The 279,131-nt window shown below is 37.9% G+C and overlaps 2 protein-coding genes and 1 long non-coding RNA gene across 15 annotated transcripts in view; 2 read left to right on the top strand and 1 right to left on the bottom strand.

Moving 5' to 3' along the window:
• SACS (sacsin molecular chaperone) overlaps positions 1 to 34,325 on the top strand; it is a 57,896-nt gene extending 23,571 nt beyond the window's left edge. For 2 of the 4 annotated variants that reach the window (XM_080376356.1, XM_080376357.1), the window contains exons 3-10: positions 1,087 to 1,237; positions 4,138 to 4,225; positions 7,291 to 7,376; positions 11,072 to 11,183; positions 12,521 to 12,667; positions 13,967 to 15,449; positions 17,082 to 17,173; positions 21,131 to 34,325. In XM_080376356.1, the coding sequence (XP_080232482.1) occupies positions 1,087 to 1,237; positions 4,138 to 4,225; positions 7,291 to 7,376; positions 11,072 to 11,183; positions 12,521 to 12,667; positions 13,967 to 15,449; positions 17,082 to 17,173; positions 21,131 to 32,691 (13,720 nt within the window). In that variant the 3' untranslated portion in view covers positions 32,692 to 34,325. The other 2 variants (XM_080376355.1, XM_080376358.1) reach the window with 2 other exon arrangements.
• Positions 34,326 to 37,830: 3,505 nt separating this feature from the next.
• SGCG (sarcoglycan gamma) lies at positions 37,831 to 193,107 on the bottom strand. 10 transcript variants are annotated; one of them, XM_080376375.1, is made up of 10 exons: positions 174,988 to 193,096; positions 137,698 to 137,785; positions 135,832 to 135,960; positions 105,443 to 105,640; positions 88,460 to 88,561; positions 84,797 to 84,884; positions 71,302 to 71,421; positions 62,764 to 62,836; positions 41,868 to 41,991; positions 37,831 to 40,298 (listed from the first exon to the last, which is right to left on the bottom strand). In XM_080376375.1, exons 4-10 carry the CDS (start codon positions 105,635 to 105,637, stop codon positions 40,125 to 40,127), a joined length of 876 nt encoding a protein of 291 aa, XP_080232501.1. In that variant the 5' UTR covers positions 105,638 to 105,640; positions 135,832 to 135,960; positions 137,698 to 137,785; positions 174,988 to 193,096; the 3' UTR covers positions 37,831 to 40,124. The 10 variants fall into 10 exon arrangements, 8 of the variants coding, with proteins under 8 accessions (XP_080232501.1, XP_080232502.1, XP_080232498.1 ...); XM_080376376.1 differs by having other exon boundaries at positions 105,443 to 105,637; XM_080376372.1 differs by lacking the exon at positions 135,832 to 135,960 and adding an exon at positions 106,052 to 106,178.
• Positions 62,846 to 221,867, top strand: LOC308059287. The gene is made up of 2 exons (XR_013926193.1): positions 62,846 to 64,676; positions 208,964 to 221,867. It is a non-coding gene; the product is annotated as an uncharacterized lncRNA (long non-coding RNA).
• The last annotated feature ends 57,264 nt before the right edge of the window (positions 221,868 to 279,131 follow it).

Raw genomic sequence — 279,131 nt, 5'->3', positions numbered from 1 at the left:
GAGAGGACGCTGTTGCCTCATACCCAGCCTGGTAGCCACCAGCCGCTTTGAGGCAGGGCTGCGGTTGGGCCCGTCACTGATGCACAGCCCATGGCGCAGAGCTCTGCAGGCGACAAACTTGGGGGGTTTCTGCTGGCCCCCTCAGCTCACGGGGGTCGCAGGGAGGCTAAAGCTCCATGCTCAGGAGAGAGAGCACCTTCCGGGAGTCTGGAATGGCTCAGAGGCTTACCGCGCACCCTGGAAGGTAAAGCAGAAGATCGATACCAATAAATATTGACGACCAATGAAGCGACTGGCCGAGGAGCGGAAGGATTACGTTTCCTTCAGTGCACGGCGCCCCTGAGAAACACGGGGTTTACCAGCGGTAACCGTGTGTAACCGTGTGTGCCGCATGTGGCGGCGCCCGAGCTGCCCGCCGGCCTGCCCCGCCGCACGGGGGCGCTCGTCTGCGGCCCCGGCTGCGGGCGCCAGCCTCGGTCACGGCGCCGGCGGCCTCATGCCGCGCAGGCCCGGGCGGCTGCACCCACCGCCTCGCCCCAGGGCCCCGGCAGGCGGCGGCGGCGACGAGCCCCGCGAAGCGGGCACAGGGCGGCGGGCAGCCTGCCCCAGCCCCAGCCGCGGGGCCGCGCAGGCAGGGCCGGGGGCGGCGGGCGGGCGCCTCTCACCCCCGCGGCAGCCGGGGCGGCCTCTCCGCCGGGCCGCTGCCCCTGCCCTCCCGCTGCGGGCCGGCCCCTCCCTGCCGCTCCGTGCGCAGCGCCGTCCTTCCCCGCGCGGGGAGCGGCACGGCGCGGCAGCAGCTAACGGGCCTTTGTGCGCCGCGGCGGGCATGTGAGTGGCGGCGGGGCGGGACGGGGGGGAGGCCGCGGCCGTGCGGCGCTGCGGGAGCGGCTCCGCTGGCAGGCCCGGCGGCTCCTTCCCCCGCCGGAGCGGGGCTGGGGGGGCAGGCGCCCGCCCGCCCATCCCTGTCGCCGTGCGGGCTGCGGCGCCCGTCTCGGGCCTCCGGGGTGCCCGAGGGCGAGGGCTGGTGGGCGGCGGGGCAGGGTGCTGCCTGCCTCTTCTCGTCCGGTGACCGTCGTGTCGTTGCAGGCTGGCCCGGGTGACCGTCCTTCATGACTGCTTGGGCTGCAGGACCTTCGAGCTGCCGCCTTCCGCGGCCGTGGGGGACGTGAAGGCGCGGATCGACGCGGAAGCCGGCTTCCCCCGCGCCGAGCAGCGGCTGTGGCAGGGCGGCAGAGAGGTGAGGGGCGGTGGGCGCCGGCGGGGCGGGCAGCCCGCACCCAGCTCCCTGCTGGCCTCGCCGGGTCCCCTGGTGCCTGGGCAGCACGGCGGGTGCGGGGCCCTCCTGGGGGGCCGGGAGGTCTTGTGGGCAGGCAGCCAACCCTCGATGTGTCAGCTTTTGTCGTTCCAGCTTTCTCGAATCTCTACTTGTATTTCTTGGCGGGGGGGGGGGGGGGGGGGGGGGGGGGGGAAGCAGAATATTCGCCAGAGAATGCTGATGTGCTTTTTCTGGCTTCCGTTCAATCCTGAATTGATTTCCTACCTGCTGGCCAGCTTCAGCAGCGGGGCTGACATCGCTATGGCAGGAAGCTTTGGCAGGTTAAAAATTGAGGCCTGGGTACGGAAGGGAGAGTCAGATGAATGAGTGACCTTGCTCTGTTGACCTCAGCCTGGGGTCCCTGCTCCAGTACTGCTTGGCGTGCTCCCAGCCAGGCTTCTGGGAAGCAGGAACCTGGAGGTACTGGTGGGATGAGATGAGTAGAGGCGAGAAGGGGAGTGGGAGGAGGCTGGAAATTGGGGTTTAATAGGGCAAGGAGACTTGCAAATACATAGGCAAGAGAAGTCTCCAGGGGCACCTTTTTGTGGCCTTTCAACGTACAAAGAGGGCTTATAAGAAAGGAGAAAGCCTTTACAGCAAGGCCTGTAGTGACAGGACAAGGGACAATAGTTTTAAACAGAGAGGGTGGATTTAGATTGGACATAAGGGGTACATATTTTAGGATGAGGGTGGTGAGGCACTGGAACAGGTTGCCCGAGGAAGTTGTGGATGCCCCGTCATCGGAAATGTTCAGCCCCATCACTGGAAATGTTCAAAGTCAGGTTGTATGGAGCTTTGAGTGACCTCAGTTAATGAAAGATGTCCCTGCCCATGGCAGGAGGGTCGGACTAGGTGATCTTTAAAGGTCCCTTCCAATCCAAACCATTTCATGATGCTAGGAAAGAACTAGATGTTAGTAGTTATATTGCTCAAGAAGCTTTTAAGAACCTAAATGGGGAAAAGAAGTAGTCTTTGAGGGCCCAGGTTTGAAACAAACTACGCATGTAGTTTATCTTTTATTTTCTTGCCTGGTTTTATGGGTATTTGATTTTTGTTCTCTCCAGGCCTTCCTGATTTGGGAAGCAGAATGTCTGTATATCACTTTCTAAAATTTGTCTGGAAGTGAATATCTGAGCAGCACTCTGTCTGGCACAGAAAGCTATCTTTTGGCAGGGAATAGTCAGTGAGATGACTGTAATAGCTATTTGGATATTTATTTATTTTTTAATATTAAACTAGAATACATATGAGGATATTTATTCTGTACTGTAGCAATTTTGAAAATTCTTTATAAACTTTTGAACTCCTGTTTATTGGGATAAAATTATTTTTTAAATTACATAGGTAGTAGAATATTCATCAGTCAATTTTTTTTCCACTGTAAGCTGCTACGTGCCATTTACAGTTGTTAAATAAAATCCAGTATCTCTTTTTCTCATAGTTTGTTACTGTGTTAAACTCTTAATGTGAATCTATTCAACCTCCTTGTTTCTGCTGGTGTTTTGGTACAAAAGTCATCCCTGAGAAAATTAGGTTAGTCTATCCCTTTAATTCTTCATGATGGATTACAGCATTCTGTGGATTCCTTTTGGTTTTGTGAGTCCTGAGTAGTTGGTATACTCAGTGTAAGCTATTTTACATCTTGAGACAAGATTACCTGAAGTATAATATTTCTGTAGGAACTCAGAATGAACACACTGTTTTTGTAAGTACTAATTAAAACTGTTGTTAAGTAAAAAGGAATACAATTTTTTTCTTATTAATGTTTTCAAATTATGACTACACGCTATGGATTAGGACTGTTTTTTGCTTATTAAATAGATTGTAAGAATCTACGTCTGTGTAAGCATCAGCTTTCTAGTAATTTATTTTTACCCGTCAAAGTGGGGAAGTAGTCCTGAACTTGCTATAAACGGAGATGAACATAATAATATAATTTCACATATTAAAATTTTAGTATCGTTTACTATAAATGGAAACTAATGTGAATTGGTTAAGTTTCTAATTAGCACAGTACAACTTCTAATTCTACATTTGTTACCATGGTATACAGGATAACATTTATATGACTATTTTAGCCTATATGACTGGGACACACATATAATGTGAAACTAGAATTGCAACAAAGCTGTTATGTGCTGTCATTACTGAACAGTTTTCCCAATGGCTGTTAAGGAATTTGTTGCTTAGTTTGCCCCAGTTTCTCTGATGTTCCAGAGAGTCCATAGGTCTGCATGTAGAGGTAATGTGGAGGTGAGGCTGTCAAATTCTTCATAGGTGTTTCTGTCACGTACTTTTGTCTCTGCTGCTTTGAGCTGATACTGCTTAGTTTAAAACTCCTATGAAATTGCATATCCGTATGTACTTTTTGGAGTACATAGACCTGTACTTCCTGGATATGTTTATTTTCTTTACGGGCATGTACATTAGAACAGTAAGTGCTTTAGTTGTACACTTCCAGAAGTTCCCAGAACCTGCAACTTTTCAACCCCCAAAATGGCAGGCCATGGCCTGCTGTTAGACAATTGTCTCTGTAGACATTTTTTCCATTTGTTTTCAGCCATTTTTTTGTCCCATTACTAACAAAGTGATACTTCACCTGAGGAGTATCATTAGGCAAAGGAGGCCATCCTAGACACTGGATACTGAAAATGCTGCTCAAACTGAATACTTGATGTTTCAGAGGATTTGTGTACTTTTAGATAAAACCAGATTTCATGGAATAAATATGTAGGAAATTAAGTTTGTTTTTGTTTTTTTTTTTTTTTTTTTTTAATGCTGCATAATGTTCTGATCAAGATCTGTCTTATTTTTTATTTCAGTTATCTGATAGTATCAAGATTGTGGATCTTCAGAAGTCTCAAAATCAAGTTTTTCTAAAGCTTCAGTCAAAAGGGTTGAAAGGAGGAGGTATGAAAAATACTTGTCTCTGTTTATGAACTGGAGGGTCAAAGCATTTTTGAATGGCATGTGGAGTTAGCTGAAATTACTCTCTTATTAAAATGAGAAGTAATTATTTTTTGTCTTAAGTCCTGGGTATCCCTTCACTTGTTCTTTTCATTATGCTCCAGGAAAATTAAACTTCTCTTTTTAGGTGCCTTGGTGTTTAATTTTTTCTTTGTAATTTCATATGTAGAATAGAGTATTGCTGTCCTTTGGAATCAGTAAAACTTGCCTGGCAACAGCATTAATAGTTGCCTTTTTTCATATAAAATAAGCTGAATACTTGTAAGCAATTCAGATAATGGAAGGATATCTTTTCTGTAACTACTGTGAAAAAAACTGGAACACTGTAAAAAGCTTTTGATTTCCTCTGATTTTTGTTTGTTTGGTTTTGTTTTGATTCTCTATGTTTAGTTACAGTTTTGTTACAAAAGTTTCATATCTGTTGGTATGGTATCTTGATTTAGCTTATGATACCTGAATGTCTTCAGAAATGCTCTAATTAAAATCTTTAATGATTATGTTACTTGGTTGCCAGTATTAATATTCTTTTAAACAATAACTTCATTATAAGGGAATGAAGTAAATGCTAATGGGATGAGAAGGAAACCTTTCTTTTCATGCAGATATTTTATTTGGAGTCACAAAATGTTTTATTTCTTAGCCTATGTAAGCTATGAGTGTACTGGATTCAGCTTTTCTAGTGACAGAAGAAAGTTAAATCTTTGTATGTTAGCCAGAAGTTCATATTCACATCCTCTAGAACCCGTAATGGTTAGAAAATACTTATGAAAATGAACCTTATAGTTCTGTGGCATCAAATGAGTGTCTTTCTCTTCTTCTTGATTTTTTGCTCTGATAATTTTTTGCTGTGTGTAGGCTGTGATAGACTACATAAAAAGCTTTTTATTTTTTTCTTCTCTGAGCTGTTTTGTTTGGGGTTTTTTTGCCATGCAAGTATGTGGAGAAGACAGTGAAGTAGCCCTAAGGAAATCTTTCATGGGAAGGAGAAACTATTGCTGGTTTTGGTGCCTAGGAACGGAATATTTTTTTTTGAGATTTTCTTAGAGGTACCACTCTAAGCAGTCCGTGTCTAGATGAAGCGCTTGCATTTTTCTGGCCCACAACTCTCATGTAAGTCAATCTAAGAGATCTGAAGGCTTTAGTATCAGCCTTTTGTGTTCATTCTGGAGTCCTTCAGTTCTGAGATTTTTTTCCTTATAGCAAATGAATCAAGGAAAGCCCTGAATTTCTAACCTCAGGAAGTGCATGGTCAGTAGTGCCAAGCACATTGGTTGCTGAAGTACTCTGAACATCACCCATGTCACCTTTGTGTTCGCTCAACGCTGGTGTCTATCAAATAATGTACAATCTTTTCATATGATCACAGAATAATTTGTGTTGGAAGGGACACCGGGAGGTCTCTCCTCCAACTTTCTGTTCAAAGCAGGGTCAGCTCTGAGGTCAGATCAGGTTGCTCAAGGGTTGATCTTGTCAAGTTTGGAAACCCTTCAAAGATGGAGACTGCACAGGCTCTGGGCTCCTGTTCCAATGCTTGACTGCCCTTATGGTGGAAAAAGTTTCTCCTTCAGATTTGTGGAACCAGTTTTGTGTTAAATATGACCAGTGCTAATACTCAAGAAATATCAGTTCAGCCTTTGATAGGATGCAGTAAGTCATGATCTCTAGACAGGGTAGTTTTTGTGACATACGTGGAGCAGCTCTGCTCTTGGATGTAAAGAGTTAGGACTGAAGATACACATTATTCTATCACTTTGAAGTGACTTGTCTTGTTTTTGTGGTTCCCATAGTGAAATGGGTAGTTTAAACACTTCCGCCTGCCTGCCCAACTTAGACTTGGAGAAGATTGGTTTCTTGGTTTTAGAGAACTTAAGAAACACCCAGGCTTTCCTACTGTTAATCAGTTCACCTTATTTTAGAAGTTTGCATATTGCATGTTGACTTCCATATACTTCTATATACTGTAAAAATAATAACAGAAGTTAGAAAACACTTTCCACTCTTTCAGCTGTAAGTTGCAATTTCTTGGGTTTTTTTTCATTGATGCTATTAAGTTACCTTAAATAAGTGATACAGAAATTTTGTAAAGACAAGACGTTTGATGTTGTGACAATGTTCTCCCGGCAAATAGATCTATCTATCCCTTTTTTCCACATTGCTGAGGTTTACATTGGTTTCTTTATCATATAATTGTTTATTCTATAATAAATATAATGTGTGTATTTGAATCTGTGTGCTTGATAAACATATCTATGCAGAAGAGGGGGGAGAGAGAGATTATTTACTTTATTAACTTTAAAAGGAAGTGACAGATGGGGCATCAGTTGAGGACTGCATCACTAACATTTGTTTGGAGCACATGTTTTAGAGGGTTTGATTTAGTGAGCTGCTCTTTAGCCTCAGACTGGAGTTTGAATTGAAGCGTATTGAGTCTTTCATTCTTTTAGAGAAGAAATTCATGATGCTTGGTAGTACCTTTCTGAGACTCTTTTCCCTCCTGTGCCAAGAAGCCCAGGTACCACCAAAGCTAGCGCAAGGCCTAGCACCATGGTATGCCAGCACAGGAGATGGACACTAGATCCAAAGTGTACTGCGCTTGTGCGTAGCTTTCAGTAGGATCACCACTGGCTATAAAAAAGTTAGAGACACTCTTGCCCTAGAATACTGTCCTGCTACTTAAAAAGCCTTAGTCCTTTAGAAGTTGCTGCATTTGAACATCCAGTAGTTGGCAGTATAACTGGTGCCAAGACTTAGCTCCCAAATTTTTTCCCATCTAGATATGAAACAAGATATGTCTTCTATTTTAATAAAAATATTTATAATGTATTATTACAGTTGATTTTGGAAATACAAGATTGTACAGTATCAGGCCTTGAGTTAATTTTAAAAAAAATTTAAATCTCCCATAATTGTATAATGACGTTGTGTGTGTGTGTTTGTTTGTTTGTTTTTAAATCTGAAATTAAGTGCATTGCAGCATAATACACAGATTCTTGTTTGTTTGTTATTAGGTCGTTTTGGACAAACAACTCCACCACTTGTTGATTTTCTTAAGGATATTTTAAGAAGATACCCAGAAGGAGGACAGATTCTTAAGGTATACAACAAATGGTATTTTTAGCAGTCATTTAATGTGCATGACATAATACCATTAGTTTAACACTTTCCAGTAAATCTTGCAGTTGTATCTCATTAGTTATTCATTGTAATAGAGGAGATACATGTTGCCATTTCTGTGGACAAGGCAAAGTGAGTTGTGGAATTGTGTTTTGGTTTGGTTTTTTATTCCTTGTGTTTAATGTTTCTGAGTTTGCTTGTCACAGATACCATTATAATTTATAAAGTATAGATACATAAAAGATAAATAGATAAAAATAAACACAGAAGTAATAATTAAATCAGAGACTTCATGATGTACTTTATTTGAGTGAGCTATCAAAAATACTTATTTTGCCTATTACTTTATGGTTCATGTCTGCTATAAACTATGGTCAAACCACATAGTAGTATATAAAATTTTGGGAAGGTGTTATCTTAGTATAAGATTAGGAGAAGCTAGGGATCTTAATACAAGATTTTGCTGTGGAGTTTCTTGGTAGCTAAATACATTTTCCTTGGTGAACTATGACAGTATCACGAAGTTTCATTATTAGATTAAGAACACTTTCAAGATGGCTTTTGAGTGGCTTTTGGGAGACTTGCTCTAGAGTGATAAGCATAATGAACCCATCAGTTTTGTATGGGCTGAAAAATATTTTTAGTCTAGACATTGGTTCTCATAGTGAAAGAATGTCACAGGACTTTCTGAACTGAGGTTAGTGTTCTTTGCGGTGTTTATTCATTGGTCCAGGAGACTGCGAAGTTTGCAACATCAGGGCATGTTACGCTGTCGTGCTCTGCATTTGAATGTTGAACGTTACATGTACAAGCCTAACAATGAAAATGACAACATTGATTTAAGCACTAAAGATTTTTTTCAGTAAATAGGATGGTGAACTGGTAGAATGGAGTTCACCTCACCTTACTTTAGATATGGCTGGAGCACCTCCCCTGTGAAGAAAAGCTGAGAAAGTTGGGGTTGTTTGGCCTGGGGAGGAGAAGGGTGTGGTGAGACATTATTGTGGCCTTCCAACATACAAAGAGGGCTTATGAGAAAGATGGAGAGACACTTTATGCCAAGGCCTGTAGTGGTGACAGGATAAGGGGCAATGGTGTTAAGCTGAAAGAGGGTAGGTTTAGACTGGACATAGGGAAGAAATATTTTAGGATGAGGATGGTGAGACACTGGAACATATTGCCCGAGGAAGTTGTGGATGCCTCATCATTGGGAATATTCAAAGTCAGGTTGAATAGAGCTTTGAGTGATCTGATCTAATGAAGGATGTCCCTGTCCATGGCAGGGGTGTTGGACTAGGTGATCTTTAAAGGTCCCTTCCAACCCAAACAGTTCTATGATCTCAAGAAATACAAATAATTCCAAATTTGTTAAATCCCACAAGGGGAAAGACAGGTGCCTATAGGAGATGATTTGTCTGATTTAGCATAGCTTCCTATGCTAATGTTTGAAAGTGTCATTTTGAATTTATTTTTTTTTTAAGAGTGTCTGGGGTGTTTAGTTCATGGTTGGATGTTAAACTTCTCAGCCAGGATGCTTCATCACATGGCTGTTAGGAGATTAATTTCCTTAGTATATGGGAGTACTAGGTTCTAACTAATTTCATTTGGTACAGATATATGTGTATATCTATCTGTATACATAAAACACACAAATACAGATGGTGTCAGGTGATGACAGTTCCTGCTGTCTCTTGGAAGGTTTTCTTTGCAACTGTGGAACTAGAAGTTGATTAATTTAGTGTGAACGCTTAAGATAAGCGTATCTTCAATTGTTTTGGCAAACTGCATCCTGGATACGTTCTGAGCAGTGTCTATGCATAGGATGGGTGCTTACATTTTTACTGTTTCCTAGTACTAGTTGAATCTGTAAGATGCATTTGAATCATGAAAGGTTCAGACCTTCTTAACAATTTAGACCCAAATTTTCATTCCAACATGAAGAAATAAGGTAATTATTCCTTAATGTCCTTAGAAATCAGATAGGTATATCTAAAAGTAGAAATGTTTCTCTTTTCAACAGTTTACAAGTTAGAGTTAACAGGCTGTTATGGAGGGATTACTACCAGGAATTCTGCTGATCTGATTGATTTCACTGTTCGGATTCTTCAAATACAATGCTATTACCGCTGAATGTAGCAGATGCTCCGTGTCCCACAGCGTGAATGCAAGTCTCTGACTACATTGTGGTTTCCATACTTAGTATTTAGTATTTCTAGAGGCTTTGGCTATCTTTCTGCATCTTCTTAGATGATTGCTGTGGTCAGAATTGCGTGGGTTTTTTTAATTAAATACTTGTGGAGATTCTTTAAAAATTTATTACTTACGCTGAACTGTGGGTATATTTCTTGCTATCTCATTGTGCTTCAAAATTATGTAAAGTGGCAATATAAACAGTATGTTTTGGTTACTTGTGTGGTATGCCTTATAGGCTGAACGTATTGTCACAAAGTGAAAAGTCTAGTGGATTACGGTTTTGAAACCAGATATTGAATAGCAAGTAGCTTATTTTACTGTCAAGAGTGTGTTAGAATGCAACCTAATCTGAAATATCTGCTGCTAGGTGATGTGTTTTCCTTAAGTAAAGATTCATCTTGCTAACAAGTCTTTTATTTTTATGCATAATTTAATGGAGTTTAGTTGTATGAGTACACTGCATGTGATGTGATGTACTTACATAGCTTTTCAATTCAGCTGAGATACTTCCTTATGCCAAACTTAGATACACCCACACAAACATACACACATGTGTGTACGTGTGTTTATATATATGTACATGTGAGTGTGTATCTTTGGAGCCCTGATACGTTCTTTGATTCAGTGTAAATAGAACATTGTGTGAAGTTCAAATTCTGTAGGGATGTATAGTCAGTCGTGCTTATGTGTCTGCAGCGTATGCTGTTGATGTAAATGTGACTGGCTAGGCATACTTTATTAATGGTAGTGTTTACAGAACTAGCTTATTGACATTTTAGTTATTGGACTTTTCCATAGCTCTCACCACTACTAATACTATTTAACAAATACTCAGTCTTAATGTAAGCCTCTTTCTATTGTATGGGCTTCATTCAACAGGTGAGATCTGTTGGCTCATGATTTACAGAGTTACTGGTCAGAACCCTTTGGCAGCCCTTTGCTGAAAGGGTGTGAGAAGTGAGCACCATGGCTTTTGAATGGTTAGTTCATACTGTGAAATGTGAACTTAAATGGAATTCAGCTGATGTAAAGAAGAGTGCTGTATATTGCCCTTTTATGACTTGATGCTTCACTGTTGTCTTACAGCTGTTGTGTGGGCTTAGCAGTGAACATTGATATTTTTGTTGTTATTTTTTTGTGCTGTCTTGCATTGTTTTTAGGCTTGAGCAACTCTAATTTGGAATAATATAGTAGTAACAGTTTAGTAGCTTATTTCTCAACTTTGTAACTGTTAGTGTGTGGAATTTGAGCTCCAGATTCAAATAATGTTTATAGTATTTGTCTGAATACTCCTTTTATAATGATGTCTATTTTCTTTCAGGTAAACTGGATAAAATAATTTTGGTTGAAAAGTATGAAAACAATTACACTTGAGACAATTGCTTATTGTTTTCTACAGCTTAAATTGGAAAGCCATGGCTAGAACATGTACAACATTACTACATTATACTTTGTTTTTGTTTGGTTTTTTTGCTGCCTCAGGAACTGATACAGAATGCAGAAGATGCTGGTGCCACAGAAGTTAGGTTTTTATATGATGAAACTCAGTATGGAACAGAAACTCTGTGGTCGAAGGACATGGCGCAGTATCAAGGCAAACATATTTTTTATTAATTTTGGCCGTTATTCTTCAATATGCATGTGGTTCTGTGTGTGTGTGTGGGTTGTTGGGTTTTTTTCCCCCTCTCTCTTTTTTTTTTTTTTTTTCTCCTTGCTGTATGGAAGTGATCACCTTATTAGGTGCATATTTTGTCTATGTCCCAATATTGTTCTTTTCCAAAGCCAGTGTGGCAGTTGAAGGCCTTAAACTGTTTTCTTGTAGATTGTCAGTAGCAGCTTTCCCACTGCTTCCAGTTAATGCTGTTTGAGAAAGCCTTCATGTTCTGCTTTATTCTAAGTCCCCTCTCCCAGGGTGACTGTGTATCCTGTGGCTTATTACCCTGGGGTCACTCAATATTCCAAAATACAGGAAGAGATTTTTAGTAGAACAAATAAAGAAGGTTTAATAGGTAAGACCTAGGAAAAAAGAATTCTTGGGGTATTAGACAGTAATTTTTAGATTTTCTGTGTATTAACCTCTACATTTTGAGAGCTATCTCCAGTTCTTAATGTAAAGATGACCCTGATCCCTTACATTTCAGCGTTCTCCAGGCAGTTCTGTTTTCTTCCCTATCTTTTTCTCTCTCATACCAAACTTTGCACCATGCTGCCTGTATATTGCAAATGGAGTTTCTTGTAACTTTCAGGTTTTTATATCTTCTAATACAGCTTTGTGTGATAGAGGTCATTTATGTATTTATCAAACAAATTAGTTTGCATAATCATCCTAAAAGGCATTCAGCATGATTTGAAGATTACAGTGATGGATGATCCACTGCATCCTGTTTCTAGCTTTTTTCAGTTGTTAATTAGCCCCGTTATGTCTTCTAATTTGAATTTGTCTCACCTTCTAGACATGGGTTATTGTTATATCTTGCCATGTATTCCCTTCCAGTGGAGGTTTTATTAGACCATGTTAGTACATCTTTCAAACATCCTTTTGATAGACTGAACAGATTGAGTTTAAGCCTTGTGCCACAGGACACTTCTTTCAGAGGTTTTGTTGTTTTCTGCATTCTGTTCAGTTTTTCAGAATCATTCTTTTAAAATGTGGACACCAGAACTAGATACCACATCAGAGTATAAATCTCTTAAGTAGCATATACGGAGGTAAATCCATCTCCTTGCCTTTAGCTTTTGCTGCTACTCTATATCTCCCGTTCATCACCAAGCGTAATTTGATGTCAGCTTGAATCATAGCTTCCCCATTAAATTTCCACATGCATAATTTAAAGAAATACTTTCTTAGTTCTGTAAGTTAATTTCCTAGAAATTTTAAACAATAAAATGTTTCCTTCTGCCATCTTTTTAACACTTGCCTATTTATTATAGGGCCAGCGTTTTATGCATACAATGATGCAATTTTTACCCCTGAGGACTGGCATGGTATACAGGAAATAGCAAGAAGCAGGAAGAAAGATGATCCCCTGAAAGTTGGAAGATTTGGAATTGGCTTTAATTCAGTTTATCATATAACAGGTACTCTCAGTAGATATTTTAAAATGAAAATGTTGACATTTTAAATTGTTTAATTATTTTAGATATTCATCAAACATTTATTATTTTCTCTATAGTGCATTTTAAAATTGGATTGCTGGCTAAGTTTCCTTAAGAAGCATTCATATTTCCTAAAACTCTAGAAGGTATTATTTGGATTTTGAAGGTTTTTGGAGGAGATTTGTTTCTTCTAGTAACATCAGTACTTAGTCCCTTATACTGAAATGAACATTCATTTACAATGTCATTTCAGTTATGCACTGCTTTTTATATTATAGAGGCCTATAATATAGGGTAGATATCTAAGTAGAAAATAAGTGCAAGTTTAGACTAGACTGAAACTTTTATGCAGGTTCCTTGCATACTAAGCAGTGATTTTATTTCATGGTAGAAAGGATATTCTGTAGCAGAAGTATTTACATTTACATTTGAGAGAGGTAGTGCATACTCTTTTACAAGCTGGTAGTATTCAGTCTTGAAACCTATTATTCTGGCAAAATGTTTTACCGCTGTACAGAAGAAGCATATAGCGTAAATAGTGCTTACAGTCTATAGTTATAGTTTACAGTTATAATAGTACAGAATAAGAAGCAAATTTTTGCTGAAATAAGATCTTTAGCTTGTGAAGTTAGCTTGTAAGACAGGATGTTTTTTCACAATATTTTATCTAGTAGAGCATGAATAAAAGCTTAGTATGTTCCGTAGTTTGATAATTCTGGGAATTTATGTTTTTAAGTGTGCAAGATTACTGTTTGCAAGTCAAGATCTGCAAGTATGAATGTAATAGAATACATCTTTAGTAATTTTTTTTCTTCCTGAAAATATTGGAAAGATAGAATTACAGAGTTGAAAAAAATTATACTTTCTGTTGCTGATTAATCTGTTTGTTAGATTTCAAATAGTTGAATGACTATTTATATGTTTAATTGCAGAATAGGGGTGTGCTTGTTTCTTCCCTGTTTATAAGCACTGAATTATAAGTTATCAGTCATAGAATCATATCATGTATGTTGGAAAAGACCTTTAAGATCATTGAGTCCAACCATAATCGTAGCATTTCCAAGTCCACTATTAAACCATGTCCCTAAGTGTCACATCTACACGTCTTTTAAATACTGTGGAGATGGTGACTCAGCCACTTCCCTGGGTATTATACTCATTCATTACTGTTTTATAACATTTGGGGTATTTTTCCCCCTTTTCAAAGTTGTTCCTTAAGCCTGTATTTGAAAAATGTGTTGCTTTAGGATTATTAATAGTTGTTGTTTTTTATGTATACAGATGTCCCTAGTATTTTCAGTGGTGACCAGATTGGAATGCTTGATCCCCATCAAACCCTTTTTGGATCTCACGAATCAGGCCAGTGTTGGAATCTAAAAGAAGATAGCAAGGAAATCAATGAACTTACAGACCAGTTTGCACCCTTCATTGGTGTATTTGGCAGCACTAAGGAAACATTTAAGAATGGAAACTTTCCTGGTACCTTTTTTCGTTTCCCACTTCGTCTGCAGCCTTCCCAACTGAGCAGCAATGTTTATGACAAACAGAAGGTTTTAGAGCTGTTTGAATCTTTCAGAGCAGATGCGGACACTGTGTTGCTCTTCTTGAAGAGTGTTCAGGATGTATCATTGCATGTTAGGGAAGCTGATGGAACTGAGAGGCTGATTTTTAGAGTAACTGCTAGTGAGAACAAGGCCTTGAAACATGAAAGACCCAATTCTATCAAAATCTTAGGAACTGCAATAAATCAGTATTGTAAGGGAGTTCCAAGCAATAGCATAACATGTGTGACATACCATGTAAATATAGTTGTAGAAGATGAGAGTGTTAAGGACTCACAGAAGACTTCTTGGTTAGTATGTAATTGTGTAGGTGGTCGAGGAATGTGTACTGAATTGGACTGTTTAGCTGATGACTTGAAATTTGTTCCTGCTATTGGAATAGCTATGTCTTTATCAACTAATGGGGAAGAAAAAGCGGCTGTAGCAGACTTTTCAGGAAGAGCATTTTGTTTTCTTCCTTTGCCTCCAGGTGAAGAAAGCAAAACTGGACTCCCAGTTCATGTTAGTGGTTTCTTTGGTCTCACAGACAATAGGAGGAGCATCAAATGGCGAGAGTTGGATCAATGGAGAGATCCAGCAGCTTTGTGGAATGATCTTCTTGTGATAAATATAGTGCCAAAGGCATATACCACCCTTATTTTGGAAGCTATCAAGCGAATGGAGACTGAGAAGAATTCAGATTTTCCATTGTCAGCTGAAAGAATTTATAGGTTATGGCCAGATGAGAATAAAATCAGGGTACCGTGGAAACCGATTGTAGTACCTCTCTTTAAAGAGCTGCTCCAGCATACAGTTATTTACTCAGTGAGTAATCAGTGGATAAAGGTAGAACAGGTGCACTTTTCTGAAATGGATGAGAGTTTGGAGTACACACAGTCTGTTCTCAACTACCTCCAGAATTCAGGGAAGCAGATTGCCAAGGTACCAGCAAATATTGCTAGTGCAGTGCATCTTACTATTTCTACTGCTAAAGCTGTGAAAAAAGTGACTCCTGCTGTAGTACGGCAAGTACTAAGGAAGTGTGGGCACAGTGGACCTGCTGATGAAAAGCTTCATCTTTTAGAATTTGTGCTTTCTGATGGAGTCTACAGTGAACTGATTGGATTGGAGCTTTTGCCATTACAGAATGGAAATTTTATTTCTTTTTCCTCATCTGTGTCAGAACAGGATGTAGTTTACATAACCTCAGAAGAATATCCCAGGTATACTTAATATTTTAAATATTGTTTGTTTGGTTTTGGTGGGTTTTTTTTTAGTTTAAATGTTAAAACAGAGCTTCAGACTGTTACTTGCTTATAAGCAAACAGGATGATAAGCAGCAGCCTGTACAGTAATGAAATAATGATTAGATAGAATTCATTTTTCTGTATATATGTACATGTTTGTGTGCAGATGTCTCCTTTGGAAAGTTTTACAACTGCTGGCCATTATAATTTTCTAAAGAATTGTGTGATCTAGGCTTTAAGGGAACAGCTCAGGGTACGTTTCAAATCACCATTTTTCTGACAATTATAAATAGGAGGAGGTTAGAAATGTGCATACTAGGAAGTACATTAAATTAGGTAATGATAAGAGTGTTTATTAAACTTAAAGTTTGAGATTGCTTCAAGCTGGTTTGTTTTTTTTTTTTTGTGTGTGTGTTTTGTTTTTTTTTTACACAACATGCTTACTTTCAGTGAAGGGCTTAGTACTAATAACATACTGTTTTCAGAAATCAAGCAGATACTACCATGGTAAGGAGTGGGCTTGTCTTTTACATCTGCTCTCCCTATGTTCTTTCCAGTCCCTCTCCAATTAATTTTTTTTTCTTTGCTTATTTCCCAGCTGCATCATGTTCCAATTTGGTTCACATTTTATCAGCCAAAAAAGCTTGCACTGACACTGTACAGGAGGGGATAGCAAAGAGCAGGCTAGCTGGAGTAAGTGACCTTCAGGTCACTGGGGAGAAAGCATGGCTGTTGGTAATGGACTCAGTTTGGTTAGCATTATAAAACCGGTAAAAAACCATGTTATACCAGGCATAAATCTACTTGTTAGCTATGATAATACAGAAACTTGAAATAGTAATGCTTTATTTGCTTCTATTGTTGCTTGCAGTAATTATTTTTAATTCGAATGTCATAAATATGATAACTGACTTACGTTAGGTGTTTTAAAACCACTTTCAATTTAAGAGTTTGGCTTTTTGCACATTCAAATTTGGAACCTGCTGAAAAGGTAAAATAAGCTCTTAAAAATTTCTGTTAACACCTGTGGAAGAACAGGATTTTGTGTTGGTTTATGTATAATTAACATACCTGCTGTCAGAATTAAACTGGATAGTTATTTTTTATTTTAGGAAGACCAAAGCCCTGAAAAACTATTTAAGTGCTAATATAAAGGAAGGGAAGGGCAGGATGAGATGACTTTTGGTGACAGTAAGATGTGAAGTCCTAGAATTACATGTATTTTTGTATGCCTTCAAAAAGAATCTTTTAAGAGAGAATAGTAGGTGCAGTTTTACTTTTGTTTTTAAGAATGTAAATAGATGAAAATTATTTTCTATTCCCAGTTTTAATATAAAAAAACCCAAACAACTTGCTTAGACCTGCTTTGAAAAGAACTGTAGTTGGAAAATTAGTTTCTTACTACTCTGTGCTTCTAGATGTATGATTTATTTCATTTATAAAGAAACACCCACTGAAAGCCCTATTCTGCATATGTAAGTGATTGCTTTGCATGCAACTGTTTTGCCATGATGATTACCCTGCTGGTAATGGCTGTGCAGCAGCATAAATGATGCTTTGCTAAAGTGTGTTTTGTTTTGTTTTGGGTTTTTTTTGATGGTGTGATAGATCACTCTTTCCTGGCCTGGAAGGAAGGTTACTTTCTGATGACTTGAAGCCTGAGGTTCTAGCTGCTTTAAAAGAAGCTGCCAAAAGCCGAGGTAATATGTCTCGTATTCTCCATATAGTGAAACAAATTTCTAATGGTTGAACACACTAGTTGTCAACTCAGGTTTAAAGTAATGTCTCTTTTGAAATTGAGTTCACATAAACAAGTTGGTTATCAAGGTATGGTAGCCCACATTGTTTGAAGTGGGCATGACACAAATGAGAATTAAATAGACAAAAAGGCAAGGGAAGAAGGATGAAAATTTACAATAAAAGAATAGATACTTGCTTAGTAAGGCATGTATTCAAGGTTCAGTAATTTTGTTCAAATAGTATTCCACCACTCCAGATGGTCTGAATTGTATTTTGCATATGCAATAGCTATGTCATGATTTTGGCTTTGTAGATCATCTCTTACCTCACAATTGCAATGATCACATCAGTGTATTTTTTTAAACCAGGTGAAACCAGCTTAAGCATCTAGCCTCAAGCATACTGTAGATCACATAATTTCATCAAGTCTTACCTCAGTCTTAATTCATAGCTTGTAGTTGTGTCCATGTGGACCTACTGAAATACTTCCTTCCAATCTTGGTCAAAAAACTTTGTGAAGAAGTTTGCTGCATCTGTAGATAAGATGCTTCTATGTTTAATTGCCTTCACAATTTATTTTGCTTCTTTTGTTTGGAATTTTTCTATATTTACCTTTCCACCCTTGTGTTTCATTTCAAATTTACCAATCAAATGCATAGTTTTGAGTCTCAGAAGTCTTTCCATGTAAACACAATTTGCAAACAAGTCACTCGTCAGCTTATTTTTAAACAGTGCAAGAATATGGTAAGCTATTCTTCAATGTCTAGAAAATGTGCTTTAAGAAAAAGATTCTTATCTCTGGGTTTTTTTTTTTAATTTGCTCATTTAATCAGAATTCTTTTTTAGACTGAAGATATTAGAACCAGACATAGAATACTATAAATCATTGTCTTGATTTGCTTTTCTGAATACCCTTTATCATGGTCTTCAGTCATTCAGTCACAGTGTATTTCTTCAGTCTGTGTTCTGACCTTTCCCCTTCAATCCTTTATATGTTCTCTGTTTATTGTTCTGCTTGTTCAGTTGGAAGCCTCCTTTCTCCATGGCTTGATCATTGCTTATTATAAAAAATAATAAGAAAAAAGAAAGATAATTCTGAGGCAAGATGATAAATTTTCGAAGTATGGCAAAGCGCCCATGAAAACATTGAAAGAATTGGGAGTGACTTATTGCATAGTGTAAATATTTAAAATAATATAAATTGTATAGAAGATGTGAAATCAGTGCTGAGACTGTCAATAAATATGAAGAACAGCAAGTCTGAAACTGCTATAGAGAAAACCTTTGTTCTAAAAAGCAGAATTGTCAAAGCCTTTGGGTATATTATATGATGTGTGTCACGTATATTGTTGCAGTAGAATATGATTGTTTTAGTATTTTTTTTCTGTTACTTTTTCCAGTACTGTTTGTAATTTGTTTTAATGCAGACTATAAATTGTTGAAAGTAGTGATTGCTTTTAATTGTGCATCTAAACAGTGAATATTCTTAATCTGGGATAGAACCATAAAGAAATGCTGTTTATTGTAGTAGTAATTTCTGGGACTTTAAAAGAACAGAAATATATAGGGATCAAGACAGTCACAGTGAGATTAGATGGATAAAGGATTGTATGGAAGACAAAATATTAGGTTTAAAAAATGCCAGTTTCTTGTGATGATACCTTAAATTGACTTTTGAGATGTCCTACACAATAAAATAAAAAATGGACCAAAGCAACGAAAACAAAATACAGGTTTGACAGACTATATGCCATAATACATCTTATAAACAGAAAAAGCAGAGGTGACTAAAATTGAAAAAACCCTATGTATTCATAAAGCAATCCCTTGCTAAGTTCCTTTTGGACATTCCTTCACTTCCAGGCTTGGTCTCTGAGTTGCAGCCAAGGCTATCTACTCTTTTTAGTTCCTGGGAAGTCTTTTGGTTGCATTTGAGGTCTTGCTTCTGTCTCTCTTCTTCCTCTGGCAGTTTCTTTGAATGATATTTTTCTAGGGACTTGTTCTTGGTTGGTAGTATTCCTCTTATTGATCAGAAGAACATATTTTTGTAAATTAATATGACAAGGTTAATTCTTCTAAATATTCTAGAAACGCTTAAGGACTTGAAGATTATCCTTTACAAGATTTTAGAGTCCTACTTTTCATTCTACCTCCTCCTAAGTTATTCTTCATTCTATTTTGCATAATTGCGAAGTACAACTGCAGTGCCATAGAAGTTGTGCGTTATTATAAAAAGTATTAGAGGGGCTTTTGGTAGGTTTTGAAACCTTACCTGTTGCAAGTTTTATTTACATAGCTGTAGAAATTACATCAGAGAGATTCCTGATACAGTTGCAGAAATAGAAACTTCCTTGTATTATTTGAGAAGATGGGATGCAATTTTTAGAATTGTTGTACAAAGACAACCAGATCTTGCTATCTGATTTTTTTCTCTCCTAAAATGTGTACTGTATTTTTCTAATTAATAACTGTTTCTGTATTTAGTGTGTTAATGTGTAACTCACAGGATGTTTTCTAAAAATGGATTTGATTATATTCTAGCCCAACAGCTTCTCTGGGGATTTTCAGGTATGATTATTAACGGAAGATGTACTGGTTTGGATTGAAGCTTGATATTTGTGTGAATTTGGTGATGAGCTATTCTCATTACCCCAGCTTTCTTGTAAAGAGAACTTGCCAAATAGAGCTGCTAAAATATAGCTACCAAAGATTAAATAATTGAGAACCTTGTAGGTACATGGACATTATCGTTATTTTAATTTGTTTATTTATATATATTTAAATTCCTATGCAGGAAGATTTCCAGTATTTTAAGATCACATGTATAGGTTTTAAAACAGGATTTCAAAAATTCTGTGCTCAAATAATGGGATTTAAGCTTAGCTTTTAAGTAGATTCTTAGCTTGCTGATCCACTGCTGCAAGTATTTCTCACTTTCACAAGGCTGCAGTGTTTACCTGTGTTTTCTGTTTAGTAGAAATAACAGAATGCATAGCTCTGTAGGCATGAACTGAAAGAAAAAAAATCTTTTCTGAAGGATATCTGACTACTGACTTCCAACAGAGCAGGGACAGTAGATAATATCTTTAATTAGACTGTTGATTTTAAGGAAATGGCAGTGCTATCTAGAGGGAAGAATGATCTGAAATTCAAATAGATTTCTTGCTTCCATTTCTGTCATTGTTTTTTATGTCATTGAGAGGTAGTGGTATTTTTATATTCTGTAGTATTTTCTTACCCCTAGACATTATGTAGTTTTTAAATATAAGCTGTCTTAATGATAATTAAGAAATAAGTGTTAAGAGGGCTTTGATAATAACAATAAAAGCACATACATATAAACTTAATTTCAGCATTCCTTGCACAACTGAGTTTTGTTGCTTGCCAGTTTTAGTGTAAGATCCTCTGCATCTGAACTGCTTTTTGCTATATCTAATAAATAATCCTTCAGATCTATTTGAATTTTTGCAGCTATAGACAAGCAAATACCTTAGGCTCTTATTTACCACTAGGCAAATAAGTGATGTAAAGAATCAACCAAAAAAACTCCCCAGAAGTTTGAAGCTTCTACTTTGATTGTAAATTTGTAGTTGCTATGTATGCCTGAGTTATCTTAGTGTCAAACTAACAAATGCAATAACATATTTATTGTTTCCAATTTGTGTTTATTTTTATACTAATATGGAATGTATTTGCTTTTAATTAACTTCTAAAAGCAAGGGGGGCTGGTATCTGCAGTTCTATTTAACAAACCATTTTTTTTCCACAGGAAGAATAGACAGGACACATGTTAGACTTTTTTTTTCCTTTCTCTTTTCTTTCTTATTTTTTTTTCCCTTCCCTAACAACCAAAAGCACCTTGTTATGTAGTACTGCTCTGTGATTTTCATATCTTTGTCCTTTTGTGGTAATTTCAGGAAGGCCATGCACTCAGCTGCAGCTTCTGAACCCAGAAAGATTCGCCCGGCTCATTAAAGAAGTTATGAATAGTGTGTGGCCTGGCAGAGACATGGTGGTACAATGGTATCCAGGTTTGGAAGACAAAAGTCACCCATCAGTTTCCTGGCTTAAGATGGTCTGGAAGAACCTGTATATACATTTTTCTGATGACTTGAGTGTGTTTGATGACATGCCGCTTATTCCCAAGACACCGCTGGAGGAAAACCAAATGTCTGTGGAACTGGTTAGATTTAGGAATCCATCACCTATCATTCTGGAAGATGAATCTGAGACTCAGCTCCCGGAATATTTAGCTGATATTATTCAGAAAGTTGGTGGAGTTGTACTTAAGAAGCTGGATATTTCTATCCAACATCCACTTATAAAAAAATACGTGCATCCACCATTACCAAGTGCTGTTTTACAAATAATGGAAAAAATGTCCTTACAGAAACTATGCAATCAGGTTGCATCATTCCCATCAACGCATAAAGATGCTCTTAGGGCATTCTTAGCGAGTTTAACTGATGCAAGTGAAAAAGAGAGAAGAATTATTCAGGAATTGCTAATATTTAAAAAAATTGAAAAATCATCTGATGAAAGTGTCCCTGTTTTTACTGGGCTAAAAGGTAGTAAGGTATTACACCACACTGCCAAAATACCTCCTGGTCTAAGATTTTCTATTCCAGTAATTGACAGCAGTGATGAAGCTACTATTCGTTTAGCTAACCTGCTGAAAATAGAACAGCTAAAGAGCACAGATTGCTTGAAATTTGTTATACAAGACATAAGAAGTGATTTTTATTCATATAGTGAAACAACACAGATAATGCAATGGGTTCTTGAAAATCTGACTTTTCTGAAAAATGAGAATACAGATGTGATAGATTGGCTGACATCACTAAAGTTTATTAAGGTTTCACAGGAAGGGGTAATGTCAGCAAATGAACTCTTTGATCCTGAGGTAGAACTTCTGCAAAATTTGTTTTATTCTGAGGAGGAAATTTGCTTCCCTCCTGCTATCTTTATGTCTTCAGATATACTTCATTCTTTGAGGCAAATAGGCTTAAAAAATGAAGCCAATCTTGAGGAAAGTGATATTCTGAGAGTGGCAAATAAAATTGAAAGTTTGCATGCGAACTCTAACACCAATCATGATTTACTGTTAAGAAAAGCTAGAACTCTTTTGATGATTTTGAACAAAAACCATACACTGCTTCACTCATCTGAAACAAAAGCTGCACTGAAAAAAATAAAATGGATTCCTGCATCTAAGGAAAGACCTCCAAATTACCCAGGATCCTTAGTTTGGAAAGGAGATCATTGTAGCCTGTGTTCGCCACCAGAAATGTGTGATATATCTCATGCAATTTTAGTTGGTTCCTCAGTTCCTCTGGTGGAAAATGTGCTGCTGGATATACAAAAAGCACTTGGCATCCCCACTAAGCCCAGCATAAAAGCAGTCTTAAAACATTTCAAGGTGGTGGTTGATTGGCACGGTTCTAAGACCTTCAGTGATGAGGACTATTATCAGTTTCAGCATATCTTGCTTGAGATTTATGGATTTATGCATGATCATCTAGAAGAAGGCAAAGAAGCTTTTAAAGCCCTGAAATTTCCCTGGGTTTGGACAGGTAAAACATTTTGTTCTCTCACACAAGCAGTGATAAAGTCAGTACCTGATCTTGATCTCCAGCCTTACCTACATTATGTGCCAAAAACTATGGCAAAATTTCACCAGTTATTTAAATACTGTGGTTCAATTGAGCAGTTAACGCCAGACCATGTTTCTATGGTAATTCAGAAAATATATCTAAAAAGTGAGCAGTGTCTCTCGGAACAAGAGAGCAAACAAAATCTTCACATTATGTTGAGCATCATAAGGTGGCTGTACAGCAATCAGATTCCTGCAAGTCTGCATACACCTATGCCACTGTACAGTGGCAAACTTCCTTACAAACTTGCAATGAGGCCAATTCATGAGTGCTGTTACTGTGATATCAAAGTTGATGACTTAAATGATTTGCTTGAAGATTCTGTTGAGCCAATAATTTTGGTGCATGAAGACATACCAATGAAAACTGCTGAGTGGTTAAATGTCCCATGCCTTAGCACAAGATTGATTAATCCAGAAAATATGGGATTTGAGCAATCTGGGCAAAGAGAGCCTCTGACTGTAAGAATTAAGAACATTTTGGAAGAATACCCTTCAATTTCAGATATCTTTAAAGAACTTCTTCAAAATGCTGATGATGCCAATGCAACGGAATGTAATTTCCTGATTGACATGAGAAGAAATATGGATATAAGGGAGAATCTTCTGGATCCAGGAATGGCAGCGTGTCATGGTCCAGCTTTGTGGTCGTTCAATAATTCTGAGTTTTCAGATTCTGATTTTCTAAATATAACTCGATTAGGAGAGTCTTTAAAAAGGAGTGAAGTTGACAAAGTAGGAAAATTTGGACTGGGATTCAATTCTGTTTATCATATCACTGATGTTCCTATTATTTTGAGCCGGGAGTTCATGATTATGTTTGATCCAAATGTTAACCATATCAGTAAGCATATTAGAGATAAATCTAACCCTGGGATCAAAATCAACTGGAGTAAACAACAGAAGAGGCTGAGAAAATTTCCCAATCAGTTTAAGCCATTTATAGGAGTTTTTGGTTGCCAGTTACCACTGTCTGTAGAATCTCCTTACAGCTACAAAGGAACACTTTTCAGGCTGTCCTTTAGAACTCAGCAGGAAGCTAAAGTGAGCGAAGTCAGTAGTGCATCTTACAATACAGCAGACATTTATTCTCTTGTGGACGAATTTAGCATTTGCGGTCATAGACTGATAATATTTGCTCAGAGTGTAAATTCAATGGTTTTGAAATACTTGAAAATTGAGGCAGATGATCCTGGGGTGGCACAAGATGTTGTCACTATAAAAAAAAATCTGTGTTCTTCCAAAGCCTTGACTGCACCAAATATAAGTGTTTTAAAGGAAGCAGCTAAACTCATGAAGGTCTGCAGCAGCAGTAATAAAAAGCTTCCCACTGAAACACCAAAGTCCTCGTGTATCTTACAGATCGTAGTAGAAGAATTTCACCATGTATTCAGGCGGATTGCTGATTTACAGTCTCCACTCTTCAGAGGTACAGAAGATGACCCAGCTTCTTTCTTTGAAATGGCTAAATCGGGACAGATAAAAAGATCAGCTGATGAATTGCCACAGAAAACAGTAGATTCAACAACATGGCTTATATGTTCTTGTATGGACGTTGCAGATGCTTTAAAATTTTCATTACATGAAAGTGGACGAAGATTAGGTCTTGTTCCCTGTGGTGGAGTAGGAGTGTTGCTGTCTGAAACCCAGGATCAAAAGTGGCTTGTGAAACCTAATTGCAACACCATAGGTGAAGTATTCTGCTATTTACCTCTACGAATAAAAACAGGCTTACCTCTTCATATAAATGGCTGCTTTGCAGTTACTTCAAATCGGAAAGAAATTTGGAAAACGGACACGAAAGGAAGGTGGAATACAGTATTCATGAGGCATGTTATTGTAAAAGCCTACATAGAAGCACTTTGTGTTCTACGTGACATGGCAATCAATGGCGAGCTAGTTGACTACAGTTACTGTGCAGTGTGGCCAGATCCTGATTCAGTTCATGATGATTTTTCTGTAATTTGTCAAGGGTTTTATGAAGACATAGCTCATATGAAAAGCAAAGAAGGAATCAAAGTATTTTCTGATGGTTTCTCTTGGGTTTCCATGAAGAACGTAAGGTTTTTAGATGACTCAATACTGAAACGACCAGATGTTGGACCATCAGCCTTTAAGATCTTTCTGAAGTACCTTAAGAGAACTGGTTCCAAAAATCTGTGTGCTGTAGATCTCCCATCTTGGGTAAAGACAGGATTTGAAGAAGCAGGATGCAAATACATATTATTGGAGAACACTTTCTCTGAGAAACAGTTCTTTTCTGAGGTATTTTTCCCTAATGTTCAGGAGATTGATGCAGAGCTGCGTGATCCTTTGATGCGTTATGTTCTCAATGAAAAAGTTGAGGAGTTCTCAGGAATTCTTCGTGTTACTCCCTGTATTCCCTGTTCGTTGGATGGACATCCATTAGTGACACCATCAAGACTGATCCATCCTGAAGGAAGAGTTGCAAAGTTATATGATGCCGAAGATGGAAGATTTCCTTATGGCACCACTCAGGATTATCTTAACCCAGTTATTTTGGTTAAACTTGTTCAGTTGGGAATGGCTAAAGATGATATTTTATGGGAAGATCTGATAGAACGTGCAGAGTCAGTAGCTGAAGTCAACAAGATTGATCATGCTGCAGCTTGTCTCAGAAGCAGTGTTATATTGAGTCTCATTGATGAAAAACTAAAATCTAGGGACACCAGAGCTAAGGAGTTTGCTGCAAAATGTCAAAGCATCCCTTTCCTTCCTTTCCTTAGCAAGCCAGCAGGCTTCTCACTGCACTGGAAAGGCAGCGATTTTCAGTCTGAAGCGATGTTTTCAGCCACTGATCTTTTCACTGCTGATCATCAAGATGTAGTTTGCTTAATACAACCAATTCTTAATGAAAATTCCCACTCCTTCAAAGGCTGTGGTGCTTTGTCATTAGCTGTCAAAGAATTTTTGGGTTTACTGAAGAAACCAGCTGTTGATTTGGTCATAAATCAGTTAGAAGAAGTTGCAAAGTCATTTGATGGTATCACATTATATCAAGAAAACATCACTAATGCTTGTTACAAATATCTACATGAAGCAATGTTACAGAATGAGTCAGCAAAAGCTATGATAATTGAACAACTGACAAACTGTAGTTTTATTCTGGTTGAGAATGTGTATGTTGACCCAACAAAAGTCTCTTTTCATTTGAATTTTGAAGCAGCGCCCTATCTCTATCAGTTGCCTAATAAATATAAAAATAGTTTCCGTGAGCTATTTGAAAGTGTGGGTGTAAGACAGGCTTTTACAGTTGAAGATTTTGCTGTAGTTCTGGAATTAATAAACCAAGAAAGAGGGACCAAACAACTAACAGAAGACAACTTTCAGCTTTGCAGGAGAATAATTAGTGAAGGAATATGGGGCCTCATTAGAGAGAAGAAGCAGGAATTTTGTGAGAAGAAGTACGGTGAGATTTTGTTACCTGATACTCGTCTAGCACTTCTGCCTGCAAAATCTTTGTGTTACAATGACTGTCCGTGGATTAAAGTTAAAGACACAACTGTTAAATATTGTCATGGTGATATTCCAAGAGAAGTTGCAGTAAAGCTTGGAGCAATACCAAAACGCCATAAAGCTTTAGAAAGATATGCATCCAATATCTGTTTTACTACCCTTGGAACAGAATTTGGCCAGAAAGAAAAATTGACAAGTAGAATTAAAAGCATTCTTAATGCCTACCCTTCAGAAAAAGAAATGCTGAAAGAACTCCTTCAGAACGCAGATGATGCAAAAGCTACAGAGATCTGTTTTGTGTTTGATCCTAGACAGCATCCAGCGGATAGAATATTTGATGAGAAATGGGCACCACTTCAAGGACCAGCACTGTGTGTTTACAACAATCAGCCTTTTACAGAAGATGATATTCGAGGGATTCAGAACCTTGGAAAAGGTACAAAAGTAGGAAATCCCTGTAAAACTGGACAATATGGTATAGGTTTCAATTCTGTTTATCATATTACTGATTGCCCTTCTTTCATATCTGGCAATGATATACTTTGTATTTTTGATCCTCATGCTAGATATGCACCAGGTTCAACATCAACAAGTCCTGGCCGCATGTTTAGAGATTTAGATGCAGATTTCAGAACGCAGTTCTCAGATGTACTGGACCTCTACTTAGGAGATCACTTTAAACTGGATAATTGCACAATGTTTAGGTTTCCTCTTCGAAATGGAGACATGGCGAAAGTATCAGAGATTTCCTCAGTCCCGTGCTCAGATAGAATGGTCCAAAATCTTTTAGATAAGCTGCGTACAGATGGAGCAGAACTCTTAATGTTTTTGAACCATATGGAAAAAATTTCTATTTGTGAGATAGAAAAAACAACAGGAGCACTGAATGTGCTCTATTCTGTACAAGGCAAAATCACTGATGGAGACAGACTGAAACGAAAGCAATTCCATGCATCTGTAATTGACAGCGTAACTAAAAAAAAGCAGCTAAGTGAAATACCTGTGCAACAGATTACTTACACAATGGATACGGAAGACTCTGAAGGAAATCTTACAACTTGGTTAATTTGTAACAGGTCAGGCTTTTCTGCCATGGAAAAAGTATCCAAAAGTGTGGTTTCAGCCCACAAGAATGAGGACATTACTCTTTTTCCACGTGGTGGGGTAGCAGCTTGCATTACTCATAATTACAAAAAACCCCATAGAGCGTTCTGTTTCTTACCGTTATCATTAGAAACTGGATTACCTTTTCATGTGAATGGACACTTTGCTCTGGATTCTGCAAGAAGAAATCTGTGGCGTGATGACAATGGTGTTGGAGTAAGAAGTGACTGGAATAGTAGCTTAATGACAGCACTGATAGCACCGGCCTATGTTGAACTGTTGATTCAGCTGAAGAAACGGTATTTTCCAGGCACTGATCCTACAGTATCAGTGCTGCAAAACACACCTGTTCATGTTGTGAAAGACACTTTAAAAAAATTTTTATCCTTCTTTCCGGTTAATAGACTTGATATTCAGCCGGATTGGTATTGTTTGGTGAAAGCAGTTTACAGTTGCATATATGAAGATTTGAAGCGTCTTTTACCTGTTATGCGAGCTCCAAATATCGATGGTTCTGATTTGCATTCTGCTGTTATCATCACATGGGTTAACATGTCTACTGTGAACAAAGGCAGGCCGTTCTTTGACAATTTACTACAAGATGAATTGCAGCATCTCAAAAATACAGAATACAACATCACAACACGGAAGACAGTGGCTGAAAATGTTTACAGACTCAAGCATTTACTCTTAGAAATTGGATTTAATTTGGTATATAACTGTGATGAAACTGCAAATCTTTACCACTGTTTGGTAGATGCAGATATTCCTGTCACCTATGTGACACCTGCTGACGTCCGACTATTTCTGATGACATTTTCTTTTCCAGACTCTAATTGCCACATTGGAAAGTTACCCTGTCGTCTTCAGCAGACAAATCTGAAACTCTTCCATAGTCTCAAACTTCTGGTTGACTACTGTTTTAAAGATGCAGAAGAAAACGAAATTGTAATTGAGGGCTTGCCACTCCTTATTACTCTTGACAATGTTTTGCAAGTTTTTGATTCAAAGCGACCGAAGTTCCTAACGACATACCATGAACTGATTCCATCTCGCAAGGATCTCTTTATGAACACATTGTATTTGAGATACAACAGTATTTTACTTAGCAGTGGGGTAGCGAAAGTCTTTGATATCAAAAGTTTTGCTGAATTGTTATCATCTGTGTTACCTAGGGAGTATAAAACTAGAAATTGTATGAAATGGAAGGAGAACTTTGCAAGTGAATCTTGGCTTAAAAATGCCTGGCATTTTATTAGTGAGTCTATAAATATTAAGGAAGAGCAAGAAGATATGCAAGCAAAATTTGATGATGTTGTTGAAACCTTGAAGGACTGGACTTTGCTCCCAGGTGTAAGGTTTACTGTCTCAGCTAATCATCTTGTTGTGCCAGAGTGTGATGTTCTGCTGCCCCTCAGCATTATGCATACAGCTGTTTTTCCAAATGCTCAGAGCGATAAAGTCTTTCATGCTTTAATGAAAACAGGCTGTATTCAGCTGGCATTGAACAAAATTTGTTCCAAAGACAGTGCTTTAGTGCCTCTGTTGTCAGGATGTACAGCAAATATAGATAATCCTTCAAGCATTCTGAAAGCCATACAACATATGATACAGACATCAACTTTTAGGACTGACAAGTTAGCAGAAAGTGACTTTGAGGCTCTCTTAATGTACTTCAATTGCAATTTATGTCACTTGACATCTCAGGATGACATTAAAATTTTAAAGTCTCTTCCATGTTATAAATCGATCAGTGGCCGATACATCAGTATTTCAAAATATGGGATGTGTTATGTTCTCACGAAAAGCATTCCATCAGTAGAAGTAGACAGATGGACACAGTCTACTTCATCAGCTTTTCTTGAAGAGAAGGTTCATTTGAAAGATTTATATACTGTGCTTGGCTGTGTCTCTGTGGATGATCTTGAAGTGTACTTGAAACATCTTTTGCCAAAAATTGAAAGCCTGTCTTATGATGCAAAATTAGAACACTTGATCTACTTAAAGAATAGGCTAACTAGCATTGAAGAAGCTTCAGAAATGAAAGAACAGCTGTTTGAAAAGCTTGAAGGCATTTTGATCATTCATGATGTAAGCAGTAGATTAAAACCTGCAAAATATTTTTATGACAGGACTGTGAAAGTCTTTGAAGTTATGCTTCCTGAAAAATTCTTCATACCTCAAGATTTTTTTAAGAAACTAGAGCAACTTACAAAACCGAAAAATCAAGCTGCATTCCTTCCATCATGGGTAACTTTTCTACGACATATCGGATTGAAATTCATAATTTCACAGCAACAGTTATTACAGTTTGCTAAGGAGATCAGCATGCGAGCGAATACAGAAAACTGGTCTAAAGAAACACTACAGAATACTGTCGATGTCCTCCTTCATCACATATTTCAAGAAAGAACTGACCTTTTGTCAGGGAATTTTCTGAAAGAATTGTCATTAATTCCTTTTCTGTGCCCTGAACGAGCTCCAGCAGAATTTGTTAGATTTCATCCTCAGTATCAAGAAGTCAACGGGACACTTCCTCTTATACGATTCAATGGGGCACAGGTGAATCCTAAATTCAAACAGACTGATGTGTTGCAGTTGCTGTGGACTTCGTGTCCCATTCTTCCTGAGAAAGCAACACCTTTAAGCATCAAAGAGCAAGAGGGAAGTAGTCTTGGTGCGCAAGAACAACTTGAGCAAGTTTTAACTATGCTGAATGTTAATTTGGACCCTCCCCTGGACAAAGTTATCAATAACTGCAGGAACATATGCAATATAACAACTTTGGATGAGGACATGGTGAAAACTAGGGCTAAGGTCCTGAGAAGCATTTATGAATTTCTTAGTACAGAGAAAAGGGAATTCCGCTTTCAGCTTCGAGGTGTTTCTTTTGTAATGGTGGAAGAAGGCTGGAAGCTCCTTAAGCCTGAAGAGGTGGTAATAAACCTTGAGTATGAATCTGATTTTAAACCTTATCTTTACAAACTTCCTTTAGAACTTGGTACTTTCCATCAATTATTTAAGCATTTGGGTACTGAAGATATTATTTCAACAAAGCAATATGTTGAAGTTTTAGGTCGCATATTCAAGAGCTCTGAAGGAAAGCAATTGGATCCTAATGAAATGCGCACAGTTAAGAGAGTAGTTTCTGGCCTCTTCAAAAGTCTTCAGAATGATTCTGTCAAGGTTAGGAATGACCTTGAGAATATGAGGGATTTTGCCCTTTACCTTCCCAGTCAAGATGGTAGGTTGGTAAAGTCTAGTATCTTAGTTTTTGATGATGCACCCCACTACAAAAGCAGAATCCAAGGTAACATTGGTGTGCAAATGCTTGTTGACCTTAGCCAGTGTTACTTGGGCAAAGACCATGGTTTTCACACTAAATTGATAATGTTATTCCCTCAGAAACTGAGGCCTCGCTTACTTAGCAGTATTCTTGAAGAACAATTGGATGAAGAGTCTCCTAAAATTTGTCAGTTTGGAGCATTATGTTCTTTGCAGGGAAGGTTACAGTTACTGTTGTCTTCGGAACAGTTCATCACAGGGCTCATTAGGATTATGAAACATGAAAATGATAATGCTTTTTTAGCTAATGAAGAGAAAGCAATAAGGCTTTGCAAAGCTTTGCGAGAAGGTTTGAAAGTTTCCTGTTTTGAGAAGCTGCAAACAACATTAAGAGTTAAAGGTTTTGCTCCTATTCCCCACAGCAAAAGTGAAACATTTGCTTTCCTGAAGAGGTATGGAAATGCAGTAATACTGCTTTACATACAGCATTCTGACAGCAAAGACATAAATTTCCTGTTAGCATTAGCAATGACCTTAAAATCTGCAACCGACAACCTGATTTCTGATACCTCGTATTTAATTGCCATGCTGGGTTGTAATGATATTTACCGGATTGGTGAGAAGCTTGACAGTTTAGGAGTGAAGTATGACTCTTCTGAGCCATCAAAACTTGAACTACCAACACCTGGCACTCCTATACCAGCTGAAATTCACTATACGCTTCTTATGGATCCAATGAATGTCTTTTATCCTGGTGAATATGTTGGTTACCTTGTTGATGCAGAAGGTGGTGATATATATGGATCATATCAACCAACTTACACCTATGCAATCATTGTTCAAGAGGTAGAAAGAGAAGATGATGAAAGTCCCAGTTTTCTAGGGAAGATTTACCAGATTGATATTGGATACAGTGAATATAAAATAGTGAGCTCTCTTGACTTGTACAAATTTTCAAGACCGGAGGAAAGTTCTCAAAGCAGGGATAGCGCACCTTCTACCCCAACCAGTCCTACAGAATTTCCAGCACATGGGCCAAGGACAATTCCGCCTCTCTTCACTGGTAGAGAGAGCCACAAAACAATGTCCTCAAAACATCACTCTCCAAAAAAGATAAAGTCAAACTCATTGCCAGAAATATTAAGGGAAGTGACATCTGTGATTGAACAGGCTTGGAAGCTTCCAGAATCCGAAAGAAAAAAGATTATTAGGAGGCTCTACCTTAAATGGCATCCAGATAAAAATGCAGAGAATCTGGATATAGCTAATGAAGTTTTCAAACATTTACAGAATGAGATTAACAGGCTGGAAAAGCAGGCCTTTATGGATCAAAATATGGACAGAGCCTCGAGAAGACCATTTTCATCCTCTGCTTCTCGATTTCAGTCAGACAAATTTTCCTTTCAGAGGTTTTATACTTCATGGAATCAAGAAGCAACAAGCCACAAATCTGAAAGGCAACAGTATAAAGAAAAGTGTCCATCTTCCACGGGGCCATCTTCCTCGCAACGTTTTTTTGTCCCACCTACATTCAGGTCTGTTGGCAATCCTGTAGAGGCACGTCGATGGCTCAGGCAGGCCCGAGCTAACTTTTCAGCTGCAAGAAATGACCTTCATAAAAATGCCAACGAATGGGTATGCTTTAAGTGCTACCTTTCTACTAAACTAGCCTTGATTGCAGCTGACTACGCTGTGAAGGGCAAATCTGACAAAGACGTAAAACCAGCAGCCCTGGCACAAAAAATAGAGGAATATAGTCAGCAACTTGAAGGGCTTACAAATGATGTTCAGACATTGGAAGCTTATGGAGTAGATAGCTTAAAAACTAGGTATCCTGACTTACTTCCTTTCCCACAGATTCCCAATGACAGGTTTACTTCAGAAGTTGCTATGAGAGTGATGGAATGTACTGCTTGTATCATCATAAAACTTGAAAACTTTATACAACAAAAAGTATAAGGGATATGAAGAGGTTAGGGAACTGTTTTGTCAAGAGCTTAGGTGTTTTGTGTGATGAGATACAAATGCAACTGTGCAGATTACTGATCATCCAAGAGGTTACACATTGCCTAGCAGTTTAAAAGTGTAGTGCACAAAGGCGGACGGTACTGAAGTACTTAGAATTGAAATGTATTTAAATGTGTTTTTTGTTTTTTTGTTTTTGTTTTTTTTTTTTTTTAAACTGAGCCTGCTGTATAAGCAAACTGTAAAACATGAATATTTTTTAAAATTTGCAAGGAAACTGAGCTGCAAAAATTAGCTGTATGTACAATATTGTGATTAATTGGCATATTATTGAACTGCACTTTATATAACCAAAGCTTAGCTTTCTGTTAGAAGAAGCCTGTAATTATAACTCCTTATTAGATTTTTATTTCATTTAATATAATGTTTCCAAAATGGTAATGTCAGTTTTCAGTGTACTAATCTTAAGACTGGACATACAATGAAATAGGAGATGGGATGGAAATTAAAATAATTTTGGAGGTATTGCTCCAAAGCATTTCTGTAATCTTTTGTGTTCTATGGTTATCAGCTGGATCTGATTATCGATTTGCTGCACCATCACGTTGTGAACATTTAAAGGATAGTTCAGTACCTGTGAACTGGTACAGTTATTTTAATGCTGAATAATGATACTTGATTTAACATGCAACTTCATGTTATGCATTGATTGAATTTACTTTTATTATAAAATAATTAAGTATTTAATTTACATTTTTTTTTTCTAGAGCCTGTCATCTTTTGTTTAATGAAAAATGCATGCGGATGATATAAAACTGATGAACATTATTATATGGTGTTTTATGATTTTTTTTTGAACACCAAAACTGTTTTCAGACATCTAAATGCTTGAGTTTCTTTTCTTCCCCGCCCTGCCCCTGGTGTGTGTGTGTCTTTGTGTGTGTACATAAATATATATATATTTTTCCACAAACATTGATAATAGTACAATTCAGTAACCCATTTTTGGTGTACACTGAGCACTGTTTTTTGTTACATGTTTAAGGGTGCTGCAAGGTAATGCTCTTTTTATTTTGCTGTTCACTATAGCCCTAAAGAAGTCTGATTTTTAGTTCACAGTCTTTGTTTTATTGTTTGTAATACTTTTGGTAATGTCATGCAATATGTTCAACATTAGCTGTTTGTAAAAAAAACTTTAAAAAAATAAAAAAAATATGGAAGGATAATGCTAAATGGAGGGATTACTCTTTGCTGGATCAGTCACATTTGACATAAATGTTAAATGCTTTCCAGTGACAGGCTATTACAATTGTTCACTTGACAGCACAGTGAAACCATAATTTTAACTTACAGAATACAAAGGAAAATAAACCACAGTGAGCTTGCAGGGCTGACAGAGCTGTGATAGTGTTGTAATCAAAAAACAAAACAAAACCCATGATGAAGGCTTCTTCAGTTTTGTGCAAATTATAAATGGCTTGTTCTCTTCTGAAAAACCTCACAAATTGTAGTGGGAGAAAATGTGATGTTTGGAAAACAATACTGCTTCTGATTGTGAAGCCCTATTATTATTTCTGCTATTAGATAATAAGTGCCATAATTTTAATAAAGAAAAATGCAAACATGTATTTCAGTCTGATGTGTTTTGGTTTTATTAAGTAGACTAAATTTACCTATTATTTCAAGCTTTCTTTTATACAGGTAAATACACAATCTTTTTTTCCAATTAATTCTGAAAAAATATACAAATATTATTAAAAAGCAAAAAGCTATTTTCTTGCAATGACAAATGTTTGCAGTTTTCTCAAAGAAATTGTAAGTTTTGATGATTTTTCTTTTCAATAAATAGCATTTAAGTAAAACACAAATCATGGTGTGCCATGAAATAAATCAGTTTAGTTGATTCCCTACGTTTTTTAAATAGATTCCTTTGTGGCTCTTACTTTGTGCATTGTCAGGCTGTATTCAGGGTAAGCAAAACACTAACAAAAAGAAACAGTTCCTGTGCTTTTCAGTTTAAATGGAGCTAAAACATAAGGTAGCATGCAAACAAGAGAGGAGCAACATGAACTCTCAGTTTTAGGTGAGATCTTGAGGAAGGAAATCTTTTAAGCACATAACTGAGTTTTGTAAGTGACTTACGTTGCCTTACCAATATTGTTATGAACGACTAAACTGTCTGTGCAGAACTATTTTTAAAAAAAGTATTTTATTTTGTATATATTGTTGAGTGATGACACCGTGAAGAAGAAAATGGTCCCAGTTCTTAGGGTCTGGAGCAATTTTAAATATTGAACCAAAGTAAGCAAGGAAACCTGAATGACACAGAAAAATTAATTTATTGTACTATTTCTGGGTTGATAGCATCAATCAGTTGCAAAAAAATTTACGTATGGATGCAGAGAGACAGGCAAGAGTGTCTCAATTGCAAGTCTCTTTTCTTTTTTTAGTTGCTTAACTCACTCTAACAGCTAGCCTAAAGAGTCCTCACGAGACCAGGAAATCCTATTATGATAGAAACTGATTTCATAAGTGCCATTTAATCCCTGCATAAAAATTAAGAAATAAATAGATGAAATAATTGATGCTTCCTTTTGGCTCAGCTGGGAGCCTCGGGAAATGCAGAACGTTATTTGTTTCTAAGCTGGGCATGGAAGCTCAGAACAGGTAGTATGTAATGATTCTTTAGTAGGGGTGTGTAGAAGTAACTGTTAGCATGTAGGTTCCACAGAAATACGTTTTACAAGTAACTCTGCACATTACACAAGTTCACAAGGGAGAGAATGTCTTTTCAGCCAGGTATATGTCCTAGTTTATCTTCCACAAGTACCAGTAATGTGTCTAGGAAAAGCAGCTTCAGTAGTCATGTCTCCCAGGATTGTAGTTGTGAGGTTTAGCAAAGATCCTGTAGTGGTTCAGGAAACCGGTTTAACTGTACTTCCATAGCTTAAATCTAAGGAACTGCAGTTGTAATAAGCCTTGGAGGTTTGTTACTCATCTTGTGGAAGCTTTAAAAGTTTTCCTCTCAAACAATGGCATTAGCACCAATTCTAAAAAGCACTTGCCTCAGCGATTGGTGACAAGATAAAGACCTTTTATCAACAAAATAGATTTTTGCATAGGCAACTACCAAAAGAAAACCAAATGGGTTTGTGGTATAAAGAGATGAAGCTTTGCAATATTTGTACTCAAATAATCATCAAAATCAAGTTACTATGGTGATTTGAAAATCTGGATTTAAGAGCTATTAGGATAAGGATTACATTCACTTGGTACTTGGGTTGCTTTTAATGAGGCTTTAATAAAATCTACTGTAATTGCTCCAATTAAAGGAAGGTAGTATCAACTTTGAGCTTTCCAATTGCTGGATCTGAACACGTTGAGGATGGCTGGATTGGCATTGTGGAACACAGGCAGAAGTAGTAGTTCAAAAATAGTTAAATGACAGCCACAGTAGATGTTTTCATTTGAAGACTCACATTTTTGTCACATGGAAGTGTCTGTCAATGAGTTTTTCATCAAAACTGCTTATCTTTTTTTTGGTTTGCTTTCTGGGTAATTAATTCAGTAACACTGACACAATTTTTTGCTTATTTTCACCTACTACAGATGAAAACAAAGGAATTACAGATGTCCAGTGAAATCTAATTGTAAAGCATTTTCTAAATTCTGGAAAGTGGTTTTGTAGTTGGGACCAAGATTTTTGTTCATATTTTTAAATAATGTTAATTTCACATTCTTACTCTTGGGAAGATAATTGTGTTTTAAAAATGAAAACATTAATTTAAGCTGTGTTTCATTTGAACACAAAAGAAGCAGCAGACTTTTCAAAATGTATAAAGTTTATTTAAGAACTCAGTTTTCAGTTAATTTTTGCAATTCCTTTTGCATAAATCTATATGAAGATAGGCAAATGTCAATACTAAAGAACTGTGAAATAGAAACAAAGACGTTTTTGTTTGGGCAATCACCACTAAAGATTTACTACCATTTTAATATTTTTACTTTTCCACTGTGTAACAATCCCAACCAGTTACAAGACTGCTGTAAATAATTCTTTTTGAGGGAAAAAAAATATGCAAACAGTACAATTCATTATGCTGGGTAGTGGGTTTTTTCTTCTCCATTTGGATAATGCTTTTGAAAATAAACTACAAGTGCGTGCTCTCAATTTCCTGTGCCATAATTTTCTGTTAATCTGTAACTATTTACTGAAGTTTGATTCAAGCAGAAGCAATAATTTTGAAATATTAAGGAGAGATGGAATGACACCCACATGGAGAAACCAGAAATTATAATTCAGTGATGTATCAACTATATTGAGATTAACAACAATTCAGATCATCGCGTCAGCTGATTACACTGTGGTAACTTTGGCATAAACTTTGTTTCTCCACTAACTGCACGTAAAAGAAAAAATTCCCAAAGATATTCTTCAGTCACAAGAAGTTGCCATCCATGCTTTAAAAAACATGCACAACTGACATAATGCAACTCCACATTTTCAGTGTCAATTTTGTAGCGTAATGGAAAGAGGAATGAAATTTAAACAACGAAGAGGGGCAAGCTGGTAATTTGGATGATGGCAGAACTGAGGACACAGCAGACCTCTTCAGTTTTTCTGTACTACTCAGAATCCACCTGTGAACTGAAGCAAGTCCAAAGGGTTTATCTCCACAAGAAAGGCAGCAGTTACTGCCGTGTCTAACTGAGAGGCCATAACGCATAGTAGTGTTGCTAGCCAGGGAACTGCACCCTGATTTTGCTAGCTGTATGCCACGGCTTTGTAAAAATGTTATCTAAACCAGAGCAACTTCAATGTAAGAAGCGGCAACAGAAGTGGCTTACAAATACCCAGTAGTTCAGGGATTAGGTTACTGTTGTGATACATGGAAAGCCTGGATTCAATCCCTTGCTTTGTATTAACTGGCAAATCACATTTGAAAAATGTGCTTCCAAAACAGAAGCTTGAAATGCACAACTGAAAATGTTGTGTTTCCATTGCCAGCAGAATAGGCAGATTGTAACTAACATACTTACTTACAGCATCTGGCTAATATTTAGGAATTAGATTAGGTGAATGAGTAGTTTGGTATGACATGGAAGTGGGCGTGTGTTCCTTGATGTCAGAAACACAGATATGATGACAATTCAAATGCCTAAGCAGTGGCTGGATCCTCTAAGGGCTGAAGTCCCAGTTTTGCTGTTACACTACATCTGGAAAAGACAGTAGGTAGCCCTCCATGTGACTTGTAGCAGCAGTTTTTAGGTAGCTGGCACATCCAATGGAATTTGCTGTCCTTTATTTTAAGACTCATACTTTTTATCCAATGAATAACATAACTCTGCTCATAATATGGTTTGCAAAAGCTTGCACATGAAGCTGGAACCACCTAAAATGACTTTAAAGGAATGCTGAAGAGACACGTTTCTGTTGCACTCTGTCTCAGCTGAGGGTTTAGTTGAGAGAGAGATGTAGTTGAGAGACAGTTGAGAGATATAGCTGTAGAGGCGAATATTCCTCTCTGTAGGGCCAACAGCCCTGGGCGCACACCTGGATATATATGTCTAAGCCCAGGAAAAGGGGATTTCAGAAATGGAAGATGTGTGACTTCCTACTTCTCCCTTAGGGACTATGTTAGCCATCAGAGCACTCTCCAAATAGCATGGGTGACCCTGATCCACTTGCCTCCTTTGCCTGAAGGGACCCAAAAGCTAATTTTATGCACGTCTCCTACTTTTCCTATTGAAGTTCTTCTGGTTTGCATTAATTGCTGAGGGCTCCACCCTGCTAATGAAGGACAATTTCAGTATTGCACATTAGACTCATTGGATAAATTACCAAGGCTGCCCTTGGGGCAGGAATTACCCAGGGCTTTACCACAGTAACAGTGGATACTGTTAACTGGGGGCTCTTTCTCAGCTCAGTCTTTTCTGGGTACCTGGGATCATAACTGAGCTCTGCGTTTCTTTGCTTGTCCACCAGAGCTGAAGTAGCAAGTTTAAACACCAGCACAGTCTTAGCAGTTCTTTTGTTCTGATTCTCCTGCTCGAAGGATGATGATTCTTTCCTGTAATGGATGGACATTCTGTGTTTAAATAACAACTATGGGTTAAAATCTTTCTGCAAATAGACACCAAGGCACTATGTGATAGCAACTCCTACCTGGGTAATAATATTATTAAGTGTATACAAAATAGCATCAAAGGAGTTAAAACCCCATAAGGTTTAAACAAGAGACTATTAAATCAAATCCTGCTACCCAGAGGTGTGCAAACAATTTATTTGTGTTCAGTGCAACACTGTACAGGGGAAAAGGTCTGCAGTGGTGTTTCTCTACAACATCAATAAATAGTTTGGCAACTCTGGTGAGCATCTATTTTGTATCCAAAGTCCTGATGTAAAAAATAATAAAGAGTACTTTTACTCTCTCCATTTGTGATAGTCTCTCACTCTGACAGGATCAGAAATATCAGTCAACAGCTACAGATGGGAATGAAACAGTCCTCTTAATTGAATCCTGTGGGCTGCAAAAAAGGATTTTTTTTCCCACCGCCCAAACAGTTCCTTGTGTCAGACAATCTGGAGCCACATATTATTTCTCTTTTTACTCGTCCAGCTGGCAAATTGCCTTGTTGAATTAGCATGTCCTAAAATATAAAAGGGTTTCAATGAGTATGCTGGTACAGGCAGAACAACAAACTATTGCTATTATAAAATATACTAACATATTTCTCTGCTGTACAGTGAACAGATTTGAGACACAGGGGGGAGGTATAAATGACTCCTGGAGCTTTTTGTATTAGTTATTTTTATATGAATCTCAGTAATAAGCAAATCAGCATATACGTTGCCAAATTAAAATAGAAAGCTATTAGCAAATTAACACCTTTTACATAGAACTTGTACAAATACCACATTTTTCGTATCTTGTGTTATTGCAAGAACAAAATTGCATAGACCATTTGCTGGCACTTTCTGAATTCCCGAAATAATGCGTTGTCTTAGCAAATAGTTCAAGTAGTTCCCTCAATTTAATTTCACCCACTAATGCAGTAAGTGTTTACATGTAGTGAGAGAAAAAAACCATGTAGCTCAAAAATATTAACAATGACATAATAATCTGACTGAATAATAGTTCAGCAAGGAAACATATTCCTTTTATTTTTTTAATGCTCTCTGTAAGGCTGTTTTCCAAGTGTTACTGACAGAACATATAATTTGATTCAGATCATTGTTCTGAAGTTGAAATGTTATTTGTGCTCTTCTCCTTTCACCCTGTAGTCCAGAACTGTAGATAGAGATTTGTTTCCTAAACTGAAGTACTTTGTTTTTAAAATTCTGAAAATTCTGCTTTCAGTAATGCTCTTCAGCAATAATATAAAACTGAGACTAGCAAGGGGATTGTGCAGCCTCTTCTGGTGTCTCACTGGCAGACACGACTGTATTCTTGGCAAGTGGAGCCCACGCCAGCCACCGACAAGTAGAGTTTTCCGTCCGGACACACGCAGATTTCGTAGAGCCCCTGAGAAATACCAGATCCACCCCTTGTACCCTCAGGCAATTTGGGCAGTCGCACAGTTTCAGCATCGAGCAAAAGCTGCATGGGAGAAAGCATGACAAATGGGCTTGTTAGAGATAATAATGCAATAGCGTGTCACAAAATGACTTTGTCTAGGCAGTGGTTTAAGAATAGCCTCCTACTGCCTGTAGAGTAGTTATACACAAAGCTGCTCTGAGACTGAGGCTCTGGCCAGCACCAGAACATGGGAGGGATAATCTGGTGTCCATCCTCTTCCTTAGCAGAGACCTCTTGAAGTTCGAAAAGGACAAGTGCAAGGTCCTACATCTGGGTCAGGCAAATCCCAAGCATAGTTACAGGCCAGATGATGAGTGGATTGAAAGCAGACCTGCAGAGGACTTTGGAGTATTGGTGGATGAAAGAACAGTATGACTGGGCAATGTGCACTAGTAGCCCAGAAAGGCAATCACACCCTGGGCTGCACCAAAAGCAGTGTGACCAGCAGGTCGAGGGAGGCGATTCTCCCCCTCTACTCCGCTCTCATGAGACCCAGCTGGAGCGCTGTGTTCAGCTCTGGGGCCCCCAACAGAAGACAGACATGGACCTGTTGGAGTGGCTCCAGAGCAGGGCCATGAAGATGCTCAGAGGGCTGGAGCACCTCTCCTGTGAAGACAGGCTGAGAGAGTTGGGGTGGTTCAGCTGGGAGGAGAGAAGGCTCCAGGGACACCTTAGAGCAGCCTTCCAGCATCTAAAAGAGCCTACAGGAAAGCTGGAGCAGGACTTTCTACAAGGGCATGTAGTGACAGGACAAGGGGGAATGGCTTTAAACTGAAAGAGGGGAGATTTAGGTTAGACATTAGGAAGAAATTCTTTCCCGTGAGGGTGGTGAGGCACTGGAAGAGGTTGCCCAGAGAAGTTGTGGATGCCCCATCCAGGCTAGTTCAATGCCAGGCTGGATGGGGCTTTTGAGGAAACTGGTCCAGTGGAAGGCGTCCCTGCCCATGGCAGGGGGGTTGGAACTAGGTGGTCTTTAAGGTCTCTTCCAATCCAGACCATGCTATGATTCTATGACAAGAGTCAGAGCCCCTGCCTGCACACTGAATAGTGGGACATAGATTCTGCTGCTGCTGCTGGACCCAGGTCTGTCCTCTGTCCTGTCCCAAGTGCTGGAACATCACAGCTGTGCCACCTAGTTAAGGATGGACATACAGGCTGGTCTGGAGTTCCTCTGTGGCATTGTACAGCTTCACAGAGGGGATAAACAGGCTGTTGTGTGTTGCGTGCTGCTGCTGCTGGGGCAGCTCTTAATGATGTCTGCAGATACCTCCCTAGTTTAACAACTCTGGGACCAAGTGTCTACCTCTGGGCTGAGGACCATGCTGGGATGCCTGGGGATCACTGTGTTAGGGGGAGCTGAGCGCTCTCAAAGTTTTATTAGAAAACATTTCTCTAAACTAATACAACATTATGTCATTTGGTAGCAGTATTTAATATGACCCCTATGTAGAAGTCTTATTATTGGCACCATTAATTTTAATATCCTAAAATCTGAGGAATTAAGAGAACTTGAAAGAAAGACTTGAAGTCATTAGCTATATTCTGACAGCAAGATCAACCAATTATGGAAACAGAAGAGCTTGAACTCACCACACCATCACTGCTGTGTAGTTTGATATCCATCTGGGAAAGAGCTTCAATATTCCCAGCTTGTGCTTTGATATTAATTCCTCGTGGTGCATCCATGCTCAAAGATCGAGTTGGTGATTCCAGCCTGAAAACAGGAGCAGGAAATCTGAGTAGCACATTCCCATATGTTCCTTTATTTTTGAAAAATAAGTAAATTTTGAACAAGCACTCGAAGGATCTCGCCTGAAGTCGTACAAAAGAAGCAGCTTCTTTTTTCTTCAGGCAGACTTGAAAAAGGAGGTAGCTATTTAAAAACACCAAAGTATTCAAAATGAAAAATACAGATGAATTCATAATACAAACACAAGGTATTATTTCAGAGACAACTTTATGTTATTTCAGTATAAAAGTAATGTATTCTTTAAAACTCAAACCCATTTTTTGATTCTATAGTTTGAATTTATATTCATTTTGACATAATAAGATATTGAAATTAATAAAAATAGTGCAGTCTGGAAGTCTTTTAATCAACAACAGTTTTGACACTGCTATCAGTCAAGATAGCAGAACCAAGATTTCACTCTGTGTGTGTGTGTTGTTTAACTAGATGGCATCTGGAAGTTAAAACCCAGTAACTTTATCTGAAATAGAAATTATGCAATAAACCAGAAAGTTGCAAACCCTACGGTGCCACAAGATGGCAGACAGGTACTGTATTAGCTGAGTAATCACCTCGCTGGGTCAGCTGTGCAGCACTAAGGATTTTTATTTTCCAAAGAGATAAGGCTTAGTTTCATCAGAACATTGGTATCATTTCCACAGTAAGCAGCAGGGATAGAAGTATTAATAAAAAAACATGAGAAGGAAAGAAAAAGCCTAAGCTCAGCAACAAGGTAGTGATTATATTGCTTCTTTTGACCGTCACCTAGAACCGCTTTGCCTGGAGGCACTGGGAACACTGCAGGATCAGGGTTGATACCCACTGGGTTTTGCTCCTGAATATTGGCTCACCCTCCCCAATGACACCAGCCTGAATTTTACATGATCAGCCAACATTAGCCAGATGAATATTAAGGCTAGAGAAAATGAATCAACTGGTGTCCCAGTTCACATCCATGTTACCTCTTCTATTCTGCATGTTTTCTAGAAACGTACAAAACAGTGTGGGTTCCATCCATCGTGCAGAACTCAGACATGTGCCTGGATTCACAGGTCTGCATGTGCTCACCCACTGTGTCTTCTGGAAATGTGGAGTGGGGGGGTCTGCGCATGCACGCACTTGCACACGCACTCCCAGCAGATGCTGTGATGGCTCCGTGCATGCTCAACAGCTGCCAGTCTGGACGAGTGGACTGTGTCCCAGCAGCTCCTTTGCCAGGTATGCACCAGGTCACGAGCCCTGACGCTGCCTGCCAATCACACGTTATAGGAATGAAATGATTTTGCACACAATCCTGATGTAGCTGTCTGTTGGGTTTCATTTACTCAGACTGCTTCAGTTCTTATTTCTTTTTGCAGTTAGCTCATTAAAACTAGAATTTAAAGAAGTCAGTTTGTGCTTGTGAGAAATTTCAGTTATATCTTAGAATACTGAAGCAGCTAAATCCAGCTAGTATCTTAAAACCTAAACCCATGATATCTGAGCACAGTCAAGCACAGCCACTGAAACTTCATTTTTTTATCCCCAAATCTGAAAATAACTCTGGCAATACTGGCCTATCACTGCTGGCCAGAGGTAGCAGACGATTCTATCTTCTTTGATCTTCAAAGGTCCCTTCCAATCCAAACCCTGTGACTCTGTGTTTCTACGATCTGCCTCTCCCCGCCATCTCCTGGGTTAGTCACCTTCAATTAGTTTAAACGTCAGATTGATAATTTAAATTCCTAATGATGGATAACTGCATCATAACTCCATATTGGACATAACCCATGACTCTGAGATGGCATGAACTTCTGCCATGATTATGCTGAGTACAAGGGCACAAGTATGAGTCTGTTCTGTATCAGACATCTAATACAGCATTAGCAATCTTCATTAACTAGTGTTGGTGATTTAAGAACGTTTCTATGACTTATGGGAAATCAGTTTTTCTCTGAGTGATTTACATGGGAGGTCTGTTTCATGGGAGTATTTTTCAGTGCACATTTGTATGCATTATAAAATGGAGAATTAATGAAAGTTTGTATTTTCTATATTTAAAAGTTAATATATTTTCATAAGTTAGTGTCAAGGTAGTTGAATATAACTGTTGCCATAGTTTTAGCAAAAAGCTGTAAATCTTGAAATAGCTCTTTTTTTGTAAAGCATTTCACCTATGTAAGTAATCTATATGTAGGCATAAATTTTTATTTCTAAGCTCCACTGAACATTACAAGAAGACAGACTGGGAAAGATTTTTGAAGAGCATATCAGACCTGGATTTTGAAAAGCAATCAAACACTGGAGAAATATTTCTTACTTTATACCAAAATTAATGCTGGCAAGAAGCCTACAGACTTCGGAAGCATTTACAGATTTATGATATCACTTACATATAACTTAAATTACATGGCAGAATTACATTTGCTATATTAATCACAATCCTAAATTTCTGCTGTTTATATAAAAAAAAAGCAGTAAAAGTAAAATCACTGTAAAGCAGGGACTTTAAAGCCTTCTGGAACTATTGTGTGAGAGAGATTTTAGCAAAGGCCACATTCAGTAATACTAACGACGTGTATCTTCATACAGCATTCAAAGGTTCAGCGACTCAGGTCTAGATGCACTAAAAGGGGAATGGGTACTTGGTGTAGAAATGATGTGAGAGTTGAACCTTGACTTTGAATGTCCCTTCTCAGCCCCCATTTGTTCCTGAAGATGCATGACTTCCTCAGTCCTTTAGACACTGACCATAAAGTTACCTAAAATTCTTCAGTGGTCCTGGCCCTGAGGCACTCCCAGTTTGTCACTGGTGGGCAGGTTTGGACTTCTCCTGTATGCTTAAAGGTCTGGGGACCACAGAACTGCCCTAGCAGAAGAGCTGAGTGATGGAGATACTTGTATGAACTCACAGCCTCTCGGGAAGATACGAATAGAGCACTGCAATTATCAACACTGGTGGTGTTTTAAATACATATTTATAAAGCAAAATGGGCTTCTTTTTTATCAGTATCAGTGGATCTACTTGAAACAGATGATGGGAGGAAGTTGCTCTGCACTGCAAACACTTTGTGTCAGTCAGTCAGGAGATACACGACTATGTGCAGATAATGGCTGATAAGAAAGCTTCGGGATCTATTCCCTAGGCAATAAAAGGAGGAAGAGAGCAGGCTGGACTGAGCAAAACGTTGATGTGCGTCCCTTAAAAGTCTTGGCAAAACAATAATATTGTTTGCTTGCAAATGCTGGAGGATGCTTGGAGACTGAGGAGACAGAAACTAATTGTCTTAAGAGTTTTATAGTGTTTGTTTGAATTTGGGCAGTAGAATGATGAAGGATTATATTGTTATCAGTCACTTTATCTTTTAAAATTACAGGCACATAAATTACATCTAACAGAATGGAGTGATGGTCTTTATCATCTAGAGGAATTAATCTATGTAATGTCCTGTCCTAAATGAGACATCTGTCACAGCCTGGATCTCATTTGGGAAGATGGATTCTGTACTTAGGAGTAGCCTCTAGGTACTGGGGTAGCTGCCAGGGGTCTATTAGCAAGTGGTGTGGTGCAGAAGGAATTGATTTGGACAGCACAACATTTGATGCCAAGGACCTGACACGCCCATTATGTGTGTCCTGAGGAGTATCTGGACTTGCTGTTATCTGACCCTGAAGACTGGATGCCCAGAAAGGCTGGAGCGCATTAGGCATTCTCCAGGACAGCACAACCTCTGGATTAATTTGATCCAAATGTCATCCTGTTCACGTACCCCAAGCAGTTTCACAATGAGAACCGAGATGTCAGGAGCTCAGGCAGTTGGGAGATTTCCCTCAAAAGCACATTTCTAATTTGAATTAAGACACTCATGTAGGCGTATCCCCGGAATGTGAAGCAACGGAAACCATATCTAGGCCCACTTGCAGTGTAGGTAGCTTGCCTTGCTCTCCTTCACCCCAACCCCCGCAGACATGGGTGGGGGACTAGGTGGTCCCTGCTAATATTTCACAGCTCTGTCATCTGCTGGATGTCAGTCCAACAGTAGTCCACTGCAACTAAAGCAACCGATTACAAGGAAGGTAATATTTTTATCACTGTCTTCCTCCTTGCTGGTAAGATTGTTCCAGAAGCTGACTATACTGTCCTGGCTGGCTGCCATGGAAATTTGGTGCTGAGATGTGCAGAATAATTCATGAAGGACTGTGTGAAAGTCTTCTCAGGGAACCTGGACAGCATCCAGGCTCTGGATCTGAAACCATCCCAACAGCCTAAAGGCTTGGAGATTCCCACCTTTCCCTATAAGCATATTGCTAACTCGTGGAGATACCAGATCACCAGAAATTGCTCAGATGGCTGTTTAGGGAGGACACGAGGGGAGTGACAGCCTGCTGCAGTCATGGCAAAGAAGCAGCTGATACTGCCTGTGCATGCTGCAGGAATATTGATCTCTTCTTTCATCCTGTTCTGGCAGGAGGTGGAGGGATTCCTGGTTATTCTTGTACCACAGTGCATTAGAAGGCTGGTTTCAGTACTGCAGGAGGAGTACCAGAGTCTGCTGGAGACCAAGTGCGCTACCACAGTGTGCGGTTGCTTGACTCTGAGAGGACAGAGGAATCAGTGAATTTGGGGAATAGTTTGTTCCTTCCTTCTGGCCACTTTCTGTCCTTTCCATCTGATGAGTCAGCATGTCTCCTGAATTCAATGGGGACAGAATTACTCGGTATGACTTTAGATAAAAGTTCCCTACGTGTATGCATTTCTGCCAGCACCTACTTGAGGAAGAACAGGGTTACTGTAAGTGGACTGGACAGGTAGATGGACACTGCCTCTACAACTGTGGTGCACCCAACAACTGGTGTGCCCATAAATCCACACAGCTAACTCTTCCCCCCCTTCCCCCTTGATTTTTGGTTAAAACAGGCTGATCAATTTTACCATCCAGAGAAGACTTTATGAAATGTAAGCCTGGCACTTCAGTGTTAAAGGAATGGTAAAGAATTTAGCATTGTATAGTGTATTAAGTATTTGAGTTAAATATGTTCTTGCATCAGTAAAAGAGAAACACCTATGTATTTTGGCCCCAACTCAGCTTTAAGTAAAAAAGAAAAGGGCCCTTGCACACAGGAGAAAATGTCAAATACAGTGGATTCGATTTATTTTACTTTAGATCATATTATTTCACAGCATTACGTTTGTTTAGATCATTAACCAGCTATTGGTCTGGTGTTCACCTGTAGGGTGGGTTCTTTTTTGTGAAGCCCTTTTAAACACTGGAAGAACACAAGGTGGGGTTCAGGCAGATCCTCAGTGCTGCCTAGTTCGTAATGTCTTTTCATTACAAGTTTTTCACAAAGCTTTCTGGTATTGATTTTTATGAAAGTTCATAAAATATAGTAATCTATCACTTCCACTTCTCTAATATGCTCAGTCTTTCTCCCATAGTGGTTTAGTACAATCAAAGTAAAAGGATCCACACAAAAAAATACTCTCTCTCTCTCTCTATATATATATATAAAGGTTTGATTTGAAAAGAAAGTCGTATGAGGGAGCAGAAGACAATGAAAGATCCCATGCCCCTTGCTGCTTTGTAGGACTGAAGATGCAGCTTCACTCTTGTTTCTAGGCATCGATAGGGGAGCATGCATGGGAAATACAGTATCAGAGAAAAGATTGAAGACTATGAAGAAAAAAGAGGAGATATAGAAAATGAAACTCAGAAGAGCTGAAGCTGGAATAATGGTACTTGCTCAACGGGTGTGTATTTCAATATTGTTCTCGTTTCCCTTGAACTTCCATGAAGATGCTACAGTAAAACATGATGACCACATAAGGATGTCTCCTACTTTTCTGAGTAAACAACTGTTTGACGCGCCTCTCAATAAATGATCTCCATGACTTCTCAGAGTTAGAAAACATTTGAAAAAAATTCAGTGCTTTGACTATACTGTTCCAAGGCCAAATAAAGCCAGTACAGTGAGTCCAATAAGGTTGGCAGTTATGGCACAGAAGATCTGATCCTGCAAGCCTGCATTCCTGTGAAAGTAAGCACTGTGTGACTCCACTTGTACATGTGTACTTGTAAGACTGGGTTAATCTTTTCCTGAGATTATGAATATATGTAACTTTTCATTCCTACTTTATTTTCCTAGAATTGTAGAATAGTTTGGGTTGGAAGTGACCTTTAAAGGTCATCTAGTCCACTGCCCCTGTCATGAACAGGATCATCTTTTATCCCTCCTGACAGGAGCAGCTGAGGGAACTGGGGTTGTTTAGTCTGGAGAAAATGAGGCTCAGGGGGGACCTTATTGCTCTCTACAACTACCTGAAAGGAGGTTGTAGGCAGATGGGGGTCGGTCTCTTTTTCCCAGGTAAGAAGTGACAGGAAACAGCCTCAAGTTGACCAGGGCAGGTTTAGATTGGGTATTCCTTCATGGAAAGGGTAGTGAAGCATTGGAACAGGCTGCCCAGGGAGATGGTGGAATCGCTATCCCTGGAAGCGTTCAAAAAATGTGTAGTTGCTTAGAGGCATGGTTTAGTGGTGGACTTGACAGTCCTGGATTAACAGCTGGAATTGATGATCTCAAAGGTCTTTTCCAGCCTAAATGGTTGTATAGTTCTATGTTCTTCAACTAGACCAGGCTACTCAAAGCCCATCCAACCTGGCCTTGAATGTTTTCAGGGATGGGGCATCTACCACCTGTTCAAGTATTTTACCACACTCATCGTAAAAAAATTTCTTCCTTATGTCTAGTCCAAATCTTTTAGTTTAAAACCATTACCCCTTGTCCTATTGCAACAGGTCCTGCTAAAATGTTTGTCCCCATCTTTTTACCAGCTCCTTTTAGGTGCTGAAGGGCCACAAGCAGGTCTCCTCAGAGCCTTCTCTTCTCCAGGCTGAACGACTCACAACTGTCTCGGCCTGTCTTCACAGGAGAAGTGCTCCATCCTTCTGATAATTTTTGGGGCCCTCCTCTGGACCTGCTCCTACAGGTCCATGTCTTTCATGTGCTGAGCACTCCAGAGCTGAACACAGCTCTCCTGGTAAGGTCTTAGGAGACCAGAGAGTAGAGGGGGAGAGTCACCTCCCTTGACCTGCTGGCCACACTTCTTTTGATGGCATCCAGGATATGGTTGGCCTTCTGTGCTGTGACCACATGCCAGCTTTTCAACTAGCAGTATCCCCAGGCCCTTCTGCACTGGGCTGCTCTCAATCCCTTCATTCCCCAGCCTGCTCTGACCCAGGTACAGGACCTTGCACTTGTCCTTGTTGAACCTCATGAAATTCACTTGGGCTCACTTCTTGAACTTCTCCAGGTCCCTCTGGATGGCATCCCATCCCTCAGTCATGTCAACTGCACCACTCAGCTTGGTATCATCTGCAAACTTGTTGAGGGTGCACTTAGCCCACTACGTCATTGATGAAGATATTAAAGAGAACTGGTCCCCGTACGGGTCCCTGAGAGACACCACTTGTCACCGATCTCCATCTGGACATTGAGCTGTTGACCATTACCCTCTGGATGTGACCCAACCAATTCCTCATCCACTGAACAGTCCACCCATCAAATCTGCTCCAATCTAGAGCAAAGGATGTTGTGGGGAAACCACGTCCAAAGCCTCGCAGAAGCCCAGACAGATGACAGCCATAGCTCCTCCCTTGTCCACTGATGTAGCCACTCCATCATAGAAGGCCACTAGCTTGGTCAGGCAGGACTTGCCCTTGGTGAAGTCATGTTGGCTGTCTTCAGTCAGGTTCCTGTCCTCTATGTGCCTCAGCATAGCTTCTAGAAGGATCTCATCCATGATCTTCCTAGCCACAGAGGTGAGGCTGACAGGTCAGTAGTTCCCATGGTCCTCCTTTCTACCATTTTTCCAGTCACAAGGGACATCATCTGACTGCTATGACTTTGCAAATATCATGGAGAATGGCTTGGCAGCTACAACAGCCAGCTCCCTCAGGACTCCGGGACACAACTCATCATGTCTCTTAAACCTACAGATGTTCAGGTTTCTTTTCTTGAGGGAAACAAGAGTTAGGGGAGCAATGGCTACAGGTCTTATTACAGTCTATAAAGACACAGAAGCATTGAGGTTGCATAGGGGACAGCCTGTGAAAATGGCGCATAGAGCACAGATGCTGCTGGCACGTAACCAAAACAGCTTTTTCACATTAAGGAAGAAACCTTCTGATGCCTCTGGTGTACAGAAAAGGAGTCTTGCCGTGAATGCCTGCCCTCGAGTTCAAGTCTGACTTTGGAAAGGTGAAAGGGGAACTGAAATTAAATTAGGAAGTGATTGGAGGTTGTGGAGCAGAGGAAGAATAGGAAAGGTAAGAAATGAAGGAAAAAAGGCCCCAACCCACAAGCATAAAAGCAGGAAAAGGCAAATCTTTAACCTGTCAAGGAATTAATGTCGTGAAAGTCAAAAAAGCAACCTAGAGGACTCTGTGGGCTTAATTGGCCTTGGTTCTCCGGAGGTGTCTGCTTTCAGCCCTGCTTTTGGAATGCATGTTAACCTTTAAAAGGCAATAGGAGTATATTGGCTTTTCGTTTAGTCTGAAAGCAGTCTAATTCACCAGCAACATCGCTAGACCTTGTAAGAGAGTAAGCAATAGGCAGAGCATGCACTAGTTACACAGGAAAAAGAGATTGTTGTGAAACCCGGAATTTCAAACCATGTTCTCTCTTTATGAGGAAGCTGGATTCCCGTTGACACAAGCTGAGCAAAACTAAGCTGGAATTGTAGAGGCGGATAGTGAGCAGCAGGCACACACCATTGCTGGCCAATTCCCACTCATATTCACTTATTTCCCAGCAGCTTGCTGTTTTGAGGTCAGGCAAGTGGGGAGCGCGATCAGGATGTAGCAAGAAGAATATGATTACCTAAAGCTACGGATCTTGGTCTTCTGCCTTCTGACTTTTGGTTGTTTGCCAGCAAGTCCAAAGGAAAAGAAGGACAAAACAACAGGGCCGAGACCTCAGTCTTGGTATATGCCTAATTTCTGTTTTGTTTTGTAAAATTATTTTCTTTGGAATGGCTCCTAAAATTAGATCTTCTTGCAAACAGGAAAGATGAGTTTCACAGCATGTTCCAACAACCCTGTATATCTTAAGGACATGGAAGTATTAGTATTCAACAGTAAACTCTTGAAAGCTCTTATTGAATGTCAAAAAATACAAAACAGTAATGACTCATTAAATCTTCTTCCCTGATCAGTTTCTGCACAGTAATGGAAACACAGCAGTTGCTTAGTCAAGCCTTGGCACAAAATTCTGGTTTGACATACCTACTGTAAATCTTTCAAAAGCTGACTGATTTTTCTTTCTAAAGTATCCCATGTTGCATCACAAGTACTGAAATTCCTCATTTAAAGGTGGAATAATTGCTTCCTACCTGGATGACGCTGTCTTCCATATTTCTTCCGTGCACTTGGATGCTCTGAGTTTCACCAAGTTAAACTAAATGAACTATAATGAAAAAAATTGAAAAACAGCATCTATTTTCCCCTGTCAAGTCCATTACTTGGTCAATGGTTATATTACATCATCCCAATTTTTGTAGCTTAGTTCAAGGACCCCATTTTCAAAGGGTTATTGCTCCTGGGAGTTGCCTGCATTAGGACACATACTCCATTTCAGTAAGGCTAATGTCAATACCTACATCTCCCTTAACTGAATCTCAAGTTAGTCTATTATTTATGTGACTATAAAATATAATACGCAAACCAGTATGGTTTTAATGAATCAAAATTAATTAAAAAATATTTAGAATGAAAAAATAACTTTTATGCACTTTCTTCCAAGTGCATCTGGCTATTTCTTTGTAGACAAATTTAGAGGAAAACTTATAGCAGCACAAGATACAGCTTAATATTAGAACTGTACTTTCAACTTAAGCATGCCAAGGCTAATACCTCTCAAAAATGAAGTTTCTCTGCCAGTAATAAAAAACATCACCATCATCTTGCGAAAATAAAGAAAAGTTGTCTGATAATATCATAAGAAAACAGTGCACAAATTAATCCAGAGACACATACTATGAGGGTGACTGTTTAAGATGCAAGTATACATACATAGGAACTGCATTAAAGAAAAATTAATTGGATGGAATGAAGCAGTTGTACATAAAGCACCCCATTTATCTAGTAATTATGAAGCTTTTCTAAAAACATCTTCAGTGGCACCATGTTGCAATTTGGAGACTGTAAAATAATGGAGTAATTAGTTGTAATTTGATTTTAAAATTAACTTTTTTTCTTGACTCTCTTCTGCTTATTGCTTAAATGCATTAATGAAAATGTCACTTTGGAAGGTCTATCATTTTGTCTCAAACCACTTGGGAATGTCTCAAAATGGGCTGGGCTTCGCTGGCAGTTTGTAACATCTCTAACCTCTAAAAAATAAGTCGCAAATGCACATTGTAACGCATGGAAACATCCTGAACACTTCAACAACAGCAGAGCTACTCTGAAATAATTACTCAAGGATGTGGTAGGGTCTGCTTTTGCTGGCAACATACTTTCTTGGGACAATAATGTTCTTGACATTTACATACATACATATACTGACAGTCCTAATGTGTGAAGCACTAGCAGTTGTTACAAGAGGGCTACTAACAGAAGTATGGGACTTTTGTATGGCATGTGTAAAACTGCTGCAGGATTTTTTCTTTTTAAAAATAATTCCTTTTGGAAAAATAAAAATATGATTAAGTATTTTTTTCTGATATCAATAAGGTGTGAAGTGTTAATAAGGTATAGTTAGTTAGCTTAAAAATTAAACTCTCAAATCTATAACACATTCTGTATGATCAAGGAAATATCTTTTTAAAAGCTGCTTACATTTATAGCTAAATTTTCTGGAGGGCACAAAGTTTATTGGATTCCCCTCCCAGATGTCTGCACTGGTAAGGGATAGGAGCACTTCATTACCTGACCACTTCATGGTTGAGTTCTCAGTTGTGGAGGTGAAAAAAAGCCCACTGAACCACTTTCCTATTTCCCTTTCTGTCAGCTCTCAGGAAGGAGCTGTCATCATAAGTGACACAGCTGGTCTTACTGTGCTTGGCTGGAATGAACAGGAGTCACAGTGAAAGGATAAAATCCCATTGATGCCAATGGAGTCAATATTTCATGAAGAGCCACTTGGTGGTGGAATGGAGAAACCAAGAAGTCAGATCATAAATACTCACTAGCCTCAACTAAGCATAGCTCACCTACAGGGAATGAATTTTCTAAAGATAAAACAGTCTTAAAATGACCTTAAAGAATCCTGAGCCGCTGCAGTAATGGGTTCTTAGACTTTTTGTGTGTTTTACATTAGATGATCACTGGATAGAAAAAAAAATAATCATAATTAGATTCTGTGGATATATTTATTTGTCCATAGATAAAGGTATCAATTTATCCATGTATAATCCTGTATTTAAATTATTTTATCCACAAACTTACTACAGTCTTGTAACTCAGCTTGGATAGTGAGTTGGGTTTCTTACTTGTTCCACTGCTGAATCTGAGTGCCTAAATTTCAAGTATTACAACTTCAGAACCGAAGAATCCAAGAAACCAACCAGGACTGTGTTCCTTTAATGACTTCTTTGTTAAGAACTCCATGAAAGAAAAGCACAAACAATATAAGGTTTTTATCCTCTCTTATGCCTTAGGCTGTGGGCAATCTGATGATCCAAGATTAGAAGAAAAGAGAGATTGTGCTGTTTTCCTGATACAAATGTGCCGGTTTTTAAGCTTTAAGAAAGAAGTTAAATTACAAAATTTAATGGAATGGTGCAGAGCAGTACAGAAAAATCAGAAAAACCCTCAGAACAAGAATTGCTGGAGTCAATGGTACAACTGTAAAGGATAGTATACATGTGAATACAAGGATGGAAGGCTGACGCACAATTATTAGAACTAGTACAAAAAAGTCTGAATTTGATGCAGAAACTATGCAGAAGGTTTTGAAGAAAGAAGAGAGTCAGAAAATTGATAGCAATGAAAACATCAAGACTGTACTTTGAAATTCTCAAAGTCTTTAGTGAGTATAAGACAGCTATGGATTTTTACCAACTTATAAGGAAAAAAACACTTCTTTTAGGTAAATATGATGGCGTCATGACTTTCCTGAAAGGATAAAGTTCTAGCATGGCCAGGGCCTCCAAGCTAATTACTAGCCTGGAAGCACTCATTACCTTGTGCGTGATATCAAACAAGAGCCAGTAATTGGCAGCATTTGCTAATCCTAGTTACAAGGTTATATAAACTATGATTAACAATTTAGATGAATTTATGGAATATAGGGTTACAAGTGAAAAGCTTTACTCTGGGATTTGATCATCTCCCAGCACACTGCGTGGCCTTGTTTCTTATGATGAATTTTCATTCCTTCAGAGCTTAACCAAACATGGCATAGTCGATAAGTGCACGGTTCCTCTACAAAAAAAAAAAAAAAAATAGTTGCCTATACTAAGGAGTACAGGTGATCCCCCGTGCACTCTTCAAAATGAACAGAGAGAAACAGGCAGTGCTACGACATAATTACTCTGATCAGTTTTAGAGGTCTTATGGCTTAGGGGTGATCTCTGTGCACAAGCACAATTACAAAGCCTGATCTGAATAACAGATGTTTTCAGTTCCCAAGGTTTTGTTAACAGAACTTGTTTTATGTAAGCGATATAAAAGGAATGTTCAAAGTTCTAAGACAAACACACTTACATGTTCTCTTAAAAAGAGAATTAAACAGTAGCCAGTTTTATTGGTACTCTGAAAAGACTATGAGATTTAAAACATTTATAACCTACTCAGAAACACAGCAGATATGATTATTACAGTGTAGTTACCTGTTTACTAGTTCTCCATCCATCTTAAATATTAAGGTGTTTTTGCCTGTTTGTCCACTGTCACTCAATACAGTTGTTGAAGGAATGAAAACTAAAGATCGGAACTGAGATATGATTAAAATAGAAGCTTCTCTCAAGACTGACAGTTGTGATAAAGATGGTAAGCAGAGCTAATTCAAAAGAGGTCTCTGTGATGACCTCAATTTTATGATGTGCTGACTCTCCAGGTAATTAAAAACGGCCAAAGCTCCTCTGAATCTGATTGAATCTGGCACATCACAGATGTTTCCAGCACGGCCATCTTTTTCAAACGACTTTAATGATATTACAAAATAACTTACTGTATTATAAAATTTTACTGTCATATAATAACAGTATTTGCATCACTGTTGTAAAAAATCTGGTTAGTATTTTCATAAAATTACCCTCCAGGTTAAAATTTGCCATGCCTTTCTTTCATATATATCTCAGGCTAATTTTTCTTTAATATGCAGAGGCACAGAAAGATTTCAAGCTAACTGGAATTCTTCGGTACATGCTGTTCATAGTGTCCACTTGTCCTGCATGAAAAGAAACACTCAAGTTAAGAGGGCTTTGCTGACAAGCAGGTCATACCCCTCCCCTCTGGTGATTCATTAGTACAGTGGCTGAACGCGCCAGATTCCTCACAACTGAAGTATCACAACTGCACACACAGGCTGAGGGACAGGAAAAGAAGTGTGAGTAGTGACAGTGCACATGTACAATATATCTTGGAAGAATTACTGTTGTTAGGAAATCCCTTTTTTCTTCCAGTGTTTGCCACATGCATGTCCTTATGGTGGGTGACTCCTGTTTCATGCCTCCCCCGCCAGCTCCGTTGATATACGTGCAGACAGGCGAAAGATAATGTAAGGGATGCTCTACCCAGCTCAGCATTACATCTTAGACCAGTGACAGCACAATCATAGACGTACAAATAGAGCTCCAGGTGGTCATCTGCAAGGTGTCTGTAACTGTGACAATCATTAAAGAAGTTTTCACGGCAGCTTGCGCTCTGGTAGAGTATGCTGTAATCACTGATGACAAGTTCACTTTAGCAATCTCACTGAGCAGTCTGACACTGGCAGGTACTCAGTTCAACAGCGTAGGTGTAGAAATCATTGCGAGTTTGCTCTTTGCACTTCTGACATAAGCAGCCACAGAAAATACATAAATGACTGCCCCATACAGGCAGCAGAAGTAACTCCTATTGATTTTAATGTGTTCAGTGACATCTCTGAAAAACTGAGGCTTTAGGAAGAGTATCAGCCACCTGACTGGCTTAAGTCACTTATGACAGTGGGCAGAAACCTGGCCAGTGTTCAGGGAGACCTTACCCGGCAAAAAGGACACTGACATCAGTGCATGGATCTCCCCTCCTCCTGTTATGGAGGTATCTCTCTGTTGCTCACCAGTTTCAGAGGCCAGCAGTCCTCTGCAACAGGACACATGCTGTAGGTGCTCAGGAGAGCAGCTCTGACTGCCAATACATCCATGTGCAAACAGGCTCACTAGGAGACCCGAGTCTCTGTTCCACTGGACACCAAGTGTCCCTCCTACCTCAGGAGCGAAACCCCTTCCGTGAGAGCAGTACAGAGTCCCTCTGAAGACTCAGAATGAGAGAAGGCAGGATGACCTCATCTGCAGAGGTAAGTCTATCTCCTGTGGTCATATGGTCCATAGGTAAGACGATATCTATGCCCTGCAGGTTTGTAACTAAATTGCAATGAACAAGATTTTGCAAGAAAATAGGTCCACACAAATAGCTCATAGCGTAAGACAGGGAAAAGAGACTGTGCTTGGAAAATTCTTTTTGCTTTAGGATTAATATTCTCAAGTAAAATCACTGCTCAAAAGACCAGATGTGAAGCAGTACCCAAACCTTTGCTAATAAGGTATTTTTAAATACCTGAGTGAGAAATGCTTCTGAAAAGGTGATAAACATGATGCCCTGTATCATCTGATCCTTCTAAACTATGCCTTTTCACAGATTTGAAAAGATTTGAGTCCATCAGATGAATGGAAAGAAATTTGTTAAGCTTCTAAAAAAAAGTATTTGATGATGTTCTTAGTTAACCTGAATACAGTAAGGTACATGAGTGCAAATTTATATCTAGCAAATTAATGCCAGGGCTCATAGAACTGCATTGAAGTAGAAATATCTCACTAGTCAGGGAGCAGAGATGCTTTACAAACACTGAATCATAACTGCAGACTTACTTTTCCATTACATAATTCATTCTCTTCTGACTGGGCTTTTGATTTGCATAATGAATGCAAATAAAAATCACTGTACTTCAGCTAGACGGTATTTTCAGGCAATTAGCATGTAAGCATTAGTATTACTAGTATGATTAAGCAATGATCTAGCAATTATTTTTATCCTGGTTGCCTTTTATACATCTATTTCTAGATTTCCTTCATAATTCTTATGCATAGGGCCATAAAACCCCACAACTTCAGTTTCCAGCCCTTCTGTCTTATTACAGTTTAACCCTACCAAACACTTCAAAAGAAAATCATATTTTCAATGGAGAATGGAAAGGATGAAAGTAAGCCTTCATAAAGAATCAGAGAGAAGTAGAAGCCATAAGAAAAGTTGAGTTATTGCATGCTACAGAAGAGAAGTGAAAAATAAAGACGATATACTTATTCTGAATACATAGATAGGGAGGTCTACCAGCAACCCATCAGTACAGTAACCTACCTCAACCAAATACCTAGCAGGCAATAATCTGAGGGCACAATTATACAATATTCTATAACATTAAGTCAAAAGCTAGAAAATACATTCTGGTATGTTTTTAAGTGCCGGGCATAGGTATTTTATTAAAATGTGAAGCAATGCTTCTGAAATTATATATTTAAGGTTTTTGTGAATGCCAATATCATGCATTTGTTTAAAATACATGTTTCCCTGGGAAATACTGAAAGCTTTTCAGAATATACCCATAAGCTGTTAAATACACCCATATACACACACACACACACATCTAAAATCATACCCTGACAAAGCTGACTCTCTGAAACAGTGACATCATTCCTGCTATAGTGCTTTTCAGATACAAGGAGGGTGGAATGATGTGGGCCACTTTGGAACACGGATGTAAACTCTCAGTTGAAGTACTGACAAAATACCACAAACGGTACTAAAAGTGATTTCCCACAGGATCTGTGCTCAGAAGGCACAGTGCTGGCTGTCAGACATCCATATACAGCAAATATGAGAACGAAGCCAGTACTCATTCATGAGCGTTATATTCATTATGCAGGGTATACAGTTAGTTAATAAATGGAAAGATGACGCATCTGTAAGCACATTTCTCTAAATCTGGGAAAGGCGAATGCTCAGTTCAGAAACATTCTTCTGAGACTGAAGAGGTTTGCTCATCCGTTGTTTTCCCTTAGAAAACTGCAAGCCATGTGGATCACAGAAGTGAACAGTATCGAAATGACAAAACCATGTATGAATTGTGTGTTTTTCAGGGATATAAAATACAGGAGGAATAGAATAATATGCTAAATAATATTCTAAAGTGCTATAAATTATCAGAAAACCATGTTGCCATCAGACTGGAAATAGGTCTAAACTGAAAACCAGTGTCTCTTATAGAGACTGTTACTTGGTAACTGGGGATATAAAAGGGTACGTGTGCTATCATGAAACTCCAGATAATATCAGAAGAGGTTACTTCCAGTACCTAATATGGAACCTGGGGAGAAGCTGGCTTTTACGGAATTGGTATGAGTATCTCTGTCTACAGCAGCCAGTTCCATTAGTTGCCGTTACAGATTTCCCACCTACATTTAGAGTCACAAGAGACACCTGAAAACAAGCTTCTATAATTCAGTTTGAATTCCTTCTTTTAGAAAGCAAGGTACCTGTTTTCATTAAAACTTTGCCATGATCCAGTCAGAGGTGGCAGCTAAACTTTACAAAATCCCCAGAAGATCTGACCAAGGCAAGTTCCCATCATGCCAAATGCACATCCAAGTACAATAGCTGTGGCCACTTTCATGAAGAACCGTGGAAAAGGTAATGCTTTCTAACTTTTTATAATATTCTAAATAATATATATATAACATATTCTAATAGATGCTTTAATATGTATAATGCTATGTTACATACAATACAATCCTATTGATTCTGCTATTCAGCAAGGAGTTTTGAAGCATCCATCCCCTCCTCATCTTGAGGGGAATGAAAAGTGTATCCGTTATCTCTATTTACCAGACTACAAAATAGTTCAGCAGGAGTAAAAAGCTGTACTGGGGCAAAGTCTTTGCACAACCGAGTAATCTGGCAAGAAACAGAGCAAACAGAGAGCAGATAACCTAGTGGTCAGGACATTCATCTGGCTCTTCCTCCAGGATTACTTTTTAAATCCTAACTGGACCCCCCTGGTCTCCTCCTACTCTTGGCTGAATGCCCTAAGCACAGGAATAACTTGTGCTTCCTCTTGCTTGCTCTCCTGAGGTCCTGTGACGACACCGATGAACAGGTTCAGCCAAAGGAGAGGGAATGTGACCCAGTAGGTCGGCACTTGCTGTCACAAAGGCACTCCTGCACCTAGCAGCTGCGTAGGCACCTGACTGTATCAGGCAACTGAACTGCACAGAGAAGTAGGAGTCCAGACATACTTCTGTTCTAACTAATTAGAACTTGCTAATTTTAACCAGGTACCCCCTCAGTAGTGTTTGTGTGCGGAGGATATTTCCTGGATATATCCAAATTTTCCCATTGACGGTAAACATGTCATTGAGATGTTTGTCAGACACTGTTTTTAGGTCTCCACTAAGTCCTAAGTTTTAACAAATTTTGTAAATGGAAACCAGGTATCTTACTTAGATATAAGAACTCCAGGGAAGAAATTAAAAAGCAAGCAATGTTATTTTAAACCCAGAAAAGCTTCAATTTTGAAATGTAAATTTTTTTTTTGTTATAACTCTTTCTACCAGCTGGAAGTAGGTGCAAGACATCTCCTTTTCTTTACGGGTGAGTCATGAATTCAATCTATTAGACTGAAAAGGACTCTATATGCTTCCTTCAAATTACGGAATGAAAAGACCGTTACTGACCACAGTATAATTGCATTGCTCTGTCTCCATTACTTAGCTATAAAAAGATACGTTCTAACACACTTATCTGTTTCCAGAAAAGCAGTCTATCTTGAAATTCAGCATTTGGACAGGAAAGCCAGCAGAATGTGTAATTCAGAAGGCCATTTGTGTCAGCTTTGTTTGCAATCCTGCCCTAAATCTGAATGTCAGAGAATGAATGTGGCCTCTGTTCGTATGACACAAGCTGAAAAGTTATGAGCATTAACAGCTTTCCAGTCAGCTCCTTGAAACACGCAACTACATTTGAAGCGGATGGGTTTTCTTGAAGCAGTTTTCCCTATATTTAATGCTGCACACCATAATGCTTTATATCACATTCACCCAGCATATCACATTCCTATGGCACAGCACAACCACTGAAGGAAAAATAGAGGAAAAATAGCAGAAGATTAATAGATGGTGAAAGTGTGGAGATAAGGCTTGAGGTGAGCAAATAGGTTATATTACCTGTAACTGGGTACTTGCTACCTTAATCTGGAAATGAAGCATATTGAACTTCAAAATAAAAGAAATACTTAAAATTGCATTTTAAATTTTCATATTGAATTGCTTTTCAGTTGGTAGATTCCTGTATTTAACAGTATGAAATGAAACAGAATATTTATAAAGCATTACAAAATAGCTATTCATTGGTAAACTTGTCTGAGCTCCTTCATAACGGAATATGCATTAATTTTGTTTACCTTGACATTTAAGATTACCCTTGGAAGTAACCTTTTTCCAGCACGAACTTTGTAAATTGGTCTTTTCTGCCTACATCTTAACTTTGCATCTGCACTGCAGACAAAAGCATTTACTTCCCGATCCTCCCCAGAAGCCCTCCATGAAATCACTGCCATCTCTGCTTTCAGACTTGACACTGATTATGGGTAGTAAAGACAGAAAAAACCCATATTAAAAACATTAAAGGAATGAGGCATTTTGAACTACTCTAGGTAAGAGCCTGCTAGGGCATGAGCGAGTGGCGCACACATCGCACAGCTTCATGCCCTGATATTCAGCATTTTTCTTTGGGTTAAGCTAACCCCATTTCTAGTGCAGGTGTTTAGCAGCTCTGGGTTTTTTTGAAATACTAATGTCAGTTGCAATTGTCAGTGTTGATGTGGCCACACACACACTTCCTTGACATCGTAATAATTATTAGCCAACTTCTGTAAACTCTGGAAGAATCTGTACTCCCCACTGTTTTAAGTTAACTAAAGACAGAATTGAATGGGATTTTAGTAGTTACACCTGAGCTCTGCTAACACATAGCAACATTCTAGATCAAAATATGTGTTCATAGTTGACATGGTAAAAATCACTAAAGAGATAAGCCACAGGGTAAACTCATCCATGCAGGAGAGCTTTATGAATGCTGTGAATTAGTCTTAGTGTTTTCCTTCAAATGATACCCTATTTCAAAAACAGGTGAAAAATTTATAATAACGATAGATGTATGTAGTCTGAAAAACTGTAATTGTTTTTAAACAAGTGCAGGTAAGAACCTGACATACAACATAGCATGACAGATGTAGAACAAAACTTAAGTTTTAAGCCTATTAAAATGTTCTTAATTGATGATACATTTGAAGCAAAGTAACCACCACTGAAAATAATTAATATGTATCCAATTAAAATTTGCAGAGACTGCCTTGACTTTGTAATTACAGAATTCAAAGTCTACTTTATCAAAATTGAGATAATCACAGGAAATGACAAATTTCGAACATAATGAATCCAATCTCTACAAAACCAGACAATCTGTTCAGTACAATGCAGAATCCTTACATATTGGTCAAAGTCTGTCACATCCAAATTCTATCACAGTAGAAGGAACACTTTTTTGAAAGTGGACATCAACATGTAAAACCCAAGCTCATTCTGTCTTCAAATGCAAGCACAAGGTATCTTGCTGTAAGTAAATCTTGAATATCAAGGAGAAAATTAAAAGAAGCGTCTTAATAGTCTCCCTCTCAATTGAATTTTCAAATCGAGAATGGCAGTCACCAGGATACAGTGTTCTTGATAGCTTTAATCATCGTCCACTACTCTCTAATAGTTATCCCTACTGGAGAAGAAACACTAAGAAGAGAAGTTATGACAGAAAATAGCAAACTGCCAAAGTATGAAAGGACAGAAGTATAATTGTTAAAAAGATCCTGTTTCATTTCAAATTTTCCTTTGAACTGGCTTACAAAATGAAATATAACATGTTCATTAACAGAATGTAATTTGAGTTTATTACCTCATCATCACCGACATATAAACTGATTTGGAATACTCAAAATGGCATAGAATAATGCACAAAGAAATGGTATCCCAGAATTAAGGCTCTCCGAAACATACAAAGTAGTTTATAATGATTTTCTCAACTCAAACTGCTCTGTAGTCATACAGAGATTTGCACATTTCCAAATTTTTCTTATTAATCTGCTTCCTCAGATTGCAACTAGTTTCTAAAAATCTTAACTAATTATAGGCTGATGAGCCGCTGCAAACAAGGAACTACTATTGTAACACAGTAGAAAGTGTCATACTTAAGTTTTCAAAACTGAAAAATAGAAGTTTACAGAAAAACATGCCACAGTCTATTATGTGGCTTTAAATATTCACCATCAGCAATATATCATTCATAAGATTCAAAAATGCAGAGCAATGTATAATTTTTCCTGCAAAACAATAACTTGTCATGTAAAACTGAAAAAAAAAGTCATTAGTAGTTCTGTAAATGCTGTTGAAAATCCTGTGTTCAGAAAAATGTGAATATTTATTGCAAATAATGTTTACTTATTAGATTTATGTTTTTATGTATAAATTCTTACCTAAGCTGTTTAAAAGCTTCTGCTTTCACAAGCGGTGTTTCTACAGAGTGCTCAAAAAGTGCTCCTTCAGGGCCTGAAAAAAAAAAAGAAAAATGCTATATTGTAAAAACTCAAATGTAAAAAAATTGCAACAGTGATTCATATGGCCACTTTGATACCAAAAATTGAAATAAGAAAACATACTAACAATAAGACAATTAAAATACAGCTACCATCCTACCACAATATTGACAGGTAATGTAGAAGTTCATGTATAAATTCTTAAAGTGAAATCTAAAAAGCCTGAAGACAAAGAAATTTTAAAATACATGGGACAACAAAATAAGTAAATAAGATTTTTACTATGTAACTTCCATTAGAGTTAATAGAGATAATTAAAATCCCACAAAACCTTTGCAAATATTACAGACCTAAATAATCATGTTTATTTTAGACTATTTTATACATAGCACAAATTCTGGCGTGTCACTTCATTAAAGATGCCCCCCTATTTTTAGGCAGACTTGCTGAATACAAAATGGTATTTATGCACATAAACCGGTAATGACTAAGGGATCAGATAGTTTATCTCTTGAAATAAAGGTAGTTTCATCCCAACAAGGAAGAAATAGTGGGCACCCAATTTCACCAGAAGCCTCCCTGTTGAACCTGAAAGCTCTCCAGGTACCTCCATTTCTGCTCTCCTGAGGACCGCAGTCATCACAGTGTCACCAGCTCAGTGGCCATCTCCCACCCAGGCTTCACTAGGATCAGGCAACTAGCTGCATTAGTACAAAAGCCCATCAGCAACAGAGATGGCTCAAAAAAGCAGCTAAACACCAGCTGCAGCAAGGGTGGAGTCTCTCACCTTCTGCTCATTGGCTTTGTGAAGGCACTCATCTACAGCTGGAGAGGCCTGAGGCTGAGTGGCTGCCTTAGAGGATTCACATATCTAAGCACTTTCCAGGTGGATATGTAGCAAGGCACTGTGTTTTAATTGTTAGGCTATTACTCAATGTGGCTATTCTGGCTGCTCTTTGAATTAAAAGAGAATGCAGTAACCCTCTGGAAAGAATTCAGGGCTGGAGAAAGCCTTAACTCAGGGCTTTGGACTCCATCTAAAGAAACAAACTCTTAAGACACCTCTTGAGTGGCAGGCTGGTGAATCTGCATGCATGCATGTGCATTCTTATTTAAATATTAATATTATCATAGGTAACATATTAAGTGCAAATATACATGTAAACAAAAGAAAACTGGGGGTTTTTTATGTTGTCTGGAAGACCTGATGAGATTGGGATGAAAAAGTGAAAGTACATGTAGAATCAGGCAGAGGGAAGGAAAGCCAAGGGGAAATGGATTATTAGAAAGTATGGTGCAGATGGTATAGATGTGGTATTAGATGTTATCAGGTGTCACATAAAGGGAAAAAATAATAAAAATTAGTGGGGGCAACATGGTAAAAGAGACAAAAGTAAAATCAAGAGATACCATTAAAAATGAATACATTGCTGAGCCAATTGATAGGAAGATAGCCCTGAGGAGGAGGACTTGGGGATGTTGGTGGAGAGAAGCTCAACATGAGCCAGCAACGTGCACCCACAGCCCAGAAAGCCAACCATGTCCTGGGCTGCACCAAAAGCAGCGTGGCCAGCAGGTTGAGGGAGGGGATTCTCACCCTCTGTTCTCGTGAGACCTGGAGTACTGCATTCAGCTCTGGAGCCCCTCGCACAGGAAGGACATGGACCTGTTGGAGTGGCTCCAGAGCAGGGCCACAAAGATGCTCAGAGGGCTGGAGCACCTCTCCTGTGAAGACAGGCTGAGAGAGTTGGGGTGGTTCAGCCTGGAGAAGAGAAGGCTCCAGGGACACCTTAGAGCAGCCTTCCAGCACCTAAAGGAGCCTACAGGAAAGCTGGGGAGGGACTTTTTACAGTGTAGTGACAGGACAAGGGCAAATGAGTTTAAACCAAAAGAGGGCAGATTTAGGTTAGATATCGGGAAGAAATTCTTTCCTGTGAGGGTGGTGAGGCCCTGGCACAGGTTGCCCAGAGCAGCTGTGGCTGCCCCATCCCTGGCAGTGCTCAAGGCCAGGCTGGATGGGGCTGTGAGCAGCCTGGTCTGGTGGGAGGTGTCCCTGCCCGTGGCAGGGAGTGGGACTAGGTGATCTTGAAGGTCCCTTCCAACCCAGACCGTTCTGATTCTGTCACTTCATATGGGCTGGGGGAAAGTACTCAGGATGTCCTAAGCAAATACGAAATATGCTGCTTTTTGGGAAGAGCTCTAACTGAAATCATGATTCCTTAGAATGAAATCTCCTTAGCTTGGATTGAAGTGCACAGAATGTAAGAATTACCATACTAAATCCCTACGTCCAGGAAGCAGGGATTTCTAAGCTTCTGTTTAAATTTTATTTAGCTGTTGATATCCTCTTCATCAATTTAGATAGGTAAGTATTTCTGGAATCGGCTAACTGGCACAAATGTAACACTAGAAAATATAAAATTCATTAATTCAGACAGGACTTTAACCCTTATTCATTAGCATTAAGATTATTTTGCAAGATAAAACCTAATGTCTGGCCTGACATAGTTAATTATTCTCCTGTTCCTGTATTTGTGCCGGTGGGTGTTACTAGGTGGCAACCTTACACATTGGAGATGATGATAAAGCCCCAAACCTTAACGAATTAAATACGTTTGTCAGAAAATGCTGATTTGGTAGAACTAAGATATTTTACAGGGATAAGCTGACATGTCAAAATGCCTGACTTGTTTTACTTGCCAGCTAAAGGTGGCAATGAATTCACGTTTCACTCTGAGCAGAGACTTCTGACATTGCGGTCCTCTGAGAATATGTCACGATTCCTCACTGTACTTCATTCCACTACGTCCTACCTGATAATTCTTAGCTAAGCAAACATTTCACTGTTTTCTTTGCTCATATTTTCATCTTGGATTACAGTGAATAAGTTGCAATTTCAGTGAAATATATAGTGTCACAACACTATCTGTGCTAACAAAAGACTTATCTTGTCAGTAACTCTGAATGATCTCCAAACATATGAATTATCAGGAGAGATAGCCTGATCTTAATGTTTTCCAGTTGTAGCTCTGGGAAGTCTTTAGGTATGTCTGTGTTAGGAGGTAACATGACCTGAAAAGGGTGGATTTATACAGGTAATATACCTGGTGCTGAAGATCTGCTGCTCATACTATAGAGTTTTAGGGGATTTTACTTGGGACCAACTCCAGTCTCGTCCTGTGGACTTCAGGCATATTTGCAGTTCTGATGAAATAAATGCATTCTTGCAGCCCGTTTCACAGTTCAGGCTCTTCTAAAACGAATCCACTGTATTCACTCCCTGACTCTTCAATGGTATAAAACAGTGGGATGTGAGAACTGTCAGAACCAACAGATCTGCAGCACAAGTGCAGTCCTGACTGAACAAAATGCTGTTGGGGATGCACATTTTAGTTTGATGATTGTGGAAGGCATTTTTTCCCCCCCTTATTTTGTCTTTCCTTTTTCTTACTCATGCATGCATCTCCTATACCAACATATGATCTATGGTGTGCTCTTCCACTTGAGTATGGTTTGGAATCCATTTCTTTTTCTGTTAGACAGTTGTTAAATTTTTTCAGCAATTTTCAGTATTAGTTTAGCTGTACCGTGTCATAGGATGAGGTATAATGAAGATACAAGTGAATTCCCATTCTTAGATAAGCTGCATAGTTTCTTAAAATGCCAGCTGTATGAAACTGTATAGTTTGAAATTTCATGCCTTGCTACACTGCCACATATCCTTACACAGAATGACCGTGGTGGTAGAATTTGACTGTGTGCCAATTTCTTGATATCTAAATAACAGTATCACACAGTGAGGATCTTGGCGCAGTTTCTGGATGCAAGATCCATTTCCACCTTTTTTAAGGGCTATAGGAATAGCTGAGCATTTGATAACACTGCTGTTCTGGAGAGAAAGACTTATCCATTGTCACCTGGCTAAAGAAGGTCTCACCTGCTTCTTCCCGATCAGGTGGCCTGCAGTATACAACCACCACAACGTTGCCCATGTTGAGCCACCTTCTAATCCTGACCTTATGCTTATGCTCTCCGCTGGCTCCTCATCTGTCCCTGGGCTGAGCACCATGCATTACCACTGCTCTCACACATAAAGGGCAATTTCCCCCTCACCTTTCCAGCCCATCCTTCTTGAAGAGCCTCTATTCCAGTAAACTATTTTGAGTGGCACATTTGTAAAGCACCTTACCTGTTTGCATGTTATAGTGTGTCATTACTGTAGATACAAGTCCTCAGGCTGAAAGCACTGAAACGGTCAGTGCATACTGGAGCAGCTCCAGGGAACCTAATGCTATAACACTGCTTTACTGCCATTAAAAATCTAGTCTTATGTTTGCATTTTTATAAATTTTCCTGCTATGTTTGTGTGTAAGACCCACATTTTTTATTTAGTCCACTTGCTATAAACCATATAGTTTCAATTATTAGAAAGATCAGGGAAGGAAATAATCACTTCCATTAATATCTCACAAAAGTAACATTAGTGGATACTCACAATATCATGAAATGGCATATCTAGCCATCAGAGCAATAATCAGAGTAATAAAAGGTAAGTGGAGCCTAGTAGTTTAACTACATGAACACAGTCTATTACCTGCTACTGCTAACAGAATAACAAATACTGACTTGAAAAGGGAAAGACATGTCTCAGACTCAGCTGGGTGAGTTCTGTCTCCACAATAGACACCACCAGCATGGGCAGACTCTGAAAAGCTCTACTCTGTGCTCTGCCCAATTTTTATATAATGCCTCTGTCACTTTTAGAAATTCATACAATCACTACAGCACCTTTTACACAGAAGTTCACATTTGGTGATAAAAAAATGAATAATGTTTGTTCGTATTTGAGATGTAGCTTGATAAGATTATAAAAGACATTATATGAACTATTTGTCTGTCTATGAAGGGGATGTGAGCTGATAAATCAGTTGCCTCTTCTAGTCCAATTTTTACATTTTTATCAAAGTCTGGACTTGTTGCATTAAAGATGACCAGATAGGCACTGAGAGATGTCAGAAAGAGAAGACTGGCAAAACTGATTGGAGGATGGAATATCTATACAAAGGGAGATTTGTGAGGCCTGCGTGCAATTATGGTTGCTGAAGCCTTGTTTGAAATAAAGCAGATCCTTGTTTTAGGGATCGGCTCCTGTCTCTTGGTCCTCAATGGCCATGATGGTCTAAGCACCACCGTGGCTCACAAACAAGGCAGAGAGAACAGAGAGACTAAACTCCCCAGAGAAGCCCAATTGTATTGCTAGCTCTCAGCATGTGAAAACCAACAGCACTGGAGTCAGCACTACAACCCAGTAATTACAGCATTTAAATTAAAAAATATCTTTCTGAATGGCTTTATAAAACAGCATTGTCACTGCAGCATTCCCTCCTTGCTGGAGGAGACTGAAGCCCATGCTTCGCAGTGATCATCTCTGGGGATCACACTCTGTCCTCTTCTTTTTGAAGGTAAACTGTGAAAGAGGATGAAATGAGAGAGCCAGAGGCAGAGCTTTGCTTTGCTGGTAGACATCAAAAGTGCTTGCTCCCAGCTGTCCCCTTAGACTAGGCACCTAACATTTTGTATGGCATTGCAAGACCGCTGTCCTGGGAGGTGGGACTGCAGGATGGAAGTCTCCTGGGTCAAGAAGGGAATTCAGCCCAGGTCTCCCACCCCCTAAAACATACACCCTGCTCTGAAAGCAGGTTTTCCCAAGTAACAAGTGATAGGATGAGATGAAACAGCCTCAAGTTGTGCCAGGGGAGGTTTAGATTGGATACAAGGGAAAATTTCGTCACTGAAAATGCAGGAGGATTCTGTTTCCAGCCAATGCTGTGACTTTGCTCCTTCTGCCATGACGATATCGTCAGTTATAAAGTGACTGGCTCTCTGCCAGCCAATACACTATTACAAGGTGGGTTTCACTGTCACCAGGGCCGCCTGAATGTATAAAACCTTACCAGGACAAAATGCTGATGTTTGAAACCTCTGTAGTGGCATAACAGATGTCTGCAAAAGACATGTTACTGAAACAATATTAAAGAGGATGTAATTGGAGGACATGCTCCTTCAGGTAGCATTATTGTCATGAAGGGTTAAGCTAAGCTTCAGTTTCATACGCTTAAATTTAAATATCTATGATGTAGGTGTCACAGATGAGCTAGGGGCCCAATTTAGTTGCCTAATCATATGTACCTACTGTCATCTAAAATACCCTTGTACATCTTGTGGGGCCTCCGGCTGCCGTGAAGGAAGCATCTCCTGTAGTACATAGAGTGGTATCGTGAGGTGTCTCACATACCCTGAGGTGTTTCAAACACTTCTGGATGCTTATGTTTTAGCATTTGAACTCAGCCACTATATTCAAGACAGATGAGCAAGCGACTGAGCTCATCCTAAAGCAGACAACGGCATTTGGTTGGCAGAAGAGCTCTCCACGTGCCAGCTCCAGGTGTCTCCTTCACGCTTGAGGCTGCACTGACTATGCTGACTGGAGGTTCAATTCAATTGTATGAACATGGGCACCTAGACCTGTCCATGACCCCGTGGAGTATCTGAGACATTTCACTGATCATGGCTTTCCCCAGGCATTTGCTCTTTTTCGGAAAACAGGAAGATACTTCTGCTATTTTCTTCTACCACATGGGCGAGAAAATGTCTGACTGAAATCGTATGAGGTCGAACGTTTCAAATTGTTGGAAAATGACAGTTCCTGAGGTGCTGGGTTGGATTAGCTTATTCTTACACTTTTTCATTATTCCTGAAATACCATAAATCACAGACATTTGCTCTCTGCTGTATTATATTTTAGTTCAAAACTGTTACGTTTTCTTACAAATCTTTACTGAGCTTTTCATAATTCACATAAATGAGGAGTAAAACCAAATAGTTCACTATATTGTACATAAAAAACTGCAAAATTTTATTTGTGTATATTAAGCCTGAGGTATTCTGTTTCTTATGGCATGAACTTTTCAAAATTTATTTCACATTGATCTTGTTCTCTATCTACAATGTTTAAAAAATTATCTCAGTATGCAAAGTATTACTAATTTATCCTTCATGCTAACAGTATCATATAAATCACAATTTTAATAAATTAATTTGAAGCAAAGTAGGCATGAATCTCCTCTCACTTATATTAATTTTACACTGAAATAACCTCATTGACTTTAATGGATTTGCTTTTGAACTGTACTAAATTGTGAAAAAGAAACAGGCAATGTGTCTTTCTACAATGTCTGCTAAAGTAAACTATTATCCTTGTAGTGTAAAGATTAATATTGGACGAGTCAGAATACATGCTTTAGCATAACAATTTCTACTCATGTATGAATGATTTTTACTTACTTTGAGCAGAGATAGACCTTTTCCAAATCAGTTAACAATTATGCAGTTTTTCATATCTTTGTTAAACATGCTTTTCTATTAAAGTTTAGCATCCCTTGGGCAAACAATAATTATTTGATATGGTTTCCTGGTTAAACAAAGTTGTAATTTCAATTAGGTTAAAAACTAAAAAACTTAAGATAAGACCCTCAGGCGTAAACAAAATTTATTAACACATTTATTATAACTTAACTTTGGCTTTGAAACACTAATTGTATAGTAACTACCACATTTGTAGTTTTGCACAGTGAAATTATATGAATATATCCATTCAAATTAAGACTTTGAGATTTCAGAGGACCAATAATTAGTTAAAGTTAAACATGAGAGTTGCAATCAGGTTAAAAATATCAAAAATGTAACCGAAAACAAGTTGCAGGACAATTTCAGTATTTCCTTTGATGGACTCTTCTGCTTAAAGAGGAATCACACCTTAATGTATCTGTTTTAATGCAACCTCACACCTGGAAAATGAAGGTTGAATTTATCAGGTTACATGAAACGAAATAGCTTTTCATGCAATAACTTCGACATCTTACTTTGTAAGTGAGTACTTTGGTGATTTGCAGAAACAGTCTAAGACAAACTTGTCTTTTGACAGATGACATTTTAAATATACTACAAATACCATCCTGTGACATATGTGCTACACACAGGAATACAGTGGCTTCCACTTTGAAAGATAAAACCATATCAAAATATCAGAGAATCTGAAACATTTTCACGAATAAAACTCAAAAGAACTCAAACTGGGATATATAGAATTTTTTCAGCCTCAGTTAACAGTGTGCACTGGAAACACTAAATAATACAGAAAAAATTGTGCTAGTACAGTTCCAGTCACTAATGGCTTTAAAATAAAAATACACATATATGGACATAGGTACATATTTATATATGTATAAATAATTATTATTTTGCTGTTAAAAGTTCTTACTGATTATTTATTGAAAAAGGTCAGAATATCTAGTTTTCTATTTCCTAATGAGGTAAAACGAGAACATGTGTTCACATACAATGACATATTTAAAAATGCCATTTTAATTGTACTTTTCTTGTGGCTATTATTTGGACATTTCTTAAACTATTACAAACCTGTGACTCGAAGTTTATCTGTGCCAATTACAACCTCATTTTCATCCACTGTAAAAAGTGGCTTGCCATCCTTTGAGTTGATCTGAAATTGCTGACCGTGGAATTCTACCATTTTAGGACCTGCAAAGCACAGTAGAAGAACGGAATAATTACATCAGCTTCCTTCAGTTTTCTGAAACAATTGCTAATAATTTGAGTTATGGTCTTAATAATTTAGTGACTCATTTAAGTACATTAGGCATCACAAAGCATGCAGATATTCTAAGGATAGTGGCCCTATAAGTACTGAAATTGGATATGTCTATTTACATGATCTAATTTGTTGTTCAAAACTGTGCCTGGAGAGTCATGCTTTCAAGTTGGGTTTCCAGGGAATTTACTAAAGCCTTCACGAATTGACTGAGACAAACATTCATGTTCTTGGTGTTGAATCTGCTAAGATTCTTTGATCTGTCTGAATCTATGTTTTTTTTTTTTTTTTAAACATAGAAACTAATTATCAAAGTCTCTGCAGCATCCTCCCTTTTGATTAGGGAGTCTCAAATGCTTTAAAATTACAAACATCCCATACAAGAGCAGAACTCTCAGTTCCCTATAACAAATGATAGTTTAGCTCCACATATCTAACAAATGTTACTGATTATGTTCTTGGAATTTGTTTTCAAAAAGCTACGAGAATATTTGCAATCGGATCTGGTACTCCAAAAATTAAAATGATTGTGTGCAAGACAGTCTTTATATGCTACCAGATCCTAAATTCAGTAAAACATCCTGTTTTACAGTATTGGCTTGGTAAGCAGGCATAAATCAAGCCCTTAATATTCCCCTTTCCAACAACCAGGTCAATTAAAAATTCATATCATGTAAGTTTGAATGTCTATTTGACAGGGTCATCATCTAAATCTATGTTTAGATTTAAAATTACAGAGAATAGTCAAAGCAGTTAATACTCCTTTTCAGCAACTTTTAATAAAGGTTATGCACTGACTGTGCATGGGACCCAGCGGCACTTGAGCTGCTTCCTTCCCAGTAAGAACCTGTCTTACCATGCCTACATCCCATAAATGTTAAACACATTCCAGGCAGTAATTCTCAACAGAAATAGGATTATATTTTTCTTTCCCATTAGATCTTACATTAAAATGGCATTAGGTGATGGATGATTGATACTGCCAAGAAATACATTCAGGTCTTTCCTAAAATCTGCATGGTAGCTAATGTGAGAGATGCATGCCATAACGTTCTATACAAATTCCTTATTGCTTCACTCAGCAGATGCAAAGTATTGCTTTAATTGCCCACCAAGTGCGGAAAGGGTTATAGAAGCCATAATGTCCTAAACTAGGACAACAATTCTAAGGCATAAAACCCAATATTGATTCTACTTGAAAAAGGTCAGGGCTGACCTCTGCAGTACATTATACTCTGTTGGACATGTGTACCCAGGTACAGCCTTACTGATCTCAAGCTGGCTCTTCTCTAAAGCTCCTCTGAAATTAGAAGAGGGTAGATTTAGATTTGATACTAGGAAAAATTTCTTTCCTGTGAGGGTGGTGAGGCCCTGGCACAGGTTGCCCAGAGCAGCTGTGGCTGCCCCATCCCTGGCAGTGCTCAAGGCCAGGCTGGATGGGGCTGTGAGCAGCCTGGGCTGGTGGGAGGTGTCCCTGCCCATGGCAGGGGGGGTGGGACTAGGTGATCTTGAAGGTCCTTTCCAACCCAAACCATACTATGATTCTAAAATAGTGAGATGGCGGAAAACCAGAGAAAAATCTTAGACAGAGGAACAAGAAGCAGAACAGGATCTGTAGAAAAGTGCTCTGCCTGACTGAGCAGTAATTTTTAACAAGCTAACGAACACATCTATACCAATAAATTAGAGAAGGCTAAAGCAGAGGAGACACAAGCACTGCCAATTTCTACTGATCCGGTTAGCATGTTCTCTGGCACTGTCTTGACCTGTGACCTCCCAGACAATGCCCCTGACCAGGGTCTGTTCTTCACAGACAGTGGGGATAAAGCTCTCCAGTTGTGGAGGGAAGTGGGTTTAGCTGAGAGCTGTGCCGCACCATCTGCCCCTGGGACAGGCTGCGGGTACAGGCCTGGTTTGGTTGCTGATGTAGACATAGCCTATCCCTACTTGCTGCATACTTTCCTATTTTAGATGTTTCTGGTCACCCTGTGAGTAACTCATTGAGGTGTTCAGCAATTTTTATTCCTTAAGAAAAGTTTGGTGCCTATTGCTCTTAACTCTTTTTTTTTTTTTTTCCCTGAGGAAGTATCAGGAGAATTTAAACATTGAATTTAAGCATGTAGAGGGCAGTTAGGCAGGATCTAAGATGGGTGTATTGTGAACTATATCCATTATATTTTAAAGCTAGACTTAAATAAGAAAAAAACTCTGCCAGCACTGAGAGCATTCAGTGTACATTATATACTTTCCAAAGGAGTCTCAACTGGTGGCTCTTAGAATCTAGAACTCATGGCCTTGCCCATGCTGAGTTTGCATCCAGATTTCTCTCCTGTTTGATCCTGGCCCTTACACATCTGAATAAATCTTCAAGAAGAATCTTCAGGTCCATAGTTTTCTCAAGACAAATGCCCCAGTAAAGTGGGACAAGGGCTGTCCTATAGACAATCTTCATTATCCAAGAATGGTATGGATAATAACTGATGTATTTTAAATCTTCAGAGAGAATGCTAGGGTAAACCAAACTTAAGTATATGTTTTATTCATGCTAGAGATGAGACATATCAGTATATGCGGAACAAACTTCAAAAAGCAATAATAGGCTTTTAAGAAATGGGAATAAATTTATATTACCAGAAGTAGCCATTAATTTCTCTTAGTTGTATTTCACAATACATGTGCACTAGCTATATAGCAATAACACTAATTGTATCGTGATCAAAGTGAGGTTAATTGTCAACTCATAAACAGCTGCCAAATTAAATATCTGAAACTTTAATCTCTTAATTCCTAAATGCATTTTGTTTACAGCCCTAGTATATTAACTACATGTAAGTCAACTGATACTATGCAATCATACTTGTTGATAAAATCCTACAAATAAAACTGTAACATGACTGAACGCACGTTATAGCATTTGATTGCTGCCAGGGGTGTCAGAGGAATTCTCAGGTCTATAGGCTATCCTTGCTAATCAGGCTGACCAATAATTGTGCATTGTTTCTTTACATTTCCTCCTTTAACACCTGCAGTTCTGATTTACAGTTGGTACATGACCATCACATCACAAACCTCTTGACACCAAGGATGCCACTTTAAATGATGAAAAATTGTTCCAAACCCGATTGATTTATTGCCTGCAAAACAGCACACTGCTAAACAGTCTTCCTTTTTGTTTCTCCCCCTCAATCTTGACTCCCCTAGGGGTTTTCCAGGGAAGGAAAGTCTTTTGTTCAGTCAAACATTTAAATGAGTTCCCTGCTACTGCTACCTGACCTTTGAATTCCAGGCCAATATAGGACAAGATGGCAAAGAATCTTCCATCAAAAATAGGGCCTGCCATAAAATACATATCCACAAATGTTTAATGTCAATGAAATTGGTAACACGTAGGCAGGCTCTTCAAATCCAGTTAGTTCTGCCAAGTACTAAATACTTCTAGTTTGTCTTTAGATCTTTCAGAAGAAAAGGCTTTCCAACACAAAGTGACTTACTCAATTTCAGATCTTTTCTTTTCTTACTCTCTTCTGCTAGCCATTGTTTCTGATAACCTATGGCTGTCACCTACTCTGTATGTTCACTCTTCTCCTACCACGTAGAATCAGTGAAATGTTGAATATAAGTAAAAATCCTGAGTGCTTTGGGGTATTGCTATGCAATTTCATTTTTTAGTTATTTTTATTCAATTAAAGCACCTAACTTAAAATAAGATCTCATTAAAAGTGTATTAAAAATGTAATACTCCTACAGATTCAGTTCTAGTTCCACGAGTAATAGAATACCAATAAATGTAAAGCCATTACTTTCAGAAGCATAAAAATAGCCAGATTTTCATATGGAATAGTATGGAAGTACTTGCTGATCTTTTATTAGAACGAATGCATTATTACAGAGAACATGAAGCACGCTGCATATATACATTTTATGTCCATATCACACATTTCTCATCACTTTGAAAAAACATCTCTAATACATTAATAGAAAACTTGCTGCTCCTGTTTCCTCTTTTTCTCTCAGCTCTCCTTTTATGCAATGGATGCAAAGATTATGTCCTCTCAGATCAAGGTAAAGATGCCTTACTGTCATCACTTCTTACACTTTTCTGTTCTCTATGGTTGAACCCAAGTCTAGAGATCTTTAAAAAATTGGTTCTGAATGATGGTTGCAAACACTGATCATGCAGACACTGGCAACCCAAACTAGTGTTAGGTATTTAGGTGGCAGTACTTCCTGCTCTCAGAGCAATTTACTAAATTAACTAGATTAATCTAAATTTACTAGATTAACTAAACATCTTTATTCATCTAGGTAATATCCTTATAAAATACTTAAATATAAATAAATAAACTGCTTAAATATTTCACTGTAAAATGGATTATTGCATGTAGAAACCATGGCAGGAATAGGAGATCATGCTTCTCAAGCAGTGAACTGACAAAAAGGCTATGGTGTCAACTTTTCTCTCAGGCCCAATGAATCCATAATCTGTTGCACAACAAATAACTTCAACAGGAAAGGGTGAAACAGTCCTCGGACATGTAAGGTGAAAAGGAAAGTACTAAAGGAGATGAGGCATGACAATTTGAAACCCTGTATGCAGAGAAGACAGCTGATCTGAGTCTCTCATCCCTGAGCGAATACTTTAACCACTCTATCTTCTGTATAATAGGAATTCTTTTTCCTCCAATTATATATTTATTTTTGTTAAAGCAAGCCATTGGTGTATTTGCATAAGGTCAACTCCAACACTGTTTCAGGAGTATTCTAAGCATGCCTATTGGATCTGGGCAGAGGACAATGTGAGAGGACCGATTAAACAGACGGGGCATGGCTTGCTGTCTAGTGCTGTTATATGTACTTTGGTGTTCTTTGCCTGGCCTTCAGCTTATTTTAGATGCCACAGAGTATCTAAGACTTCTACATCAGACTAGAGAGTCTGACATGGGGTCTGTAAGCAACCTGAGCCCTTCCAGAGTCTCAGCTGAAGACTGGGCAAGATAGAATCACAGAAGAATGCAAGTCAGGGGCCACCTCTGGAGTTCACCTAGTCCTACCTCCTACTCATGGCAGGGTCAGCTTGGTTGGAAGTTAGATGAAGGTGCTCAGGGTCTTGAGGTGGAATTTTAATACCTCTGAGGAAAGAGATTCAACAGCCTCCCTGGGCAACTTGTTCCCATGGTTAACCATTCTAACAGTGGTATTACCCACCACCCCCCTGTCCCTGCCTTCTATCCAGCTGCATTTTGCCTCACTGCAAACTATAATCATTGCCTCTTGCCCTTTGCCTGTGCACCTCTGATAAGTCTGGCTTCATCTTGTCTCTAGCCCTCTAAGTAGCAAGCAGAAGTTAGGAGCCCCCTTTAACCTTCTGCAGGTTAAAAACCCACAGATTCTTCACCCTCTTATGCTTCACATGCTTTCACTTTCTGACCTTCCTAATGGCTCCCCGTTTGAGTCTCCTCATTTTGCTCATAGCTCTGTCACACCAAAGAGGACTTAAAACAGTATTGCAGATGCAGTCCCCCAGGAGTGGAAAGGTGCAGCTATTAGACCTCTCGTTGCCACAAGGGTACACTGCAGATATATGTTCAAGTAGTCCACCAGGATGGAGGGTGTGTGTGTCTTCTTCTGCAGACCTGCTGCGAAAAAAGGTAGGGATCTAGCTCCTTTTGGGCCACTGAACTGCCTTCGGGAGTCTTGTTAGCTTTAAGAAGTACTAATACACTTGAAATGACTAGGATTTTAGATGTACTTAGTTATCCAAATTCTATAATAGATTATAGTCACAATAAATTTTAGCTATTTTAAGCTAACCTTCACAAATTCATCTAGCCTTAACCAATGGCCAGGAATTCAATCTTCCTATTACTTTAAAGGAACGAAGTACAGGAACTGTCCTCACCTTTAGCTACCTTCAAATTATAATCCAATGACTTACGTTAATGATTACTATACCATACAAGCCAAAATATATTTAGGGTTGCAAATTTACTGAAGACCGTGAAAGTCAAGAAGGTAGTAAAATATTTAATAATTCCCCTTTCTTCACTTACTTTGAATTCCTTTCTCCCATTGAAATGAAGAGAGAATGGGGCTACTCAGATGAGTAATTGCTCTCTGATACGAGACAGGTATCCACTATCTAGTTCTTTCTCCAGATAAAAAATGATTTCCCAAACATTAGCCTTTCAGAGCTAAGCTCTGTAGACTTACATGCATATTGCTTTTCTCTGCTGGACACAGAAGAGAAGTGACAGCACAGGATTCAAATATGCTTGGCCAGGTTAAATTTTCCCTTAACTGTGACGCTGGAATATTTAAGCAAGCTGGCAATACACATAAACTACCTGATTAACTTTTAGAGGATGTTTAAAAGTCTGGCTAAAGTCAGCATTGCTGACCCTGAACATCATCACATATATCTTCACAAAGATTATCATATTTGGGGACAGGGTGTGTAAGTTTTGCTATGCTAAGTACCTTACTACACATGGTACATAGACATCAATGACATTTTTTTTGCTGAAGAGGACACTTTTCATTTGAGTCTAAATATTAAACTGTAGCTGTAATGACTGAATTACATTTTTCATAAATAAGTTTTCATGGTGCTATGCATAGCTAGCTTTAAATGTATATTGACTACTACTAACTTTTTTCTGCTGTTTGCTTCTTTTCAACATTATATCCATTCAAGTACACAATGGTCTCACAAAAGACTAACAGCATATGCATTTACTATAAACAGAAACACATCTGCCATGGATTAAAACAGGAAATCAGAAAAGTGGGTTGGTTAAGAACCCGTAGGATGTTTTAGCAGCCACCTGTGATTCTCTAAATATTGCCTGATCTGAGACAACTAAATTTTACTTTTAAATAAAACTAGCACATGTGTCGTGATAAGATCATGTTCATTGGTACCAAAAAATTTTTAAACTTCTGGAAGTAAAAATCCTTACTTTAATCCCCTTGGAACAAATACTGTAAGTTCTTGATCATAGGAAGACTTAATCACCTCAAAAATACTTCAATGAAGTTTCTGATTTATCTTTTTGTTAATTACTCCTATGTTGTATCTTTCCTTCTTATAACCCAGCTGGACAGCAATTAAAATTGTGCAAATAATCATCTTCCTGCAGTAGAAGGATCTTCAAGAAATATGTTCTGGCTTTTATCTTAAAGATAAGAAAGAATTTATTTGGACAAAAATGGAGTTTTTAATGAAAGCCTTCTGGGAAAAATAAAGAAGGAAAAGCTAAATCATTTTACAGTGTCATTAATTAAGTCAAGTTTATGCAACTGGCTTCAGGGTTTTCCCCGCAAGAATACCATCAAACTCTTCTTACATACATCACGCTTCATTAACACTGTTTTCTTCCTATTATGTCTCTGATGAAAAAATACCATAACATGAAAAAAAATAATCAAAATGCTGATAAGAAAACCAGAAATGATCTGACATTGGAAAGCAGTAGTTTATAGATGGCAATTAATGCTAATGAAGCAATATATTAGGTAGTGACACTTATCTGTTTCCTTAGAATGTTGCTCCTGTTTGAAAAAAGAGGGGTGGGATAGCACAAATGCTCTCATTGTAACAGCTGTTCAGATTAACGTAATGGATATGAAAATAGTCTCTCGGCAGAATTCTGACTGTAATTCTGTTTTCAGACTGCATAAACCATTTTGACTTTTACCATATTCTCATGCTTTCTGAGTGGTGCCGATTTCATGTTTCAAAGTACAGAACAGCAATCTAAATAAATTCCCTCTAGCTTTAAAATACTTTGAAGTGAACCCCTGACCTGGAGCTACTGATATTACTGTTCCTTGGTGTAAATGATTGAACTAGGAGGAAGACCAGCAGCCCACTGTACTGGAATCTGTTCTCACAGACCTTGCATGATTTTGGAAGCCTTTTTCCTTTGTGGTTTATTGTTTTTTCTTCTGAAAAAGCCATATTACAGGCAGGACTTAGGGTCTTCTGTAGGTTGAAGTCTCCTTACGTGATCCTTGAAAAATGGACCTTTTCAAAAACTGGCCCTACTTTTCAGTAAATATAGTTGGCAACATGTTGCTTTTCACCCACTTAATATTCGGGAATGGAACAACACTGCAAAATTTGACTGGATTATATTAATCTGCTTGTAGGCTATATATGTAAGCATATATTTACTCAGGTGAAGCATCATTTACTGTTTGATACCAATGTTGCTCTTAAGTATGTGATCACTGATTATATCGTCTATATGTTTCTTTTATATATATTATCTATTTCTTATCATTCATTACTGACAAAATTGAAAAATTTACACTAAGTTGCTCAGGGTGTAAATCAAAGGTGATACATTTCTTTTTTATTCTGCAACTGACCAAGGCTTTGACGTAGTTAGAACAGGAATCTTGGAGATAACGGTTAGCAGCTTTCTTCAATTGCTTTCTTGGATTTCTTGGATTATCAAGATTAGATTATCTAGATATTTCAGTTCTGAAGGTTGATGAGCAAGCTGTGATAATGACATCTGAATCTTATTCATGATTTTAAAGACAGGAGCTGTTCTATTGAAAATACTTACCATCTGTTCTGTAGACATCCTTGCCCTGCCTATAAGCATCGGTCTCCATGGCTTTCTTAATACCCTCTGACTCTCAGTTCTGTACCTTCCCACATCTGTGCCTTGCTTAGATTCCTTTCTTGCTATCTGTGGGCCAACATGATTTTTTTAAGTTCCATTTCTCCCAGAAGTATTTTCAAAGCAATCACATCCCCATGATCCCTTAACTAAAAGTCCCATTTGCTTTTTTGCTTTAAATGATTATTTTTTAATTATTTACTTGGTTTTAATATGCATTTCGGTGATATATGAGGTTTAAATGATTTTAAAGAGGAAGTCAAACAAAATGTGTATCTGTCATCCAGAGGGATACCAAAGTAAAAAGAGTAGAGCACAGAATTAGTCTGTTTTTTTAGTTATGACCCCTATTATTTTGAAGGTATTCTTTTCCTGGCAAGCTATTAAATGTATTTGCATTCAGTGAGGCTTCTGAAAGCAGTGTAATTATGGAACACTGTCCAAACCGCAATGAAGCCTATAGTGTATATATATATATATATATATATATATAGTATATATATATATATAGATAACTCCTGCAAGAAGCATGTCACGCAGGTAAACTGAGTAGCATGTAGAAATTTTAAAACAAGAGTGCTCATGGTGGAAGTTGCTTGCATTTGATGTCATTTTACTGTATCTGTGATTCATGAGGGAACCCTTTTTCATTTTTGCATAATATGTGCCTGTTGTCCTCGAGTGAGTACTTCATTGAAACTCCTCAAGTAAAGATTTGTTTCAGATCTCTCTTGTGAATTACTTCTATTAAAGACGGGGTATTTAAATCTGTCTTAGTAACATTAAAATATTTTAACAGGTCACTTAAATCCAATCTTCTATGAGTTAAAAGGTATTTTTGTTATGATCTTACAAGTGATACTGTATTATATTGTCATCTTTGGAATGATCCCAAACTTATCTATACAGCTCCTTCACAATGGCAACTACTCATATTTGTAAGATGAATAGAGTATTAAAACATAATTCCAGCATGCCGGCAACTGTGGAAGGCATTAATTCTTTAGCAAAGGCTTATGCATATGAAGTAAATCAGCCAGCCACCAATTTTTCACACTTCTTATATGGGAACATCATCTTATGTGCATGCATTTTATGACTGGCTAAGGACAATGGCTAAAAATACCGATGGTCATTTACTTTAATAGGCTATCACTTTACCCCAGCCACTGTTGTTTGACCATATATTTAGATATTAACAGAGTTCTTTATCAAGCTTTTACTGCTCTTTGAACACTTTTCTATCAGGCTAAAATTAGAATGATTTAATATTAGTAATATTTCATGTTAGTATTTACCATGGTACCAACTACACCAAACAGCACATAAGACCAATTATTAACTAATTCAATACATATAATTGCCAGTCAAAAAGATTAAACATCAAATATTTCAAATAACATGCAAATGCACTCTAGCACTTCATTTTGATGTAGTTTTGATTTTCCCAGACTCAAATCATTATTTCACCATCTTATCAATGTACTTCTTGTAGAGCAAGCCAGAATGCTGTCAGAGAACTTCACTGCCTCAATGTTAAATGTGAAGTGGCTTTGTACACTGAACTATTTTAAAAGATTTGAGATGCATGTCTTCCAGTCTATATTCTGCTCTTTCCTACTGGTTTCCTCATATGCTGCCTAAGCTAGATACAGCCTCTCTGCACAGCCTGACAGCCTTTTGTCTGGACAATTCTTAAGTATTTGGCTTTCCCTTAGGAAAAGGTTGAAGAGGCTTGAGATGATAGGGTACAAAAACTACTGAACGACATGTTACTGGGAATAGAGCCAGGAAAGCCAGGTGATGAAAAGCAGAGAAATAGAATTAAAATACCAATAAGAAGGGAAAATATGAAATATGGGTGATACTTGCTATAAATGATTCACCAATGATGAGACAGTTCTCATCCAGCAGAATTCTACCTGCTAAACACCACAGTCCATATTCTACAACATTTCCATTGACCCTTCTCTGTCTATCAGGTCTTCACAAGTTTTCTTCAATCTAGATGCCTCTAGCCTTACAGAGCAGATGTTTTAAACTTTCTGTTTATTTAAGGCAGCACATGCCATCTCACTTTCTGTACAGATCTTTGTTAATGCTCTCAGAAGACTAAGGGTAACTGGGAAGGGAAAAAAAGAAAAGATGGTCTGAGATTTGTTGTTACTTTTGCCAGGCTTAATTTTCTTAAGGTAAGATCTATACCCATTGGCTGGCACAATAAGTAAAGTATCTTTCATTTCAGTAAAATATATCCTTTACATTGCTTCCAGCACTGAAGCTGTCTTTGTTAACAGGAAAGATACACTATGGGTGAGTATCTGAGACTACTCATTTATGGACCTCAGTTACAGTACAGGTGCCAAAGTCCAAATGGGCCATATCACTCTTCAGCGCTGACATTTCCCCCCCCCACCCCCAACAAAGTTTCTTAATTGTTCATGCAGAAACATTGTTTGAGAAGCAATGCACCTTCCACCTGCCAAAGGTATGTTCTATTTCCAGCCTGAAATATGGAGGTGCCATATTTCCATAGGGACACAGTCCTTTAAGTGAATCATGACTATATTAAAATATGATGACAGAACGAGCAGCAGAAATCAGAGAAGCTTTTTTCACTTTCATGCAAAAGCACCCATTAACGATGGGGTGACTTGTCTGACAAGTGCCTAAACTCAATACAGGACCAAGTATTCATGAACATCTTTATAGCACACCTTTCCTATTAGCAGTTCTAGTTCATGCAGGCTGGACACAGCCTGTCAAACAATTCATCAGGCCTTTGGGCTACTGTGTAACATGATTTCACCTGTAAATTTCCCAGACTGGCAGGGATCAGGTTGGATAAATTAGGGTGGTGGTCCATGATTTGTTCTGTGGTCTGCTTTTCCCAAAGGACCTCCTGACAACTTCTTCTCATCAGGCAAGATGGACACATGACCACAGTGCAGATACACATCTGGTCCCACGATGGGTAACCACAAACACTATGTAGCAGTCAGAATCAACAGCATACATATTGTGTCACAGAAATTCTGACCATGTGATGTGTTTGGTTTGGTCATGTGGTTACTGTATAGTTAATTATTGCAAACTGATTTAATAACTTTACTAATAATATGAAACTGTACATTTCATACCTTAATTCTTACCAAAATTATATATGGATGCAACTATCATGTTTTCATAAATACTTAGGGGCATCTTCTTAAAAGGAATTATTCAGATCTTTATCAATAGATTGAATAAAAAAAAAAATTGAAAACGTTTAAAGGCCAAATCGTGATTAACTGTATAATTATACATCTTAAGTGGAAAAGCAGGCTCCTTTGTAAGTTTTAAATTACATATTTTATCTGAAGTTTGTTTGAAAACAGTGAGGCTTGCAAAATGTTCAATAAATTGATATAATTCTTCAAACAGGAATTGCCACAGAAGTTACACAGTCTCATCAGCATGGAAAAGCTGCTCATGAATGCTCATCTGGGTCCCAGTCTAGTAAACTATTTAAGCATATCATGTTAGTCATACAGTTAAATAAGGAGAAATTTATGCTTTGCTGCATGAGGTTCTTAGAAGACACAAGTTAATTAATTGTTAAATTTTCCTCCAAAGTCAATAAAAGTTGAAAAATATTAAACAAAACTAAGAAAAATTCCATTGTGTCTGACCCATATTGTTGCAATTATTGCCTGAAAAATACAATTTAAAAAGTTAAGGTCTGCTCATTCTTGCTGCCAAGATCTATCACCAACACGTAGCTAGACCTATTGATTTAACTTAGTATACCAAGGTATCTTATTGCTACCAAATATAGTAAAACATGTACATTTCCAAGTTGTGAACTGGCATTTTCTTTTAGGACATCCGCTTCAATGTATTTCTCTCTGGAATACTAGGAAATTAAGAGAGACATAGCTGTATTCTCCTGTTGCATTTTCTTTCTATGATTTGCAACTACCAACAGACATTTACACAAGAAAGAGTAATTTCTGCAGTGACCTTTCTTGCATAACTGCAATAAAGAAGTGCTTCAAATATTTGAATTTGAATCTCCACCTATCTCCTATGAAGACAGGCTGAGAGAGTTGGGGTGCTTCAGCATGGAGAACAGAAGGCTCTGGGGACACCTTAGAGCAGCCTGCCAGCACCTAAAGGGGGCCTACAGGAAAGCTGGAGAGGGACTTTTTGCAAGGGCATGTAGCAATAGGACAACGAGAAATGGTTTTAAACTTAAAGGGAGTAGATTTAGATTCAATATTAGGAAGAAATTCTTTCCTGTGATGGCGGTGAGGCCCTGGCACAGGTTGCCCAGAGCAGCTGTGGCTGCCCCATCCCTGGCAGTGCTCAAGGCCAGGCTGGATGGGGCTGTGAGCAGCCTGGTCTGGTGGGAGGTGTCCCTGCCCGTGGCAGGGGGGTTGGGACTAGGTGATCTTGAAGGTCCCTTCCAACCCAAACCATTCTATGATTCTATGATTTACAGAATTAACGCTTAACTGAGAAATTGAAAAGATACTGTTGGCGTTTACTGAGTGGCAGCTAGACTTTTCAAGTATTACCATAATAGTAAAAAATAATCACATATTTAGTGCTTTATTTCTTCAAAGTGCCTTTCAAATATTCATTACAATGTTTCCAAAACAGTGAAAAAGGAAAAATCATTTAGACTTACCGACATTTAATCTGCCTGTGACTTCCCCATTTGAATTGCGAGCATTCACAGTCACATTGTGAGTAGACTGGAGAAGCAGTGATGAGTCCTGAAGTATGGAGAAAGAAAAAAAGAAAAAAAAAAAAAGAGTAGATTCAGCAGAATAATTAGAAATGTTAACAATTTTCAAAATTTAGTCTAGTTATTACATTAAACTCGGTCACTGAAAGAGCTTTGCAGCTACAAAACCATACACAGGTGTTATCAAATAATCTGGGCATATATTTTTGATTACTTTCACTATATGAGATTTAAAAGAAGAAAAAAGTTATAGAGAATACTTCAGGTGAACAAAATCTGTGTTACTGGCCCAATGAACATGGTTGCTAACATTTTATCTTTTGGAAAAAAAGCTTAAGTACTAGATTTACTACATTTCAATAGATAATCAAGACTCCTACAGGACAGCCATTTAACTGAAGTGTGAGTACCCCAGTCTGCAAATTTATACTGTCTTATTAACTTGGTGAGAAACATGCATATGCATTCTGCTTCCTCAGTGGTCCATGCAGCCTGTAAGCTTTGGCTTGATTTTGGCACCTAGCACTGACTCTCCTGGTAAGGAAACTCACAGTGGGTGATGGAAAAAGTGGCAGGTAGGCTAGCTCAAAGCTGACTGTAATAGATGACAGTACAGATAAGAGTGTCAGTCTAAATTAAATCATCTCCTTGTCCACCACTCAGAAAGATGACAGAAGTCTATCAGCAGATTGAACAGCATCACCTGCGTGTCCACATCCCTGCATCATGATTTGAGCCTAATACACCCTATGCTGTTCCATATCTGGTGTCCCAGTATACAAAATCACATCTGAAGGTCACAAAGCAATGGCACTCATGCTCAGTTTAACTCTCCTCACAAGCTGCATCACAGCTGGGACATTTGCAGAGCAATCAGCCTCATGCCTATCCATCATTGTGTGCTACTTATGGAAGCTGGAGCATGCCAAGCAGGTGTAATTGGTATCTTTATTCATCCCTACCACACCACACCACAATCCAGACTAGCTATGGTAGGCAATTCAAACTTTCATGTCATTCTTAAGACTGCAGCCAGTGCGGAATTACTTTACCAAAACATCCCCTTGTGTTAACTCACGGCTTGGTGTTGTGCTTGTTGAACTACTCCCATCATTTCCATAACTTATTCCCAAATGTTCCACTCATACTCTACACTTCAGGCCCACTGGAGCCTCCTCAACCTTCTCCTTGTCTTGATGAGCAGACAAGTAATTGTTTTGAAAGACCCTGCTGCCCACTGTGCCCCATCAGACTAGGCATGGACAATTAGTATGAACTGGAAAAAGAAGGTCAACAAAGATCAGGTAAATATATTACGTTTAAGTACATGTGCTAAATGACTCACAAATCTGGGCATTTTTGTTACACTTATTTGACAGCTGCTGGTTGATTTAAAAAATAAGTTAGTAATTTGTAGTATCAAAAGTAAGTGCAATCAACTGTTTTCTAGACCTGTGGCTTCCACACGTGTATTGTTGACTAATTAGAATCTAGTAACACATTGATAAATGCTCATCTTTTATCTTTCTATGAATATCTATTAGCTAAGATGCAGCGGTGTTGCCCACAACTCTTGTGTCGGGCTCATAATGAAGCCATAAACTTGTAATAGGCTCCAGAGATGATGCACAGCAAGTAGATTTTCTGCTACATACTTTCTTAGCACTTTGGAGAACTCATTAGGTGAGAAAAGCTGTTAGGATACTGCAAGGAGAAAACTATTAAGGCAAGGGAGAAAGCTGATATGATAGCTGTGAGTGGCCCAATTCTCTAACAAACAAATTTGGAAAAAGAAATCATAACAAATAAGCAACTTTATGAGAACAAATATAAAGATGGCACTAAGGAGATCAAGCCATAGCCAATTAAGCCTCCAGAGAGTTCAAATATTTTAAAAAGCAAGCAAACATACAAACAAAACCCGTCTAATAAATTATCAGTTCATAGGGGGCAGAGACGTGCCGTAGCCTGAAGGCTCTAATTAATGCATCCTACTAATGATCATGATGGGTCATTAAACAGCTAAGCTTATATTAGATACTGCCACACCTCTTTTATCCTATACTGTACTAAATGTATTAAGAGCTGGAAGGAATATTAAAAGAGCACGAACGGTAGTTTAACATTGCATAACGATTTTTGGGGGCAGAGGGAGTTCTTCAGTATTAGCTATTCTGGTCTTAAAAAGTTACATGTCTTATTGGATAAACACCCTCAAGGGAAATTCATTTAAGCACATAAATAGTTCTCCCACTGCCTATGAGGCAGAAGAGAATACAGCATAAGAAATAAAATGGAAATATAGATTTACTAATGGAATTTCACTCTCTAAGTAAGAGCTGTTCTGCTACTGGAAATACCTGTTGCAGAAAGAAAAAGAAAGGCTTAATAGACATAAAATATGTTGGCATTGCTTAAATTTCAGTAATCTAGCATTTTAACAACCTCATTCTGATAAATCTATCTATATTTTCTCTTGCTATAGTGATACAAACACCAACTTTTCCCCTAGGTTCAGAAAAGTCTCATAGCTGGCTATCTCTTCTTGTTGAGGAAGATTGTATGCTTGAAGTAATGAAAGAGCCATATTTGGCTTTCACTATCATTGAATACTTTATTCAGTGAAACGTCCCACTGGTTGATGACAATGTTCCTAAAACATGGCTTTATTTTGTGAGCATTTGGATTACAGATGATAGTTTTGAAAAATATTCATTTTGTTGGCCAGAAACAAATATTGCTCTACAAAAAAATTTACTGGAACAAGTTTCAGAGTTCACCTGGATATTTAAAAACCAATGCAGATTCTTTCTTCCTTCGTCTAAACCCAGTACTTCAATAAAAATTTTTCATACCATTTCCATTCTCAGTGCCATTTTAAAGTCAACCTGCTTGATATTTTCTTTGACCAAGTATGCTATTCCTTTTTTATCTCAATAATAACAAAATTCTCTGCCTATGTAAAAAAGATTAAATCCTAAATCTTTTAATTTAGTCTTGCAGACTTTATATACATAAGTATATAAAGATATCATGTATTTAATATTGTTGCCCTAAAAGTGACAAAACCCGAACTTATTAGAGAAATTGTAATTTTTCCAATAGGATCCACTGGTTTTAGAAATACTGAAACCAATCTGTAATGGATGAATAAACAAAACAATCAGTTTCACAGGGAAGCCTGCATCAAAAAATAATCTCGCTAAAAATAATTTTTAAATTCTTACATACTCTTAAAATTTCAGCATTACTTACACACACTGACCTTTGTAACTCCTTTTTGAGCTACTTTTTATCATATGCCTAGGAGAAAAATGTTAATTCTACCACAGCATCAGAACATTGACCTTGCAGCTTCTAAAGCATGCAAAAAACCGTTTGCATGCACATACACCCCCCCCCCCCCCCATACTTCCATGACACACACACACATTTTCATGACACACACACCCACACAGACACCCCCCACACACACACACACACCACATGCCCAAACCCACACCCACACATACTTCCATGACAGATGCCTGGACTTTGCCTAAATTAAACTGTTCATAAGTGCATTAATATTTCTTCAGCATTATTGAAAGACTATCTGCTTACCACTCGAGAATGGATTTCTTTGGCATAAAGAGGGAATAAGAATTCTGATTCCCCTTCCAGACGAAGGCCTTCTTTAGTAACACGCAGGTGTCCCATTCCAGTCTGAGGAGAAGATGCAAGAGTTATACGTATTTCGTTATTGTTGTTGTATTTTTTTTGTTCTTCTCATAAACTCAAAAATTTGCAGAGCTGCCTGCCTCTAGTTTATTGATACAGATGCCTATACTAATGCATTTAAAATGTTGAGAATTTGTCATTTCTTGCAGGAGTACGTTTCTTTAAGAAATTATAGCTTTTAAGAAAAATTTATAAAGGTCGGGTTTGGGGGTTTGTTGAAGAAAAAATACAGTATTACAGCCATTAAATTAAAAAGAAGGGCATTTGTATTGGCTGTGTTGAAATAGACTTTGTACTTGCCTTCTAAAAATGCCGTGAACAATAAAATTTTACATGAGTACTCACATAAAACAAACCTTAAGTTAACATCTCAAGGTTTATTCTATTAATAATGTATTTTACAAGGAATGTAATAATTCTAACTCTATTGAAGAGACAAAGAGGGATTTTTATTTGCTTCCATTTTCAGTAATTACTTCTTTTTAATTAATTTTTCATTCCTTGGTTTATTTTTTTTTTCTGCTCTAATTGTAGGTCAAGGCTCTAAGTCTCACACTATCATCTTCCTTTCTCTTTATCACCTGCTTGTCTGGTTTTGTACCTTCCTCATTCTTAAACACTCCTTCCCAAATTTAGCCCAGTTGTGCTCTTCCAGCACGTATCTTATTTCATTCTTTTTCCTTACTTTTATGATTATCATAGAATTGATAATGTGAAAAATGATTGAGGAATTACTTCAGTAAATACTGTTGACGACTTGCAAGCTTCAGCCACAAGGTATTTCACTGGTATTTAGCTAATTTGTAAAGGATTCACCACTCACTCTACCATAAAAAGTGAGAGAAAACTCTGCAAAAAATTTGCAGACTTACAGTTCAGCCACATGTGAAAATATTTCAGATCAACTGCTTTAAACTACAAGGAGTAGGTGGAAGGGCTAAATAAAAAACAATAAATCCAAAAAGTATTTCCCCTCCAAGTATTTTTCAGGTTGTCTCCACATAAGCAGAGAAGAGATATATGACAGGCCACTGATGATGATACATCAATAACCTGTTCATCTAATGAATTATGCCTACCAATGATAAAAGTTAAAACTTTAAGAGATTGCCATTGTTTTCAAATATTCTACGTTCTGACAAATGAGTTTATGTATTTATCTCTATATAAAAAATGCTAAATAATGTCTAACTAGCCTTCAATGAAAAACTGCAGCTATTTTAACAGGCTTTAAGAGAGACAAAGAAACAAGCTTTGTTAATTCCATAAGGTAAGAAATACTAATGTCAGCAGTTCATTCCACTGGAGAGCACAACTACGATTCCTCCTCAGCAAGGATTTATTTCAGGAGAGAGGCTTTTAGAGTAGTTATTTATGGAATATGTTACACAGGGTCAAATATTTTACTGCTTTGAAATATATAATGTACTGACTTTTCTCAGTGGAAGCAGACACAATTTTTAAATGCTACACCATTGCAAAGCTTTTAAAAAGTACCTGGTATATACTGATACATCTCATGAGGCAAAACTAAAAAAATACCTATGATGAGTCCCCTATGGATTTCACAATCACAATTCCTAGCCAGCATGGAGTAATTTAGAAAGATGTTTTTCTAGTGAAAACTATGAATATTTTTTTCTAATTTGTAATACAAAACAGAGATCACTTCAACACTGTAAAAACACACAAGTTTTAAGACAAACATTTTAGAAAAACATGACATGAAATGTCAGGATATTCTAAAGAAATACCACTATCAAATGGCTCTCGTTTAACTAAATTTAGGGTCTTGTTATTTGCTCTGATCTCATGCCTTTTCCCATCAGGTGAAAGTAGAATATACTAGACATCAGGTTTAAACACAGTTTGCATATTTTTCTGGAATATAAAGAACTAAATAAACAGTGTATTATAGAGCAAGTATTAAAAATGACATTGACAAATCTGAAATTTAAGAAGGCAGAGGAAGAAGTAGCAATTAATTCTTGCTCTGAAGCTGGTGGGGAAAATTAACAAACTCCTGGGTGGCAATCTCCATCCTGCCTTTGGCTTTGCCAGGAAGAAATGTTTAGCAGAGAAAAAAAAACCCTATAATGACGTTGAAAAAGAAGATTATGCAATTTACTCAGCACAGCCTTTCTAATGGATTCAGATTTTTCAGCAATGATTATTCTAAAAATGCTATATAGACAAAGGAATGTCTTTGACATCAGGAATAATATGCCATATGACAAAACTTAGCATTTAACTTATCTATACGTTCTTATTTTTCAGTAAATCCAGTCATATCACTCAGGATTACTTTGTACGTCTTCAAGTATGTCCTATTTTTGTCATCAGATTTTTCATTTAAGCATTGACACAAAGCTCACATTCTCACATATTTGAATAAGAGCCTCTTATCCATTCTCATTGACCACTGGGACGTGCAAAAACACACGGAAATTTAGACTTGGTTTACCTGCATAAGTGACTATCTGTGATGACTAACAGATAAAGTCTATAACATGCATGAGAACAAGAAAAATGTGGATTTCATATAATGATCCTCACTTCTATTACCTTTGTGACTAAACAATTATTATTTCCTTAGCATCTCAAGATTGTAAAAGTACCGAGTTATGCAGTGGTGTGATATGAGGAAATTCTATTATGCCCCTTTTATAATTGGCAAATTGAAGTTACGTGGAATATAAGAGAGGGATTTAGGATAAACAAACACCCTAATGCACTGAGATCCAATGAGAAGTTCCATAAAACAGAAGAGTATAATAGTTACACATAATCTCTTGACAACCACTCTGCTTCTTACATTACCAGTTAGGAGAAGGCAGTTATTATTTACTGAGTATTGTGACTTCCTCAGTGATGAACAACCTTGATGCTTTCAGTTTCAAGGTTTTGATTCCATTCCTATTCAAATCATTGAATTAAAATATTTCTATTATTTCTATTGACTTGGGGAAAGTGTCCAGGTATCAGTTAGATGTGGATTTTGATGCAGTTATACAATAAGCTATTGATTGTGTGTGGGGGAAGTGCTTCACTGAACATAGATATATGGCAAGTCTGGATTCTTGTTATCCTGATGTTGGTGACAGTCACTGCTTGAGTGTACTGGCCCTGAGCTATAACACATTATTGTGCTTATAGCCTTGAGACTCATTTTCTAATTACTCACAGCCCTCAGTGAGGCAGGGACCGAGCTGTATAGAAGAGGAGGATGAAATGGTACCTCTGTAGACACTAAGCAGATTTTGCTATTGCTGCAAGGAGTTGACTGGCATGGAAACTGCTGGCAGCTGCCAAACCCTTATGCATCAAAGATGCAATTTAGCATTAGTGTTCACAAAGGTGTGACCAGTCTTCATTTCAAAACTGCTATGCATATTCTAATTGGAGTAACAGGATGTCTTCAACCGCACTAAAAGCATTTTTCATCATTTGAATATGCTCCTGAGGACATAAGTGCTTGTAGAAACAGAGACAAGGCCTTCTACAAAAAATTCCAGCTGAGAGTGTGTTCAAGCCTCATAAAAGCTCAACAAAACTGAATTGCTTATACAGGGGTACTCCAAACAACCTGAAATGAGTAGCCACCACTACCAGAATCCTAGGTAAGACTCACTGTGCTATGGAGCATCTGGATGGGAGGAGTGTCTTGGGTGGGTTATCATTCTTTTCGACACAACAAATATAAAATATTTTCCCTCCGAAATAATGGGAAGCAATTCCGTCCTCCACAAAGCCAGCAGAGGAGTGCAGTACGTCCACAAGCCATGGAAAGGCCCTAAAGTTTCTTTCAAAGGACTGTAGAAGGACTAAGTCCTTCTTCAGGACCAAAAAGTTCCAAAAGCCATACTGATGGCTCTGGTGGTATGGCCACCTTCTTCTGGCTATGAATATCTGTGTCAAAGAAAAGGGAGAAATGACTGGATAAAAGCAAGTTTAACAGCATTGGTATGGCTAGTGCTAAAGGCCTGTCTTGTTAAAACAGGATGCAAGAACTTTCCCTCTTTCACCTGTTGTTATATTGGGACCTGCACTGGCTCATGACCATGAAAGTCACGTGGAAGGAGATGCACAGTGCCGTAGGACTACCAGGTGTGGAAAGAAGATGTAGCTCTAGGGCTTTTGCACTCACAGCAACTTGCCCTCAGGTAGTTGAGCCTCATGCTGTCTATGGATTATGGAGTCAAAACAGCATCAGATAATATTTTTGGGACTTATTTCCCAAGCCAATATAATAATGTAGAGGTCTGCTGCTGTAGGCATGTGGCTTTAAAAACAAGGATGAGGCATGAGGAACATTCATTCTGTTTCCAAATAGTATTTCTAGTCACCTCAATTCAACCAGTAACTGTAACTTACGTTTTCCTGTCAATATAGAAACTGAAACACATGGGGGCTGACTATATTGGGTCAACCAGTCTTCATATAATTTCATATAATTTGTTATAATTTCGTATAATTTCATATCATATCATCACTATTGCTGCACCTTCTGACTTCACTTCAACTGCAGTCCTCAGACTCCTCTGGACAACAGAAATTAAACTTCTGGTCTATGTATCAGCTAATAGCTGCACAGGAAGATATCTATTTTCCTCTTCTGGGTAGAGATCAAATACTGGAAAGATAGGCATATCCATATATTCGCATCGTTACAACAAAAGATCTCCAAGTTGATTCAAACACTAGCTTTAACACACACTCAATTCAAATCAAGTGGCTCCTCTCTCAGGAGTTAACAGCAAGTTTAATTTGTAGTATCTGCTCCTTGAATATTCAAATTTTCCAAATATTAAAAATCCACACATGCTGTAGTTGCTGATTGGAACTGATAATGATATTAACTTCAGACTAGAGAGGATGCAGCATTTCCATTCAGGAAACGCCTTTTCTTACTTACAGGATACTTACATCCTACTTCTAGGCCAGCCCAGGGAAAGACCTTGGCAAGTTCAGACCAAGACATCATTTGTTGTGCCCCAAAGCTAGTTCAATTAATGGCTTTATAGATCCAGCTTTCACTGCAGTACTTCTTGCAGCAATTACTATTTGGAGAACTTGCTTTGCAAACAAGAGTGTACTGTTTCATTGAGATAATAGGTCTGTGGGTAGAGATTGTTAAAAAGCAATCAGCAAAACAGGATTGGTAATGAATCTGATGAAACTCTCTGTTTGACTTACAATATCTATTTTGGAGCTAAGTACGTGCTTGGTATAGTAATAACATTACTGATGCCTCATCTCGTTTTCTGTTGCAAGGACTCTATTTCCTGGGCTCAGACAGAGAAGGTTATCCGACTCCTCTTCTTAGGTGACAGTGGAGTCTTTTCTGTCAAAGACATGGGTCAAGTCAGAGCCCTTAGCAACAGCAAGCACTCCTGGAACAGAAGTGAGTTTCACCTGGCTTAGAGCTGGATACAGACTAAAACATTCTTTACAGATACGGGTAGAAAGAGGGTAGGTAATATTCCATGATCTAGAAAAGTAGATGGCCACTTTGAACTCAATATTTATTTGAGGAAATGAAAGATGCAAATTCATCACATCATTGGCATTTGCTTAGTTTTGATAAGATTCCTTTCATAAAACAGGATTAATATTTAAGAAGCATACTGTCAAGATATTTTCAGGTCCTCCTTGTCCTGATATATACAATAACAGACTTTCTTAAGTAAAGAAAGGTATTAATTACAACAGGTATTACTCAAGAGGATAAAATGGCTTCTCAAAACAGATTCGGTTCCAGCTTCACTTCCTTGTTCAGTGAGGACCAAATTCCATCTGTTCCTACAGACATTTCAAAGCTGGATAATACTCAGCTAATAAAAATGCCATTACATCTGGCGTTACATCTCCTGTGACTGATTTACTCAACATTAAAAAAATAGACCGATACTCCCACTGCTACATGTATTTATTCAGGAATTGATTTTTCATAAGTTGGCTAATTCATTTTATTGTATTAACATTTGTAATTAAGCAACTTAGCTAAGGAAATGGAATTAAATCTTTTCCTTTGATTTGTAAAGGTTGTCAAGAGGATTTTCTTCAGAACAACATTGCATGATCTTTATTTTTTGAATTCCTCTGAGGAATCAGGGATATTTGCACGGTGTATATGATTACACAGACTACGCATTGATTCAATATTGTAAATCCTATCATTTGTACAAGGGGATGTTTCATCTTATGGTCTCAGTGCTCTACGCCTTGTGTAAGCACACAGTGACAAGCATCTCCACCCTGACAGAATTTGCTGTCTAAATAGTCAAGATGACAAAAATGTGAGATGGAAGAAGGACAAAGAGATATTGCATTCATCACAAAGCACTGTTGAAGATGCCTCCAGCTAGCTCTGTGTGAAATTAATTAATTAAATAATTTACCTTATGTTTTGTCTTGCAATTATCATTCATATTCATTTTAAAATATCATACAAAATGGCAGCCACTGCAGTATATCACAATTAAAAACAGATCATCTCCATTAACAATCCAACTTAATTTTGAATTACCCAGACTTCCCCTCATCTTAGTATAACTGATAAATTAAAGTTTATGAGCAGAGTTTTGGTCATCTTTGCTAAAGGCCATCATGGCCACTTTTTGATTCATGGTACAAAAATTTAGTAAGAACAGATTTTATACATAAAAATATAATAATCTAATATGATGTTTCTCTGGTGACATTATTGATAAATGCATTTTTGTAAATCTCATCAAGCAAAATGTAAAACAAATCTGTTGAATTTTCCCTATACTGTATCACAGCAAGCTCTAATCCAGCACTGACAATAATACCAGCTTTAAAATAATGGCATAAATATATGCTATGCATCAATAAAATGGTAGCTTACCACGTATTTGTATAAATTAATTTTACAATGTACACAAAAAATAACAGCAATGACAAGGAAATGAAATATAAAGTTGGAAAGGGTGAGAGCTTTTTGCAGTTCCTGTTGGATTACATATAGAATTGACAATTTCCAATCCATACCCTACTCCATAGTTAGGACCTGATCATATATTTTCAAATTTTTTATTTGGTTGAAGATGATTTTTTTTTTTAAATAAAACCCTGTTTTTCACTCATGAAATAAATATTTCAACATAAAAAGCAAGAAGAAAGTTTTAGGAAATTCATGTATTTCCCAGCACAGATAATGAGGAGTTTTAAATCAATTACATTTTCATTCTGTATTGCTTAATTATTATTACACTTCATTCAACTACATTTTCCCCACAGCTTTATGTATACAGAAATGTATATTTGGAAAAGTTTAGTAGCAGCAGTCAGTGCACCTAAATATAAGGCAATTTAAGTGTGGACAAACACGACTTCTCATAATCGTTCTGTCTGAGCAGACTTGAAGGTACAGACAAGGCTTTTAACCAAAAGACATTTTAAAAGCCAAAAAAGAAGTGCTTGAGAATATATGGGACCATTGTTATATGTACACACGTTATATACGGAGATGGCACCTGCATGCTCCCTAAAAAGGAAGTAGGTCAACTATTAGAACAAAAAATGAATCAACAAAACAGGTGATGGAGGTTTCAGGTCATTAGGGAAGTAAATGTGTGAAGACCTGATAGAGAACTGTGGAAAGCCTTTGAGGAAACAAGAATGTAAGGACTTCACGTTTATTTCTGTGGACAGGGCAGGTACGTTTCTTAAACACAATGGGAAAACATACGCTAGATAAAAAGGAATGGAAGAAATTGTAGGAGTGGTCATGTGCTTCTAGAATTTACAGGCTTGGGGATTTGTAAAAACAGTAGTAAGGCTATTAGTAAGATCTTTTGTTACGTATCTGAAAGTCTTCAAAGACCTGCAGAGAATCATAGAAACCATTGGATTTTCTTGTTAATTCACACCAAGAGAAACAAAACTGGTGTATGGCTTAGCCATAGGCTATTAAATGATTCTTCTGAAGAACTATACAGCTGGTTCTGACTCTGTCTTCTACATACTGGTCCACTATGGAAAACCTGTATGGAAACAGTTTCTGTGTGCGGTAAAAGAGAGAATCAAAAAACCAGCAGAACTCCAAAGGTATAATTCAATATGAATACTCCTGAAATTCTCTGGCAGGCAGATCTGTACATTTTAGGAGAACATATCTGTTTAATGGGAAACTGCTTATTACATAGGATTTATTGTCCTTTCCCAGTCTTGTCGTGCTCACAGGTCCCAATCTGGATGGAGGCCCTATTGTGCTAGACATTGCACATTAGGTCATTTCAGTGTCAGTCTCAAAACTGACACATCCCAAAAGTTGCACATGGAAAAACGGCAGTTCAGGAACTCTGCATAGTGAATGTTTCTGATCAGATGTCTGGATTTCATACATGAATGCATATGCAATTATTTGTATATGGAACACAGAAATAGGAATTAGATCCAAGTTTTTCATTTTCTTCGTCTTATGGTTGATTCAGTAGGCTGGGCTTGACTTCGGGTACTAAATGGCACAGTAAGTGCATGCCACAGCATGTCCCCCATCACCGTATCAGCACCTCTTTGGGAGAGTGGATTTTGAGCAGAAGAGGGCCTGCACACATCACTCTTGTAAGCACTCAGGCACCTGAGATCAAGGTTGGAGCTCACACGCAGGCAAGGTGCAATCAGGTATGCACTTGGATCCAGGCACTGGGAAAGAAGCCTTCAGGTCCCACATTTTGCAAATGTTATTTGTTGTCATCAGTGTGCTCAACCTCAATCTGTGTCAACCTATGTTATTCTAAGAAATGTTACAGTAATTTTTAATTTCTGTAATAATATTGCTGAGTAAATGATAATTTGAAGACACATTAAAAGTCTTTATGGAGATTTAACCTCTTCTATGAATATAGAATAGAATATAGCTAATAGCACTAGAAAAATCAGACTGTTTCATGGATACAGACATTTTTCAGGTCATTCCTGAACCACACAAACTGTAAATTTCACCAGCTCTATCATTCTTCATTACTATTTCCTACATTAGAACAGCTCTGCTTGCTCCTGGGAGCAAAAATACATGCCAAAACCCCAAGGAAATGTGCAGTTGAATGTTACTGATTGTGTCTGAGCTCAGAAAAGAAGGTACATCAGACCATGAGATCAGAACATCTGTTTTTCCTTTGGCAGAGTGTTTGCCAAAAGCAGCTTCATTAAGTTTTCCCATACAACTTAAAACTAGCAAAGCAGAATCAGAACCTGCAGTCAAGCCCTCATGAACTCATCTGTCCACAGACCTTACACTTGCATGTACACTAGAATCTCACTGTACTCACATCTTTGAAAACTCTTTATCAAGATTACAAATTATACCAAAAACACATTTTTTAATTTAAACAAGTGCTCTTCCACACTCTTCCACATTTGATTCATAATATAATTCAGATTAATAAAATGCTTTAATAAAATACATTTTCATATGTACCTAAGTATATATCACAGTACTGAGAAATCTTGCTTTCTTTGATAACAGCTTTTCTGCAGTAGGTATTTCAATATCTTTCAAAAACTACTCCTTCCATAAAATATTTAAATATTCACCACCTGACAGAGAAAATGGGAATGACTGTGGCCTGGTTGAAGGCAAATCATATTTAATATATTGGAGAGATAGCAAAATACAGCTGTTCAGGATTATTCAGAGTAGAAACTATGGAATATTGGTGTTCTGATATGAAAACATTTTATTAAAAATTAGGATGAGAATTTGTGAATAATTAAATAAATATTTCATTTCATTTCAGTATTAAAAAATGTAACATTCTCAAAATGGCAACTAATTCCATGGAGCACTGTTAATCATAAAACGCATGGAAAGGCTGTACAATTTCATTAGTGTATGTCTTTGCAGTGAAGGAGAACTCTTGCTGTGAATGAGTGTTTTTTACCACACATTTTTATTGCTGTCTGGTCTGGTTTTAAATGTTCCAAATGATTGGGCATCTCCAATTTAATAAGGCATGCTATCACACAGTCTAGTAAGTCTCAGTGTCAGAAAGTGTTACTTGATTTTCAGTTAAAATTGTGCTTTCTTAATTAATCACATTCCTAGTTTTGTATTTTTCATATTTCCTTAATTACCTCCATCTTTGATGCCTGAATTTCGAAGTGCTTAAATAGTTGTTCACGCAAGTATTTGATTATAATCAGTTGTTTTTTTTCAAAATATATATATTTAGATCAAGATCAGTATCATTGTCAGCCAACTAATGTATATATATATTATATATAGTTAGCTTTTCAACATTTTTGTCGTACAGTTAAATATAAATAAATTGATATTGCTTTATAGAAGACTTTGAAAAATATTTTAAAAGAATTTTTAATACTTTTGCTGTACAATTCATTATTAATTGCCCATGAGAACCCAAGAAGATTAGCAGAGTGGTATGTCTGTGATAAAAAGTTTCTGGGAACAGGTATATCAGTAGAGCACTCATGCCAAAAGAAGAAAATACCTGTGAATAATATTTGGAAAATTCTGTATGTTTGTCTAACTGTAGCAACTGTCCTATCTATTCTGGTGCCAGAAATATGTGTGCATAAAAAGAGAAACTGCAAGTAAAGACCATACTCTAGCCTAAATATGCACACACCTTCCAATTCTCAATGTCTATGTATTTAAACCCAGCTGAAGTGCAGGCATTAAAGCAGGCTAAACATTTGGCCTGTTCTTAGGAAGAACTACGCTTAGAATATGCATTGGTGGATTGGACATTTTGTGCTTGGCCCTCCATATACCAAATTAATTCCTGTCACGATAAGGTGATCCACAGGTTGTTCCAAGGCTTAGTATTAGGGCTTGACTCTCCTCATGTTAGTGACTCAAACCCAAGCAAGGTTTAACGTGGATGGCAGGAGAACATGGGAATGAGTGCAGATTTGAATCACGTTTGACTGACAGTGCATCTAAAACTACAAAGACCTGTCTGCCTCTTTTACTCACACTGTGTTTAAAATTTTTGTCAGAGCAAAACTTGCGCTACATGGCAAAAACCACACTGCAGAAAGGACACTACGTATTCTGGGGAACACTCTTGTTTTATGACTTTCATCAACATGAGATACTGCACAATTGCCTTGACCTTTCTCATTCCGGGAGATTGTGATAGCTGTGGCATCCACAAAAACCCATGGAAACATGGGTTTCTCCATCAGAGGCTAAAGAATATTAGGAATAATCTTTGGCGCTAAACTGTTCCTGGCATTATGATAATGTAGCATAACCTAAATTATATCATAACTGAATTAATGTGGGCTTTCTGAACACGATTTGCTAGTGCATCAGAAATGGTAATCATCTGATCAGGTGCTTTTTTCACACCTCAGTTTTAAAGTACTGGCATGACAATCTACAAAATTCAACAGTGATCTAAAAATTTTGGTCCAGGGCTTCACTGATTACAATGTCGACACAATGGGTCAGTATTATGGGCAAAGTTCTGACCAGGTGAGTACTAGTTCTCTATCTAATAGCAGGGTAGAACAGCTAAAGACCGTTATATTCAGGAGAAAATGTGAAATCAGTCTCATGAACTTAGTTTTCTCTAAGGAATATAAAGATAATGGAAAAGTAAAAATGCAAAAAGAAAAAAAAAACACCTCAGAAATCACTGAGGCAGCAATGCAAGCAAAAGATTATAGTAGTGAAATTGTATCAGTTACGTAACAAACTGAGAAGCCAAATACCTTGTTAATGCCTCCTACTGACCAGATAATCTCTACAAAGCTTTCAGATGCTCACTGTTGTATAAAACATTGTTATACAGATTAGCTCAACATTGTCCAACTTTTCCAAATGTTTTGCCAGTCATGCAGCCATCTAGAGTCATGCCAATATGGACTTTATATGTTGGGTAATTAGTTACGGAGACACTTAAATAATTTAAGAATTCCAAAATACAGATTTTCAAACATCCTGCTCACTTGTCCAACAGATCTAGGAATACTAACATTTCTGAAGTTAAACTATCTGATCACCATTGGACATGAACACAATCAAAATCTCATAAGGGACCATTTTACAAATAAAGCCTACAAGGAAAAAGAGGGGCCATATGAAGAGGTACTCATGTCCTTTTACTTAAGAACAAGTGGCGGCAGGGCTCAAGTGGGTTGTTGTACTCCCGGATTAAAATTCCTCCTTTCACTGGGAAAATCTGATTTTATATCTTCTCCCAGAGTTCCATGCCCTAACCAACCGACTATAGTACATTTGATGTTGGGAATCTTTTACTCTCTAGTAGGTTTTTTTCTGGTTCATATAAATTTATTAAATATTAATTAGAGCAGAAGCTTCAAGAGAAACTTCTGTCTCCAAGGTGGGTACAGTAAACGTCTGACAGCTAAAGCATGTGTTATATCCAGTCCAATACAAAATCAGTTTTTCCATGTAAATCAAGACAGTTCCAACTAGAAAGACTGAGAATTGCCCAATTCTATAGTCTATATCACAATAAGGATCTGGAAAAGAACAATGAGAGTAAGGAGTATTCTTGCATTCAATATATTCAGTATTCTTCTAGTTAAATATTTCAGGATCTGATAATGTCTACGAGGATGAACTTTCATCTCATATGATAGTGTCTAGTCTAATATAGCTGATGGCCTTGAAATTAAAATGTTACAAGCTAATTAGAGTCAGTGGACGATTTTAAAATTACGCAGTCATTTTAATCAATTAAGACAACAGGGTAAAAGAGGAATATATTTTTTCCGGTGAAGCATTTATCTTGTCTTTGTCAGAAGCGTAAAACAGATTAGCAATGAGTTTTTCAGAGGAAATCAGTGGTGTAATATTATTTAGAGAAAAAAAAGAAATTCTGTCTTGGCAACATCAGATGGCCAACCACAAAACAAATCTTAAAAGCAAAAATGATATTAAAGTGCATCAATATTTCTCTTCTGTTGGGAAGCTCAAAACTGGAGGCTGTATTATATGCATGTCTAATGAGTGCTGTGTAAAGGGAGATAATAACTTCCTGGAGTCTTTGCCTCTGCCCCTGTTCATACAGCCCAGGAAACTTTTGGCCTTCGTTGCTGCCAGGTTCACTGCTGGCTCATGCTCAGCTTGCTGCCCACCAGCCCCCAGGGCCTTCTCCAAAGAGCTGCCCCAGGCCAGGCAGAATCAGCCTGTGCTAGCGCCAGGGGCTCTTCCTCTCCACAAGCAGGACTTTGCATTTGTCCCTCTTGAATTTCATAAGGTTGGACCATACCTCCAGCCTGTCTAGGCTTCTTTGAGTGTCAGCCCAAGTCTTGAAACTATTAAACAGTACCCCCAGACTGGTATCATCCGCAAATGTAGTGGGCAAGCATTCTACCATCTCTTCTAAGTCATTGATAAAGTTGTTAAAAAGGATCAGTCCCAGGACAGACCCCTGCAACACTTATTACTGGCCTCTGTGTAGAGGAGGGTAACACATTAAATCCAGTCTCCAGGGTTTTTTTCAAAATTTCTAATTTTCGTGCAAAACTAATTCTAGTATTACTCTGTTTCACCTTATTCACCAAGCTGAAGATTTTTTTATATTATATTTGATATAATATATTTGAATCAGTCTTCCCTAAAACAGCTGAATATAATGAATTCACAGTGTTCTTCTCTCACATCCCCCCAAAAAATTGAGATCCTGTCCACTGGAACTCTGGGAGAGAAAAAAAGAATGAGATATATCTGATCCCTGTAAATCAATTTGCACACCTTGGGGATGCTCATACATTATGTAACTGGAACAGTACGAGAAAAGGAATACATTCTCTGTTCAGGTTGCTCCCCTTTAATCTAGATTTTATGAAATGAAATTAAATTCTGTCCAGTTTAGTCATGTTCGTTTAATACTGAAGGCCTCTCAAACAATGGAGTTTAGAAAAGTCTCCATCTTTCATCATTCTTCCAAATTTCTACAAGGAGATTAAAATCTATTAATCTTGCAGCATATCTATGTCTAGTTTACGTTCTCCTTTATCGGCTTAGCTTGTTTGCATTTATCACACTCTGGTTTTTGGGATTGAGACAGGAGATGTGTGCATGGATTCATTCCATGCCAGAGCTTGTTGAGGCTCTGTTCATAATTTCATTATTATTTTAATCTGCAACTATGAATAGACATAGCATGTGATTTTTCTATACTGCAAGTTATTATTTAATGAAAGATTTAAGGATGCCTTCCAGAAAAAGGAAGTAGTTTTTATCATATAACAGTAACTTTGATATCTAAATAACAATTCTGTCAACTTTGAGTGGGCTCATGAAAGGGCTGTGCTATAGAACTATGCCAATCAATCACTAAAGCATCAGCACCCCTGTGCACTATACTGCAAAACTGTTTTCCTAATAGAACTACATATTACCATCATGTTATGTTTAAAGCTTTCTTCGGGCACAAACTCTCTTCAGAAATGTACTATAAAAATAACTTTAAAAACGTTTATCATGTTTTTCTGAATATGTTTATCAACCTTAGTAATACAACTTGTTTCTTGTAATATTCTACAGAGAAATACTATTTTATTAGCTATTAATATTCTAATACTGTTAACAAGGATAACATTTTAATGTATTTTTAAAAAACTGAATCTGAATACTTTTAAAGTTTTAGCTAAAAATACAATATCTATTATTAATATTAAACATGGTAAGTAGTAGAACCTCTACATAATATACCTTGAACGCATAATAAATATAAAGTGTTATCACAGCTGACAGACTAATATTTGCCAGATAACTGGTGACTGCATAAGATAATATTTCATCATTACTTTTCTATTCTTCCCAATAATGGGCATGTTTAATTGGATAAGTAGGATATATAAGAATCAACTGACTAGACAGCAAATACTTCTCCAGCTTGGAACACCAGAACCATAAAAATGTATTTCTGTGAATATATTGTTACCTCTCTTTTTGAAACATTAACCAAAAACTTGGAGGGATAAATGCTTAATTCCAACAGGAAAAGGACCTGATGATAGCGTTGGTAATTTCTATGTCTGTTACACACGTTCTTTACAAATCATATTTCCTTAGACACAGGAAAGGACTGTGATGCTTCAATTATACTTCCAGACTTCAAGCGTGCAATTAACATCTATATTCTTTCTTTTTTTTCTGAAGAGGGTAGCAGGGCTTTTCTGTATGATACTTCTCACACCTTCAAGAGTTACTTCTTGTCTTGACAGATATACTCCATTATAACAATACCCAGAAAAAAAAGTTCTCCATTCTTAATGACCTCATACATACTTCTGGTGAGGACTGTGACATACACGTGTACTTTGCACAAATGTTCTTATAGCTGATAATTAGTTGAAATATAGATATTTCCCTCAGATTATCCCAAATAAGTGAAGGCATTACATTGAAGTCACTATTTAACTGGGTATGTCATGAATACCGATTTTTTAACAGAGAATTAGGACAAGTCTTAGAATCACGGCATTCATAGTCCACTCTGTGAAAGAATGAAAGCCTGCACTACTCGAGCTGTTATTTCACTGCTCTTCTTGCCAAGGCGGAAGGACACTGTTCCTCAGCAGATCAAGGCAATTGGTGCCTCACAGATAACTAGTAGGAGACAGGAGTTCCTAGAAGTGAAGTTTCTGAAACTATTTTTGTTAGTCCTGACTAATAGACTGATACTAGAGAAGAAACACCCAGTTTCATACAAAGAAACCAGACCAACAGAAAATAATTTCAAAAACTCCCTAAAAATAAAAGCCTGAGCCACACAGAAAACAATTTTTAAGTTATTCATCTTCTCTGTGATTCATGATGTGCAGTCACTAAGTGCACATCTTCCATGTGAACTGCGTAACAGAAAAATTGTATGTGATCTAAGATGTTCTGCATTGTAATCTGTATGACAGTAACAGTGCTGAAAAGAATTTATGTGGGGGAAGAAACTTGATGGGAATTCAAGCACTAGTAACTATAGTAGTAAGTAGGACTTAAAAATTAACCTACTTACTTTATAGTAAGAGAAAGTAGAGTATAGACATGCTTCTATGAAGATAAAATGGCCTTCACTTAGTCACAGAGGTGTAACAATGATAGATAATGGGACCTTTAACATTTTCTCCAGTAGCAGGGGCAGCACTGTAGGAATTTACTTTTTTTTTTTTTTTTTTTTCCTTGTAACAAGTCTATTCAAATCTTCTGTGTATCACGACTGCATGTTAGGAGCAAATTAGCTTAACTTCAATATTCATTGATGCATTTTATTGCATTCTGACTAAAGCTACATCTTGCAGACATCTGAAAGCTACCTTTTAATCTACTACATGCAAAATTACATTATAAATATTAAAATATATATGACAGTGGAAAGTTATTAAATTTATTCCTGAAAAATATAGCTGCTTAGCCTCAAGTATGAAGTAGTAATAATTACCTCTGAGCTGTAATTAATTGGGCAAATAAATTGTTACATTTTAGATGCTGATAAAAAGGAGAAGGAAGCTAAGAAAAAACGGCGACTGCTAGCAATCTTTCAACACTAAGGAATTCTGGTTGAGATAAAAGTTACAGCAAACACACATATAAAATATAAACTAAACAGACACTGAGACAACAGGAAAATACATTCTCTTAGGATGGTTAGAATTCACCTTAAAATAAGGTATCAACAACCTCAGTATTTCAAAGATTATTACCAATACAGAGATACAGATCAGGAAGTATGTTCAAAGAGAATATACTTTCAACCGAAGTACAAATTACAGTTGAGAAGGAAGAAAAAAGAACCACCTATTGTGCACAGAGAACTTGATGTATCTACAAAAATAAGGGGTGAGGCTGGGAATAGAAGAGAACATACAAAAAAATGGAAAACTAAAGAGGACACTTACTGGGGAAAACCACATCACTTTAAGAATCCAAATTGTCAAAGAAAAATTCACAACCAGGATGATAAGCAGGAGGAGAACAAACAAGTAGAGGCAACGCTTTCTCCATCCATAAATTCCAATTTTGTAGACATATTCATTCTTCGGCCTCTCTAGGCTAGTGCCTGGCGTCGTTGTAGTGTATTGTTCACGTACCATCTGCTATGTAAAGAAAAAAAAGGGACTGCTTAGTTGTTCAAGTTAAATTGTAAATATTTATATAAAACCCCAAAGAAAATACGAAGATACAATTCTAACAGCAAGTTACTAGAAACTAGAAACTTTTATGAAGTTTTACCTGGATAGCATTTTCATCATTTCCCCTTCAAATTACATTTACATCTTACTTTTTGGTACACACGATGTGATGTTTTAATATATGGACTGCATCAATTGCCATTTTCAGGAGGCTTAAATTTATTTTATCCTATATAGAATGGCAATACTTTCTTCCCATTTTTCATAATATTCTAATTCTACCATCACAAAATATTTCATAGGATCGTATCATCATCTGTGGCTCATAGAACAATTTTATTTTACTGTAAAAATAGTTACAAGTGATAACAGTACCTTGTGAGCACAGGTTTAAAAACACTTCTATATATTCTTTCCTCAATTCAGTAATAAAATGCATTCTTTGTGTTGCAAAACTTAACTGTGTATCACTGGAATGCCAAAATATGTTAAGCTTCAGAATCTGTATATAAAGAAATGAAATGGTTCTTAATAACGTAAAGGAAATAATGATTTCTCAATTTATCAGATATTCACATTTAAAGATATATTAGCAATAAAAACATTACTTATTGGGTTTAAACAACTTCTTTCACTTTATGTTATCGTTCTTAAAGAAGCATTCTTTGAATTTAAAGAAATCTTATGAGATTGCACTTCCTTAAAATGTGAAGGTATTCACTAACTTCCACCTTTACAGCACAGAGATAACCAACAACTCAAACCACTCATTAAAGCTTAAAATTTCAGCCAAACAAGTAAAATCTCAGCAGCTTATCTAGAACAACAGTGGGCAACATCTGTCTCGTTTCCACCAATATAAACCAAACCAAACCAAACACAAGAGGATGTCAAAAGGAAAATTCTTATTTTAAGTTCAGGCACTTCCCATGAGCCAAGTATATCCACAGGCATCTTACATCAAAAACTGGTCAAGTTTCCTACAGTATAATGTTCCCAAATGACAGTGCCTTCAGACAAGTTTCAAACAAGGTCTCCTCTCAATTCCAAATTTACTCCTGGGAACGAGATCACTGTGCTTTGCTCACACAACTTTCAAAACGTGATCATATTACATCTTTGCCTAGCTGATGAATTACTCTAAGTCATTGAAGATCTTCTCAGGTCTCCTGCAGAGCTATCCTGTGTCTGTAGCAAGCTTGGGGCTCTCAGTTCTAACCCTCATCTTTAGAAAAATGCATTTTTTTGTTTCTGTAGCTTCTTATTGAACTACAAGACAGAGAATGAAATAAAAGTTTACAATCAAAAAGAAGTTCAAGCATTATCTCTTTGCATATATATAGTAGTCATATTATTTCTGCACTTTCAAAAAGCTTTTAATTTGTTGTTTATTTATATTAAAAATGAGATGATCAGCAGCAGTTCATAACGTAACTGTACTACAGCATTATGGGAAAATATTCTAAATAATTTTTGCTGCGCTCAGTCTCAGTTGCTCATGATACTGTATATATATATCTTTTTATCTGCTGAAAATATTGAAAATAGTATAATGATTTATTAGTTGAGAATCAGATTCTGAAATAACATCACTGCAAAACACTGTAGATTTACAAGATGTTTCTTAATATTCACCACATGAACTATGCTTGTTTAAAACTATCAGATTGCATTTTTCAGTTCTGTGTATTACTCAAGCACCTGGTACTGATTATAGGATACCATTTATATGTGAGCTGCTACTACTTTTTTGCTGTTTTCCTGCTAATCATTGTATAACAAACCATATCACTCATGCAGAAGTTTTCCTTTATTTTAAACCTATTTTAACATTCTCTGCCAAGTAAGACTAATTGGCACATTTACACATACAATGGGTTTCATAAAATGCTTACGAAAACCTTCACCCATACTTCCACACAGATTTCTCTGAACACTAACTTACAGGATAGGATGCAGTTAACTGTTATCTGGTAACACCAACAGATCCACTTTGAGAAACAACCAGTACAGTTCTTGCTCAGATACAGTATAACTACCTAATACCCTACTATAGGGTATCCTCTGAGTTTCTTACTGTTTCCTTCATTACACATACTTGTTAGGTGTCAGTATAAGAAACAAGATAGATGACAGCTACAGAAATTTCTGTAGTAACAGAAGTCCCCTTCACAAGACAGACTGCTTCTGCCTGTTCCTTGGGTTGCTGTTTGCTACATCTTCAAGGCAAATTTCACAGCAGAAACACCATTTGATAAAGAGTAAATTAATTCTCAGATCTTCATGTTTTTATGTCAGCCTCATCACAGTGGTCTCTGAGGCTGGGATTCATCTTACAATGTTAGATACCTAAAATTTAGCCTTCAATATCTGAGCCAGCCAACCTGGACTCTCTTTATGGTCAATGGAGATAAACCCACCCTGCTGGGAATTATTTATCTGACTTATTTCAGATGTATATTTCAGACACCTAGTGAACGGCACCTGAGACGTGTTTAACTTCTCTCGATAAAAAGAAAAATAAAGAGCCTGGGATGACTTTTTTGTATGTACATATCTACATGTTTTAGACATAAGCATTTGGTCAAACTAATTCCAACCAGAATAATTTCCAGAAGCATGTAATTTAACAGGAAGATAGGATTCTTTTCACTCCTGTTCTCCTCTGTTCCATTTTTACCCTGTAGTCAAACGTTTATTGTAGGAGTTGAGGATTTTCCACATAATGTATTATGTACTGCTGTTTGATGAGGCAAGGTCAAAATCCATTATGCATTTCACCAAAAAGCCTATGAGTCTTGTGATTGTTTTCAGCCCTTCACAAATTCCACAGGGGAGATCTTCTCCCAGCACAGCATTGTTCCTTGCACAGATTCTTTTTTCCTGACAGAAAACAGTTCTGCTTTTCCCGAGCATTACTAATCCTGCCAAAAATTGCTCTGGTCCTAGCAAATGGGTAATGCTAGCCTAGAGAACTGACTGCTTTGAAAAGGATTAAATTTTTCTACTTAATATAATATTTCATTATTTTTAAAGAGAATTAGTGGCCCAGTACCAAGTAATTACAGGGGAAATGCTTTAAGAATTGGTGCTATTGGACTGTTTCTTCTGGAAGAATCAGCTTCCCGTATTACTAACTTACATGTTCATGAGCTGAAATCACATAGGAGAACGAGCTCAGACCTGTCTGGAGAAGTCAAGAGAGAAAGTCTTTTATAGGTTTGGGTTGTTTTAGGAAGCTGGGATGAAAGCAAAGCCTTAGACAGGCAGATCTCATGGTTGGCTGGTGAAGTCGCCCAGAGTTCAAGAGACACTCTTAGAATGGAAACAACAGATACTTAATACTATGATGAAAAATGTGACTGGAATAATCATGAAACCGTAAGTTGGTAGTGTAGGAGCATACTAAGCAGACACTAAGAAGGAAGTGGTTACCTGAACACCTGGGTGTACACAAGTTAGTGGGAGAAGCCAGAAGTTTGCAGAATGAACAATGACTTCACTAACTGTTATCCTTATATTCTCTTACATGGAGGCAGCAGAGAGTGATGGACTACAAAGAATAAGAATCATCCTGGCAACCTATAGTGCAGATAAAATGTCAATTTAGTTTCAGAATCAAAATTCTGATGTCATGCAAATGGGCTTTGAAAACATGTATTATTTGCATCAGGTCAACAATACCGTAAAAAAATCTTCAATTAATCGGAAGTGTAATTTCTTAGTATTCCTACTCAAGGGCCCACACAATCAGAAGTCAAATAAGATTAAGGTCAACTATTTGCACATTCCTTACGTATTTTTGTATATGTGGCCATAATTCATGGGCTCGAGGTCTGTTATGGTAGTTTGCTATTTTAAAGTATTTTCCAATTGTCATCATCTGTTTTACTGGGATCTGTTTTTATCCAATTCTTGTCCACTTGCTGATTTAAAACAGATACTTAATACTAATTAGCTGCCAAAGATTTGTCACAGATTTTAAATGATGGTTATAACTTGTGAATTACTTGTACACTGCAGTTACTTTGACCACATGAGATTTTCTCCTGTGTTCAGGTGTAACATGTTAAGTGTTGCATGTAATGCATGAAATACATGTCTATAGGAATATACATATGAGCTGCTGATGAAAGAGCTGTATGTTCTCTACATTGTGTTAATAAAGCTGCCCTCTAAAAATACATAGCCGCGACAACATTTCCTTGTATCTATTCCACCTTTTCCCATGCAAGACCTGGAGACTGGCTGTAGAGGAATTGTAGAGGAATGAAGGCAGGGTAATTAACATTAATAATATACAGCTGTGGGCTGGCTTCAGGGGCGGTGGGTTGGATGACGTGGATAATGTGCAGCTGTGGCTGGTTCCTGCTAAGTAGTTAAATAGCTCTAAGGACTGTATGAACAGGAGTATGGGATGAAGAGGATCTTGGAAGAAGCAGAGGGAGGAGAGGGAGTGCCCTGGATGTAGGAGAGGCCCCAGGAGAAGCAGAGAGAAGAAGGGTGCCCAGATGAGGAGAGGCTGGCTGGAAGATGAGCCTCGAGAAGAAAGAATATGGATGCAGAGAGACAAGAAGCAGGGTGGACTGGCTTGAAGAGGATGAAAAAACAGCATGGACAGCAGATGAACTTCTGAAACCTTGTGGGGGATTGGTGGCCGTGCTGGGGCAAGGCACGGGAACTACTTATTGAAGTTAAACTGGTATGGGGTGGTAAAAGCCTTCTTGTAGCCGGCTAGTTTTGAGAGTGCTGTGACAACTGGCCTCTCTGATTACCATGATTCAGAGGTCAGGAGACTTTTCTATTAATGGACTTTTTTCATTATCTAGGTATTAATAATGTTACTGCTGGATTGGGTTAGTTTAGATATCAAGTTCAAAAAGCCATTCTGATAGCTCTGGAATATTAAGGCAGCTGTGTTTTGAAGAAGGAATTTGCAAACTTATCAGTAAGCCTGCTTGGGAAAGCAAGCCTGAATAGGAAGCTTGTTAATCGCATTATTTTCATAAATTATTTATCTGTAGGAATTGCTGAAGACAGAATACTAGTAAAATGAGAGTACTTACTGTAATTGTATTTCAATTGTAAAAACATGTTTTCACTGTTTTTGTTCATAAATGGCCATGCTATTTTCTTGAATATAAATAAAATTATCCTTAATGCACAATTCAGAACTGTACCACTGAAGTAGTTTGTCATACTGTAAAGCAACTAATAATAAAAAATTATTAGAAAGCATAATTTAAATATAAAACTTAGTTGGTTAATATAATAACCAATTAGAAATCCATTAATAGCCATAAAATTATTAGCAATTTATATTTTTGGACTGTTTCTAACTGTTGGGATTTTCAGCAAAGCGACAAAAAGCTTAGCGTTCAAGAGAACTTTTTTTTTAAATCAGAGTTAAGAAGAACTGGTGAAGTTTGAAGAAGTTTGCATCATGTGGTCATACTGTATATGTTTGTTAGAAAGGGAACTTCAGTCCTCAGTGCTTCTACTCTTCCTTCTTTACATGAAGTCTATTCATTCACATGCAAGAAAGAAAATTCACAGTAGGTGTGGGGATGAAAGAGGTGATAGTACTAAACTGAAACAGTTCAGTAGAAAGACTATTTTAACCATTTAAACTAAAATTCTTGTGCCACTATAAACAAACTAAACTGAAATAAAACCACCTGTCAACTCAGGCAAGTAAGAACTAATTCTATGATCTGCACAGAGTAGCTTCATGGAACATTATGCTCATTAATGTTTCTATACAATACATTGGGCTAGATGGTTATTATGGTATGAACATCAGAAGTACATTAAGACTTCACACTTTAGTGGCATTCAGGCACACACAGTTCTGCCTTTGCAGAGGACAGAAATAGCCCACCAATTAACAAACAGAAGTAGGGGCAGCTGCAGTATTTTCCTGACAGAGGAAGAACAGCTGTGGCAAACATGTTGTTCAAAGAAAGAAAAAAGAAGGGAAACTTTTGGAATCCATATGGAAAAGCTTTCAAGACAAATCAGAAAGGCAGGAAAACCTCAAACTTTCATGACTAGATGAAAATTTTCTAATTCCTTTCAACCCTTCCTCATTCCAACATATTGTATTTAATCATGCCTAACCCTGCTTTGCTGAGATCTGTGTGTTATTTAGTATATTACAGTCTGAATTGTGTCATCGGCTCAAAAAAGCTGGATCCCTGCAGCATAATTTGTGGAAACTGGCAAAGAAATTCATATGGCCTAGTTAACTGTTTGCATACCCTGCAGCGCAAATTTACATAATAACTGTGACACGGTCACAATTAACAGCTTTGCATATTTTAAGTACCACTGCAATAGCTGACAGGTAGTCACTGACAACACAGGATGAAGTGCAATATTAAAAATGATTATCTAATATATGTGTACTTGTGAATTCATTTACAGTAAAAATGTTTTAAAACTGTTTTCATTTTCAACTTTTTTTTTCTCCTTTAACAAACTCCCAAAATATTTATTGAATCAGAAAAAGTAATTTTTGTGGTACTTCCTTTAGAATCAAAAGGTCAGGCAAAAATACTAGACAGACTTTTTTTGTAATTTTTAATTTTTGCATGCTTTACTAACATTTTAATAAGTAGCTAGTTTCTGCTATGACAATTCCCATGTCTTTCATGTAAAATGATTTAACTAAAAAAAAAAAAAAAGTGAATCTTCTGTCTCTGAAATTCAGTCACCATTAGAGCTAAGTTTCCTTGAATGACCTTGGGTACTGTAATGGGGGAGTGAAAATTAAAATCTCATAATTATTTACTGTCCTGAGATTTCCAACATATATGTCACTCTGTCCTGGTAGACAACAAAATTCTTCTCAAGAAAACAAAGAACTTAGAATAACTGATGTAGAAGTGATTGGATGGTGGTGTGGGTGACACCCCAACATCTAGAAAAGTATCCCATGCACAAGGCTAGACCTTGTGGAGCTCTCATTGCTGTTAGAGATTTTAGAAATAAGTCTTTCAGAAGAGAGAAAAGAGAAGTCCATACAGCCATTGTTTTCACCTACCAATGAAAGACTGAGATCCAATAATGGTGTCAAGATCACTTCAGTGATTATATAAAGGACAACAAGTACACCAGGAAAATGGAAGATGCATAATGTAGTGCAATCAATATCAGAGCAATTGCCGGCTCTTCTGGCTGTGAGGTTTCTCTTGCTTTCTCTTCCCTTCATTTAAAAGTATTTACATGTGCACCAGAAGCCAGAATAGATTCATTCTGCTAGATCCCCCATTTTCTTTAATTGTGCATTTAACAAAATGTTTATAATTAAGCTAGGTATGAATTAAATTACTTATGAATCACTTAAATGCTCAAAGCTTTCAACTAATACAAACAGACAAACTAGGGACTGCTTAATCTACCTTCTTGTCATCTACAGTACAACAGAAGACAGGAATTCGTTATGGAACAATGGTGTTACTGCGTTCAGTTGTTCATGAAGTGATGAGACGTAGCCTTTGATTCATCATGTAACAGTTTTCCCAGAAAAGAATCATACAATCACAAAACCTGAAAGCTGGAAGGGACCTCTGGAGATCATCTAGTCCTATTCCCTGTTCAAAGCAAGGTTAACTTTGATACCAGAATTGGTTGCTTGTTAGACAAAAAGGTGTAACCATATATCACAGGAATTTATCTTCTTCAATAGCCTTAGTGTCTCTGAATAGTCCTCCTAAACTCTGATTGTCTACACTATCTGTGGCAGGCTTATATGCAACTTGAAAAAAATATTTACATTCTTTCTCAAGCTCTTAAATACTGCTTGGACTCTTCTACCAGTTGCTACATTTAGCCTCTTGTGAGTTTTGATCATTTTTACCCCATTTGATAAAACTAACATTTTTTTATTAATACATTCCTGCTTCTAATAACTTCTCTTGTCCTGCTTTTTAGATATACTGGTTTAGCCATAGCTTTTAAATATGTATTTATGCTGAAAATCTGATAAGGCATTTTGAAATAGTCACATGCAAAAAATTGTTTCCTTTTCACAGGCTGCTTCCCTTTTACATAGTGCCCTTTTAAAGTTACAAACAATGACTAAGATTATTTGGCTCTCATTACGCCATCAAAGATTTTTATTCTAGCATCAACATGGCCGATGTTACAATACACTCCTTGACAACAAAATGAAAGAGACCTTGTGCACTGCTCACAATTGTCAGGAAATGACTCTGCTTCCTGTGAAACTGCTCCCAAAACCAGTCATTTATGGGATCTAAAAATGTGGTCTGAATTTTGGACCTAATTATGACATTTATACTACAAAGTTAAAAGAAAAAAATACAGTTTCCTCTCAAAGTGTTTCTCACCTACTACAGCAAGTCACAGTCATTGTAATCACCCTGATCAGGTCATTGGCAAACCATACTGACAAACAATGACTTTAATATTATCAATCATATTTATACTGTCAATATTATTATTCTTCTGTTTAGATTGCACATTCCAGTCCATGAGCATGTTGATATAACTGCTGAGTTGTTGATACCACTGCTATATCAATCTGTCTTTACAGTAAACTTCTGTTAACACATGGCACCATTTGTATGTATGTCCTATTCAGTCTTTCCTGTATGTTTTTAACTTGGTGTTACCCACTGACTGTTTTCCATCTGTTATGTTTTCAACATGACTATTCAGGTTCATTTAGTTTCTTAGCTTTCTTAAGTCTAACCATTTTAATTTTCCTATTTTGAGGCTATAGAAACATGTATAAATTTCCTATATTTCTCAGTCTTCTACCTTCAATTTAAGTAAGACTCTGTTTGTTCATCACATCCTACTGCCAGGTTCTTTTTTATCCTGTAGCTGAGGATGTATGTTTTCTATGACTTCCCTCTTCATAGCATTCAAAATGTGCTCCTCTGCACTATTCAGCTTTCCCTCAACCTCAAGTTTAAAAAGCTCTAATCTTTTCAAAGTTATTAGGTGCATGGTCCCATTTTGGTTAAATGAAGATGACACTCATATTAATAGTTCCCTCCAGTTCAAAAATATTCCCAACTCCTAATGAATTTGAATCCCTTTCCTTACTCATGTACCCTTTTCTTTCCACATGGTCTTGCATGTGGTAGCAAAAGCGTTTCAAAGATTGCTACCATGGAGGATTCCTGGTCTTCACTTACCCACTCAGTCTAAGCTTTGCCTTCAGAACCTCTTTGCTAGTTTAGTTTTCTAGACTCTCAGTAGCTTTAATCCCCTCAGTTTCAAGGTTGCAGGCTGGCATCCTCTCTTAGGGTCTACTTGACTGAATCATCAATTTCGCAAAAAATACTGCTGCCCTCTTCTACCTATCAGTCAAACCCGAACAGCAGGTGCAACTACTTCCGATATAGCTTCCCCGGCTTTGCCTAGTGCTGGAATTACTGGTGCTGTAACTACATTCAGAGTGAAGAAATGAGCTGCTTTCTCCCATCTTTGTTAAAATTCTAAATATATGGCTCCTGCAGATCTGAAATCCAGCTGCAGTAGCCAGATTTGGTAAGAAAGGAAGGAAAAAAGATAAATTAGCCAGCTATGTATAAAACAGAGTTTAAAATGTGGTTCTGTTACAGTCACAGAGGGATATTTTATTCCTATTCACTTGACTAAGATTCTATGCTTAATGAGAAGTTCTGCTTCCAGCATAAAAATATAGTACATTACCTGGACCTGCAGGAAGTTTCATTCTACTTAGATGTTACTAACATAGATGCAGATGAGAAAATGGTGATTTCCAATTTAGTATACCAACTTGAATTACATTCCACATGGCCTTCATTCTCCTAAACTTTTTTTCCTTCCCCACTTCCCCCGTCCCCCAACTTCAGGACTGTAGTAATGAAGTTTGTTTTCTATCCCAGGATGGTGCCTAGTTTAACTACCGTATTTGATTATATTCTTTCCCAAGTTGTCTTTTTGCCGGGATGCAACTCGTTTCTTCGAACACTGACCCTAGTAGCTGCCTGTCTAGGAAATTAAGTTTAGAAAAACTAATGAATCAGCCAAGATAACACATGTAGAACTTTTCCCTGACACTCTCCTCTTTCTTTGTCCCCTCCTAATAAAGAACTATTTTAATTTAAGGTGCTTCTATTGTCTTGAAAATTGGGCTGGGATGAGATTGAATCATTCCAGCTCTCAATAATATTTAAGCATGCAGAAACATTACAGTGGGGACACTGGTATCAGTAACATGTGTTAAGCCTTGCAGGACTCCTTAATATAACTCTCACTTACTTTTAAATGGAGGAGGAAACCAGGGATCTACAAGTGTTCACTTCCCAGCTACAGAATGTGTTTTACACTGGCATTAGCTCCCAGTCAGGAATTCTCCACCTGTGCAGCTTCCAGAGATCTATGCTCTTTTGCAAGTTGTTTGCTACTACATGGCTCCTTTTAATAATATTTTAGGGAAATACTGCTTATAGTTCACCCACCTGCAAGAAAGTCAGGCTAGATGTCATCTGGAGCAGTCTTAGAAAACTGAAATTAAGAATTCTTGTCTTAAAGGATGTAATCTCAGGATGGGAGAAACCCAAGGAACCCTAGTGTTGTCTACTGAGACAATGGGAGTAAAATTCAGAATAATAGTAAAGCACAGATCCTAAAAAGCTCTCTGGCTCAGGGTCCAGCAACAACTTAACTGAAAGCGTAACTCCAGTGAACTCCCAAGCTTGAAATTGCTTTCAGATTTTCAAGTCTAGGGTGGTTACATATAATGCGTTCAGAAGCCACGCAAATGGTGATAGACTGTCAATTCCACTGCCACAACTTTCATACCTTGCTCCCTGACTTGGTGCATTTTCACCCCTCCCCTAATGATAGTGATGAACAAGTCAAGAATTAAAGAATTAAGAATTCTGCTGAAGAAAAAGGAAGGATGGTCTGAGGACGGTGCAACTCAACTTGCAGGGTAAGAGGAAAAGGCAACTCCCATTGCTCATGCTGGGAAGGGATGCCTGAAGCACAGAGAAGATAGCCACTTAGTTGCTACCTCAGGAATACTGGCTCCACAAATTGAGGCCTGAAAGTTAAACACAGTATTTCACATACATTTATTGTTTTAGCTGATAAGAACTGTACAGTTGTGCACCTTAGCAGTGCCTTCCAAATACCAGAATGAATCACAAGGGGATGATTATCTATTCCTTTTTCATTCCTTTTTCTCATGTGTGAGCAGAAATAAGAATGAAGGGAAATAAGAATGAGATATGAATGCAGAAGATGCTATTGTTTTAAAAAAATCTTTCTTGGTAGTGCTAATAAGCCTGTTTTCTGTAATCAAAACCGCAAATATATGCCTGAACAATAAATCATGGATCGATTCATTGTTCATAACACTTAAAAAATCGACTCTTAAAAAATTCCACAATAATAAATACCCTTCTTAATCAATAAATCATGTATTTTGACATGGAAGTTACAACATAAAAATAATGAAAGAAAACTAAATAGACTGGAAGAATAAGTGAGTAGCGCCATAGTTAAATTCAACACTAATGTTAAGAAGAACTGTTTAATTGTCTTTGTTTATACTGACAGGTCTTTAAATGATTAGCTTGAGCTCTGCATCACCTGTCTTGAGATAGGTAGAAGAAAGGAACAATTTTAGGCAAGGAATGCTGAGAGCTATCTTGTCCTTATGGAAAGACCAGCAGAATTGTCCTTTTTCCTCTCCCTAAAATTTAATGAAAACCCTGTCATTATGGAAAATAAGAACAGTGCACATTTAGTCTACTATGTAAAGGGCTTTCTCACCAAAACTGACAAAACAAAATTAAATACACAGGGATGATTTGAGGATTTAATTAAGTTTTCCATCCTAAAATTATAGTCTTTACAGGATTATAAATTACACTGAGAGCTGAATACCGCTTCCTCTCTTACTCTGATCATTTGGCCCTTCCAGGCATCAAAGGGCTTTTCTTCACATGAAAATGGAAGGTTTCCCTTCGGGCTGTCATTCTTTGCAAGTAATACAGCTTTACAATGCAATCCAGGTATTATCTGACACTCCAAGAAGAGAAATGGGGAGAAGAGTGCTGACAAATTTACAGAACTTTTACTACAAACTACCAGAGGTAGTTTTTCTTCACTAGGACTTCAGTTCTTTTATTCAGTGACAGCTAAATGATTTCCTTATTCAGAACAGACAGACAGGCACATTACACTGGATGCAGATAAAGCCTTTCTGTTCAGTTCTTATTATAGTAATTTACTGGAAAAGTCTGGCATTGAATTCTTATGGTTGTTTGCAAGTAACTTGATGAACAACATTTTGAATTAATCAAATTATAGAATTTTATATAATTTTAGATATGTAAAATCCTACAATTTTTTTAGTTACAAGGCTGTGACAGTTACTGTCTACAGTATATAAATGATTTTCTGATATGTGAACTCTCCCAGACATCCAATTTAAAATTATTATTAAAAATAATTAAACAATCAAGCAACACAAGAATAAGTTGAAATCATAAGTTAAACATGACAATTTAAAACATGTATTTAGTCAGACCAAGATTTAGCAACATCTTGCTGTGTATCTATCTGCCCAAGTCACTCAATAATGCAAATTAATAATAGTACCAGCAGCTGTCAACACAACTTGATAAAAAAGTTGATTAATTTCAGTACTTATCAACATCTTTGAAAGCATTCTGAATTTTTAATAACTATAGAGATAAAAATTAAAGGATTTTTTTAAACTGGTTAACATTCATGGCAATAAAGGGGAAAAAAGGAGAAAAAATTCAGCATGAACTAAGAACTAGAACATGTGTCTAATGTATCTAAAGATACTTCTTAGGATACAGCTCTATCATTGCAAAGTCTTGTAAATTTGTAAAGTATTATATAAAAATTAGCAATCCTTTTTATTTATCTGCTTCTTCATTATTAATAATATTTCTAACAATGATGTTCAAACTATTCTCTTCTCATATCTAAGATCTATTAATTTGCTAGTCCACAGCACTTGATAGTGAATTGTTTACTAAATGAGTGAATGCAATTTCTTACAAGTCAGCTCTTCAAGCAAGTAGCTGTAAAAGAAACAATTTAAGTATTTTTTCTGAAACAGAAAACTAGCACTGAAACAAATGGGAATGTTGTAGTCTAACAGCTAGTAGTTTCTGAAATACACACAATGAGATATTCTATGCAAAGAACACAAATTAGCTCTCAAGTCAGTCCTCTCTCCTAAGAAACTGACATTCAAAAATAGACAATGCAATTACAAATCTATGGAGAAAAGGAAAGAGGAATAGTTCTTTTCTTTGCAAGTCCACTGATCCCTGCTTGACACCGACTAACATAGCATGTACATGCACTGGAAGGCTGGGTTTTCATAAATATTCAAATCAGACATTTAACATCGTCATTGCTTTACTATAATTAATAAGTGACAGTATGGCTGTGGCTTCTCTGTTTTACAGAATAAGGGAGTTAATAGTATGGATGCCAGCCACTCTATTTGTGTCCGACTCTTCCACAGGCACATTTAAATTAGTAGTACAGATCTAGCTTTTATTTTGGATTTTTTTAAAGTACTTGACTTCACTACTGTTAGAATGCTCTAAAGTCTTTCAATTTCTGTTTTATGTAGCTTCCTAGATAAGCCCCCCAAAACAAACACAGAAGAACAACAAAAAAAAGAAAACATGACATACTATTCACATTGAACTGACTCATCTGCAGAGTTCTCATCTTTAGACCTAGCACAGATTTTGGTAAAACTCATTGCAGGAGTAGATGTTAGTCCTCTCTACAGACCAGGACTAGGAGAGAATGAGATATTGTGGCAGCACCATTTTTTTATTTTTATTTACAGCGGGACAGCGATAATACTAAGGAATGGCAGATTCCCTTCTGAGCATTTGGTGGAAGCATCTTATTTCTATCCATCTCTCCCAGAAGCTGTATCAGTTCTTCCCATGTAAAACTACCAAAATTTCTGCTCTTTCCTTTTCCCTTCTCCATGCAGTAAAGTCTCAATTTCTTACTTATTTTATAGCCAGACTTAGTCTCCTTTCCTATCAGTTGCATTTGTCCCAGGTTTTGTTAAATCCTTCTCCTTCCCTACTTTCTTACAGTCTTAACATCTCTCTTTCACCCCGTATACAATCTCAGGCCTCCTTCTTATGTCCTCTGCCTCTTTGCGTCCGTTACAATTTTCTGATTCCTTTTCTCAACATATTTGTCCAGCTACGTAATGTTTTCATTTCTATCTTAAAACGTCTCCTTTCCTTCTGTTCCTTTAATCTTTATATTTGTTGGTCATTTCAGTCTCTTTGTCACATCTGCTCCTAGCCTTCCTCCCAGATCCAATACTCTTGGCTGATCAGGCTCAGTTACTATTTCTCTTGAGAACAGGTCCCCTGTCTCTTACCTGCTTCTTTCCTCTCCTTGTTTGGCTTTTGTTCTTTCTGCTTTAAGATCCATCTCTCTTACAGAGACCAGAAGAGGTGTAGGAAAACATCTCACTGACAGTACAGATTCTTACGGGAGACAAGATCTCAGTTCCCATTTCCCATTTCCAGATCCAAATCTATTGCATGGAAAATTGTGCTTCACCTCTAAATTCCTATAGGATTATAACTAGTTATTCTGTGGTGATAGCACATTAATCTGGTCTGGAGAAAAGCTGCAAGAAACTAAAGCAGAAACCTAAAAGACTGCCTGAAACATTTCTCTTAGGGATGCCAAACTAACTGTGATTTTTAGGGTTAAAAAATTAGTTAAGTTTTTGAACATATTTTTACAGGGTCATAAAATGCATACCTTGTTCAGTACATACCACTCCTGATTTGCTGACTCAGGCCATTTTTTACACTAAGAATTTTCCTACCTAACATCTAGAATATTAAAGTAAGCAGGGTCAAGGGGTGTGCTGTGAACATCCGTGCTGTTCCACTGATAGCAAGCATCCTGGAATAGCTTGGCTTATATCACCTGGCACCCTGTCAGATACAGCAATGGCCACTTTATGGTCTGGGGATTGCATCAAGGAGGGCTTCCTAAAGGGCACTCTGTTTTGCTGGGGATAAGAATTAGTTACACAGCTGCAAGCTATGTCATAGCATTTGCTGAGGATTAGCCTTTGTTAGCACGTGCTACTTACTCAAGCACTCCTCCCTGCCCCGCCCCCCCGCCCCCCCCCCCAAAATCAACAAAAAAACAAAACAAAAAACAAACCTCTGTTGAAACAAACATTATCCTCATCTGCCATGTAATGGAACTATTTCTTCTCGATTTGTTTGTGTTAATGAAAGTCTGTGATAGCACTTAAGTGATCTTAGTTAAGTCTATTGGACAGAATAGTAATAAGTTCTAAAACAGTAAGCAACAATCATTTTCCTATATAGATTAAACTTCATGGACATTTCACTACCTTTCTTTTGAGGAGATTACCATGATTATAAAAAAACTGTGGTGAACAAGAATGCCATCTGTTACACAGTTTTAAACCTACTTCTCAGAAAAATGTTCTTGCTTTTATAAAAGGGAAAAAGTAATTCCTCATTTGAAATAAAAAAGTTTTATAAACTTGTGACAGTCCAGATGAAGTGAATTGTTTTGCATCATGTGGTAGCTCCATCAGGCCATATAATATAACTACAATTTACGGTTTTACTTAAATTTGCATGTATGCACAAAAGATGTCATTCTAACTGACAGAAATTCTGGAATGTGCTCTGATATTTATAGGTTCATTTTTCTTTCTTCCCTGATACAGTCTTTCCAGTAACTACTCAAAACTGTAAATTATTTGATAATTTCTACCAAAGGTAAAACATACTTGTGCTATTTAAAGATATATTTCTGTTATGTATTAGAAATTGGAAGCCTGGCAAACAATTTAACATTTCAGACATTTAATGAAATTCAAATTCTTACTCTTGATAACTTATCTTTATGCCACAATCTGTTATACCTGCGAAAGCAATACATTCATACCTGGAAAAAAGTGCCAGACAAAAAATAAGGACATGTGACTGCCATTCATTTCCAGACTGCTTGACAGAACTACTCCTGTATTCTCAAGTATACACTAAAATCTCCACTGTTCTCCAGGGAAAATCTCTTTCATTTGTATTTACAGTATCATTGGCAAGTCCAGAAAACTACAGCACTGTGAGACAACTACATAAACCATGTATTTTTAAGACAATGCCTTTGTTCTTTAGGTAAAACTGTTTCATATTACATTACAATGGATTAGGAAGATATCTGCAATACCCTCCAAAGTCTAAGCTTATAGGACATTATTCTCCTATTCAAAAGTGGTAATTTAAAACATTGTTCCCCAATTGCTTGCAAATATCTGATGGTCTCTGTTTGCCTACTTTACATTTTACATATTCATAAGAGACTTCCTTTAAAATCCCTTAAAAACCGTTTAAAAACAGAATGAAGGTCAAATTTTGGCTTAAAGTGACATTATTGTTCATTTATTTATTCAAAATATCAAGATAGGGATAATCTGCCTGGGTGTATTCTACCCACTCTGACATTGCTAAAATTCTCTCTATTTGCATACAAAAATTAATAGGAATTTCACATTATTCTAAGATTTATGTGTTTTTCTTATCACTATTCTACTCTGTACTCCAACTCTTAGAAGAATGGACAGTAGGAATATATAGTTGAAGCAAAGCTAGAATTATGCAGTTAGCAATACCTAAAAGCTCTTGGGGCAAAAAATTAAGATTAAGCCATATTTGAAGGTATCATGCTTCTTTTACCAGAAACACACACAAATACCTTTTTTCCTTCTAAAGATGAACGAATACCATCTGGTCTTGGTGACAGAATAATTGTTAATTTTATTGATTTGTCCCAAAATATATTCTACTGATTTCTTCATTTAGGACATTTCTTCAGAGTCATCCTTCAGAAAGAAAGGGGAACATACAGAAATTTCCCAGACTTCCTCAACGGGGAACATTGATGTTAACTCCTTTAGGATTTTCTTTTTGATAGCTCTGTTCAGGCTCATAAAATACAAAAATTCAGAGTATATCAAGTACTCAAATGTATACTATTCATATACACAAATAAATAGATGCCAATAGAAAAAACCCACAAAGGAACAAAATGCATACTGTGGACTGCATGAAGGCACCCCAAAATGCTCCTATAAAGTATTGGGTTGGCTACCTGCAGCTTCAATCACCAAAAACATTATCCTCAGTATTTGATATTTTTTAACATACATGATAACTGATTGTTAGAAGGTAACTAACCCTGCACATCTTCTGCTGAAGAAGCTGTTCAAGTCTACCTTCAATTGCTAAAAATGCATGGAGAAAACAAACAAAAAATCAACATCAAGACAGTGATTCAGGTATGGCTAGGTACATACAAAGTTGTTCAGGAAGTACCGTAAAGCAAAGTTTCTGTCTTTATGGTCCTCTGATCAACCAATATTAATTTAACACCTACCAAAGCTGACTCGTGATACTCTAGAGTGATCCAACACAGAAATCCTTAGATGTTACAAACAGCCACAAGACATGAAGAACTGGTCCTCACTACCTCTGATCATGAAGCGGTTCAGACATGGTATTTGAACAGCCAGTTTTATGATCACAGCAATAATATTCAGAAACAAACTCAGAATTTGTCCTGGCAGGTAAGTGTTTCATCTAAGAGGAGCACTGGGAAACAGGAAACTCAAAGCCTAGTCTATGCTTACCACTTATATCAGCAGCAAAGATGAAACAAATTAGTGACAGTGCACAAAGGGAATAAAAAGAGAATAGGGTAGAGGGCCTGGGAGTTGTGTCTAAAAATCCTTTAGAAACAGCAAAGAAACAGTGAAAGCTTAATTAATTATTTGTACTATAAACAGAACTAGTAATGAGGCTTAGTTGAATACAATTTGTACCTTTTGTTCTACAAGTATCTACATCAATGCAGTAACCTTGTTACATTTGCGCTCTCCAAGCCCTTTATAAAAATTCCCTGGGCAAAATATAATACCAGTCCTAGCTAGTTTAAATTGTGTGTTCTGACGCAGTAGATGCTATTCACATGCCAACAGAATGTACCAGGACAGAGTTTTCCTTTAATGAGGGCATTACCTCACAATAAACTTGAAAAAATTTCATTACTCTCAAAACCTCTATGCCTTCATTTTATCATACTCAAATTTGGCTGCAAAATAAAAAAAGATGGTGGGGGGGGGCAACCATGAGGTGAATAAACAGTAAGTAGAATTTCATCAGCTTGAGAAAACATGATAGATGAAAGAAAGAATGGAAGCCTTCTTAGAGACCTCCATCACATTGCTCTCTCTGACCCTGGTCACTTCTGTTCTAGGTTGTTATATGACAGCAGTGATACTCTTTTGGTTGTACTTACTACTTTCTTCTTAACGTACTGAGTTCAGAGATGGAGGAGGAACAAAAGAAGCACACAGGATTCAAAAGGCAGGTTGATTATGGAGTTGTACAATGCACTCTTTTGACCTCTACTGTTTCCCCATGAATTCCAAATGTTTCTTTTCAACTAGTGGGCAATGAACTGGTGTTTTCAATGAATCATCCATTATAACCCCAGGAGCTCACTATGAAGTTCTAATAGTTCAGATACCATCACTTAGCATTTGAAAGCAAATTTGAAAGAATTTGCACATCCCATCATGTGCAAAATTTCACATCTGCCTAGACTGAATTCTATCTGCCGTTTCTGTTTCTAGTCATTCAGTCTTGAAATGCCCTTCAGCGAAGTAAAAAAAGATGGAGAGTGGTAACCTGCATAGGCAACTGGTAGCTGATCGTCATTGGAGGACTTCCTTTAGCAGGAGACAGAGGCACCCATTCACTGACCTGAATTTGATGCCCTGGGAGTTCTGCTGATGGCTGAGCAATCAGATACAGGATATTGCAGAGGCTTCTGAGGTTTATCCAGCCCTTGCTGCTCACCATGTGGGCAAGCAATGATACTCCTAAAGATGAGCACGTGAAGAGTGACTGGAGCTCTGGGGGACGTGTATAAGGGCCAGCTGATTTTCTCCCCAATCCTTCCAGTGAAAGAGAAAGATTCATATTCAGTGGTCATATCTGCATGTTAACACCTTACTACTTAGCTGCTGTCAGAGGCAGAGCTTTGGCTTTTATGACCACAGAAGCCTCTTTAAGGAGTGAGAACTATTGAGAAGAGATGGGATCCATCTGACCAAGTTGGGCAAGAGCACGTTTGCTAACTTACTGAGTAAAGCTTTAAATTAGATACATCAGGAGAGGGTTGCTACAGCCTTAAGAGAAGTAAATGCATGGGGGGGCAGCAAAGAAGTGTCCAAGGAACAGCTGATGGAGAAGGCTCTTTCCCTTTCCTTATAAGAGAGGCATGACAGAAATGAACACAGCATGGGGAACAAACGAGAGCAATTAGAATTTCACATACAGCTGCAGAGCAATGGTCCAACTGGAATTACAGAAAAACACTGGATAGCCTGCATGACTGGAATGCTGCAACAGATGGATACAAGCACTCAGGAAAGAAAGGCTGGGAAGGCAAGGAGGAAGAGGTTGTTCTGTGTGCGAAGGGCTGAGACAAATGCATACAGTTTTGCTTTGAAGCAGAAAAGGAGACATTCAGGAGGTTATGAGACAAAGGACAGATAAAAGGGCAAGTGATGTTCTGCTAAGAATTTGCTACACTCTCTGATCAGGCACAACAGAACGATGGACTAGATGATTTCTAGAGCCCCATTCCAATCTAGATTAATCTAGGATTGCAGTCTTTACAGCTGGCCTTTTATCACCATTAGTCCTTCACTTATTTCATTATTGTGTTCTTTCAGAGATCTTTGGTGAACATCTGATTTTTAATAATTCTATATATTTTATCTACATGTCCCCTATAGATAAGCTTTTTCTATAGTCTTTTTTTTTTTTTAAATAGATCCTTTGATGAGTACCCATGAAGTGGGGTTCTAGCACAGAAATTGCTTCAGTTTTTTCCACAACTAACAAACAAAAATAATATATTTTGCATGCTTCTTATATCCTTCGCTTCTCTCTGACCACTCTTTTTAGAATCTGATCATCCATTGACCATACAAACTACCAAGCAGGTTTTGGTGCTTGTCATGTTTGAAGAAAGATTTATTGTCACTTATGGTGTTCATTGTTCCTTACACATTTTTGCCCAGCTGTATTGTTTTCAGATGTAATTTGTCAGAGTTCACAATCTTTTCTATTTTGTTCATTTGCACACAACTTCAGATTTGGGAAATATGACTTCTTGCTTCTAATTATTTCCCTTAATCTGCTGATTTGCCATGCTGGGTTACTTTTGCCCTCTCTCAAACTTTTTTTGATAGATAGCATATACCAAATCTGTCCTTCTGATATAATGCCCCTAAGCATTTTCTGGGATGCTTTCAGCTTACTTTTTGGCAAGTACCTTCATCCTTATGCAGGTATTTTTGAAGCTGAGCACAAGCCGAGTGTGGTTTTTTTACTTGAAATGTACACACCAAGTACACTTTACATATTTGACATACATAATGAAATACCTTATTCTGTGTTGGGAAAAGGGTGAATCTAAGTTAAAATCTTAGATTCAGTTTTGCCAATATAGAGCTTTCATAATTTTGTATTGCAATAACATCTTTCCATGAAGAACAGGTAATCTATATTATGTCCAATTCACAAAAATTATTTTGCCCATAATCGTCCATTTACTCATTTGTCCGAAAGACGAACAGAATTTGCAATGTGTTTTTGACTGCAATTTAAAGTGTTTCAAGGGAGCTAACATGTTTCTAATATGCACCACCATTGTACCAAGTATTTCCGATAGTAGTCCAAAAAACCTGTCTTCTCTAGATAAACATAGTAAAGTCAAAATAGTTTGAATCAAAATTATATTCCCTCATAAAAGAAATAAAAACAATGTCATGATTTTAAGAAACTGGAAATCTGGATGAAAAGTTCAAAGAATAATCTTAATATACTTGTTTTGCACTACAAGGTATGCAGTTTTTAATTTATTTCAAGAGTATTTATTTAGCATCCTGCTTATTTGGAAAGAACATCTAAGAACTCCCCTTAAGTCCTAACATTCAAACTTTTATTCTATCAGATCTGCAGTAGTACTCCTAACTTGGGTGATTAAATACAATTCTGACTACATTAGAGCGGTTTCTATGTCACTGGGTATCTGGATATTAAGAGAAGAACTTTATTTGAGTATTTGACAAAATGGATACATCCCATGCTGTTTGTATTGCCATTTAAATTGCTGCTCTGAATTACTTTTTGGGGTTTGTTTTTTTTTTGTTTGTTTGGTTTTTTACTATATTACTTGGATGCTCTCGATTACTTTCAATTCCTCCTTTATCATCAATGTACAGTATCTTAAGAAAAGAAACTGCACAAAGTTTTACTTTTGCAGACAGAAAAGTTACCCTTTGCAGATCAGATCTGGTAGTTTGTTACTTCCAGTACTTTGTACAAAATTTCATTTCTTAAGGACCACTAAATGCAAGTAAGAATTGGTTTTGTGGCCTTCAGTTTTCCTTGCCTGGAGATAACACAAGGAATCTCGAAACACAGGCAGGCATAAACTTTTTTAAAACTTTTTTGTTATTTGTCATGATTTTTCTGGTTATTTATATACTATGGGGAAGGTGACAGATGTGCGAGAATTGCAAAGCTAAGTCATGGGGAGGAATGGGGAAATAATCTTCACTGAGGTTGCTGAACATACTGAAAGGATTGAAGTTCTTTATAAATGTGAAACAAATGAAAGCAATCCCACTGATGGAGAGAAATTATGAAAGAATCCCCGCTATCATAATCTTTTGTGGAAGTCCACCAGACAAAAAATAATTTTAGATATGTTTAAAAAATACTATTAAAAAAAGCAATTACATCTTTTTGTATTTAATTTTTTTTTTTTTTTAGAAAAGATGTATTTTTATTTTCTAGGTGTGTGATAACAGAACCCTTCTATCATGTAACAATGACTACCAGCAAGGCCAAAACATATCATTTAGAAATACTACTCCTAATGCAAGTCCTGCTTGAACAGAGCTTTAGTAAAAGTCCTTTAACATCCTCAGTGTTGTTCTCAGGAAAAGTATTTCACGTCCTCAGTCCTGGGAAGAGGTACTTTCTGAGCGTGCAAAAAGAAACAGCTCTATTTAAGTACATAGAGAAATATGCATGAGCATAACCTTTTCTCTTTTTCCTGTTTTGCTGCTGCATTTATGAAAGTGCTAGTTCCAGGTATCATGCTGTTATCTCTGAAGAGGCATACTTCCAGTTCATACAGTAGACTTCAGCACATTATGAAACAGGTAACTCCTTTCTGTGGTGCTTTCCTATGCTGGTTGAGGACCTTGAAAAGCTGTTTATTTAGCCTTGCTAAGTGATTTAACATCGTAATTGGGAGTTTTACTGTTATTCTGTGAAGCTTTTCTTGAATGGTGAAGTGAAAATACTCCAAAGAAATGAGGAATGAAACTAGAGGCAGAGGCTAGAGGTGAAAATTAATCCTCACGTCTTTCCTCCCTAATTCAAGTAACTGATCAGAGTTACATTTTTAAAAAAAATCTGAAAAAATACTTTGACCTTGCATATAGAAAATCACAATTGTACCTTTTTTGACAAGTCACATGAAACTAACCCAAGATTTCAAAATTCCCTTTCCTTTTCAGCAGCAAGGGATGCAAAATGTTTTCCTATGTTTACTGTGTCTCATTGTATATTTTAAATCTCTGCCCTCTTCTGAAGAAGTTTAAATGTTAATGAACACAAACTGATGTGCTTCTGTTGCATTGCAGTCCTGGCCAGAACAGCTTCATTACTCATTTTTACTTACACAAGGGAAAACCAGATTAATTTAAATGTGTATTAGACACATAAGGAAATCTTCAAAAGACATGTACTACAGAAGCCTTTTTTGGTGATGTTAGTTTCAACTGTTTAGGCAGCAACTGGCTCTTAGGTTTCTTCAGCAACAGTGACAAAGCAATAATGAAATGCAAGAAACGCAGAAGATGAAGAACATGGCAAAATGTATAAATACTGTTTTTGATCAGTATGCCACTTCTGGGTTTAAAACCAATAGGAAAGCCATAGCTGGTCTTTCAATTTGCTGTAAAAACAAATGAAGTATAAACAACACCCAGAAGTACGTATGCATTCCAAAATAAACTAAGAGCAAAATCTCTCATCTGACATAACGTATATACTTTTTGTATCTCAAAGTAGAGTGTTCCATAGAAAGTATTTGATCCGAAATGGAAATAAGCAGTTACCATTGTAATTCTTAACTTCCAATTAAAGTTGATTTACTGATGTAAATCAAGTACTGTAATGTGAAAAGTAAGACTTATTTTTGGCATATTTCTTAATTTTAAAGATCCTAATTTGGATAACTGGAAAACAATTCCTACTTGGATCAAATAATAAGCACATTACCTTCTCCAAGAAGTATGTCTGTAGTTCCCAAAGTTATTCTTTGGGCACACACAGGAAAAGAAATTCACAGAACACAAGTATAACTTGCCTTTTTAAACTCAAATTAGACATTGTTTGCTCATCAAATATAGACAATAATGCCTGATATGTCAATCAGTTTTTGTAGTCCGAGATCTCTACCAGAGAAACCACCCAAAACATACAAAAAAAATTAAAATAAATTGTAACAGGAAAGTCTAATAACAATACTAGTATGCTATTTGCTTCCTATGTATCCACTGCAATACTATTTGCAGTTTTGCCCATGAATACTGAGCAACAAACTAGCTCCAGAGCTTTAAAATTTTTAACCATCATCTGTGAGAACAGAATTAAAGGCATTAAGACCAATTCCCTAAACTGTTCCTTGTAGGCTCAAAGAAAACTGCAGCTCATGCTGAAGTACTGGCTCTGATACACAGTTAACAAAAATTCTTCGTGGCTTTTGTGCATGCTCAGATCATTTACTACCTGCACTGTAGGCCGAATTAGACTCCTATTTCAAGAGGACAACTTCACTGTTTAGGGATCACTAATCCTGAAACCCACTTTACAGACCAGCAAAGCCTTTACTTGGAAAAGCAAGTTCCACAACAGCATAAATAAGAGGTCCCAGACATATTTAAAAACATTCTTATCTGATATGTTTGGCAGATAAATTCCATTGTGAGTCAGAGGCAAGTGGCAAAGCATTTATATTTTGATTAAAGCCCTCTGATACTTGTCAACAACAAATTAACATTTCACTAATCCCAGAATAGCAGCGGTGACTTCTCACATAAGGATTTCTCCAGGAAGAGAAAAAGCTACAAACTAGGCTTTCCTGAACTCAAATTCTGGAAAACTATGCAAGTTTCTAATGGTAAAAGAAAGATAAATAATACTAGATCTTCATTGCTGCAGGTTTACCTCATCCAGGTTTGAAGGTGGTTTGGACTGTTCTCTACTATCTGGGCAACAATACTCTGCCTAGGATAACTCTGATTCCTCAACTGGCAGTTCAGGAACAACTTTACACATATTTATGGAAAGTAATCGTGTGTCAGAAATGCTTTAGTTCAAATTACTGACAACTGAGAGACTGTTGTTAGCCTCTAGCATACAGAACTAAAGAGTGTCCTCATGGCTTTAAAATCTACTATTTCAATCTAAAAGAAAAAGATGGATAAAATTCAGCTGAAATTCAAAATCATCTACCATAATGTTGAAATCTATTTCAGGATGGGGAAATTGTCTTGTAAATGTTCTCATTTCTTTTTAGCTGTGAATTAACAAAATATGAAAATAGATATGTAAAAAAGAAAAAGTCACCACAGTATAATTTAAGTACAGTAAATTAAATACTGTGAGTAGACACTTGGGGATAAGAGAAAAAGGTTAAGTAGTGGATGAATGCAGGAAACTAACTTGAGAGACATAAGTGGAGATTGTAAAATATGGGAAGAAAGCACCCAGGGAATGCTGAAGAAAGTCACAAGGGAAAGGTAGCAAAAGATAAAGCAAAGGAGGAGAGAAAAATTCTGCTTTCTGCTGCCTTTGTTTTCATTATTTTACATTCTAGCCATTTATATGCTCTACTTACTAAACAATCCTAAATCAAAGCTTATTTCTAGATAATCTTTTGTATGTTAATTTTGAATATTTACCTAAGTTAAAGTCATATGTTACTAGGTATCTGACGATTTCTGATACAGGAAGACAGTAATTTTAATTATCTTAATTTAAATAGCATTTTAGATGTTTTCAACATGGCTAAAGGGATATAGCTTTGTCTTCCATAAACCTGACTCAAATCAGTTAAAACAAATTGCCAAGTGTGAATCACAACAATATCAGTTCAACAGATGTTTAAGTGAAACTAAAATTAATAAAATACATGAATCTAAATGTAAAAGAGTACTTTCACAGATTGCAAAAGTTGTTACCAACAGAATTTCAATGAAATATACAAGTAAAAAAGAACATGGGGTACTCAGATAAACACAAACAGTGGTTTTATCAAATATATATAAACAGTTTTTTCTCTGTTATGACAATACATTGTCTTGTACAAATTCATGAATATAAGAACTGCACTTCTGTTTGGAAGCATTATCTTCACACATGCATTGAACATAATTATTAAATGACTCATGAAATCATGCAGAATGAAATATACTATTTCATAATGCAGTTCTGTGTTTAAGCAAGATAACAGTTTTCAGAAGCATTCTTTGGTATTTTCATTAAATAGAAAATACCTACCATAACTGAACAAAACTAGGAGCAGAATGAATGTTACAGGGAAGAAAAGTTTTGTGGCTAAAAAGAAATATATTTTATCATACCAAACAGCAGGAATGGACAAATAGACAAGTTTTTTAGCATATAGCCTCTTCATCAGGTCTATTTTAGCACTTGAAACTAAAAAAATAGCCTGAAAAGTAGCATGGGCAGCACAGCTCTACCATCTCCTATGCTAGTCTTGCTGCCCATCCTATAGAAAGTTTGGCTCCATCTTCACAAAACTATATACTACATCCATCCATACTATGCAACACTTGGCTCTGGGTGCCCTCTGTGTAAACCTTCACCTCTTTATCTCTCAAATATGACTGTCTTTGTCTTTTTGTAGAACTAGAATATATGCTAGAAGTGTTGGGGTATAATATGATAGTACAAAACTTATCAGGATATTGTTACAGGAACATGGGGGGAACCAAACCTGGAGCAGCCTTGTCTGCCTAATCCATGCTGACTTTTGGGAGCGTTCACCATGCTCTCTCTTTCTTGTTTGGCACTCATGCCAAACCCTAGTCATCCTCTTCCTCCCCCACATACTGCAATCTATCCTACCATTTTCTTACCCCTACTACAAAAACTTTCACTCAGGCAAACAATAACTACTTTTTCTGCCAGTCTCCCAAATATCCTCCTGTGACCTTTCAGCTCATAGGGAATGCTGATATTAAAATAATACTCATTCTTAATTTTTGGCTTTAAACTCTGAATCTGTCCATTTCCTTCTTTGAATTTCCAAGTAAAATTCAAAGTCCAATATTACAGTCAATTCTTACTGATTTATAGGAACTTATGCCAGCCCATCAGGGACTTTAAAATACTTCTAGCTACCAATCTCCCATGATATATCTTATTTGGTAAACTGTGATGCCCTCCTCATACTGAATGTAGACATGAAATCTGAAACACTGCAGATTGGATCAGCTAGTAAGACAATCAGGGAAATAATGAAGAGCAGTAGGCAAATAATAATAAAGGGAATATCTTTCCGAACAACTTCTGAGTATCCCAGAAAAAACAGGCTGCAATAGACCTCTGCAGATCATCTATTCCAGTTCAGAGCTGGACTGGAACAGACCTTTGGATGCAGCTTGCCACCTACAGCCTCACTAATGCAGTTCAATCTGCAGTTAGGGTCCATTACCATAGCTGCACTCTGCTGACTTAGCCTTGATTCAAGACCATTTATTTTCTAAGAACCACTTCCATCTTATTCTGCTTTCAGCAGTCAGGAGTCACCAGAACATTTTTTATTTTTTTTTTTTTTTTACTTATTACTGCCCCCCACTTCAATCTCCTTATCCTGAAAATTGAGGAAACTGAGGGTGAAGTGAAACTTCGCAGACGCGTCTCCTTCCATCAGCAGCCATCACTGACAGAGGATGCACGCTTCTTATAGCCCAGCCTAACAGCTTTGAAATTCAAAGTCGTACCTCTGTGAAACTTTAACTTGAAACAAAGACTGATGTACACTGCACAGCCAGCCTTTTCTGAAAGTCACTAGTATCCAGAACTAATAAACCAGTGATTGAAGAAGTCTGTATAAAATTTAGCATCTGCCACTCGCACTACTGGGAAACGCTAAGGTGAAGAAAAGGTACTAAGACTTCTTTTGTTCCTCAGAGCACTGACCGCACAACAAATAAACAAGGAGGAACTGAAGAGTTTAAACAGGCATTACTACAAGCTGATTCCACCTCTACATCCCATTACTGAAAATACATATATACATCATTCTTACAGACAACCTTCAGGACATACATATGCACACACACAAACGTATTATACGTCTTAGTGAAAACCATGTATTTTATGGGTAACACCAGCAATATCCAACACTTAGCATATACCATAGTCCATTTTTAAAAATACTGATGTACTTCAGTTTATATTCCTCTTCATATTCTTATACAGAAGTAGTACTTCATCCACCTCAGAAAGATAACCAAACATGGCAGGAAATGCAGCAGCTGTTCCAACAGCTTTTGGCAGATAGACAGAAAGGTTTAATGAGAAGACTGGCCCAGGTAGCCAAAGTTACAGATGAATTAAATAGTGAGAATATTGTTACCCAAGCTGAAAATTTGAACAGGATATTGAATTAACCTGATATCCAAACTTCCATGATGCTTTTAGCCTGGTTTAATAAATAGAAAAGCAACCACACTCTATGTCACTGTCTAAATCATCTGTTTCCCATTCGTTTCCCTCCCTCCTACAATAGCTTTTGAGTTTCTAGACCAATTTCAACCAAATTAAACAGACAAGTAGAGGTCTCAGAAATACTACATTTCTACAAACTTTCTGAAAATGAGACACGAGAGAAGAAGAAACCCCATTTATGTCTTCACTGAGAGACTGCAATGGGCAAGAGGACCTTACTAGACATCAGAAAACCTGTATGAGAGAAAGATCTTGTAAATGTCTCTGTTATGGAACACCTTCAGACACTGCTCATTAAACATATAAGACAATCAACTTTCAGAAATATATCTACAGAAAGTCCAGCTTACTTAATTACAAGTCATGAAAATAATTAAAAATTGTAAGACGTCAGCACCTGGGATTTGTATCTCATGTAAAAGGCATTACTTTTCACAGGAAAGAACAAATCTCACAAAGCTATTCAAGCAAGAGGATCTGCGTACACCCAACTTTTCTGTACCTTTTGACAGAGGCTTGGGTTTGTATGATACACTATATCCATTTATCTCTTTCCATTGTTCATCCAAAACTCTTTTCCCTTACCTTAAAACATACATTCTTGCATGACTATTCTCAACACTAAGTATAATCACACATATAAACACAGTATAATAAACACTAAGTATAATACCGCAATAAGAATTAATATTGTATCTTCACATTGCTACTAAAGCCTTAAGATTATGAATGAAAACTAAAGTAAAACCTGCTTTTAACCACTGAGTTTTCAACCAGGAAAAGGATGCATGTTATTAGCAGAAGCGTAAACGTTTAGAAAAGAGATTTTAAATGGTTCCCTCTAATGCTGGGCTTAATTTAGATGCTTTTATTTTTAATTTAATTCCATGCAGTGGTTCTTACCCTTTGGTGGTATTCTAGGACCATTTGTTTATTAGATAACAGAAAGGAGGTCTGTATCTAATATGTGAATGTCAAATTTGTTTAGAAGATAAACAGACGCCCATCTCAGCCAAAGTGGCAGCAGTTGTAACTATGCATCACAACGAAAACTTGAAAAATCTTGACTGCAAACTTTCAGAACTCTATAGCATACATTTACTATAGTTTACTCATGTGGATTACTCATCTAGATGTGGCTATGTAGGCCAGAATTCATCTCACCAAACACAGGTAACATAAGCCATGCTTACCTAGGCCCCCTCCACAAACTAATAGAGAGAGGCAGACACTTCTAGGACGTGATTAATGTCCTCTTCAAGTAGGAGGAGATTTAAGATAGAGATGGTGAAACCACCCACACCTATAAATAAATAAATGGTGCCTAGCTGACTAGTGCTGATGCAGTCAAATCACATCCCTACACTTTGGCAGTACCCTGTTTTAAGAACTTACGTGCTCACTGTGATGCATGATTAAGTATGCGGTGCACCCGCTGGTGCATTTAGAGACACTAAGTATCACCCAATAAATCATTTGATAATAAGTCAGTAACCCACTACTAGTATAGTAGTTTTCTTTCAGTCAGAGAAACTATTAATGAGAAAATGTATTTGAATTCAAGGAGTTTACAAACTTGTAAAAGGAGTTCTGTATACACATAGTTGTACACTCCATATTAGTTCAAGTATGCTTCACAGAAGTTAGCACTGATTTTGGTAACAGTTCCTCGGATGGAAGGTTACTATTACACTGTCAAGCCAAAAAGAACCGTTCAGTAGAAGCATGGATCCATTCTTGCCTAAAATGAAATTTCAGTACGTGATAGATAAGCTGAAATAAATTTAGAGCTACAAAGATCAGAGGTTTACTACTGCAAATCAGGTATTATGTAAGTTCAGTAATACGATATTGTAAAAGACTTAAAAAGTACTAAAAGTTAGCTTCTTAATATTACACAAGTGCAAGTTTAAACTATGCAATTTCGTACTGCATTTAATTGTAAACCCAAGTATAATTAAACTATCAGAATCTAAAATAATAGTATATAAAAACGAACACTCAAATTTAGGTCCTAAAATAACTCACATAAGCATCAACACAACCCTTAAATGAGGACAGAATCAGCCTCAAATGTTGCACAGAAAATCAGATGGGGGAGAAGCTCAATACATCCATGAAATAACAAACAAAAACCAACTCAATAATTAATATGCTAATATATTAATACAGCTATAAAAATAAATTTTAAAAATTGTTACTTACCTTAGAGATCTGAAACAACGTGTACTTCTGAATAAACTACAATCAGTCTCTTCCCAAGAGAGAATTGTCTAACTTTTCCACTACTTTCAAATCTGGAGTGGAAGATATTTTAGGCCTGGCCAAATATCACTGGAAGAAAATTCGTTCACATGTTTGGCTATGTTTTGCATTCCATCCTGTTGCTTTGGCATACAGACACAGCTAATTATAATCTGTGACATAAGCAGCTAATTCTACTGCTAAAATGGTTGTGTACTGACTCCAGAAATGAACTGCCCCACTGTAAGACATAACCAATGCATAATGCATCCTATAATGGCCCAACCTGTCACATAATGCCAACTGCCTTATTAAAATCTGAGAATATGCAGCACTTCATAGAATCTGCACATAAAAACTATTAACACAGTTAGCTGCTAACAGTACACAATGTAAAATTAGAAACAAAAAAGACTTCTGCTTACTTTTGTACATCCATATATAACATCGAACTAAATTTTAATAGTAGTTTTTCTGAAAACTTAATTTTAATGCTAACATTATTCTAACTATACTAGCTGGTATATAAAATCTCTTTAAAAAAAGAAAATATATATAATAGTTCTACAATAGCACATATGAACTTTATACAATAACTACACTAACAATTATCCATCTTTCCAAAAGGTTAAGCCATTCTTGGAATTTAAGAAAGATGCATATAAATACCAAGAGATATTAAAAAAAAAGTTGCACGTATTACATATTTTAAGATGATATTATAAAAATTCTGCGAACTCTTTTTTCAGTGCCATTTAAGCTTTGAGCTCTCAAATGCAGAAACAAGAATTCGAGCCCAGCACTGCTTACATTAGACTGACTACACAAACTCTAACCAACAGACTTTCTGTTCAACCTATGATATTTTAGAATCTGTGCTAGTAGCTGTCTGCAATTTAAAAAGCATTAAAACGTACATTAGTAAGATTTACAGAATAGAAGTTTTGTGCTATGTGAAGCACTGCAATCATCATCCATATGTTTGGAAAATTTTATTTCTCAAAGCACGTTTCCTTTTTTCTAGCCATGCACTCACAATGTTACCATGCTTTAGATATCAGACATTTAACAGCTGCGGATCATAAATTTAGGACTGACACAAATCCAACTGATCACAGGCTCACAACATACTTTTTTCCCCTTTATGAATTCTGTGGCCATTAATCCTTTATCAGACTCTGTTTACATATACAAATGGAGAAGTTATTTTCTATACAAAGGAATTAATTCACCGGTATCTGACAAAAGTGACAAATATTTTTTGTAATAAAATATTTGTCAATATCTTTAAAACAGCTTTTATATTTAATCTCATGGGTTTACGAAAGATAAACTGGGATGAAAGCATTTGTATATTGTGTTAACACCAAAGGTTTTCTTTAATTGAAATTCCCTGTTAAGTACTAGAGGAAGAAACCTGTAAATCCCAGATAGTTTTGAAGGGCTCATTCTTTAGGTGATCAGGTATTCATGTCCAGGGATTTCCTGTAAAATCTTCTGTCCACTCTTGGAGAAAAGCAGAGGATCAGATACAACTGAATAGAAGACTCCAAAAAAGCAACATTTAACTGCATTTTATTATGTTTCCTTTTGGCATATTTGTAATTATTTGATTGCTCAATTTATAAAAAAAGATCAACTAACATAGTGCCCTGCTATAGAAAGAGATTAGATTGTATAATGCAAGAGCTCTCTATGAACTTTTGTATTATTTCCCACATGTATTTACTTTTCTTGGTCTAGCTTCATGATGTCTTTTATATGCTTTTCTACCTATCTAGTATCTGCAAATTAGAAATTCTAAAAATGAAGAGAACGAAGAAATACCTCAGTATCTTCTGAAGTTCTCATGAAGTAGGACTGAAGCAAGAGCAACTGTCAGTGAGTTCTGTATCATCTGAAGGCAGCTGTCTTCCTATTTAAATGCAAAGAATAGAAATAGAAAGAAAAGATTTTCATGAGTAAAGGGGAAGAACAAGATACATTCCTGAACTGTCCTCCTGACTCTTTAACTGACAACACCTTACAAGTGATGCACCAAAATCCACAGATTAAACTTGCGGAACACAAATGAAACAATGAACACCCAGCACTGGTTTGGACAGCAAATGTTCATGACAGCACAGTCTACAGTAAATGAGAAATAAATGTTAGTCAAAAATCTATGTGAAAAATAATAAAAAATATTTCTCTTGCAATGTTAAAATTCCATCTAGCATTAGAATGCATTAGTATAATGAACTATGACTTCAGTTATGGGGTTTCATCGCATCTGTACAAAAACTAAGTCTCTGAGCCAAGGAATTATCTTCACAGTTCAAGAATGCTGATGTCCTATTCCTCAACAGAAACTGCCAACATCCTTTTTCAATTGGATTTCGAAAGTCAATGACTGATGACTTAGTCCTAGAAAGGTAACTAAGCAAACATTTATCTTCCATTGTCAGAAACCACTCATACCAGCATGTGTCTTAATTAGCAGTACTTGCAAACTTATGCCAGGAAAAAAAACCAATGGGAAAAGATACATATAGTGTGGTTTGAATATTATGCCATTAAAAGATGTCACTTTTTTTTAGTGCAAAAAAATAGAATTTTGACAAAAATACTGTGCACACCTAAAGATTTCAAGAACATCTGCTTATCCCTCAAAGTACAAGACAATACAATAGTGGAGATTACAATGACTACCACATATCCATTTAATTCATCTCACTAAAACAGACATAGAAGCCATTTGGTCCTATCTTTATCAACTTCTTAACAGATATTTTTCAAGTCTGTGAGGCCATAAATGGCATAGAATAAGGAGTGGATATTGTCTTAGGTTTGGCTGGGATAGTGTTAATTTTCTTCCTAGTATCTGGTATAGTGCTGTGTTTTGGATTTAGTACGACAATAATGTTGGTAACACACTGATGTTTTAGTTGTTGCTAAGCAGTGTTTACACTAAATAAAAGATTTTTCAGCTTCTCACACCAGTCCACCAGGGAGCAGGCTGGAAGGGCATAAGCAGCTGGGAGGAGACACAGCCAGGGCAACTGACCTGAACGGGCCACAGGGATATTCCATACCATATAATGTCATGCTCAGTATGATGTTAAAAGCTGGCCAGGGGCTGCTGCTCATAAACTGTCTGAGCAATTGGTAGGCATGTGGTTAGCAACTGCATCATGCCTCACTTGCTTTGTATATTATAATTATATTATTGTTGGTGGTGTTATTAATATTTTCCCTTCCTTTTCTGTTCTACTAAACTGTCTTTACCTCACTCATGAATTTTAATTCCCCCCCCCCCCCCTCAATTCTTCTCCCCATCCCACTGCAGGGAGGTGGAGGGGTGGGTGCTGGGAGTAAGCAACTGGCTGTATGGTGTTCAGCCACCTGCCAGGTTAAACCATGGCACTTCATATGCAGTATCTTACTTTTTGTGGCCTAAAATTAGGTAGTCCATCACAGTCCCCCCTCAGGAAATAAACAAGATTCCCCAAGCCTCCTGCATTCCCAAACTTGCATTGTAACAGATAGTTAATAACAAAGTTAACTAAGAACAGAGATCCTCTACTGCTGAACAACTGTAATTATGTGGCAAACAGTAAACCAGCTAAAATTAGGTTGTACAGATATATAACTCCAGATGAAACAGAAGTTTTGCCATATGAAATATTAAAAGATACCTTGATAAAAGTTCAGAAAGGTCAAGTAGTACAGCAAAAGCAACGTACATTAATGATAAAATGGCATATACTTTGGAAAAAAATAAAATTCACATGCAAATATATACCAATTAGAACTACCAACTGAAAAAAAAATTATTATCTATTAGAATCACTGAATGTGAAAACCAAAACCAACCAACACCTCAAGCAATTAAAGTGGGGGGTAATTTTAATAATAGTCAGAAAACATAACAAGTAATTAGTTACTAGACATCTCTGGACTTCCAAGAACTGAGAGGAAATGTCCAAGTCTTCTCAGTTCTTGTTCTTGTGCATGTTAATCACTTGTGAGTTTGAATAATGATGCAACAAAAAAATCATCTTTTCAAAAAAGACTTTTTCCAGTTCTCCTGACTTTCCACTGCTGTTGAAGGTTCTAATATGATATGAAACAAGAACTGTTGGAAACAAATTTTTTAGTGTTTCCCTTCAAAGCATTTTGAGTTGGCTATGTGTGATATGCCTTTTAAATTTGCAAGGGATAGGACAGCAGACCATTTATTGACAGAGACCTTGCCCCTTCCTAAGAACAGGGCTATGGTGCATATCTAGAAAGGTACGTCATCTTCTAAACCCGAGCAAGACAGTGAGTCAAAGGAGGACTTAATCTTTCACATATAAATAGAAAGAAACATTTGAAAGTTACTGTTGTGCCTATTAAAGCTATAAAAAGGTAACTGTTTTAAATAGTTACTTAAACAAGGTGGAGAATACTTCAACAGGAACTTTTGGTAAGCACAGGACCCCCAAATATACAAGGTTTTAAGAGAGATCTGCCTAGACTGTTTCATTGCATATCTATAAGGAGGTGCAAACCAGCTTTGAAACTAAGAATATTTATGTTTTATTAGAGTATGACTGAGAATAAATTAGAACAGAACAATCTGAAAATGACTATGCAAGATGAGGTAAAAATAAAAGGACTTCTAAATAAGTATCTAACTGCCCAGCATGTCAGTGCAGGTCCTCATGTCTGGTTTCCAGGATTTTTTTCCATCTGTGAGCACAAACAGCTGGCTGTAGGTCTACTCCCTGATCATCCTATCAATATTTCAGCTTTGCTTCAGCTCTTAACTTCCCAGTTCCTTGCTGCCACACTCTTATCCTTTCTATCTCCTTTTTTTTTTTTGGCCACATTCTGTCACCTGCACTCTCCTCCCCATATGTTCAATGGCTCCAGAACAGGAACCTTTTTCACCTCCTGTTTTAGCTGCTCTACTGACTCTCTTTTCAAATCAACATAGGCACAAAGTGAATTTACATGAAACAGACTAAAACTGTCACAAAGGGCTAGTAGGGGATTTTTTTGGTCCGGTGTTAAATGCTATCTTCTGCCTGGATTAAAAAACTATTTAATTTGTGCGGGTTTAATTCTGTATGATCCTTAAAGAGGTTAAGTAGTGAGGCAGCAAGTGAAAAGCTGCATGCATACTTTATGCTCACTGCTGTACTCTGCGCGAAGATGAGCCTGACAGGCGAAAAAAAAAATAAAGATTAAAGGAATAAATGTACAATGGGACAAATTGCTTTTCTAAGAGCAAATAATCAAGCTCAGGTTTGTAGACCCTTTCAAAGACTCAACCTGAGGAGGAAAGACTAATCTGGAGTCTGTGGCTTGCATGCAGACTGGAAGACACAATGGAGAGACTGTGCTATAATAGTATCTTAAAGGCAGAAGTAATACTGGGGAGAAAAAACCCCACCAAATGTTAAATTTGTTGTCAGAAAGCAGATTTGGAATGATTTTGTACTATTGCATGGTTAGTAGACTTCAAGCATTCTCCTAAGTATGAAATTCAACTACTGTTGGACTGAGGAGTTAATTGTTAGCTTTTTCTCAGGAAGAAACCCAGAAATGTGTACTTTGGTTTATATGAAACTCTGTAATAGTCTGGACAGGAGTGAAGTGCTTTTTAACAGGTTCATTATTGTGTGCATTGGGATTTTTATTTTAGGATATGATTCACTGTGCAGCTACTCATAGGTCCATCTGCAAGAACTATGACAGGCAGAATAGTACATTAACAGTGTATTCTGCACAGTATGTCAAATCACTTCTACAACAGATACCAATAGCACTGGCAATCAACAGAGAACCGTGTTTCATGATCTTTGGGCATAATATTTCCTTTTATATCACTTGTCCTTTACTAAAAAAAAAAAAACAAACCAAAAACCCTAGACCCATTAAATGTCCAGAGCAGGATAGTCTAGTCTTCTGCCTTGGGATATCTGAACTGTGAAGAATTCAAGTGAAACACACAGCTGTCACCCAGTATATGTGGCTGCATAAAACAGAAAACTGAATGACTGTCCCTCCATGGTAGAGTATGTGTGATACATCTTGGAAGGTCTGCATCTGTACCCATGTACAGATACAAACCCTAAAGAATACGATGACTTTACCACAGTCTTTTGCTTTCTTTCTAATTCTTTTATCTTCTTGCATTTTTCTTGTTTCCTTCTCTACTCACAGATGTATCAGAAGTATAGCTGATTGACAGATACAAAAGCCCCCCCCATTTTCTTTTATCAGTAAACGTTATTTTTCAGTAACATTACATTTGATTTTGACATAATAAAGAGGTGTATCTAATCTGCATTTGAAATAAAAGCATATAAAAGCATCTAGAACTCTGTTTAAATCCTGTGATTCAGTGTCTATGTCATTAGTTAGACTAGTTTTTTCATTCAGTATCAGCATGCATCTTTCAAGAAAGAAAGGAAGCATGAGAGGAAAAAAAATGATTAGGTAAGGCACACAAGAAGAATGTTTCTTGTTCCAAAAGACGTAGAAGAAGAGATGGAAATGTGAAAATTACAGTGCTCTGGCCAGGACACTATAACAGGAACCATGGTCCCAGAGCTCATTCCCTGACAGACTCAACACTCAGAAAGTTTTAGTGGATTGCAATTTTATATTTGTGGGATGGTCTTACTACAGACCAGCATGTATGCTCAAAGACAGAATAAGTAAGACTGGCGGTTTAGCTAGTATAAATCAAATACATTCGTTATGAGTCCTAAAGAGAACTTTTTTAAATTTCTTTTGTGTGAAAGGTTCAGTTTTCAAAATCTCAGAAGTGCTTCCAAAAAACGAAGGAAAATGTAAAAGCTAACCAAACCCAGAAGAAAATAAATAAAATTGAAGGAGTTAACGCAGAGGTATGTGTTAGTTAATGTGTAAAATTTACATAAATCTTGCTCCAAGAGAAATGACAATGTTAGCATAAACCAACAAGTGAGCAAAGCAAGCATACAGAATCTATATCCTAAATTTTATTTAGCAATAATCTAGTCAAAAAGAAGTTTTACATATTTTCATTTTATATGATTTCTTGTATTCACAAGTTCTGTCGAATATTCAGTGTAAATAATGAAGGTTTCAGCTGTATAAGAAAGTTACATGAGTTTACAGGATCTATCACAATTAGTCCTTATATTTACACATATAAAACAGAACTTTGAAGTGAATCTGCTTAAAACTTTCCCTTACAGTGAGCTACTCAAAGTAAACTATTTTTTTTTTAAAAAAAGTTAGTGTAAAAAATTTCACTATAAAATATAAGGTTTTTTTTTTTAATGGAGAACCTGGAAGCAGCCAAGTAAGGCAGAATAGAAACAGAAGAAAGCTTACAAACAAGTCATTCCCTGCCTATTTCTCTTTGTTCAGAAAGTACCTGCTCAATGAGAAGAATCCTTGCTTTCAGACCTGATGTCTGTCCCCTCAGTAATTTTATGAGTTGCAGAAAACTCTGGAGTTTCCTTCAGAATCCAGGTTTCCATTGTATCACCTGTGAAATCTAACTTGCAGCTCTGTGGCCTTTACAGCAATTTCTGCTCTTGACTGTTCCACTGAGGCTGCAGACTCCTAGACCCTTGCTGTATTCCTCTCTTTTTACTCCTTGGTAAACTTGTGTTTTCTGAAATTGTTTTTTCTGGAGTATTTTTCAGTGTCCTTATGCAATAAACAACCTTCTCTGCTTTCATGAGGTCTTACCTGATTCAGTCACTCTTACTAATGAAGCACAGCAAGTAAGAACAAGAAGATCACGAATTAGGCAATCTGCCATACCCACCTATGTTTACATTAGGATGAATTAACTAATGGACAAAAAGATATTCTTCCCAGTAATTTGAAAAGTATATGGCCACATTATAACCAAATTATGTGTTCTCTGAAATCACATATATTTCCATTGTTACTGAATTAAATAGTATCTTGCAGACAGTGTAGGGAAAACTTTTATCCAGTACTGATTATCTCCTGTGTTTTTTTGGTAGCCAAGAAGGCGTCATGTTCCCAAAGCATTTTATTTTTCATTCAAAACTATGCTGTAAAACTCTGAATAATTAATGACTTCCCACTTTACAAGTTGCCATTGTAAAACTGTTATGAAGTAAATTGCTCTTTATTTTGCACTCAAAATCATACTATACCCTATGAGTCATTAAAAGAATGTCAAAGAAAAAAGTCTTAGCATTTTAAAATACCAAAAATGGGGGGAGGGTGAGAAAAGGCACAATAAAAAGCATTTTCAGTATTATAAAGTAAAATAGCCTAAAAAACATATACATTAACTGTTATTTTGGAAACTAGAAATATACAGTATTTTGTAGTGTTTCCATTTTTCACTCTGGAACCAAGTTCAAGTCCCTCACTTCTAAACTGCTACAGTCAGTTTAGACCTATACCATACAGGTACAGAATCAACCCAGCAAAACAGTTCACAGAAAGAATTCCTCACCTCGAAGGCCTGGACAATCTTTGGTTAACAAAATGCAGCTACATTTGAAAATATAATTGATGATATTCCTGAGATCACTCCATAGAGACTCTGCACTGAACCAAATTTAGGAATGCCAGACTGCTGTACTTAACCCAGAGTCACTTTTCTGGATCAAGATGATTGTCCTTATCAGACAAACAATGGAAGCTCAGTGTTTAGCTGAAATCCTCAGTCTTCACCTCTTCTGATGTTCTAGGAAGACAAAAAGAAGGCCAATGGAAAGCAAGCAGAAAAAGGACAAACAGCTTTTCACACCAATCACCATAATAAAATAGGTATTTGTGCTCAGATCCATGGAAAAAACTCAAAAGAGCCTTTAAAGTGCAAGAGTAGAAGTGTACAGCAAATAATTTTTAAGAATCTGGTTTGAAATTCCGAACTTGTACAGAAGTAGAGCCTTACTACCAAAGGTTAAGACACAGCCCTTGATCCATCATATTTGTTGAGATATCATTCGCTACAAAGACTGTAAAAATAACAATTATTAATGTTAATAATATACCCCAACAATCTGTTGGCCCTACTGAGATTTTAGCTTTGCCAAAGTGCAAGGAGAAAAAATTAGGCACATGAGAAGTGTATTTAATTAGGAACTTGCCATCTGGCATAAGCAAGTAAATCATAAGCGTAGCCCTTTTAGTATAGAAGGAGCTATAATCAACCAGGGAATAGACCATAAGCTATTTCTTGTTTGATTGAAATGCGTAAATTAGGTATGGGAATAGTGTAATTATCTAGTATTTTGAAGGGTTATTCATGAGGCTGAACTGTGGGCAATGACAGCAAGCAGAGTAACCATAGTAAAACCAATGGCTTAAAACTGACAGATATAAATTAATAATTTTGGCAGCCTTCAAGAATCTGACACCCTACCTTACTAAGCAAAGTTAGAATATACTTGGAAATTAGTTAGATTAGTTTAAACAAGAAGTAAAAGCACACCTAACATTCTTTCTGGAGTGCTATGTGGAGCAACGTTTATTATAATTGGGATCCCATTCTGACAGGCTATTTTGAAAAAAAAAACAAAAACCACAAAACACAAACAAACCAAAAACACCAAAAAAAGAAAAGCCAAGTACAGAAATGGGCCACAAAATGAAGTAGGCTCTACTCAGCTGCTCTCATTATGCAAAACAGGACACAATTGGTTTGATCTTAGTCATAAACATTATCAACAAATGTCTAAGTTTTTCCTTTAGTGAACTTGTGATTCATAATGGTTTCAGATTACTAGCCAAAGTAACTTAAGCTATGGTTAAAAGCCCTTTTCCCTGTTATTTAGTCAAAACATCTTACTTCTTATCTTTATTCCTCATGCTTATTTAGTTTTGCATCAGCTAAACTGATAACAGCTGCATCCTACTTCGTATGACCATCTCATTTACTGCCTAGATAACTATACTACCAAGGAAGGCTACTCCGTTTTCAGCTGTGCAGTCAAACACCCAGTCCATTAGGTATTAGAAAACAGTTGTAGAAAACCAAATATAAAGCCAAGTCACAGATCAGCCCCTCCATCAGGAAACAACTTCCAGAAATGCACTATTTCCTAAGATAAAGGTGTCTGACAGCCTCTGACCTACTCTGTTATTTTTTTAAAAACCATCAGAGCAGACAAGCACAAAAAATCAGTGTAAAAGTGTGTTACACTGGTCAGCTACTGTAAGAATGGACCCTTTTATTTACAGTATAATTACCTGCATACCCAGTTTAACCATGACATACAGCTATCTACAGTTTGTACCATTTTCTAAGGAAGTATCCTTGATGTTTTCTGGAATATTGATAGGAAGGAGCCTTAGGGAATGACCTATAACACAGGAGTCATCAGTGCCAAGCCTTTCAGATTTTCAGAATGTGTACACACCTTTGGGGCTATCTTACTTTAATTGTGGTTTTAGACTTTACATTTAACTGATTTTACCTGCTTCACCAGATCCTTAAAATTTGATTCTGAGCTTGGCAAAAACATCAATACCAGACCACTTAATTTTTTATATTCTCAAACAAGCTCTAGTAGATACTTAATGTAATTCTCCTTCCTGATTGTGCTTGGATTTTAAGCTTTTTCTAAAGTCACAGACATACTAGTTTACTACCAATAGCTGGTAGTTCTTATTTCTTATACAATTTAAGAATCCTTGGCTACTTTCTATAGAATAGCCCCAAAAGAAGAAAAAAAAAAAAAAAAAAAAATCAATGAAGCTGCATTTTAAAAACAGATATAGAGCTCAATACATACCTGGGTGCATGTGACTATATATAGATATCTCCCAAAATTCCCCCGCAAATCTCTATTAGTTGCCACAGGACCAAGCAAACTACATGGATGGTGGTTTTTTAGGCAACTGAAATAGTTCAGGAAGAAAAGTTCTGGCCAATACTATATTCCGATTTTCTCCAGAGAATGGTATAAGAAGAGATGCAGTATTTTTGGATATTGTGTTCTCCTTTAAATTTTTAAGGCTGAATCAAGGAGGGATTGGCACTTTGACATCCAGGCTAGAAGAGAAGTTGCCTCTAGCCATACTGATTTACATCATGGGGTCCCTGAATATGTCATTAGCTGAAGACTAGGAAGTTAGGGAAGACAGAAATCAAGTGTTGCATTTGTGATAGTCAGCATCCAGCAGCACATAGGAATACTCTTTCTGCAGTGACATGGATAGCCAAGTGACTGTGAAAAAGTGAAGACAATGACTTACCTTCAGGTTACATACTCAGAAACTGTTTGGAAGAAGTTGAATGAAAATGTGTTTGAACTGTTGCTGGGGAAGTTGTTCAATCATTGGGGCAGATTGTAATAATGCTTCACGTGAATGCCATACAAGGAGAGACTAGGACAAGAACAGGTGGTAAAGCACTGTGGGAATGTTTGACCTTATTCTGGGATCAGCTAATAGAGGTACTCTCACTGTCACAGGAGACACCCTGAACAAATAAGGAGCATTCTGAGGATGCTGTTTCAGTAGCTAATTTGCTATGTGCTATAGGCAGATACCAGTTCTGCTCATGATGCTTGACTTGGAAGTTACAGGTTAACAAGAATGGCCTTTAGGATTTTGACTATGTGTGCAACAAATTGTACACACTAAACATTTTCCAGTAACATGTTTCCCAAGATGATACAGGAAATTAGTACACCCATTTAATCATACAATGTAACCTCTACAGGAGAGGCCAATTCATAAAGTAGAATTTTCTTCATTTAATTGTATCTCTTGGCTCAAGCAGCATTTTATATCCTCATATATTGCAAAGTTCTTGTGTTCTTCCCTTGCCTTTCACTGCAAAAGAACAGATTTAACCACCTCTCATTGCCAGTCACTGGTTCTCTGGCAAGAACCAGCTGCCTTCTTGATGAAATCGGTGGTGGTGGTGGTGTTTCTTCACTCATGTTCAAATAATCTGTGTGGGCAGTCTTGCATGGACGCTTGGTTAATCCTCAAACCATGGCTTAGAATGGATAAATCACATGAGGATCTATATATTACATCCATATATTTTAATCAAACGCAAATGGATCAGGACACAGAGAAATATATGAAATGGTCTGCACTAAGCATTATATGTAGGCATTCTGATATGGACTTTAAAGAAATACGCAATCTGTTCCTGATTAGCTAGGCTATATTCCCTTGCTCCAATAAAAAGAATGAAATAAAGTAAACATCTAATTTATGTGAATGCCATCTAAAATCTGAAGTATTCTGTTAATGTATTCTGTTTAAGTACCACAAACAAGTCTGTCTATCCATACCACACATCGTTACTTTAGACTCTAGGCCAGACAAAATATCATGGATCACATGCCTTAAATTTTAAAGTTTTAACATTCACAGATGCATTAATTTTAAAATTAATTAGAAAGCTTCAGTTGTCACGCTATGTTACTCCAAATTACTCACAGTGACAAAATTGGTTTCTGAAACCACAGTATTGCAGAGATTCGCACGTGTGTTAGACTGTATTTTTTTGTACTTCCTACACTGCAGTGGGATCACTGGCAGATATAAGTGAAAGTTTAAATTTATGCTTACACTTAACTGCAGTCCATGTAATTATCTGTTTGGTCCATATCTGACAAGACATTTTTCAAAAAGGTTCACAAATATATTAGTATGGTTTCATTGATTACATCAGTGGGTTTTGTTTGTTTTGTACTATTATTTCTACTCGTGATGCGTTCTTAAAAGTAACCCTATACCTTACATAGCTTGCTGTCTTTTCAAGCAATCACCAGCATTTGGAACAATGATTTGCATATGGTCTATACATTCTCAAATAGCATATCTTTAAATCTTCTTATACTAGCAAAGATAAGCAGGTAATTTGCATTTGTTAATTATTTTATGGTTTACCAAAAAATATGGAGGAAATATGTCAACGTAATTCATATTTACTTAGAGCATCAGTGTTACACACTCATTTATTTTTTAAAAAAAGTCAACATAATTAACAAAAAATATTTTTGGCTATATAAATTTTTAAATGGCACATTAAGAAAATAAATATGACAAGCAAGGACAGATTCATAGTTCCACTTCCACGCTTGGTAAAGACTAAAATTAACATGCTTACTTATATTCCTCTATGAAAAATATAACTACCTTAAAATAATTTTTTCAAATGCTCTAACTGGAAATGCCACATAAAATCAACTGCTTGTTCTGTGTAGGCCCAAGGAATAGATCCAGAGGAGAGCAAAGGACCCAATTAGCAAGATGAGCTAAAAAATAGCAAGACTAACAGATGGACACATATGGAAGCTAATAGTGTGTTAAATTCTTATTAAGTAAAGTTAAAAAAACCAAAGCAACCCTTACACTTATTTTGCATTCCCAAAAGATAACTAAGCATAATTGAGCCGTGGGTGTTTTTTGGTTTTTTTTGTCTTATTAAAACAGTAATTTTCAATTATCAATGCAGTGAAGGTTCTGTGTCATTCCCTCAGAACCAGTAATCATTTCAAACATACCACTGTAAATCTTCCACTGCCTATACAGTAAATCTTACTTTCCATGTTAAAATCTGATTTAATAGTAGCTATTGAACTCCATTTGAGATAAAATCTGCTCACATTATATTTACTTTTCAACTGCTTCAACTAATCTACAAAAATATGCAAAAAATGTAGTATAAAACCGAAATACTCACTATCTACCATGCATCTGTTGCTAAAGTAGATGATTTTACAGCTTTTTACCATAGGGCTTAATTCAAGACATAAAAATAAATTCTCTTTTCATCAAGCTCCTGTCTGTGAAACTAATGCAGCATTACATATGGGAATTCTTGTACCAGCATTCATAAACACAGCACATTGCAGCTAGGTGGAGAAACAAAGCTTATCTCCAATGTCTTTTTTACCTTCATCCAACATCTTCTGTATCTTCTCAACTGAAAGGGCTGTTACGTCTCCAGTCCCTTCTTTACACTGATATTCTTGCTTAGTTGCATTTTTGAAGTGCTTTCTCATGACTGTAGCTTTCAAAACCAAGAGGGGAAATTCTCCTTACCAGTAATGGTGTTCCTGCCTTGGATAATTCACAAGTGCATTTTAACAAAGGGTGTATATATCCTAATCACAAAAGACTGAAGTCTTACCTTGCAGTGTTCATAGGAGAAATGCTCTGCCCCACTAACACTGCATGAAACAGAACACACACAGCTGCCATTTTTGTACCACTGCCACCTTCAATCAGTTCCTTTCAGATGCAAAGACGTATGCAGAAAATACTTGCCTTTTCTATCTAATGTATGTATAGAACTAGAAACCACTTTCTTTGAGGGGCTCAAATAAGTATTCTAACAACAGATGATGGCTTGCACCACCCAATCATCAGTTCGAACAGCTCTATTATAAAAGTGACTGTAGACTTTGGGAATGGCGCAGTGCTTGACAGGTGGCTTTATGGCAGGATGTCTGAGGTGAGATGTTAAAGAACAGCTACTGAGGTCACTCAAGTACCAGTAATATCATAACAGGTTCAAACACATCACCACATGTGTTAGGACAAATCGCTATACCGAAACAACAGAACCCACTTCCCACAGTGGAAATGAAGACTTTGGGAAACCTTCTGTAAGGCTCATACATGCAAAGGTAAAGAACAAAACAACAGAGAGCTAGCTTGAGAAGCACAAGGCCAAAGAGCACCAGGAGGTGAATCCTCTAGATTAATGGTATTTTGATGCAATGAAGAAAGCATCAAGGAAACATACTGAGAGACATTCTGTCTTTCAGGAGGACAACACAGCAGCTGGACTACATGCTCGTTGAAGGTCTCTTCCAACTGAAGTATTCTGTTCTATTTTAACATAACTTACATTTCTGTAACCTGGATTTCATTTGCCATACTACTGTCTCAGCACTTAGCATTAGAAGCTCCTTCTGAAGCTAATAAATTGATCCTAATTCTTACTACTTTTGAAATATCAGACCTCCGAAACCCTACATATACTATCATAGAAAAGACGTAGAAAAAAGGCTAAGTCATGTGCATTGTGCAAGACCTGTGTCATGTGAACAGATCTCAGCACTGACTGTTGCAGATCTCCAAAGACAATGCTCCTCCACGGCAAAAATTTAGCATATATTCTTACACTCTTAAGTTTTAGCCATCTGTTTATCCTTTCAGTACCCTACTACTTGTGCCATGGTTGCTCAGTTTCTTAAACTTTTGGTTAGGAAGTCTCTTGAAAGCTTTCTGGAAATCTGAGGAACCTATAATCAATGAGATATTTTTTACTGATGTAATTTTCCATGTGCAGGAGCACGTGATGTCATGCATGTCAATGAAACAAACTAGTATTGCTCAAAAGGCTTATCTAAGATTTGAAAGCAAATATCTCTAGCCAGATTCCAAGCCAAAGTATACAATCATTTGCTTTTTCTGGTTCTTTTCATGGCTGCTTTGCCTTCATGACACATACTTCAGAAACTTATGAATTTATCTCACTTTTACTTCTCAGGGTACAACAACAACAAAATCACTGTCAAAAAGCTGCATCTAAAGTTTCCAGATGCATTGAAGAATAGAAATTACACATGACAATGCTAAAGACTGACAGAATGCAAAGAAGCTTTTATTTTAGCATCCAATTTTCTGAGAATTAAAGAACAAGTACCGAAGTGGTAGCAGTATTAAAATGAAGGTTGAAAACTGTCAATTTTTGATAGGAAGATTATTTTTAAAGTGTTAGAACTTATTCAGATGTTCCTCAGTCAAATGAGAGCAAATTAACAGCTTAGATGTTCAGGTTTAAATGGGATAGGTACACACTAAAATACAAAGAGAAAAGTCTTTAAAAAGAGGGAGCTTACAGTTTATAGAAAGGCAGAAGAAGCTATTATACGAAACAAAATTCCATAGAATTGAAATAGTTTCTATTGTAATTAGAACTACTAATGTAAAGAATGCTACTTTATTTGGATAAATTTACCTATTTAATGAGCCAGTGCAAGTAATTCTCAAATCTACTTTGGCAACCTATGTATGGTGATTTACACACTCATTCTTTTAGAAAACAACCTTGCGGATGAACCTGCATGGCTTTAGACTCTGGAGATAAAAGACAACTATCCAAATGCCTAGATTATGTAATACAACTTGGTTTCAAGGGAAATACAAAAGACTAACACAGCTTCATGAGGGTTCAAGGTAGGTCTACTGAAAATGAAAGTACTCAGAATTATTTAGAAATCCTGATACAGAAAAATGGAAGCAAACTATAAAGATGTATTTCAAGATGTAAAACAGTCTCTAAACATTCCTGAAAGAAAGACCATGCGTTTTTATCAAATATATCAGGTAGTTAGAACTGTAGGGTTGTTAATTTGTTCACTACACCCATTACCCAATTATTCCTATCTTTCAGTGTACATTTTTTTCTTACGAAGTTTTTTTACGTACCGTTCATCATACATATGATGAAAGAAATATTAGTGGCATGTATATTTCTTTGAAACGGGATGCTTTACTCACATTCACACTGTGCGCACACCTAACTGCGCATTGCTGTCTGCATATGTATCTGGGTGAAGTAGCATGTCATCTGGATGCCTTTTGCATCAGCAGAAATATGCATCACCTTACCTTATAGCATGAAGTGCAAGAAAAGAAAAAAAGGCAGCGATCGTCATTGTATTTTGAATTTCTTTTAACCCCACATCTCCTAGAAGGAGGAATTCTGAAGGAGATGTAAGGGAAGGCTAATGAATGTGCATTTAGCAATATATACACAAAAAGGAACTTTCTCCATGTCTTTTAAGTACTTTCTAGATGTACATTCACAACACAAGCAAGCTAACAAAGCTCTGCCATACTTAGTAAGTGGAAGTTGGTTTTAAAATTCTCTGAGCACATCTGCTCTGCCAAACAAATGCAGCATCAGTCCTGCATGCCTCTGCAATAACAAACTGGTTACTGAAAATGTGAATGGAATGAACAATTGCCATTCTACAAACACTTAAGTTTAGTATCTCTTTTTTAACAATTCCACTGATATGGTTTGAACAAAGCAGAGGCTCAAACAGACAGAACCACGTAGGAAGCTTTTAACCATCTGGACAGCCTCTGAACAGACACAGTGATGCCCTTTTGATTTCCTGGTAACAGAAACTGCTGTGGAAAATCATCAGAAGGGTCAATTAATCCTATCACCCTCTCTCTTTTTAAACCCCAGGCAATACTGTATGAGGAACTGTTTTCCCACCTCCGCCCCCCAAAAACTCCAACCAAACCACAAACAACCCAAACACAGAAGAAAAGAAGACAGAAACATCCCAATTCCAATTCCATCCTGGAATTCCAATGCAGCTTTGGAAGTTTGAAAGGATTTGGAAAAAATCCTGGCCAAGGAAACCTACTGAATAACAAAGGAAGAGACATGAGAGAGCTTACATACCTCTAACTCAGCCTGATACAGATGATAACTGTAGCTAGAACAGAAGCCTGTGACACCTAGAAATTTTGAGTGTTCTAATCAGGGTATAATTATTATTAGTTTTTATAGGTATATTTATTATTAGTTTGCCTTGAATGCAAGTGTGTACTAAAACTACTGTAAAAAAAAAAGTAAAGTAAGTGTACTGCAAAAAACTAGACATTTTTATCAAAACCAATACGCAGGTATTTTGTAACATTTTGATGACACAGCCAGAGACAATGCATAAGTGTTTGTGAGCAACATGACCACCAAAAGGACAAATTAAGATACCTGCAAATGCAGTAGGCCTTCAAGTAACAACAAATCGACAAAGAACAAAACAAGCACAAGATATTAACAAGATAAGAGGATTGCAAATAGGCAGAACAACCTGTCAGATACACAAGAAGGACAACTGGAAGGAAAATAAACTAAGCAGTCTCAGGAGATGGTAAGACACTCCTTCCCCCTTTTAGGGGGAGAAAGGCAAAGAGGACAAAAACATGAGGAGGAAATACAGATGAAAAAACAAGCCTGCTTCAGTTTTAGCTTCTCTTGTCAAAGGGCTTTCAAACCTAATCATTTTGATCTCAATGACTGAAACGAAGCACCATAGTCATCAGTGCTAATTGTATTGCACCATCCTCATAGTTTTATGTATTCACAGCTAACCTGGAATACAATTGCTAAAGACTCATATTTTCATATATGTGGTGATAATGATGTAAATACTAACTATTAGCACAAACTGTGTTGTTAATTTATGAATTTGGAAAAGTTTTGCTTTAAAATTTAAAACTGGCCTGATCTGTCAGTCTTCTAAACACTCCCTTCCATCAGAGCAGCCTGCAAATCCCTGATTTTCTATATGTGTGTAGATGCATACATCTACATACACACATACATCTACATATACACACATAAGAACAACATATACTCAGAGTGGTGGAATTAGTGTGAACCTGAAGTATTCTTAACCAAGTTTTAGTTGGACATGGGAGTCCTGATCGGTAGAAAATGTTAAGCAATAGTTTACAAATAAAAAGCTATTGTATCACTCCGTTCACTCCTTTTCTGATTTACAAGGCCACCACAGCTCCTGAGGGCCGTCCTGAGTGCATGGGCTTGTAGATGTAGGGGTTACAGAGTATCAACCACAATCCCAGAAGCCACGTAATTCACAGCAAATAAAGCTCAAGTTTTGCAAAAACTGACATCTTCCGCTTCAAAAAAATGATGGAGAAAGAATAGAAAGAAAACGAAGCAACACAGAAGGGAGGTCAACAGTCTGTTTTCTTGTTGCAGACTAGTAGTCTATCTCTTGCTGGAAGAACTTAACAGGTGGAAAGAGATCATTAACTAGCCAAAGACCTACACTGATCAAATCTTCTTACACAAATAGTTGGTCAGGGTGGGTTAATGATAAGTGTACTGGTTTTGCCTGAGATGGAGTTAATTTTCTTCATAGCAGCTCAGATGGTGCTATGCTTTGGATCTGAGACCAAAAGAGTGGTTTGGTCTATGTTTCAGCTATTGCTGAACAGTCCCATGGCCGCCACCGTTTCTCACACTGCTACACCAACAAATGGGCTGGGGGTACATAAAAATTAGGAAAGGACACAGCCAGGACAGCTGACCTCAACTGACCAAATAGATATTCCATACTATATGACATTGTGCTCAGGAAAAACAGCTTGAGGAAAGGAGAAGGGGTGGCATTTGGAGTTACGGCATTTGTCTGCCCAAGCAACCATAACACAGGATGAACCCCTGCTTTCCTGGAAAAGATTAAACATCCACCTGCCAATGAGAAGCAGTGAACTAATTCCTTATTTTGGTTTGCTTGTGTGTACAGCTTTTGCTTTACCTATTAAACTGTCTTTATCTCAACTCATAAGTTTTCCCACTTTCACCCTTCCAATTCTCTTCCCTGTCCCACTGGGAAAAGGGACCCAGCAGCTGTGTGGAGCTTAGCCACCTACTGGGGCTAACCCACAATAGTGGGAGAAACAGCAACTCCTAGATGTGATAGCCATTCTAGACTACTTAGGGTGACATGGTTTTATTTTTAGTAACCACAGCAGTACCCCTCTGTCCCATACATGGTCTGCCTTGTGGCTAGCAGCATTGCTCTTACAGTAGGATACTGTAGTAGTGGAGTAGTTACTTAACTACTTAACTAGTAGTTACTTAACTACTTAACTAGTTACAGTTACTGGAGTAGTTAAGTCCCCCATAAGTAACAGGTTGTGTCATCATGTGGCTTCCTCCAGCTGTTTAAACTACATACATACACAAAACAATACTCACATCTCTTTCTAGATATTGTAATTATTTGTCTGATCTTTGGATTGTAAGAATGTATTACTTACCTTTACATCACTAGTTGTTTACTATGCTACAGCTGTTAATTCTGAATTGTCAGGGAAATGAGACAGTATTTTATATCCATAGATTCGAAAATACATAAAAAGGTAGCAATGCCCAGAACTTCACAATACAAGAGTATCCAAGTGAGAAGAACACTGGACAGGAGGGAAAGGCATGTAAGCTGGCTGTAAGCCAGCCACAAAACGTCAAGAAACATCTACTCACATTTCTGTGCCCTGGTAACTTTCCCAGAGTCAGTCCCCTCTCCAGGCATGATCCGGTCCAGGGACTGAGAAGTTCACACCATTGGCACAACGGGCATTTTAGGACAGGGTGAAGGACTTTTATCTAAAGACATGCAGGTGCCCAGAAAATGCAAAAGCAGGTGTCAGGTACCCTAGGCTTCTACACAAAAAAATTCTAGATCTAATCTTGATCTCACGACAATAGGACAATCTAGTTCAGTTTTCTCAACCCACATCCTGTGCAGTGAGGGCTGACACTTGATGAAAGCAAATAAGCAAAGAGAACCATCCTTGGCAAGACAGCCATTTCTTCCATACTTTGCAGTACAACATGATCACAGATGCCAAATTACAAGTCACGTTAGCTCATGCTGCTGTATCCCATAAAACAGGATAACCCTAAACACTCTGGGATCACAGCTTCACCAGTGGTGACAGTTATAGCAACATCATGTCTAGGCAAGTACTGCAAACCAATGGCTTGTATAAACATACTGATGGCCATCACCTGGCATTCCAGAGGTAAGCAGTTCAAGAACAAAGCCTATGTTGTAAAAGTCCAAAGTGTTCTGAACCAGCTGCTATGCCATGGTACACTCCTACTTACCGCTCCAAAGAGTCTCAAGCTTGAGAAGAATAGACATGAACCAGTTCCCACTAATCATCTCACGAAACGGGTGTAGTCAGTGGACATATTTCTCTCTGAAGACTTTTTCTGATTACACTATATGTTCCCTGTTACTTATTCTCTGTTACACCTAAATATTTTATTCTTTGCTGCACAATGATCCAGCATGAACAGACTGGCTTGAGAGTTAAACCTATCTAATATTAATCTAGCCTGGGTGTTAGGGCATTCTCTTGGAAGATGAGGCAGTACGCTCCAATAGCCAGTAACTTTCTGCATTTGGTTTCTTGCTTCCCTGTCTCTTTCTCTAGCCTATGATCAAAAAGGTGGACAGCTCATCAACCATACCTATTTCCAAGTTATAGTAAATAAAATTCAGTACTTCCCAGCGTAAAATAACTCCCTTGCTTCTGTTCTGAAGAAAGAATTTTGGACTTTAAAATGTATAGCCACTGGACTATACATGTCTAACCATATGTGCATTATACACCAACCCATAAATTATTTTAAACAACTGTTGAACTATGCATAGTAGGTTATATTTAGCACAGGCAAATTCCTTCCAAAATATTCCCAATAAGAAGTACCCTTGAGAAAAGGGACACCTTGCTAGTCATTGTGAAAAGGTAACCTCTCATTATGAGACTATTTGGTTTTGTGTATTTTTTAAGTTTGTATACAAAAGGCCCAATGTTACACACAGTATTTCCTTTCTTATAATCTAATAAGGATTAGATTATATTTAGTTTGGTTTTACGTAGCTTACAGCACATAAATTGCAGTTATTTATGGTACTCATTGATATCTTTCAAGAACTTTAAGAAACATAGCCCATAAATACAACTTAAATTTTTAATATAAAATCCTGAAAACAGTCTGCAAAAACACATCATAATGAAGAAATTTACATTCATTTGATTATGACCTATAATTTTTCAGGATGACAGCTTGGGCATGTGATGTATTTGCAAAGATCATGTATTCCCCCCTCAGAAGGACAACCTCCATAGCATTTAACCTGTCCCTGACATCTGCTAATGATTATTATGTCCATTATTACCTATATATGTATCCTGCACCAAGTATTTTTCACAGTACCTTAAACAGGTATGTTTTAAGAATATCAATATTCAAAACATCTAACATTTACAAATATATAAGATCTGTTACAAGACTCTGACTTACAGTGAACTCAACAACAGAATTTGTCTTTTTACCTGTGCAATGTATGCAAAACCTGCTTTTACAATTTCTTGTAAAGAGTGCCTGCTCATTAGCAGTGCATGGGTGTAACTCACTTGACACTTATCCTACTATCAGCTACCCTCTTTTCCAGAGAACTTTCAGTGTCAAGCTACAGGATGAACTAACTGTATCAGCAATAGCAGTCCAATCAGCTTCTGGTGCCTCCTTTTCTCAGGATCTTCGGGACAGAAACCAAGGAACAAGCACTGTACTGGACAAGCCCTGCTGGTGGTGACATGTTTCCAGCGTGCTGATTTTCAAATGACCAAAAAGCTCACTTCCTATCACAGTGACAAATGCAATCTCATGCCAAAGGAGAGGTCATAAGTTTTCAGAAAAAGATAGTGGCTGGAACTAGACAGCCATCACAGAACTATCCACAGCCTTTCCACTGTACTGTCCCACAAAGATTTTTGGGAAGAGTTCAGCAGTAGGGCTAATCAATTGTTTTTGATGGCAGCAGCTTACTCCAAACTCCTTGGAGTAGCACACGTGGAACTCTACAATGAATATGGAGTTAGCCTACTATTTCTGGAGTGGGGAAAAAATATTTTTTAAAATTTATTAACATTTTATTTTCAGCTTTGCAGCAATATAAGGGAAAAGTTTAGGCCTGGGAAGTTTAGTTAGATGCTCTTCCCTTGGCCAGTTACTGTGACCTTGTTTGTTACTTATAAAGGAAAACAAAGTTATGGTATTTTTGTTCAGTTGAAATATTTGAACTGCCTGCTAGGATTGCTTTTGATTAGTAATTACATGCAACGTCAAGCTGCTTTGACATTGTGCAGTTTTGATAAGGTGTTTCCATGGTTAAGCCACCAAAACACTATGACCTTAATGTTACTATCAACTCAAGTTTGACATAAATGAGAAAAAGTGATTTGTGTAGCCAGAAAATATTAAAAACTAAAATGTATCAGCAGGTCTAGCTGAGAAGTAAATATGTAAACAAAATATTAAAAAGTGTATGTGTGTGTTCTTATATATATCTTATTAATTACATATATATACACACACATAAACAAAAAGGGGGCTGTTTGAAGCTTTTTCTGAGGTAATGTTTACTATATTACAGGATTCCATTCTGCCATACCTTGCTAAAAGTAAACAAGATAATAGGAAGGACTTGTGATAAACCAGAACATTTTTATTCCAGTTATAAACATGTTCATTCTGCCATCTATCTGCTGAAGTAACCGTGTGAATTCTCATTACAATTTCAGCATGGCTGGTTGTTAAAAAAAAAAAATAAATTGGGAAAGTTAAAAAAAAAGATAATTGGATTCTTACATGATTGCAATATAGTCTGACACTTCTAAGTAGTGCTATACCTTCTGCCACTGAACAAAAGGTTACATGGCATGGGAAGCGTCTCCTGTCACTAAATAAGCTATGAGATTTATCCACTTGGCAAGCTGGGCCCTATTTAGTCTTACTGTACAGAAGTTCAACATTATAATTTTATTATAAAATCAGACACAAAACCAGAGAACAACTTCTCAGTAATATATTACTATGTACTCTCTGTATTTACATTAGATCTGTTAGATTTGCTATTAAAATGTAAGGCCAATATTCTGAGAGACACAAGGCACTCCGAATGGCATGAAATAGTGTCATGTCTTCTTTAAGTATTTACTTCTATAGACAAAAAGTGAACTATTCAAGAACAGTAAGTCACCAGAACCACACCTTTAATTACATTTGTTTAATTCTGGGAAGAAGCACTCTAAGACTTCTACTCGTGAGTAGAATGTTTTCCTGCCTGTAAACAGACATTTCTGTAATGGAAAAAGTTCAAACATTTGTTAGTGGAACAGACCATAACTCAATAATGATGATGGAGAAGACATTTAAAATTTAGAAATACCAAACTCATTGAAACAAACCTCATGGTTTCTTATGACAGCTGTGATGAGAAAGACGATGTATTAATTTCCTACAGCACACTAACTACACTATTGACTCTTTAGTAAGTCAAATGTCCACACACTTCCATAACAAAATGTTTTACCTGTATCTTACTTAAAACTAATCTACAACAACCTCCTGAAACCAGTTAATGAGAAATCTTCCTCTAGGCTAAGCAAAACTTCTCTGCAGTTTCTCCTTCCAGTTATTGGAGCTCACTGTGGAATTTTGCTATGCAATGAAGCCAGACACCTTTTCACTGGGCTTTCAAAATTCAACTGGCTTATGCTCAGGCAATGAACAGAAAAAGTTATCTATACTAAAGAGGAGTGATAAGATTCCTTCATAAGAGGTAAGAGATATGAAGAAAGGGGAACAGCATGCAAAAGAGAAACCAAGAAATAGGATAAGAAAAGCAAACAAAAGCAAGGGAATGAGAAAGGGTGGAGAAGATGTAAACAATCTGTAGTGGTAAAGCACACTGGCAAGGAACAACTGGAAATAATGAAATGGGAGAATACAGAGACAACTAGGCAGAAATACAAAAAAAAAGGAAGATGAAACAGCAAGGTGGAAAAGTACATTCCCATGGACAACCTAAAATTCAATTCAATTTTTTCTAATTTTTAAGTGTACTGTAGAGCAGCTGACTGCCTGCAAATCCACTGAAAAGTATGTTTCAATGGCCTAGTAATAACATACATAGTTGAGAGGACAGCCTGCTAATGCCATCAGCATCTCCATTTACTGAAGCGATATAGGGCAGTGTTGCATAGGTATGGATGATGACTGATGATAACTCACATGAGGAGACAATATAATAACATTTACAGGTTTTATTGATCAAGTTTTAAAATTAAAAAGAGAAGAAGACATAAAAGTAATGGAGAAGTCATAGAGACAATGACAGTCATTTTAGCATTACACAAGCAAAAGCTATTAAAACCTTTTATCTGTCAACAGAGAGCAGAAGTATCTCATCAGAAAGGAATTTGATGCCCACTATTTCCTAGGAGTAAATAGAAAGTACTTGCTACTACAAATCATTGGAAGCTTAAAGGTTTCCACTTTCCTTAAGAACTGAAGGGGCTTGGAACAGAGGCTTGTTCATTTACATGATTTTATAATGAGTAGAGTCAATTACTGAAATTTCAACACTACTCCACAAAATTTCATAGTCTACTTAAAAGCTGGAAAGCTACAAAAATTGTCTTGCTTAGATAACAAGTCAACACAGACCATCAGTACTACCACCTCAGTATTAACCCACAGTATCACCAAAACCACTTACTTCATTTTGGTTCTTGACTGAATAGTCAATATTCTAAGGGTCAACTACTGTGAAACAGAAGTTAATCTTTTTCTCAGTTTGTAGAGGTGAGCTCACCTCCATTTACCTACAGGAAATGCTACTCCTTTTTTTCCCCTGGACACAAAAGTGTTTCAACTACTTCCACTTCAATATTTTCTGTTGGATTTGTATCTGAGCACTCTGTAACATTTACAAGTGTCATGTCATTTTCATATGCAGCCATCATCATTCAATTAAACATTTGATCCTCATAGATTTTTGAAGCATTACTTATAATGAAATCCTAAACATAATGCAGGAAAAAGAAATCTAAACTTTTCCATTTTCAGCTGCTCTACTATAAACTCAAACTCTGGTTTTAGAATCTCTTACTAAATTTTTCATAATAACCTAAGTATTTCACAGTATGTGGCAGTTCTTGAATTTAAAGTAGTTACCTGGACAGATAGAGAATATATAGTATGGAAGTTTAAGGTATATTGGCAAATACAGATGTTCAGAAATACAGATCTTTTAGTTATTTAATTAGTCTTGTGATTTAATAAACTGTTACAAGAGTCCTCTTTGCATAATGTCATTGGTGTAGCATGGTAAAACTATGCCAGTAAATAAAGACAGTGCACACATCCTCTCACAGCATTGTGCTTGCTGTGTCGAACAGTTACATTGGCAGCAAAGTCACAGCAATTTCCACAATAGTTGCTGAAACTCACACACCTGCAAATATCTGCACATAGCTCTATGCAGACAGCTAACTCTAACTTCTGATTATCTCCAACGATATACAGGCTACTGTACGATCCCTAACTCTTTTGGGACATACTGGTGTTGAAGGCCAGGTTGGATGGAGCTTCAACCAACCTGGTCTAGTGGAACTCTGCCTCCCACCCCGTTGGAACTAGATGATCTTAAAGGTCCCTTCCAACCCAAACCATTCTATGATTCTATTCTATTCTATGATATAAAGACATTCCTTCCATGTTAAAGGAGATTTATTTCATCTGCCATAAAAGGATACCATTTCCCAGACTTACCACAAAATTATTATGATTTTAATATCATTTTGAGTAGACAAATGAAACTGCTGAATATCTTTCAGACATTTTTACATACCAGCATTGTGTTCTTTCTATTATCAACAGTTTGAGTTTAAGATTCTCATTTGTTCCTGTCAACTGATTCTAGAGAATAATGATAAAGTGTTTTACAAGAAAAAGAGATAATCTTTTCTTTCCATTTGAATCACCCTATTTCCTTAATCTTCTGTGACTATTGAAGATATCACCAGTTGCCCCTATTTCTCATGCAGTACCAATCGCTTTCTTGTGACAAAAGCCTGGAGCATCTCAATTTTATCTCATTATTTTTTTCTCATTAAAGTCCTAGATTATGAAAAAGTGTAATTCAGGTATTTAATGTTAAATGAGTTTACATCTTAAACTAACAGTGGGGAAAAGACATGCCAGCATCTCCTTTAGAATAATGTCTGTATTAATAAGCTATTCAAGAGGATGAACAGAAAGAATGAATTCATCTTCCAGAGTTAAAGAAAGTCACGTCAGCCTCTTCAAATATTATGAGTATCAGGCAACTTCTATGTGCTGTTTGTTGCAGCTGACTGCAGAGATTGCTTGTTACTACAACCAACTTCAGCCAATCCACTTATTGTCAGGTATGCATTTTCTCTTTTCACATGACAGCAGATAAAATAATAAAAATATTCTCACTGATCGTTTTAGTTAATTTATTGCTTTCATATAGTCATTGTCATTAAAGAATACCGTAGAAATGGAAGACAGTTAAGCAAGAAACAGTTTCTTATTGCTTGTGTACATTTTTTTCTTTGCTATACATACACACGTATGGCATTTTTATGCACCACAGAAAGACAGCCTGGTAATTTTGAGTCAATGAGGTCAACTGGGGCAGCATAGGTATTTCATGCATTTCCAGAACCTGGAGGACTTAACAGAGTAACAACATTTTGAACCATTTCCTTTATCAATAATTTCTTGAACTCACATTCCAAACTTCCAAGATTACCAGTAGAAAAAAATGGGAGGAGAGGCCAAGATATGGAATATATCTGTTATACACATGGATACCTTTTCACAATGCAATCCCCAAAATTATGGCTCTTATTTATAGGAATAACGATTTTTTATTCATCAAATTAATGTACACATATATATTTTGCTGTTGAAAATTTTCAAAAAGTATCATTTTGGCTTTGGGAAACCCAAGTGCAATTCACATCAAGATTGGGAAAAAAAATCTACATGGATGTGTCTACCTGTCAGCAAAGCTGCACTCTGTCAATGGAGGTCTTTTTCAGTTGCCTAAAAAAATGTATTTTAAGTGTCTTAGGGTACCTAAACCATCTCCATGGAGCTACCAAATACGTGAGACTCCTGTTCTGCAGCAACAACTGCTGGCCGGATAGGACACCACAGGGCCCAGTGCCCATCTTCAGTAAACTAAATTGTGCCTTAATTGCCTACTTTAAAAGTCGTCTTGGAACTCTTTTCCCGAAGTTTTTATCAGCTACAAACACAAGCACAATATTTAACAAATATGCATACTGCCAATTATGCCGTTCCTCTGGTAAACAAGAAGAAAGCTGACAGGAAAATAATCTTGCAGAAAGAACACTACTGCAGATCAACCCTGAAGACAGTGTGTGTGATATTCTTCAAATCTTTCCAAAGTTTTAGCAGATCTCAGTAAGTTTAAATTGGATTCAAAATTCTTCTTTAGAGTAAGTTAACAGGGAGAATCCTGTTTGTGCAGACAGTTGCACTGGTTGAGAGATACCTTGATATTAGAGATGAAACTTCAGTAGGATCTTTATCCCTATGAAAAATCTTCATATGGGAGACATGTAAAAAAATATTTGTAGCTTCCTTGGCCCCTGTAAATATTAGTTCCATTTTTGCAACTCCTAAGAGACAGGAAAACCACACACTAGCTCAACTGCCAAGACAAATTCAGGTTCCAAGGGGTAGTCTTCTGCTAACTACTAGGTCTGTATTATCTTTTTAGAACTTTTTGGCACATTGGTAACAATATAATTGCCAGGAAAACTGAATGAATCGTAGACATAGCTATGAGGTTAGCCTCTAGTGAACTCATCCAAAGTTGTATTCCTATAGCTTTACTAAGTATTCCAAAACCTCTCAGAGCCGCAATTTAAATGAAAACAGGATTTTGTATGCAGCCATAAAAAAATATTTTAGTCTAGTCACTTCTGTTTTTAATTAGGATTTTCTGCACACTGTGCGAAAAGACTCTTTGAGTCCATGCTCATCATTTACACAGTGAGCTGGAAGCTGCAGTACTCATGGTAAAGAGACTGACCCTGAATCAGAGATTATACCTGAAAATGACAGTACAATCAATAAACCCTAATGATGGATAGATGAGAAGCAGATTTCACAGATGGCCTCGACTCTTGGATATTTGCATGAGGAGCTGATGTCTGGATAAGCATGGACCTTGAAGTAAGCCTGCCAGCCAAGAGTAGATGCAGCAAATGTCTGCTGGAAACATGGGCTGGTAAAACAAGAAAAATTTTCTGCGCTTGTTCACCAGCTTGATGATAAGACTAAAGAAAACACACGAATCAGCATGCATATCCAAAAAAGATTATCTGGCAATATAAGGTCTTCAATCAATTTTGCATTCATCACAGATAAAAGTTTGGCACGCTCAAAGACATATGTGCATGTGCCAAGTATATAAGCAACCTGAGACAAGAATTTACTGGCATGCTTAGGCACACTTGCATTTTTTGTTGGAATGGGGGACTGAATGGATTTGTTATTAGCAGATTTTTGGACAGTTGAGCAAAGAATAGATGCCGGGTTTGGGTTACTGACCGAACTGGCTGCAAACTAACCTATCATTCAGACACCAGAAAGACCTACCCCCAAAATCCCTGAATACAGATCCAGGAAAAAAACTGCCATACTTTACACGCACTTCCAAAATATTCCAAGGAATTCAGTAAGTGTTGTTGTGCTGGTTTTGGCTAGGATAGGGTTTATTTTCTTCATAGTAGCTAGTATGGGGCTATGTTTGGATTTGTGCTGAAAACAGTGTTGATAACAGAAATGTTTTCGCTGAGCAGTGCTTACACAGAGTCAAAGCCTTTTCTGTTCCTCACCTCAACCCACCAGTGAGTGGGCCGGGGGTGCACAAGAAGCTAGGAGGGGACACAGCTGGGACAACTGAACTCAGCTGACCAAAGGGATATTCCATACTCTATGATATCATACTCAGCATATAAAGCTGGGAGAAAAAAAGGAAGGTGTGGACGTTCAAAATTACGGCGTTTGCCTTCCCAAGTAACCATTATGCATGATGGAGCCTTGCTTTCCTGGACATGGCTGAGACTTGGAGACTTCCTGCCTGCAGATGGGAAGCAGTGAATGAATGCCCTGTTTTGATTTGCTTGTGTGCATATGTGTGACTTTTGCTCTCCCTATTGAACTGTCTTTATCTAAACCCACCGGTTTTCTCGCTTTTACTCTTCTGATTCTCTCCCCCATTCCACTGCAGGGGGAGTAAGCAAGCGGCTGTGTGGTGCTTAGCTGCTGGCCAGGCTTAAACCATGACAGCTGCGTAACAGACATTGTATAATGACAGTAACAAGTCCAAAAAAGTGTTAGATAGCCCCTGTGTCTTAGATAGATTACCACAAGATAATCCCAAAACTGAGAACAGTTCAGCAATCATTAGATTCGACTCAAAGATACACAGCACCATACTTAAGGGGAGGGAGGGTTGTTTTCTTTTAGTATAGATATTTCATTTGTCTCAGATTTAAGATTAACCTCCATTTACAGGAATAAGAAAGCAATGATAGTGAAAACTCTCTTACATCCATATTTCCTTAGTTATCCAAAGGCTAGTATTGCAAAAAATACAATGTATTCCTATTCTCATAAAAAGAGCCTCTAGGTAGGGATTAGAAAGGCCGGTGCAAGCTGGACAAAGAGCAGAGTCATACATATATCATAACTATACAGTATTAAGAACCCAATAATCCATGCTGATGGGTTACTGCAGACACTTCAAAAGTGTAATGCCTTCCCCTAAAAAGGCAGGTCTGATGAGACTTCTATTTTGCTCTCTGCCATCAGTCAAATTCACTGTTAAAACAATGGCATCCGCTAACAAAAGGGTATATGTTTTCCTTGAAGCCCTGTTATTCTAGCCGGAGGGTGAGGGAGGAGCTTCACTGCTGGTCTGAGTAAAGCTGACTGCCTTTCTTCTGAGAAGTTAGAATTCAAGATTTCAGTAGTCTCAAGTTTGCTATAATCCTAAACATGCAATACTCAATATTAACATGAAACCAACTATACAACTTAAAATGTAGTATCTTTAATTGCATTTTCAGTTTCGTAATGTATGCCCTTGCATTAGAATCAGTAAAGACCTGTGCAATACTATAATGTCATAGATTTCAAAGCAATGTTCAGTTGCATTAAGAACTGAAGCACTTCTTCAATGCTCAACATGAAACAGTGTTTTGGAACAGGGAAAGTCCTTATTGGTATCTTGGGCAAATTCTTTGCAAAACTTGACTGAAATGTCGTGGTAATTCAACCCTTGAAAAAGTATGATGACAGAGTCTACTTATCCTACACTACAGTTTTCTTTTGGGCTTTTTTAGTGGTATTTAAACCAAGCAGTACCACAACCTAACGTCATGACTATTAATTATGTTTTAGTTCAAAGGAGTAATAAGTGATTCAGACCATCTAAATTCTGTGCTGTAACTTTCTCTACACAGACTGAACAAGAAGAAAGTACTGAATGTTCTTGAATTAAAACACTTCATTTGACAAGATAATTTAATTAGATTCCAGTAGAAGGCTATGTGAACACATTCCTTTGAGACAGATGTCCATTTGCATCTGAACACAGCATCAATATCATACAGCTGAACAACGGTGGCCAAATTTTGTATACCAAGTCAGTATCTTGTCTCTAATAAAAAGGATACTTATGAAAATAATGTAAGAAACAGGTCAAGGATTGACACTTCCATCACTGGCACGTTCTTCTACTCTCTGTGCTTGAAACTGAGACCTCCTAGCCCAGGAACTGCCTCTGGACCATCTCCACCTGATGGCTACCAGTGAACTAATAGTCCATCAAAAACTATATACTCTGCTTTGAAGTACTTAATGTATGTGTCCGCTATAACATCCTGTGACAATAAGTTTGACAGCTGAATTACTTAATAATTTGTTTTATTTTATTGCTGACTGGTAATTTCACTGACTGTTATCATACAATGAGAAATGGTGAATAATGAGCCCATCTTCACCTTTTTTCTTGCCACTCAATGTCATTGACTTCTGTCACACTGCCTTTTAGCACTGCTTTTACAAACTGAAGAGCTATAATCTGTTTGATCATCTGTTGAAGAAGGTAGAGTATCTCCTTGACATGTTTTCTGTCTTTCCCCGAATTGTTTAGAAACTGGTTGTTTTTTGGGGTTTTTTTGTTGTTTGTTTTTTTTTTTTTTTTTACACATACTAACTGTAACTGTCTATGTTATTTAAAATTAAAAGAAACATATCCATTTTTTCCATTATATAATTTTTTAAATATTGTTCTTGGTTCTTATTCCACTAATTTGTAGTACTCCATTGATTTTTCTGACCACCACTGAGCTGTGAACTCACATTTCCAGAAAGTTATATTTAATAATTCCATTACTCCTCTTCAAGGATCCAACAGTATTCAAAAACAGATGACTAAGGGCAAGGGCTAAAGCAAAGATCCTCTGAGAAGTTACTTTAGCATCTACTGAGAATGAAAATTACATGCCCAGGAAATAATGCTGCTGTTTTAGTAGCAACTACCTTGATTAATGCACTATCATTCAGCTAAAGCTCTCACCTTCCTACTAGCTTTCTTCTTTAAATAATTTATGAATTCATTAAACAGTATATGTTTCAGTATCTCTTAACCTAACACCTCACTGGCAGTCTGTCTAGTCTGGGGTAAAAAATAACCATTTATTCCCACTCCCTTTTCCCAGGTTTTTAAGTAACTATTTGCCTTTTAGAGAATCTTCTCTCCTACAACTCAAGCTGAGAGTTTTGGGTAATAAATATTTAAATAACTTTGAGGAAATTCACTGATAGTTCTCTTGTGCATGTTCTTTATTAATGTCAGGAGGTAAAATCTAAACAGTTATCTCCTACATCATTACTCCAGAACTGTTCATGTCATATCATACTTCAAGGAACGGGTGGGTATGCTGAAGCTTTTGACAAACTGACTATAGGAATACACATATGTGCCCTCTCATTGCTAGCAAAGGAGACCTCAATCAGATTTAGTACAATCAACCTGGAAAGCCCACTCCTTTAGATTTTAAAGCAGCTCTTCAAAAGCGTAAACTCATTGTAGATATGTGATGGAAGAGGAGGACAGCAGCAAGAATCAAAAATACAACTTTAAACAGAGCAAGTGGAAGCAATAGATGACAACACGACAAAGGGCTTCTGTAGGGAATTTTTGTTGACAAATAGTGCCTTGTTGCATGCATTGGACTTCCTGAAACTCAAAACACTGCAATGAAGCAACTGTTTCTGTGAACACTATTGATCTTGATTCAGACAAATCCCAACCCGTGCTGTAAGCATCCATATTTTCACTGACTGGGAAAAGTGAAGAAGCACACCGTCATGCATTTGGTTAACCTGCCAGAGAAGGGAAGCCCTGATGTCTGAAGGAATAATCACTCAATGGTCAAGTAGCTGCCATCTGAGTGAATTTACTGTAAAGTTAGTTGGAAAATATGAAGCACCAGGAATATGTATGCTATCATAAGCAGACATACTAGACACTATCATATATACCATACATATATACAGAGGTAATTTCCCAACCATAATGTTTTTTCTCACCGATGTGCACTGGGGTTTCATGCTGCTGCAATGAATCTGGTGGAATCACAACATGGGTGTCTGTGTAATTGCCTCAAATAATTTTACAGACTGATAGGAATAGGAGAAGATTCTTCACACTGACAAAACCATTAAGGTTGTTCAATTAGACTTGTCTTACACTGACCAAAGCAATTAAAAAACTTGCTGGGATGACCTTGCATTAGCCAGTCAGTGAACTAAGGGAAGAAGAAGATCCCACTGTCTGCAAGGCTTAGTAAACTATCACATGCCTGAAAAGATCCTAAGAAGCCCTCTGAACTTCCTCCTAGGTCTGTGAAGAACACAGGTCATCCAACCACGAATGTCCCAAGAGAAGTAATAATATGACCTTGCACTTCAGACAAAAAGATGGCTCTGGCCAGTGACAAGACATAGTAAATGGTTTTCTAAAAACCGAACCTTCTTTCTAAAGAATAGAAGGCTTTAGAACCTAGTGTCAGCTCAAATAATGAGGTGGTGGCAGGCCATCTCTGGACTTCCACAATGGCTATACCATACCCTTTTCAAGACCGGTTACAGTCTTCTTTTTCAAATAATTTTGAGGAGTCTCTTTTTTGAAAGTAGAGTGGGAGATTCCAGAAAAAATTATTTAATCAGCCAGATCTTTCCATTTCAATTCCTTTTTCATGGTGTTTGATTCAAATACTTACAGGTTTTGAAATCAGCACCAGGTAAAAACTGAGTACTTTTTATTTATGTGTGCATGCACCTCTGTGAAAAATGTATATAAAAAAATACAGGCATCTTCAAATCTCCTAGCAAAAATCTTCATGCAAAACTTCATAGCCTGAAGAACTGTTGTGTCTAAAGAAATCAAGCCAGGGAAACACTATTATGCTATGATTTTTCACAAATTACATTTTTCATACATAAAGTTGCAAATCAGTTTGCAATTCCTCATTAACAAAGAAATTTTATTTTGGGAAAACTGCCATATAGTTATGTAAGTAATTTCCCTGTTTCTAAAGCCAAATAAATTGCTAAGTTTAACATAAATATATATATATGTTGTTCTGTATTTTTTTTAATTAGTGTGTTTTTTTGTTTTGTACACATTACTCAGTTTCTTGAATCCTGAAACTTTCCTCAGAACTCCTACTCTAAAAGCTATCTAATCTTCTACAACAAAAGAAACATGTTTTTACCAGTACCTTTTATGATAATGAAGAATAATGGCATTCACTATACAAAATCTAAATTCCACAGATCAACTCTTAGAAAAGAAATAGAAGCTGTATCTCCAGGTTTATACAGACATGATATGATGAAGTGTTCAGAATTGCTTATAATAAATGTTAATCTTCAGAAGTAGTGAACTCTTAATGCATAACCACTGTAATTATTAAGGTGTTTTTGTATGACTTACATATTTTGCAGTTTTGAAAAGTAATTCTTCAATTTCAGAGGCTGATACACATCATGTGATTTAAATTAACAGCAATATTGACAAATATATTAATTTGGAACATCGGTGAGTGTTTCCACTGAAGTGTAACAAAAAAAAAATTACATGTTCAGTATCACTCTGTTATACCTAAACCTCCATGTATTAGCAGAAGGCAGGTAAATTTAACATCAAATTTAATATAACGACAATTTGTAAGGGACTGTAGATTGGTAAGATTTTCAGGGACATATACCCCTAACAGAGAATCAGTTTTAACACTATCTGTAGTTTTCCTCTAACATTTTCATAAACGAATACAAATGTTGACCTTGTATGACTCCTAGAAATTATCTAAAACATAGTAGTTAATCAAACAGCTCAATAATTTGACATATTATACCCCATTATCTGGCGACTAAAGTCACTATGAATAATTGTCAGAAACTAAAAAGCAAAACTGGTACTTATATTACCTTGGTAATATTCATAAGGTTTGCAGACTGCATTTTAATTATAAATAGCACACATGAAATGATTGCAAGGTACACTGCCCAGGAGTGTTTTGACCTGACATTCAGGAAAAGGTATTTGGTTGGTCAGTGAAAACTATTGTATTAAAAAGAATTTCTAAACTAGAAGCCTTAAGAGCATCTACTTTCTGCGTAAGCTGTGATGTTTTGTAACAAAACCTGTATAACAGAAATATATACTACTTCTGCTTTGGGCTTTATAATAGTTGGCAAAAGACAGTAATACCCATATTTATACACTCATATAATACCTGTGGATGGAAACCCACTGCATTGGTTTTATTTAAAAAATAGGCTACAATACCATATTCAGAGAATCATTATCACCAATACATTGACAAACCAGAAGACTTTCTTAAGAGAGGCTCCTCCAGTCTGTCCTGATAGATAAGTAATATAACTTTATTAATAACTTCAATGAGAGAGTATACCTGTCAAATCCAAGCATGACATTAGCCCAAGAACTAGAAATCCCAGCATACAGGACTAAAATTCAGAATGATCATGCTAAACTGAAGACAAGATCAAGGAGAAAATTAAGATGTAATTCAAGAAGGTAAATGGTTTAGCTAAGAATAATCAACCGAGAAAATACAGGATGAGGACAAATAATATATATCTGTTCTTCAGAATGGTATTTTAGTGGTTAGTTACCAAGAGCTAAAAGTGATCAGCAATAGAATATTCTTGCATAAAAGACAGCAGACTGCCTTGAAGTGTAAACTAATCTTTACAGATTAGTTACTAGTAAGGTTATGGCTTTTTTTCTTTATAGAGGGTACCTTACCCAAGGAATACAGAAGAACTGAAAGGAATTCATTAGAAAATATTAACTACCAGACATCTTGAAAAGGTGACACAAAAGAAAAAATTAAACTGTGTGGAGATGTAACAGAAGACAGGGAAAAAAAACCCAGAAAGGATGTGCAAAGTGAAAGCTCACTCTGCTCATTCTGCAGAATACTATTTGTTTGAGGCCACCCAAAGGAATCCTTTCCCAAAAGCTAGCCTTCACTTTCTACAGGCTTATAGTATGTACTCCTCAGTGCCTGGGTGTTGAACTAGTAACTCAGATGGAATTTTCTTAAGTCAGTGTTCCATTTTGTATCAGTCTCCTGCTTCTACAGAAACATTACACTCAGTTAACTAGTTTCACCATGATTTTACCTAGCCCAACCACACCAGACAGGTTTAACAATGAAGTTAACAAACATTCTATTATGGTTCAAGAGAAGCCTTCAAGAGGCGGCTTTAAAGTAGGGCAGTACAAGGTTTGTGAACAGAACCACAACAAAAATACTGTATATGCAACCACAATTTTCAGGTAAAAGCAAATACCTCAACTGTTTCACCAGGTATACCTTTACCCCAAATCTTCAAGGTATGCAGTATCTTCAAAAGCTGGTAACTTAGTTTTTACAGCAAAAGTTCATGCCCAAAGAACCCTCAATTCCTAAATTCCTTCTCTTTCTCTTTTCCTTTTAAAAAAAACTTACAACACAATGACGTTTTATATGCCTCCCTTGCTTCACCTGACCATTTTTATTGCTTAAGATTTCACGTGCTGTAAAAGAGTATTTGTTCAACACATAGTTATGTTTAAGCTCCTGGCTTCTAATATGAACTCAGCTTTTTAATAGCAATAGCTACATACCATGTGGACATGTTATCGGAACAGAAAGCTTAGTAGCAAACAAAGCTTTTTGCTTCAGTATGTTATAAAAAGGCAAAATTCCATACTCCACCCCTGCATAGCTTAAGCATTGCTGCATCAACAGCACTTTTCTGAGTTTAACTGAGATGCCAATATAAAAATTAATTCAAATACCTGTTTACATTACTGAGCACTAAATCCACAGGCATCCAAATATTAAACCTGTACTCAAAGTCTTAAATTAGACCCTAAATTACTACTTTAATTCCTTATTACCTCTTAGTTACATCCTAGCAGTCATTTTACAAGCAATGTATTCACTTTCACAGAAACACATTGAAAAGTTAGTCAATGACAGTTTAGAATGACACCTCTTAATGCACTACACATGATCACTCCTATGCAAACCAAGTTTTAACTGTCATGCTGTCAAGAAAAATGATAATTCCCTAGTTATATCTACCTTTTCAAGATATTAAGAACTACAGAACATTTTACAATAGAAAATTGTTTCATATGTTTAATAAAATCTGCCACTTGCATGAAAGCCCAGAGAGATGCTACATATGAATGTGACAATGAAAAGAAAAAAACCCAAACCCAACCAAAGAACAAAACACACAAATGTGGGAAGCATTTCAAATTTTGTACATGCCCATACTTCTCTTTCCTAAGCCCTCTCTCAGCTTAATGCAATACAGAAGTCCATTAATAAAAAACTGAGCATACATAAAGCAGTCTCAGAGCTGCACTGGGTCATTAACTATGATAGACCTTCTTAGGGAATGTAACTGTGTGTTTATTAACAGAAGTCCCAATCTGAAAATCACCTTTAGTGCCTTATCAATGTCCAACGAACATATAGCCGTTACCTGCAGTAACATATGTATGCTGCTCAATATAGTCTGCTTTTGAATGGTCCCCTAAATTCAGTTCCAAATTTGTTATATTATTAAAAATACCCACAAAACCCAAACAAACAACAACAACAAAAAAAAACCAAAACAAAGCCAGAAAGCTATATACATACTTCCCTGACCTAATGACATCAAGCCCATTGCATGTAAGTTTTTCCATTGGCTTCTGCAACATTGTGGGATTACCTTGGAACTTGAAAATTTGGAAGTAAAATTACTGCAGCTGGTTAATTCTTAAAGTAGATTATCTCTGGCTTAAACAAGGGAGTTAGTGCAAAACATTCTCTATAAGAGGGACCTCACCTTATTGGAAATTACTTTAAATCTTTTTACTCTCAGGGCAGCTTGCAATGTACACTTCTCTGCTTCGGCTGGTAAGGAAGGAGGCTTTTGAAGGTATAGGGGTTTCTATTTGTTTTTCTTTAAGATGGTTCAGTGTTGTTTTTTCACTTTGTAGCAAAGGTACTTAGAACCTCTGTGGTGCACTCGGGTTCACTTTTTATTCCTTAAATGACTTTAGAAGAGCTAAGCAAAAATTATGAATCTGACTTACTGTCCTTTATATGAATTATGAGCAGAGGGAAGAAAATAATTGTGAAACATTTAAAATGGGATTTAATCTCCAACAGTGTTAATGATAATCCACGTATGTTATTAAAAGTTTATACTTGAACCACAAACGTTCAGTTAAAAAGCCCCAGCAAAGTGTGATTCAAAAAGAACAGCGGTGCATTTACAGTTATGTCACACAACACAACAAACGTGCTTAAGTCTCAAGTGTGGTGCTATGCATTTCTTTCTGGTTAGATTTTGTTGATCGTTTTCTTTTCCTAAAACTATCTAAGCTGGCACAAGGAGGCAAGCAAATTTCACAGAAGACTAGTATGTAGCTATTAAAGACGCCGACATTATACCCCTAAGAATACTTAATCCCACCTCTCCCTAACGAATGGCAGCTCAGCACACAACAGCGAAACAAGTTCAGGGAACTGCTGGAGTAGCGCTCCCGCCACGCGGAGGGAAGCTGCGGCACCCGCTGCCCGCCCGCAACAGCGCTGCACGCCGACCCGCCCCCCCCCTCCCCGCGCACAGCCCCCGCGGCGACCCGCGCCCGCTTCTCTCGGCCCCTCACCCCCGCTGGAAACTTTCTGCCGGCCGCAGCACCACCACCGCCGCCCAGCCGCAGGCGCTGAGGTAAGGGGGTCCCCGCCACACCAACGCCACACTTCCCAGCCCTTCCCCGCCTCGCCCCCGGCGGGAAAAGCATGGCTTCAGAGGCACGGCCGAGTTTCTAGAACACGAAGCGCGTCCCGCCGAGTAAACCGATGTGCCACCCCCACACCGCGGGCTGCCTCCTCGCCTTCCTTCTCTGCTCGCCGAGGCGCGGCGAGCAGCGGCAGGGTAACTTTCCAGGCGACGCTTGCCGTCTCCCGCCACTTGCGGCGGGACGGGACGGGGACGAGGCGCGCGCAGCGGAGGGGGAAGGCGTGCGGGGCGGTTACCTGCTGTCCCCGCTCGGCTGCAGGGCAGGGCAGAGTCCCCGCGGTCCCCTTCATGCCCGAGGGGCTGGCGAACCGGCCCTGAGGCGCAAGTCTTCATCCAGCTTGCTCCCGGCCGACAGCGCCTCCTTCTCTCGTCCTGGCGGGGCGGCAGCCCCGGGCGCAGGGCGGGCGCCGCTCGCAGCCTCGCCGGCGCGGCGGGGAGGGAGGGAAGGACCGAGGGAAGGAGGAGCGGAGGCCGAGCGAGGGGCGGGGAAGGCGGTGCGCCCTCCCTCTCTCCTCCCCGCGCCGCCGGCTCCCTCCCCGCCCGGCCGCCGCGAGGGAGGCGGGACGGCGGCGGCTGAGGGGGCGTGCCCTTCCCGCCGCGCCTCCCGCTCTCCCCGTGGCTGCGGCTGCAGGCGCCCGGCGCGGCCCCGCACGCCGCAGCCCCGCGGTTCTGAGGGGGGGAGGTGCGGGGCGCTCCCCTCCGCCGCCCCGCCGCGGCCCTGTCTTCCCCGTCTTTCGCGGACGGCGGGTCCCCAGGGCCCTTGGCCGCCGGCGGGGAGGGTAGGGCGGGGCGGGGAACAGCCGGCGCCTCTGGAGAGCGCCCCCGGCCCGTTCGGCGCTCCGCAGGCTGCACCTGGGCGGGGACCGGCGGCCGGGCAGAGGTGTGGGCTCGGGGTGGACACGGTCGGGGTCGGGAGCACTTTTCCTGGAAGGCTCTGGGATGCGCGGTAGGAGGCGGGGCAGGGCGGGGGCTGTGGAGGGCACTAAAGGAGCAGGGGTGGATGCCGGAGGAGGACGGGGGAATACGTGATTGGGAAATCTGGGAGAAGAAGAAGGGATCTGGGAGAAAGGAAAGAACAAAACTGCCCATGACAGAGAAGAGTGGCTTGCAGATTGGGAAGACAAATGATAAATATTTTTTTCCTTTCTGACGAATTCTGAATGATGTACAGAAAGGCTGAGCGGAATGAATACCAATGGGGTAACGGAAAAAGAGAAAGCAGTAGGAAAAGATTGTGAGGCAACAAAGGAGAAAATGTATTATAGGTGTGAGCAAAAGCAGGGGTTTGGAAGGTGAAAAGAATGATGAGATACGGGGTTTGGGGAAGCCAAAATTGTATGGGGCTTAGGAGGAAATGCGTGTGAAGCTGAGATGATGGGTATGGAGAAGTCAGACTGCTTTACATGGGGGTTAGAAAAAAGAGCTGCCGAGGAAGGGACTTTAATTTAAAAGGGATTTTAATTATGAGAAATATGCACGAGTGAAAGCATTGGAAAAGCAAGAAATAACAAGCACTGCAGGAATAGTTGGACAAGAAGGGACTTGGATATCAAGAACAAGTCACAGCTTGAAAGAGCTAGCAAATTCAAGCAGAACGCATGGAAGTGTTTGGTTGAAAGGAGCGGCAGTATTGGTTGTATATGGAATAAAAAGTACACTGTCCATAAACTTTTTCTGTAAGAATTGTGCAGTGTATCTTGCCGTTCTCTGGCAAATCACCTTATACCATATGAGTAGTGGAGAGCTGGATTCCAGCTTTCCAGACTGAACTCACCTTTACAACCAGTGTAGCAAAGTGAATCCTAAACATCCAGGAGCAGCAGTAAAAACAGTAGTGCCTACAGACTTGATGTCATCTTAGTCTTTGGAGAGCGGAATTGAGTTTTAACTTTTAGCCAACCCATGTGAAGCACGTATGGGCATACAGATTCATTACTTTTAATGTTTGCTGGTGGGAAGGGAAGCTCATGCTGCTGAACTGAACTGCTGATGGTAGTTCATGAATGACTCCTGTCCGTTAAGTGGAAAATGACTGAGATATGGGATAGGATACACACAGGGATGAATGAACCTGGAACAGGAATTACTGGGTTTACACTGAAGTGTGTCATTAAAGTATTTACTGCAGAATGAGAGGAGGAAATGCTGAACATCAGACCCATCTCTTAATCCAGATTACCATTTTATGTGCAGAATAATCCCTTCCTCTGTTGACTTTCTGCAACTTTCTGGCATGACCTACAACAGTTTAAAGTGTTTCTTGTTTTCAGAGTCTCATTCCAGTCTTTTCCAACCTCTTGTCTCTCAGCTGTTCTGGGACAGCTGTAGTGAACTGTAGTGAACTTGTGTCTGGCACAAGACTTATGTTTTATGAGTGATTTACAATAATCAAAGTATTGTAGGCATGGACTACCCAGGATATAGACTGGATTAAAACAAACAAACAAACAAAAAAAAAAAAACCCAAAAAAAAGCTACCTGCTTTAGTGTAGGACTATGCAATCCATATCTTTCCCTTTGGTTTTCTCTCATCATTATTCTTCCTGCCCTCCGTTGTGCAGAATCCTTCTTCTTATGGCTCATCTATCCTACCACTGTACCAATGTCTAAAAATAAAATATTTTGTATTTATAGATATTTTTACAATATCTATAAAAGCTTTACCAGACACCTGGAGGATCATACTTCAGTAGCCACAAAAATGGTATGCCAGTCTGGACTTCGAGGTGCTGTTGTAGTATTGGTGAAAATAATAATGATAAATAATAAATGTTTAGCTGGTTGTTCATAGGAGTTGAAAGCTCCCTGGACTTGCCTGTGAAGTTGGTACTCAAGACAGATGAAAATCTTGTACATATGAAAGAAAGAGAGCTTAGCATTTTCAAGTTATTTCTGAGCTTGGTTCTCCCTGTTTTTTTGGTGGTCATTATGAAGATCTGTAGCTAATCGTGAAATCTTTTGTTAAAGGCCCCACTGAGAGGTGCTATTTGCTACCTGTTTGTATTGTGTGTAACAAATCTTTTTTGCTCCCTGGAATCTCAATTTGAGATAATGTACTACAAATTATTTTCCTGGATACACTAGCAAGTTAAATCAAAATCAGTGGAAAATGCAGTCATTTTCTTAAAGTATGTACTTGCTAACATACCATAATGTGCATGGATTTGTACATCTAAAATATGATTTAAAAAAATATTGGTGCAAGTAAAATACAGTATGTTTTAATGACTGGGACAGCAGTAGAATTTGATATGCTGATCACCTGGTCTCAAAGGTAGTAATAATTTGTGCAAAAGAATCTGTTCCATTAAAAATGAAATATCGTATTACTGATAGCAACTATAAAATCCCTGAAGAAATCTGGTTTATTTTGAGTGACTGTATTCACTTGCCTTTGAAGACAGATTTCTTGTACAATGGAGCAAGCAATGAGTAAGATACAAATGTAAAGACATTTGGTTTTGTAATGAACTGCCTAACATGTTAATCAGTTAGGTTTTGTGGCATCTATACCATCAAGTAAACAGTTGAGTTCACCTTCTCCTTCCCCACCTGTCCCTGTCCCCCATCCACCCTGCACTGGCCACGTTCCTTATGTCTTTTTTTGGATTCCTACTGAGTTGTAACAGCAGCTAAATGACTTTCCCAATAAAGAAGCTCAAGTTCAGACTTGGGAATAGCTCATACTGACAGCATGGATCCACCTGTAGATAGCTGACTCATAGCAGCTTATTCATCGTTCTCCAAAAATGAAACCATTAAGTTATTGTATGACTTTTCATTGTGCTGTCATGTGCCATGCTGCCATTAAGCTGCCAACATACTGCTACCCTTCAAAAATACATATACTGGACTGTGAAATAGCCATGTTGTTTCTGGGAAATCTCTCTGGTGCATGCTACGTATCCAATACAGTTGTTTAAGCACTTACAAAAAAAAAAAAAAAAGCAGCATGTTTTGGTGGTTTATGCGTGAGTGACCAACTTCCTTCTGAGAAAAAAATCTTAGGTGGTTTTATGAGGCCGTTTCCCTGGACACCATCCAAACTGGGTAAGTTCAAAGTCCCAAAAATTCAATGTGGTCTACCTCAGGACTAGAAGATGCAGCTCTGTATCGTTACCTGCTTCTTCTCTGAGACCTATAAAAAATATAAAGCAGTCGCCTTCTACCAAGCCCTTAACAACATATTATCCCCTTCAAGAAAGACAAGCTATACGAGCTCTGTGGTTAGTTATCAGTAATAGCTCCCCTTTTGAAATCTGAGGACAGGATGACAAGGTCACTTTCAGACCCACTGACCATGAAAAGGACCCAGCCTAGGTATGAGCTCCAGAGGACTGAAGCCTTTGGGCAGCTCTACTACTTATAACCCTGAGCTCCTGAGGCATGTAGAAATTCAAACATACTCCTCTTCAGTTTTCCTGTTGCCCATTATATTCCTTAGGCAGTGCTTGGAATCCATCATTCTCTCTTGAAGTTGTTTAAACTTAAAGTTTAAATGGCATAGCCTACAAAAAGCCAAGTGTATCACTTAAGCATTCTGGAGAGTGTTTTTGGAGATTCCTGGCTACCCATGTTGGCTCTATAGGAGCTTAGGCAATAGTTTGAGGATTCATTTGTAAGTAACTGAGGTTTGCAGCTTTTTCTGGCACCTTCTTCACTGGGTCCAACCAAGAGGAAACACAAATAGGATAGTTTCCTTGGTTTTCATTCCTGGCAGGCAGTAGGGATGAGGACCATTCCAAATCACATTTCCTCTGTCTAGGACAGTTCTCCCAAATTATCCCTTCAGACTTTGCATGCCTGCCTTGCTCCCTTTTTTCTTTCATTCCTCTTGCCTTCCCCCCCCCCCCTATTTTTGAATGTACACTTTCAAAGATTTCCTGCTTTGATGGATTTTTACTGTAATTAATTCAGACTACATATTTTGCTTGTCTTTTTTTACCTTTTAGATCTGACCAATATGAATTGCACTGTTAGCAAAGTATACACAGTTCTCATTTCTACCAGTTCTATACCAGTTAATATCGTATTATTTTCTTCTCAGTTACTGTTTTATCTTTTTTTTTTCCTCTATCTGTGGAGAAAGGAATAAACTAATAAGATTTTAAATGCCATATCACAGTTCTAAATAAGGTATTATTCATTAAAAATAACCTTTTAGTAAGACACATCTTGTTACAATAGGGCACACATTGACCGTAAGTTATTTTTTTAATTAATATTTTTAAATTTTGTTTTTATTCTATCAGCTTAAACAAAAGCAGTCAGTGATACAATGTTGTTGGATAAGTGTTTTGGTAGTGTCACAGTAAAAGTGGTTCAGAAGCATGGAAGAGTTATTGTAAAGCAATTGTAGTAGAGTGGCAATAACTTGTAAAAGTCATTGTTTCACAATTATGTATATTAAATAGTGTATTATATTTTAACTGGTTAACTACAACAACTAAGAATTACTTATCTTTTTTTGAAAAATGGATTTCCTGAACTTACTAGGGTCTTTCTGTCTGTAGTCATACAAAGAAGATAAATCTTTGTTACAGGTGTTCTAGCAGTGGCTGTAAACAAACCCCTTAACGTCCTTCTGAAAACTGAGTTTACAACATCATTAACAAGATTTTTTTGTTTGCTTGGGCGTTTTTTTTCCTGTCTAAATAGTACTCTGTCTCTTGCCAAATTGCTATGGACATGCATGTAGCATAACAGTTTTATTTTCAAGCCTTTACTGTCAGCCTAACAATGTCCTTCTGGGACACTATATAGGGAAATGTGAATTCCTTGGGGTCTTGTAGCGGTAATCAGTACTTTTGAAATTTCTTTTGCACTATTATTCAAACTTTAGGAAGAACTTCAGAAGTCTGGAAGAGGAATCATTTTTGTTTTGTTAACTTGCTAAGTCTTTGTTATCCAGATGAATGCATGCCCACTATATGTCTTTTAAATGTACCAAGTAATGGTAATAAAAAATCTAGTGCTTCAGCTATGTTACTACATTGATTGTTATTTTAAATCATTTTTATACTGTGCAGTAGTTGTGCTGGAATTACTTCTATCATGTGTTATATCTGTCATAATATTTTAAGTTACATTGTTATGTGCATCTTTGTTTCACTTAGTTTTTGCTTTTAAGAATATAGATGACACGTCCCTGTAAGAAGCACAAGGAAAGTAAATAAAAATAAAGAAACCAAATATTGTTCATTACAAAAATCAAGAGAGAGAAATTAATACACAGTAGTACTAACATGAACATGTCATGAATTCTACCCTATTTGAAGGCTGTTAGGAATATATACAACTCACTTCAGCTGTTGTACTGAATATATTCAGTTACATTAATGGCTAAATATTTACAGGTTGGAACATTATTTTATGTACAGTAATGCATAGAAAAAAATCCTTGGAAATACCTAAAGATAAAACCATTTAGAATAGTTCATGAGAATCAGTACAGGATTCATTAGAAGTGTATCAGGTCTCACTCCACAGTCTCACACACTGCCCTGTGCCATTGTTTCTGTCCTGACTAAAACAGAAAAATTTGGACTGTTATGAAATCCTCATACAATTTGGAGTCTTTCAGAACTGCATATACTTAATTAAAGAAACTTTCACTTTTTAATCTAAAGGCTGCACTGCTATTTATAGGTGTATTCTGCCATGAGAGGTGACAGAGTACACTCAAAATTTTCCCTTCTGTGCTCATAGAATGATTTCTATTCTATGTTCTTACAGAAGTTCAGAAAGATTCTGAAGATAGATTCCAGTGTGACAGATCACTTACAACTTGTAAGAAAATATATGAGCTTGTAAGAGCCCTCAGTCTTGTGTTTCTGCTGTTCTGAAACACAATAGACAGGTGTATTTTCCCATTGAAAAGGAAGGTATTGTAGCAAATGGCAGCCAGAATAAAATAGCTACTTTAGAATTGCAGCTACCTCTGCAAAATTAAAATGCAATTCCAGGAAAGTGTAAGAATTTTCAGTAACAGTAATTGAGATTATTTAATCATGAAGAAAGCCACTATTAAATCACAGAATTCTTTAACGTATTTTCTCTGTTAAAAAAAGTATCTCAGCCTTTATTTTAATATTAGATATACATATTTTTTCTTAAACAAAAATGAGACAGGCTTTCCTTCTGTGTAACTAGTGCCAGATATAAAGTTTTGTTGCAAAATATAAATTAATTTAGGGTTAATGTGATAAAAAATGTAGGAGTTGCTTATATAGGCATAAAGTGAGAAAAATATTTCAAAATCTCCTCTAAACCCCCACTATTCCCAATTCTGCTTCAGCTTTTCAACCTTCTGTGTTACAAAAAGCATAAATGTAGTTTCTGATTCACTTGTTATTTCTAGGATCTGCATTTCCACTGTTGAATTTGTGAGCATGTTGGTTTTATTCTTTAGAATAGCAAACAGTGAAGGAAAGAAGGGTTAAATATCCTTCCATGGGCAGTGTTTGTTACGTCTCTGCTTAATCTATGTGTTACTTTAGATTTCACTATGGGAATCCTATCTTTGATTGTACGTTGTGTATGGCTTAGATACCTAACACACATTCCTGTATTTCATACTGGGAACTAGAGTCTCCATTAGCTATGAATATTAACTGAAATCCTATGCATTCTACTGGGAATTAAGTATATGTATATCTGAAGCTGTATACTTAGAATTACCTTCATAGAACCATAGAGTAGTTCAGATGGAAAAGGAGCTCTGAAGGTCATCTTAGTCTGTTCCATACTCAAAGCAGGTCTAATTAGGTCAGGTTGCTCCAGGCCATGTCAAGCTGAGCCTTGAACACCTACAAATCTGTAGACAACCTCTCGGGGCAATCTGTTCCGAGACTGGATAACTCTCAAGGTAACTTCCCCCCACTAATATTTAATCAGAATTTCCTGTGTTCCAATCTGTGTTTTATTTCCTCTCACTGTACCCCAGTGTACCTCCAAGAAGGGTCTGGTTCCACCTTTCCTGTATCTGCAGATCAATTTTATTTCCCTAAAATCCATTAGTGGTTATATTTCTAAGTGATGAAGGAGCCAACTGTCCATTTATTTATATAAGATATTGGGAGAAGCAGAGCCACCATTTTTCCTCTGAGTCTTTAATAGAAGCACTCAGAGTGCTCTGTGCAGAGCTTCCATGTTGGGTACTTTGGGCTGCTGAGTCTATTTCACTTCGGCTCAGGTGAGCTCTCGGCACTGAGCTGTGGAAGCTGAGTTGTTCTGAATAAATGTAGGTGCAAAACTAGGTGACCAGAGAGCTTTACATCAAATCAGGAACCCAGTAAGGTTAGGTGCACCAAAGAGATTTTTTAGCCATAGTTTTGTCTTAGGCACCTAATACCCATGCAAATGTTGGGTCAGTTGGCTGACTGTAGGGTCCAGTGCTCTTTGATATGCCTTAAGGGTATCTTACCTGGCACCCAGCTGCCACTCCAGCAGTGCACAGCTTCCCTCTATGTCCTTTGTCATTTTTCCAGCCCCACATGGATTTCTTGGACAACCTAAGACATCTCAAATTACATGAGACACTTGTATGTGGGTGTATGCTTAACCCCATTATTAGTGTTTTGCTCCAGTTCTAAGGGTGGGTTCAGTTTCAGATTAGGAAACCTACATGCAAGTGCCCATATATATCAAACTGTAAACTAAAGGCGTAAACTTCTATTATCATCAGTGGCGATCTGGAACTTTATTCATTTGCTTATGCAATTAATTGAGCATGGTGTGCTCTAGCATATCCAAGGCAGCCATGGGATCTAAAAGATGTGAGATCAAATTTGTGGGAAACCACTGTCCTCCTGGGTTGGCAGCTGCATGCCAGTTACAATACCCTACAGGATCTCAAATTGAAGTAAATGTTTCCTGGCTAGTTGAAAACTTGTTACCTTCTTATTTCTTTCTTCACTTCGGGATATACTGCGGAAAATTTTTCCCCGTTCTGCTACTTCTGCTTCACTGTGTATGTCACCCTGCTGTCACCGTTCAATTATCACTTAATTGAAAATGAGCTTGAGTATGAATTGCATGCTTTATTAAAATTAATCTAAACATAAATTGTAGTTCAATAACATGCTTTGATGTCAGTGTTACTAGTAAAGATACTATGCATTTTCCATACTTCAATGATACTTACTTCAAATCAATGAATAAATATTTCATTAAATATGCGACAAAAACATAACAAAAAATACAATTCCTTCCTTACACCCAGTTTTTGTAGCACATGGAATGTGTTTTGCAGACTTTTTCTCCAGTTTTGTTAGGTGCGGTTGCTTCCTGTTTTCCTATCTTCCTTTTAGTCATCTTTCTTTAAGGTTCCAAATAAATATGTATAATGCATCTACTTATATATATATAGCCATACATTTATCTTTTGCAATGTATACAGCAATAAATCATCTCATTAAGTAATTTGAGGGGTACATAATGAGCATCTTTGGGACATAAACTTTATTGTACGTATGAGCTGAAGTCTTCATAACTATCCTTGAAAGTCTTTTTAGACTAGTGGGATTAATTACATATCTCACAGATGCCTGTCATGCACTCTGTTTACACTATAGGGAAATGAAATAGGATAGTTAATTTTCTTTTATTCTGTTAAAATGCCAAGGTTTAATTAAACTGCTTCAGCTTAAGTATTGCACAGCTACTTTCAGCTGTCATGAAGCATACTAGAAATTGATTTGCCGTTGCCTACATGCCCAAGAAGGCATTCAGCAGGCATTGTAATTTCATTCAAAATTGTTTTTATTAATCATAGCTGCTTTGCAATTTCTAAAATTTGTATGAGAAACAGAGTGTATTAAAATAAGTTTCATCCATATGCTCAGGGAGTAAAAACAATGCAAGTGCCAAATAACTGAAATTTATATTCAGTTTTGAATTAACATCTGGGTTTTGCTTTTATATAAGATTTTTATAATACTAAAATTTCATGCATTTTTTAAGATTTTACATAATTATTTCAGTTATACAATAACAATTAGGCAATGTCATGAATTAGCAAAATAATTGCAAAGCAATAAAGCCATCATTTTTACAATTATGAGAAATAATAACATATCAACAGACAATGAAAACTAACCACCTGCTTGAAGCCATACCTATTTATCCGTAATGTATAATATCCATGATACTGAGGATTTTCAAAAACGTTGGCAAAAGTAACATTAAGGTTTCTCACTTCAAGCACTCTGTACCCAACCTTCAGTGATCTGAGAAAAACAGCAACCATTCTGGACAAGAGAATGCAGCAGCCACTGAATCTGCATTTCCATCTAGAAAAGCACAAAGCCAAAAGCTCAATATACAGGGAGGCTCTCAGCGCTCTCGTTAAACGCTCAGGGAAAACTGGTGTTAACAAAACCCTTTTTTCCTTTACCACTCATGTGGAGTAGGCCGTGTTTCTAGTGAAAGCTCTTGCTGAAGTCTGTGCGCAGCCTGCTTTCAGCATGCACAGAACTGCCTAGAGCTTGGCAGTATTAAGTATCAGCTTCTGCGCTAATGAAAATTTAATGATTTCACATGAAATTTAATAATTTGCATAGGAATAATTGCATAATAGGAGTAATAATAAAACTAGTGCTGTCTGCACGGGTCTCACTCCCTGGGTTGGGATCCTATATTAGGCCCATTATTGGGATTTTGTGTTTGATCCAAGCTTCCTGCTTTGCCTTCCACAAAGACAGTAAAAAAAATTTTATTTCTGTGGCTCTGATTAGCATGGCATCATTTGGAAAGCTGTGTTTCTCAGATGCCAGGAAAGCATAAAAATTCTGAAATTTTTAGTCAAGGTACTGAGGGCTTTTGATCCTAACCTGCAATTTAACTGTGGATAAAGTGTTTAAATGAGTGGGAGAATGAGGTTCAAATACCTAATTCAAATCAGACAGAAGCTGAAGCTGTTTCCCAGTCAGTTCCCTTTAGCCTGGTTAGAGACATCTAATTCTTTTTGAAAGGCTGAGCTTGGATTCATTTTCCTGCTTGTAGTTTGTGCTGCCTAACTTACTTTGTCTCTTGCTTGTTATGCAAGCAGACCTTCTTTCTTGTCTACCCTTTCCCTCCCCAAGTATTAAGCAATTAATCTGAGGATGTGGTTTACAATAGCAACAACCTATTAATTGAGCTTTGAGCTTTTATGCACCTCTCATCAAGGTATGCATGTGAGGTGAGAGTGCATACCTCTGAGAGTGGTACATACAACTGCAGATATAATGAAAAATTACATTGTGATGATCTTATCAAAACACGGTGACAGAACAAATTAATTTTAGGAAACTGAATGTAGGCTTCTAGGATATAGTTAATTGTGTTAACTATTAAAGCAAAGTAAATTGAATCTTTAGGGACTACAGCAATAGAGAATTTTATAGTATTTTAATAAGGTAAAGGGAAGTGATCTATATATTCCATGTGTGGCCTTCACCGATTGTTTTTTTAATAAACATTGGGCTATTAAAACAGTCACAACTGTGTAGAAACTGTTGTATAATATTTTAGTTTGAGAACCAAGTGGAATAACTCGTTTTAAATATCCAATATCATTTTGGGAAGAGTGGGAGGTAGATCATCATATGGTATAAATTGGCATGAATCCTTTCCTTTTCTTGGATGTGATGCTGATGAGAATCTGGGCTATAGCCTTTAGACATGAAGAGTTAAACCAGAAAGAAAAACTCCTTTTATGCACACCCATCAAGCACTTCAGTGATATTTCATTTAAAATAAAAAACTTCAGCTGACATAACACACCTTAAGATCTCCAAGTAAAATTTTCCTCATAGTTGTGTGGTTTCTGGAACAGTAGAGATCCTTGCATTTTAATTTGCCAAGGTTTGTCTACCACACTTGGTTTATTTTAAAAGCACATGCCGTGAAGCTGAAAATACTTTTCTGGGAGATTACCTTCACTTTTTCCCCTTGCTTCAACTGTTGTCTGCCTCAGATACAGTAAGTGTCATTATTTCATACTTGTTCATGCAGAGATGGATTTAATAGGCTCACACGAAAAGTGATCATTAGTTGATTGACTGTAGCTTGATTGCCTGTGGATAACTCTTATAGGTTCATTTGTTCATTTCAGCAAGGAATGGAAGCCTCTACACCTCAGTCTGCACATTTATGAAGACAGCTTTTATTGGCTTGGGGAAACACTCATACAATAACAAAATGACCAGTACAAAATGTTCAGGTAATTGTATCTTCAATAACACATGGGTATTCATAGATAAACACATACTTATAATAAACAGAGAACAGAGCACAGAGGAAGAAAGCATTGGACATAGTCAGTTAGTAGTCAACTTAGGCAATAAAGCTAGAGATAGTTCCAGAGTTGTAAGCAAATAGTGTTTGATATTTTTTGAGGAACTAAATGCTGTGGAAGAGAAAAAAGTCTTTTAAGTGGTGTATGGATAAAGAGCTGGGGAAGGATGATAATGATGGGGGGGAAACAAGACTGCAACCACACTGAGGTAAATAAATAGAAATTACTTGTCCAAGTACAAGATGTTTTTTTTGGTGGAAAAGTGAAAAATTTCAAAAAATATATTTAGAATGAAAATACCACCCTCTAATAAAATGCAAGCGATTTAATTAGTATTTACTTTCTGTATTTTAATAAGTAGTTCTGAAAATAATATAAAATAAAAATGGATTATACCTACATTGTTTTAACTATTGGAAACATTTATGTTTTTTTCTTTATACACCTGATTATTTTAATAAATAGAAAAAATTGCACAAAAGCACTTGGTTTATCTGTTGTTCCTTTATATTATGTGCACGAATCCTCCTGACATTAAAAAAATTAACGTTTTTCCTACAATTAAGTTAAAATTTCCTGAAGTTTCCTAATAATAGTCTGTAAGATCTGTATTCTTAGTACCAGTCCCATACCAAATGTCTCAAGAATGTGTGTAGTTTTGGATGTTCCAATAGAGTGAAAAAGATCCTTTTATTTTGCTTTATGGTCAATATTTTAGGAGCATAATCAAATAGAACATGTAAACTTTCTTGTAAGAAGGCTCTGTCCAGGGTGCCAGGGTTGATCAAGAAGTAAAACATACAAGTGGTAACTTAAGGTGCTCACAACATAAAGACATCTATAAAATATGAAAAATAAAACATCTAGATCTATCAACAATTTTGGGCAGGCTGTTTTCTGAAGATATATTAGGCAACTTGTTAGCAGGATGCAATAATACTTTAGAACATTGTTTTCAAGATTCCTTGGGAAATTTCTAGTCTTTGGGAGAGGAAGGAAGGCCTCAGATATGCTTCAAGAAATGTTCAGCAAGAACCTGTTAAAACCTTTAACCAATGATTCTAGAACGAGTTGGTAGAGGGACACTGTTTGTTCTTAGTGTTGTGACAAGCAAAGATGCCTTGCTTTCTCAGTCTGCTTTCACTGGTACCAGCCCTGTGCACGCACACACACACAACTCTTCTTAATCTGTCTGCCTGCCTGTCAGCACACCTACATGTTCATGATGCTTCTCTGCATTAACAGGATTTGTGAGTGTATTTGTAAAGAAGAGCAAATAGATTTAGCCTCACATAATAGATGTTAGGAGCTATGTATTGTTCTCATCACTCTTACGAATTAGTCCTGGAAGTTTCCTTGTTTTCCTATTTCTGTTTATCTTTAAATTTCAATATACATTTATTATTTCTTACAGCTTTGCATAGAACTTTTTACAAGTTAAAAGGGTGCTTTTATCAGGTTGCTGATAGAATAATGTGAATTGAAATTAATCTGAGCAAAAAGATAATTTTTGTGTTTCTTTTATGACCCAGGTGGAATGAAGTAGCAATAAAAGGGGTGAAAGCAGCATACAAGCTAGTCTGTAGATGTGTGTAATGTAGTCAGTCATTTCAGAGTGAGTAGCAAACAGCCATCATTCAGAAATTTAATTTTAAACAGTTTTTTACTGTGATGTTAGTTTGACATTTTGCTATAACTCAGCACAAGTGCTCATGGAATTAAACCAGATAGTGCATTTTTCTTAAACTGGCAGAATTATTTGCTCCTTTGTGCAATTCATATCTCTCTCTATTGACTACAGAGAAAGCCTGGACTTTGTAAAGGTCTTGAATAAGACTAGATATGTAAATGGGGATAAAATGAGGAAACGAGAATCCTAAACAGTGTATGAAATTTTTTATAAATGGTTTCCACTGACAATATTTGAAAAAGCAAGGCCTTTTTATGCTGGGTAATGTTTGCACATGTGTTAGCATATGGCTCCATAACACGTCTGTGACATAACTACAGTATGTTTACTTGCAGAGGTTCTCCCAGTGATGCACTGATGTTATAAGCACTACTTAGGTATCACAAAAAAGTAAACAAAGTTATGGTATTTTGTGCTGATCTATCATGCCCATTCCCACCAAGAAAAATTCTGGGGGGAGTAGGACTGCTAGCATTATAATTTTAGTGGTACGAACAGTACTGTAGCATTAGCTCTAGGGACACATTGCAGCCCCATTAGTTTTATCTTCCCATGATTGAATAGGAGAGCTCTTCTGCAGATGAAATTGTTCCACATATGCTTTGTTAGGTAATTTGGGCATTCTGAGTAACAGTTGAAGAGAACAGGGAGAGTACTCTGTTTCAACTCAATACAGTTCTGCTGAAGAAGGTATTTCATGAGGATTGTCCTGACAGATGCTCCATCTCATTAATTGTAACAATCTAATTAAATGCATGCAGTAGAAAAAGACTCACAGTCAAACGCTCACATAGTAACTCTCTCGTCTGTACAGTGTCTCTTCGGAGTTGGCTCCAGCTTAATTATGAGAGTTGTGGAGTGTTGATGCGCAGCGCAGGGTAGTTGCATCCTGTTTTCCCAGACCACACCATCTTTCTCTTAGTGTTAGTTTCAGTCCGATAGTATCACTGGTGTGTCTCACCAGAGGTCATCACAGAAGCATGCTGCCACCTGGCTGTCATTATGAGACTAGATTAATTTGAAGATGAACTTTTAACACAAAAAGTAGTATCTGACCGATTACTGAGCTTCATGGCCTCAGAGATCCCTTTTTATGTACAGCTCTTCTATCACCATAAGTTTCCTAATCGAACATTGAACACTTTTCTGCATCACAGTGCATCTTCAGAGATGTTGTAATGATGCTGATCAGTGCTGATACCTTAATTCCATTTCAGTTTTTCTCTGATTAATACATGTGTAATAATTTTCTTATGGCAACTGTCTCCACATAAGAGACTTTATTTTCTTCCTTAGACTTAATGAAAATCATATGTGTGGTATGTTTTGCTGATATCTTATTCTTTATCATTTGGAATTCATGCAGGTAATGGTGCATAATATAGCAGAACAGACTGACATATGGATCACAAAAGAATAATGGTCTATTCCTTGGAGAATATAGAGATCATCTGGTCTTCCCATTTATACTTTTAAGTAACTGAGAAAATAGATTAGCCTATATTGAGAATTTAGTATGTAGTGAATGAAAAATATCACATGAGATTAGTGGGTCATACAAATTGGATACAACATATTTGCTTGATGAAGAGTAACATGTCTTAATGATTTTTTCACACCCTTCAGCCTCTGGACTATAAACCTAGTTTGAATCTTGGTTTGCGGTGTGGAGGGGAAAGTTAGGTGAGCAAATTCAGAACTGCTATGGTATTTTTGACAACTTTCATTGAATGTAAGTGAGAGTAATAGAACCTCATATTACTTGGAAAAGGGGTATTAACTAGTTCTGATGCACAGATCTGTCCTAGTTTTTAAAATTGCTCTGGATTTATATGGGATAAAATCTGAGTACAGAGCGCATAGATCACAGATTGCAGCCATAAGACAGGGAGCTTGCATGTGTTCTCTGCCTCTGGAAAGACAGACACAATGATTAGGTAAAAGGAACAGGATGAATCTTGGAGGAAAGGAAGCGATGTTAGTTATGCAAAGAGCAACTGATTAATGTAAACATATTGTAAGTAAATAATTGATTAATAGGCATGACTAATACATGCATTAAGTCATATTTTTCAGCTGAAAACACTATGGTTTCACATTTTAAAACTGTGTAATTACAGTGATTATGTATGCAAATCAGGTAATGATACATACAAGTAGCCACTTAGATGCACATCTATCCATTTGCATATAAATTTGCATGCAATCACATTATAGGCTCATTAAGTACAGAACTTTGATTAATTTTGTGGGCACTGTCGTTCTCTGAATGAGGTAGATCCTCAGAGAAAAGTAATATATGACCATACAGTTAAAAAGGTGCCTAAGCACCTGAAAACAGATTTAAAGTTACACAGGCAAACCTTAATTCTGACATTTTCTAATCTCTGCATGGTTAATTTTGCAGCCTTAATGTTTTTGGTTCTTTTAAAATTGCTTTTAAATTGTGTAATTAGTGTTCAGACTGAGCCATACATATAAGCATTAATTTTTATATCTAAACAGATTTTTAAGATGAGATCACTGTCCTCCTGATTTTGAAATTTACTGTTCTTCAGGACACTTGAGACTGGGTGAATTTTAACTGATTTGCAAAAAGGGTGGCCTTTTCAAAAGCACATAAGTAACTTTGAAGCCAGTTCCATTTTCACAATATGACTTAGTCATTTAAAATCAAAGTCCTGGAGACTGCCACTGGGGTTAAGACTGGATCACTTGCATGTCTCTGGATACCCTGTCCAAATCTCTTTGTTCCTAAATGTCTAAGGAGCATACTTTAATAGTTGTATAATTACCTAAAATATTTATGGGTCATCAATGAGAATTTAATGTTATGTTGTTATTTGACATATAAATTGCTTATGGCTACCTCTATCTAAATGCCTTTTCAAATTGGCCTTAAATCACTTGAAAAAAATTGTAACTTCAAATTCCAATTAACTTAGGTACTTTACAATATTGACTCAATGTATTAACTCTCCAGATTTTAGTGGTTTTCATCAGTCATCCATCAAAAAAATAAATAACAAAGTAGTTTGAAATCTTGATCTTTAATCCTCACAGTAACCGCTGTAGCATGAAGACCTTCGGAGGAAAATCTGGAGAACTGGTGTCTGAGTTTCTACTTGATTTTTCTTTAATCCATAAATATTCCCCATTGTCTGTGATTCGAAAATATTCTAAAATGTAAAGTGTTATTGAAGAAGAGCAGTCCCTAGGTTCTAAAAGGTACCCGCAAGTCCCACAAACAATCATCTGTTGGTTAATCATGTACCACTTTCACTTTTAAAGTATTTTTATGACAGATTTTATCTTCTCCCATGCTTGTGATAAAATTTTTGAGTCTACAGCTAAAGTGGAAATCTGTGAGACTTCCATGGGTGCCTTCAACTGTTAGTTTTAATGTTATGTCAGTTTGGATATTCTTGCCTCAATTAACAATTAGAAGAGGCTATTGGATCAATAGTATTTCAAGGTTCACAGCTGTGATATATAATGTCTGAAGCTCAGTGAACCCTTTGTCAGCTGTTGCTCTTGAATAGCCTTCAAAAAGAAAATCACATTTTAAATCTGAAAAGACAGCTTTGTTACCTTTTAGTGGTGGAATAAGACTGAGGAGAACAGAACAAATTGTTTGTGTGGACTTCTGTCAGTAAGCTTTTTCCTGATGAACTTCACTCCTTCTCACAAAAGAGAAAACCCCTCTTTGTGTTAGTCCATGAAATATTCAGTCAGGCCATATAATTTGGCTTTCATTCAAAGTTGTGATCGCTTCTGAAAGGAGGCTCAGTGTTTGTAAATATCACTGAGTCACAGAACAGCTGAGATCGGAAGGGACCTCTGGAGATCATCTAGTCCAACAGGGGTCAGCTAAAGCCAGTTGCTGAGGGCCATCTCCAGTCAGGTTTTGAGTATCTCCAAGGATGGAGGCTCCACAACCATTCTCGTCAACCTGTGCCAGTACTTGACCACATTCATAATAAAAAAGCTTCTTCATAAGTTTGAGTGGAATTTCTTGAGTTTGTGCTCATTGCCTCTTGTCCTGTCACTGTGCACCACTGAGAAGAGTCTAGCTCTGTCTTTTTTACTAACCTCCCATCCAGGCCTTAGAAATATGGACCACATTCCCCATGAACATCCTCTTCTTGAGGCTAAACGTCCCTTCTCACTCACTTGTATGTCAGATGCTTCAATTCCTTAAATCCCTTCAGTCACCTTTGTGGCTCTTCACTGGACTCATTCCAGTATGGCCATGTCTTTCTTGTACTGGAGAGCCCAACAGTGGACACAGCATGCCAGAGGTGGCCTCACCAGTGCAGAACAGAGGGGAAAGACGACCTCCCTCAGCTAGCTGGCAGTGTTCTCCCTAATGGCAGCCAGGATGGTCCTGATGCATCACTGGCCCATTTCTCCTGCCTGTTGAGTTCCCTCTCAATAGCAGCACAACTATCTGGTGTATCAACTTTCCTCCCAGTTTTGTATCTGAGGGTGCACTCTATCCCATTGTCCAGCTCATTAATGAAGTTGTTAAACAATATTGACTCAGTACTGACCCCTGGGGTGCTCCACTAGTGGGTGGCCTCCAGGTGGATTTCCTGTCACTGGTCATAATGCTTTCAAACTGGTAGTTTAGCCAGTCTACCTCATTGTCTGCTTACCTATCCTGTATTCCATCAATTTGTCCTTGAGTATGTTATGGGATACAGCATTGAAACACTTGCTAAAGTCAAGGTAAACAGCATCCAATGCTCTTTTTTTTGTCCACCAAGATAGTAATTTTATGACAGAATGCTGTCAGATTGGTTAGGTTTTCCTTTTGTAGATCCATGCTGACTACTCCCAGTCACCATCTTGCCCTTCATATGTTTGGAGATGGATGGCTTCCAGGAGTATATGATCCATCACTTTTCTAGAGATTTGAGGTAGGGCTGACTGGCCTGTAGTTCCTGCCTTGCCTTTCTCAAAGATAGGAGTGATACTTCCTTTCTTCCAGTCCTCAGGAGCCTTGTTCAAGTACCATGACCTTTCAAAGATGATGAGTGGCCTTGAAATCATAGAATCGTAGAATGGTTTGTGTTGGAAGGGACCTTTCGAGGTCATCTACTCCAGCCCCCGCTTCCGTGAGCAGGAGACATCTTCAACTAGACCAGGTTGCTCAGAGCCCCGTCCAACCTGACCTTGAATGTTTCCAGGCATGGGGCATCTACCACCTCTCTGGGCAACTTGTTCCAATGTTTCACCACCCTCATTTTAAAAACTTTCTTCCTTATATCTAGTCTGAAGCTACTCTCTTTTAGTTTAAAACCATTACTCCTTGTCCTGTAGCCACTCAAGTCCCGTGGACCATGTCTGTGTGCAGCTTGTTTGCTGATCAGGATGATGCTACCCTAATCCACCTCTATCAAGGGTAAATCTTCCTTGCTCCAAACTTTCCCTCTGATCTCAGTGGCATGGGATTCCTAAAGAAAAGTCTTATCAGCAAACAGTGAATAAGGTACTAAGCACCTCGGTCTTTTCCAAGCCCTTTGTCACCAGGTCACCTGTCCCATTCAGCAGCAGGACTGCATTTCCCCTGGTCTTCCTTTTGCTGTTAATACACCTGTAGAAGCCTTTCGTGCCCTTCAAGTCCCTTCTCCCCAGATTCAACTCCAGATAGGCTTTGACTTTCCTAATCCTGTCATTGTATGCTTGGACAGTGTTTCTAGAACGTGTTCCTCCTTCCACCTCTTGTGCATGTCCTTCTGATGTTTTAGTCAGAGCTCCTTTTCACCCATGCAGGCCTCCTGCCACTGTTGTGTGACTTCTTGTGCATGGGGATGGGCCATTCTTGAGCATGGAGGAGATGGTCCTCGAAAGTCGATCAGCTCTCCAGGACCCTTCATCTCTCCAGGATGGTCTCCCATGGGATACTTCCAAGCAAATCCCTGACAGATTAAAATCTGCTCTTCTGAAGTGCAGGGTTGTGATCCTGTTATTTGCCTTTTTTCCTTTTCTCAGGAGGAACCCTCTCTCTTTTTTTTAAAAAAAAAAAGCTTCTTTTTGTTTGTTTCTTTGTTTCTTTTTAAAGAACTGTGTTATATGGGTCCTAAAGCCCATTAATTACTTGCAAGTATCGGAGGAATGTTAATTGTAACAGAAAGTTACAATTCTTGAAGACAGAAAATATGGTATACTTAATACTTAAATTGTAGTTTGGCTGATTCTTGGAAGACTTGTGATGAAATCACATAGCAGGAGAACTGAAAAAATAGTAATAAACTAGGAGAATAGGTGCTGTGTTGGAATGAAACATTGTTGGCAATGACTTTTAAGCATATTCCTATTATCCCCATATGCAGTACAAGAAGGAAATAGCTGATGCTTTTAAAGGAGATGAAAGGTTATTTTACTTCTCATGGATATCACTGCTTAATAGAAAACAAATGAGAATCACTTGCTACAAAAATCAACATTTAAAATGCATTTCATTTGGTGGTAAATAGAGCAAAGCATACATGATAAACAAGTTCTCTTATTTTGTAATATATTCAGAACAGGACTGTATATATATTTAAGCTTATACAAGACCTTGAATATTTTCATAGCAAAATAGAAACTAAAAATACTAGTAGTAATGAATATTAAACATCCATGTTAAAGCATGAACTAAGAAATTCTTCCTTTACAGTGATCTCCAAGACATTTCCCTGTGCCACACATAGACAACCTGCATTCAGTATGTAAACTACATATATTTATATCTTTTTGCTCAGTTCCAATGACATATGAAGCCAGTTTTTCCTTTCCTATGTGTAGGGTACTCATACATTCCTGAAGCGATATGATAGTTCCAGAATGTGTTTAAATGATGAGGTTTTATTTAAAAGTATCCATTGTATAATAAAAACTAATTTGCATTAATATAATGAGGTATTTAGTCTAAATTATTCTAGTGAGAGTGGCTATGAAAATTGTTTTGAAGGATTTATTTTCCACTTATGAGTTTCTTTCTTAATGAGGATTACATCCTCAAAGGAGAACAAGTAATTGATAAAAATAGTTTTTTGCCTTTCAATAATATTTTCACTTCCATTATCTTATTCTAGAATAAGATGTTAAATCTTTACAATTCAAGACAATGAAATAATAACCATCCCTAAATCCTTACTGTAGTCAAAGAGTAATTTTAAATTGTCAGCTACTGGCATTGTAATACTCACCTCACACAGTTGTTCAAAGTCTCCGAATTTTCTTTGTGGCTTTGTTCAATTATATGGAAGCAGTTCTCATTTGATTATATTATATAACGAAAACAAGTCTCTGGATTTGCCACTAGCTAGTGGCTTTATTAATATTGTAATAAAGTAATTACAACCCAGTGATGGGGCTTGACTACTGCTGAAAAGTCATAAATCCAAAGCAAACACAAAAATCAGCTGTTTTGTGCATGTATGTAGTACTCCTTGGGTGCATCCATGGTCAGTTTTGCCTACATCAGAGCTGAAGTGTATAATCTAACTTGTCTGCCATTCACCTTGCAGGTACCTCCTAGGAGGCCAGAGAAACAAAATTCTGGATGAGATCAGTGGTGCAGGCTGAGGTAGAGAAAGGAAACTATTTTCATATTTTGCCTTTTTTTCCCCTCCTTTAACCATAAACTATAACACTGTTTCTTTTGTCTTAGTTCAAAACATGGTTAAAGATAATTTGTTCAAATCTTAAAGTCAGAATAAAGACCTCTAATGAGTTTGTCTTAGTGTTATATCTGGTATTGTGAGCTAATTAATGTTAGTATTTAGATAAATAATTTGTTTGGGGTCAAGCCTTCTAAAATAATGTAGTTAATGAAAACGTACAAATAGGAAATCTTCTTTGCCTAGATTCTGCCCTGCTTTAGTCTCCAAGACATCAAAGCAACATTTTTCATTAACTGTCATCTAGTTAAAGAAAACAATTATTAAAGATAATCACCATTAGAGTACATGAACTTGGTAAAACCTTTTTCAAAAATTATAACAACATTTTCCATGTACTTTATGAAGTGCTTGCTGCTGTTTGGCCTTGGCCTGTGATTTTGACAGGTGGAATCACACTTGTTGGGTACATGATCTAGGAATGTATGTATCTGTCATGGAAAACTTATGCTCCCAAATGGGATAATATTGATGTCCCAGTAGGCAGTACTCCCTTGTCTGAACACACAGGATTAGAAAGCACTGTAATGTCCAGGTTTTCAACCTTTTGATTAGTTTGGATGTGAAAGACCACCTTTAGTTAAAAAAAAAAAAAAAAAAAAGTTTTCATATTAGTCTTGCAAGAATTCAGGTTCTGAACAGTGTAGTGCAGAAAAATGTAAATTAACTTGCTAATGCCTTCTTAAGCTTTGTGTTCCTGTATTGACTATCCAGAATAATGTTTTGTTGCTATGTTTTTTGAGCTAATGCTTCAAATCTGTATGCTTTTTAACAGGAGATAAAGAGTGCCTTACACTTCAAAACATATGCTTACAAAGTGTTCTGCTTTCCATTTAAAACTCAGGCAAGTTCAGCAAAAAACTTTCAAATCTCATATATATGTATATACACACACATACATAAAGTAATTACTGTGTATTTTTCAGGAAAACTATTTGCAAATAAGTGTTTTATCTGCATGCTTCTAAGTAGAATTAAATAGGTGATGTAGTTATTCTAATGCAGAAGTTTCTTGTATAATTCAGATTTAACCTTATTGCTAAAAATTCTTTCCTTTGTATCCTTGGGAAAATTGCTAGACTTTCTATGGCATCTAGGTTATACTGTATCTCAATTTTGAGAAGGAACAATAGTCAGTTCTGGGAAGGGGCAAACAGAATTAAGAGTTAAATGAACATTTTGAAGACATCTAGAATGTCTGTTTTTGAGAAAGGGATTTCTGAACTTTGGAAGAAATCCAATGCAAGCAATTTATTAAGTGTTCGAGGGATATGTAGTGGGAAATTACAAACTGCTTAGTTTATCATCAGTTGTAAGAAAGAATTAAGTATGATTCTAACAGATAAAAGGATTCAGATAGAGGATCTTGTTTTAAAAATAGTTTCACTGCCATTAAATGGCCAACATTCCACAAGGAAAATAGTCAGGTTTTCATTTATATGAAGCTTTTTTATGGACGGAATCTAAACAGAAAAGCTGGTGACCAAAAATAAGTGTTTGTTTTCTTCAGAAATTATTCTCTAAAATCTTAATATTACAATAATAACCTTTAGAATTATTGGTAAGCAGTTCTGTTTTCCTTAATGGAACAGTTCCCAAGTGTGTACAAGGAACAGAATGAAGAAGTCCTTCTTCTTTCTTCCTGACCTTGTCTACATGTGCTGGTCAGGTTCTTCAGGCCCCAAATATTTCCAACTAACAAGGAAAATTGTTTATCCATAACTGACTTTGAAATGTTACAATAAATTTTTGTGCCTTATCATATTTTACTCAATTGTTTCCTGATTATCTGACCACCAGCTTTATTCAAAGGCTGTGCCTGCAGTATTCAAGACCATCAGGACTGTGTCATGGGTCTTCCTTTTTCCTGACGACTGTTGTCTCTTGGTGCAGGGTACTGGAATTGTACATAATGACTTCGCTCTGGTCTGTATCAAATGGGAAAAAAAGCCTTTGTCTTAAAGTACTCTCTAAAGAGAAAATTAACTTCATTGTGGAGCTCTGGGCCCATTTTGAGCCCAACTTCAAGAGCAATTTTTACATTAAAAGATATACAGTTATGTATATTTATGTGTGCAATCTACACATCAAAAAGTAACTGATTGATTGTAATAGGTCTGTTGCTTGGAGGCTTTAGGTACAATTGTCTAGGTGACTAAAACTGGAGAAAAGAAAATTGTGATACTGCCATGTAACAAAACAGTTGTAAAAATAGTCTTTTATCTCTTGAGTGTGTCAGAAAAGCTGGTCTGAGTGCCTGAGCTGCAGTCCCAAGCAGCAATGCGGTAGCGTTCTACGGTATCATTATAAAACTGCAGCGGGAGAGAGTGTTGCCACGAGAGATACTCTGAGGACCTGACTGACAAAACCGGAACAGTCCTTTTTCATTAGTACATCGTTGAGTTAGGAGCTGGGAGAGACCAACTGCACTGAGGCCAGGCCACTGTTACTGCAGGCAATCATGCCTGACAGGTCTCTTTAGAAACTTTAGAAACAACGTCGATTTTAGCTAATGAGAGATTCGTTCATCCCACACCAAAGCTATCCCTAGCGTAGTTCCAATGCAATTACTTTTACTCCCATTTATGGTCTGATTTATTGAATTACCAACAAATTTCTGACAGAACTGGCATTTTGCTTCCATGCTGCTGCCTTTAGATCACCTGATGTATGTGACTATGGACAAATAACAGATTGTCTTTGGGATATCTTTGGAAGCTGAGTTGGGTTGAAGTTACACTCCTCTGGACAACAGAGCCAGCCTAAGTACTCTTGCTAGGTTTATTTTCAGTGTGATTAAGTTTTGCCTGTGGTTGTACCAACATTTGTTCCAGTACAACAGTAAGACAGGCGGTGGGCAGAGTAATATTGTTCAATAAGTGTAAGCTCATGGTAGCAGCCCTGCAGACACATGTCTAACAAGGGCCTAAATTGGTAGCTGGGGCATTCAAAAGACTGGGCGAAGCAACTGGGGTGTGGTGAGTTACTTTCTTTACTGAGATATGGCTTCTGGGGCTGGCTTTTCTGTGAACAGAGCAATTGCAGTGGATGCTCCTTTTCAGGACTTAAGTACTAGCTTATTTTCTATATTCACATTACAGTGTGTGGAGTGTCATGACTCCAGCTGTCAACAGTTGCCCAGTATTTCCAAATAATCTAAGCTCAAGAACTGGACTCGTGCTTTCAACAAACTAGGGGACTTTCAGGTAGAAGCAGCTATTTTTAAAGCAATTTGTAGTGTTCCAAAGTGGGGTTAGACTGTACATGTAAACATTGATTATTCTAACCCTACACCATTCTGGTTTGTGTAAGAAATTTTGTCGATAACTTTCTTTTGAGTGTATTCAAAAGAAAAAATAGGAGGAGGATGTGGTGGTGCTATTTAAAACTTGACTGGCCATTTGAAAAACTAATTTGTCTCTTAAGTACATACTCTACTTTTTGTGTTGTTCTGTGACTAAGCCTACCTATTTGGTAGCAGAAGTTAAACCTGATGAACTATTCAAGAAGAAAGGGAATGAATACACAAAAAAAAGAAAAAAAAAAAAGAAAAAAAAAAAGAAAGCATGATTAAGCTGCAGGGATGAACTCTCAGTATTATCATGGCGTTTAAATAATTTCTTAATGTATAGAAGTGGATAGTCTTTTAGACTACTTCATACTTCCCAGTTTCACAGAATCATGAAGTGGTTGAGGTTGGAAGAGATTACTAGAGGTCATCTTGACCAACCCCATGCTCAAGCAGTGCCACCTAGAGCTGGTTGCCAAGGATCATGTCAAGACAGCTTTTGAACATCTTCAAGGATGGAGATTCCACAGCCTCTCTGGGCAACTTGTGCCCTGCTTGGTCACCGTCACTGTAAAAAAGTGTTTCCTGGTGTTCAGACAGAGCCTCCTGTGTTTCAGTTGGTGCCCATTGCCTCTTGACCTGAATTTGGATTTCTATTGCTCTTTCTTAATTTGTTAAATTTTGTTGTTCTGTGAATTGGCGGTTGAATTTTCAAGCCCAACTTAAATATTTTAAAATTGAAGAGAACTTTTCAATTTGGCCTAGAAGTTTCTTTCTTTAATCTCAACACTAGAGCGTTATTCTGTCAAGAAAACACCTTCCTTTTGGTAGACATTTTTCTACACTCCTCACGTTAATTCTAAATCCTAACTAATCCACGTTAAAATATTTCTGGGTCAAAGTCACACTTTTACCAAAGTAATCCTGTTTTGAGGATTCAAACTTGGTGCATAGGTCTCGGCTGGCCTTCAACAGAAAAGACCTTTGCATTTAGAATGCGTATTTTACACATCAATAAATTACCAAAATACCCTACCACTGAATATATCAATAGGTGTGAAATCTGCAGTCCCTAAAACCAGTTGGGTTTTGCAGTTTCAATTGGGATAAACACAAGCCATTCAAACCAAGTATCTGTGATTTAGTAGCATAAGAGCTATTAACTTTCTGTGGGATTTAGACTTGTAAGTTACAAAAGTTCTTGAGAAATTTTCTGAGACCTCTGTGAAATATACTGTGGCTAGATATAATGAAGTAACTAATTATCAAGTGTAATTTTTTTTCTGGAATATGAGGTATTCTATAATAAACTACTAATCCAATTGAAAACTGTAATTACTAAAAACTGTTTGCTTCCATCAGATTTCAAATGTCATCAAAGCCCTTCTCTGACCTTATACTTTGCTGTCTGATACTTTATTTTTGTCACAGAATGGTGGTACAGGCTTATGAAGATGACTCATTTAACAAAAGGAAAATTAAATTAAGAAGTAGGACTTCATACAGTCTTGCTTCCTTAGACTTCAAAGATGAAGTGAAACTGTTTCAAAGCTTTCAAATAGCTAAATTATTCTCACTGCAGTTTTTACTGATTCTTTATCGTCTCATCTGTGAGGTTTACATTAATCATAGCTGGAGACTTAGGTTCCAAGATGTAGCCACGCTTAGGAACACGGAGTTCTGAGGCCAGCTCTTTAAACATTCAGTTCTCCCCAAAAGAGTTGTTTAGCATCTTTCTGTGGAGTAGAAAGGCTGCAGTGGGAATCCATTCCACCTGTTTTAGGCAGCTGTCATGACTGGAATGAAAGGATTGCCCCATGTAGTGCCCATCTCTTCTTACTGACCTAGAGGGAGTCATGGAGGCTTGTTTAGACGGGACATACAGTTACTGCAGGTTTAGCTCGAGACACTAATCCCTCACAGCTGAAATACAATGTAATTTAATGTCTCCACCCTCACAGCTGAAACACAATGTAATTTAATGTCTCCAAAGGGTCTCTGGCTGTGTGTGTGCAGAGGAAACACATTTTCTCACATTTATCTCCTGTTCTGCTTGCTGTTAGTGGTATAACCTCTATTGATACCAGCTGTACTGCCTCCAGTCCACACAAAGCAATGCGGCCGTTTTTGTCTGCCAAAGGATCAGAAGAATCCAAGTACAAAAGAATGGCGTATTTCCCTGAAACTGGCCAGGTTTTGTTGAGTTGAAGCCACACTTTAGTCATCATGCTGCTTACATAGGGGTTAGAAAAATAAATAGCTTTTGCTATTCCTTTAGAAACAGAGCATGGATAAAGACAGGATAAATAAAACACTGTATGTCCTTGTTCTCAAGGAGAAAGTGATCATTCTTTTTGCAGAAAGTAGTGGCTTAGATTGCTTGATACCATATGAAATATGTCACCTGAGTCAGTGCTGACTTCCATATACCAGGTTGTGAAAATAATGCTAATTCAGTACAATTGCAAACCAAAGCAGAATGTGGCTAAGCTTGTCATTCAAATGAAACATTCTGGTATTGATAGTACCACATACTGAAAGCAGAGCAACTTGTGTAGTATTAAGGAATGTATAAATAATAAAATAATTAATAGTATTTTTATACAGACATTTCAAATATTTTACATTGTCTCATTTAGTGAGCTAAGCACATAGTATACATTTCTGAATATTGCACTTATTAATAATGTTTGGGGTTTTCCCCACAGATTTCAATGGCAAATGAGACTATTTTGATCCGTGCTCTGACTGACTGCCCAACCCAGATCATGCAGTTCTACAGCTGTACTTCAAGTCCTGCTTCAAACCGGTAACTTCTCATTGGACACATGTCCTTCCAGAGGGATCACCAACCTTGATCCACAAAATTCAAGAGACCCACCCAAACATCTTAGCAGACCTTTCCAAACTTGCTAATTATCTTCAGTTTTGATAACATATGAGTAGGGAACTGAGCCAGTACGCAGTGTCTGAGACTTTGGTCAGGTATGAAGAAGAAAACCCAAAGCAAGTCAAAATTATATTTTTGCTCCACTTCAGCTAATTTCTACCTTCTGTAAGACTGCAGATATTGGAAATGTGTTCTAGAGTTCAAAATATGGAAAAAATACTCTCTAAAAAATTTTGTCAGCTCATAATACCATAACACAAAGCCAGCTATAATGTGAATTTATAATTACAGTTACCAGATGACAGTTTCATGTAATAAGAGTAAGTCTTTTTTAAAAAAAGCTGGTGTGTTGCTTAGTAATAAACAGAAGACTGCCAGCTGACCAAGGAAAACAGTCAGAAATAGAAAAGTATTTGTAAAAAAAATTCTGAAAGACATACTAATATAAAATGCTAGTCTCATCTCCCTTTTATCCCTCTACCTTTAACCATAGAATTTAATTTTTCTTCCTTTGCTAAAAAACTGTCATTTTCTATCCTAACTTTTGCAACATAGGTCCAAACTACTGCCTTAATTAAACAAAAGAAAACACAAAATTCTAAAAATTCCTTATGTGATTCAATAAAGTTATTCGTATCTGTAGCATACACACAAGTCAAAGTAAGATAAATCTGTTTTACTAACAAAAATAAATTTGTTGCTGACTTCAGACCCTGTAATGACTAATAAATGCAGTGAAAGCATAAAATCTGTTCCCTTCTTAATATGCTGTAACTTTTTCCACCACTGCAAAGCCCAAGGAGTTTTGATAACTTTCAAAGATCTGTTGATCTTAACCTTTGCAAAACTATGATACAGTGGTAGTACCTTCTCCATATTTGGAAGATTCCCATGAATATATAAACATTCACCATTCCATATTCCTAGTTCAGCCTTTTTCATGTTCAAGGTGTTTTTCATATTGTTCTTTTTTTCTTCTAAAGTTTAAAGTGAAAAAAAAATCCAAAACACTGATACATTATCCCTTCAAAATGGCAAACAAAATATAGCAACTGACCCAACCTCAGCATTTTTAGGGTTTTCAGTACACTTTTTAAAATAGTTCTTATTATCAAAATAACATGGGTTGGGCTCTACTTTAACTTTTCAGGGTCATGCTATTAGAAAGATAAAGTGTCAAGAAATCCTGCAGATATTTGTGGAGCTCTGTAAGGATGCAAGAGTCTGGTCCCACATTATTAATTGCAGCATGAGTCTCTAAATTAGCTTATCAGGCAGGTTAACTGGCAACAGCAACTACCACAAAACCTCAATTACAACCCCCTTCTTTCATGTAAAGATTAAGAACAGCTGAAAACTTGAAAATTATTTTGCATTACAAGTAAGCAAATTGGTAACTAGAGAAAAACAGGTATCAGAAATGAAATATAAAACTGCATATACTTTTAAATGGTAAAAATTAATTTTAGCTAGGTTATCTATCCTACAGTTGCAACCATTCTCCTGTGAAATTTCTTATAATGAACTCATTTGAAGTTAGCAATGCCTCTAAATAAATCTTGTTCCTCTGAAAAGAAAGAAGGAAGACTCAGAATTTCCATTAGTTGTTCCCAGTTAAAACTCAACACTGATTTTTTTGATATCAATGCTGTTTCCCAAGACTGATGTTGAAGTGAATTAACAACTCTTATTTTATTCCCATGTCACAAAGTGTCTCACATCTTCTGGGTCCTCACAATGAGATCCAAAAATGAAGCTGAATATAAAGCAAGCAAGCACAGAATTATTCCTACCTCTATAGGGGGAGGTTTTTTCCCTACTGCTTCTGTGCTTGTTTTCTTTCTGGGCTTACTGAGACTAAGAACCTGTGCCAGTGTAATTCTTCTTGAGTGGAGTAAAGTGAGCTGGATGTTGGTGTCCTCTGCCCTGTGACTCAGTGCTCCCTCTGTTATACTGACTGGAATTTGAAACAGAACGTTAGATTTCTTCTACAGTTTAAAACTTTTATAAGCATAGACACACCATGGGAGTGTGCCCACATGATGACCTGTTGCAGCTTGTGCTTGTCATCTTGTATTAATAGGAGAGAAATAGCGAAGTTAGGTGTTAAACATGAGTAGCTGTAGGCAGCATATGAATTTTTGTGTATAATCTATGGAAATGCCACTGCAGCTGTGAATGTCAGTTCCATTACATGGGGAGCGGAACTCTGCCAGAGCTGCTGTATCCTCTGTGGCAGAGGATAATGTTTTATGTATTGTGGTCTCTCTACTAAACAAGATGCTTCTTCTAAAAGATGCTTCTCTGTGTTTTGTTTCTGCTATTTTGTCTTTCATGGACAGTATAGACAAATTTAGGGGGTGGAGGAAAGGTCTGTGGAGTTACGTCTGCATGCATTTGCTTCAATAATTAGTCTGGCTTTCAAGAGCCATGAGCAGGCTGCTGCCTACTCCTGGAGACTGGATCAGTGACAAATCAGCTGTTTGATTTCACCGGACTGTTCAGCATGAAGTGTTTCTTGTGCTTCTTAAGTATTTATGTAAGAAAATGCAATCTAAAATCTATAAACAATTTTAAAAAGATGTGTCAAGCTAGTCATCAGACCTTAATATATATCACAAAAAAGAAAATAGAAATATATATAATAATGAAACATTAAAACAGGATGTAAAGACAAATTACTTCTTTTAACCTATGCATACCACATTCCTCCCTGCATGGGGAGCAGACTTGAAGTCTATGCTAAGTACATACTTACCTAGGAAATAAATTCTGACTCCATGTCACGGTTTGATGTTGGTTTTCACATCTCTGCTTAAAAGTTATACAGTCACTGTCTCTACCAGCAGCTAAGCTGTTAATTCATCCCAGTAGCTCTGCTCTGCTAGCTGGAGATCTAGCAGCAAGGCAGAAATGTTGCTAGCAAGGAAACTCATATACCAGGAGATACCTGTTCCTCCTTTCCCTGCTGCAGAGATGAACACAGCTTTTCTCCTAAAGGGAGGTGCCCTTCTCCAGATCCTTTCTAGCCCCCAGGTGGACCCCTTTCAGGTGACACAGGAGTCCAGAAATCTCTGTTACCTGACAAAATCTTTGGGTTCATCTTCTTGGTTGCAAACCTAGCAATCTTAACATCAGCATCTGCACAGGTTTCCTACCAGAAGTTATGGAGCGTTATGCTGACTTCTCAAAAAAAGAAAAAAAAAAAAAGAAGAAATTTACTTGCCAAAGGGTATTAAATGATTAGTTTTAAATGGATTTAGAGCAAAGTAAAAGTCATGCAGAGCAGGAAGGTTTCATGTGATTAAAGGCAGATGGCTACAGCTGAACTAGTCACAGTGGTCATGCTTCATTGTCAGAGAAGAGACATAGACCTGTCTGATCTGGGGTGATCTAAAAGCCTTTAGTTCTTCCTCATGACTTTGAATGATACAAAAGTGAGCTCCTCAGAAGTAAGTGTGCATGTTGTAGTCATCTAAAGTTAGGCAATGAGAATGTCACCCGTTCTGTCCCACCTTTGTCAACTTCCAGTCTGCTCACCACAAATTCGGGCATCTCAGCCTTTCTGAGCTGACGGCTATTGCTGTGACGGAGAAATGCTGCAAAATCCTTCCCTTTTGTAGCTGTTGTCTGGGAGTTATCAGTCTTCTCCTTGAAGTGATTTAGTCATTGAAACGACCTATGTCCATCTGGATAGATAAGGCATTTTCTAATTAACAGATTCTCCTTTTTTTCTCCAAGAACTGTTACCTACATCATAGCCTTGTCTTCTTTTTGGTCTCTTCTACAAATCCTCTAGATGCAGCTCCATTGTAAATTTGCTAGTTTTCTACTATTAAAAGCACACCGATGGATAACACAACTTTAATGCAAGACAACACTGAGGTTTACCACTTGGTAACCCACAAAGCAGAAAAAAAAATGTACTTGTTAGCAAATGTATTTTCTATTTTTGACTGAATAGTCTATAACATAATTAATTCTAAGCAAATTAAATTCCGAATATACCATTGTATATAACATACTTTGCTTTCCTGTCACCTTTCCAATTATCTTTTTATACTTCAGTACTAAAGAAAAATTTTTAGTGTTGCCTTACTGGTTCACCTCATGCATTTTCAACCACTGGGAGCAATTACTGATATTAAAATTATTAGGGAGTGTGTGCAATATGTGCTATAATTATTTCAACATTTTTACCACTTTAAAAATAAAAAAGCCAACACTGTAAACCTGTTACATTTTCTTCTCTTTTATATTGGTTTACAAACTACTACAAGAAGTTGTTTTAAAATCTCTTTAGTCCTATAGTTTTTGGCCTACTTGTCATCCATCATTTTTAATATTGTGTCAGTTTATGTCACATTATTTATCTCCATTACTGAAAGTAACTCTGGCAGCACTAAATAATAATTGGTAACTAGGAAAATCTTTCTCGTGACTCAAGAGGTCCCTTTTTAATATCTCTGCTTAGATTATAAAAGGAGAAGAGGCTTAATTTGTTTTCTCTGGTGTCTGTTTGTTTGGAAATTTTCTTCATAAGTATTCCCATAAGCAGCGGTAACATCTCAATGCACATAGGTCTTGTCACCGTCTTTCCTTTTTACAAGCTTTATTTGGAGAGGCTTGTTGGAGCTGGTGTTACTCAAACCTGATGATGTAATGCTACCTCAGGGTTATTTATATATCTATATATCTGAGCTCCATTACCTTTGAGAGCCTGTGACTCAAGTCCTGATTCGCTCTGCTTCATTCTAGTAAATACCTCTGTGTTTTCTCCCAACCAGGGCAATGAGGAAAACATCAGAAAGCATGTGCCTATGAAGGAGCCAATGAGGAGATGTGCCATGCGGGACTTTGTTCTCACCAACAAGGAGCGGCTGGTAGGGAATATGAAGCTTAAGGGCAGCCTTGGCTGCAGTGACTGTGAAGTGGTGGAGATCAAGATCCTTAGGGCAGCAAGGAGGGCACACAGAAGGGTTACCACCCTGGACTTCAGGAAAGCAGACTTTGGCCTCTTCAGGGATCTGTTTGATTGAAGACCATGGGATAGAGCCCTGGTTAATATGAAAACTGGTTAATAACCAATCAATTTAACCATTAATATTAAAATAAATAACCATCAAAATTGGTTAATAACCAAGGATCACCTCCTCCAAGCTCAGCAGAGAGGCATCCCAACAAAGACAAAGTTGGGCAAAAAAGGCAGGAGGCCTGCATGGATGAACAAGGAGCTCCTGGCCAAACTCAGACACAGAAAGGAAGCCTACAGGGTGTGGAAACAAGGACCCTTGTCCTTATGAGATAAAAGGAAGACTCAGAGAATTACAGGCCAGGCCAGTCAGTCTCACCTTGGTGCCTGGCAAGATAATGGAGCAGATCCTCCTGGAAACTATGCTAAGGCACATGGAAAATAAGGAGGTGATTGGTGACAGCCAACATGGCTTCACTAGGGGCAAATCTGGTGGCTTTCTACAACAGGGTTACAGTGTTGGTAGATGAAGGAAGAGCAAGTGACGTCATCTACTTTGACTTGTGCAGAGCATTTGACACTGTCCCACATGGCAACCTTGTCTCTAAATTGGAGAGACATGGATTTGAGAGATGGACCACTCAGTGGGTAAGGAATCATCTGGATGGTCCCACTCAAAGAGTTGTGGTCAGTGGCTCAGTGTCCAAGTGGAGACCGATGACAAATGCTGTTCCACAGGGGTCCATACCGGGACCAGTGCTGATGAAGATCTTTGCTGGCAACATGGACAGTGAGATTGCATGTACCTTCAGCAAGTCTGCTGATGACACCAAGCTGTGTGGTATAGTTCACATGCTGGAGGGAAGGGATGCCACCCAGAGGGACCTTGAGAGGTGAGCCCTTGCAAACCTCATGGAGTTCAACAAGGCCAAGTGCAAGGTCCTGCACGTGGGTCAGGGCAATCCCCAGTATTGAAAAAGGCTGGGCAGAGAATAGATTGAGAGCAGCACTGAAGAAAAGGACTTGGGGATGTTGGTGGGTGGATAGCCCAACATGACCCAGCAATGTGTGTTTGCAGCCCCGAAAGCCAACCATGTCCTGGGCTGCATCAAAACAAGTGTGACCAGCAGGTCAAGGGAGGTGACTCTCAGCCTCTACTCTGCTCTCATGAGACCCCAGCTGAAGTACTGTGTTCAGCTCTGGAGCCCTCAACATGAAAAGGACATGGACCTGTTGGAGTGAGTCCAGAGGAGGGCCGTGGAGATTATCAGAGGGCTGGAGCACCTCTCCTGTAAAGACAGGCTGAGAGAGTTGAGGTGGTTCAGCCTGGAGAAAAGAAGGCTCTGGGGAGACCTTAAATCAGCCTTCCAGCACCTAACAGAGGCCTGCGGGAAAGCTGGAGAGGGACTTTTTACAAGGGCATGTAGCGATAGGAGAAGAGGGAATGGCTGTAAACAGAAAGAGGGCAGATTTGGATTAGGTATGAGGGAGAATTTTTTTATTGTGAGGGCGGTGAGGCCCTGGCACAGGTTGCCCAGAGCAGCTGTGGCTGCCCCATCCCTGGCAGTGCTCAAGGCCAGGCTGGATGGGGCTGTGAGCAGCCTGGTCTGGTGGGAGGTGTCCCTGCCCGTGGCAGGGGCGTGGGACTAGGTGATCTCTAAGGTCTCTTCCAACCCAGACCATTCTGTGATGATAATAATACTTTCAGAGAACGTAGTGATGAGAGAACAGAGGATCAACATTCCTCCCAGCAGAGCTCTCTTTTTAGCTTGTGAAACTGGCAGTTTAGCATAGAAATTGCTAATTAACAATGAAAAATAATAATATCAAGTATTCATTTTAATCCTATATATTATTTTTATTTCCATAGCACTTAGGACCTGTATCCATAAACAGATACCTGCATACACCAAGCCCTGTACAAATAGAGGTTTAAAAAATGAAGTCTGCCTCCTCCCCCAGATTTCTGTGTCAGTATAGAAGGAAGGGAAACAGATGGGTACAAACAAAGGGATCGTACAGAAACAATGAGGCTTTCTTGCTCAGCATCATAGACCTTAGCAGAGGTTTAGGCGCATTGGCAGTTTAAATCATGTCAGGCACTTTTAGTGTATAAACACAGTAAAAGGAGGGTTTGATGGAGAATCAAGAGGTGTTTTTGTGGCTTTTTACGTGGAGCTCCTTCCAAGTATTGTTGGTAAAGTAGGAGAAAGCAAGTCATTGTTTGACTTGAAAAGGCTGCAGTCAGTTTAAAACATGTTGGTCAACACAAGGCTATTCTGCCTCTGACATTGCATCAGTAGGGGTGGAATTTTTTCCACCTACCTCCCTAACACATAGACATGTGGTCTATCCTAGTCACTCAGGCTCCATCAATAATCAGGAAAGAGAAGGAGGCAGCCTTTGGAGATGTGTCTCCTCCCACATGAGCCATCTCCAATGGATGAGTGGTATCACTTGTTCTGTAGGGGCCCCTGCCTCCTGCCCTTGATGCCCATGACAGAGCTTAGCTAACAACCTTGCATATCTAACTGCTAGACAGATAGAGCTAGAGAGTTTGGCCTACGGGTAGGATTTCTTTTGTCTTGGTTTAGCAATTTACCAATTAGGCAGTTCAACTTGGTTTTGAATGCTTTAAATTTAAAATTATTTTGACAGTCAGATGGTTGGTCTTTGTATTAAGGTGTAAGGGCCCTTTCTGAGAAAAGGCTTTGTTCATTGTCTGGGTGCCAGGTTGCAGAGTGATTATGCTTTAAAATGTAGTGAGGAAACAACTAACATTGAATATGGCTCTCTGAGCTCACCTGCAAATCAATTCTGTGCACACCTGTCTGCAATGCAGGGCATGCCCAAAGCCTCCCACATAAGTGTAGGGGAAGAAAAGGCCTCCTCAGATAAGCATGGGAGAAGTAAACGGCTTGGTGGACTGTGAACTGGCTGCAAAGGTGCTTTGCTGTGTGTAGGCATATTCCAGGGCAGAATTTGGGTGGATAATTGATTGTATATAACCAGCACTTATGTATGCAATAAAAGATGTCACTTGGGGTCCGTGCCATCATATACCGCATTAAGGCTTTTAGTATGCATGTTTGTGAAGGTGTACAAAAAGAAATTAAAGTTTTCAGAGGCTTACCTTAAAGGTCTGCAAGTTTCCATAAAATATATTTGAACCTCACATCCAAAGCATATTCTATAGATATATTGTACACGTTAGAGCATATTGTTCCTGCTGAAATTATAACAACAAAGAACCATTCAGTAACTGCATGCTTTAGATTTGAAATGTTTAATGCCAGGTAATAAGGGTAATTTAGAATGAAATATCTTTCAAAACAAACCAGACAGGTTTTCACATTTGAGAATATTGTATGTATAGAGCTTTTCTAATACAGGAGTGACGTAAATATATCAGCCTGTATGATGAAATATTTTTAGTATGGTCTAAGATAGGTAAAGAGTGGTAGAGTTTGCAAAAGCCTGTGTAAATCAGATGGTTCAGGATAAAAGCATATTGAGGAATTTTTCCCAGGAAAACAGGAACTTTTCTGTTCTTGATCAGAAGGCCAAATCTTTTTGAAGTGAGGTGTTTAACTCATCTGTCAACATTTAAGTACCAACAGGGGGAAAGATCCGACTTGCTCTGACCCATCTGCTGGCAGAAACAATAGAATCCAAATTTTGTATTGTTATTTGAGAAAAGGCATATATCTTTAACTGGACTTCTTGAAGGGAAGAGGTTAAATACTTTTATCATGTTACGTTGAGCTGACCTAGATGTTCCTTTGGGCTTGGTCCATGCTGGTGTAGCAGTACTGCTGTCTGCCATTGGCACCTGGTTCTTAGCTACCCAGTCCCAGAGCAGCATACAGCTGCTGGGTGGCAGCGAGTGTCTTCTCCAGTAGCAGTGGGTGACGTGGTGAAGCAGAAGCTTTCTCTGTGATGTCTCTGCCCTTGCCATGTCCCTGATGGTGTGTCATGTTTCTTTCAGCACAAACAAAATGCACTTGGGAATCCAGACAGAACTTGTGAGGAAGATGCATTGTTTGAATTGTGTTCTTGTGCTGCACTTATGCCTCATCATGTTCGTACTGGTTAAGATAGCATGCCTGGAAAAGGGAGAAACCCACTGGGTTTCCATGTTGGGCAAGACAAAGACAGTCTTAGGCAGAGGGTAATTTTTCAGCTGCATTTTGCAACTACATAGCACTTCCTGTGTTGTGAAATTATATTTATGTCCTTCTCTTTAATCTTTCTTAACACAAAATTTGGAGAAATTTACTAATGTTCCTGGACTGACTGAAGCTACTGATGAAGCAAGAAAAAATGAATGTATTTGTATGTTTCAAAATATCTTCATCAAATCAATTCTGCAAAGGTTTTGCTTCTCAGGAGCACAACACTCCAACAGAACAACTGTCCCAGGGAGAAGTAAATAATTTTTCACATTTTATCCTTGTTGATGTTTCAGTTCTATTACAGTGGCAGTTGCTAACTGCTAAATAATACAAGTCACCTGTCAGAAGTTTCTATTAGCATGTTATAATTTCTGCTGAAAAAGGGAGATTAGTTTAGCACCTCAGTTACAGGACCTAGGCAGGATTTCATACAGAAAAACCATCAACATGTGTAGCACAAAGTTTTCTGCTAAGACCAGATAGATAAGGATGGGAATTTTTGTTTTGACTGTTAAAATGAAGTAGCATCAGAATATAGATAAAGTCGGCAGTGCTGAGCTGAAACATTAGCGATAAAATTATCAGATTTATAAATTACAACTATTTCTTTCCTTTTATTTCAAATTAACTTCAAAAGACTTTGTTGTTTGCTTTTTTAAAATGTTCAGTCATGCAACAGAAGCTCTGCATTCTCTGATATTAACTGGTTACAAGATGAAATTGTGTGAAATAAAATTTGTTGTCAGACTAACAGTACACAATATTATGTTAGAAGCAGCATCTAAATGAGGCATTTCCCCTAACAGTAATTAAGATTTCACCAGTCATGAAGTCATAATAAAAAACTTTTCTATGCTATTTATTTGACAAGCATGAAGTTTTCTATTCTTTATTCACGATTTGTAAACATTCAATTACTCTGACTGAAGCACTAGAAGGACACAGTCCTGCACTGAAAAGTTTATAGTCTAAAAGGCAGAAGACTGCAAAAAGGATTAAAGCACACAGGTGGCTGTGATTAAGGTCTTTAATGATGGTGTCTTCTATAAATTCCTAGCTAACCATTAGTTTTTACTATTTTTTTATGTATCCTGAATCTTTTTGACTGCATCTCTCATTTATCTCTTTGTTCTCTACTTCTAACATAGACTTACTTTCCACAGTGTATCCCCAGCTTTCCAGTTCCCTTAACATCCATCTTCCTTGCCTTGTTCTGGCTTTGGAACAAAATATAATAACAAAACCCCACCATCAGAGAGAGACCACAACACCAATCTTGACTCTGAATGTGGAATTCTTTTTGTTTAATCCAGTAATTCAAAGGAATCTCTTTTCTTCACATGATAGCCATATGCCATGAAGAACACACGTCTTTGTTTTGGGGCAAAAGAAGTAGAAGGGGCTGTCCATAACAATGGGGATTGTTCATAGTCCCCAGGTTATATGATTCATTTCCCAGAGACCGAAGGATCTGAAGTTTCCTCCTGGTATGCACTTCTGCAGAAGCAGATCACAGGCTGGCCATCTGATAGTGAGGTTACTGCAATGGCGTGATAAACTGCTTCTGTTCCCAAGTATGAATGAGAGACAGCCCTCGGAACAGCAAATCTAGCCAGAAATGATGAACTTCATACACAGGAGGTTTTATACTTTTTACTGTCATTCTTGTCTGATCTTTATTCAATGTCCAAATACATACAGGCTTTTATTTTTAAATTACAGACTGCTTTTTTTTAATCAGCTCAGCAACCCAGCTGTAATAGATATTCTAGATATTTCAGCAACCAGCAACTCTCATTCGCGTGTTCACTGACAGACAGTCAGAAGAGCTTAGCACTGAAGATAAGATCTCCTTAGTCATCAAAGCCAGTTCTCTGCCCTTGCAGACAAACAGGACACAAAAATCCCCCTCATAAACCTACTTAATTCAATTCTAAACATGTAAGAAAGTTTGTTTCCCCTTACACTTTCTGGAAAGTTGTTCCAGACAGATCTGTGGATACATTTGTTTCAGTAGCTTCAGAGTTAAAAGATAGTTGTGTGCAGTTTATTACCCCAGTTGTTCCCGTGCAGGCTCTGTTCTTTAGCATAAACAGTTTTATTTGCTCCTAGCAGTTAACCCAGGATACATTTATAAGCAGCCATATATTTTCTTAGAAGGCATTTTGCCAGGCCGAACAAGGAAAGCCTTTCACACTCTGATCCCAGTGGTGCTATTCTGCACCTTTTCCAAGCCAGAAGTCATTCTTCTTAAGCATTGGTGGTAAGTGCTATGTGCCACACCAGCGATGAGATGTCCTGAGCACCTTCTATACCAGCACTGATCCTTCACTACCTGCACAGCCAATACTGCCTAGTATTGTATTTTGTTGTTTCATACCGATAGCTCATTGTTAGCTCCTCTCATGATCATTTCCATTCATTACCTTCTAACTTCAGCACAAGTTCCTCTTACTGTCTCCAAATCCTGGATTCATCCCAGCCAACTAGTTTTCTTAGGGCTGCGTGCTCCTTGTGTAGACTACGAAGAGATGCAAGCTCTTCCAGCAGGGGTTCAGAACAGAATCGCCCTCTGGAAATGCCTCTTGCTGTCTTTTTTAATTGGCTTCTGGCCAACAGACTTCTCAAGCAGCTGAAGTGAGGTGCCTGTTAAAGGTGGCCAATACAAAGCTGAGTACATGGCACCTCATCCATTCCCTGTGATCCTTGTCCTTAGGGTCTTTAAGCCTCTGCTGTAAGTGGTGAAGATCACCCTCAGTATCAACCATGCCTCTGTTTTATGTCATGGGCAAATTTGTCAGCACAAGATGTGTCAGTTTCATTCGTGGAAACATTAAAAGTTACAAGGCTGAGATGTAATCTGCAGCAAAGTCTGCAAGCAATCTGTTTGCACGCTCCCTTTCAACACTTACCTACTGTGGCCTTCTCTTAACCTATCTCCTTCATGTCCTCCAGTTTCTTGTCTTGCAGTGACCCAGATCACATTTGTCTGTTTTCTTAAGTATGGCTATTCCTTTTAGTAGTCTCCAGACAGCTGGGACATTGCTCTCCAGACAATAGATGTGGAACACTGAGATACCTGAGCACACTATCCAATACCTGTAATTTTGGGCATCAGTGTATGAGATGTTTATTTCAGGACTTGCAGAACAGCTGCTCTGTGTGCCACCATGCCGGCTGTGCCAATTATCCACAGAACGATTCCTTATAACAAAGTTAAAATCCCCAGCAAAAGACAAAAAGTCATCATTCGTTAAATGCCACAAAATAGATCAGGGGAAACAAACTACCAGTGTCCTGGGTTTTCCTTTTTGTTAAACAAGGTAAAGCCATATGGTGTTAGAAAAACCTTGCTGCAAAATCTGCAACTTGATATGGTGGCTCTTCCAAAGCTTTGGAAGACAGCTATCTTTGGCCAAAATTCACTAATGTTTTGGGGGTTTGCTTCCACTTAAGTTGAGATAATTTCTATTCCCATTATCTGTCCTGCTTTTGCCCCCAAATTCAACATCCTTATCTGTATTGACAAGTGAAGCAAGTGCTCGTTTAGTTTTGAGGGCGTTCCAAGATTATCTTCATTCTTGATCTTCTCAACAAATTTATTTTTTCCTTGCTTTATTTAGATTAAAATAGTTGAGAAATGTTTGCTGCTGTTTCAAATAACCTTTGAAAGCTCTGGCAGAGCTTGACTTGCTGTCCTCTTGTACTCTTGATATGTGACTCTTTATTCTGACATTTCAGTGGGAGGTGAATGCTAACCTCTTCTGAAAATCTAGCTCCAGGAGTGAATTCTATCCTCATAAAATTTCTAGCCTCAATCCTGAAGTATTTTCAAAAGCATGCAAGAAATAAAGAAGGTTAATTACCAGTGACTTTCATGTAAGTCATTTAGATATTTTTGAACTTTTTATCCAGGGTGTAAAGAGTATCAGTCACGTAATCCAAATCTTCTGTAGTTAGCTTGTTCTGTATACAGTGATGAAACAGTCATTTATACCTTCCATATTTTAAAGTGTAAAATGCCTAAAATTTTTCAGAAACAGCTTTCCATGTGTACTGATGATCAGCATAATTTCATTACACGTTCCTTATTTACCATTTCACACTTTTGTTTTGAGTTAATAAAAAAATTACAACATATCAGCTTGTCATATTTTCACTTGCTGGTTTATCTAAAAATTATCAACATTTGTTTTATTAGAAATTAGTAAAAATTATGGTATTTTAGAATAAAGAACTGCAAAGATCAACACCACCTACTAAATCTTTCTGTACTAACAATTATAGACTGTTCCTTCAAACTATTTTGAGGCATTGTTTAAAATGAGATACTGTTTCATGATTCTACATTCTGGATTACTGGCGAACCAGCTGCAAATATCCTGTCACTTTTAATATAGGCAATATTTTTCACTTCTGTTTCATATATAACCACCAGCCGTAAACTGAAGATTTAAAATGCTTTTTAAAATGAGGTCTCTTGGTATTTTTCATTGAGTATATACACTGTGATGATTCTGACAGCTGGATAAACACTAAATAGACTTTTTCTTAAAATACAATAACCTTATAGAAATTGGAAAGTGAGAATCTGACATACTCTCAAGGTTATATAAAGACAAAGCAATTAAATACCAAGACTGTACATAAAGGAAAGACTTCTTGTCTCTAGACACAAGCTGCATGTACTGGTATGGAGAGCACAGGTGACTTATTCTGCTGGTACCAATACACATGCAGTGCTTACAGATGCTAAAGTATTACCCTTATGGCAGAAGTAAAACATTACAGTTTGGGTCATGGATCCTCCATCTATTGGCATAAAATATGAGTGACACAAGAGAATAAGATTAACTTGACAGCTTCCATCTTGTCTGGCAGCCAAACTGATGACTGGAATGGATAATTTATTAAAAAGCAGTAATTTCTACACAAGCAGAGAAGGGAAGTTTCATGCGCAGATCTTTTTTTTTATTTGGCATTATATGAGTATTTCATATGGGAAAGCTGTTCTATGCTGCCTTTGGGAGGTGCCCCATCATTCCCAAGTGTCCTGCTTTGAAACATTTTTTGTTTGTTTCCTTTCAGTTATTAAACTGTTCTTATCTCAACCCACAGGTTCTACCTTTTTCTGATTCTACCTGATTTCAGGTTCTACCTGATTCTGATTCTCCCACTGGTGGGAGGGAGGGCAGCGAGCAAGCAGCTGCGTGGTACTTTGTTGCTAGCTGGGGTTAAACCACCACACCAAGCCATTGGACATGTTCTCTCTGTGTCCGTACTCTGACATCTCAGTCCGCTTGGTGAGGATTCAGCATGCTTGTCCACCATATGGCAGGAGTGGATGTCCCTGCTTTGGCTATCCTGTAGCCCTTGTGCCATGACAACACTGACTCCTTTTAATACACCCTACCCTGGGTGCTCTGCATCACACCCTGTGTGGTGACACTGGCGTGCTCCCTGCATGGGGGAGCGAGTCTGACATGACCAGCCCCTCGCCCCTCACTGAGGTCCTTCTGCCTCCTGCTGCACCTTTGGACCAGTGCCTGGGTTTATTTGGACGGGGGTTGTTTGCACCCCCTGCATCTCAGAGCGCGTGGCAGAGATGGGCACCAACGGACTGCTGTGCTGAGGCTGGACTCAGGGGTCAAACTCCATTCCTGGTAGAAAGGTGGGGCGCTCTTCTACCTGTGCACTCCCCTTTACCCTCCCCAAACTTCCAGCCAAGGCTATGGCCGCAGCCAGACTCTGTTTTACCCACACAGAGACGCAGCTTTGGCAGAGGGCCATGAGTGACTGGTCTGTGCGTACAGGGCAGCCAGGCATACCCTTTTATTCAGACCTACCCTCTTTAGTGCAAAGGCACCGCATTCCTAGATCCATGCACATATCTGGCAATTGCCCAGCTGCACCAGAACAACTTCTTCTGAGGCCACCCTTCCTTGGTCAAGAAGGTCACCATGGTCCTGCACTGCCCAGTCACTCTCACTGATTCACTTACTCAGATTAAAGTGAGAAAAAAATCTTTTTGGCCAGAATGTAACCAAAATACAAAACCCAACATCTCTTTTAACTGTAACTGTAGTGGTTTGCCAGGCACAGTAGTCTGGAATAACAGGGTAGCAGGGATGGCAAGCAAAATACACCATAACCCAGGTATCTTCAGTATTAGAGAGGTCAGCTCTGGGAGGCTTGTCTTATCTTCAAATTCCCAGAAGTGCCAAGCCACCAAATAGGTGACAGACAGTGCAAGTTTGGTAACTTGCCGTCTGCACATGTTAAGCACAATTATTGAGCCAGCAGTTCCAAATGGCACAACATACCTTGACAGGGAAATGGGGTAGCAAAACAGCTTTAAACAGAAAGTGATTACTGGAGGCTTGATCCTTTGTCTTACGCATACAGGGTATGATGACTTGTGTCTCAGTGGCTTTGTAGCCAGGATGCTCAAGGAACCTGAGCAAGTGTTATTGCCTGGTCACTGAGTCACATCTGGCTGCCGGCAGGACAGGAAGATGTCCAAGTTCAGTGGGGTATTTCTGTATTAAAGACAAAATTGCCTCACACACAACTGATCTTCCTCTGCCAACCAGTTATTAATGGTAATTAATGCATTTATTTTTAAAAGCAAGGTCTGTAAAGAATATGAGATTTAAGCACTCAGTGAAAAACTGTAGATTATCTCTAATGCCTATGGAATCAGTAAGATCTGATGATACATCCTGGTTGAAAATCTAGATTCTGGTACCTACAAGTAGCCCCATGAACAACACTAAATTCAGTAGTCTCCCTCTATTTCCTGTGCCTGCACAGGAACTTGAAATTTGGTACAAGTATAGCTATTGGTCTTATTCTTTATTTCATGATCTAAAATTCTAGACATTTACATGTAATTGAAATAACTGTTATAACCTCTATCATCCAGTATCATGGAAGTGTCTTTCAATATTCTCATGTTATTATTTCAAAAATTTTTAGGGATGCAAAAAGCTTCCAATTTTAATCACTTTTTAAGAAATGTGACTAACAATTTTTGTGCTCTGAAATTGCCATGAAAAGAAACAAAACCAGCAGTAGAATAAGTATTTCATTCTTTCTGGCATTTTGCTCTGAAAAACTAATATGAACCACTGAAAAATGTTATAGCATCTGACCTCATTGAATAGTAATTTACAATGCAAATACATGTAATTTTCCTTAGGCATAGTAGACTCAAAGAAAAGAAAAAAATAAAAAAGCAGTTCTGCTCTGTAAACACACAAAGAAAACTTCCCCGAAACTGCTATTCCAATCTTTTTTTTTCTTTAGCAACTCCATTTTCATGAAGATTATATTATAGTGTTGGTTTTCAATGACTATACTGCCAGTCTTATGTGGAGACTTTAAACAATGGTAAACATTAATAAATAACTCCTAATTTTAAGATCTCAAAAGGCAGAAAGTAACTGATTCTTTTTAACAAACCTTTAATTTTCAGTTCAAAATGAATAGGCTTTTACTATCTCTCATGTTTTAAGCTGTGGTGAGGAACAGATGTGTTGGTAATTGAAGGTCTCAGTGTCTGTCCCAGGAGAACGACAGCTCTAGGCTCTTTCATGTGTTTGTTGTGAAGTGATGGAAGCAAGGAAGGAGGACCAGAGCAGAGGTGGTAGGATCCATGGATCTGTTTCCCTGGGATCACATGAAAGAAACATGATCATAGGAGTTAACTGTGAAATATGTTTTCTTACCAGCCTCCTGTCGTTGCCCGTGGAGCCCAGTATTCCTCATCTCTAGCTGGCTGTATGCAAGAAACTGGAAAGCATTTTACCAAAAAAATTGGTCTGTAGAATTTTTCTTGGTGATCAAATTAATTTTTTCATTTCACCTCTACTCATTGTTAGTGCTAGTGTGAGTCTTGACCATGGTGTCTCTCAGACATTAAAGATTTACAGTTAGGTGAAACCTAGTATGTCACACTGAGTAATAATGCAATAAAGCGTCTCTATGTTCTTTTCAAACCTAAGGCAGATACTTCCAGTGGCCTTCCTCCCTTTCAGAGCCTGTGGCTTCATCTCCATTAGGGCTTTGAGCTGGAGCAACAGTGAGCTTGAAGGGAAGCCGTGAGTGTCCTCATTTCCCATGTCTCAGAATTTGCAAAGCAGTTCTGGGTGGGTGGGGACTGGATTTCTTTTGGAGGAAACTCAATGGGAAGCTCCCCTACCAGGTGCATTACATGCACTGCAACCACAAACACGAATAGACGTAGGAACCAAAGACTGGCCCTTCAAACAGCTTCAAGCTACATGCTTTGTGGCAGTGGTCGACCTAGGAGACCAGACTATATCTAGCCAGACAATATCCCTGAGCCACAGGTTATGTGGGATTAGGGGCTTCAACACCACCTTTATTCGTCTAATAATCCAATCCTTAAATCTAAAATTAGATGCTTGTGTAGACATACCCTAATTCTCACAGCTAGATTCCCCTCTTCTTAAAGGAGTCATTTTATATACATATACATATATATATATATATGAGTGTAAGCACAGGGACTATCAGCAAAATTGAAATTATATATTTTCCTACTTCCTGAAAATGCTGTGATGTTGTTATCCAGAATGTGATTTTCTGTGAGGCTCTGTTGTTCATTCAATTTTCCAGCAGAACTGATTGATACTGAGTGGGTGGCAATCAAGTAACCTGCCAAGGTCACACACTGAGTCGTTGCTTTCCCTAAAACTGTACCCTAACACCCTGCCAACTAGCAGTCCTGCTTAATACAGGCAGCCTCCACCTACTAGGAATTAATAGAAATGGCCATATGACCACCAACCACTGAAGCAAAGTGAAACAACATTTAATGATCCCCACGTTAATGGATGTAGTTTTCAGGTGCATACTATACAAGGGCAGAAACAATTCTGTTGGCTGGCTTACCAAATAGCGTTTTCTTCTGCGGCAATTGGTCATGTTATTTTGTTGGCCAATTTAACATGCCCAATGCACTTTTAGAGTTCATTCAAAAATATTTTATTTTAATAAGGGTGAATAAGTACTTAGAATTAAAAACATAGCCCTGTGCTGCTCTTATTCCTGACCTACTTTGATAAAGGCAAATGTGAAAGTTGCCCTGTGTAAATTATAATGTGTAGAGGAGTGACATTCTTTTGTCTGTGCTTCTTGTGACAAAATTATTTCTTACATTCTTAGTGATGCCTCATCTCCTGCTGCCCAGGTATACTGTTTTGCTCCATAGGAAGTATAATGTGAAGAAAACTACACTTTTGCCATTCAGACCAGAATAACTGAAGTGTTGTTCTTTTTAGTCAGAATTACTGGAAGTATTTCATGCCACTTGATTCTTCCTTGTGCTCAGAATCATCAACTAAATGTATGAGAAAAGGGTAGTGAATGAAGCCTGTAAGTTAAGAGAAAATAATTATGAAATGCTTGATTATGTCACTCAGTGGCACTGTAAGCATACTTTGAAGGTAAGTATCAGCTTAAGGTCCCCAAATCAGGGATGATATAGAGAAAATGAAATAATCTCTGTCAAATTTAGAAGAATTACATGAAAATAAAAAGAACTTGGCACAAGTTATAATCACTAAATTGTTTAGATTAAAAATAAATAAACAGTATATTGCCAGATGGCTTTACAGCCATGAGAGAACAGAGACATACAAACTTAGAAAACTCACCTACCAACTTAGAAAATATTCTCTTCAGTGCACAGCAGCATCTACAGGTACAGGACCCTTCCCTATCCCCTCATTATTCCTGCACATGGAAAAGATGTAAAAGAAGCCATAAAAAAGTTTGTGATCAGAAACGGTCACAGGAAGCCCACTACTCCTTGTTCTGGGTCTTTTTATGCTGTCATGGTCACATTTTGCATTGCAAGGGGAGTAGTCCATCCTGGGGTAGTGTCCAAGAGTCCTCCAAACCTAGAAAATCTCCAGCCTTACCCAGAGACATGCCCCTCATCCAGAATGAGGTAGCACCGCTGCAGCCCATCACCTCAGGTGAGCGGGTCACTGAGCTGTATCTCTACCAGGGGATCTCTGCTCTGAGGTTACTCTGCTTTTCCTGAGAATGCTGCAGACCTGCCAATCAGACAGTAGAAATATCAGTCATTTCCACGAAACCAACCTGTCACCCAGTGCAGGACAGAATGTTCAAAGATAAACCACAGGTTTTTATTATGCTGTAATTCATGCAACTGTCCATTTAAAAGGCATATACAAGACCAGAAGAATAGCTTTGTGGAAAGGAAAATCCTTCTTCTTGTTGGGAAAGGAAAAAAAAAAAAAAAAAAAGGTTTGGTTCAAGTACAGAATAAAGAAAGCAGCAACTTTAAGTCTTTAAATATCCACATTATTTTACCTATGTGATTAAAAAATATTTACATTCATTTTTTCCCTTGACTAATTAAATGCAATGCTTTCAAATGCAAATAGGCAAGTAAGCAATGCATCTCTTAGTGAAATTAACATGATACACGGTTAAGGCACCAAATTAAGGCAATGATCTTTGGAAATGCTGACTATAAATGTCTGTTTGCCTGATACTCACATCACGTACTGTGCAATCACACTGTGGTGGGTTGACCCTGGCTGGACACCAGGCGCCCACCACAGCCGCTCTGCCACCCCCTCCTCAGCCGGGCGGGGGAGGGAAAATACAGCAAAAGGCTCCTGGGCTGAGATGGGGGCAGGGAGATGGCTCAGCAGGTGCCGTCATGGGCAGAACAGGCTCGACTCGGGGAAATTAGTTGAATTTATCGCCGATCAAATCTGAGTAACGAGAAATAAACCCGAATCTTAAACCACCTTCCCCCAGCCCTCCCTCCTCCCCAGGCTGAACTTCGCCCCCGATTCCGCTCCCTCCTCCCTGCCAGCGGCGCAGGGGAGCAGGGCCGGGGGGTTACGGTCGGTGCCGCCCCCGCCGTCCCGGCCGCTCCTGCCCCTCGGGGGAGGGTCCTCGCCCCTGCCCGGCCCCGGCGCGGGGTCCCCCCCCCGGGAGGCGGGTCCCCCCCCCCGGGAGGCAGCTCCCCACGGGCTGCTCCAGCGGGAGCCCTTCCCTGGGGCTGCAGTTCCTCACCCCCGGCCCCAGCGCGGGCCCCGCCGCGGGGCGCAGCCCCTCAGGCCCGGCCGGCCCCGGCGCGGCCCCCGCGGGGTCCCCGGCCCTGCCCGCAGCCCGGCCCCGGCCCGGGCTCCTCCCCGCGGGGCCACGGGCCCTGCCCGGAGCCGGCCCCGGCGCGGCCCCCGCGGGTCCCGGCCCCCCGCGGGCACCCCCTGCCCGGGCTGCGGGGGGGAGCTGCTCCCCCGCGGGCTCCGTGGGCCGGGGGCACGGCCTGCCCCGCCGGGGGCTGCCCCGCGGGCTGGGGGAGCCGCTGCTGCGGCGCCCGGAGCCCCCCGGCCCCTCCGCACCGCCCGGGGCTGCGGGGCCGCTGCGCTCACGAAGTCTGCTCCGCTCTCCTGCTGCAGTTTGGAGGTTGTGGGGTTTTCCCCCTTCTTAAATACATTATCCTTGAGGCGCGACCACCATCACTGAGGGGCCAAGCAGTGGGTCCCTCTGGGAGCCGGCTGGCACTGGCTCCATGGGCGATGGGGGAAGCTTCTGGCAGCTTCTCACAGAAGCCCCCCCTGTAGCCCCCTCCTCCACTACCAAAACCTGCCATGCAAACCCAATACATGCTTAGAAAACATTCACAAACTGACAGGTTGTGCCTGACGGTTTTGAACACCTACCTGATAAGCAATTCCTTATTAATCTTCAGCATCTCTTCTCTCAGTGTTCTGTTTAAATCCAAATCACCAAGAGGTATCTCCTCAGCCCAAGCATTTTATGTATTATGTCACATAGTATGTCGTGCCTAACATTGCTCTCGCTCCAGAACAAGAACTAAATATTTCTTGTTACTCCAAAGATCTCTAGCCATTGATGTAATTTAAAAATGTATTACATTGTCTCTTTGTAACAGATTATTTATTGTTAGATCTTACATTGACAATTTGTTTTCAATCACTCTTGAAATTTGCTGTGCATATTCCTATGGAGAATTCTTATGAACAGAACAGAGTTTTCACGATTCAAGACACACTCTGTGACATTGTCACTTTAGAAATTCCTCCATAGACCAAGCAAAATTAAGAAGAATATGGTAATCCAAGCTGTTCAGACCTACATAAGTTTCAGACTAGCCTCATCTAAGGGACCTTTCAGACACCTCAGCAGAGTGTTCCCAAACAGCTGTGAATGTATGCAGGGTTATCAGTTTCAGCTAAAACAAGTTAATCATCTGAGAGGTGATCCAGGAGGATACAAAAATAGAAACAGGCTGTTTTTTTCCACATGCCTCCCCCTCTTGGGCTGCCTAGCAGTACAAGAACTGTGGAGAACCCTCTAGCTCCAAAATGGGAGAGAGGGATCCATAATGCTGCTTTACCAGGAGATCTCTGCACCTGCTGTGAGGGGCCATACATTCCCTTCGTCACTCACTGTGGTGCTCCAGCTGCTGAAGGTCTGGGGTGGTTTTAGCTCATTTGCTGTGTTGCTGCATTCATAATTGTTTTGTGTGGACAAAGAGCAGAAATGGATCCCACAGAGAAAAGCAAAAGTGAGGAGGCCAGGAATTTCAGATGCTGTCTGGGAATATTTTGCAGTCCAACCAGTTAAAAAAAACCAGCCTGCCTAGTGGACTGTGTGCTTTGCCGCAATGGGGTATCTAAGTCTACAACAGGATTTTTTACAGTGTTTACTGGAGCCTTTGTTTTCTCCCTCACAAACAGGTCAACTAAAAACTGATCCTATCAAGGAAGTACAAATAATTTATTCATTAACATAGTTACTAAATAGGAATAAGTCCATACAGAGAGCTATTAATGAGAATCTCATCTCCTAAAAATATTTCAGCAGAGAAAAAGAGAAGTAGCCTATCATGTGTGTGGATGTAATAATGCCCCCAAAACAAGCAGATCAAAACTTCCAACAAGAAGCAGAAAGTCTGTTTGATGTTATTTTTTTCACTGGAGAACTATGATACAGGTCTTGTGCCATGGATAAAGACTAGTAGCCTTATAAATCTGGGGTCAATCAGATCATTTACCAAACAGTTATCAGTTACAGCCTAAAGGGATGCTCTAAAGAAAGAATACCTGAAAATGTTTCATTGTTAATGCAGTAGATAACATTCAAAAAGATTTTAAATGAACCAACTTGCTGAAAAAGACATTTTCAGATTCTGAAATTTTTCCAGAGCTTTGTCCCCTCAAAGACAATAGCTGGCAGGCCGCCTAAGAATGTGAATGTGATAAAGAGAAAACTATTACATCTGGCACTTCTTTTGCAGGAAACTGTGACTCCTATGTCTCATTTTTCTGCTCTGCTTGATAATATAATTCTCATGAAAGGAATACACGGAACTATAATGAAAAATTAAATGATTGTGCAATGAAAGATAAAGTTATGCGAAACTCCATTGTTTCAAAGTACTACACAGTGCTCTAGCAGTGTGGTTGTCCATTGAAGTCAAGATGACTCATTTGCCTCCAGATATTCACACTATCTTGAGTTGAGTTCAGTTGAGTCTTAGCCTCTGTCTACCTGGACATACCTCTAGGTGAGTAATTTCAGGCTCTGTTCATTCATGGGGCAAGTGTCACAGACCTGCATCTAAATTTTACTTCTAATCACAGGCAAAGCCCATTCAGAAAGGGGGTGTGTGATACTCCAGTGTCAAAAGTTCAACTCCTCTTTCCTGTTCCACAATAAATTTCTGCAACACCTGATTCTCCTTTAAAAATAAGAAATATGAATATATGCAAAATATTTCTAAAAAATAAAAAGTACAATCTGCAACTATATTGGGATATTATTGTTGTTATCAATCCATCAACTGCAGGCAAGCTGCAGGTTTACGTTTAGGTATTTCTGGGAAATAATTTATTCAAGTCTCAATCCAAATTGTACTAATTTCATCGGCATTTTTTTTATTGACTACGGTGGTCAGCTTTTGAATAAACCCTTAACATCTCCCATTAGATGAGTACACTGAGAATTTCATCTGTCTCATTTATTAGAAGAAGCACTGAGCAATTTTTTCTTATGCAGTATCATCAAGTAGCATTCAAATCTGGAAAATAACATCAAGTGTCAGAATATGTCTATTTCTCAAAACATGGAAGCATTTGGAAACACTTGAAAACCTCTGTACTAATGAGGGCAGAGTGCTCTTTGCAGGCAAAATGTCACCGCTGGGGAACTCGATCTCCTGCGTGCTCCACAGCGGGGTGTGCTGCCCAGTCTCCTGTGGGTAAGTAAAACTCTCCCACTGGGTTGCAGGACTACAAGATGAATAATGTGCTCCAGAGTCAGAGAGAAACAGAAGGGAATCTAAGAGCTGCAGAGTACTCCAGCCATGATGGAGCACAAGACCCAAGTTCAGGTGTCAAAGATTGATTTCATTTAGACACGTCCTCAGAGCACTCAGAATAAAGAGCAGCTTCAGGGCAAAGCCCTTCAAAACAAGTGCTATCTGCCACTGAACCCAAACAGGAGACAAACCAAGTGTCTGTATTTTTGTGACATTATAGCTGCTAGATTCATTTTAAGCTAATCTGGCAAGTTTTGCAAAGAATAACAAGGGGGAAAGATCAAAGTCATTTAAAGGTATTCCCGAACTCATAAATAACAGTTTCTTGTACAGATAGATGATATTCAGGGACTGAGTTAAAAAGATCAAATCAGCATCACTACTATATGACCCCAAGGAACAACAATTCAAGAACTTCTCCTTGAGGGACTGCTTCAAGGCTATAAGCAGCTTCAGATCACTGGTCTTTACAAAATAGTTATTTTATGTGGACCTGATGAATAACACTTCAGCCAGGCTAAGGCCAGCTCCGGTACATGCTTATCCTATTACTTTCACCTACGCTGACAAAAATGATGCTTAAATGTCAAATAAAGAAATGTATTTCTCTATGACTGTCTGTTATCTTAGGATGAAAAAATGTCAGTCCTGCCAAGAGTAGCAAAGGTAATGTAATGTGGAGATGTAAGTAAAAAATATTGGAACATTAAAATCACATTACTAATTATATTTACAGTAATATAAGTTATAGCATGGAAGCACTTTACAGCTGCCAGTAGAAAAAAGAGAAAAATTATTGCAATAGAGACAACAGCCTGACCTGGGACAACACAACCATCACAGTCAGCTGGACAAGTAAATAGGACAACTGGGAAATGACAGTTATATGACCAACTTTAATTTTAAGGCTTAAGGATAAAGAAATTTTCTATTTTGTAAAGACTCCTCACTTCAGAGAAAAGGTAAATACATTGTATGTTAATGACTAGGAGTTGCAAAAACATTGAATAAGGAGCTCTTAGTCATAAAATGAATGAGTTGTGGAATCCAGCTTGGTGTAAATGCAGTGGAATCAGCCTAAAAAATTATAATTCACAATTTCATTATTAAGTATAATGAAACATGAGCTTGTAGATCAAACACACTCATCACTAGAAGCCATGAATCAAAGTAGCATTAAAGCACAGACATTTGACAATCTGATGTAGATACTGAAATTGATATTGGGCTAATTAAAATATTCAGTAGAATACAGAATGTTTGAGATTTAAAGATGTCATAATAAGCTGCCAAAAATAAAGATTTAAAAGGCTGATAAAGCAATTCCTTAAATAACTTAAATCCCTCACTGTTTCTTTGTAGGGTTTTGGGGTTTACTTCAAACCCAGCATAGTGTTTAGATAAAGGAGAAGTTGCACAGAAGAAGATGCTTATTCCAAAGGCCTCTTGAGATCGTCTAGTCCACCCCATCCTGCTCAAGCAGGATCAGCTAGACTATGTTGCCCAGGACTGTGTCCAGTTGGGCTTTGAATATCTCCACAGATGGAGGCTGCATAATCTCTCTGGGCAACCTGTTCCAGTATTTAATCACCCTCATAGTGAAAAAAAGTGTTTTCTTGTATTTGGATGGAATTTAATGTGTTATAATTTGTGTCCATTGCCTCTTGCCCTGTCACTGGGCACTACTGAGCAGATTGTGTCCCCCTCATCTTAATTTCTGCCCAGCAGGTATCAGTACACATTGATAAGATCCCACTAAGCCTTCTGTTCTCCAGGTTTCCTTTTAACCTTAGCAGAAAAAAATGTATTTTGTAATTCAACAGGGAATTGAGTATACCTCACAAAATTTGGGAATTAAAATACCTGGAAATTGTGCCTGCCTGCTCCAGGTTTTTAATCCAAATGAGATTACAGAGTTTATTCCATCCCATATTTTATGGATCATTTTGAGAAATCTTGGAGACACTTTCTGCTTTTGGCTCTTTAATTGTAATAAGTTACTAATGGAAAGCTGTGAGCATAGTTATCTTCAAAAAGTTTGTTTCCCTTTGCTGAAGAGAGGATCCTAAACAGTGTCTCTTTGTTGTGTTGTGTCTGTCAGCAAAGAAACATTCTGCCTTGAAGTCCTTACACATATCTACATATATAGGGCTATAAATAAATGAGCTAATTTACCAGAGGGCCCATAGCTTGGCCTTTAATTATACTCCCACAAAAAAATCCTACTATCAATCAATTGAAGGAAAAAATGGATGCTGCCTTGCATAATATGAAGGCACAGTTTACCTTTTGTTCTGTAGATCACAGATCAGGAGTTGTACCATGTCTAAATTCTCACATTTATGTCCTCAAATAATGGTGCTTGGGAAGTTATACGTGCAATTAATTTCAAGCCTTGTAGATGTTTTGGATCCACATGGCCATTACTCTAATGCAGTCCTGAGAGGAACCAGCTCACTGTTCACAGGAGAGCTACTGAAGGGAATGCTGTCCATGGGGTCCCAGCCCCTCTCCAGAGGACGCTGTATCCCAAGGATCCCCCTTGCAGTGGACCCTGCTCAAAGAGCAAGTATGTAGACAAAGATCCTCTACTGCAAAATGTGTGTGGGGTCATGTCCAAAAAAGGTGACACAATACCCCTGAACCCTTCTATAATTTTGAGGGTGCCTTGGACACTAACAGAAGACATCATTTAGGTTCTTTTAGTAATTAGTAGTTCACTGTCAGCTGAAATTAGTCTTTATTTGCAGATTGAAAAACTCTAGGAAAAAATTAAGTATATTAGCCTTCTTTAGTGATCAGAAAGCAATTAATATTCTGCAAATCTCTGTGCTGGATACATACTGTGTTTTCTCTTTTTTCAGAAGAAAGAAAAAATAAAGTGAGCATCCTGATGACAATACTAAGTAGCATGTGTTACATTGCCAGACATGCTGGAAATACCCTTTTGTTGGAGAGGTTACCTGGCAGTTTATTTGGCTGCTTTGCTGGCAAGAAGAATGCAGCAATATTTCAAAAGTGGCTGAAAAACAGTTAGAGCAATTTCACACAGCTGAGTATTCAAAATGAGATAATAGAAATCTTGGCATTTAAATCTGTGAGCATATTGGTTGTTTTTATTTTTAACTGCATTATTAGATGTTCATCATAATTTTGAAATCTATGTTTTGTTGAAGTAAACAGTGACATTAAGATCCCTCCAACAGAATACTCAATGAATAGTTTGACTTCTTTAAAATCAGACTCCATACTTCTGTACCTGATTTTTCCATCTGAGTCACGTTTTAAAAGAAGCTGTCAGAGCATTTGAGTGAAGGTGCTCTCAGTTTAGCTAAAACTGATAATTATTATGAAGGCAAGACACTCAAAGCTAGTAACTCTCAGAAACAAAGTTGATGATTCATTTTGGACAAAATTAAAAACTTAGGAACATTGAATACATTTTTCTGTATACCTACACACTCATTGGTTTAGAGAAGGCAGCAAACAGTTTAGTAAATACCAGAAATAGTATAGTCACTTAATGTGCTAAGTGTGAATATAGTTTGCATCAACTGCAGACATACCAGGGAAGATTATTCATGGAATAGAAATCATATTAATTAAATGTGAAGATGATAACAAACTCAGAGCTTTTCTTAATATTAAGGAAGAAAGCAAAAATGGCATGAGAATATGGAAGTATTAATATGTTCGGTGAATGAGAATTCAGCGTTCCTATTAGAAAAAGGCAACATAAAGGATCTACTTGAAAATCTTCTGTGATAATCAATATAAGAGAAACATGAAAGGTAGAGAAAATAGTGGACATCAAATAATATGTTAGTTTGTAACATGATACAGCAAGAAAATAGATGAAGACTGCCTGTGCAGCTGCATTAAGCCTCCATTGAGCTGGTGGTGGTCTCATCTACACAACTCTATCAGAGCAGTTCCTGAAATATCGCCTTCATTTCAAAGGGTCTCTTTAAATTAGTGAAGTAAACAAAATGAAAACAAGTTCGGAAACAACTGTGAGGAAGGACTGCTCCAACAGAGGCTGTTTAAAGACCTCTCTATGCTCCTTCTGGCCAGGTGATTACAGGGGTCCGCAGTGCTGTGTTAGGTCATGGATCAGCAGAGTAAAGCCGTGCATGGTCACTGTAAGGTATGTGTGTACACGGTTTTATGAGGGCTACAGACGGCTGTATCTGGGAAATATACCTATCGGTTCTTGCACAGTATTAATTCCTTGTCCAGTTCCATGTGTCTGACACAGCTAGTAGTTTCACCAAGCTGGACAGCTGAATGTGGCACGTGGTGTTGCGGAGCTGGAAAGCAGATAGGACCCAGCGCCTCTGCTGAGAAGGTGTAAGGAAGACATCAAAGATTGTGAGATTTAATAAGTCTGCCTAGAGGTATGGGAGGCCTTGCTACAGACTGCTTAATTTAGTAGGCAGATTTCATCTGATGAGGGACACAACTGCACCGATTTAAGAAAACTAATTTGGGGTTGAGGCAGGATCTCAGGTCTGGTGTTTTTTTTGACTAAACCTTCAAAAACCCTCTTGACTGCTGGGAAACACTCTGAGCTCTCTAAGGAATGTGAAGGTTTTTTCAAATGGACATCTAAGGACAAAGAGAAGTAATAAATATGAAAAGGAAAATACATGTTGGGAAGCCAAAACTGGGATCTAATACACTAGATGTGACTAAAAACCATCATTTGAGATTTCCAAACCATCTGGAGAGAGAAGATGCAAAGATGCCAATGGACCATATGGAACCATTTTGATACGAGATTTTTGAATGCTGTTGATAATCTTTGATGTCCACATTTAATGTCGATACCTAGTGTTAGCAAAATGATCATCCTGCATTGTCACTGTTACCATTATTGTTGGTATTGGTATAGTAAGATTCTGATTCAACATGATAGTTAAACACATATGGGATAGTAAACCCAAAGTCCAATCTTAATACTCAAAGTACTTTAAGTATGTACCATTAAAGTCAATGCCATTTTTTATAGTCAAGTACTTTGGACCTTATGTATTTGGTCTCACTGTGATGGAGTTGATTTTCCCCACAGCAGCCCTCATAGCACTGTGCTTTGCATTGGTACCTAGAAAGCTGGTGGTAACACACCTGTGAGCAGCGCTGCACAGCATCAGGGCTGTCCCTCCAACCTTCCACCTCACCAGCAGGCTGGGGGTGGGAAGATCCTGGGAGGGGACATAACCAGGACAGCTGACCCAAACTGACCAGAGGAATATTCCTGTACCGTATGATGTCTGCTCAGCAATAAAAGCTAAGAGAACGGAGGAGCAGGGGCAGGGGACATTCGTTGTTAGGACATTTGCCTTCTGGAGCAACCACTGCACATACAGATGCCCTACTTCCCAGGAAGTGGCAGGACATTGCCTGCTGTTGGGAAGTACATGATAAATCTTTTGTTTTCCTTTGCTTCCACATGCAGCATTTGCTTTAATTTATTAAACTGCCTTTATTTCGACCCACAAGTTTTTTGCCATCTTCTTTTCTCCCCACCTTGTCCTGCTGAGGAGAGGAGTGATAGAGCATCTTGGTGCACATCTGGCATCCAGGTAACATCAACCCACGACTCCTTAATACAGTTTAATGACAATTCCAAAACATTTCAAAGTCAAATCTTAGTGATCCCTAAAACCAGGTTCCAGTCCCTAATTCTGCTACCCTAGCTCTGTAAAGTCTCTTCATCTTTATCAGAAGAAAGGGTACTTGGAAAATAAATGTAGTAATCTTGGAAATAAAAGACAGGACACACAGGTGTTAAAACAGAAGAATGCATACAAAAAGGATGTAGGTCAAAATATAATTGCAGAATTTTGAGTAATAGTTTAAACTGGTTTAGGATAGAAAGCCACACTGCAAGTGATCTGTCTGGATCTGTTTACTCTTCTTCCTTTGTGGCAACAGGTGAACTATCTGCATGCCTTCAAGTAAATGTGCTAATCAAGGGTTATCTGTCCTCCAGCCCCCCCCTCTTCTGTACACTGGAGAGGGAAGATTAAATTTTACAGTCCTCCCTGGTATGCTGAGTGAGAATAGAAAATGCCAGAATGATCTGCCCAGGATGTGTGGCTACTGAAAGGAAACCTTGGAAAAGCAATGAAAAGGCCTGATTTGGAAAACTGCATCCACTGTTAGAGTGGCTATTCAGATTATTTTTCCCACTAAACAGTCCTGACTCTCAACTTTTTCTAGCAAAAAGCTGAGCATGAGTCAGCAGTGCACCACTGCAGCAGCAAGGGCAAGTCAGATCCTGGGCTGCATCTGCAGGTGCATTGCTAGCAGACAGAGACATACTCATCCCATTCAGCCCAGCACTTTCCAGGCCACACCTGGAGCACTGTGTCTAGTTCTGGTCCCCATAGTTCAAAGAAGAAATGGACAGACTGGAGAGGGTCCAAAGAAGAGCCACAAAGATCGTCAAGGGGCAGGAGAACCTACTGTATGGAGTCTTTTCTCCCTGGAGAAGAGAAGGCTCAGGTGGCTACAAAGAAGATGAAGACTCTTTTCCCAAGACAAGAGACAATGTGTACAAGTTGTACCGGGGAGGTTTCATCTTAATATAAGAACAATTTTTTTTACAGTGATAGTAGCTGTTCACTGGAACCACCTCCCCAGGGATGTGGTAGAGTCCCCATCAATGGAGGTTTTCAAGATGCATTTGGACAAAGAGCTGGATGATGTCACTCACCTAAACTCCCTTTCCCACAAAAGGTTGGACCAGATGGTGTTTTGAGGTCCCTTCCAAACTGGTCTGTTCTATAATTCTAACCTAGTTTAGAAGAGCTGGGCTAGGTAACAACTAATGCTGTTTTGGGGCAACCTCTTGAACGTGATTAAATACCATCTTAGGAAATCGCTGTGAAAAATACCTTTGACAAGCCTACATTGATTCAAGCATGACTGTTTTTGACTGAATCCAGATGGGTAGTTTATGTAGCTAACATTAACCACATTTTCTTGACTGGGACCTTTCCACAGAAATAAATGACACCATTTATTCATCTCTGTTTTCCTATAACAGAAAGGAAAATAGGCTAAGGGTGAAATCTTCAGCCCAGCCTCAGACAGTTGTTATGGTCATGTTATTTAAAGTGACCTAGGCACCTGGAAGACTGAGTATCATTGCAGAAGACCTAGATAAGAACTTGCAAATCAGAACTGGGAGGACGGAGTTGTGTTTGATTTAAGGACTTCACCTTAGGGTTCCAGGTTTTTTTTATTGTTCAGGAAGAATGCTGCCTATCTTGGACTTTTGGGGGTATAAATAATGCAGGCAATTACATTTGCTGGCCATAAGCGATGGAAATAAAATCTAAAGATCAATCCTGGTAGAAGTATTTCTAAAAGTATAGTTCTGAATGGTTTAAAATTATTCTGAAACACTATGAAATATATCATAGTGATTTTTTTTTACAGTTGTAGAAGAAGTAAAGAATGTGAATAAAGACTACACACATTACTACAGATGCTGTTTCTGAATGAGGAATATTCAAAGCTGTCCTGTATTATTTATTTAAAACTGGTAAATTGTTTTTTGCATAAATTGCTAAATAAACAGCAAAACGAAGAGGCATGGGTCTGTGTTACAATAGATTGATTCTGTACTAACTTTTCAAAAGGATAGTCCTAAAAAAATATCTACTGAAAGAAAATGTGGATGGTTTCTCTACTAGGCTGCCCTATGGTAACCATGGAAACTGCAGACTTGCCCAGGACATAAAAGAGAACTATATTGCATTGGACACATTTATTTGTTTAGATTTGAAGTTTTACAGCAATGAAAGTCATATAACATTGTACGGTGGTTCTTTCTCAGGATTGTGACCTCCACACTGCAGCAATACTCCCTGGAAATAAGGAACTCTGTAAATCTCTGGTGATCTGGTACAACAACAGCTGTTATTGCTGTCAGGTCTGTGTTCCTGTGAAGCAGAAAATTATTACTGATCAATAAATCAGACTTCTAAGGAAATACTGGAAGATGATGGCATCATCCCTCACTCTTCCATCCTTGCAATGAAGAGAGATACAGTGAACACAGGGGCTGCCCAGCAGCATCTCATCCCTGCAGAGATGCACAGGAGAAGTAGCCCTCGAGCACTCAGCCCCTCTTTACAAAAATGGTATGTCACATTCAAGAATTATTAGCTCATAAAGATGGCCCAGATCCCTGCTGTCTGGAGACATGGAGTCACGTCTATGCTATAGGTGCTGCTATGATATCCAACAATTCTGCTTTGCTTCGAAGTCAAGATGATAGAAAGTGTAAGGCAGCGAAGAACTGGACAACTGAAACTCAAGATGCTAAGAAGCTTGCTCCTAAAGAAGGGAAGAAAAGTCTAAAAGAAAAGGAATTTTAGTACAGTTTTGTCTGAGAATTTTTTCACTGTAGCATTCAGTGATGAGGCAGCTGCACAAATGTTTTTCCTAAATAACTCCATGACAAGAAGGGATACCGTTTTAATTGTCAATTTTGTCAAATCTCATTTGGAAAAGACACTTAAAAGTTCAATTGGTGATACATTTTAATTAGAAGGTCTATTAAGGGTTTCAGATTGACTGTTGTTTATACATATACACCCCACAACTAGAATATTAGCTATAATGAACAATTCACCCCCAAATCCTGAATTTGCTAAGGATTATTGAAGTGAATTGAGGGTTAACTTGTGGAATTAAATTTATTTTTCTCCTTAATTTAACTTAAACAGATTTTTAATGCACTCTGGAGAGAATAATATTTATTCCCTGGTGACTAACTATAACTAACTGCTGCTGTGCAGGTTATTAATCAGATATGTGCCCTATGCATTACAGATCAAACCAAAGTTGTCCTGAATTGGAGACACTGCTGGGGTTACTCGAACATTCCCTGCTGCTTTAGGCATCGTGTGGCCAGCCCAGCTGGGTGAACAGCAGAAGCTGCAGCTGTGAGACAAAACAAACAAAAAATTTGAGTTTACAACTTAAAGTAAAACTCTTTGGCCTAAAATTCTTGTCTTTAAAAACAATTTCTAAGACAGGTTGATTTCAAAACAAAAACATTATACAAACCAAAATACTGAAGATTTTTAAAGTATCTTTTTTTTTCTTTTTTTTTTTTTTTTTTAATCTGAAAATATTCAACAAATAGTATTTGTAACATAAGCAGTTTTGGTTACACTTTGCAGCTAATTGTTGGCTGTATACTTAACAACAAAACTTTTGCCAAGATTTGGTGAGCTCTTGGTAATACCACAAAAACCTTTCCACAGAGCACAGGAATGTAAGGAATTAGATCCAAAGAAGCGGACATGAAATACTTGAAAATAGATTTGTTTCCTTGGTATGATTCTGTACTGAAAGGTGATTTGATGGCTGTTTTTTGTTTGGTTTTTTTTTTTTACATTTGTTTGTTTTCATTAGATGTCAAGAGTGTTAATTTGAAAAATAAAATGCTATCCTTTCTAATCGCCAAAACTGCTTTTCTTCCTTTTAAATTCCACTTTTTCAAAATTCAGTGTTCGAAAATGGTACAGGGAACACTTCCACATACTGTTGTGACTTCATTTACCTTTTCAACAATTTAAACTGTTTTTTACCCTTTGCATATTTTAAGTGAAAAGGTATTTCATAGCATTAATTATGAAATATGTGCATAAACAGAGAAGCAATATTGGTGCAGACAGTTTATTTATGCCTTGAAGAGTTTTGACCTAATCTTTCTAATTTTATTCCAGCAGCTCTTTCTTAGCTTTAATGTGAATTTGGCTTGAATATGAATTTGGGCAAGTGTCCAAGAATGAGGAAAGAAAGGGTGAACTTTCTGCTATTATGGACTGTAAGACTGAAAATTAATAAAATGATCTGGAAAGCTGCCAAGGCTGTAAGTAGTGTATTTAGTAATCTTAAATAACTTTGAAAGAAAACAAAATAAATACAAAATAAATAACCTGATTGTCAACGAACAAACTCACACGGACTTTCAACATGAAAAATAAATTAAAACTGTATTTAAATTTCAGAGATGACAGATAAATGGAATCTTTCATCACACTGGTCAAACATAATTCTTTCGTTATTTAGGGTCTTCCAGGTAATTTGAGAAAAAGGATAAATGTGTAGTCTAAAAAGCTAAGACAAAAGAGAAATATTGTGTGGAGATCATAGAAAGTAATTAAATGCCAACTCCCTTGGAAATTATTAATATGAAAACTCTGTAAACATACTCTTAGGATTATGGGATTATTATAATTTACAAGTGCAATGCATTCCTTTGTCTTTACATGCCGGAAGAGCATTTGACAAGGTTGAGCGGTCAGTTTTTAATCAAGTAAATATTTTTAAAGTGTTTCAAGGATACAGAGGTGCAAAATGAGTTTTAAAGAGCAGTGACCTTGACATGCTTTGCAAAGAAATTTACTTCCAAAGATAAGGTAACAGATTTCAGAAATTCACAGCTGTTTTGAGAGTTATATTTCATTCCATTTCCCATATTTGCTGGTGTCCTCCCAAGTAATCATAGCAAAAATGAAAACATTTTGTTAGGAAGTTCTTGATGTCTGTATGTGCCATTTACATTGTAAATTCTATTATTTGAGACTGTGCATTATAAAAGGGAATTTAAATACCGATACATGAGCTGAAACTGTATTATAACTACAAAACATATGGACTGTACTTGTCAGAGGACAGGAGTATACCTGTGCCAGTCGCTAAAGAGTTGAACATCAGTAAGCCTCATTACACCAGGCAAACTGAGCCTTTGCTGGGTGGCCTCGTAGGCTGTGAACTTTGCCACTTCTAACCTTCATTGAGAGTGTAACTTGCAGAATTACTGATATTAGTAGAAAGTGGGGGAAATCCTGATCATATTGTCAATCCTGTTCTCACCAGGCGTTAGTGAGCAAAGAAACACTGAATTAAATTCTGTGCTGCTTCTCATGAGAGGGAGAGCCCAGGAAGGGCCTGGGAAGGGGGTGGGTATTTAAGGAAAGGGCATGTTTAAGGAAACCCTCTAAAGCAGGTTAAGTGAATCTTGTGAGAACACAATGCTGCATACATCAACACATTGGGACCCCACTGTTGAAAGGACCCCTACTTAAACTGCTGACAAGCCTAATACACTGATGGGGTTGTGTAAAGAGCTGGATTAGAAACCAATGTCTGGCCCATTTATTTAAAGTTGTTAACTGTGGACTTTACTCCTCTTTATTTTTCAGTTTTTCAAGGAAATTTATACTAGTAGGTATTTAGTATAGTTTTATTTTAAATGCTTCATTAAGTTCTATTATGGCTGAGAATACTGGTGGAGAAAAGGCATAATTTTTCCTAGGTTATTATTATTATCTATTTATTGTTCCCTTATTTAAATTTTGCGGCACTTATTGCAAATTAAAATAAGTTATTTTCAGTAAACTGGAAAGTGAAGTAGTGTGTGATTCCCCTGAGATTTGGGAGTGCTGGTGGCTTGCATATGCCATTTGTTTTGCGAGTGAATGAGAGCATCACATCATGTTGCTCATAAATATGCCATTGTGATATACAGTAGATTTTAAGTCCCCAAATGCAGCAAACCATCCACATCTTTTTCTTGATCATAAACTGGAATTAAATTTGTTCAGCTCATCTCTTAGCGTAACAGGGATTCCTCCCCTCTAATTGCAGCAAAGGTTTCAAAATATCTCCCTTGTTTAAAAGACTTTATTAGGTTTTTCAAGCTGTATTAAATTCAGTAAGGGTTATGTCAAGTGATTTGTCACTCTCAGCAAGCCAGCATGAGAGGAACAGTAGATTTATTCAGGGTATTTTTCCAGTGAATGCATTTACAGCCTCCACATTTATTTTACATAAAGCTAAGCCAGTTCCTAGAGGTTTGTTAGAAATAATTTACAACAGAGTCCTCCTGCATATTTTCTCTCTTGATTTCTGTTTCTACATCTCTTCTGATCATTGAAAAATCATCCCCAAGTGGATGGAACTGGTTCCTTTGAGAACACCTCTGTTTTTCCAGGTCACTTCAGAGGACACGGGTGCTATGTTTGGAGTGATAAATCAAACTGCTTTTGACTTACATTTCCCTTTTGCTTGCTAGAAATCTCCCAGATACTTTCATGACTTAGAAGAGGCCATGGACAATAATTTTCCTCTCAAGTATTTTCTGTTCTTTATACTAGAAGAACAAAAGTTTATGAAAAAACTTAGTATACAAAATTAAATTGGAAAGTATTAGTGAGTGTTTTAAATAATTCATTTAATCATTATTTTCCATACCTTCCTTTTATCTCTTATTCCAACACAGCAGTATTACCAGGCCAGTAGGTATATTTTTTTCTGTATTTGAAAAGTAGTTCTGTGAATTTTTTCTAGTGCCACAGCTGAGCACTTCTGCATAGTTGTGCATGTTCAGAAATGATACGTCCAGCCGATGGGAGGTGGTAAGAAGGTCTGTGTGTGCACAGTGTAGTAGCTTCAGTACAAAACCAGATCAAATGGCATCCTAGGATCTGGTGCCAGGGGCTGTAGTCAGACCTGAGTTGGAGTTGTGCCTGCAATGCTGGAAAAACAGCAGAGGTCATTCTGGTCCGTTGGCTATGAAAACCAAAGGACAAGGAGTAAGGAGCAGAGAAGTACAAGTGCTGCTCCATCTACTCCCTTGATCTAAGGCTTTACTATTTTTCTCTCAACAGCTAAATAAGAGTATTTGGTTGATAGTGACTTAAAAAAAAACCCAACAGAAAACATGGCCATTGTCTTGTGAAGGACCTTGTAACTCTGCTGTTTGCTGCTTTTTGCAATTAACTGGCATTGCTCTTCCAAGTTACAATGTTTAATAGGCTTCCTTTTGTATCTCTTTGACGTGCCCTGCAACTTACTGCGTTGGCAGACCCATGTAATACCTTCTGAGTGGATTTTCCTGCCATGGGCAAGTTTGCAGGGCAAGTACTGGCTCAGGTTGAGCATCAAAGGAGGCACAGAGGAGAAATTATATTATTTACAGAGTACACCTTGCAGCATTGTTTAAACTTTTTGAGAGTGAGAGAGGCTCCATGAATGGGGTGGGTGTGTGTGGTGGTGGTGCAGTAGGACAGGTTGGGATGCATCCATGGGCAGTGCCTCTTTGCTTATATACCTGATTTTCTTCTTTGGCATGGGAGATATTCAGAATGGACATAGGGAGAAACCTTTTCCCCATGAGAACAGCACATCTTGGCACAGGTTGCCCAGAGAAGTTGTGCAGTTGGTGCCTTCAGGGCATTTTCCAAACCAGCCTCTTCCAACCTGGATTGTCCTGTGATAGTACAGAAAGGGAGGAACTGCCTTTTGCCTGTCAGAATGCTAGAGGAGCTTTAAGTCAAGATTATTCTCCATGTATGTATGGGCACACAGGTATTATAAACACCATTCCTCGAAGATTTACTTTGTAGTGTAAATACAGAGGCAACGTACAGTAAAAATTAAATTCTGAATATATTTATGGTGAACCATTAATACAGCTAAGACTACTTAAAGAAAAAACTGTTCCAGCATTTCCCTTTCTCAGCTGAATAGTCTGATATTACTATTTAATTTCAGTAAATCTAAGTAACAGTCTTGCTAGCTAGTGTCCGGCTCCAAGTGATGTGGATATTTCTATATCCACAGATGTAATAATATTAAGTTCACATTTACACCGTGATAAAAGACTAGCCAAAATTGCCAGCTTTTGTGCAGCAGAAAGATGTAAGACTGAGGGTAAAGCAGTTAAAAATGAAAGTAGTTGAAAAAGAAGTAGTAGTTAAAAATGAAAGACCTTCTAGGTGACGTGGTCTTGTCTTGATACAGCAGTGCTACTTGCATCAGTAGACAAGGTGGCTAAGAAAGACTAGAAGGACAGTTTTGTCTGGAGACAAATCCTTCTCCAGGAACTTCTCAGAGTTCCAAGTCCATGGCACTCACAGGACCAGAAAAAATCACCTCTGTCCATGATCCTAGATCTTAAGGGTAAGAACATGCTTAGATATTCTGCTGGATCATGACTGAATTTACTGTAACATGTTCAGTCTGATCTCACTGAAATCTGAGTGAATGTTATCTCCAGCATTTCAGGATCTGTTCTTATAAATCCATTGTGAACCTCTGCCTACATGGCTATACCAGGGAACAAAGCACATTACACTCAATAAACTGAAAACCAGCAAGGAAGTTCTTCACGCACGGACCTTGAAATGTCAGGCACACTAAAGCTCGCAAGTGCAATAGATTTTAATTATGTGAACACTTTATGTTCTGCATCACATGAACCATATAAAATCTAGCTTAATTCTAATGTATTATTCATCAGGTTTTCTTTTTGTCTGGAAATGTTACAATAACCTTGGCTGAAAAGACTGGACATTACAGCCTCACAATGCATGTGGAGAATACCCACCCTGCCCTGTTACCAGAGGAGCACTACCCATTGTCCTATGTATAATCCTATTGAAATATTTTGGAAACTTGATGATGACAGGATTGTATTTCAGACTTTTCCCTTCAGCTTTCTTCTGGGAAAACTAAATGGTCAACAGAGTTTTTTCATCTTATATTAGTTCAAGGCAAAACCAAAGAAAAAAGGTATTTGCATACATGTATGTATCTGATAAGAATTGTACCTCTATTAATTGTCCCCACACATTGCATTTCCAAAAAAAAAGATTAAAGCCCTTACAGTTTAATTTATTTTTAATGTACTCAGATATCAATGATTTACATACTAGTCACAGTAGCACAATCCTGATTCTGTAAGAGTTGTGAATGTCCTACAAGATTCCTATTGAAGTGAATGGTAATTAAGAACTCTCAGCACAATGGAGGATCAGGCCTCATAGAGGGTACAGTATAATGTAACTCCTCTATACTAATTTCTTTGTTGTTCTGGTAATAGAAAGATTTTTCGTTTCATTCCTTATCAGTTATTTGCTGGATCCAATTTTCTCTCTCAAGACTGTGAGCAAAATGTGTTGCTGACACAGATGAATACATCTGCTTTCATTGATGTCGTGCTTATCTGCACCAGAAAATCATTGACCTCAACCACAGGAACAATAGTGATTCTGTTATATGAATAGACCATGTTATTTTAGGCGCAAATATTTGAATAATGAACTGAGAAACTCCTGTATTATTTCTGTGATTGTTGCACATTGTTTCTGTGCCTGCTGAGTGCTGTGGCATTACACAAGAGACTGCTAAAAGGAGCAAGCAGGCAGGGTGAAACGATGACCTTGGTGTGGGGCAGGCCACCAAGAGCAGACAGGTAAAGACTTAGCACGGGTGAATCCCAAGCCACTACCTGGGTGACAGGAGGACACTAAAAAGTATATGTGAAATGAAAAGCCAGTTTCCCCACAGCCCTAGCAAGTGCTGCCAGGTTGTGGTCACTCCATTCAGGAGAGCATGTTGTGGTCAAGATACTCACAGACTCAGCTGTACCAGGAAGAGCTGTATTAATGGCAAAATTAAGATGAGATTAAGACTAATTTCTGTGCAGCTTGTTTGCTGTCTCGAGACTCCAATGTGAAATACACCTTGTAATCAGAAGACAAACAAAAATATTAGCTTGTGAGTAGGTGCCTGGTCTTACAGGGTGAGATGGAACAGGAATGCCTCGGAGTCCTGCATCTGTCTCAGCACAGCAAACCAAGGAGGTGTTTCACTTTCCCTTGTTTTGGCCATGCCAAGAGGAATTTGACTTGTCAGATGGACCTCAGAAACATAGAAGAGGCCAGGGAACAACAATGGACATCTAGTAAGAACAAAATTACTCCTCTGTAGCACTGTTGAATTAATCATTTTGCTTCCAATATTCCTCTTGGAACTGTTCGCAAACCCATTGCTTTTCAACGGCATGCTCTCATTTTTAAATACTGGGATTATAGCTTGTGGTAAAACACTTGCGATAGTAACTGATATCTCTATTCCTTGCTGACACTGAGAAGACAGTATATGTCTAACAATGTGTTGATACATTTGAAGAATCCATTTTTTGAAAATAAAATTAATTTTACAAGTTTTATATAACCTTTATTTTCTTGGAAATTTAAGAGGTGAATTAAAGCACCTTCAATTCACTATTGCTTTAAAATGGTTGATTTGATAGTCAGAGAGTATTTAAATCCTCTTGACTATTCAGACAGTGTCAGTCTTTTCTTATTTCGAGCAGTCCAATGGCATCCTCTGCTTTATCTGGAATGACTATTGAGGGACTGCAAATGCAAAAAATGTCCTTGATAAAATACTTTTAATTATTGCTTCTTTGTTCATTGAACAAAAAACTTATTTCTTTTTGGTCCAGCAGTCTTCAAGCTTCTAATAATCATTCAATGCGATCCCATCTTTGCTTATCCTCAATGAATCTGGTTCAGTCATGGTTTCTATAATTTGAGAATGTGATTTAAATCAGATTAGAGAAATTCCAGTCTAACCAATTGGTTTGCATGAACCCTTTCTTTTGCAATCCCACAGTAGCATGGCCAGGTGAGATGGCTGTATATAAGGCTGTTCATACTAAAATTTGCTCTTCCAAAGTAGGTTGCCTTGTCTTTGAACAGAGATATTAATAAAATGACCTTTTCAAGTTATCTTTCAGGCTTTTCCCAGTAGTTGAAGGAGTCTGAAACAGTAAGTGCTCTCAATAAATTACTCATTTTCTCCCCAGTATAACACCATTAAACCCATTAGAATTCCTTAAAATGTACTTAGAAAACAAATAGGTTTCTAGAGTTTTGCCAGGCTTTGCATTAAACACTCAAGGTTTTCTTTGTTAGCCCAGTACTCAACAACAGGGAAAACAGCAAGAGGTAAGTTAATAAGTATTAGTAATGAAAGCAGAGAGGAGGAAACGAGAATGATCAAAGTTGTGGAGAAGCTTCTATAGAGGAAACAACATGTATGAAGACTCTGCAGCTTGGAAAAATGTGGGCCAAGGAAGAACATTTCTATACATTTCTATATTCTATACATTTCTATAAAATCATAAGTGGCAAAAAAATGAGACAGAGAAAAAATATTTGCTGTCTTTTTGAAGAAAAGTGAAATGAAATAACGAAGTGAATATTTCAAGATGGATTGAGGAAGTGGTTGTTCACACAGCCATGGTAAAGCTGTGAAACTCCTCTGCAAGAGAGAGTGGGACACAGCTTACAGAGCTTTACACCAAGTAACAAAGGTAGGGCAAATGCACAGAAGGAAAAGTTACACAGGACTATTAAATAAAAAACAACAATAAAAAATGCCAAAACTTTGGCTCAGAAAATTTCTGATCCATAATTTTTGGATGTGGGAAGAATATATACAGGAGGTATCACTATTTGCTTCTCCTCTTTTTCTTCTTTCCTAGGCACTTAGCATTAGTCATTGCCAGGGACAAGAAAATGGGCTAGAGGAGTATTTAGTCTTACTCAGTAGAGCTTATTTTGTGTTACTCCTTTATATAAGTTTCACATTGCTTTAGCACGCTTGCTATTTCTAGAATTTTCTTCCATTTTCTTAGAGGACTGGTGTATAGGATTTTTCTTCCCAAAAAGCTGCAAAAGTAGCATATACTGCATTAGACATTGTAAACAAGCCTTACCAGTTGTTTTTTTATGTAAAATAAGAAAGAATTTCTGAGTAATTTTAAGCTTTAGTGCCAATAAGTTACAAATTTAATTTCCTTTTTCAGAAAATGTTTTGTATGCCTAAGGGTTTTTCTAATGGTTCCTGTCATCATATGCTGTTTCCCTTTAGTATTAGTGACTTCTTAATATACTATTTTACATTGGCATTCTTGTGAACCACTTAGACATTTTTATCATTTGTCCTACTTTTAACTTTTCTTGAGCTCTGTTTATGAGCTGACTGTCAAAGACTGTTTTACAACATCCTTTAGAAGATCTTTCTCTGTTCTGTCCTTGCGATTTATCTGAAAGCAAAGAAGCCATCGTAATTTTTGCAAGTGAATCTCAATCCTGGAGAAGATTTAGTTTCTTAAACATGTGATCTCACTTCCACTGGGATGTGATCCAACCATGCTAAAACAGCAGAATTTTTACCGCTTCATTAACAAATTTGAAAGTTACTCTGGAATAAATGTATAGTGTGAATAAATTACACAGCCTTATTCCTCTAGTAGAAACCATTGATCAAACTGTGAAAATAAAAAGGTTAAATACTTCATTATATGTATCTTTTTATTTCCTTTATTTTTACCATGAAATAATATACAACTGAAGTTCTTCTAGACATAATTTTCTTTCACAGGGTATTGCAATAATTCAAGGAAACACCTGATGTAAGAGTCGCTTTTGAATTGGGAGTGTGTGTACAATGTTGTTACTAATAACTGAAAGATGTCCCTGTTAATAAGACCAATTATCTCTTCTTAAACGGATATTTTCTTTCAAAGATATACATTTGACAGATGTTTCCTATTATTTTTTCTAAAGCAATATATGTCTGCCAAAAGAAGGTCTCTTTCATTCCCCTCAGAAAATGGTAAAATAATTTAAGTGAAGATATTTTAGTGTATCCAGTGTTTTCTTCCCTTTAATAGAGCTGATTAAAAGATGCTCCTTTAAAAGAAAGAGATACATTCAATTTGTCAAAAAGCCTGAAAGTTTAGTCGTTCTTGGGTGTTTGATAGGATTAGGCTTTATTGGCGAAAAGTTTTTTTGTAGGTCTATATGGAGTGTACCTGAATATAGCTTGACTGTCAGCTTTGTACACAGACTCCTCACTGTGTGCCAGTCCCTGCCTCTCCTGCAGCCTCTTCAAGTTAATAAAAAAAAAAAAAAAGAAAGAAAAAAGAAAAAAGTTCTAAATCAGCTCTAAATGGCTGCAGATTGCTGAACTCTAACTTTCCAGACAATACACCTGGATGTGTGAACTATTTCTTTTGCAGTCTAGACCAGGTGCATTTCCCACCTCTGGTGTTATCTGTTAGGGATGAATTACCTCCAGGTTCTGGAGTTACCCACCCAGGATGTGCTGGGTACTTTGGCCTCTCTTTTCTCTGCTGTCATTCCAGGGAGAACTCTGATTCTTTCTCTTTAGCTTTTATTTTCTCTGTTTTAACATACAGGCACTAGTTCTACTCAAGTTTAAACAAGCTATAAGGATGTATGAAGTCACAGTTACTATGCAATTGGTAGTGACAGTCACTCAAAACCTGTAACATTTTGGGAAAAGCAAATGCAGTTATTGCAGCATTACCATGCCACTATTACATCAAACTTCATACAGACTTCTCCACAGCTTTACCCTAATTTTGATTCAAGTGTTTGACAAGTGACATGACATTCATCATGCCTATCTTGCTGTCTAGACACTGGGTGTTTAATATAAACTGGCTCTCTAGATCCTGTTCGCAGGAGGTATCTCCTTCGTGGGATTCATCTCATCTGTGTTACATAGTATCTTGAAAAAGGGTGAAACACCTCTGTCATTTTTCTGTCTCTCGAAATACAGAAACACCTGAGAAAACTGCAGGTAAGTGACAAAACAAGACATTACATTGCCCCATCACAGTGACCCTGACAAGAAGACCATTGCACATGGAGCAGCTGGTCTACACAGCAGTTCTCCTGAGCACACCCAGCTCCGTGCTGTGCCATGCTATGTGTACAGTGTAGCTTTCACGTCTGTGCTGAGCTGCACAGATCTCTTGGCTGTGGGATAAAGTCAACCAGCTTACCGTGGCAGTGCATCCTGCAGGCAACTCCCACCTGCTACTGGTAATTATACCAACTGCATGGCCTTGCCTTTATCTAAAAGTGGAGCAAGATGTTCTCATGTGAGCATCGTTTGACTGTAGAAATGATAAATAGAGTTGTTTACTTGTAAGAAAATCCTACAAAAGCTTGAATGACAGAGAGGGGTTAATGTCTGCTATGGACGGGGTCTGCACGGTGTGCTGCACATGGGCTGGAGCCCTCCGATGCCGCACCACCTGGGGTCTCTAGCATCTAAAAGAGATGTAAGATTATCTATGCTGTTCTTTTTTTACAGTGCTAGCTGTAATAAATAGCATTGTAAATGATACCTTATGGAGTCTGAATGCCTTTCTTACTGGAATCATAAGGGACCAGCACCTGCTAGTGTGAAACACCTATCTTAGGCAATATTAATATCAGAAGGCAATAGCTACTTCTTCTACGGCATGAAGAACACAGAATACCTGGTTCCCATGAGACTCCTTTAACAAATCTTATTTTCAGACTGTTGTTGCATATGAAGCCAAAAGCTTTTAGAATTTTGGCATTTGTACTTTTATTATTCCTCTTAAATAAAAAATTCTGAGCAAATGTAACAAGATTAAGTCTATTGCAAAACAGAGTTCTGTATGTGCATATGCGGATGCTAGCTTTCAACTACCCAAGTATAAACATAACATTGACAAAAGTTCTTAAACATGAAAAATACATTTTTTTTTTAATTCTATATCTCAAGCAGCCAAATGGAATTGACTGATATTTCCAAAACCATTCTTTAGGCTGAGAAAAATTATGAGAAACTTCAGCCTAAAGATATTTTTATTCGGGAAGGAATTTTTAGTTTGAAATAGTGGTTTGCAATTAGTTTGAAATTAGTTTGCAAGACAGACATTTTCAGAACCTCAAAGCCAACCTGTGTTTGATGGGATCAGGAAATTAATTCAACAATGAAAATCTATAGCACAGACTGACACAGCTAAGGCGTTTACCAAGATTGGCCACGTGTTTTTTTTTAACCACTGAAGATAAATGCCTTGCATTTAAACCCAGTGAACAAATCACTGATATGGTGGGAAACAGATAATTTCCTGGTAGTGGATCCTCTAGATATTAATTTAAAAGCTATAAGTACTAGAACAACAGAAAAGGTTGCTCCTCTAGTCCATTAGTTTGATTCTTTGTAATCTAATATGAATTAGATTTAACATGGTTTATGCTTAGGGCCAGCAGTTTCTCCAGAATGAAAGCTGAGAGATACAGTTGGTTAAGTTAGTTTTGCTGAAATTATTAAAAATCGAACTCTTGCCATACTGTCAAGGGAAGTAATTGGCTTCTTATTTCTAAAACATCAGTCTAGATAGCACAGAATAAAATCAGACTAGGTCTCAATACTGCTGAATGCTGCGTCAACATGATCACATGTTACCTATTACATAGGTTTCTCCTAGACACACTATGACACATCCAGGTATGTGTGGTGACTGTGGGTGTCCATCCACTGTGACACCACGAGGCAGTGTTCGTCCTGTACAGTGTTCTTGTACCATTATGCGACATGTTTATTTAGGCAGTCATGTTAAGCTTAAAAAGCTGCTTTGAACAGGTGCTGGACTTTGAAAGACAGATGGTTTTACTTCAGCATGCCTTTGGAGTGAGTTTTGGCTTTGAACCAAACTCACAACACCTCAATCTGGAACATCTGTGATAACTGCTAACAGAGCTGAGTTGCTCCATTTTACTACAGTAAATGAAAATGAGTATGAAATAAATACAGATAGGCTAGCACTAATATGAAATGCGGGCCTGAACTACCTTGATCTATGTTAAGGTATGTTTTAAATTTAAATCTACTTGAACTGCAATTGCTTAGGCATCTTTAGGTGAGAGTCCAAAGTCAGGAAATAATTATCTATCAAAAGCAAAACTCAGTAGGAGAAAGGATTGGGCTTTGAAGCCTTCTCATGGGATACTGACATGGTTGAAACAAGCCCCTTCAACTTTTAAAATAAAAAATTCAATGCATTTCCAAATGTTACCTAATGCTTTCCTTAAGATGTGAGAGGTTTTTCAGCAAAGGGAAAAAGAAAAAGAATTTTTCAGATATATTAAGACAGACCTTTCTGTAGCTGAGCTTTATTGTTCTTTTATATAGTTGAGTCATGTAAAATGTCAACATTTCAACTTTTTGTTCTGTTTAGTTAGAGACAAAATTTTCAAAACCTCAAAAGCTCTCACAGGATGGGAAGCTCAACCTGCTGGACCCAGGCCTAGTTTTGAAGATCTTTTGCATAGATTTACTTCGAAAAAATTTGAACAATCTGTTCCAGGACTTCTAGTATTGTTACTTTGGAAATAAAGGTTTGAAACATTAGAAAAACAAGGTCGCTGGTGGCAGTAAGAGCTTGATTAGATGCAGAAGGTAGGATTTCTCTGAGCAAGAAATAGAAACTTCTAAGGCATGGGACACTTAATCCTGAAATAGACACACAAAATAGGTCACATAAAACCTATCCTGAAAGTGCCTGTTTCCTTTAGCAGGCTCTAAAGAGATGACTAGTTTGAATCTAGGCAGCTACAGTTTAGACACAGAGATGAGATGAATCCCACCCACAGAGACTAAAGAGTGTTAAAATAGCAGGTGGCATCTGCATTGTCACCAAGTGAGGATGTCTGAAGTGTCTGAAATGTCATTGTCCATTTATGATAGGCAACATGAGAGGTGGGATGAAAATGCAACTGTTCACTAGTAGGATGGCCAGAGAAATCCGGGAGACATATGACCGGGGGACACAAGACCAGAGATACTAACTGGTTTATGGGGAGCATTTTTATGAATAGATAAATAAAGAGGAGGCTTGAATTTGAAAAAAAATCTAGAATGGTTTGTGTTGGAAGGGACCTTTAAAGATCATCTAGTCCAAAAGATAATTGTCAGATATTCTGAAACAAATGATACCTAAACCACTTCATGGAATGTGTAGCATGAAAATTAAGACAATTTTAACAATTTCTGCATCTCAGGGCCTTGCTAACTAAAACTTGGGTAAAAGAAGGTGAAAGTACAGGAGAGTTCTCCTAGGTGCGACCTTGCTGAAGACTGTGCTAATGCTGTCTCCCACCAACCTCCTGACCGCCCTGGCAGAGGCAAGAGGAGGCTGAATCAGATAGGCAGCAGGACTGAGGAAAAAAGCTGGGAGACTTCCTAGGAGAAAGGCTGTGAGAAGGCAACAGGAACCAGAGGTGGTCACAGACGGAAATGTGACACTGCTGTCCTGGGGCAGAGCACCTCCATGCCCTTGTTTCTGAAGATAACAGAAAGGGGAGCAAGTGTTTACAGGGAATGGAGGATATTTTACCCTTTGCCCAAGAATAGGTTAATTGTGAGTGCTGCTGACCATGGCCCCATCTGCCTTTTTGCCAGGAGGCCATCTGTTTTTGAAGTAAGAGTGGTGTGCCTCAGAGACCAAGTTCCCACTCAGTAGAGGAACTCATCTTTGGCCACTGCCTTTGACCATGAAATCGTACCTGTGATACTCAAATCACTCTATGTTTCAGGTAGCTTTTAGAAACATCTTTCACTAGATCAGGTTGCTTAAATGTCTGTCCAACCTGAGTTTGAACATTCCCAATGATGGGGCATCCACAGATTCTCTGGGCAACTGTTCCAGTGCCTCACGGCCCTCATTAAAATTTTCTATCCAGCATAAAGCTACCCGCTTTCAGTTTAAAGCCATTGCCCCTTGTCCTGTGATCATTGGGACCCAATGTGATCAGATCAAGAAGGGGTGAGGCAAGAGTTCTTAGCAACAGTACGGAAAAATGCTGGGCCCAGCCAGGAAGTGGTGATGTTATGGGCTCCAGAAGGCCAAAGTCCTTGACACCATGAGGTGCCCAGCTCCAGAGAAGCTTGGAAGCTCAGCCATTGAGGACCAGGATAATCAGCATGGTAGGAGAAGGCATTGCCTCTCTTCTGCCATCATCCCTGAAATCAAAGTGTATCTGTGACATGTTTTGATCTTGAGAATTGGGAAGACTGAATGGAAAGCATGTGTCGTCAGAGTTTTTTTCATCCAGCTTGAACAAGAGCTTATTTTTCAACAGTTTCGCTTTTAAAATGATGTTGTTCCTTTTCAAAGAAGACAGAGGAGAGGCCGTGAGAGGTGAGACCACTCTTAGCTTTATAAGCTCTTATGGAGCAGTGGTCTGATTTGCAATTCTCTTGAGAGTAGGTAGAACTAGGCTCACAGAAGGAAATGGCCAGGCTTACTTAGCCAGTCATTTAGATGGCTGCCTTCAGACTTGCCACATGTCTGTTTGGATACTGTCTCTTGCTAAACAATAGCAGCACATTTTTTAAGAAAAGGTTCTGTTACTCCGTTTCAGCACCTACAGCTTAGGAGAATTTACTGTGCAGTCACCTTTTGTACCTACAATCCAACACCCTCACTGTAGATGATTTTATTCATGGACAGTATCCTAGACACTAAAGCAACAATTGTTTTCTTTGCAATGCAGCACACTGAGCATAATTAGAGAGCTTGAAACATACCTAAAAATAATTTGTAGGACAACAGCATCTAATTAGGTTGTCAGAAGCCTGGCAAGTAGCACTAACTACTGTCAATTGTAGCACTGAAAGAACTTTAAGTGAATAAGAAACGTAATTTAAATGGCAACACGAGGATGATGAAACTAGTTCACATAACTGATGGAAAACAAAACCTACTTCAGTCTATGGTGGACTGTGCCCAAAGTCCCTCTGTAACTTAACATTATAAAAGCTAATTCTCAGTATTGTTGTGGCTGTTATGTGTTTTCTTTTTTGAAACTAGACTAATTAGCCCACATACATTTCTGTGTTTAGATAAAAATTAATGTTCTTTGTGGGTCTTTGGTTTCCCAGCATGATGATGTATTTTGTAGAACTAATCCACAGCCTGTCACATAGTGTTGATGTGCATCTGCATTGATGTTTTGAGATACTGTTTGTATATAATTTTATCTGGAAATATTTCTTGCAAAAACAGGTTACACAGTTATTGCCTACTAGTCTTTGTTGTATTTCCCATTTGCAAAATAGTTAATGAGCCCTGAGAAGATGCTTTCCCCACCCCCTCAAACAAAGATTTTTCCAATATTTCTGAATTACTTTTGAACTTGGAGCAAACACTCTCCTAAGAGCAAGAACAGGTGGCTGCCTGGGGCAGCCAGATTCCAGGGGCAGCAAAACTGTTTGCACAGGTACAGTTTGCTCAAGCTGGCAAGGTCGATTGGGCATTCAGCAACAGACTGGTTGGGCTGGGAAGTTTGCCTAGGGCAGCAGTCCCCTCTGGAGCTTACCCTGTTGGATTTGACCAGGCAAATAAGGACTAATGCTCATTGAACATATGGCTGTAGTGCTTAATGTGTAGGCCCTCCTCTGATAAGAAGTGATTTTGAGCAGCTGGGTAGCCTTGGACTTAGTGACTGGTTTCTTTCTTTGACAAGAAAAATTAGTAGGTACTGAGTATAATAAATTATCCCAATTAAGTTTTATTTTTAGTATAACACTGGGTAAACATGGATATTAAGGCCAAATTTCAAGTATAAACTTGAGATTATACAGGAGGGTTCAGTAGGGTACAGAAAGAAAAATCCTTGTGTCTGTGGAGTAGACACAGGGCCACCCTCTTGTTGCTTCTGCTACCTGATAACTGTGGGGTCCTAGTAGTTGCGGTCCTGTCATCTATCAAGAAAAGCAGCTTCTGAAATTAGTGTAGGAATCTCCCTCCCCACCGAAGGATTTCTGGCTTCTTGCATAGTCTTTATGATTGTGAAGAAAAATCTCAGGCTTGATCAACCCCACTCTTTTTCTCATGACTTTCCCAGGAGGAGATGATCAGTTGTTCATGTCATAAGTTATTGTGACCTAATACACCAAGAAGCTTTTAAAAATACACAACCTACTCACCAGACAAAGTATCTTTGCTCATGAATAGATTAAGCTTTCAGGGTTGGGTGTTTTGGTTTTTTTTTCATGGAAGATAAAACAGAACTCAGCATTGCTTTGTACAACAGGTACATCCTCCAGGGAAAGAATAGACAATTTATGACAAGACAGAAAGTGCAATTAACTGGATGATTGGTTCCACCAAAAAATGAGGGTAAAAGAGGAATGCAGGCCCATTACCTGGTGTTGAGGTAACAACACTACGTTATCTGAAATACAGTGTTTGGTAAGCACAGCATTACTGGCAGGTAAAAAGGTCTGCAACCTCTGCCTTGTAGGCAATGCTAAACTGGTAATTTAACAGCAGTGAAATAAGCAGGAATGACAGCAATATTTAGATAGCTTAGCTGTTGAAGTAGACAAAACAAGGAGATTTTGATACCAAGAAATATAGACCACAAGTGATAAAACCAGAGGAATGAACTTCTTCAGCGTAGTGTTAGGAAAGGAAGAGAATGTGAAAAACAAGTGGGAAGTAGGATTTTTCCTTGTGGTATTAGGAGTCACTAAGCTTGAAAAGATCTGGAGAAGCAGGATTTGTTCAAATGCAAATAAGGTACAAATGCCTTAGAGTGATGATGTTTTCATTAGCACCTTTGTGGATAGCAAAACCGAACTCTTACAGAAGCAAAAGAACTACAGTACCAAACACAATGCATGGGCTGAACACTTTGCCAGATATAAATACTTAGCATCATTATAGTATCAGTAACTGATTCTCAGGAGTATATGTCCTGATTGTAAACTGAATGTCAAGAGTTAAACTGTGGTGGATATGAGAAGATGCAAAGGCCTAGTACCAGAGTTCCCCAGGAAACCATCAGTCAGGGAAGGTCAGGAGGCTGCATACAAATAGCTTGACATGAAACCACTGCTGTCCAAGGAAAAGATTCTCTGGTCTTCCACTTCTACTGAAAAAATAAAAATAAAAAAAATTCTGAAAATTGATGTCCTCATATTAAAATTGGCTGTGCAAGAACAGCAGAAGCATCATCTCAGTTGTCACAAGGGCAGAAAAGGAATTCCTTCCTGATAAAAACACACCATAGCTAAAGAGAAGGAGAAAGATACTATGGAAATACTCAAATGCCTTATGTTTCACATTTATAACTATTTCCTCCTCTTTTCACTGTGTTTTTAACAAAAAAATTCTAAAGACTTATTAACATATATTAGTCATAGTATTAAGACAAGTAATTTTTTTGAAACCTCAAATATTATTTAAAGCTGTGATGGTGTAGGGAGGCAGGGGCATATCATATCCATGACTCTCATTTATTCCAAAGAGATTAGCATGACTTATGGAATACATAGTTGTAGTAACTGCCAAACTCATGCCAAGATATGTTATTTAAAACAGAAACCCTTTTCTTTCCAGTAATATTATGGGACCCAACAACAACAAAAAAAATCTTTTATACATACTTTTAATGAAAAAGTGTCATTAGCTGCTGCACCTCTACTAGTAAGGCTCTGCTTGTTTAGCAAAACATGCATCATAAAGAAGACTTTTTATTAGACTTCAATTATATGCTGGATTTTCATAGATATTCTCATAGGAATTTTTCAGATAACTTCAAGGTGAGCTTTTGTATCTTGGACTGCAGCTTCAAAAAAACGTAAAGTGAATGATTGTGCATTTTATTTCCATGAAGTTAGACAGCTGGGAACTGAATGTTACTTTTTGTTGGGTTTTTGAGTAAATCTCTGGGGATCTGTAAACAGGGTAAAATAAACCACTACTGAGGTAATATAAATTAGGAACCAGGCTTGTTGACAATCCAAGTACTTTTAATGTGCTTTTAACGAGAGACTGTTTAACTAATGAGGTACAATAACAATGGTGTGTTTTAAAGTATTAATATATAATGTTCACATATTTGTTAAACCATAATAAATCTGATAAATATTCACTTGCTATTTAATTAGGCATTTAGTGAGATCACAGTAAATGGGATATTTAATCTACCAGTTTATATTTAATCAAATATCTACATTCTTGTAAATATGTGCCATCAACATTAAAATAATATAATTACCATCTTGTAAATACCAAGTTAGGTGCTCCATAGAAGTACAAATGGATAAGGACACAGCCCTGTACTTCTATAATTTTACCTCCTGTTGTTTTGGACTTAAAGCCAAATGCAGGATGTCCCTCTGCAGGAACTGAAAGCCAGAGCTCTGGAGCAGGAGGCACCTGCCCAGTGTTCTATGTGGACAAGGTCAGTGTCCTCTAGAAATGAGTCACTGACTGTCCAGCACCTAAACACAAATCTGGCCAAAATAGTCCTGACTGGAGCTGCTGTCTCCCCAGGCCGAAGAGCCTTTAGCAGGTTTGATGTCCCCCTGTGCTCCACTTGTGGCTCCAGCCTCTCAGGGCTGGGATTGCCAGTGGCTCACTGCAGGTGTGGGTGTCCCATGGGGTTGGGGAGCACTGCAGCGGCCCTTTGCACACTGCATGAGGGAGCTGGGAGGGCTCACTGTGGTTCTCCACTTCCCACTTCTATAGCGGTTTTAGAGAGTTATGTACATTTTCTCAAGAAACCCTCATGGTTACCTTGTCTTTTAACATGCAGTATCTGATCTCTTCTTCAAGCTTTCCAGATTAGAGTGAAACTAATGGGAAAAAAACATATAATGGAGCAGGAGGTTTTTTGCTCCATGTAACAGGAACACAGCAGATGAAGTTGCAGCCTGCAGAACCTCATTCCCCCATTTCACTATGTCTAACAAACCCAGTGACAAAGACATTGTGCCCATGTAAAGGGGTCTGAAAAGCCTCTTGGCTTCCCAGTGATCTCCACAAAGCTGAGAACCTGCCCAGTAGGGCAGAGCTGAGAGGATCGTCCCAGCCCACATCTAGCTGGAGGTGGTGTGGTGGGAAGCTGTCCTTGGGCAAAGGGAGCAGGACCCCAAACCCAGGGTGCTGCCCAACAGAGGACTTACAAGAGAGAACAAAAGTCCTTCAGGGAGGCTCTTGAGTGGTCTACATGATGGCACGGCCTACAGGGCAACAGTAGATTCACACGAGGGCAGCTTAACCTGGGTGTGTCCTGAGGAGAGGGGTCCCTAGGCAAATATTGAACCTAGGCAGGTATTTACATGAACACTCATCTCTGATGCCTTTCTTTTACATGGAGTACAAACCTTTCCATCAGTCCTTCTTCACCCCATTAGGAAGACTGATGAAGAGGGGAGGAGGATGCTGAGGAAACCAGAAGGTTCTAAGAAAGTAATTGAAAATGAAAGCAAGTTGGACTCCAAGTAATAGGGAGTTTTATAAATAGGGAATATTTATATATTATTAAATAATATATTTTATATATTTATATATATAGGCAGCTTAATCTGTGTGTGTGCAGTAGTAATGCTACTAATGCTAATGTAGAAGTAATGCTTCTTAAATTACTTGGAATCATAGCTTGAAAATGGAATTAAAAAATGAAACACATAGTTCACCACTGAAGTTGCAAAATTAAATATTGCCTGTCAAAATGTGGTAGACTACAATAAAAAAATTAAAGTAAATTAAATAATTTACTTCATCATTTTCTCACAGAAAATATTTAGAGAAAAAATGCAGCAAAGATTGTATTACTTCTTTATATAGCCTTTTCTCCTCAACTGCTGACTTTGTCATTTCCCCTACTTACTTCCATTTGACCATTTTAAAAGAAAATAATTTTCACTGGAGATAATTTTATTTAACTTTTTCTAGTAGTCAGTAGTTTAAAACAATGTAAAGGTTACCCTCTGGATCATTCATAAAATGTAACATGTACAAAAGTCTTCTGAATGTAAAAAATGTTTTTGATATATTTTATATTTATTTTTTACATGCTATCAATAGCTCTGAGATCTGCATTTAGGATCAAAACTTTTAGTGCAATTTGAGCAAAAGAGGTGCACATTTCATACTGTAATTCCCTGAATTGTCTTTTGTCCTTCATCCAACTACATATTTGTTCTCTGAAAATCATTTCTCCCCCTAAAAACAGCTAATGGAAACCCATATCTTGAACTTTATAGAAGTATAATGGCATGTTTTAATTATCTGATACAGTTTAAAAACAGCAATGGATAATAAATTGCATGTTCTGTTCTCCTTCCCTTTGCAAGAATTTCCAGTGTAGCCATGGGAACTCCACAAACAAAAAAAATGCCTTATCTAACAGACACCTTCTGAGACAGACTGTAGCTTGAAGAGAAAGAGTGGTATCATCTAGGCACTTTCTTTGTTTAACATGTGATTATGTCTGGACATACATTGCCTAGAAATTGCCTAGAAGATTCATTTGAATTCCAAAATTTGTTTGGGCTGGGTCTGTGCTCATGTTGTATTTACTCTCTATTTGAGTCAAGAACCGATTTATACCTTGTGCCCAATTGAAAAGTTTTGATTCTGATTCACAAACAGCAAACACGGAATGTTTCACAAACAAGTCACAGGACAATGATTAATCAGAGATTTTTTGAGTATATTAGAAAAATTAATATTATCTTCTCAAAAGTAATATTTTGGGGGGATGGAAAAGTTATTTGCAGAAAACAAAATGAATTACCAAATACATGATTTGATATTAATTGTTCACCTGGTGTTAACTTTAAGAGTAAGAAAGAAAGTGTAGCCCGTTGCCTTGTTTGTACATCATGTTCCTTCTGCAAGGTCAGGCCTTGCCAGAGCTTGGAGGAGAAACTTTCAGAAAAAGTAGTATGATCAATATGAGAACTAAGGAGGCCTGGTTCCCCACAGATTTCTTTTGAGGCTGGATGACTTTGATGTCTAAGCACGGCGAGATCTATGAATGAAGCTTTTCACTTCTTGACAATATTATAATGGCTTGCTCCACGTGGATCCTCTGATGTCTAATCAAGGTTAAACCTCCACTGCAACCTTTTCATCAGTGGAGGTCCTCAGCAGGCTGCCTCAGCCACCTTTTTCTCTTGGCAATTGTGGAAAGCAGATTGCTTTGGGAACTCGACAACTTTCACCAGTTTGGGTGCCACTAGCTAGTATTTGTTGGGGAGAGAAGTTATTTGGGAGGCAAAGCAGACAAGCAGAGCTAGAACAGGATCACAGAAGTTTTCCCTGGAAAACAAAGTAAAACCCGCAGTGCTTAGGAAGTGGTGGTGAAGCTGAGTCGCTCCGCTCTCAATCTGAGCTAAGTCTAAGGCTTCTTGCTGTCACAAGGCGGCAATACCTTCATGGGTGTCTCATGGGAGACAAACTGAAGCGCTGACCTCTGGTGGCTTTCTCTGCTTAGGTAAGAGGAGCTGTTATGGATTTCTCACTCAAAGCAGAGGGGTCTTTGCCCATGGTTAACGTATGTGGTTTCCTACACAGAGACACTGGTATCCTGTAATGACTTTAGCTATTTTTTGCCAGAATGACTGAATCTTTCTTGGCAGGATGTAGGTAAGTCACTAAGAGGAAGATCTGAAAACACAATTACAGAAATGTTCCCAATGTCAACCCGTATTTCCAGAGGTAGTGCTATCTTTGCAGTCACAAAGTAAACAAACACAGAATCAGAGTTAATACAGCTTATGAAAAGTCAGGTTATTGCTAGAAGGTGCTGAGGGCATCCTTATCAGACATGAGCAGGAGCTGAGAAGCTGCTCCCATTTATGACAGCCCTTATCAATATACTGAACAGATCAAGCTCTTCCATCCATCTGATTTTTACTGAGAAACTTTTGAACTGCTCACTTAAAATCGTGGGGTTTTATTCAACTCCAGACAAGTGAAGCCTTTTTAAAAACACATCAACAATTCAGTGATAAAAATAAACTTTCTTTTGTGCTGCAAAATTGAACTGAGAGATTAAAAAAAATTGTTTCTTTATTTTTATCTCATTCGTACTATCTTGCCAATCTTTTTTCTCTTACTTTCCAAGCATGACCAACCTTCACGAGGAGCAAAGGGAACTGCTGGAGTGCTTTACTTTGTTGTGGCTTGCACAGCTGGACCATGAGCTCCTGATGTCACCCAGACTAAGCTGAAGACAATAAGAGTCTTTCCATTGACTTCAGGGAGCACCAGATCAAGCTCTAAATTCTTACAGCTAAGGAAGATGGTGTTATATTCAGATCTGAACCTCCAGGTTTCAAAATCCTAGACATTCTTATTGAGATCAATAGAAATGAGGCTTTCTGCATGTGTACAGTCCAGTCCTGTGGGTTAGTTTTTTAGTTGTTCAAACAGAAAGAGATCTTGTGCTCCAGAAGCTGAGATAGATATTGATTTTAAGATGTTACCACTGGTTTTTGTGTTCCTGAGAGGCTAAAGGCAACAGGGAAATTAATTTGTGCCAGTGATCCCAGGAGTCAGACAAACACAAGAAGCCATCTGAGTTCTTCCTGCTAATTTGAAAATTAGATACCACATAAATTCAAATCTCTAACAATACTAAGTGGTTGTTTACTCTTTATTAAATGAGGCAGTTTAAAATAAATGAAATAGCCAAGTGGAAAAAAGAGAAAATTACCTGCAAGTTAGTTTTCTTGTATTTTTCAAAAAAGCTTCCCTGACTTGTCAGCAAAGGGAAAAGGACAGCACACAGACTCATGATTCTGCTGTAGTCAGCAACATCTAAAAGAAGAAAGCAGTTTGGCTAAAAAAATTGCACTTGTTATATTTATATAGCAGCATGTGGGGCAGTGTGTTTTATTTGACTTTCCATTGCAGCTGTTGCAATTGGTCCTATAGGCAGGTATAAAAATAATATTTGACTTTAATTTGCAGGTTCCTCATGCACTGAGGAAAATCCACCAGAGCTCCATTTCTCCTATTTTAAAGTATAATAACACACCTGCACATTTTCAACAAAGAAAGGCTTTATAAAGCACCTGCCAGTTGTCATGGAATCACACACTATCTTTTTAAATAGCATATCTCTCCTGGGTGTAAGCAGCAATGATCATAAATCACATATAGGTTAGAAAGATGATACTGCCATTGGTGAGAAAAGAATGATCTACATTTTATAGGAGTATATGGTCTTTCTGCTCAGACTGAAACATTTGAGTCTTTTCTTTGCTTGTTCCCTTATAAAGAAATTTTCTTCTTTTTTTTCCTGATGGAAAAAATAAAAACAGAAGACATTTTTATGAGAATGTGTTTCAGTGTATTGATACCATAAACATCTTTCAGTGTCACACAGATTTATAGATCTCGTTTTTAAGATTACACAGAATCCCAGCAAGCATAAAACATATTTTAAGCTTCCCCCGTCAAAAATCTTTCAAAATGACCCTATGGGAAATGTTAGCCAAATGTTTAGGTCCTAAAAACTTGAAATGTCATGTGAAAGAACCACAGGCTTAGAAGCATTTACAAGTACTCAGCTGAGTATCTCAGTGCCTTGGTAGAATGAATGAAATGCCATAACAAGTTCATAAGGAACAATAGATGATTAAAAAAATCATAGTGCTACTAATAAGATAACAATAGATAAAAGTAATGTATATGAATTTAAGGAATGCTGTTATCCGTATTGTCTTCTCTTCCTTGCTCTAGCTGAGCAATAAACAGTCTGAGATAAGAAGGGTGTGCAAGCAAGTTGAGAGGTATGTTTTTGATGTATTGAGCACAAGAAGTGAATGTATCTTGCAAAATTCAAGTTTTTCATTGTGTATATATTTATCATAAATAAAAGACAGAGTGTTTAAACATGCAATTTTAATTCTAAAAAATTTGTAACTAATGCCAAAGAACAAATCAGTAGAGGCAGCTCTCAAAACTAAAATACTTCCAAATAAATTAAGTATTTTACTTCTTAATTAATACTGCCTCATAGATAAGAGTTACTTTGGAAACTTCCACAGAAATATTTTTACATTTGAGGGAGTAGCCCTTATTACTTGCTGGCAGCATAAGAATTTGTTAGCTATACCCAGAACCATCCATATTTGGCAAAAACTTTAAAACAGACAGTAAACGAGGTAACATCTTCCACCTGGAGGGATCAGAAATTCATTATGCAATTTTCCATACACAACAACCACTAAAGTCAAATACTTGTTTCCTTCAGGTCTCAATAGCAAGCAGAAGCAGTTTCTGTGTTCTTATAGATGAGAATAGAATATTACTCAGTTCACTGGAACTATTTGAGCTTCACATATGTATTACTGGCAGTGTATTGAAATAACTGAGGCCTGATTCTGCTGTAAATCAATATCATTAGAACTTGCTTTTATTTACAGTTGCCTCTTTTTTAACTAAATTATGCCATTTACTCAAGTAGTGTAATTCATGATTCATAGCAAAGTAGCTTAGAGCAGAAATAAACTTCCTTGAGATGGGCACCCCCCTTCCCCACCCACAGTTTTAGTCAACTTTATTTTTCAACTTTCTTTCTGAAAATGTAGTAGGTAGAAAATAAAAGCTTCCATCAGGTACTTTGACTTGACCAAAGGACAAAAAAATTGCTTCTTTCTGCTTGGCTCTTTTGGAGAGACAATGAAGAGGTACCTGTGTCCAGCTAAAGCAGTATTGTTTAATAGTATTGACCCACAGTGTCTCTGTTAGCTGAACAACACAGGGAACCTGTGAAAGTATGTGTCATTTAGGAGTCGCAATGAAAAGGGATTACTCAGAAATGCTTAAACCTTGCTTCCTTACAGGTTTGCTAGTTTTTGTTACTACTTTTCAGATTTTTATGTAAGTGTAGTTGCTGGGGCTTAAAGCAAGAGTGAAACATTTCCACTTCGTTCATGGATGGCTGGGCAGCCCAGAAAAAAATGAGAGAATGGGTGACAAATGAAAGGGACATCTGCTAGATGTAAACCACGTTCAATATATTAGTTTGTTACCTGAGAGACATTTCTGTTAAAGGAAAGATAAAAGAAGTGTGCAAAAGTTTCTTACTGCAGTAGTACATAGAAATTTACATCAGCGACCTTTGCCAAAATGAATCTGCCATAAGCGATTACAGTCATCAGCACCTGGGTCCAAAAACTGTAGCCTGCAACTGAAACCATGGGTCATCTGTCATATTTAAACCAGGTGAAGCTGTTTAAAAGCCTTCTTTATGCTTTTATAATGTTAAGTTACAGAGGGACTTTGGGCACAGTCCACCATAGACTGAAGTAGGTTTTGTTTTCCATCAGTTATGTGAACTAGTTTCATCATCCTCGTGTTGCCATTTAAATTACGTTTCTTATTCACTTAAAGTTCTTTCAGTGCTACAATTGACAGTAGTTAGTGCTACTTGCCAGGCTTCTGACAACCTAATTAGATGCTGTTGTCCTACAAATTATTTTTAGGTATGTTTCAAGCTCTCTAATTATGCTCAGTGTGCTGCATTGCAAAGAAAACAATTGTTGCTTTAGTGTCTAGGATACTGTCCATGAATAAAATCATCTACAGTGAGGGTGTTGGATTGTAGGTACAAAAGGTGACTGCACAGTAAATTCTCCTAAGCTGTAGGTGCTGAAACGGAGTAACAGAACCTTTTCTTAAAAAATGTGCTGCTATTGTTTAGCAAGAGACAGTATCCAAACAGACATGTGGCAAGTCTGAAGGCAGCCATCTAAATGACTGGCTAAGTAAGCCTGGCCATTTCCTTCTGTGAGCCTAGTTCTACCTACTCTCAAGAGAATTGCAAATCAGACCACTGCTCCATAAGAGCTTATAAAGCTAAGAGTGGTCTCACCTCTCACGGCCTCTCCTCTGTCTTCTTTGAAAAGGAACAACATCATTTTAAAAGCGAAACTGTTGAAAAATAAGCTCTTGTTCAAGCTGGATGAAAAAAACTCTGACGACACATGCTTTCCATTCAGTCTTCCCAATTCTCAAGATCAAAACATGTCACAGATACACTTTGATTTCAGGGATGATGGCAGAAGAGAGGCAATGCCTTCTCCTACCATGCTGATTATCCTGGTCCTCAATGGCTGAGCTTCCAAGCTTCTCTGGAGCTGGGCACCTCATGGTGTCAAGGACTTTGGCCTTCTGGAGCCCATAACATCACCACTTCCTGGCTGGGCCCAGCATTTTTCCGTACTGTTGCTAAGAACTCTTGCCTCACCCCTTCTTGATCTGATCACATTGGGTCCCAATGATCACAGGACAAGGGGCAATGGCTTTAAACTGAAAGCGGGTAGCTTTATGCTGGATAGAAAATTTTAATGAGGGCCGTGAGGCACTGGAACAGTTGCCCAGAGAATCTGTGGATGCCCCATCATTGGGAATGTTCAAACTCAGGTTGGACAGACATTTAAGCAACCTGATCTAGTGAAAGATGTTTCTAAAAGCTACCTGAAACATAGAGTGATTTGAGTATCACAGGTACGATTTCATGGTCAAAGGCAGTGGCCAAAGATGAGTTCCTCTACTGAGTGGGAACTTGGTCTCTGAGGCACACCACTCTTACTTCAAAAACAGATGGCCTCCTGGCAAAAAGGCAGATGGGGCCATGGTCAGCAGCACTCACAATTAACCTATTCTTGGGCAAAGGGTAAAATATCCTCCATTCCCTGTAAACACTTGCTCCCCTTTCTGTTATCTTCAGAAACAAGGGCATGGAGGTGCTCTGCCCCAGGACAGCAGTGTCACATTTCCGTCTGTGACCACCTCTGGTTCCTGTTGCCTTCTCACAGCCTTTCTCCTAGGAAGTCTCCCAGCTTTTTTCCTCAGTCCTGCTGCCTATCTGATTCAGCCTCCTCTTGCCTCTGCCAGGGCGGTCAGGAGGTTGGTGGGAGACAGCATTAGCACAGTCTTCAGCAAGGTCGCACCTAGGAGAACTCTCCTGTACTTTCACCTTCTTTTACCCAAGTTTTAGTTAGCAAGGCCCTGAGATGCAGAAATTGTTAAAATTGTCTTAATTTTCATGCTACACATTCCATGAAGTGGTTTAGGTATCATTTGTTTCAGAATATCTGACAATTATAATTTGATTATCAGCTTAATTGTTTTATGGTGCAGACAGGGGACCATGAGGAGACATTTTGTTAGATGCGTTGAAGCTTGTCAGAAAAAGACATCCTATATCAATATCGTTAACTCAAATTTTCAAAACCTTCTTCCATCACAGCCTAAAGTCATGAGATGAAAAAAAAAAAAGCCATTTTTTTCATTGTATGATTCTTAATTTTCAGCTTAAGACTATTTAAGGATTTCAAATTTTTCTTCAACCAAGAATGCCTGTTAAAAAAAAGAAAACCCATATTCTCATTAATGTCTTCTGAAGGGCAAATGCTGTTCTTGATAGAGCACATAAGAGTGAATGAAGAATTTCTTGGTTTTCTGCTTCCATTGGATTTTTATATTGGTAACTTAGTCCCATGTCTGAAAGCCTTTGCTGTGTTTTAAAGCACTCTAGGATTCCCCTTCCTGCCGGACCCTGAGTCCACAGTGACCCTATGCTGTTCACAGGATGGTTGACATTGGAAAGACCTCAGAAGGTTGTCTTGTCTTCTTGAAGATGTTGAACAGGATTGGACGCAGTATTGACCCCTGGGGTTCACTACTAGTTACGGGCCTCCAACTAGACTTTGTGCCACAGATCATCAACTTCTGGGCCTGCCTCTTCAGCCAGTTTTCAATCTGCCTGTTTGCTCATCCAGCCCATACTTTTTTAGCTTCTCTATGAGGATCTTGCAGTAGTCAGTGTCCACTGTCCATCTGGACTTCAGTGTTTACTTGCTTGTTTTCAGTAAACCCTGAAGTCCAGATAGACAGTGTCCACTGCTCTCCCATCATCTACCAAGCCAGTCATTTCATCATAGAAGTTTACCAGGTTGGTGGAGCATGACTTCCCCTCTGTTCATGCAATTCTGTTGCTGGCTGCCACTGTTTTGCCTCAGCTGTGCTGAAGTTGGCTGGAGGGAGATACTAACAAGCTTCTGCAGTCCCTGTCACCTGCTCATTCTAGTCAGGGACCAATCTGAACCTTGCACAGGTCCCTTTGCCCTCTGATCATGCAGTTTCATTCCCTGAGAAGTGACATTCCCAGAGGTGATGCAGCCAGAGGTTCATTCTGGATTAATCTGAAATCTTACTCAATGTGGAGTTTGAATGTGGACTAATGAACATAGACCTGGAAAATCAGAAAACTGACTAAACATAGCTCCTTTGAAGCAAGGGGAAGTAAGCAGTTTCAGATGCTAACCCAAAAGGGCCAAAATGTCCTGGAAATGCACCCTTTTCTATATCAAATGGCCAAAAAATTACAATCGTGCATTACAATAAAAAAAATGTCAGTTGCCACAATTAGAAAGAAGTGGCAAATTCTTTTGTTCACACAAGATTTTTGAGTGACTATATTGTCTACATTGCTTATGTTTGAAAAAATTCATCTGAAACAGAGGGAGAAAGAAACAGCTAATCCTTCCCACGCTGTCTTTTGTGTTTTGAATACCTCATCTTCTTATGGTTCTAATGACTAGAGAAGAGGAGAGAGATGAAGTGGTAAGAAAGCTTCTCATTTACACACCTGTTTTGTGGAATTGGGAAAAACACATTTACTATGCGTTGAGAGCAAAAGATGTGCATCCGGTATGATTAATATATGACTAACAGTACAAGTGGAACAAGGATTTATTTATTTTTTTGTTCTCAAAAAGAAAACAAATCCATAACCCAAAATATTTTCAATAAGGAAATAAGATGATGGATGGTTTTGTGTGTCCCAAGGAAAGCTTTTGGGCCAGCACATTATCACACGAAAAAGCTGATGTCTCTTGGCAAAATCAGGACAGTAAATTGTATCTCCAGTGCAAAGTCATACAATCCTCAGGAAGATAAACTTCCCACACTCTTACAGTCTGCAGAAGCAGTCCCACCTGAGAGATGTACTTACTGATGAAACAAAACCATGAAAAAGATGCTGCGAAATGCAGTCTCAGGCCATCCAGATTCTAATACTTTGCAAGAAATATGTTGCTATGAAATAAAGGACATGCATTCTTTTGAGTCAAGTCTTACAAAAAGGAAAGAAGTAAAATAAATCCATCTAAAATAATGCCTCTAATTTTCAATACATGTCAAAAAGAAGGAACATGCAAAGAGTAGCTGCTTGTCGGGAGAAGGACATTATTCCAGAAAGCTCACAGCATGCTGGAGAATGCTGAAACCATGTTTGGGTGAGCTCAAGGGTCTACTCATTGCTCTGGCTCTGCATTACTTGAAATTGAGTCACAGTTTTGCTGCACTAACCAGCAACAAGTCTTGGAGATGTCTCTGCACAGTTTTCACAAATGAAGAGCATTTGATTGTGGGTTTGTTTTTTTCCTACAACAAAAGCACAACGTTCTGGGGAATTTTCCAGGTCTTTCTGTCAAACTGAGGAGGCAGATGGTCAGCATTGGCACAGTGGCTGGTCAGTACCTTGCAGAACTGGGCCCTTCCAGCACTAATTTTAATGGAGGCTCCACCTGTGGTCAAATCTACAAAGTCATTTTTATTTACCAAATGTTGAATGATTGGGTCATTATCCTGAAAAATGATTGCATTTCTGTAATACTTCCATTAAAAAAAGCAAATGAACTCTTCAGAACCATAGCTTTAATGACAGTCATGCAATTCATACATTTTAAATAAAGTACCTAATTGGCTGTCTGAAGTAGAAAGAGAACTGGTGCAGTGAACGGCTTAAATGCAGCAATTACAATATTTCTTATTCTTTGCCAATCTAAAATTAATGAAAAACCTTTCTTGCTGTGACCTTGACAAATGGTGGTGTAACCTTTTTAAATTCTCAGAGGGTGCTGAATTCTACCCTGTGAGAAAGTGATGTAAAGGAATTGCAGCTGAACATTTCTAATTAGTAAACTGAAACTCTGTGACAGGGAAGAAAGCTAAAAAGCACTGATTGGATTTAACATATATTAGGCACCATCCCCAGGGAACAGAATTTGAAGATAGCTCTGAGTATTTTAATCTTTGCATACCTGATTATCTCTGGGCATTACTGAATTGTCTGCAGAATTTGTGTAAACCTTCTAGTTTTCACTCAAGGTAAAACCTGATCCTGTAAAATGCTGGGTATGTTAAATTCCTTCTGCTTTCAAGAGGTGCTCAGCTCCTCAGAGAACTGGATGCAGAGTGCAGCTTCTCAATGGAAGGTCTAACTCTGATTTGCACTGGAGCCATTTCACCTATTACTGCATTACTAAGGGGTTTTAACATGGAGGTACAGCACAGTTAAACCATCCTTAAATCCTTTTACACTTCCAAGGTGTTGTGAGGGAATCTTCACATTCAAATCTAATTTGTGTAAGTATCATTTCCATGTAGATATACCTCAGTGCTCGATTACTAAAAGTGATTTGTTGATTTGACACCATGACACCACTCCTGGGAGACTTAAAATCAAGAACACCCTTTTCTTTCCTTGCTAGGTTGCAACTCTGATACATAATTATTCAAGTTCTGTTGTGTTTTGTCAGTTCTATTTTTACTCCTAACAGGCAAAGGATCTTTGGATGATAGATAAAAGAGTATGAGTTTTTGAGCAAAAGGAGATTTCTGACCTCCACCATGCTGGAGTGATCTGCTACTAAAGAAAAAATTAACTATTTTCATTTTACATATAGCATTAGGTTTCAGAAATACTAGGATTTTCCATGGGCCAGATCATGTGTCCCCTTCTGGTAATGGTAAGCCGTTTCTGTGCTTGGGTGAGTTATGCAAAGCTGACGTAAGTCAGACTGCCCATGGGCACAATCCATTACTAGTGTGAAGAAAAGAAAATATTGGGTTTTACATTCTGCTTTCTCTGACTTTTTTAACAGGTACAGAAGGGAAAAACATCTCAAAATAATGCTGCTGAAGTCACTGCACCATATGAACAAGAGGAACCAGTACAAATATGAACTTGCCCCTTCATCTTTTTTGTGTTGCTAAATTCTATTTTCAACTACCAGTCTGTCACAAATCTCTAGGGTGTGTTATAAGTGCTGGTAAAATTAATATGATTATTTCCTAATTTCTTGAATGATTCAGAAAAAGTTCTCAATCACATTTGAGAAGCTGAACATCTTGTGTTTTATTCAATAATTCTTATCATGATGACCTTTCCTTATTACAAGTCCCCCTTTCCTGACTCCTTTCTGCTAAGCAAACCGGGTGTAAATGTAGGTCAGGAGAACTAATACCCAAATTCCCTTCCTCTCCTGTGAATGGACCATATTAAAATTTTCCAGTGTAATTAAAGAGACTCTGCAAGGTTATTGGAGCAGGTCTGCCTGACATTCATTTTTATTATATGCTAACTATTTTGCAAGTTCATTTCATTTTTTAATTTTAAATTCAAAATAGGTACTTTTTCTTCCTAACAGCAACTGGCCATGTTGGTCCTTAGTTCTTCCACCTGAAATCAGCCCTGTAACAACAAATGATTATGTTTGTGTGGGAAAGAACAGAGACTGAAAGTAAATAAGAAAATTTAAGTGCTTTTTGAGAAGTTGTCATTGAAAAACTATATCATGTGGTACATATCTGTACTGTAATAAATTCTTCAAGATCTCTTCAGGTGACTTTTCTTATTTCATTATTTTCCTTAATTCTTAATTCAAGGATTGATTTTGTTTGTGCAATTCAAGATAGTAGTGATTTCAGACAGGGCTTATAATGATATTAGCAATCCTTCATTGCAAGTCAAGATGGCAGAAATGGCTTCTGCTTCAACTTTATTTCCTTCCATTTTTTTTTCTCTCTCTGTCCCTTTCCTCCCTCCAGTTTTCCTTAGCTTTGGTAATGTCTGATTTTTGATTGAGGTAACTGTAATATTGGTTTATAGAACAATTTCAAGTACTTAACTTTAAACTTGTTTGTACACGCAAAATAATATGTAACATAATTGCACCTTAAAAGTAGAAACATAATAAAAATAATCACTCTGCTATATGAGAATATTTTTATCTGTGTGAAAAGAATTTTCCCACTGAGTGTCTTTAATAATAATTGAAAAAGGTTAAGAAAATCCCAGTACAATGAATAAAATGAGTAGAGACTAAATTATTGAATCATAGTAACTACAATCCTAGATTATGTTAAAACCGATGGAACCTTCCTGCATGAAGGTATCTTTCAGATTACATTTTTAATTTACATATTTTTCCTCTATTATCGCATAAAAATCCATTTAATTGTTAGTGTTATATAAAGTTGTATAAAAGGGACAAGGGGCCACATTAGCATTGTGTTTGTCATCAGTGGTTTTATTCCATAGGGACTAAGTAAATGTAACATATTTGAAGTCTTTCTGTAGGTTTTTAATAGTATTTCATAGTAGTTATTAAAATGGCTAGAGTAGTAAAACTGAGACAGAAGCAGTCCCTGAAGATCAAACTCTTCTGCAGTCTGTTGTGCTGTCTTCAGTATTCTTTTTGTTAGGATTTTCTTTCATTTCTGATCATTTGCCTTTTTTTTTTTTTTTTTAACTATTCCAACTTTTCCTATGCATAAGTACACTAAGTTGCACCTTGGAGTGCTCTCAGATACCTTCTTATGATATTATATTTCCCTAAACGATGGCTTGCTATTATTTTCATTGTGGTTAAACTGATGAGGTTGGAGTCAGATCTAACTGGCTCAAGGCCATTTTACTATGGCTTCTTTTAAAAAGTCAAAATAAGTCAAAATTTCCTTTCATTTCACTCATGTTGTCATTGAAGCAGGTGGTGGATTTCAAGGTTGCAGAATCGCAGAACAGAAATCTCCAGCTGCAGCTAATTGAAACTTATTTGAACTGTAGTCGGAAGTGGTCACAGGGGGCACCGATGTTACAGATGGTACTGGTGCCTCTGCCCGCACCTCAAGCTAGCTTTGCACCCTAGCTAAGGTCCTTCAGCTTCCCTGTAGTTTCAATGGGAGCAAAGCAGATCTATCATGTCATACTAGCTACTCATTCACACTTGTGTTTTTCAAGAACGGCACTGTCAGTAATAAATTCCACTGGTATTTCCACTCAGATCTAGTCCAAAATCCATTGCTGTCAATGAAAATTACCCCAGATTACTTACTAGGGCCCTCCCAGATCTTGAGGCAATCTAAATGTTTGAAAATCCTTCATAGTTCTTTGATAATTCCTACAAATGTTGACATTCTGAGGGAAAAAGAGAAGAGCTCTTAGACTGAAACAGAGTCCTTTTTTTTTAAGTCAGTACAAACTTGTACAAGAACTTCATAAAGAACTCGGCAGTTAGCACACAAAAACTTAAACCAGTACCAGAGTCAAGGCTCTTTTCCCAATTACAGCTCCCTGATGAGAGGAGGTGGAGAGGGAGGTGCTGAGCTCTTCTCCGTGGGATCCAAGATGCATGGGAATGGTTCAAAGCTGTGTCAGGGAAGGTTCAGACTGGACATCAGGAAACATTTCTTTACCAAGAGGGTTGTCAAACACTGGAACAGCCTTCCTGAAGAGCTGGTCGATGCCCCAAGGCTGTCAGTGTTTAAGAGGCGTTTGGACAATACCCTTAAAAATATGCTGTAACTTTCGGTCAGCCCTGAGTTGGTCAGCTGGTTGGACTAGTTTTAGGTCACTTCAAAGTGAAATTATTCTTTTCTATTCTGTTCCATGCTATGCTACGCTATGCTGTTCTATGCTATTCTAATTACTCTGGTGTAAATCTAGAAAACTTCCACCCCAATGGATCGTTTACTTTGGCTTTACATATGTTACAGAGATCAGCAGTTGGATCCAACTTTTTCTCTCTGCTTTCCCTTTCTTTGAAGTGGGATGCTGTGTCCAGGAAGGATCTGGCTAAAATCCGTTGCTCCTTATTGTACTAAAAGCTTAGGGAAATGATCAGACATCTCTGAAGCTCAGTGATTTGCAGCCCCATCGAATAGCAAGTAATACAGATTATTCTTTCTATTGTAAAATGAGTTTTTCCACTTCATTTCTCCACTGAAACTATTTACATAATGTCTATGTTCTTTTATGAGTTGTACAAAAAACTGTGTCGTGCTTCTAAATTCGCATGGGCATAGGGAGAAGACTGAAATAGGAAAAAAAGTAATAAATGCATATGCTAATCATTTATCATATTTTTATCCATCACATGTGTTATAAACTTCATGGAAGTTTCAAAGTAATAATTTCTAACAACTGAAGGATGCCTATTTGCTCATGAACTTTCAATATGCTTCTATTTAACATTTAGTGGCCCAATCTTCTTTGTGTAGGTCAAGAGGATTTTTTCACATCTTGTTACAGGGAAAAGGGTACTTGAGTGGAAAAGGTGTGCTCTCTTTTATCACCACAGAATCTCAAGTAGCTAAGTATATTCACTAGGAGCTGGAGGACTTCAGCACTGGTAGGAGATATTAGACCAAAACTTGCATGTTCTTATTAGAATAAAAATTGGTTATAGTTGAGCTGATATAAAGTGTAAAACTCACATGCCAAGCAGGTCTTCTGAGTTTCAGTTAAGGTTTGCATATCCCACTATTAGAGCATTTGATAGTCTTTTAGACAAATAAATGACTCTAAGAAAATTTATTTTACAAAAGTTCCAGTGACACTACTGAGGCTGTTTCCAGCCCCAGACACACAGTACCGTGTGATGTCATGAGGCAGCTGATTCATGCTGGCATTGTAAAATCAGGGTGGCCTCTGTTCTTGTGTATTGGAGCACTGGGGAGAAATCTGGGGCTGGAAGGAAGGTAGAAAACTGAGCCAAAAGGTAAATGAGCATGATAGCTACAATGGATATTGTAAAAGACTATGTTCCTTTCTCGAATTTTGTATTCTTTGGATAGTTTCAGAACTAGGAAAAACAGTTTCTTTGAAATCTCTGAGTAAAACTCAGCTATTTTGCCATCTGTCTAATATATTTTTATGTATTTTAATGTATTAAATAATTTATTTTAATAAAATTCAGATCTTACAGCCCATAGAGACATTCTTCCTTAAGTTTTGTCTAAATTGGCCTTGAATAATTAAATTTCTCATTAGTTTTTCGAAGGATAGTTGACATTTAGGAATTAGTTAGAAATTATAGTTTTACTGCCCATGTTATTGTAATGTAATGTTCATTTGGAAAGAAAAACAATGTCCTGTTTAAGAAGACTGCATTTAAATTATCCATTTTGTTTTATTCTGAAAAGTATTTGCATGATGATAAATAGATGAAGAATGATTCCCAAGGAGTCACTGTCTCTATCCTTGAGTTAGAGAAATGATGGCCAAATTTGGAACAAATGGTCTGGGAAGATGCACATTCTACAGTTAAAAAAAAGCACTGTTATCTGAAGGATGTCTCCTAAGATAACAAGTCACTGTCTGAGGATGGATGGAGTACAACGTGAATTAAAAGGACTTGAATTCTAAAATAAATACTTTTTTTCTGCAGCAGAATTATTACAGATGCCGCAGCTTTCCAATTTGCTTAAGTCTTCATACATAACATTGATGTTTTAATTTTCCATCATTTATCTTTATTTCCTTGTGTTGATTCAAGCAAGCAAGAGAACACCCATTAAAATCTTCAGACAGTATACTGCTTGATTGAAAATACAGCTGAACAGAGTCAACACTGAATGTATTCAGCTGAAATTCAGCTAGACAAACACCTACAGAAGTACCATTCCCTTCATTATTATGGTAGGGGCACATCCATACACATGCACAGTTTTTTCCAGAAACCCTAAGAGACAATTCTTCCAGCTTGATCACACCACCTGATTTGAGCTCTCTAGAAGAAAGCACTAACCCACCAAATATAAATGGGGGCAGACCAACAAAGTTTCTTTGATAAGGAAATCACTTTTCTAGAGAAGAAACACAGGGAAGTTTCCCATTTTTCATATTTTAATCTCTAGATTCTAGTAAAATATTCACTGGGTTGCTACCTGGTAATTTATAAATTTGGTGAAGGAATTAATAGGAGAAATGTAAAAGTCTAAGAACTTGACTGAAGTGAGACAACAGATGATGGTGTCAGAAAAGGAAATTCCAGATTGAGGGGAAGTCACTTTTGGACTTTCTCAAGGATTAATCTTTGCACAAATCTTTTAAGTATTTTCATTACTGATCTTGGCTTAAAACCAAGTAGTGTGTGCATGAAATTTGCAGTATCATAAACATAAAAAGAAGATTGAGATATCAAATGACTAAAGGAGTAAACTCCCATGATTGCAGGAATGACAGAAGAGGGATCTCAGAAGAATGAAATTCAAGGACAGGTATCAAAGGATTAATAACAAGGAAATAAAAAATCAGGTCATCGTTTGGAAGTGACTGAGGAAGATAAAGAGCTGGTATTCTATTTGACTGTGGGGTAATTGCAAACCAGCATCTGGAGAGTAAAAGTAATCTGGGGAAGACCCAATGCCATTGTGACTGTATCTGGAATATTAGTTAGATCTTTCTCAGGTCCTTCCCTGAAAGCTGAATTCACATTTGAACAAGTGCAGAAAAAGTACACTGTGACAAAGGGTGGAGTGGAAAACTTCAGGATGCAAGCAGAGAGAAAGAACATGAATTAAGCAGCCTGGAAAAATGGCGTATGGTCTTTAAATACACCGAGAAGTATATGTAGAAAAGAAGAGTTTTTTAAGTTAAAGAGCAGGACTGGCATGAAAAGTATGCGGTCGTAAATATGCTCATGGTGGAAATGAGAGGGAGATTTCTAACCAGCAGTGCAGTGAAATTCTAGAACTACCTTCAAACAGATCAACAGAAGCAATCAACAGTTGCTTTGAAGCTAGCATTTGACTAGCTTGAGCGAGGCCCTTCTGAGAGCTGTCAGGGATAACTGGGACTGCACCACAAGATCCTTTTAAGGTCCATCCTCCACATCACTGTATAGTTTTGTTTATAAAGGGGCAAGTCATTTCAAATCACAAATCGTAAAAAGTGCCTTCCTCGTTGCTGGGGGTGGGGGGTGGGGGTGGGGTGGTGGCTTCAGTGGATTTACATTTTAAAGGAGAAAAAAAAAAAAAGAATAGTTAAACCAGTTCCCAAAAGGGGTTCATCTGCCATGGTTTCAGCTGATTGCTTTTTTCTCAGTTATCGACATTCTTTAAAGAGAGATAATAGACAGGAATACAGATGTGGTCCTTTCAGCCTACATCACACTACAACAGAGTTACCTGAGGCTAAAAAGAGCAGAAATATAACATAGAAACAGTGGAGATTTGTATTTGTTATGGCTTCCTATATTATTTCATTAAGTTACATATCTGTCTAATGATAGATAACTCTCCAAAACAATTTTAGGTTTGTTTTAATTTAGATTGTAGTATGGACGCTTAATCTGAATTATACCAGTTACTTAGATACGCATTACTGGACTGGAAAATTCATGTAAACATAATCTAATAAGATTTTTTGTCCTCAGGAACAAGAGATTCTATGTAGAAAAGTGCATCAGGGAGCAAGGGTGACTAGAGATAGAGAGAAGAGTGATAAGAAAAACAAACAAGGGACTGCTGTTCCGTGAGGCCACAGCGAGCTTTGTAAATGCTGGAATTCTCATTGCTTATCTAACAAACTTCTTAGGTGGCTGCAGTCACGGTGTTTTAAAATGGAGATGCATCTACCCTTTTAACAGCATTTTCTGATCCTCGCCTCTCATTCCATCAGCTAACAGAATGACTAGGCTGTTTAGCATGGATGATACTCCTCGAAGCATCTTTAATCAACAGGCAAACCAATGCCAGGCATTTCCCTCTTTCCAAAGAAGAGCTGCTGCCATAGGAAGGGAAGTCATGGTAACTCTCACCACTCACTTGGAAATGAAGCTTCAGCCATCTAATGCATAGATGCCTACCCCTCAGTGACTGTGAGCTCCTATACATTCAGTAGAGAAGCACTTCTTCAGATATCTACTTCATGAAGAGAGAAGTATCACTTTAGAAATGCAAATTTCTCTCCACTGTGGACAGATGAATTCCCATACTGCGAATGACCAGGTTAACTCAGGCGGACAATGGCAGAAGGTGTCCAGTTTTGAACTTGTTGCCCAGCTGAGTGATGAGCTGTATTTCGTGCACTCAGGCTTGAGAGGTACAGATGGTCAGATGTTAGGAACTGAGGAGTGACTGCTTTACGCTAAGAGCAATAAACAGTTTTTATTTCTGTTGCACTCTTTAACATTTGCAAAGTACTTGATGCAATGGGAAAAGCACTTTGGAATTGAAATTAGAATAAATAAATCTGAGTTTTAGACTCATTCTAATAAATATGACTTTCCCCTTCTGTAACAGAGTCCCGTAAAATCTCTGGTATACAAAAGTGAGTGAATGAAATACAAGAGAGTTCCAGACTCCAGAAACTTTTATTAAGCCTGTGTCTCAAGGTTAGTGTCTTGCTAATGTGATCATGGACTAAAATTACATTAAGGACTTCTCAAACTATTTGGTTTACATGGGAATTTTAACAGTCTTTACAATCTTTTATTCTTAATTAATGCATCCCTTTCAGCCTGACAGACTTTTCCTTTTACAACTAAAGATTAAATTCACTAAAACTCCCAAGGAGTGGGAAATGAATAGAGTTCAGCTCCAGAAGCTTCAGGGAAAAGAAACAGAAATATCTATTGCTAGTATTTAATAATAGTTTCCCTAGGTATTAGTTGATTAATAATTATTTAATGAAGGATTTACCTTGCTAAATACAGATTCCTCCTGGATAACAAAGTGAGGAAATATGTGAATTTAAGAGAACAAGGTAATCCACCTTGGGTGGAGGATGAGCGATAAGCTGTTATAAGTAGCCCTAGGGAGTAGATTGAAGGGAGAAACTAAGGCTCAAGACTAACTGGCTAATGAGTGAGAAACAGTAAACCGTAGAAGAGCTGGTTCTGTGAAGTGGTACTAAGATGCTGTGTGGACTCTCAGTACAAGCTGCTGTAACATATGCTGGCACAAAAGCTTGGATAAGAGAAGGATTGGGGGCAAGCTTTAGAGAAGACCTGGTAAAGCATTTTTATTATTCTTCTCTTTTGTAGCTTTGATTACAGTTTTGGGATCAAGCACAAAACCTCAGTTTTTCTACAAAAAACTTTGTTTATTGTTTCCTACAACCTCATCAATTTACATATAGTCCCAAGGTGAGAGGGTATGCACTGAGTATACCATCCTCGACAAATAACAAAAATAAGAGCGTTTTTGTGGTGCTTCATTCCTGTGAAGGGTTTGGGGCTTCACAGAAGCTGGGGTGTACTGTTTCTACCAAGCTGTTTAGGAGCTGTTGATGCCAGAGATTATGACAGTGTTGATGCCAGTGGTTAGGATCGGAAGCACATTGATGTCTTATGTGGTAGACAAACAGCTTGTGACTTCAGGGACTGCACACATGTCATCAGCTTTTCCCTACTTTTTTAAACACAGTAGGAAGATGCATCAGGGTACTGTGCTGCGATGGAGAGATGGGACGCAGCTTGATGCAAGCAAACGTCAATTTATTGTACAGAAACACGAGTTTATATATACTTTCAGAAGCTGCGCATTTTAAACAGATTGGTTCTTGAAGCTAAGCATTGCATACCAGGCAATCCCCGATTGGTGGTTAACTACCATCAATTAACAGCAAGGTGTTACCTTTCCTTGGCGCCATCCTTGGTGCCATCCGTCCCCCACTCCCCTATGCTCTCTCAGCATGACTCGTCATGTTAATTGTTGTGTCTATTCACACTCCTTGTCCTCCCAGGGTTAGTGACCTACAGGCTCCAGCACATTCCCCTCAGCTACCTGACTGCCACGCATGGTCCTAATTTCCAGCCCGCTCCTGCAGTAGTGGCCTCTTCTAAATTTGTGGTTTGATCTCAGAAGCAACGATGGGAGCACTGCAGACGTGTGTGGTTCCTTTGTGGTAACCACTAGGTGAAACTGTGCTAGGACTTTTGCTTGGCATCTAAGATGGAAGCTGCTATAAAATTCCTCCTCTGAGCAGCATGTACATTTGGCAGAATATTATATTGAGCTGATTTTATATTGTATCATCCTATTCTAAGATCTATGTTTCTCGGTGATGAAATATTTGTCAGTTTAATTATTGACTATGAACAGCTGTGTTTAACTTCCATGGTTAATGATCTCTTTGTTTCTGCTCTTAATCCCTGCCTATTACACTAATGGACTCAAATTACTACAGCGTTCAAGAGGTTATTAGGCTCTTTTTTTAGGGCATGGAATGCTAATGGCAATTCAATATGAAAATTCAAGCATTTTGTTCTTTTACAGAAATATTTGTGGTCTTCTGAAAAAAGTTTTCTGCTTTAGGAGAGTTCATAGACTACATGATTTTTTTTAAAAAAACTGTCACTTGGTCATTCTTTCCTGTGTGCAAGTATTGATTTATGAAGTGTTCTCTATATGCTTTCTGGAGTATGATACTAACCTTTAAGTGGAAATTAAAAACTGGGTCTCTTGCCTAAAGAAAGTAAACGGTTCCCTCAGATCTGGGCAACAGCTTTATTGGTATCATAAATAATTATTGTAGGCCAAAACAATCCTAAACAGGGAAAGTAAAATCTGAAATCATAAAGAGTACCCTTTGGTCTCAGCTTCCAAGGCATGAATCAACTTGCAAATCATTTTAAGGAAATGCAGAATGATGAGGAATCACATCCCTTGACTAGCAGCTAGTCCACTAGTTCTTTGGTTATGCATTTGGTGTCAGCCTGTCTAAGACCTGAAAAGGTTATTTGTATCTCTTTATAGCTGGCCGATTATGTAGGGTGAGTCTATATATATTTACCAACAGATGGTCTCATAATAATTACTAGAGTTGCCAGGCCATTCATGCATATCTCCTTTCCTAAGCCACTGACCAGAACAAATATTTTTATCTTGTATGTTTTACTAGGAAGATGTAAAAAGGGAGTTAGAGAATGAGAGAGAGCCTATCTTCAGAGAAAAATAGAATCAAAAAATAAAACTCAAATTAATGACAGGGGACAGGCACTGCTAAAGTGCAAGAAGGAGTGAAGGAGGACACCCATGCTGGGCAAGTGAAGGTTCATTCATTAAATGATCTGTTCCCCACAGGACTTAAGTTCTTTCTGGTCCTGCCTCATATATATCTCATTTATCCAGATTTCATGGGTCCTAAGGTCCATAAGTTATAAAAGATAAAGCACTGGATTTGGCCCATTACAATAAAAAAAGTAATAATGGTTTCTATAGAAGAGCCCTCTTAGCCTGGAAGTCTGTAGAATCTTTTACGGTATGGAAAAGGTGAATAGGCAGTGTTTACTCATCACAGCACAGGAACTCAGTGACAGACAGTGACATTATGAGGCAAAACCCAAAAATGTTTCCATAGAACGTATTGCTAAATTATGGAGTTGATTGTCAAAGGACAGTGGGTAGTCCAAAATTAAAAAAAAATAAATCACAAAGAGAGCAGACAAATTTATGGAGAATGCTTCTGTCAGTGGGTATGAAACACAACCAGGTAGAGAAAATGACTGTCTGCAGCACTGCCTAGACTAGACCTCTGACTGATAAAAGCTACTAAGTTTTCTAATGGCAAGCTTTACCCTCTACAGACCTGTCAGATATGTCTTTTCTTTAAGCTAGACATTGTCATTGCTGATTTCTTCATAGAGGATAGCTTGAAACAAAAGGCTTGGCCTGAGTTTGGGAGTTGGGGAGGGGACCTAGCACATAATGGTGAATCAAAAAGGTTCTAAAAAGGAACTAGTAAAAAAAGGAAAAGATTGAAAGAACAGATTTAAAATGAGGAAATCAGGAAAGGGCTATTTAGCATTCAAGCTGCTTACAGAGAAAACAGTACTGGAATGACTTTGAAGACATCCCAAGAGACAAGAATCCCAACTCTCTCAGCCCTTCTTCACAGGGGAAGTGTTTCAGCACCCAGATAATTTTTGTGGACTTGCTCTGGACTTGCTCCAACAGGTCCATGTCTTTCCTGTACTGTGAACTCCAGAGCTGGATGCAGTATTCCAGGTGAAGTCTCAGGAAATCAGACAGTAGAGGGGCAGAATCACCACCTCCCTTGTCCGGCTGGCCACTCTTCTTTTTATGCAACCTAAGATACGGTTGCCTTTTTGCACTGCAAGTGCACATTGCTGGCTTATGTCCAATTTTCCTTCACCAGTATCCCTAAGTCCTTCTGTGCAGCTATCAATCGATTTTATTGCTCTGATCCAGTTGCAGACCTTGCACTTAGCCTTGCTGAACTTCATGAGGTTCACGTGGACCCACTCCTCAAGTCTGTCAAGGTCCCTCTGGATGGCATCCCTTCTCTCAAGCAAATCAACTGCACCACTTAGCTTGGTGTCATCTGCAACCCTTGTTGTGGGAGCACTGAATCCCACTATGTCATTGATGAAGATACTAAATAATATTGGTTCCAGTAGGGGACCACTTGTAACTGGTTTCCACTTGGACATTGAGCCATTGACTGTAACTCTTTGGACGTGGCCATCCAGCCAATTGCCTATCCATCTAACAGTCAAACCCTTATGTTTCCAATTTAGTGGCAAGAATATTGTGGGGGACCGTATCAAAGGCCTTACAGAACTCCAGATAGATGACATCTATAGCTCTTCCCTTGTCCACTGATGCAGTCACTCTATCATAGAAGGCCACTAGGTTGGTCAGGAATGAATGGACCTTGGTGGAGCCATGTTGGCTCTCTCTGCTCAACTACCTGTCTTCCGTATGTTTCAACCTATCTTCCAGGAGGGTCTGTTGTTCCATGATATTATGAGGTATGGAGGTGAGGCTGACTGGCAGTTCCCAGGATCCTCTTTTTTACCCTTTTTTAAAAACAGGTGTAACATTTCCCTTTTTCCAGCCTCTGGGGACATCTTTTCCAGTCACTAGCGAATACTACATTTATAAACATCTTTATAAGCAAGTAAACTAGTGAAATATGATGTAATACCAGTGGACATAAACTCAGTCAATAGCTTAAATGGGTGTACTTTAAATCAATCTATAGAATTCTTCACTTATATTCAGAATTCTTTAGATCTGGGCTAAAACTCCTAAATGCTGAAGCACCATTTTGCATTAAATAGTCAAAGTGAAACTTACCATAAAAGTATTTTTTTAAAAAAGTTCATACTTTTTCAATAGTCTTAGAACTTTGCTGGTGAGACAACTAAAGAGATGATAAAAACTGATAGGGCACTACTGAGAGTGGACAATCTGAGTTATTCCTGGTAAGGGTTCATTTCCCCAGCAGGATTTTGGGGTTGTATTTACTGCTCAAGTGCATTGCCTGCTGTGTTCTGTGACTAGTGCAATAACAGGTCCTGCTGGACTCTACTATAAACGCTTCTGATCAATCAACACTGACATCTTCCTGTAGCTTTGTAGATGCTGTGTAGATGATGACACATACATTTTTCTTGCTCTTTGGCTGCTCTTAGCTGCCAGTTCTAACTGTCGTTAAAAGGTGTGGCAAA

Source organism: Falco punctatus (assembly GCF_963210335.1).
Source record: "Falco punctatus genome assembly, chromosome: 2".
In the NCBI taxonomy this organism is placed as follows: Eukaryota; Metazoa; Chordata; class Aves; order Falconiformes; family Falconidae; genus Falco; species Falco punctatus.
This window is presented reverse-complemented; position numbering and strand designations above follow the sequence as displayed.

Bases quoted from the DNA above. Each gene is read 5' to 3' on its own strand.
- SGCG (XM_080376370.1), bottom strand. From the start codon at position 137,721: ATGAGAACTTCAGAAGATACTGAG. The intron at 71,422-84,796 runs GTAAGTCTAAAT...TGTGCTTTGCAG, and splicing joins CACAGGCAGATTAAATGTCG to GTCCTAAAATGGTAGAATTC. The intron at 40,299-41,867 runs GTGAGTTCAAGC...TCTCCCATGCAG, and splicing joins TACACAGCAGTGATGGTGTG to CTTTTGCTCGATGCTGAAAC.